We start from the raw sequence: 257,801 nt of genomic DNA, 5'->3' as shown, positions 1-257,801 counted from the left end.
TAACAGTTCCTGGGTATCTTCCACTCAGGGCTGCCAGGGGTGGCGTTCGCAGAGCAGCGTAGATCGACCCACTGGAAAGCAGCACGCAGCTTTGAAAGAGAAGTTGGGAAGAACTGAGGAATATCTCTGTGTCCACCCTCAACCTCCACACCACACAGAGCTGCTGGAGATGCACAACTGAGAAGCAAAACAGATGCAATGCTTCCCAGGCCCCTTGCTCCAAGACAGTGATTTTTCCACAGCTTCAGTGCTATGAGAAATCTCCTAGGGTAGTTAAATCTCATGGAGATCAGCTACATAAAGTCAGAATCCACAGCTCCCACCACCCTCTGGAAATTCAGAACCACGTGCAAGATTACCACAAAATGCATTTACCAGTCAACAATTAAGAGCTGAAAGCCGGCCTGTGCCACCCCTAGGAAATGGCTAGACCTGAGCAGATTAAACCCATTGCAGCAGCACATCTGGACCTCCGGGGGACACAGACACATCCTTGATGGCTAAGAACTTTCCCTCTCAGCAGCAGTGAAGCCCGATGCAATCACCTAAGACAGGGCAAAGAAGCAAGAGCTGTTCTGATGCCAATGCTCAATGCTGAACTGGATACTGTACCGACGAGAGATGGGGCTGGAAGAGACAAAACAATCCCAGGACCCATCTTTTACTTGGGACCCTGCAACCAGCTGAAGGCGACCAGAATAACAAAGAGCAACACCTCTATAGTAGTATGAAAGCCACTGGTTGGGACACAGCTGATGCTCCCTGAAGAAGGAACCAAGGACCTCCTTCTCCAGCTACCACTCCCTTCCACATACCTCCACACAGCAAGAGCTGCCAGGAGGGAAAGCACTCACAGCATTCAGCAGGAGAGGACAGCAGCAATGAGATGGAAAAGCAAGGTTTTCCCCCCCCCCCCCAAAACACTAAGTATGGATGAGACAATGCCAGCTGGGTCAACAACTCGATAGAAAAGTCAAAAGCTGAGTTGAACTTGGACCTCAGAAACTCCAGGCCAGCACAGGCAAGGTCCACAGCTTGTGGGCTGGAGTTAGCCTAGAGCTAAAGTGCAACTCCAGCGCATCCTTGGCAGCCGCCCTGGAGCAGCATAGCCCAGTGAGTTTGGTACATCCAGCTTTGTGATGGCCTGGGAGCTTCATGCAGCAGTCTGTCCCCTCTGTTACACAGTGGCCAGAGAGCCACCTTCCAACAGCAACAGAGTGAGATGCAAAAGGGCTTGAAAGTACAAAACACAACTATTTTACTTTCTTCAACTGAACAACTGTGGTTTCTAGTTTCTAAGTAAGCTTTCCTTCAGCTGCTGCCTATTTATTTCTTTCCCATGGATGGGGTCTGGAAAGAGGAAAGGGACTTTCAGGGGCAGGGAGATATTGTAACACCTACAACACCGCACCACAGAAAACACCACGAAATGGATTTTCAAGGTAATGAAGATGCAGGTCAGGATGGTGGGGAGGGACCAATCACACCATCTGCCCTGCTAAAATGGCAACACACACATTAAAAAACAAACAAAAAGGTTCTTAAGCATTTAGGTTGTGAACGCTCTGGAAAAAGTCTCTGATGGAGTCTCTGTTGTAGAGAGAGCACACTGATACACTCATCTTCCCATCAAGGAGAATCACACAACAATGTCAACCTGGAGATTTTTGCACTAGAACCAGCTTTGGGTGTGTATTACATACCCCATACATAATGCTGGTGGCAGCCAGCATTATCGCAGGCACCAGAGTCAAAAGAGGTCTTGCTTCAGCACCATCACAGCCTTGCCATGCGACCTTGGGCAAATCACTTCCTCAGTGACTCACTGTTCTTATATCTCCTGCCACCAAAGTAGCAAAGCAAGGCACACACACATTCCCTATGTGACTGACAGACAGAAGGAGCTGCATGTCATTACTGCGTGCCTGGCATGAAACAGCATTTAGGCAGGGTAAAGAGCGGGAGCCACGTTCGCAGCACGGATCCTGCAGGTCACAAGTGTGCAACTAAGGTTCCTGTAGCACCACTCTGCAGCCAAAGGTGCGTGGTTGTCCCCTGTGCCATGCAGTTGGCAGCCCTTTGCCTGGCACAGCCAGGGCACGACCGTCTGATGCCGCAGCCTGACACCCTGTCATACGGCGCTGCCCCCAAGGCGTGCAGACGCTGCGCACAACAACGCAACAGCCTGCCCTGTCATGTAGCATTACTTATGTGTTCAGATATGCATCCTTCTCGCATTTCTATTCCAGCAAGTGGTTGCTAGCAGAGTGGGGCTAGAACAAGTTCACCACCTGCTAAAGACACGTCCCTAATACAACGCAGGGGAGGTTTTGTTACATCGGTTCCTTTCTGCGTGCAAGGAAAACATGTACATGTAGTGTTTCCAGGCCAACCACATGCCTGGTTTACCTCAAGAGGGAACCGAAGCCCATCGAGAAGGACACCGCAAAGAGAAGGGAGACGTCTCCCCTGACACTTAGGATGGGCTCAGACAGGAGCGTTTGTTTAAACACCACGTGAAATGTGGCGAGTTCCAATCCTCCCTGGGGCTTTAACAGCACCGATACAGCTTGGTGTCTTGCAAAATCCAAAGCAGCTCCGGTAAAACCAGACGCAACGCGAGTAAGTTCTTTGCACCTAGAGAGGAGCTCCACTCGAGGCACTTTGGTCCTCGAGGAATCGCCTGCGACCGCAGCAACGAGTGACAGGGACCCGGGAAGAGCGGTTCCCGAGACGAAGAGCGGAGCGGGAAGGGTCCCGCGGACCGGGGGCAACGTCCAAGGCAAGCGGGGGCACTGACAGCACATCCGCAGCCGGCCGGACTCGGGGGGCAGGCCAAGTTATCGCCGCCCTCGGGAGCGGCGGTACGGCAGCTGGCCCGGGGTCTCCGGCTCGGACAGCGGCTCCCGGCGGCCCCCCCGTCCGGATGACAGCCCCGAGGCGGACTCGGCTGCCTCCGGCTGCGCGGAGCGAGGGGTCGGTGCGGGGGCGGCGCGGAGCCCCAGTCCCCCGGGGCGGAACAATGGGGCGGCGGCCGCCGGGGCCCGGCGGGGCACTCACCTCGGCGGCGGCGGCGGCGGAACGGCTCAGGGCAGGCCGGGCGAGCCCACCGGGGCGGCGCGGCGCAGTTCCGCGGGCTGCTGGGGGCCGGCCGGCGGCGCGGAGCCGGCGGCGCGGGCCGCGCTCATGGCTCGGCCGCCCGCCGCGGGGCCCGGGGCCGGGGCCGCTGCCGGTGGCGCCCCCCGCCCCGCCGCGCCGCTCCTTCCGCCGGCCGCGCCGGCGGCTCCAGCCCGCGCCCGCCGGCGGGGGTGGGCGTCCGGCCGCGGGGAGCCCCGGCTGCCCGCCCGGCCCCGGGCCGCGGGCGGCTTCCCCGCGCTGCGGCGGGCGGCCGGGCGCGGGCGGCGGGGAGCGGAGCCGGCGGGCGCGGCGGCCCGGGCGCGGGCGGGGGCGCCGTGGCGAGGGCGAGGCGCTGCGGGCCGAGTGCTCCTTTCTCCGCCGGAGCCTGAATAATCATTTGGAGAAACAGGATCATTCACTTTCCTCCGAGCCGGAGCCAGGCGCTGCCCTGTCAAAATAAAAGCCCCGCGCGCCGATTAACCGCTTCCTGGTCGCGGGCGCCCCGCCGGCCGCCCAGCGGCACCGCCGAGGACCGGCGGCACCGGCTGGTACCGGGACCGGCACCACTGCCGGGAACCGTCAGCCCGTCCCGGGCCTCCCGCGGGGAGCGACCGGCGCTCTGCGAGTGGCCATCCAGGTGTCGCACACCCACGCGTCTCACACACATGTACGCGATGGCACACGGGTCCCAGCACCGCCGGGATCTGCAGAACTGCATCACAGACCTCCCAGCTACAGCACAGGGGCTGCTCCTGCTGAGCATCCTTCTGCCCTGCCCTGCTTTATCACCCGAAACACTGTCCCGCAAGCCTCCCGCTCGGACACCCCGCGTATCCTGTTCTCAACCCTCATTTTGCCGGGGAGATCCCACAGTTGACCCCCTCTTTGCCGTGTCTTCCAGAGCCTGTGCAAAATTGGACTTCGGTGATCCTTGTGGGTCCGTTCCAACTCAGGATATTCTATGATTCTTACGCACGAGGCACAAGGACTGGCCCCAGCACCTGGGAAGGGCAGCACGTTACTGTCTTTACCAACAAGTTTTCCAGACATTAACCACCCTCCTGCCCTGAGCAACAGCCTCCACGGACGGGAGCTGCACAGCGCACACGCACACCAGGCTATGGAGCCAGCCCGCCCGCTCCTGGGCGATGCCAGCAGCATCCTAGACAGGACGTGTCACCTTCCTGCCTGCAGCGCACCAACCGCCCAGGGGCGGAGCTGGGAGGAGAGGGCTGGAAGCAGGGACCACTTGGCAACGTCCCCGAGAGTTGCAGAGCTTGAGGGGGATGCGGAGACAAGCGACCAAGCTCCGCTGGCGGGAGGCAGCGGCCGCGGTTGAAAATTAACACACCCTGGCCCCTCTGCTCGCACACGCAGCGCCCGGGCCGGGGCGGAGGAGCCGGCCTGCCCCGGGAGCAGGGGCGGTGGGGACGGCCATGGGGGACGGGGGTGTCACCCCATCAGAGCCGGGGCGGCGCGCGGCAGCGCCCCCTGCCGGGGCGCGGGGCGAGTTCCCGGCACCGGCGGTACCGGCGGTACCGGGACCCCACGGGTGGGCAAGAGGGGCTGGAGGCGGAGCCCCCCCCACCCTCGTCCCCCACGGGCAGACGCTGCTGCGGCGGGGCCCAGCGAAGAGTGGTGGCGGCGGCGGCCGCCGAGGGAGGGCGGGCGGGCAGGCAGGCAGAAGCGCCGGCTGCTTCCAACCCCAACGGAAGGACGCAACATCGGTGTGTGCAGGCGCCTCTTTGATCTCTCGTTTGCAGAAATGCCTGTGGAAAGCACCCGAGGCCGAAGAAGACGGAAGGGACGGGTTGCGGATGATCTGGGTTTTCCCTTGGGGAACCGCAGACTGCATGAGTGGGCAGGCACTAGGGACCCCTTTGCATCGAGCATCATTTGCTTACACCAGCCACCCAAGGGGAATGTACCCCTCCAGGGGAGTGGTGAGGCCATACATCTCCCTGCCTCTCTGGTGAGCTCCCAAGTGCCTCATCAGCAAGCAGTGACATATTTTCACACTTTCATCCTCCCCAGTAGCAGCACTGGGCTCATGTCCCTGCAGATGGCATGCACAGGCGCAGTAAATACAGTGCCTAGCCACCACTGTCTGGTAAGATAGCTCGGTGGTAGGGGCAGACAGGTAGCTCCTTCCCTCCAGCCAGATGTGGTGCAGAAGGGACACACAGAGCCACCCGTCCTCCAGGTCCTCTGGCTGCCTCTCCCTCCCTGCAACCTCCTGGGCTTTCTACATCACAGCCCCTCACATCTCTCCCAGCCTGTGCACATGAAAGTGGCAAAGCGAGACTGGGAAAGGTCAGCAGGAGGACCAGTTGCTGCCGGCTCAGCACTGAGCCTGTCTTTAATTAACATCTTCTGGGCTAGCTGCTCTCCCTGCACTTGACTCCGACTTCCAGTCTCCCCTTCCCTCCTCTATCATTACACCCACACTAGGAGAGACAGAGAAGGGAGGAGACAGAGTCCTTGGAGCTCCTCAAAGCCTCTCTGCCAATACCACCACCACCACCACGGCAACAGCTCATCCCAGGAGCTGCCTGGTACAGCAGCACTTTAGCAAGCCCCTAGCCAAGATGCCCAGACTGGCTGTTACACGTCCCTTGCTTGCATGGGGTTTTCATGCCTTTGGGCCACAAAACATACACACAACACACAAAACAAACAAGAGCCTTCCTTCCAAACTAGTCAAGGACCAAGAGGGAGCCATCTGTGACAGTGACTCCAGCCTTCCCTGGGAAGAATTGGGACCAGCCACCCAGAAGCTCCTGACACATTCTACCTCTTTGGGATGCAGAGAATACTGGGTTACAGGGTCAGAATGATCGGATTTGTCCTGTCTTGCTTTTGCCGGTGAGGACATGTGGAGTACACAGAAGCCTGTCCCAAGCCATCTCCAAGGCTCCGGGACTTGTTCATTCCCATTGACTCTCCAGAATACCAGCCCCCAAGCTCAGACCTTCACAAGACCCCTGTGAGCAAGGCCCTCATTATACTTATGAATATGATTAATCAGGTCCAATTAAATATACTGGAATTAACGATGAGACTCACAGTTAGCTGGAGCTGCAAAGCATTTCCCAGTGGGTCACTCCAGTCCCAGACCAATCTGCAGCAGAGGCCCTAGAGATGGAAAAGCCCAGATGAATTGGGCCAAAGGAGACGAGTCTGGGGTTGTGAAATGCCATTTTAGGAGCAGCTCTCTGCTGATCCATGTAGTTACAGACCTGGTGGTAGGTCCAGCATTAAATCCACAGACCTGGCACACATCCTGTGTTCTCCCAGAAAGGCAAAGGTCCAGCAAGAAGATGGAAGAGGCTATGTTACTGCTCCTAAGGTAGACTCTGGCCTAAAAACATCTTTTCATCTCTTCCCATGCTCCCCTCAGTCCTGCCCATCCCTATGCATACTCCTGGCCACAGTGCCGCCTTCTTCCCCTCAGACACTGACACAGATTCTATCCCACAGCCTCATGAGTCCCTGATGTTCCTCCATCTCCCTTGGACTGTGTTGCAAGGTCTCAATCCCACTTCTGTTTTGATGGTATCACAAAGCCATCGCTCAGGGAAAGGGGAAAAAAGCCAACCCACAAGAGGTCCCAGGTCTGTGCCCAGCCCTGCAGCCAGCTGGGGAAGAATGGGTTCCCTCATTTCATGCTCGTTGGAGTTTTAGCAGGGCAGCCGCCAGCAGCAGGCTGCTGCAAGGAGTCTGTGCTACCTCTGCCACCTCTGCAGCTGCCTAGGCAGCCTGTGCTCTTGGCTAGATGGACCTGGACAGAATCAAAAGTGCCCAGTTTGGATTCTCCTTTCAAATGGGATCCCAGCCCATTTCCTAATTAGTCTGTTTCCCTATTAACCATCACATCTCCAGCAGACCAAGACTGTTCACCCACTGCAGCCAGAAGAAACTGGCAGGTGCAAAGGCAACACATGAAGTGATGCAGCCAGCCAGCCAGCCACAGTCTCCTGCTCAGCATCCTCACGCCACAGCTGGGCACTGCACCCCCTCCATACACTGGGATTTTCCTTTGCTGCAATCCTAAAGGCAAAACACAGCCTGTGCTGGGATACCGAGGGAGAATTTAATCAAACTGAGACATTCTCTTTCCAAATGAAAATATGCTGCTGCAGCCATAGCACAGCTGACAGACCCTCATCTAGCAAAGACAAACTCTTGACACGGTTCCAGGATTACAAAGACTCCGAGACTTGGGATCCTGGATGCCCTGCTATTGCTGCAATGCCTGATGCACTTACGATGCCTGTACGGGCGCAGACACAATGCAGCTCTTCCAGTCTTCTTCCCTTCTTGTGACCCCTGTATGCCCTAGCACCAGTCTTATCCTTCCAACACCTCGCTACAGTCCTGGGGAAGTCATCCCAGGTCCACTAGTCCTGATGCTCCTGGAATCCTGGCATGGGAGATGAGCTTCACTCCTACCACAAGTGCCTGGCCTCAGGTGGCCTTTGCTACCTGCTCTAGATGCATTTGGGCTGCTCTGCACAGGGCCCTGGCGTGGCTGTCCCTGGTCTCGGCACACTGCTACTGTCCAGGGCAGGCTCTGCCAAGGAGCAAACCGAGAAAAGGCTGAGGTTTACTGGCGCTGGAGCTGCGAAGGAGCTGCTGTCCCTGCCACCCGGTAGGGCCAGGAGAGCCGGAACCCAGCGGGCAGCCTGCGGGGCCGGGCACCGCGCCCGCTGCCGGCAGCGCCCGCGGAGGGGGCGCGAAGGGTTAAATCGTTTAGCGAAGCCACAGCGTGATAAATGAGGCCATCGGCGGAGTCGGCGCCTCCCACCGCCCCCGGGGTCGGGCTGGCAGGAGCGGGCGGGTGGTGGCGGCAGGGACTCTTATCCTGATACGGCGCCTTCCGCCGAGTGCGGGTCTGGAAACACTGAGCAGCGGGACTGGCTCCGCGGCCGCGGCGACACAAAGCACGCAGAGCCCTCGCCCAGAATCCGGGCGGGCGGGAGCCGGGGGTCTCGGCCGGGCTGCGGGGCTCCCCGCCCAGCGCCGGGATCTCCCACCCTGGGCACCCCCGCCAGCCGCGCGGGCAGGAGCCACCCTCGCACGGGCAGCGAGGAGTCTCGGGTCTGATGGAACAGGCCGGCGGCTACCGGAGCTCCGTGTCCGCTCCGCCAGCCCGGGGCCCTGGCACGGCAGGGCCCCCTGGCAGCCTCGGCGTGCACAGCACACACACCGTGCACACGTGCGTGGGCAAACGCACATCGCAGACGGGCAAAATCTTTGCGCAGATTTGCCCAGGATGGGTGTTGGCGACTGTGCCGGGGCAGACACCCGTTCTGCAGGCACGCACGAGCCTGTGCGACCTCAAACAGTAGGAACAGAGCACATGCACGCCAGCCCTGGATCTATGCTGTAGAGCAAGCACCATTCAATCTGTGGTGCGTAGTACCAGGGCATAAAGAGATAGTCAAGGAAGGTGCAAGAACAGCTTTTGCTGTCACCACTACTCCAGTCTTAGGGCAAGGCAGAACTGGGAATGGAGTAATCCTTCCCTTTGATTTATTTACTCAGTGCCTTCATCTCCAGAGGACTGCTGGAAGCTTGGTCACTGCAAACACATGAGCCTGTGTCAGCAAGTTGCAGAGCAGAGATCAGGAGAGTTTTCAGAAAGGTCACAGGCCTGACACAAATTCAATTTTATTCAACGTCTCTATTAGTATTTGGGGGTCACTTGAAATCACCCCTCTGTAAACTGGGTCATAACAGGAAAAGTTAGCAAGTTGCTGCCTTGTGTCATCTGCCAGCATGACAAGAACTTGTGCTGGTGGTAGCTTGGACTACCACTTGAAACCCCCCTTCCCACATGCAGTCGCTGTTCCTAAGACAGTCATGAGCATCTTGGTGTATGCAATGCCTCAACCACACAAATCTCTAAGTTGGGGAACAGCCTCTCCCACAGCATCTCAGGTGCACACCTGTTTTGTAGGGAAGCAGGGAATACCCTGGCAGAAAGGGCTGATGCAGCCAGACTCACCTGCATCAACACACAGCTGCCTGGCTAGGCTCATGTGCCATGTGTGCTCCAGTGAGGGTAACCACCCAAGCGAAGCCACAGGCTCTGTCTGTGTGTTCAGGCCCTGCTCCCAGGGTTTTCACCCAGCCCTTTTTCATCCGCACCTCTGTCTTTCAAAACGTGTGCACTTATGCAGGGCCTGATGGTACTCCCAGGCCAGAGGTCCTGAGACCTTCATCCAACTGCTGCAAGGACTCTACAGAATTTAGGATAAGAAAAAGGTCCTCCTTGCCAAGACCACCCTGTCCTTGACCAGCTACTTAGCATTTGCATATCTGTTCAGTGTCTTATCATGCTGCAGATACCTCCACCTTTCTCCATACAAACTCGGCATCCACCCCTACACACTCAGAGGCACCCTCAAACCCCAGCCTGCCCTTGCCACAGTGCCCAGCACGGTGAGCTGGGTGCTGGAGGCTGGCTGCCTCTCCCCACGCTCCTCCTCTCCAGTGTCAGTGTTTAACTGAACACCCCTGCTAGTACCTGCCGCCCGTACACAGAGGACCGGCTGCTCCAGCCTTGGGAGCACCCGCGGATCCCTCGCTGCGTGGGCAGCGGGACCCTCCTGGGGGACGCGCGGAGGGGGCGCCGGGGCCCAGTGGCGCCACCTGGCGGGCGCGGGCGGGGCCGATAACACCAGAAAACACGTTGCCTTATTGTATTTCCCCTACTGTTATATTTCTCCTACTACATCCCTTCCTCCCTCCCTCAGAGGATGCAAAGGAGATGCAGGCATCTCCGGGGCTGTGCATGACAGAACAGCAGCTTATGCACAGCAGAAGGGGATGTTTTGATTAAGAGGAAAAGGATAGACCGTGGCTCCAGCGACAAATGCCAAACAGAGCTTTAACATCCAGGCACAGAAGCAAGGAAATGGATTTCTGCAGCATGCAATACATCCTTATCTCCGGGCTAGAATACGAGGATATACAAACCCACCACGCCCGCCAGCAGCAGTGGTGTACAGCTGGCACCTCAACCACAGAATCACAGAATCAATTAGATTGGAAAAGACCTCTGAGAACATTGAGTTCAACCTATGAACACCACCATATCAACTAGACCATGACACTAAGTGCCATGTTCAGTCTTTCCTTAAACACCTCCAGGGACAGTGACTCCACCACCTCCCTGGGCAGTCCAGTCACCTTTTCAAGTCTAATCATCCTTTCTCTGAAAAAATTCTGCCTCCAAAAGAATTCCAGCACAGCACAGCAAATCTGTGTGTCCCTCTGAAGACAGACAATCTGTGCTGCAGAATGTGACCATGGGCTCTGCTGTGAGGTCAAGCCAGATCCAGACAGATGATCTCTGTCTTTGAGGAAATATAACAGAGATGAAAAGAAGTAGCAAAACCCCAAGAGGTGTTTTTGAGCCTTGACCCTTTCCAGGCTGGGAAGCATCATCAGAGTCTGCAGGGAGCAGCTTACAAGAGTTGGGTCTACCAAGCAGCTCAGATGCTGAAGTCCTTTCTCAGGCTGGGAAGATTGTTCCCAAGCCTGGGAGCCCTGCTTGGAACAGGCTCTGCTGCTGTTGTATTTGCTGGTTTAAGTCCATCTGATGCTGCAGTGGCTGTGCTTCTTCTGGCATTACTGAAAGCTGCCTTGATTTCACTGTATTTGCTCCACAGAGTGCAAGTCCTTGCTGGAACGTCACGGTGGAGTACTTGCTCTCCCCTATGGGTGAAGTAACATAAGTCTTGGGCCTCACAAGTTACTTCTCTTAGATTTATTTTTTTTTTTAATGTTCAGGGCATTTTTTGAGCCTCCTCCTCATTTATGTTTAAGATGTCAGACAGTGAAAGTAATATATTGCATTAATTATAGAGAGACTGTTCCACTCCAGGGAAAGGTTCTGAGCTGGGGGTGTGAGGAGGCAGGACTCCTTCAGGAGCTCTGTTGTGCTGTGGGGACCTTGCCTCCCTGGGCGGTTCTGGAGTAGGGTGAAGTGCTGCCCAGGGAGCTCTCTGGGCAGGTGTTAAGGTGAGAAGAGGATTCGGCACTTGGGCACACGGTGTGGGTGGTGTTTGAGTGGCCTGGCTGGGCTGGCAGATGCAACTGGTTTGTTTGTTCCTCCCCGTTCATCCCCCTAATAATCCGATTTACATTCCCTTTTCTTCCCCTGGATCCTGCTGTTACCATGGGAACTATGTTCACAGTTGCTATTCACTAGCTTCTGGAAAAACTCTTTTTTTCCCTTTTCCCCCTTTTCCCCCTGCCTCTTTCCCCTTTTCCATCTTGGACAAGATGCTGTGGTTGTCAGAGGATGGGGAAGTTGCAAGGCTTCTGATAACTGGGATAAAGGCAGTGGTTAGAGGGAGGAATTGGGGAAATACGGCAAGACTGTTAGGTACTAGATGAAGTAATTAAGCTCATGTGGTCTTTAGCTTGGTCTTTTCTTCATCCACACCTATGAAAAGGAGTTCTGGACACGGTGAGTCTATGAGACTGCCTGCTTGCCCCAAGGGCCTCTCTTGTCTCTGTCAGCTTGGGAAGCCAGCACCAAAGTAGTACATACTGTGCTCTTCCTTGTAGCTGAGAGATTTCCTGCCTGTTTCTGCAGGAAAGCTGGTGTGGTGACTGTGGTGTGGTTGAGAGACAGGCAGGAGATGCTGCTCCAGGCTCTTCAATGTCATCTTCTTGTTGCCTTTTTCTTTGTCCAGAAAATTCATGCTTTGGCCTCACAGGTTAAGAGTGTGCACAGGAAGTTGCAAACAATTGCAATGCTACCTTTTAAAGATTTGTCATTTGTTTGCTTCTTTGTTCCTTAAGTAACTGTGCCATATTCACTTAAATTGGGCAAGAGATTGCATTTGAAGGAGGAAGGGGCAGTGGCAGAGGGGAGGAGCAAACTTTCAGCAATGGAGGACCACAGCTCTGGAATTTAATTGAGACAAAGCTGCTACACTTTTCATGGACATGAATTTGAGTGGGAGGTGTTTGTTACTGCCAGTGCAGTTTTCCTCATACCCAGTTCTTCCACACGAGGTTGAACCGCTAAGCGTTGACAGTGCATCTGTTAAGATTGGCTCTAGAAACCAAATGTTCTTGAAAATAAAGAGAGAAACATGCTGTGTTTGCCTTTCATCTTCCCAGCCATCCACCTCCCAGTACCATGGAGAAAAGCCACATGGAGCAGCCCATGGGCATGCAGATGGCCCGAGTGGCCATGTAAAAGATTCCTCTGTGTGAAAAGTGCAGCAGGCTGAGGAACAAGTACCCCGAGGATGGCAAGAGTCAAAAGGGTGGCACGATGTCAGGCTTGTTTCTACTGACAATACAAGGCTTCAAGAAAAGGTCCAGACAAAGATTTCCAAGAAGAGCTCTTCCCAATATTTCATTTTCGTCTCCCACTTTGTGTTTTCTTTTTAAAGCTGCATTTCTGTTCTACCTCCCATGGCAGCTACCTTGGGCTTAGAGCAAACAGTGAGCCTGCTTCCTTAGAAAGATCCTGCACCCAGCAAATAGCACTGGGGTCACCACGGACTACAAGCACTAGAACAGGACTTCCCAGGGAAGATAAGAATATGATCTTCCTCCAAGTTCACAAAATCTTTTCATCAGAGGAAGGAAAAACAAATAGAAAGGCCAATGCAGCCTCCATACTTGAGTCCCTTCAATTAGTAACCATCTGCTTTTGAGAAGAGCTGTCAGCCAATGTAGAGCATTTGGCAAGCTTCCTCAGCTGCTGCTCTCCTAATGTCAATTCTTCTTGGAAGTGCTTTAAGCCCCAAGATGCTGAAAGGAATTAAAAGAAAAGCAAAATAGAGAGCACAAGAGTGAAAAGGAAGAGCATGGATGCCATATAGCCCAGTGGATAGAGCGAGACATTCCACTTCTAGGTCAGGGAGCAAACTGCAAACACTGCTGGCCATGCAATAGCTGGGAAACCTCCCACCCAGCCAGCCACGTGGAAGGAACTGCAATACTTTGAGCACCATACTTCGAACAAGCCACTACAAATCCCTCAACATTTTCAGGAAGTCTGGCTGCTCAGCTCAGTGTTCTGGCCAAATTCCAACTTAGCAGTGACTTTCTATCTTCCAAAACTCCCTCACTTTAATTTCTTTGTCCCAGCTACTGTGCAATGGCACTGTGTCGTTGCTGTTCCAGCACAGTGTTCATCCACCAGGAAAGACACAGACAATCCTACAAATCGAATTCATTGTGCTTGACAGACAAGAGCTGCATCACTCTTCCTCAAGTTTTGCCCTGGTTCTGCCTAATGCTATGCTCTGCTCGAGTAGAGGGGTGCTGCTTTCCACTGAGAAACCCATGGGTACAAAAGGAGCATCCCACCTGGCTTTGGATGGCATGAGGAGGCATGCTAACCATTCTGCACAGGTCCTCATGCACTCTCTGCCAGCACAAGCCCTTTTGCTCTTTTCAGGGAAGCAGCTACACTGGTAGCAAAGCTGGGCAGCAGGAGCTGGGCTGCAGCATTTTTGTGAGCACTGCCTCCCTCATTAACATGCAGAACATGGCTCAAGCAGCTTTTTAGATTACTCCTTCCTGACTCTGGGACATTGTGCGTGAGTCAGAAGCTTGCACACTTTCTTGCCCTGATCCCTGTGAGTCCCTAACACACAGCAAATTACATTTTGAGCAGTTCCCTTAATTTCTGCATGCAGACAAACTTCTTCTCACTTTTGCAAAGAAGTAGAGTTATCCTCTACTCCCCCAAACAGCATCAGACACACATGGACCACTATCCTCTTTCCTCACAGATGCATTCAAATTCTGCAGTACACTCTCATAGGCAGGTGCATCACACTCCCCTACAGTCACACCTCCTCTACTCATTTTCACCCCACTTCCCATACATTGCTTTAGCTTCACACGAGGCACATGTAGAAAGCAGCTCCTTTTTCCAAACTGTGGTAATGGGGTTCTGGCACAGCTGATGGAGGGGAGGATCCCCTTGTTAAATACATTAGTCCCTGCTACAAAGAGGGAAGATGTAATTTCCAAACGTGTTTCCACAGTTCTGTCCTATGTGGCAAAAGTCTGAGACCCAAATCTGTGAGGTTCTCCCACTGTACCTGCCCTGTCAGAGCAGCAGAGCTGTAATCTCACTGACTCCTGACCTGAGAGAAAAAAGCAAGCATAAAACTCCTTATTAGAGCACCTGAAACCACCAGGGACCTGCACCTGATTAGACATCTTACACACTTCCAGAGGGGCAGGTTGCAGCTGCCCTGATCTGCACGATGTTGTGGGATATCCTCACTTGCTGTCCCAGAAGCTGCCCTAGACTTGTGCTTGGCCAGGACACCCACTGCTGATGGGGCAACAGGAGCTCAGGAACTCTCTCACATGCACCTCTTTTCAGAGGGTGAGTGCACTGGTCTGATGCTCCAAGGTCTGAAAATCCCCATGCAGGGAAGAGGGAGGTGCCTAGGCAGGCCAGAGAGAAACACTCGTGGGCCATCAGGCCTGGACTATCTCTTCCTGAGCCTCGACACAGCCAATTTACACCAAGGAACCAAATGCAAAAGGCTGTGGATACCGTTCCTCTTTTCAGTTTCCCGGCCTTGGCCAGGGAAAACAAAGCTTTTCCTTGACACTGCACTCCACTCAAAGCCACAGGAACCTCTGTGCAAAACTTCCCTCTTTCATGCCTCTCCTCCAAAGCCTTTCTTCCTTCTTGATTAGTTTTATGCAAAGTGCCCAACTGATGATGCCAATGAGACTTCGGGCAGAAATCCATCTATTTCTCCCCTCCATCTCTTAATTAACATGTGGACTTTAATTACATTTCCCGTTTTCATGACAAAATATGTCTCTCTCCTGAACTTGCCCCTCCTGGAGATCATTACGAGAGCTCTTAATAATAATCACCATCATCTGTGTACCCCGAGAGTGAGGGGGGGGCACCCACTCCATCTTCCCAAGTTAGCCCATCCCACATAGCCCCCGGTCATTCAGCCCTTGAAGAGCCACATGCTCTGGTCCTGTGCCAATGGAGAGGGGTGGAAGCAGTGCTAACAGGTTGGCATGACATATTGCCAGGGCTGGATAGTGCCTGAAGGTTTTGGCTTCAGCGAAAGACGTTACAATTCAAGGGAGCACACAGAAAAAAAGTCAGTTTGGGGAGGTATTAGGGATTCTTTTGTTTTCAAAGGTAAGGATGGGCCACCCTTCTGCTGAAGCTGTATCCTCACTGTCTATACAAGGCATAGCAAACACTGCTAGGGAGCTTTGTAATAACACTCAGCTGGCTCACAGACTTAGGCAGTAAAAAAACAAGGAAAACTTTCTAATAAACCCCCCCGTTCTCACTGATTCAGCCACTAGAAAAGCAATCACCTTAGTAAATCACAAAGCAACTATTTCCAAGGAAAAAGTGAAAACTGAGGAATCAGTCCCTATGCATTCTGATGGGAGCAGGCAAGAAGCTGATACAATTTACCCAAGCATGGACCTGGTGCAATCAGGTTTTCATGAAACTCTGGCATTTGTCTAAAGGTCACTCAAACCACCATCACTCTCCTCACAAGTCTGGAAACCCCACTCGGATGCATTCTGTCATGGCAGGTAGGCTGAGTCCTGCACTGCCATCGACCCTGTGTTTGCAAACTCAAAATCAGAATTAGCTCTCAGATCGACTATTTTATCTGAATGTGCAAAATTCACCAGGCAGCTGGTGGCTTTGTCAACTCACAGAGGTCCAGGAAATGAGGTTTTTCCTTAGTTGTTACTTGACCCCTCAGACTTTCAGCGCTCCTCAAAGACAATCTTTATCCCTCCCAGCAGCAAACAGTAAGGTAATACCAAACTGAATACCAAACTATGCCATGTTTGCTTTAGTTTGCAGACAGACAGAAGACAGCAAGCTCCCCACTTCTTCCATTGTCAAATTCTAAAGAATCAGCAATACCCCAGATACAGAGAAGACATGACATCAGGTTCTTGGGACAGAGGCAATAAGGGCAGCATCAAGGTTATCACAACAGAAATGACTATAAGTATGGCCCAGACACAGTCCACAAGGCAAGGACTGCATGATCCAAATGTACAGCTAAGTGCATCATGCATAATTTGGACAGAAAGAAGAGCTCCCAGCAGAGCTCCACGCAAGGGCAGCAAGCATACCATGAGCACAGATAGTGTGTCTGCTGCTTGTAGAAAACTCTATTCCTCCTCACAGTCACACAGTGCAAGAAAGTCAAGCTAATTGCCCAAGCAAGAGAGTGTTGATAAGTGTGGCAGAAGGGCGACGATGCCCCTTTAAATGTGACTAAATTGTTGTCAACGGATCTGCCATGGTAGAGGAGTTAATCCCCCCCAAGCTCCTCTCAGCCACCGTGATGGGATAATTAGATGCGAGGGCTCAGCACAGATGATGCTCCGGTCGCTTAGCAACTAATGGTTTCCATGGAAATAGCAAAGCACAGCCTTCGGAGCAGCAAGTGAGCAGTGCAGCAGGGCAGGGAAAGATGCCTTAAACTCCTGCACTCATCCTCTCCTCCAGAATCACTCTGAGGCCTCGAGGTATTAAGGAAATAAGAAGGGGGTGCCTTAAAGATACAATATCCCTGTTTTAAGCGGTAGTACTAAGAGAAGGTTTTTTTTCAGACTAAACTTTCACTGACATGGTCCTCCCAATCTCAGTGACTCGGCACTAGCAGGACAAGCAAGTCTGAATCCCACACAGTGGTCTTATGCAGAGGCTTATGCCCCAACACATAGGTCATCCTGCTACAAGCAGCTGAGTGTGATTCCAGCATCAATTCTTGCACCTGGGGGCTAAGAAGTGAAACACATACAAACACAAATGTATTTGCATTTTCGGCACTGTCACATAAGCAGCCATGTATAGGCATCCAACCTGGCTCTGAACCAGCAGGCAAAGGAGGTTTCCTTTCGATTCTGCAGCTTCACAACACATATAAAAGTGACACCACCTATATGTGGCATGGAGAGTTTCACCAGAATAACAGAGATCAAATACATTCACCTTAACCCAAGACTGTCATCTGGTACTTCCTTCAACATCACCAATTCCTATTGCCTTACTACCACTGCTCCCTGCTCAAGTCAGTGTCCCACCGTTTCCAAGAATCGCAGCCATGACCTGCAGCACCTGCACTAAATACCACGCGTGCTGTGCAGCTGCACGGCACAATCCTGTCATCTCACAAGCTGAGCAGAGACAAGTTCTGTTTGCATTTTGACAAGAGAGCTCTGGGACACTGAGTTGGGGCTATTGATTCAGTACTAGGTGGTCTTCATCACCCTCACATGATGCAGGGATGGCCTGCATTACTGCCTGTTTGCACATGACAGCCCTATGTCTTAAAGCTTTGCAAACCTCTCAGGTCCTGATGGCACAGAAGGAGGTCTGGAAACTCATATTGCAAAAACAAGCCCTGCTTTCCTCCCCTCCCCTGCATCCAGCCCCGCACTTGTGACACAGGACGAGGCATCCCTTTCAAAGACGGCGAGCAGACTGTGCCTTGGGCACTGGCTGCAGCACTCGCTGCTTTTCTCCTCCCCAGTGGGAGGAGACTTGGCAGCACGCACTGGCTTCACTGTGTGCCATCTCTTCTCGGGAGAAAGAAATGGCGAACGGGGCAGACCCCTCCCTCGGGCAACACATACTGCCAGCCAGGGGCAGCCAGGCTGGGCTCTGGAACCCCTGCGTATGTCAGTCAAAGCCATCGACTCACAGACAGCCTGTAGCTCCTTTCTCCCCTCGCTGTGCACAGTACCTCACCCTCTCTGCAAACCTGGGCGATGCCGGTTGTGACACCCAGGAGGGATGGAGCATCCCATCGGCCAGCCTGCACAGACAGCCAACTTAGCCACCAGCCAAGTCCCCTCCCTGGAGTCCTGTCCTGATCCGCCCAATGTTTCAAGAAGGCACCGAAGCAGAGACACCAAAAAAGTCATAGGCCGTTTCAGACTCTGTCCCCTATGGTGTTCAAAGGGGGAAATCAAAGGGAAATGCCGTGCTTTGTTCCGCAGGGGAGAGGCACGAAAGGTGAGTGGCGGCGAGCCCGGCAGAACCAGTTGCTTCAATCGTCCTCCAGCTCACCTTTGATGTGGTTTTAAAAATCAGGGAGGAGGGGCAGAGACCCGAGTTCAGCTCTTTTACTGCAACTTCACAGAATTTGAGGACGTGGGGAGTAAGAGGCCGCCTTTCCCCTGCCAGAAAAATAGTGTATCCACTGAGAGAGAAGAGAATATGGCTAATAAAAAAGGCTGTGATGCTCATCAAGTACATGTGTGGTGTTCTCATATCCTGAGGAGGCTATGAACAGCTATGTTGACAGCAGCACCTACCTATGGTACCAGAGACACACCAGGCATCTGCAGGAATAACCAGGCACACTGATACAGCCCCTGGTTCCATGCCAATGAAGTGACCATCTCTCACCAGTCACAGCCTTCTTCCTGTCTCATGTTCCCTATCTTCAAGCCCACCCATGCTTTCCCCGTTGCCCCTCTAACAGAAAGGACTGTTTGTAACCCCAACCCATGCAAATCCTGGGAGCTCTTTCTATATTACAGTCACAGCATCAGCCACTCTGCAGCACGGGGAACTGAAGCAATACTAAGATAGCAGGAAGGCCCTGTGCAAGGATAAGCCACCTACTGTATACCCTGTACTAGGAAGAGGGGAAAAAAGACTAATTACTTAATTGGAAATTAATCTCTATTCTACTACAGTAAAAAAGTATATATAAACCCCAGACTTGATTGGCATGACCAGTATCCACAAGGGTCCCCACAAAGTCCAATGAGTTTGTTTCCAAAAAAACACCATCAGCAGGGCAAAGCAAAGACAAGAGATGATATCCTTGATATCCTGATGTCACCATAGACAAGCAGATGTCACTCTGTACAAATTCAAAGCTTTCAAATTCTGAAGAATGCCACAGCCATCGAGCCAAACTCAAGTAACAACTCTGAGTCAGAAAGCAAGTTATAGAGCTGCCCTATCTTCAGGGGAGAGAGCAAGCTTGCATCCAACATCTTTCAGAAACAGGAGCAAATGCAGTGTCTCTGGCTTGCTAAGAAGACTCCACAGAGCACATTCACATGAAGCCATAAGCCTGGCTGAAGGCATCTGCCTACACCTTACACAAAAGTCAGACACCCTGAGAAGCAATTGACCACACCTGTAGTTATGCCTTGAGTCTGAAATATCTTTTCTCATGATTTGCAAACAGTCCGTTTTAATCTGAAATGCCAGGAAATGGGAATCAGCAAGGAACAAGAACTGCACTTGCCCCTGACCTCAACTTGCAGCCTTACAAAACTTCCCTCTAGTTATTGTGCTTACAAGGTGTGTGGGAGTAGGTGAGACCGATTTTCAGTTAAACTATCCCATTAATTGGCTTCTGTGCAGGTAACACTCACCTGAAAAGAGCTGACTTTGAAGAATCCAGATGTTCTGAGCCAAGACACCTCCAGCTTGTCACCTCTCTATGTTTTCAGCTTCCTTTATGATGAAAAGATGCTGGGTGCTTTGGCCTTCTGCATGTGACAACAGGTTCTCTTCTATCTTCTGTTCCACCTTCTAAAGCTAGAAGGGGGGCCAAAAAATGAGATGGCTTTAGGATACAAGCATGAGCCCCTGGAAAAACCACAAGGCATAATTGCAGATTGACAGATTTACATTTTATTTGTCACAAATTGGCTCTATCAGTCTGACCAAAATCCCTTTTCCCTGGGAAAGCAGGGGTAGCAAGGCAGAGCTCAGAGGTTACTGTGCTTTCACCCAGAATACACACATACAAACCAATGGGACTGGGATTCAGCAACTGAATGGCCAAAGGCAAAATTAAGGCCTCACACACACAGGCCTTTATAGGTTTTTCCTAAACCTAATGGAAAGGTTCATAGTTGCAAACATACCTATTTAAAATATTCTTAGGCTTTAAGCTGGAAACCAACACTTCTGTTTCCAGTCTTGCTTCATGGCACAGACCAGGCAGACCACAGGGCTCAGCTCCTGCTTTGCCTGTGTTTGTTATGGCAGCACCTCAAATCTCTACCAGTAAGTAGTAAACATTACCACATGGGGGAATGCTTTCCATTGCTGCAGCAGAGGCAGGAAATATTAGCAAGCTCTTTTCACACCTTTTTTTCAAGAAGGGTCTAAGTACAACTGTTCAGGGCTTCTCTAGGTAGAATACTATCATATTATGTTATACCCAACCCTCTTCCCCTTCCCTGGTGTTACTTACCAGTTTCACACACCAGTACAGCCTTCTCTGAGGACACAGAAACCTGAGGAAAGATGGGAAAAAGGAAACTCTGATCAGCTGCAGAGGAAACTCTGATCAGCTGCAGCTGCTCTGTAGCAGCTTTTGCTGGAGAGCCCCCACCCAACTCCAGGGGCACCGACTCTGAGCAAGCTACAGGTGAATTCACTGCAAAATGCCAGCTCACACGGCCTCTGGTGGCCAAGCCATGGGCTCCAGTTATCCTCCTCCAGCTCTGCCAGGCTGCTCTTCCCAGGGCATCTCCTGCTAAGTGGCACAGAGAACCATGTCTTCCCATGGGCAAGTCCATCACCTGAATATTCTTCCGTCTTTTACTTATCAGTGCCTCACAGGTTGCCCCACATGCTTTTCAAAAGCCATGCCTGTCTGAAGAGCAAGCAGGTCAAGAGATTTCATCTGCAAGCAAGGTCTAGCTATTGCAGGACTTCTTTTACTCCCCCTCCCCAAAATACTCACATTGTTCTGAGATTATTAACATAACTGCATCCAGTCTAGCCCCCTGGAGTGAGATTATTTCTGAATTACCAAAGGTTAGGTAGGTAGGTGAGGTGTCTATGTGAGCGTGCACGTAGATAGTCATAAACTTAATGAACTACTGTGCCTCAGCTGATGCACACACCACTGTGTGAGTTTGACTCAAGGTAGAAAGGGAAAAGCAACTTTGTGGTGCGGCAGGTCAAGTGATACGTGGTAAATTATTAAACTATAGTAGCCAGATTGTTTGCAACGCATCCCAAGTCAAATACCAGACTCCAGTCTCAGGAAGGGAAAAGGGCTTTGATTGGGGTGCACAGAGTTTTTGAGGAAAGCAGACGAGTAGGTCCTGCTCACACCTGAAGGCTCTAACAGGGACCACGTTGTTTCCACTAACAACTGAACTTTGTCACACAAGGGTGGAAAAAGCTGTGCTACTGTAGTCTTTTGCATCTAGCGAAAGCAAAGACATACTGATTGATATTTGTGGATTGCCTAACAAGAACTAAGCAAACCCTGATACAGTGTAAATTATCACACTATTGAAGGGGCAAAACTGAGCATGCCAGATCCTTCTCTGCCCTTTGAAGGTTTTCTCTTTAAGAAGAGCTTAGTCTGGTGTTTGACTTATTTTTCAACAGCCCATCTCAAAAGATGCAAAGGGTGAGAATAGTGACAGCAAAAAGCACAGGAACATTTGGCCCTAAGCCCAGCAGAGCAAGCCTGCAGTGGGGAAAAGCGCCTTCCCCTTTTCTTTCATCATGCAGAAAAAAACCAAACAACTCAAATCCAAACTTTTGATGCAAGGGTCACAGAATTCCCTTTTAAGCTGAGATTCTCCTAACACCATGGCACTAACATTAAGGCACAATCTTTTCCAGCAATTGCCAAAACCAGCCTCTTTCTGTTCATCTCCTTGCTCAGATGAACAAGTCCCTGATGTGTTCCTCTGCTATGAGCATAACTTCATCCTCCTACAACATGCTCAGCATATGTAGAGTCTGAAATCTAATTCCTGCTGGTACTAAGCCAAGGCTTGGATTTTGATTTGAAGCTGCTCTATTTCCATACGTGTCACCTACCTCCGCCGTGCCCCAAGTGATGGCAAGCGGGTGAATAGTATGAGTATGTATTGCAACCACCCATTCATAGCATAGACGTGAATGCTGCAGACATTATGGCCCAAGTAACAATTGCAACTTCCTCCCTCTTCCTCCCCCCCCTCTGTTTGGTCTATGATTCCTTTGGGCTCCCTTCATCTGAAACACGTACCATGTATTTTCAAACCAAGCCTATTTTCTCAGGTGCTGCCACAGGCAGCGTCCCAAGAACTGTATGTGGAAAGTACGAGCATTGTGACCTAAGGATTCAAATTTAGAAGGGGAGAGGAAGAAGATGAGCAATCTAATTTCTTTCAGTAAGGCAAAATTTTGTCCAGCTGCACATGTCTCAAGTTGCAGAGGCATTTTGACATGTGGCACCTGCTATGACTAACACAAAGTCCTCCACACAAGCTGTTGCCTCTTGCAATATTCTTGTGGTGCAGAGGATTAAACAGTGGGTTGATCTGTTCACTGTTGATCTGAGACAAAGGGTCTCAGCCCACAGTCTGAGCAGAGAATGCATTAGCTGAGTGAGAGGTGTTATTCTAAGCCATGGAATAGGGCTTTTGCATTCCAGCTGTAAAACCAGTGGGCAAGAATCCACATAACTGGACTGAGACAGCTGCTTTCACCTGCATACCCATGAGTGCATAGAGGAACAATGTCAAAAGTGATGTGATCAAGTGTAAATGCACACACTAGGACGGTAGCTTCCCTGACAAGGGAACAAACCAAGGAGTATCTGTGCAGTTAATGTCACCTGAGCCACTGCAGCAGTCACAGAAACATTTAGGTTGCAAAAGACCTCCAAGATCATCAAGTCCAACCTATGACCGAGCACTACCATGTCAACTAGACTGTGGCACTAAGTGCCATGTCCAGTCTTTCCTTAAACACCTCCAGTGACAGTGACTCCACCACCTCCCTGCACAGTCCATTCCAATATCTAATCACCCTTTCTGTGAAGAAATTCTCCCTAATGTCCAACCTAAATCTCCCCTGGAGCAGCTTAAGACTGTATCCTCTTGTCCTATTGCTGGTTGCCTGGGAGAAGAGCCCCGATCCCCACGTGGCTACAACCTCCTTTCAGGGAGTTGTAGAGAGTGATAAGGACATCCCTGAGCCTCCTCTTCTCCAGGTCGAACAACCCCAGCTCCCTCAACTGCTCCTCGTAGGACTTGCATTCCAGACCCTTCACCAGCTTCGCTGCCCCTCTCTGGACATGAGATACAGGTCGCAGAGATACGGGCGGCTGCCAGCGCGGTGTGCAGGGCCCGCAGCGCTGGATGGCAGCACTGAGGCGGCTCCGCTGCGCTCCGAGGGCCGGCTCTGCCGCCGCGCCTGCGCCCGCGGCTCCGCGCCATGGCCGTGCACTACTGCGGGCTGTGCCGCCGCACGGCCTTCACGGGCCGCCGGCACCGCTACAGCGCGGGGCACCGCCGTCGCCTGCGGGACGCGCTGGTCCGGCTGCAGGAGGCGGCGGCGGCGGCGCGGGCGGCGGCGGCCGATGTGGGCTCTGCCGTGCGGCCCTACGACCCGGCGGAGCACGACGGGCGCGTCTGGTGCCCGTGTTGCGGGCGCGGCGTGCGGCGGGACGGGCGGCGCGGGGGGCTGGCGCTGCCGCAGGCCGGGCTGCTGCGGCATCTGGCCGGGTGCGTGGGCAGGGACCGGGCGGGTTGGCGCTGCCGCAGGCCGGGCTGCTGCGGCACGGCCGGCGCTGACGGTGTCCCGGTTCGCGCAGGCCCGAGCACCGGCGGGAGACGGCGCGGTTCTGGCGGGAGAACCGGGCGGAGGCGGCGCTGCGGGAGCGGTGCCTGGTGCCGACCGAGGAGTACGAGCAGTTCGCGCGGGCGCTGGAGCGGGCGCTGGCCGAGCACCAGCAGCGGGAGGAGGAGCGGATCCGCCAGGTACCGCCTGCCGCCCCCGCAGCGACCCCGGTCCGGCCCCCGCAGCGACCCCGGTCCGGCCCCCGCCGCGACCCGGCCCCGCCTCACCCGCGCTATCCCCGCAGATGGCGGCCGACATCCGGGAGGCCGAGCGCCGGCAGCGGGAGACGGTGCAGGCGGCGCTCCAGGTCGGTGAGCTGTATCCTGCCCTGGCTGCGCCCCGGCGGGGACCGGGCATCGCACTGCGTGCCCTTACTGGAACCGGGTGCGCTCGGGAGGGGCTGGGGGCAGCCGGGTGGGGGCTTTGCTCAGTACCAGAAATACTGTTCTTTTTTCCTGAATCGCACTCAGCTTCAAACAGAGGCAGAACGTTGTGCAGGACCTTCTGTCTGCAGCCCCCCCGCAGGACCTGAACGGTGAGCACTGCTTCCCTTAGGCTGACGTGTTCCTACTCAAAGCACCCGATGAGGCCGCTGCAGCTGCCAGAGTTGACGCTGTTGTCACCAGGATCTTATAATCCTTGGCAAATTCTTGCCTACACTACAGTAAGCACTGGCCTCTATTCCAGGGACACCTCTCACGATGCAGAGCAGCCCGGCCTGAGCGGGACGCAGACAGGACCTGACTTATCCTGGATGGAAGCAGGACAGGCTCTGACCTTCATTGGCCACCAGGTAAGGGTGACTGGCTAACAAGCATGACTTCAGTTTAACTGCAGCTCTCCTACAGCATGTGTCACAAAGCAAAACAAGGAGTGCAGTCCCTGTCATGGAAAAAACAGCTTTGTGGATTTGGGCAGGCAGCTAGTCCAGTTTCAGTTATCCACTCTTAACTTTCATTAAGTAAATGTTCACTAATATGCCCTGAAAAAAACAAATGCTCCTAAAAGAAAGTAGAGAACAGCTTCCCTCTGTCTTTCTGTAACAGAATGTGTTTCTGGAAGGGAAGGCACACAATACCCTTCTGTTCAAAGATACTCTTAAACATCAGATTCTCATTAGCATTTTATGTTTCTTTTAACAGGAAACAGAAGGAAAAGGAAATGTCCACACAGGTAATCGCACCTGCATCACAACTCACTGGGTTGCTACCTCTTGGCTTGCATATTTAACAGGGATAACTTAAAGCAGTTTTGAAGCAGTTGCAGCATAACCAGGAGGTGCTCACTCTCCTGGCAATATTTGACATACTAGAGGAGAAAACACTTCTGTGTTATGAAAATTCTGTTAGTACTGCTGCTGTGGGAAGTGTAAGATTTAGGGTGTGATCTGCTGTGGCCTTAACTGAGGAAACCAGCTCCTTTTTCTTACAACACCCAGACTTGACTTTTCCTTTGCCACTTGCTTGGTAGGGTGAGCAGAGGGATGGGGGAAGAAGGGATGCTTTTCCCTGTCTCAGTTGAGGATAACTTCAGTGGCTAAATAAGTGTTCCCTGTGACTTCTAGGAGCAAAACCTCCATGGCTAACAGAAGAAGAGGATGGAACCAAACAAGAGATTGGACCTTCCTATGAGGAATTTCTCAGACAAAGTGAGCAGCTTGCACACCCTTCAGTTAACCTTACAGTCACTTTACCAAACTAGAGAACTAAAAGCAATTTGACTGAAAAACTTTTGCTGAACAAAACATTTGAGGCTTTGAGCAACCTGGTCTAGAGAAAGGTGTCCCTATCCATGCCACATGATCATCCAGTTCCCTTCCAACCCAAACCACTCTACAATTCTATGATTTATTTTTTTTCAGAGGAGAAGCAGAAGCTGAAAAAGCTCCCAGCGGAACGTGTTGGTGCCAACTTTGACCATACCTCTCAGACAAGCGACAGCTGGCTTCCTTCCTTCGGGCGGGTTTGGAATCACGGCAGGAGGTGGCAATCCAGGTGAGCTTCAGGGCAACACAGGTAGATGCCAAGTGGAGGGTTTGTGGTTTCTGTCCATGCAAGCTACTCCTGGAGCAGGCTCTGTGGTAGCAGCAAGCATAAGATGTCTAGTCGCTTGAGTTACGTCAGGCAGTGTCACTCTTGCCCTGAAGCAGCAAAGGGGTGGCTTGCAAGGTGAAGCATGGTCATGGCTGTAGAGGCTGCACACATGAAGGCACCTGCCTCATTTTGCTTGGCTCACCTTTCAGACCCAGGTACTGTTCCACTGGCAACTTTTAATGTGCTAGAACTGTGTCAGCTACTTGGAGAGCCTGCTACTGCCCACTGACATAATAAAAATACTGAGTGAACTCCCATGCTAAAACACTGTGCACAGCACTGTCTTACTTGTTTGAGGCAGTGTTCATTCTCTCTCTCTCTAAAGGCTACTGCAATCTGACTTCTATGCTCTCTTTCAGGCACCAGTTTAGAACTGAATCAGGGGAAAAGAAGAAAAGGTGATCAGATGAAAAACACCAAAGATGCAGCTTTGTTGTGGAAAGCTGGACTGTAGGTAGCTGTGCTTGGTCCCCTGAAGGCAAGGTGACCTCAGTACTGTTACATGTCCTGCCAGTAAGGACAGGCTACTGCAGATGCTGTATCTTCATTATCAGAAAGCCTGTTTTATACAAGTGCTGCCAGTGGCCTACGCTGACATGGAGCATGACATCCCATTAACGAATTTTTTGAGAAATAAAAGTGTTTTTTTAAAATGTCCCTGTGTTTGTAGACCAACTGAAACTCATTTCAAATGCAGGGTTTGCTCTGCAGGCAACTAATGCCAGGTGCCAGATGTTTTCATTCCAATTTATATTGCTTTCCTTAATTCTAACATTCTTTGTTTCACGTGGTTTAATACAATTGGCTGCTGTAGGTGATGCAAAAGTTCCTTCCCTTTTTGCAATATAAAAGCACGTTCACAGTACACTTGTAACTGTGTGTAAAGGCAAAAACTGGCTGGCAGAGGACGACAGCCATGACTAGTACCAGAATCCACTATTAATAATGCATCAGTAACGAAACATACACATTCTTGGAAAAGCAAGAAAAATTATATCAGTAATTTTATTACGTGCATCTACATATGACCCCTCGTTGATAAGGTCACTGGAGAACCTGCAAAGCAAGAAGTCCCAAATCAGAAAACCAGGTCAAAGCAGGGGAGCACAATGCAAACAGTCTGACAGCTTTGTTCCAGCAGGAACACTTGGCCATGGTGCCCTGCAATAGCAGGGAGGACACGTATCCTCTGCCCTGCAGCTCACATTCCCTCATCTGATGGGCACAGGGACAGAATCACCAGTTGCTCTTTAATTCTGGAGAACCGATGTTTCCAGTAACGCCCCCCAGAATGTCACTCAGAATGCAAACAATATACTCTCGAGTGTCTGGAAGAACAGCCCCCCCCAACCACGCAAGAGCTGCCCCCTACACAGCACGTAGCCATCTGCTAGCTCGGACAGCACAACCCAGCTCTGTCTGCTAGCTCTGATAGCACGACTCAGCTCCTCCTCAGTGCCCAGCCTCACCTCCCTATGCATCCTCCCCTGCAGCAGGCGCATCTCCACCTTTCGTGTTTCGGGTGTAGATCACTTGGGCGCGGTGCTTGGAAACCAGTTTGATCAAACCTACGAAAAAGAAGGAAATTATGTGAGCATGCATATACTGACACATGCCAAGGACATTGTGCTCCCTCCTAGAGAGGCAGTACAACGTGCAAGATGAAAAACCAGAGTGTAGCAGCTTATACGAGGCTTTCATTCTGATCTGGCAGCAGTTACGTCACAGCCTCTCCTTCTGGGAGCACTTTCTTAGTACAGCAATGCCACTGCATGCAGCAGAACTGCTGCTCCATACTTTGGAGCACTTCTGAAACACAAGCTAAGGCAGTGGCTCCCCAAAACCATGTCAATTTGCACATGGAGCAGTTCAGATGCTGCAGGAAACCTGCTAAATGAGCAAGGAAAAGAAAATAGCCGAGTCTGCAGAAGCAGCTTTCTGTTTTTCCAGTTTTGAGTGTTCACCTTTGCTGAGCAGCTCCTGGAGGGCAGCCCGAGCCAAGGAGCCTCGAATCTTGAGCCTCTCTGAGACAACTGCAGGTGTGATGAGCTTGTAGTTGGGCACTTCTTTGCACAGTTTGTCGTAAGTGGCCTTGTCAAAGAGGACAAGGTTGTTCAACTTGTCTCTGACTTTCCCCTTAGACCACTTCTACTTGAAAAGAGAAAGAGAACAATGCCCCATAAGCCATCTTCTAAACAACAACAAAAGATCGAGTTTAAGGATGCCCCAATAACTGCACCATCAAATGTTTCCATATCATATTAAACTACTAATGAGATGCACAAAATGGCCTTTATAAACGAAATGCTTTTTAAACGAAAATGTTGCAAATAATACCTACAGTATCTGCAAATAAAAGGACTACAGCCTTCTGCTACTCGGTTTTAACACCGTTATGTCCAACTTGTTGGCAGATGAAGAAACTGCTCCTCTAACAACACGATGCCCCCGTCCGGCCATCACCCGCGCTCAAGGCCCGGCCACGCCGCCCGCGGCAGGCTCGCGGCCCCGCCCGCTCCCCGAGCCCTCGGCCCCGCCGGCTCCCACCTTCTTCTTGGCTTTGCCGCCGGACTTATTGACCGGGTCCTTGTCCTTCTTGGCGGACTTGCCCGCGTCCTTCTTCTTCTTGTCGTCTTTGGGCGGCTGCGAGGAGGGGAGAAGGGTGGGGGGTGAGCGGCGGGGCGCGGGGCCGCCCCCCGAGAAGCCCCGCACGGGTTCCCGCCCTGCTCAGGGAGCCGCCGGCGCCGCTCGAGGGGTCCCGGCCCGTCCCACCGCCCGCGCCCCGGCCCGGCCCGGCTCACCATGGTGGGGGCACGGCTGCTCCGCAAGATGTCGGCGAGAAAGGAAGGCCCCGGCGTGCGGCGTGGGCGGGCCCCGGGCGGGCCGCGCGTCACTGCCGGGGCGGGCGGAGCCACTGCCGGGGCAGGGCCATGGCGATCTTCAGCGTCTACGTGGTGAACAAGGCGGGCGGCCTTATCTACCAGCTGGACCACTACGCGCCCCGCGCCGACACCGAGAAGACGTTCAGCTTCCCGCTCGACCTCGTCCTACGCCCGCACGACGAGCGCGTCGTCGTCGCCTTCGGGCAGCGCGACGGCATCCGCGGTGCGGCGGGCGGGGAGGGCCGGCCAGGCCGGGCTGAGTGAGTGAGCGAGTGAGTGACAGATTGACTGAGTGACTGACAGACTGACCGATGCCGCCGCGCTGTCCCCGCAGTGGGTCACGCCGTACTCGCCATCAACGGCGCCGAGGTCAACGGGCGCTTCACGGCGGACGGGAAGGACGTGCTGGAGTTCCTGGGCAACCCCGCCAACTACCCGGTGTCCATCCGCTTCGGCCGCCACCGCCTCTCCTCCAACGAGAAGCTCATGCTGGCCTCCATGTTCCACTCGTGAGTCAGGATGGGCCGTGAGGGGACGAGGATGCCACGGGCAGGGGTGGTGAGGGGCGCTGAAGGTCCTGTGCCCACAGGCTGTTCGCCATCGGATCGCAGCTGTCCCCCGAGGTTGGGAGCTCCGGGATCGAGATGCTCGAGACTGACACCTTCAAACTGCACTGCTTCCAGACGCTGACAGGTACAGTCCGGCCCCAGGCACCCAGCACCACTCTGCTGTGCCAGGGCTGTCACTGTGCTCGGCCTTCCTTATGTTCCTGGCATTATGGCTCTAGGGATCAAATTCATGGTTCTTGCTGACCCGAGACAGACGGGGATAGATGCTCTTCTCCGCAAAATCTATGAGATTTACTCTGACTTCGCTTTGAAGAATCCTTTCTACTCCCTGGAGATGCCAATCAGGTAAGGAAAAGCCCACTTTTAGTAACCCATCTGCAACCCCTCATTGCTTTCTGCCTGGGCAGTAGCAAATGCAGACAGCCCTTAAGTGAAGTAGCAAAGCAGACCCAAAGGCTGAGGGAAGGGGAAGCCACAGCACACTGCTGCAGGGACAGGACGCTGACCTGAGCTCTTTCTGGCGTTGTTCTGCTGGGGAAGTGGGAGGTACACTTCCTTGGCACTCACCCCGCTGTCCTAACTTAACACTCAGGCCTATAGAAAGAGCTTTAATCTTAATTAAGGACCAAGCCAAAGCTCAGCAACAGTGAGTTGTGTCACAACTTCCCAGATCTCTCCTTGAAGGATGCAGAGCCAAAGGATCTGGAGATCTTATCTTAGCTTGGTCCATAGGTAAAGTCATCCCTTTTGCTTTTCTGACTGTTTCAGGTGTGAGTTGTTTGATCAGAACTTGAAACTTGCCCTGGAGGTGGCAGAGAAAGCTGGACCTTTCGGACCTGGATCGTAGAGAAAGCCTTGCCTGTTGCTCAGACTCCTTTCTCTTGAAGAGTGGGGCCTCTCTCTTCCCTGGCTGGCCTCTCACAGAGCTCTCCCCTCCACAGCAGAGACTGCACATCCCCAAAACATGCTTCATTATCTCCCAGGATACCATTTTATCACCTTTGTTGTGAAACTTACCTTAAACAGATTTCTTAGCACTGTTTACATTGGGCCACAGGGCCTTATTCTGCTGTTGCAGCTCCACTGCACTCGGATGAAGGAGGATGCTGGTCCATGGCCTTACCAAACTCAGTGGTTTTCTTTCCTGTCATAATTGTACATATGTATTTTTCCTGTATAGCTCTAACTTATGGTCTGGCAGAGAGTTTCTATACAGAAGTAATAAGTGTTCATTAAAGAGGTGGGTGAATGGCTGTTTGCTTTCTGTTGGCGGGTACATTTGTGCCAGTGGCACCTCAAGAGGATAAATGAGTTTTGGTGGTTTTGCTTAAGAAAACCGGGGCCCTTGTGACACTGCTCCATTTTTATTTCACAGATAGAAGATCATATAATTAAGTACAAAATTTAATTTACTTCCATTGTTTTAATTAAGGCTGACTAACTACTCTTGCAACCAAGCTGTTCAGCAAAGTACCTGCATGCAGGTTCTTCACAAGTTGAACTTGCCTCTTTCAGGACCCTAAAGCAGTAAAGCCTTTTGGGGAAAAACAAGAATACACAACAAACTCTCATTTAAAAACCTGAGTGTACTTATTGCAGAGTGCTGGGTCTGACTGCTCAAGGCTGTCCACAGTGGCTCTGCTACGGTTGACTTGGAGGCAACGTAAGCCACCACCCGCTGCCACGAGAGATGCAGCTCTTGACCAAAACCACCCTAGACTACACACCTTGTACTGAAAAAAAAAAAAGCCAATGCTACAAATAGAGGTTATCACAAAACCCAGCTGCAGAAATTGTGTGTTGGCGGTGACTACTGTCGCAATTCCTGCAGCTGGGGCAGTTTTCCTGGCTGATTTGCAGAGCACTTGCTACGAGCTGACTTGGCAGCAGCTGCCTCCCCTGCAAATCATTAACACTGAACACAGACATCACACCGGGCAGGAGCAGTTCACTAGAAGGAGCTTCTTTAAATGCCACGAATTCCCTGGAAACGTGCCTGTTCCTAGGTGCTGTGGAGAGCCCTGCCACAACACATCCCACCATTCGCTTCTCCACAGCAACACTTGCTTGCTCCTAACAACTACTCCCCAGTACAGCTAAAGCCTCACTGCTGTCAGAGCAGCTGTGAGGCTGGACTGCAGTTGTCACAATTCCCTGCTCTGCCACTGTCCTGGGGCCAAGTGCACACAGAGCTCACGCCAAGTGACCTGGGAGAGCTGCGCTTACGGCAGCTGGACCGGGTGGACACAGGTGGCAAAGGCTCAGTTCAGGGGCCCCTGAGCAGCGAAGCTGAACTGATTAATGTCTCAGTTCATGGCTGAGACAAACAGTAACGACAAAACTAAAGGTAAGCACACCTGAAGCCGGTCATTTCAGACCATTTGTAGTGGGGAAGCTCAGGCTGCAGAGCCTGCTCGCTTCATCAGCAGTGCTGTGAGAAAGAGGTACAGTAAAATCATTGCAAATGTAAACTAGATGAATTATCACATCTCAAGGGAAAAAGTGATCAGTAGCAGGAACCTTGTGCCCTCAGGCACCTGACAGTGGTTGAGAAGCTGAGACATTTTTATCTAGGTTGCAGCAATAGGTAAACTCACTCCTAGGCTAGTTAAACAAAAAAATGAGCATCGTTCACGTCAGCGTGGGAACATCCTTTTCACCAAGCAGCTTATCCTCAGTCAGCCTTCTTGGGAATCCGGCCCATCTTGGTGCGGATGTTCCGCAGGAAGAAGAAAGCCACTGTGCTACAAATACAGGTGATTTCGGCTACCCAGAAGGCTGTGGCCCAGCTGTAGTGCTTAGCAATTGTACTGAATGGCAATCCAGCCAGGAAACCCCCAACTGCAAGGAAAAACAAACAGAAATCTAGCAATGCTTGTGTGCACCAATTTTATCTGCCAATACTTGCTTTTGCATGTACAAACATTCCTAAGGCCTGGTTTGAACTTAAAGCCCAACGCAAAACCTGTTGGGCACAGCAGGAAGCATCCCTGGGGCTCCCAGCTCCATTATCTCTGCACCTTAGGTGACCTCCCATGATCAGTAACTTGGCAACCAGGGGCTAGACTATGCATCACCAAAAACGTGCAAGGGTTTTGTTTGTTTCTCGGGGAAATGGGTGTAACTCACCGTTGGCCATGAGGGCCACTATGGCATGGGAGGTGCCGCACAGGTTGGCAGGGGCACTTTCGTTGGCTATGACCCCAAACAGGGCAATCGGCCCATATGAGGAGAACCCAAACACGGCTCCCAGAGTCAGGATCCACAGCTGTCAAAATAAGTTAAGATAAGAAACAGGATCTGTGCACCTCACCACTGTCAGCCAGCAGCTGCTGACAGTTCTCAGATCCCACACACGGTACCAGGGAGTTCTGACATGTTTAGACTGACACCAGCTCCCTGGCCTGCAGCCAAAAGAGCTCAAGCCTGTACAGACCCCACATACACGCAGCCCAGCTGCATCTCCACCACTCTGTCTGGGGCCAGTGCAAGCTCTCCTCCCTCCCACAGCTCTGCCCCCCACACCGTGTAACACATCCTGTGCTGATTTGCAAGAAGGAAACAGAATATCAGAGACAGGCAATGACCCTGTGAAAGCACAGGAGAGAGCTGTGAATCAGGTTGCTTTCATAAATAATCCTGGATACACCAACTGACAGCTTTTCTCAGTTTAGATGCATGCTACTAATCAGAGCATCTTTATTTGTGAGACACCTCTCTCTGATAACCTCTATGCTACTAAACCGAGAACCAAAAAAGTCAAAAACAACCCAACAGTCTGAACTTCAGTGTTAGTTTATGCTCTAAGAAACCTACTTGGCCCAAAATTATCAGTCTCTTGTTTGCACAACAAAGGATAAGTAACACCCCTACATTACAGTATGCTTTTTGAACTGTAAAAACCATTTCAAAAATCCCAGAAGGAAGTAAGTGCCATCTCATCTTCCAGATATAAAACAGAAATGACAAATTAGGAAAACACTTGCCAGAAACTAAGCAGGAATACATCTGCCAGAGCAGAATCATTCTTCCTGATCTCACCCACAAGACCCCTTAAGTGGCTATGTTTTACCTAACAAACAGAAGTCCTCAGAATCTTCTTTATAAGAACTTTAAAGATTTATATTTAGACTTTTAAAGTCAGCGTAATCAAATTATTTTAAGAAAAGGTTTCTTTTACCAAACTTACAGTAATCTCTTCTCAGGGCCCTGGTTCTAAGTTCTGAGGTGCTAACCAACCTCCCAGGATAGGAGTAAGGCAGACCAGGGAAAGAAGAAACAGGTAGAGGGAGAAAAAATGCAAGCAGAAACCTCATGTTCTTTTAGGCCTGTAAGATCAGCTAGAGGCTGCAAGGCTACAGTCCAGAAGTGGGTTTCCTGAAGAAGAAATAAAAAAGGAAAGGAGAAAAGAAGTTTAATTTAGTTAGCAATCATGAGGGCAGATGCAAAAACAGCTGGTAAGGCAGGCTGCCCACGCCAAGCAGGAGCAGCCCAAGTCAGTGCTTCTCTGTAGCACAAACAAAGAAACCCTTGGGAAGGGTGAAGAAAACAGTCAGGTTCCCTCTCATCAAACCTCCCTGTTCAAGGGCTATCCCTACAGCTGATGGCCAGCTGCTGCACGTGGATTACCTTGGGAGAGTTGCCTGTGACTGTGACCCGAAAGAGAAACATGGACACACACATCCCAGCCATCATAGAAAGCAGCAGTGCATGCCGAGGATTCCCGTAGCTTGACAGACCCACCTGTAACACAGGAAGGAAAGCTGAGAGTGAGAAATTGGAGGGACCTCCTTCCTTTTATACTTGTAGTGACTAACACCATCCATACAGTCCAGTCAGAAACACAGATGGCACATCAGCAGCACGCCATGCACACAGCAGAACTGGGTATGGGCCTGTTTCTCAGTCGTACCCACAGGGATGCCACCCTGCCCGAGCCCCTTAGTGAAGCAGCTCAGATTGATGCTGTGTTACCTGCCCAGCACACCTGAAGGTGCACATTACTTACTCTTGCTACTGCTCTGTCAGAAAGGTATCCAGCAGCAATGCTTCCCACCAGGCCCCCAATCTCCAAGGCACTCATGTAGGAACTGCCTAGAATGCAGGTGAAGTAAAGAACAGCCCATCAGGTTTGGTATAAACAGCAAAGCTGCTGTGGACATCAGACTAGCCCCACTGTTGTCAGCTCACAGTGAGCTCGAGCAGCTCTATTGGACACGACCCTCTGGCTCATCCTTGTTCAGGAATGTCTGTCTGCCATCCTAGGAGGGTCCTGGCACGGGGGGCTTTGTGCACACAGTAACTACATCACTGAGTTATTTAAACACCTGCATGTATCTAAGCAGACAACTAGAAAGTAGGCAAACAAGTCCCTCAGGTGAAGAGGCATCTGTCCTTCTCCTGTACCCAGGCAAGCTCTGGGCAACACCTCCCAGACAGCAGCAAAATGCAGCTTTGCATCTTACCCACAAGCATGGACTGTCCCCTCTCCTGGATCAGGAAGAGCTGTCCCCAGTCAGTACAGCACGTTTTGACTCCAAAAACGACCAGGTAGCCTGTCGAGAGCACCCAGAGGTACGGCGAGAGCAGCAGCTCTGTCAAGGTGCTGTTGTCACTGGAGGAACCTGCAGGAAGGTCGGGAGGAGCATTACCACAGCTCGAGCACAGCTGCTGAACCACACAGACAGATCTGCAGGCAGGATCCATGCACGAGAACATCCCCACTCAGGGAGATATTCACAGCTGCTGCTTTACCTCCCCTTGTTCTGGTGATTTCAGAATCTTTTCTGTCATTTTATGCCACATTCATTAAAGATTTGAAAAGAATAATTAAAACACAACTCCCAGGAATTTTCTGTATTGTGGTTGCCAATAAACCCCTTACGAAGGTTGTTAGAAAATTTATCAGCTTCTCCAGATTCTCTGGGAGAGTTTTTAAGCTGTGCCTGTGAAAGCCACTGCACAGACCCAAAAAAAGATGCTGACTTTCAGGTGCTACCTTGATTTTTGCATCAGTCTTCCAGAACACCAACAAACCTGCTCTCTCCAGAGAACACTCCAGGGAAGCAATATTCTTTTCTTATGCAAAAGGGTCAAGTCTGGCAGCACAGGCATCATGGGGCAGTGTGGCACATAAGCTGAGTTTCCACTGGCCTTTAAAATACAACAGCAATCTTGTGTTGCAATTCCCCTCTACCTGTTCTGCTTTCAGAGAATCACCACACTCAGTGATCTGAGCAAACATTTACTAACTAGATGTCCTAGGTTAGGACAGAAACACTGAGCAGAGTCCACTGTGAGCCAGGGGTCAAGAGAACCCATGGCGGGGTGAGGGGAGAATCACCTGCCCCCTGCCTATGCAGACGAGCAGAAGGTCAGGCTTAAGGAAGCATTCCCTGCTGTTGTGTTTTCCTCTCTCCAGTGCTCCACTAAGACTGCACTCACAATCTGAGTGCACGAGGCCCCAAGAAAACCAGGGCACTGGCAGCAGGAAGACATGACTCACAGGGGGAGAGCCAGCCACGAGCTTCTCAGTGACATACAGGCGGCTGCTGGCAGGCTGAGGAGCAGGGCTAAGAGAGAGCAGGCTCTTTGCCTGCTCTGCAACAGTCTCAGGAGCCCTCACACCATTCCCTTCCCACAGGATCACACTGGCCCTTGGTTTATACAATTTGTAACTTCAACACAGCAGCTCAACAGTTACGAGAATAAAACTGCCAAAAATCAACCCCTTAACGCGTGACTGCCAAGCTGTGAAGGAACTGGGAAGGATGGGGGTCTCTGTACACCAAGAGCCACACGCCTGTGCCAGAACAGACAGAAGACACCGCACCTTTTCCCATGGCTGCCCGTCACATGTGAAGTCACATGCTCACCTTTCTTCCCTTTCTTGGCTCCTTGTTCAATGTTGGGCAGCCCGACATCCGACGGCTCGTTTTTAATCAGGACAAGGCAAACAAAAGAGACAACCACGCAGGTGAAGCCAGAGGAGGACAACGTCATGCGCCAATTGTAGTTCATAGACACGAGAGCAGCGACAATGGGGCCTAAGCCTCCAGCCAAGTTCATGCTTGCAGACAGGATTGCCCACCAAGTCCCAAACTGGGAAGGCTCAAACCACTGTGCAACAAGAAGAAAAACAGCGTGAGGTGTAAGAGAGTGACAGCACACCTGAAAATCCTCCCTTGAGGCCCATGCTTTGGGGTTGGAGCAATTCAGACACTGATCTACAAAAGCAGGTAGAGGGAGCACCCAAACTTCACTACTTTAGTCACGCAGGGAACTCCAAACATTACTCAAGTGTCAGCATAAGAGCCTGACAGGTGCTCACACTGTGAGCCAGCTCAGAGTCACTTCCATTTACAGATCATGAAACTGAGACGTGGGCCAGGAGAGGTAAATTTAAGAGCACGTGGTTCTGCGCACTCACTTTGCTAGGAACCATGTAGTCCTGGAGAGGTCTGCTGGCTGCGGACCATGGATGGATATACAGAGTCACGGGGTAACTTTAGGACTCACTGTTGCATTAAGTATCAGGCATAATGGGCTCTGCGTTGCAACAAGTACTAGGAGCCAGAACCACCTGGGTCGTTCTTGTCAGCAGGAAAATGTCTGAGAGCTACATTCGTGAATGTCTTCAGGAAACACCATGGCTGATGTTTCTGTTATTAGGGACTTTCTTTTCCGTGCATGCAACCATCCTGAACAGCCCTTTTCTCATCCCTTAGGTGAGGCTGGGTGCCTGGCAGAAGGGCAAGACAGTTGTTCATCTCTGCCCCACCCCATTCCACAAGTATGTGCAGTACGTGCATTCCTGGATTTTATATCTTCCATGAGGAATCAGCACAAAGCTAACCAACCTCCTTTCCTTCTGTTTCCTTCCTCCTTTCCTATCTGTTCCCTTAAGTCTGTCACAAAGCCCAAGTACGCAGAGCTTAGAGAGTCACCTCACACTGTTCCTCCACATTACCTGGTTTTATACCTGAACAGCCTGCAGTTTGGAATTCCTGAGTTGCCCGAGCATGCAAATGGAACTCTGCTCACTGCCCCCTCCCCTGCAGCAAACCATCGCAGCAGCAGATGAGCAGTCCTCTGTGTCCACGCTTAAAATATTTAATTCCAACAAAGTCCATCTCTACAGGGCAGAACTCTGCTACCAGAGGATGTTACTCACCAAACAGAATCAGACTCGAGGCACATATGGGCAGGGGCTACAGACCGAATCTCTGCTATAATAAGCAGATCCCTGTGCACAGAAACTTGTTCCACAGGCAGCAGAAAGTACAGATAGTACTTCTGACCTCCTTGGCTAGAAGGGAGCAGGAAGAGGTGCAAGTTCCTCTGGATTCAGAGCAAGCATGGCCTGCACAGCCCTGCTGCCAGGACAGGTCAGGAGAGCAGAGACAAGTTTCCCCCCCCCTTTCCCCACACTCACCTTCCTCAGGATCTTCCCGCAGGGGGGCCAGCCCAGCCCCTGGGCCAGGCCGTTGAGGAACCAGAGCCCGGCGAAGGCCGTGACGGTGGAACTCCAGGAGAAGACCACGTTGACCAAGCCCACCATGAGGAGGCCGGAGGAGAAGAGCCAGCGGGCGCTCATCTGGTCCGAGAGGACGCCGCTGATGAACTTGCTGATGGCGTAGGCTGCGGACTGGCTGCTGGTGATGAGACCTGCGGCGGGCAGAGCCCGGGGGGCGCCTCAGCCCGCGGCACGGCCCCCCGGGGCCGGCGGGGCGGCGGGGGCCGGGACCGGCACTCACCCAGATCGTCCTTCCCCAGCGGCACCTCGGCCATGACAGCGGGCATGACGAACGAGAAGGTTTTGCGGTTGAAGTAGTACAGCGTGTACCCCACGAACATGGCCGCGAAGATCACGGTCCGGTACCGCCCGTACCCGCCGGCCGCCATCGCGCCGCGCTCGCCGCGGGCACGGACCCGAGCGCGGACCTTGGCACGGACCGGCCCCGCCCCGCCCCGCGGAAGTCCCGCCCCGCCCCGCCCCGCCCGCAGCTCCCGGCACAGACGGCACCGCTCGGCAGAGCCTCTCAGGAACTGTAGTTTTTATTTTTGGTTGAAGAGGCCCAAACGGAGAACAACGTCAGATGCACATTCGCGGCCGTCGGACCCCAGTCGTCTGTGTGGCAGCAGCAGCGACGGTCCGAGGGGGGGCAGGAGGCCACGGCCAGGACAGGGAGGGGCACGATGAAGCTGGTCTGAGTGCACAAGATGCCAAGGAAGGAGGGCAGTTGCCATTAGATTTTCCAGGTTTGGTTTTGCCTACCCTTTGGTCCGTATCGCCATCCCTGTGACTACAAGGTGTGCCAACACAGCCCTTCTTTCCCTCTCCTCAGCATTCAGTGTTGCCTTTTCTGAACTTCTTAAACTATAAACAGAATCTTTTTGTCAAGTCTCATGTCATGGTTTTTGGACTCTACTACAGAGCACGGACAGATGGTTTTAACAAAGAGCCTCTGGAAAACAGACACAGCCGTATCTCAAAGCACAGATCATCTGCCTCCCCAGTTCTGTTCAGCCTTCCTGTGAATCCAAACAATAATACACTTCCCACCAGCTGAAATCACATACTTGCTGTAAGTCAGAGCCTCATATGCAAAGACAAGGGCACCTCAGCTCTATATCCTCCTGCGATCATCTTCACCAGAGATGGGCAGAGTTTATGTTCCAAGTTACTTCCTAAAGCTTAAGTTGTTTCTTTACCGCTTTCTCCCCACAGAAAAGTCACTTTGGTGACTTCTGTACTGAAACAGAGATAATTCTTGGTGGGCACTCTGCCACACATAAGAAAAGAAAAATAAAAACCAATTCACTAAGTTAGTAGCGGCAAAATCCCCAGAAAGAACAAAAAAATAAATTTACACCTCTATCCCATTGTGTTGTCAGACTCTTGTTGTGTTCCATTTACATCATGACTAACCAGGTCCATGAGAAAAACAAGAACGTAACAATGAAATAAATAGATGCTGACATTGGTGAGATTTCAGGGTGTTACAACTCATCATTTTTCCTGCTTTCTCCTCCAGCTTGTGTCTTCTCATTTTTGGACCCTGTGTAAGGAAGCAAACTCAGTTACACACTGCAGTGGTTTTCACAGCATGCAAAGCAGTGCCAAGAGTCCCTGACATTCACAAAGTTTTCCACCAAACTCTCAGTCCATGGTACAGAGGTCGGGGATGCTTTGGGGACTGACACTCGTGATCTGCACCTCTTAACAGGCTGCCCTGGCGACGGGAGCGGCAGAACCAGACCGTGCCTGCATGGCAGCTCTCGAGCAGAGCCAGTCCTACAGCCACAGGACTGGCTGCAAACTGTAGGGGCAGGGGCACAGAGCAGCTGCTGAGGCAGCTGTGCATTACAACTTCATTCTGAACAACAAAAATGCAGGAACGGCAAGGAACCAGAATCTGTCTTCCTGTTTGCAGAATTAACAATGTACCTGCAGTCAGGGGTTCTACTCTTGTACTACCTCCTGCAGCTAAAAATCTGCACAGCAGCCCACAGACAGCTTGCACTTGCAGCTCCCAAGTTACAGGTCGTTAGTCAAACATTTACCCACCAGAGTCTGATCCAGGCTCAGCATCTATTGCTGCTTTCTCGGCTGTAGGAGGTTCCTTGGCTGGACCAATATCCTCCAGTTTGTCTACATTTAAAGTGGAAAGAAATAAAAGTCAAGGGAGAAAACACAGGAGACAAGGTGCATGGAGATTAGGTGAGTAGAAGCAAGGTTAAACCAGCCATCTGTGGTACCTCAGCAGGACTGTAATAGTTCACTCTCACAGCAGATTGCTCTATAACACTCAGAGAAGCATCATAAAACTGCTCCTTATTCCCCACTGCCTCTGAGTGCCAGGCACTCCTTGGAAGCTCTGAAGACTGACTGGTTGTACAGGCAAGTGACCTTTGGAACTGTGACTATAAGCAGGATCCCTCGCTCAGGTCAGAGGAACCAGCAGGAACTCTGCTGACAAACAGCACTCCAGATTTAAAAGGACCAGGGGACTCAGGACCTTAGGATTTTAGAAAGTTCAAAAACTGCAAGTCCTAGTGTCTCAAGATATTTTTTTTTTCTGGAGTCTATCTAGGTCACAAATCTTTCTCATCAACAGCTCATTCTATTCCTTGATCTAGGACCAGACCTTGAGTACTTCCCTCTGCACACCAGAGTGCAGTCAATGGCTTATCTTTCCTAGAAGGCAACCAGCAAGTGAGACAGATACTGACTAACCATCGTGGGAATATATATACACTGTTTCCTCACAAAAAACCTCAAATGGTGGGGGGAAAAGGATGCTGCCATATGTAGATTTTCCCAACTGTCTTTGAAAATTAAGAGGAAGGTAATTAAATTCCACAGTTAACTATCGTCCTCCCTTCTTTAGCTCCTTTTCACTCAAGGCAGAGAGACGCAAGTGTGTTACAAGTGGTAATTATATACTAAAAGTTATATACACACTCCCCACCTGCTCCTTACCTTCTTGTTTCCCCTCCGTGGGAGGGATAGTGTTCTCAGTCTCAGGGGCTGCTGTAGCATTCTTGGCTGAATCGGTTTTTGTGGCGTTTTTCTCCCTTTTGGGTTTGGGTTTTGCAAACTTGGCCTTATTCAGGAGATACTGCACTTCCCTGTCAAGGGCTGCTATCTTGAGCTCTATATCTTTGGACAGCAGCACAGGTTTCTCAGTAGGAGAGAGCTTGTTCTGTTCAGCCAGCGTCTCATTTTTCCAGATCTGTGGGACGTGAGGGAAGAGGTGCTTTTGGAATGCATCTGGGTTACAGGAACTGCTGTATATCACAGTATCTCAAAGTCACTGTCTCTAGTGTTTCTGTCTTACTCAGGACAGCTCTGCTCCCTGCTACACAACCTCTTACTCAGACACAGGACAAAGAGAAACAAAACCCAGCTGCTGCCTTTAAAAACCACAGTCAGATCACTGGGCTCTACCACCACCCCGGAGACAACTCCAAATGCAACACAGGAACCACTATACCCTCCGGACATGCTGGTGTCAGGCTGGGCATTAGGAAACACTCAAACACACGAACGATTTGCTGGTGGCACAAAAACAAAATATGCACACTCTACTCCGTGACCTTCAGTGAAAGGACAGGGAGGAAACACAACCCAAGCTGCCACCCCACTCTCCCCCAGCATCACTCCATCCTTTAGTACCGTTGTTTCATTGATGGCTTTTTCCAGTGTACTCAGTTCCACTTCTGTGAATATCTGGTCAGCCTCTGGAATCATTCGGGCTCCCCTGTAGACAAGAAGAAAGCTTATTTTTGTTAAGCCAAGCAGACTGCACTTTGGCAACTCTGTGGTTACAGCTCAAGTAATACAACAGCATAATAACCACCATGGGGTGCGAGCAGCACTGGAACCTTCCTGCCCCCCCCAGTTTGGACAGAGCTCACGTGTGCCTGTTCAAGGGTCCTACAGACTTGGGCATAGGGAGCAGAGCTCTGCTCATCTTTTCTCAGCAAGTGCCAGTGACTTTCAGACCACATTCACTCTGGTCTCGTTCTGCTGGCAGCTCTTACATGACCGGCTGCATGACATTCCCTCCCAACAGCCTGCTCTTACTTGAGGAAGATGGTGGAGTGGTTGAGCAGACTTTCTAGGGCAGCCAGGCGTTCTGGCCACTTTCTCCTTTCCTCGACACGGAAGAAAAGGTTCCTACAAAGCTTTTTCAGCTCCAAAAGCTTGTCTTTCAGCTCCTGCAAATGGGGGAGAGGAGAAAGGAGACACTTAGTTTGACCATTGTCTAACATTGATGACTACAGAAGTTAAAACTGCATTTATTGTTTGCTCTATCAAATACACCATTTTAGTGCAGTAAAAAGAGCCACACAACAAAGCTTTAAGTGGAATCAACTTAGTATTTTGTTCTGTGCATAATGCACTTAGGAAGCAAGAAACTCTCAAGAACGAGATTACAAAGACTGACAGCCTGTGTGATCATTTCCATGTCAGTGAGAGCAGACTGGTATCCTGACTGCACACAGCAATACCTTCGTTGCAGCTGCATAGCCCTCCTCCTCCATCCAACTGGAAGCCTCATTAAGCTTTTTGGAAATTTCTTCTCTCTGCTCCTCTGTTGAGACAAACTGATATTCCTCTTGGTAAAGCTTGTCCTGAAAAGACCAGAGCAAACACTCCTGTCAAACACCACTGAGCCTGGAAGCATAAAACAAACAGAGCACTCGCAACTGGGCTGGGGTGCTGCCTGCACCCTCCCACAGCCAGGAGCATGATGAGAATACACCAGGTGTAGACACATGCACGGCCCAGGTAAATGATGGTGATGCTGCAACAGCCATAATTTCACATGCACTTAACACTAGTTGCTTCTTTTGCACAACAGTTCCTGAGAAAGCTGTAGCTTCTTTAAAGCCTGGGGACAATTGTTCTAAAGCACACAGGTAAGTGCATATAAGGGATACTGGAAACCCAAAGTACAATGTGTTACACACACTGAAGGGAAGGTTCATTTTGTATTGAGGAAACATGGGCCTGAGAAGCCTAACAGCATCAAAAACTGACTGAAAGATGAAAGCTAGGCTCTTCAAATCAGCTTCCCCCAGCTCAAATAACATTCCTGCACTCAGAGGAGCCACAAACTGTGCAAGACACTTCTACTTGCTCTCCTGGAATTCTCATTTCTTTATATCTCTCTCTTACCTGGGTCTCAAAGATGAATGACTCCAAGCTGTTGGCCGATTTTTCCCTTTCCTGTTTCTCTAGATCTCTGATTGTCAAGTCTTGGAGTCTAACAGGCAAAGAAAAGAGAAATCAAAGGCAGGAAGTGCCTTTGCATGAGCAGCACACCACACACCAGCTCCTGAGCAGTGCTATATGAGCCATCACCATTCCAAAGCAATCCACTTCCTTCATCTAGAGCTCTAACCTGGCAGAGCCATTTCAAACCTACTTTTTCATTGAGCTCTTCAGTTCATCTTCGACGAGGTCAGGCACATCGTTTATGTCCACCTCCATGGTGACCTCATGGACAAGCTTCTGCTTCTTGGGTGCTTTGATCTTCTTCTCTTCCTCTGTTTTGGCAGCTGTGCTGTCACCAGAACTTTTGGACAGTTCTTCCTCTTTTGCAGTTTCTCTATTTTCTTTAGGATCCTGTAACACAAAGTATGTTCTCAGGCAAGGAAGAGATTTTCAGACTCTGCCAATTTTTTTCCAAGGCAGGGCACTTATAGAGAAGGGAGAATTTCACTGAGGAAATGCCATTTCTCAGGTATGGAAATTAGTCTAAATTCCTTCAATCTGATGCTTACCTGAGGCTCTAATTTCTCGCCTTCTTCCTTTTTCTGTGACTCTGCTTTTGGGGAGGCAGTTTCTGCCTGGCCTGGAGACTGCTGTTTCTCTTCTCCCTGCTCTTCACCAGCATCTTCAGAATTGCTTTTCTGGTCTTGTTTCTCACCCTGCTCTTCTTTACCTGTGTCTGCTAGGCTCTCTTCCTCTTCCTGGTCATCATAGGCAAGTAAAAGGGAAAGCAAACCAGTGTTTTAAATGTAGAAATTCCATGCAAATGTTTCACCGAAGAGGTAATTCTACAACAGGACTCAAGGACTCCCTCCTGCTGGCAGTTCCTCTGGGGCTCACCTGAACAGCGTCTGTCAGGTTCTCTCCGGTCTCTGGTGTAGGGCTGCCACCCCCAAACAGGCTTGAGATGGTGTTTCCAAGTTCTGTCGATGGGAGATAAAAAACCCAGAATGTTACATATCCAAAGGAGGAAGAAAGTCATCTTCAGCTTTCAGTCCTTCCCCTCACAACCACAACGATTGCCAAGGAGCTCCCTTGGCAGCACAGGTGAACTCCACACACTCCAGACTCATCCTTCTCCGACCTCCCTCCATTGTCCTTGCATGCACAGACTGTGTAACCTCCCACATCCAAAGAAATGCAATGCTTGTAGTTATCTCAGCCACTACAGGTAACAAAATAGTCAGTGTGAATACCAAAGTTCAGCATTTACTTGTCAGTGTTGACTCCTCCTCCAGCTTGTCTTCCACCAAGGTCTCAAACACAGATTCCACCTTGAAAATAGGGAGCTCAGGATTAGTTTTAATCAGGGACCATCCATACCAGAGAGAGGGACAGAACTGGAAAATACATCAGCTGACAATCATCCCAACAGGTAGTGCTTACCCGGTCAAGACTCAGTACTCCACTCTCATCCATGTTGAAGTGAGCTTTGATGCCTTTGGATTCATAATCTGAGTGCTTCTTGAAACTCTCCCCAACTCCCTTTAGCCTCACAGTGGTGAGATTGAGAGAACCAAAAACTCTGATGACACAGAGACAAAAGCAGAAAGAGAACTCAGGATAACAGTGCTTCAGAACAGCTAACCCCCACTCATGGTCACGCTGGCAGTGATGGGCAACTGCACAAAGCAGGGACTGGCAGGGGTTCAGTTTGCTAAAGCACACGCAGCTCGGAGTATAGATGTGCCAGTGCCAGTCAGACACACAGGCTGCCTGCCAATACATTTCCAGCCAGGCATGTTGCACTGCCACGGAGCTGCCAGCTCAGATGCTGGGCTCATCTCACCTCAGGTCATCCTGGCTCAGGAATGTCAGATCCCCATAGTTGACATAAAACTCAAAGTCATCTGTGTAGCGGTTGAAAGTGATCACTTTGCGCTGGGGATAGGGCGCCATGCGCTGGAACAAAATCCGCTTGTTATGCTTTAAACTCCTCGATTTATCATCCTCCTCAACTTCACGAGTAAACTCCACCTGCACAACAAACAGAAAATGACACTCAGCAAATGTCAGCTTCTTCTGTGGCATCTACATCAGCAGCATCTGGCTTCTCTGCTTCATGAAAAAGCTGGGGGACAGGAAAATATTCCTCAACTGATGTTTACATATGTCTGGCTCCTTGGATATTGCACTTCTACAGTACAGAAGACTTTCCTCCGCTTTCTTTATTAGATTGGCAGAAAGACCTCCCAGAGTTTCTTTACTCAAAGGAAACCAACAGGTTCAAACCTGGACCATTTCTCCCAGCACAGCCCCATTTGCCCAAACCCTGCACAAGAGAAGGAAAGCCAAGGGTTACCTGGATAGGAAACACAGCGGCATCCCGAACAACGAAGGGCTTCACCTTAAAGGCTTTGCTCAGAGCAGCTGCCTGGTAGACTGCACCCATAGCAGCAGCCTCATCAGCATTGATATTCTTGCCCAGCTCTTCTCTACGAAGGGAAAAGCAACAGACATGAGGTTTGCAGTCTCTGCCACAAACAGCAGCTTGCCAATGGGAGACAGACTAGAAGGGGGCCTCACATACTCACTTGCCCACAGCTTTCAGCAAAACCTCCTGCACTTTGGGGACCCGTGTGGCACCGCCAACTAGAATCACCTGGTCAATTCCATCCTAGGGATTGGAAACAGTCACCTTGTCTTGAGAAAGCAATTTTGGAAAGCTAAGTTCAGGGCTTCCTTACACTCCTTCCCCAGTCACCACGTGCTGATGGGGTGCTCTTAGAGCACCCTGCTGTCCCCGTGCAGGCCAGTGCCTGACAGAACTCAGACAGAATGACACGAGCCGTGCCAACATGAGGCACCTGGAGTCAGGTCTGTCAAAGAGTGACAATGAGATCATGGCTTCAAGCCACCTGAAACATGTGGCTTGACTCAAAATTAAACAGACTATAGTTCAATGCCAAAGGAGATAGTGACCCAGGAAGCCAGTTGGACCAGAACAGACAGAAACCTGGACTCTAAGAGGTGACTCAGTGTCTTGCATTGAAGACCAGAGCCCAAAGTTGCTCAACAGCATCCTGGCACCTTGGAAAGTGAGCACTGAACACCGCAGTGACTCTCCAAAAAACTGCCTCGGGTTTGGTCCAACTGCAGCCCAAAATGGGGCTCCCTTCAGGGAGCACACAAAGCAGAAGCACAAACACCAATAAATCTGTTTCCAGGCTCTTTCAGTTAAAACTTCAGGAGGGAGACCAGAACCAGCATCCAAGACAAAAAGAGGAAAGATCAGTATTTCAAACCTCCAACCAAGAGTAAAGTGTTTTAACAGAAAGAAACCCGTCCTCCAAGTCCTTCATTTCTGGTGGAATACGCAGGGAGCCACGACACACTCCTGCTTGACACTGCAGCAGGTAAATACTATATTCTGCAGCACCAACACCACTATCACAACAGCAGGCATCTACCTCCCAGCAGTGCTGATGACACAACCACAGGTGCCTCGATCATGATGTGACAGCAGCTCCACAGACAGAAACTTCAGGCTCGTTAATGCATTCTTGTAAACGTACCATGTTCATCTCTGCACTGCTCAGAGCCTGTTGCACAGGTCCTGGGACGCGCTTGAACAAGTCAGAGCACAAATCCTCAAATTCTTGCCTTGAGACCTTGGCTTTGAAGTCGATGTCATCCAGTAGTCCCTCAATCTGTCCAGAAAAAAACCCAGTCAGAATGAAATTATTTGTGGAGCATTCTCTGAGCAAAATCTTTGCATGACTTGCCCAGTATGCAAAAAGTTCTGGCTTTCTTAACACACCATGGACCTGATCGTGCTCATCTGACCCTCTGCCATTGCTAAAGTGATAAGAGGATGGAACATGGGTGTAACAGACAGCTTCTCTCAGTGAAAGTGTATTTAACAAACTTGATACGAATAACTCTCCTCCAATCCACTCAATCACTGGTGCTACCAAGTGGGCACAGACCGAGAGGGACCACAGGAAAGATGCTCCTCAGCAGCCCAGCACTGCAGAGGCACAGTGTTCCCTCACACCAGTCCTCCACTCACCCCACCCTTAGCCCAAAAAAAAGCAGGAGCCCCAAGCAGCAGGTCAGACCTGTGCCATGTGGTCAGCGTTGGCACTGAGCACAGTTTTCAGGCGGTTGGCCTCCTTCAGCAGCTTGGCCATGGCCCGGGGATTCTTCCGGACATCTTTTGAAGGGTGCTGCTCATTAAAGAGCTTTGCCAAGTAGTCCCGGAGACGAAGCTCCATCTCTAAACCTCCAAGAGTACGGTCAAACCTGAGCAAAAGAATGAAAGGAGATGAAACAACTGAAACCGAACTGAAATACAAACAAACTTCATGTGTTATTTTGCAAATATGCAGAGCAGCAAGTGGTCAAAAGTAGCTGCAGTATTATCAGCTGTGACTGACTGTGAAAGTACAATGGTTGCCCCAAAAACAACACATTATAAGGAAAGAAAAAAAAAAGACTCACTGTCACAACAGCCTTTGAGCAGGAAATTTCATTATATTTGTGGTAAAAGCCCTATTGCCAAGCACATAAAACAGCTAAGAAGCCAAAGGACAACTATCTCAGGTATTTTCTTGAAAAAGCAATATAAATGCTTTGGAGTTAAAATTGCTGGGCTGGCTATGCACAGTACCCCCCTCTTTGCTTGGCAAAACGTTCATTCCTCTCTATAAGGATATTCCTCTTTTTCAAACTGACACACTCTAATTCTATAGGATCACATGAAATGGAGCAGGCTTACATGGTTTGAGGCTATCAAAAAGCAAGCCTGAAGCAAACACTAAGTACACTAGTTCCCTTCTGGGCTCATGGAAGTTCTCAGTTACCTTCTCCACAAGTTAGCAACACTAGAGTTATTCCCAACTGGAGCTTTCTCACTCCAAATGTTTTCCACCCAACCACCCAAATTTCTGTGCTGAAACCTCACTGCAAAATTCTACATGTAGAAAAGAGTGTGAAACAAATGGTTTCTTTCCTGAGTCCTGTGGGGTTTGTGCAACTCATGCAGAATTCTTACCCAATGCCCTGGATCTGCAATTGAGGTTGAGTTCCTGAATCCTTAGTTTTCACCGTCTGATATGTAACAATGGTACAAATGGTGCTTCCTGCTCCCATGTCGTAAAACATGATATTCTGAAAAGAAAAGCTGGGACAGTGAAGCAGAAACACCTGGATATCCGTGTGAATAAGGAAAGAACCCATGGATTTCAGCATGATACAGGCCATGACTATCCACTCCCTGGACCAGCTTTATCCCGTAAGGGCAAGACTCAGACCAAACACAGGAGATGTTCAGGGTCACACTTGACAGAGAAGAACAAGAAAACTTTTCACATCTATTTCATAGCTCAAAAACCAAAGCTTTGCCCTTTAAAAGTTTCTCCAACCTCAGGAAAATCAAGTACTTCCAAGTCAGTGTTCCAATATATCAAGTAATTGTTACTGTTATTTCCCCCAGTTCATGGGCAAGGAACAAACACAGGTTTTACAAAACGGGAACTCCCAGCACCTGCCCTCACTCCAGAAGCTCTTAGGCTTCACCACACACGCACACCAGGCTTAACCTCTTTGTCTTGTTGATGAACATGTGAAAACAGAGGAGACTGGTTGACCAGCAGAGTCTGCCTTAAGTTCTTTGGACTTTTTCTGCAGCACTTTCTCCCCTGCGTGCAGGCACTCGGCAGGGCTCTCCGCATCTCCCAGCAGCACCTACCTGTGCAGTGGCATTGATGTCTTTCCTCCTAAAGACCCCATAGTTGAGTGCTACAGCAGTGTTGTCGTTGATGAGCTGCAGCACCTTGAGGTCGGCCATGCGGGCGGCGTGCAGAACCGCCCTCCTCTCCGCCTGGTTGAAGTAGGCAGGAACTGTGATCACCACGTCCTTGATGGGCTGCTCTGAAAAAGTTGCACAGAACACATTTATTGATCAGTCAGCCACATGCAAAGACTTGTGACAGGGTGACAGCAGCAAAGCCAGAGGACCCACGGTAAAGATTTGCACAGGATGCAATCCTACAGCAGCAGGAGGATGCCTAGGGATGAATCTCTGTGTCCTGCTGAAACCAAGCAGACCTGGCAGATTCTCGCAAAGCCACGTGTCTATTGACCTCTCTTTCACAGGTCAGGATGCTCTCAAATGCTCTGGGCTGCCTTCGATTTCAACAACTATTATCTTCACGGAGCCTTACATTACCTCTGGATCATGTTCACTCTACAGTAAAAAGTCCTTGGACTGGCTGTAGTGTCACTGACCACACGAGGCAGCCTCCTAATAATTAACCCAGTTTTCATTACTGTGGTATTTCATTAGCAACACAGCATGAAATATGCACTACAGCCTCTTCTCTGTTAGCAAGTTTCACAGCAAAGAGCCTATTTTTCTCTTTTTGCTCCAGCAGCAAAGTCTCCATCCAGAGCAGGCACAGCACAGCCTTCACAGGGCTACTTCCACCCTCCCCTACAGCTACCTTCCCATGTGCCTCTGCTCTGATCACACTCTGAGAGAGGAAACACTTCACTTTTCTCCAGAGACTGCCTGTAAGGCTCCTTCACGAGGCTGGGTGGGAACTGGGGTGCCTGCCCACAGAAACAGGAATAAGTTCCCAAACTTGCATTATATTAGAAACAAATAACAACTAGATAGTCTTGCTTACAGCCCACAGCTGGAGACCCAACATTCTGTTTCTAAAAACCCCTGAGTTTCCAAACACCTTTGGTGTCTACTTGAATCCTATAATGCATAAACACACACACACACACAGACTGCAAGAAACAGCTAAATCCTTCCAACCTGCAAATTCCTCAGCCAGACCACGTGAATAGTTCAGGACCATCCCCAGCATCTCCTCGGGAGAATACTGTATTGTTCTACAATAGGAAAGAAAATTATGGCATCAAAAGTGAGCTGCAGAAGCCTGGCGGCAAAAGTCCTTCCCGCAAAGAACCCAAAAGCAGCCACTTACGGGGACAGCTTGAAGATAACGGTCTGCCTTGTCTCATCCTTCACCAGCTCATGCTCCGGGAAGCGGGACTGGTACAGCGCCACGTGGGGGTTATCCATTCGCTTCCCCAGCAGATCCTGGAAGTACCGGAATGCCACCTTGGGCGTCCTTATGGACTGCAGAAAAAAAAAAAAGCACATCACCCACCTGCATTCCTTTGGCTACACCAGTCTCAAACCAACCCCTCCCAGGCTGTGTGGGCAACAACTCTTGCTATGGGAGTAGGAGCACACAGCCAGTACACAGAGCAAGTAACACATCAAGGAGATGAGCAGCACAGAACAGCAAAATAAAATTCCCCGGCTCAGACATTCATCACAACCTTGAATACCAGTGTTCTGTGGACAGGAACTCTTACCATCCCCAGAGCACTATCACCGAAGAGACGCTCGTTCTCCTTCAAAGAAACAGCCACGGGTGTTTTCCTTCGTGACTCCCTGTGGAGAGAGAGAGGAATAAACCAGTTGAAACAGGTGAACATTCCACACAAAGTCTCTAGTGAAGAAGGATGTTGTTTCCATTCCAGAAGGACTAAGGGAAGGTGCTCAGATATCTGCTGGGGAGAGGAGGACCAGCCTCTGCTCAGCTAAGGAACTGGCAGAGAAGTCCCCCTGCCACCTTCAGTGCTTTGCTTACACTCGCTTTGTTTTTGTTTTCCTCCACCCGCAAGCAAGGCAAGACAGTTCCCTCATTCTAGCTATGACTGCCAAATGTCAGGGAGCTGGGTGAGAAACTTATTTGTTATCTCTAGTCTCCCAGAAAATGAGGATGTTCCTGATCATGCGTCCTATTCCAACCACAGGTTCTTCACTCAAGGTCTTGGGGATGAGCTGCAGGAGCAGCTGAGTGCAGGGAAAGCTTCACCTGCTTCTTAGCAAGTGTGGGCTCTGAACACCTGCAGCAAAACAAACTTGGCTCTGGGCTGCCTTGTGGGGAACTGAGAATCAAGGAACAAGTAAGAACGTGACCTGTGCCCTTTCGGGTTCACACCACAACGTGTCCGTAACCACGTGGGCTTTCGGCACTCGCTGGAAAGGTGCCCAAAGCACCTCCAAGCCCCCCAGGGTGCCCTGGACGATGCCCCACAGCTGCTCACCGGGGGCAGGAGCGAGTCACAACCATGGGTGGAGGATGGGAGCGTCCCTCCGGCAGCAGAGGAACAGGGATGGATGGCTGAGCTCCATCCATCCTCACCCCCGGGATCCAGCCCCGGTAGGACAGACCGGAGCCCCCCCGCCCCCCGTAGGGCTCCCGCGGCGGAGCTAGGGACGCTGGAACAGCCGCTCACTTGTTCAGCACGATCTCCATGGGCACCCCGGGCTTCACGATGGCGATCTTCATCGACTCGCTGCCCACGTCCACCGACATCACGGCCACCGGCTCTGCAGACAAGCCCTCTGTGAGACCCTGCTCCCGGTGCCGGCGGCCGGCAAGGGGTGAGCCCGGTCAGGGCGCTGGGGCGGCACCGAAGCACCGGCCGCTGCTCTCCCGCCGCCTCCCCCCGCGCTGCCCCGAACGTACCTGAGGCGGGCAGGAGGCACAGGAGGAGCAGCAGCCAGGGCAGCGCCCGGCCGGGCATCCGCGCCATGCTCGGCACCGCTCGGCTGGGCTGCACTAGGCCTGGCTCGGTTGGGCTGGGCTGGGCTGGACTCGGCCTGGCTCGGTTGGGCCCGGCTGGGCTGGGCTGGGCTGGACTCGGCTCGGCTCGGTTGGGCCCGGCTCGGCTGGGTGGGCTGCACTGGGCCCGGCTCGGTTGGGCCCGGCCCGGCGCGCGGAGCCGCCCCCGCCGCGCCGGCCCCGCCGCCTCGCGCCGCCCCCGCCTGCACGCGGCGCGCGCTGATTGGCGCGTTCGGCGGCGCCGGCCCCGCGCACCAATCCCGCGGCGCGCGCGCGCCCATTGGGCCACGTCGGGGGAAGTCGGAAGTGGTCACGGGCGGGGGCCGCGCGCCCATTGGGCCCCGTTGTGTGCCGCGCGGAAACAGCGCCACGTGCGAGCGGCCCGCGCCGTGCGCGCCCCCTGGCGGCCGAGCCCCCAGACCACGCCCCGCCCCCTGCGCCGCTCCCGCTTCGGCTCGGCTCGGTCAGAGCTCGGCTGGGCTCGGCCCCACGGCAACCCAGCCCGTCCTGGTGCTCCCAGTCGGTTCCCGAGTTCCCGCCGGTGCCTCCCGCACCTTCGTGCGGCCCCCACCGTCTCCCACGTCCGATCCCGTGCCCCTCAGCTCACCTCAGGTTCCCTCTTCCCCGCCCCCCCCGTCCAGGGGAGGCTCTGGTCTGGCCAGACCAGAGGCCGCACAGAGGGGCTGAGCCTGGTTCATGAAGTGCTTTATGGCTGGGCAGCCCCACAATCCCCGTCCGGCCGTGGCACGGGCAGGACACCGATTCGGAGTTACAAAAGGTTTACAAAGAGGGGTCTGGGTCTACCACAGCGGGGGGTCCTGTCCAGCTGGGGCCTCACCATCCCTCCCTGGAACACTGTGGCAACAGCCTTGAGTGTGGTTAAGTGTCGGCCTCAAATCCAGCACCTCCCCAAGGCAGAAAGCTCAGGCCCTGGCAGCTCTTTGGCAGCTTCTTACATTTCAGCACTTTTTCAAATAAATTTTGTTTTTAAAAAGTCAACATAAAAAATCTTATTCCCTTGGCTGAGCAGGCCATGCTCAGTGCCACCCAGCATGGGCCCAGTGTAGCTCCACTGCTATGGTGTGCACAGCCCTTGGCACAGGGTGCAGCAGGGACTGTGGCTCCCGCAGAAGCTCCTCACTGCTTGGGATCCTCAGGAGTCTGTCCAAGTGGTGGATCTGGGGTGCACAGCACCACCCCTCAGTTCATGAACTGGGTGTAACCCTCTGCCCCGGTGACAATGACGTCCATCCAGATGCGCATGGCTTCGGCCGAGGGTGCCACCATGTAGTAGAGACGGTCATGGGTCTTGACACAGAAGGTGAGTGCAGGGTTGGGGCTCTGGAGGGGAGGAGGACAGGATCAGTGCTCTGGCCCCTTTAAGCAACAGCTTTCCCACCTGTGCCCCCCCCCAAAGCCCAGCACTGGGGTCCTGCCCTTGGCACCCCAAGGAGCTGGCTCCATCAAAGGCCATGGACCACTCCATGAGCATCCAGCAGGAGCTGCCCTGCTGCTTCTTGCACGCTTGTCAGAGGGCAATGTGGGAGAACGGGGATGCCCCCAGGGGCTCCCAGCAGACACCAGAGCAGTGCCCGGCTCCCACCTTTGCAGCACTGCGGAGGTGGTCGTAGTAAACCTCTTCAATGGCTTGGAAGTAGATGACACCCTTCAACTTCGTCTCGTGTTTATCTGCCCGAGAGAGAGAGAAGTGTTTTGGATTGTGGGTGATGGCACGGGGACGGGGCGTTGGGCGGCACAGGGACTCACCCATGTAGTAGGAGAGGGTGCGCTTCATGCGGTCAAAGACAAACCAGCGCTTCTTCCAAGACTTGATCTTGCCCCCCATCTTGACCAGGTAGCCCTTGCACATCTTCTCAGTCAGGATGACGTGGTAGCAGGTGTCCACGCTGTGGCCCGAGGACTCAATGTGCAGCCGCAGGTTGAAGTCCTCCTTGCGGATGGGGAGGTACCGCGTCAGGGGACGAGCCTGGAAAAGCAACACAGCCCTGCAAAGCCCACCAGTGGCAAGGAGAGCCATGTCCCCCCACTGGGACCCTGGGACATCAGTAGGGAGCCAGGTATTCCTCCCTGGCCAGGCTGCTAGAGGGTGGCAGCCTGCCTCGCACCTGTGAGAAGTGCTTCTCCCGCAGCTTGACCTCCTTCTCCACCAGCTTCTGCCGCCGTGCAGTCTCATCCTGCAGCCGGCGTTCCAGCTGCTCCCGGCGCCGGCGCTCGTCCTCCAGCGCCTGCCGGCGCAGCTCCATCTCCCGCTCCTGCTGGCACACACACAGCAGCTCAGCCCCAAGGACTGGGGACCTGCTCCCCATCCAGCTGCAGCGCTGGTGTGGTCCCACTCACCCGGGACTCCATCAGCCGTGACTTCTCAGCATGTGCCTCCTTCAGCATCTTCTCCATCTCCTCAATCTTCCCTGTCTCCATCCCGCTAGCACTATAAGACAGATGCAGGTACCGCTGCAGCAGGAAGGACCTCGAGCCAGCAGTGCACCACCAGAGCAGGCTGTCCCCCAGGTGCAGGAGCTGGCCCCAGGGTTACCTGGAGATGTTGTCGGGTGAGCAGGCAGAGTTGTTGCCGGTGGAGATGCTGGTCTCCATGCTGTCTGAGCTCTCCAGGCTAAGGGTGTCATATGCGTGGTCCAGCTCCTCGGCCCGGGGCCCAGCGCCATGGGGACGGTGGTGGTGGAGGATGGAGTGATGCACGAGCCGGGGGAAGGCAGCAGGGAAGGGGGGCTGTCCATGCAGGGCTTCCCACTGGGACTGTGCCTCGGCAGCCGCTTTCTGCTTCAGCTCCGCAAGACGCCGCTTCTGCTCCTCGATCACCTGCTGACCTGTGCCATGGGAGGAAGGATCATGATGTTGAGTTAAGTGTGCCACACTCAGAACCGCACTGTGGTGAGTGAGGAGGTAGCACAGGCAGAAGACACCACAGGCTGGAGCCAGGTAGGGATGGCAGCAGCAGAGGTGGGAGTTGCTGTCACAACTCTCTGGCAAGCACAGCAATCTGTCCAGGCAGGAGGAGGGGGCCCGGACAGCCAAGGGGGCACATGCACCAGGCTGGCAGGAGCAGGCTGGGCAAAGCATTAGCAGGTTATGGATGCACAGGGTTGTCCCTAAGCAGATGCTGAGAGGCATCTGGGGTCCTGGGCTAATCATGCCCCTCTTATGCATGGCAGAAGGTGCCAGCAAACAGCCATGCTGCTGCCTCCGGGCTGCTCCAGGCAGTCCAAGTTGCCCCACATCTCTACCTGGTAGATCACCTGGCTGCAAGGGCTCTGCTGGGAGCAGCTTGGCTGGAGACACGCCGTCGGGCGGAGGGGTCAGGAGGAGGAGAGGGGGGAAAAAGCAAGAGACTGTGAGAGAGGCACTGCATCCCTCCGGAGTGCTGTTGCTCCCACCCTCGGCCGGGCTCCCTTCTCCACTGCCCAAGTCGCAGCGGGCGCAGCATCTCCCAAAGTCCCACCACCCCTCAGAGCCGGGACGCGGAGCCAGAGCTCACCCTTCTGCTGCAGGGCCAACTGGCGCTTGGTCTCGATGTCCTGCAGCGTGGCCGCCAGGTTGCGGGGCAGGCTGCCCGCTGGGCTTGGGGGGCCCTGGGCAGGACAGCAGGGGATCAGCTGCAAGGATGGGGACGGGGCCTGGCACCGGGAGCGTGTGACCCATGGCCAGGGTGCCCGGGTCCCCCTGGCAGCTGTACCTTGGGCGAGGGGCTGCGCCCCAGCACAGAGAGGTTGAGCTGCGAAGACGAGGGGGTCCCACTCTTCATCCGAGGGGTGGGGACACCAGCGTCACCCTCTGTTTTTGCACGATAGACCTGGGCACAGAGACATGGAGGTGAGAGGGACATGGGGGACTGCAAAAGCCCCCCTGGACAGATGGCTCATCCACAAGCAGGGCTGAGCATCCCTTCCCCAGATTCTGCCCCACGTCAGTGCCATTCTGGCAGGGCTGCAGGCAATAAGAAGCAGGGGCTGCCTGCCCCAGGCAGCAGGTCTGCTCTGCCCCTGCCCACGGCAGCAGGCAGGGGCCTGGCAGCACTCAGGGTGCAGGGTCCACAGGAACATCCCCACACTGCCCCACTCCCGCCATGGCCAGCAGCCCCAAAGCCTGAGCCTTGGCAGCAGGGAGCCAGGATTACCTGGAGAGCCTTGTGACAGGAGTGAGCTTTAGCTGGAAGTGGAGGAGGGGAAGAAGGAGGAGAGACAGGGCAAGAGGAGGTCTCAAAGCCAGCCATGACCTCCTGGTACCATTTCTCTAAATCAAGAGCCGGGAGGCACACGGGGCCTCCTGGCAGCTGCTGCTCCATCTGGAGAGAGAGGCCATGTGAGAAAGGATGAAGGACAAATGCAGCAAGAGGGACAGATGCACAGAGAAGAGGTAGCATCCCTGCCTGTGCCTGCACCACTCCCCCAGAATTTGACATGCAGACCCCCAGGGATCCCATGCACTCCCTGGCTAAGTCCCAGCAGCTGTAGGAGCCCTTTGCTGCTCAAGAGAGCTGATCAAGCAAAAAGACCCCCCTGACCTGCCCCATGGGCAGTGAAGCAGCAGACAGGACAATGAGGGGTGTGTAGGCTGTCAAGAGCCTGAGCTGCTGCTCAGCTTCATCTGCAGTTCTCTCCTTCCCATGCATCCCCAGCACCTCCCAGGGAGAGGACAAGGGTCCCAAGAGAGGGAAACAGGGCACAAACCTCTGCAGAGATGAAGGGAGAAGAGAGAGATGAAAGAGGAGGAGGAGCGCAGGCTGAGGATGAAGGGGCTGGAGGGGTGCAGCCCAGCAGGGAAGCAGCAGGGGTGTGGAGGCTGCCCAAGATGCCTGAGAGTTGCTCAACGGTCACGTACTGGGCAAAGAGAAGCATATTAAACCAGGAGAAGAGCAAGGGCAAGCAGGCACAGGGGAATGAACAGGCAGCTCCAGCCTCCCAAAGGAGGGTGCCATGTCCCAGGAGGAAGAGCAGTTGGTACTGCTGCTACCCTGGTGCTGGGCACCAGGTCAGGTCCCTGCCTGCTTTGCATCCTCCTTGCTTGGGACCAGCGGCCAGGACTGGATCGAACAGTCAAAGGGCCACTCTCCCACTCTGCTGGGCACCTGCTCTGCTCCCCAGCCCTGCTGCCAACACATCCAGAGCAGGTAAGAAGTGCACCCTGGCAAGGAGACCAGGCAGCTCGAGCCTCTGCTCCCCCCTCAGCTGCAGCCAGACAAGTCCCCTGACCCGGGATGCAGCGGGCAACCCAAGGGAGCAAACCCGAGCATGCTCTAGGGCGGGTACCTCGTCGGCTGCTGGAGGTACAGCAAGCAAGAAAGAGCGCTGAGCAGCAGCAGGGGCAGCAGCAGAAGCTTTAGTGTCCAGGCTGGGGCCGTGAGCATTGCTGCAGAACCTGAAAACGTCAGACAGCCTCATGTACTCCTAGAAATCCACGGTGAGGGAGAAGGAGGAGAATTAGACCCATGTGCTGGCATTATGGCACTGACTGCAAAGTGGGAGCAAACCTCCCTGTGCACACATGACCCAAGACTGCCTGCCCAGCCCTGCCCTGCCCTGCCCTGCCCTGCCCTACTGCTCACGGCAGCCCCAGTGCGCAGCACTGTGTGGGGAGTGTGGTGCCCAAGCTGGGCTGGGTGTGCTGGCACCCGCCTCCCTCCTGCCTTCGGCACAGCTCTGCTGAGTGCCTGCTGAGGAGAGACCTCAGGGTCCCCCAGGGCCCCTGGCCACAAGCCCTCCCCACAGTACTGAGGCACCTCAAGCTGCACCGAGGCAGCTTAAAATCCACTTCCACATCCTTTCTGAACCAAACATGCTAAAGCTTGTGGCTTGCTCTTATTTTAGGGAAGCCAGGCTAGCAGGACCCTACAGGATGCTGCCAGGAGGTGCCCAGCCAGAGGGTAAGTGGTGGGCAAGGGGAAGCACAGGAATGCCTGTGCCCCACAGCACCACATCGGGGTTAAAACAGAGGGCAGCAGCAGGAGCTGGGATGCCCGTTGGGCTCAGGAGAGCACCTGGAATCAGGGACTGAGTGTTAATGAGCAGAGCTGCCAGAGAGCTAAATGAGAAATGCTCCAGCCATGCTGCTGCAGGGCTGCCCTGCTGCCTGGGGGTGACGTTAGTCCACGAAAGGGGTCTCTGCCAAGGAGGGGCAAGCGAGCAAGCACGTGCAGTTAGTCCTGCTAGTTAGTTACCTCTTGTGCCTTGGGGTAGGAGCGGGTGGCAGGAGAAGCTAAGGAGGCAGCTGCTGCTGGCAGGGGGCTCAAGGACTTAGTTCCCTCCAATAGCTCATAAGGCTCTGAGAGGGTCTCCTGTTGGAGGGTAAAGATCACGTAGGCAAGGTGGGCACAGGCAGCAAAGTGGCAGCAGCAGGAGTCCCACTGCAGGCAGGCACAAGGGGACTCTGCCATCCCGCCCCTCTTCCCAGCAGCAGGTCTGGCAGCACCACAGCTCCCAAGGGCATCATGGTTCTGGCTCCCCGTTCAGAGCCACAAGCAGGACAACAGAGTGACTCATTCCCACCTAAAAGTCCCCTGTACTAGCACCAAAACACCCCTGCATTTGCTCTCCAGCAAGGGTGGGACCTGAAGCAGTGCTGTCCCAGATGTTGCTCTGTTGCATTTCCCTCCTTCCCTCCCAACCTCTGCAGCCCATGGAAAGACTCTGAGTGGCTGGGAGCACCTGGCTCTGGCCAGAGGGTGCTTGGGAGCATAGGAGCCATTGCAGAGCAGAACTTGTGGTGCACAAGGCTCATCCCCACTGGCAACAGTGGCTCAGGAGAGCAGCCCTAGGCACCGTAGCCCCCTCTACCCACTTACTTCTCTGAGAGCCGAGGACATTTTGGGGAAGCTCCTGCCACCTGTGACGAGCTGGTATCGCCTCTCCAGAGACATGAGCTTCTCATTCTCCTGCACATAAGGTGACAGTGAGAGCAGAGACAGCTGCTGATGGTTATGAGCACCCCATGGCTGGTCCCCTCCCAAGCTCACCCTTCCTGCCAGCACTCTGACAAGAGCTGGTGCAATCTTGTCCCCTGCCTTGAGCAACCCCCAGGGTCAGGGAGCCCCTGTCAGGCCCCTGATCCTGGCATTACCTTCTGCAGGAGCTGCAGGACACCACTCCGCTCCCTGGTCAGGCGCTCGGCCTCCTGGGCACTCTGCAGCCGAATCTGGGCAGCTTGGGCATCCAGGGCAGCCACCCGCTCCTGGGGAGCAGGCAGCAGGGATGAGCTGGTTGCCAGCGAGCCATGGGACACAGCCTGGATGTGACAGACCCACTGCCCCCTCTGCCCCTACCTTCCTGCGGGCGATGCTGCGGTTGCACTCGGCCCGGCTCTGCAGGAGCTGCTTGCCTCGTGCCTCACGCTCCTCTTCGAGGCGGCTCTCACGCTCCAGCTGCTGGAACTCCAGGTCCTCAAACAGCTTGGCCTCTGTCTCCAGTGCCTCTGCCTCCTTTAGACACACAAGGGCACAGTAGATCAGTCCCTCTGGATGGGCAGCTCCTCATCCTGCAGGCAAGCATCCCACAGCAAAACCTCCTGCAAGTCCCCACATCCTGCTGGTGCTGGCCAGGAACAAGAGCTCATGGCCAAGCCTGTCCGCTGTGCCTGGTGTGGGCAGGCAGGCAGCTTTGCCTTCTGCAGGGCACCAGAAACATGGGAGACATTGCCAGGAGCGTCTGCCACAGGAGACGGCAACGGAGAAACCCAGAACTGGCCAGGACAGAGCAATTACCCCCATGAGATGAGGAGCTCACCAGAGGCAGGGGCTTCACCCAGCCCTTGGAGACCAACTGCCCCTGCTGAACTCCATCTGGATTGGAGCCATGCCCTGACAGACAGCAAAACACCACGTGCCAGCGTAACCACCAACATGCAGCCCTGCATCACCGAGCCAGCGGGCAACAGAGCCCCCACAGACAAGCACTGTGCTGGACAAACTCCTGTGTGTCCTCCCAGCCTTCACGCATCAACAGCACATGGCAGCACTCAGCTCAGGGCCTGCCTGTGCCACCCTGGCAGCCACTGCACCGTGCACCCTTTGGGGACATGTTTCACCCTGCTCCAGGAGCCAGGCAGCTGGTGCTCTCATGGCACAGCGCTGGCGTGGTGGCTACTGAGGGCTCCCATACACCAGGACCACTCCATCGCCACCCCTGCCCGCCACACCCGACCCACAACAAGCATGGGGATGCCTGCCCAGAACAGGCTGTGGCAATGGGGGTTTATCTGGGCAGGCACCAGCCATGGGCTGGGGAAAGTCAACTGCTTCTGGAAAATACCAGATAATGGGAAAAAATGCTGTGGACTAGCAGTAACATAAACCGATGGTGCCGTGTAAATAAACACTCTCAGGAAATAGCGGGAGGCAGCCAGATGAGGATGCGGTGGTCCCCAAGGCTCCCCAGCCTGCCCTCCTTTGCAGGGCAGGGTCTGTGCTCGTGCCCTGCCTGGTCCTGAGGAGCTCTGCTGAGCCAGCCCTGGGCCCGGGCGAGCAGCAAGCTTACCAGGACGGTGGTGCCCGGTGCCAGCTGCCTCCAGCCCGGGTGTGATGCTCCCAGTGCAGCCCCGGCTGGCAGGGAAGAGCTGGCCTAAGCTGGAGCGGAGGGAGGTGGGCCATGGTCCGGGAGGGGTGGGGGGAGACACTGACCCTTCGCATCTGCTCCCGCAACTGTTCCCGCATTGACTCGGGGCACTTATCAAGGTGGCTCTTCGACTCATGGTAAAGCACCCGGAGTTGCTCTAGCTCCTTCCTTTCAGCATCAATCTTTGCCCTTTCCTGAATCAGGGGAAAACAAGACAAAACAAAAAAAAAAAAAAAGAAAGGAAAAGAAAAAGGAAAAAAAAGAGAAAGAAGAGAGAAAATACACTTCTCAAATGGGCGCCATGCAGAAGCTGTGAGTTAGAGCAGGAGAGAGAGGGGGGTTGTGAGGAGGAGCATCAGGGCAGCTACAGTGGGGCGGGGGGGAGGGAGCATAGCAAGAGAGAGCAACAGACGTAGGAGCTGGGTCCACGGGGTGTTAGAGGACTTACAGCCAGCCCTCAACCTCAGCCCTGTGTTTCCAAAAACAAACTTACAGGCAGCAAAAAGATCAATGCTGATAGCATGGATAAAGTCATCCTGATCCTGCACACAGCTGCACTACATGCACCCTCTGAACAACCACTAACTGGCTTTGTTAAGTGCTGCTCACCATTGGAATGCTGCCAGTTAAAGCACTGAAGGTCCTGAATGCAGCCTGAGCGCATGGACCACCCTCATCCATCAGCAGGAGAGGGTTGCCAACGGGGCAGCAGTGAAAACAGGAGGATGAGGTCCAGCCATGCTGCCAGTGATGGTCAGGCTATGTCAAGTCAGTAGTAGAGCAAACACTTGCTCCTGGGCCTGGAATGAGGGGGAATTGACCCCAGCCCTCCCTCCCACTGCCACAGAAGCAGTAAAATGGGGCCAGCAACACAGGGCTGGTGTAGGGGCACCACCTCCCGCAGCACCATGGGGCTTGGCATCGGGAAACGCTTGCTGCAAGGAACAATGCTCCACATGGAGATGGGGGATGCATCAAAAGGGGTGCCTAGGGGCTCCTGGGCATACAGAGATGCCAGAGATGACGGTAGAGTTCGGAGCAGGCACTGTTAGTGCGAGTAGTGGAGGCGGGTTAGGAAAGCGGGCACTCAGGTCAGCAGAGAGGTTGAGATGGGGATTTCCCTGTGCTCTTCTCCTGGCTCTGCACAAGGCTGTCCCTGGCTACAGATGATGCCTACAAAGCACTGGAAGACCAAAACCAGAATAAAACCCCCAAACACTGCTGGCAGGTGCTGATGGCTGCTCTGCCTGGCCACAGACACCCTGACAGCCCCAGTACCTACAGCCATGGGGCCAGCCAGGGCCCCAGGGACACTGGTGCCACATCACAGTGGCACAGAGCTGCCAGTGGGACCCAGGCACAGACTGCACAGGACCACTGGCCTCAGGCAGCGGGGAGCTGGATTCCAGCAGCTCTCCTGCTCCAGAGCAGCTTACCCAAGGTCATACCACACTGCCTGCAAGGCAGTGGGATGGCCAGCAACCAGCAGCTGGGACAAGCATGTGGTACACGCAGCAGCATGCGTGCCTTCAGGCTATAACTGCACCACAGATGACTCCAGGGAAAGGGGGCCAGGATGTCTTCCTCAGCCACTGAGATGAGTTAAAACACCTGCAGTGATTTCCCAGCCACCTCCAGCGAGCTGAATGCTACAGCAGCAGCTGCCTTCACTTGTGCAAATGCAGCAGAGTGAGGTGACTTGCCACAAGATGCAGTTCCCCAGCAAGGGCAGGGAATGGGCAACGCCAAGACCCCCACTTCAGCACTGCCCACCACAGGCAGCAGCCACCTGGAAAGCCCCACACAACAGTCTCCCTGCCAGACCCTGCCAGCGCGACAGGCAGCAGTTGAAATGCTCCCCTAGCATCAGCTCAGTTCTCCTCTGGCAGGGCTGTTGGACAGGCTGTTGTCCCAGGCAGACGGACAGAGAGACAGATCTCCCCACAACACAAACCAGAGGGGCTGCTCCCCAAAGCCTCTGTGGAGCCCAGGGTCTGGAGAACGTGTCTGCAGGGGAACACTGCAGCACGGGGCATCATGGCACTGGCTGCAAGTGCCAGGGAGGGTAAGGCACAGATGGTGACAGTGCAAACCTGCAGTGAGGCTCACCTTGTCCCGCTCCTTGCGGATGCTGGCATCCAGGCTGGAGAGCTTCTCCTGTAGCTGCTGCACTGCTTCCTGCTCCTGCCGCAGCCGCGCCGCCTCTGACTCCCGCTCACCCTGCAGCAGCGCCCGCTCCATCTCTGCCTGGACAGGCACAGCCACATCAGGATGGCTGCCCCAGCTGGATCTGGCTCATGCCCATGGAATTCAGCACTGACTGGTGAGGGCAGCAAGCAGCAGGGGACCTGGCAGCGTCCACTGACTCCTCACCTCTCGTGATGTCTCCTGCAGCTGCTGCTCCAGCTCCTTGACACGGCCCTTCAGCTGGTCCAGGTGGCCGAGGACGCTGGCACGCTCCTCCTCCAGCCGCTGTGCCTCTTTGGCCCGGGGGCCTGTCAACTCCTCGTGCTGTGGAGAGGGCTGGTTGGCATGGCACGGTGCAGCATGGAACAGCACAGCGTGGCACAGCTGTCCCCTTACCTCGTGGTGGGTGCTCTCGGTGCTACTGCACTCCTCCTTCAAGTTCTCCTCATCTGATTTCTCCAGGCTCTCCCTCTGCCGTAGCTCCTCAGCCGCACGGCCCAGAGCCACAGCACCCCTGGGCACCCGCCGGCCAGGATCCGCATCACCAGCCAGGAGCCGGGGCACGTCACCCGGCTCAGTGCTGTCCGTCTTGGTGTACTCAGCACAGAGGTTCAGGATGGTCTCCAGGCGCTGCCGCTCCTGTGGGGAAGAACCGTTAGCATGGCACCCGTCCCAGCACGTGTCATGGCCAGAGCCCATGGGACCCTGTGCTGATAGTGGACACCAGGATATGGGCTCACTGCTTGCCCTGCTGCACGCTGGGATGGGCTGGGGACGTCACAAAGCACGATGCAGCTGCACCAAACCCCCCGCAAGAGCCAGGCACGCGATGTGCCAGGAGCTGGAGACAGACTAATTACAGGCAGCAGCACTGGCCGCTGAACGCCTCCGCTATTTCCAGGCGGTGACTCAGGCTACCCACGCTGGGCGTGAGTCAGGGCTGAGCAAACAGGGCCCTGGCGGCTCGGCCTCCAGGACAAACAGAGACACAGGCAAACCCCACCCAGGCAGCTGCCAGCTCCATAAAAACTCCATCGGCCCTAAATATAGATGCAATGCCCACAAGAGCCATGGCACTGCCGCCAGCAGAATGGCCCTGGCAGGGATGGATGAGACGTGGATAGTTTTGCACAGCCAGGGGCGCCACTGGCTTCTGATGGCAGCCCCAGAGCCATGCCGACCCCACCAACTTCCCTGGGCTGCTGCAAGTTGGGGGCTTTGTACTCCCAGAGAGCTGCTGAGCACCCATGGCCATTCGTGGCCATAATCCCCCCAGATAAGCCAGCAGCCTGGCAGCTGCAGCAAATCCCTGAGAGGCAAGGGCCGGGTTTTAAAGTAGCAAATAACAGAAGGTGTTTGCAAAGAGGGTGTCCCATGCTCAAATGTGTCCCCCCCAACCAACCCCAAGGCTCACCAGGCGCTCCATCTCCTGCTCCCGAACCCGCTCCTGCCGCTGCCGCCGGTGGTACTCCAGCAGCTCATCCTCATTGTCGCTGATCTCAGTGATGCTGTTCTTGCGCTCTCGTGGCCCCGCTGGCAGACGTGGGTCCCCCAAAGGCTTCCTGGGGGCACGGGGGCTCTGATGGGGCGAGGGCATGGCCGGTGAGCTCAGCCCATATGTTGGGCTCAGGCAAGTGCCAAAGCTGGGGCGGCGTGTGGAGGTCTCTGCCAGCAGTGGGGGCGAGGGGCTCCCAGCACCTCTCGACTCTTCCAAGCCCTTGCGCCTTGCACGGGGACTGCCAGGCACCTCCCTGCCCAGCCGGGGCTGTGGGGAGGGGGTGTCAGGAGCTGCCCGGGGACTGGCAGCCCGGCGTGACAAGGAGGGGCTCAGGGGGGGCAACTCCCGCATGCTCTCCATGTTCCTCCGGGCCACCCGTGGGCTCTCCGGGGGCTGCAGTCGGGCCTCTGGGACCGCCCTGCTGGCAGCCTGTCGGCTGGGCACCAGGGAGTCCCGCGGCTCACGGAAGGGGCTCGGGGGCCGCTCCTGTAGGGCCGCCCGTGGCCGCGGTGCCACCCTGGGTGTCAGCCGGGGGCTGCCTGCCCTATGGTCGCCGAGCCTTTCAACCGGCCAAGGCTCACTAGGACTCCCACTGGGCAAGGTGGGTGGCTGCACAGTGTGGTTGTAGCTGGAGGAGCGGAGTGGGACAAGGGGGGGCACAGGTGGCCCCTGCTCCTGGCTGCTCAGCGAGGGGCTGGTGTAACTGCTGCTGCTGGCCGGGGAGGAGAGTGGAGAGAAGTTCTCGTAGCTGGAGCCTCCCGAGGCAGCCCCGGGGCTGGGTAGGGGGGACAGGAGGCAGCGTCCACCCCCATTCACCACAGGGGAGAGAGGGGACCGGCCACAGGCTGGCGGCTTCTGGATGCCAGGGGATGCCGGCTCCTCCAGCACCAGTGAGTCCATGATGTCCTGCAGGTCCTTCTCAATTGAGCTGACGAGGGAGCTATGGCTGGGACACCCACGCTCTGATGGCTGGTGGCCACCGTTCACTAGGGCCTCGGGCTCTGCAGGGAGACATAAGAGCAGGCAGTCAGTGTGGTGTGACCCCCCATGGTCCCTGCCTGGGCTGGGGTTCCCCAAGGCAACCTGGCATTGTTCCTCCATGCAGCCTTACAGAGCCAGAGCTGGGTCACAGCCCCTCTTCTCTGCACCTCAAGCTGCCTGCACCCTCACTGCCACCCTCTCTCACTTCGACTGGGGAGCCAGGGCTAGGGAGGAGGCTGGAAGCCCGCTGGCCCCATCACCCAGGAGACAGAAACCTGAGAGCACAGCCCAGCCGCCCACTCTGACATCCTTGTGTCGCAGCTCCCGGCCCCAGTTCCCGGAGAGCAGCTGCCTGCGCCAGCCACTGGGACCCACCACTTGCCCCTGGCACATTCCAGCTCCCCAGCAAGGGGTCAGAGATGCAACAGCCAAAAGTTGCTGACCTGCAGCGTGTCCGGACCCACTGCCACGTCACCTGCAGCCTCCCTGCGCCCCTGGCCAGGGTGCCCCCGCCTGGGCTGCCCTGTCCTCCCTGGGCAGCACCGATGTGCCTGTCACTCAAGGGACGAGCGAATCACAGCAGACGCGGAGCCCAGCCAGGACAGCGTGCCACCCAGGCTGCGTCACCCCCTGGCACCCAGCAGCTCCCCCGCAGCAGTTGGCAGTGCCTCCACGCCTGGAGAGCTGTGCCACAGCCCTATCTGTGTGATCCCGCCCAGTCCCGCATGGCAGAGGGACCACGCAGGGCCCGCGCCAGATTCTGTGCAGTCACAGGATGCTTTGCACTTGTATGATGCTCCTCGGCCTCAGCACTTCCCCGCGTCCCTCCTCCCATCCTCCAGCTGTGGCCGTGCTGCCTTCCTGACACACACGTGGCATGGAGAGGCTGCCAAGCTCCTCTCCCTGTGCCAGGGTGTGCTGGTCAGGGCAGGCAGAAGGGCTACCAGCCCAGGGATCACTGCCTGGAGTTTGGACATCCCCAGGAACCAGGCACAGCTCTGGCACTCAACCCATCACCCCGCGGACAGGCAGACACAGCAAGATAAGCAGCTCGTGAAATGAAGGACAGCAGTCAGGGAAACGGCCTTCACAGCCCCAGCACACCCGCCCTGGCATGTAAACACAGGCAGCCGGGGGGGCTCCGATGGGTGATGGCTCTGCCATGGCCAGGCTTGGCAGAAGCAAGAGCTTTGCCTCACTGCCCCCACAGCCGCGCTCTTTGAAATTATATTAATCATTAACAAACATCACCGCAGCTGCCGTAGCACGCTGAGATGATGGACGGCACATCTGCAGCCAGGTATGAGCCCCACTCCCAAGTAGGAGGGCTGGGAGTCCAGCAGGACAGGGCTGGGAGAGCATCACATGCCAGGAAGGCTTATGGTGCAGGTCAGGGAGCACCTCAGCATCTGCCTCACCCTGCCTGGGACAAAGGGGGTCACCTACTTGCTGGCAGCCCATAGAAAGCCGCTGGGCTCCTGCCTCCCGCAGGTATCATGCTCTTCATCCACTTGGCCTCAGCAGGGTGGTTGAAGCGGAGGAAGGTGGCCTGGCCCAGGCAGATGGTGCACCCTTGGGAGAGAGGAGAGGGGTCAGCTGCTGGCTGGCAGTATCAGAACGATGCTGGAGAGAGAGGAGATAGGAGCCAGCATGGGGAGGCAGCAGGGCGCTGCTGGCCCTAAGATGCATCCCCGGGAGGGGAGCGGGCTCCTGCTGTCAGCAGAGGCTTAGGGGAAGGCTGAAATCCAGGTCACTCCCCAGCAGCTGCCGGCAGCGCGACGCAGGCACAGGCACAGCTGGGGTCCCCGCCGGGGGCTGCGGGGGAGTTGGCGGCACTCCAGGGCCTGCGCGTCTGCCAGCTGCAGACAAGACAGCTCCTGTCCCTGCCCGCAAAACACTTCTTCTTGGCCCAAAGTGGCAGCCCTTTCGGGGCAAGGCTGCCGAGTGGCCCTCCAGAGGAAGGCAGCTCAGGGTGCAGCACCGTGGGCTGCCCACTGCCCGTTCGCCCACTGCCCGTGGTGCCAGGAAGCCTTGTGCTGGCAGCGGGGAGCAGCAGGCGGCAGAGAGGCTCGGTGCTGCCGACACACCCCGCTTTGAAGAGCCTGCCAGGGCCCCGGGGAGAGGCTCACTCCTCACCAACAGCCGGAGCCGAAAATCCCTTGCCGGAGGGGATGTGTTTTTTGGAGCACCCGTCAGCCCAGGCTCGCAGCGAGGCGAGCGAGAGGCCGTACAGATTAACCGCCATCGCCGCCGCGGGGGCCTGGCTCCCCTGTCCAAGTGCCAGCGCGAGACGAGTCCTGTTCACCCCGGCTCAGCGAGGGCATCCCGCCTGCCAGGTGGCAATGCCGGCGCCCGGCCCGGGAACGGCTCCTCTGTCGAGAGGCATCAATGCCCTGCCCCTTCCCCGCGTGCCGGCACCAGTGGAGCCACGCGTCGCGTCGGCAAAGCAGGGTACCCCAACCCGCACCCCGAGCGCCGGCCTGGCAGCCCCACGGCTCGTCCCACTGTGGCAGGGCACAGGTGCCCTCCCTTCCCCGCCGTACCCCTGCCTGCCCCCACCGGCCCCCGCGGGCAGTAGAACGGGGTACTCGGCTGACCCCTGCCCGCACCCCACAGCCCACCTGGCCCTCGTTACCCACCATGGGACCGGCGGGACCCGGCAGGACCGTCGCGCCGGAGCCGTCGCGCCCCTTCTCCGGCGGCCACGTGGCTCCCATTGTCCCCCGCGGGGACGCCCGCGGCAGCGCCCACGCGGGCGGCTCCCCCCTCCCCGGGGAGGGACGGAGAATGGCGCGGGGGGGCCGCAACGCCACCGCCCGCGGGGAGCACCGGGGCTTTGTCACCCGCGGAGGGACGGGAGCGAGTCCCCCCGCCAGGCGCAGACACGCGTGGCCCCGCAGCGCCGCACTCACCGTACCACCACCGCCACCGCCGCCGCCCGGGCAGCTCCGCACCGCCCTCGGGGAGGGCCGGGGGGCCGGGCCTCGCCCGCCCCGCCCGGCCCGGCGGAGAGTCATTCCCAGGAAGCGGGATACGGGACGTTCAGGGATGGCGTGGGAAGGGGCCCTTGGCCCTTGGCTCTGCCCCTGCTCCCTCCCCAGGAGCGGCCATGGGGGACCCGCAGGGTCCAAGCCCTCCAGCCGCGCAGGCAGACTGGCGTGTCCCGGCAGCCATCCCTCGGGAGGATACCTGAGGTGGTTTTCCTCTGTCATCTCCCTTCCAAAAGCCGACTTAGCATCTCCCCTTGTTCTCCAAAGCCCGCCCGGCTCTCTCCCTCCCCACCTCACTTGCTGCACTTGGCAAAGCCGGTTCTCAAACTGTTCTCAAACATGCCAGCCCAGGGTACAGAGGCAGGACCATCCCAGCTGGGATATGCAATTACAGGATGGTTCTGCCAACACTCTGATACCTGATGGCACAACTCCCCGGGTGAAGGCTCTGGCGAACCCCAGCCCGTTCCTACCTTGGGTGAGGCGCGTGGGCCGCCGGACAGTCACACCATCGATGGCGCAGGTGTTGCCACAGGGGTGCAGGGTGAGCGTCCCCTGCACGTTCTCAATGTAGCAGTGCTGAGGCACCAGCCCAGGGCCTTGCAGGACAATGTCTGTCGTGGCCGTGCCGATGGTGGTCTTTCCTGCCAGCAGAGAGGGCAGCTCAATGTCCCTGCTGCCAGCATGCCCGCAGGGACTGCCTGGCAGCCAGCACTCACCTTCCTCCAGGGGCAGGAGCGTGATGGCAGTGCTGAGTCGGCCGCTGCCCAGGCTCACCAAATGCGGCTTTTCCGTCTGCACTTTTAGCCCCTTGCCTGTGTCAATCAGGTCCAGAGGGCTGTTCTGCAGGAGAGGGAGGGATGCTCACAGCTCCCACAGATGCAGCTCACTCCCCTGCACTGCCCAGCGGGCTGGTCTGCTCCAGAACAGCCACACGCACAGGTGGGGTCATTGCCCAGGCACAGCCACACACCAGCAGGACCATCCAGCAGCAAGACACAGGAGATGAGGGCTCTCTCCTGCCTGTGCTATCCACCCCAGGGAGCAGAGGTGAGCTGCCCTGGGAGCAGATCTCTGGGGCTTGGGCTGCATCTAAGAGGATCTGAGCTACCAGCTGCTTAGCTCAATGGGCTTTGCCGACGATCCCATAATAGGATTGGGGTGAGGAGAGGCTGGAGGACAGCACCCATGGTAGGGCTGGCTGTGGAGGAGAAGGGCTCCCAGCCAGATTCCCCTGTTCCCACAGGGCAAAGGTCCTGTGGTCCTGTGTGCTCACCTGGATGACATTCTGGACTCTGTGGGTTGGGCTGGTGGGGGTCCTGCCAGATGCCTCCATGATGCCTGCCTGGAGATACTGGATGCTTCTGGGCACGGGTTGCTGCCAAAAGAAACAGAGAATGGCAGCACAAGTGACCACAATGGGCATGGCCTTTATGTATTCCTCCTGCACATCACACACTGAGCATAAACCCTACCCATTCCAAACCAGCATTTGCCACCAACAGGATGCCCATCCTGAGCTCCCGTTTCCAGTGTGTCAGCAGCTGCCTGATGTCAGTGAGCATCCCTGCCTGCCGAGGCACACATTCCCATCTGCCCAGGGGATGGGGCATGCCCATCCCACATGCATGCCAGGTGTCAGGACAGACATGGTCCCAGAAGGAGACGGCATACGTGCTCAGTTTTGGGGAGGCAGTGTAGGAAACACACACCCTAAACCTCAAGAGCGGTGGACAACCAGACCTCCAGTGGCCACCAGTGGACAAAGACACACAAGCACAGGATCTGGCTGTCCCCAGCAACACCTGCCTGCCATGCATGGCATAACCCAGGTACCCCTGAGCGTGTCACCGGCACCTGTCCTGAGCACCCAGGCACACACCTCTGCTCCCACGCAGCCCAGCAGCAGCAGCAGCTCAGGGTACACAAGCTCAGCTGTCTGTGCCATGTCCCTGCTGAGGTGGCACACAGGCCCATGGCTGGCAGGGTTGGCTGCCCCTGGAGTAGCTATGCTGCCACTTGTTCTCTGCGTGGGTGGGAGGCAGTTTGGGAAGGAACGATTTCCGTCACCCGGCACTCACGCCATGTCGGGATGCTCCAGGGTTACTAAATTTACCGTCTGCTGTTCCCCATGTCCCTCCCTTCCGCCCAGGACTGGCCAAGTGCAGCTTAACCCTTCCCATGCAGCCCAACCAGGGAGTACTCTATCCCCGTTAGGGATCCCGATCACAGGCCACCAGGAGGAGATCCAGGCTCAGCCCCCGGGAACATTGCCCGCTGTCCCGCCAACCCCCGGAGAGACCCCCGCAGCTCGGCCAGCACGGGGCTCAGCTGCGGGGGCGAGTGAGCGGCTATTACACACTGTGGAAAAAATGAAACGCTGGAAAACACCAGGCATGGGATCCAGGGCTGGGATGAAGCCCATGTCTCCTACGACACCAGAGTTGGCTGCCCCACAGCAAGGTCTCCTTGGGGACCGCAGCCACCCCACACAGAATAGGGACAGCTCAGCTGGGGCAGGAGGAAGCAGAGATGCAGTACCCCAAGAGCAGTTCACCAGTGCCCACCAGCTGCCTTCCCTTACCTGCCACCTGGTCCTGGAGCCGAGTGGGACCCTCCACGGCAGGGTGCCCATGTCCCCCATGCACTGGGATGCTGCACTTCCCAGCATCTGGAGACCCTGCAGCCCAGCTGAGCCCCTACCCCTTGCTTGCACACAGACCCGTCACAATGTCTGGAAAGGAGGAAAAGCCAGGAGGGGCCAGGCTGCTGCACAGGAAGGGAGCGGGGCCAGGGTGAGATCCTGCGCCGGTGTTAACTCCTTCCCAGCACAGCTGTACTGGTGAGACCAGGTGAGAACCATGGGGGACCCCTGTCCCCTGGGCGATTGTCTGCCCACATTCTCCACCTAACACCCCCCACTCCACAGGCAGGCCTGCCTGCCCATGAGCCGGAGGATGACCCTGGCATCCCACCGCTGCCCGATGCACCGTGTCCCCCAGCACTGCCCTCCATCGGAACCCCTCACCTGGCTCCTCACCACGCAGGGGACGCCCGCCGTTCCTCCCAGCCCGTCCCGCTGGGGATGCAGCCCCTCTCCAACCGGCTCTGCCGTAGGAATGCGGGGCGGGAGCGCAGCCGCCCTAGCCGGCGCCCCACTGCTGGGATGGACAAGGCAGCCTTTCTTCTCCCACCGCCGCCTGCAGAACGCGCTGCTTGTTCCCGCCGTGGGAAGCGGTGAAGGCAGCAAATGCCAAGGGGTCGGGCTCGGTTACCGCCAAACAGCCCACGGTCCCCGTGCACCCCGCGCGCAGGGCTGCCCACTCAGCCTCAGCCTCCTGGAGGACAAAAGCCCCTTTCTTCCTCCCGGCGCAGCCAAAAGCCTCACCTGGGAGGACGCCTAGCCCCGCCGATGCGGGGGTCCTGCCAACATCGGGCGGGCTGCACACAGACACGCTGCCCCACCGCGCCCCTGCACCCCACTGCCCGCAGGCTGCGACCCTCATAGGGCAGGGGGTGCTCAGGGGTCCACTCCTCCCGACCTGCTGCTGACTCCCCAGACCCAACCTGGGCACAGCACGCTCTGCCTCGCTCCCCATCAGCATGGCCAGGTGCCAGCAGCAGGCAGGCAGACCCCAGAGCGGCACCGTGTGCTGCTGGCCAGGACACACTCTTGAGGGAGCACAGCCTGGCAGACCCTGCCGTGCGGTGTCAGCCATGCCTGGGACGCAACATGGAAGAGGCAGGCACATGGCACCCCTTGCCGTGGCCTCTCCTCCCCACTCGTGGCCGGGTGAGCCACAGGAGGCGCTGGAGTGGCCGAGCTAACGGGTGCACACGGCAGAGCATCGCAGCCTCCGGCCAACTTGGCTGCCTGCTCGCTCCCCATCTGCTAACGCACTTAGGGCGCGCTCACCCCTTCCCACACCCTCTGCCCCGGTAAACAACCAGCCCTTCCGGCGGCAGCTGGGAAGGGGGAGCCCGTCTCCAGCACAAAGCCAGAGGGCAGCGAGGAGCCTGCTCCTGGCCGCTACCTCCAGGTCTGGGGCTGACCCACAGCGAGCAGGGGAGACTCAGCCGGCCCCATCCCACCCAGGGAAGGGGCGGTGGGGGCTCCATTGCGGTTGCTAGGACAACGCCACGGTCCTGGCAATAACACCACCGTAAATCAGCCGCCAGACAGCTCCAGCGGGAGCCGAGGAATCCCGGCCACACCCGCTGATTTCATCGCTCCCGGGAAGTGCTCCCGCACCACTGCAGCACAGCTGTGCTCCTGCCGAGGCCCTGCCAGCATCACACCTCGGGCTCTCCACAGACTGGGGGTTGCCCACCATGTACTCAGGTCAAGGAGGGCGTATGGCCTTGCTTTCCTGCACCCAACGCTCCCCCAGGTGAGCCAGCTCCAAAGGCTTCTGACACCATACGCAGTCCCAACCACTGCTGCAGCTCAAGCACCGACCCCAGCATCAGCGTGTGCCTCCAGACACTGCAACACAAACAGGGAAACCTCCACCATGAGCTCCAGACCCCTCAAGGCTGCACAGTGGAAAGCTGCTCCTCAGAACACTCTTCTGTTCAATGATGACTTCTCAACTGCAGGCCAGAGACTCAGCTCAGCGAGGAGCCTCTGTGACTCCCACTAATGACATCTCACAGACGATAGCACAGGATAGGTTGGGTGGGTCTTGAATCCAGCCCTTGGCATGAACTCATCACCCAGCCCTGTGTTTGCTGGGAGAGGGCAGGGTGAACCTCCCCTCTCCAAAACAGGCATTGAGCACTCTCTGGTGTCTGGCTGACAGCAAAGACCCCTTGCTGTGCAATCCTGTGGCTCCATCCCCCTGCATGGCACCCTGCCCTGCTGCCCCCCATATACCAACACATAGCACCACAGAGCAAAACCCAAACATACAAGGAGTTACCAAAAAAGCACCCGACAGTGCTGCCTCACGTCTGAGCTGCCTGTGGTGCCTGGCCAGGGAACCTGCCCCCCTGCAGCCCACGCCTGGTGCCCAGAGAGGGCTGGCAGCTTGCAGGGCAGCTGGAGGAATGGGGGAGAGGGCGGCCCTTCGGCACAGCAGCTGGACCTTCTGGGGCTGCCAAATTCCTCTGGCTTTCTGACAGCGGCTGAAGGGGCTGTGGCAGGAACGTGGCAGGAAGCTGGAGTAAACAAAGTCCAGCCATGGAGCAGGGTCCGGCCAGGCCAGCACCGTTCCCAGGCTCCCCAAGAGGATTCAGGGACAGCAGAGAGGTGGCCTCAGGCCAAGCACCATCTCCCCCTCCAACTGCCCTCCAGCTGCAGCAGGAATTGAATGGGTGAGGCTTGTCCAGCCTCCCACAGAGACCATACTGCTCTGGGGGCTCCCACACCACCAAACTCACCACTGATGCGGACCACCAGACCCAGACCCAGCTCCCAGTCCACCCACACCCCCCTAAAGTATTGTGCACTGACCAGTTGTATGGCTGACGGGGTCTTTCCTACTTTACTGCCTGCAGCTCCTTCCTTGCTCCCCTCCCAGAGTGCCCCGGGGGGCAGGGATCCCAAACACGTTCCACACCTGGCCCTGACAGGAGCCAAGGCAGCTAAGCCCCTTCCCCTCGCCCCGCCACATCACAAAGCTGCCCCCAAAGCACTGAGAAGGTCTCTGCAGGGCAGGACACGCTGAAAACAGCCTCACAGGCTCCCCAAGGCAGGGGCCGCCTGGGCCACGAGTAGGGGAGGGTCCCACCCCATCCCGGCAGCCGCTCACCTTCACTCCCCTGGACAGGCAGCCTCTCTCCCGGGCTCTTCCACCGCCGCCGCTCCGCTGTCCGCCACCGCCTGCCACGGCCGTGTCCCCGCCCCGCCCGGTGCCGGCCCCGTCCCGCCCCCGCGGGGCCTGGGCTGAGCGGCCCCAGCTCCGGAAGGACCTCACGACCCCCAGCCAGCTCCTTTGACAGTACTTTATTTGATTAGACTCAGTATTCTCTGTGTACACTGGAATGTGCTCTATTCCCTAGGCCAGGATCATATGGGGTTACAAAAAGGGGAGATCTCAGCTCGGTTTAAATATCACCCTCCAACGAATGTAAGAAAAAAAAAGCTCCTTGGATGCTTGAACTAGCCTCGACTCCATTTTAAAAATCATACAGACAAGCAGCTCTGGAACAGGACCAGGTTACTGGGATTCATTGCCTACTTTGCTAGGGAGGAGGGTTTACCCTCCCAGGACAGGACCAGGGTTGATTTCTCTCTCAGGTGCTGCCAGCAGAGGAGAGACCACGGACTTCTTTGGCAGAGGACCCCAGGGGCCCATGACAGGCTGGCTGTCTCTCACAGAGCACAGTACATGCACTTCTAGGGCCTTTGCCTTCCACACTCAGGCCCTCCGGCCAGAGGTGAGGTGTGCCCGGGGGCAGGTGACACTTGTGACAGGCCCCAGCCACACAGGTGAGATGAGTTGCGAGGGGAGCACAGGTCTGTGAGATGAGGCAAATAATGCTGGTGAGGCAGTGGGGAGAGGAACAGCTCAGATCAGCCCCCATGTTTCCTGGAAAACAGCGTTTCCTTCTCCCCCCCTGCCAGCGCTGAACAAACACTGGTTTGGGACATGTTCTGACCAGCAGGCAGTTACCCGGGTTCAGCTCCTTTCACCCAGGCAGGAAAAGCCTTCTGCCTCCCCAGATACCAAAAGGGCCTTGCAAAGGACATGCAACTGGTTCTAACCTAACTAAACCTCCTCCAAAGCCTGGCCCTAGAGCAGCTGTGGCAGACAGCGAGGACACAGTCCCTTATAGAAGCTCTCCCCCTGCAGCAGGAGCCAGAGCACCTGGAGCTGAGCCATCGCAGCACAGCAGGGCTCAAGGAACGGCAGTAACCTTGTGGGGCAAAAGGACCAAAGCCCCTGGTCCCTCTTACCCACCCTGTGCCCCTGCTACGATCCCCCCACCTCTGAGGCCAAGGGCAGCTCGCTCAGCTTCCACCAGATGGAAGGGTCCGGAGCAGCAGGTGGCCCCACACACGTTCTCTCAGTGCCTGCTTTCCTCAATGGAAACGAGAGCTGGAGGACGAGGAGAAATCAAAATGTAAGCACCAACAACGGAACAGCATGTGACGCTTTGGGAGGGTAGGGAACGATGTCTGGTCAGCTCTGGGGCTGAGCTCCGGGCGTCGCCAGGGGAGGAGGGAACACATCAAAGTCAGGCTCTCTGCGGAGATCTTGCTTTTCTGCCGGCCGGTAAAAATCTGCCAAAGAAATTTGTGGCCTTTCCCCCCACGAGCACGTCAATTCTCTTCCAAAAATGTCTGTGACCCAGGAACGCTGCAGATGGCAGACGGAGCCACATGTCCTAGCAGAGGGGGCTGCGGCGTTCCCAACATTCAGAATAAACGTCGGTCTCTTTTTTTTGTTTTAATTTAAAAAATTTCTTCCTTTGCACTTCCCCACGTCTAGCATTACAGGATTTCGTACTTGTCCACCAGGAAGGTGGTTTCAGTGGAAAACCTTACAGGGCTGTTCCCGTCTACCTGGGTCACTTTGGTAACCTGTGGAGATAACAGGCAGTGTTAGCTCAGCATCGAACCCCGCTCCCCACCACAGCGATGCTGTGTTTCCCAACGCTGGAATGGTCATGAGGGGAGAACTGACCCGGCACCTTTGAACCACAACTCAGCCCTGAAACAAAGATCTTTGTTCCCAGGAAACCTGAAAGAGTGGAGTGATCTTCTGTGGTAACTGTGTCTCCACTGAGGAGTGAAACGGCAGCTGCTGGCTACACTTCAGTGGGGGCAGACAGTCATATGCCGAGCAGTGTTTTGGCTCCAAGGCCGATGGATTCTCTAATGAAGTCTGAGGGCAATTAGTGATTCCTCAGAGGCATGAAGGCACAACTGAAACTGCAGGCAAGCTCTGGGAGGTGTCAGCTGCCAGTGCTGTCTGCTGGCACTCCCAAATCCACTTATCTCAGTAGCAAGTAAATGTCAACCCCTCAGCCATGGCCAGTGGGACAGCAATGCCCTGCTGCAGCATGGCCAGTGTCGGTCAGACAGGGACTGAGGCAAGAATGACATCACACCTGTGGAGCATCGGCAGTGACCATACCTGTATGTTGCAATAGTTCTTTTTGGAAACGAAGGCGACTTGCACCGGGAAGAAGTCGTTTGGCTGCCCTGCTATGCTGAACTCCAGGCTGCCACTCTTGTTTTTGGCATCTATCACTGGCAGGCACCACTCGAGGAGGTTTCTCCGGCTGTCGTGGCGATACTCGCCATCAATCTCCCCAATCACTGGGGTGCCGACACCAGACCTAGAGCAGGCAACGAGAAGTGAAAATAACTTCCCTGCATGGAGCTAAGAAAGTGCCTGTCAGCTTGACCAGACCCACAAACCAGGGAGGAGAAGGAGGTGGACTTGTTAGTGCTGCTCAGACAAGGAATGTTACTTACGGCAAGGGGATGGTGATGATCACATCGTTCAGCTCTAGGCTCTCCTCTTGCAACTCATATTCAATGTTGACATCACAACTGTTCCCGCTCTCTGAGGGCCAGCAGTTAACTGTGGGCACAGAGACAGTGTGTGAACCACACAGGCCTTCCACATGAAGTAGGCTTTCACTTCGAAATGCCCAGCCAAGTCATCCCCTAGAAATTCTGACTTTAAGAAAAGCTCTGTTTTCTTTGAGAGCATTACAAAAAATGCACACTGCTGAGGGCAGGCACTATCCACTGGATACATACAGGATCTCCAACGTCTCACACTGTGCCATGCTCCAGGCAGCCCAGCTGCTGCAAGGTGGATACAAACAAGCAGCCCACAGACAAACATCGGCCTCTTCCACCCGAGCTCCCAGACTCGCACTCACTCGTCAATGGAATGAAAGACTCTTCTGTGGTCTGCAACCTCCACTTCAGCACACCCACGTCGCTGTTAATAGGGAATGACTTCTCTGGGTTCTTCAAACCAATCTGTGACTCTGTAGTGAAGAGCTTTTTGTCCACATTTGGGTGAGTCTGAAAGAAGAACACATGTCCAGGCTGTAGGTAGGCCCAAGGACAGAACTGTAGGTAATGCAGGTTCTACCAGGACAGGCCTACACAGAGTGTTTTTCTTGACAAAACACACATCAGGCTTGCTCCTGGCTCAGAAGTCCATCTGGAGCACACCTGCTTATCAACTTGGGATTCCTTCCAGGAAATGCTGATCTGACAAGAAGGATCCACACCACTGCCATTCTTACGTGTCACTGCGCCAGAGACTCTAGCAATACATGCCCTGGACTGGTACTTACAAAACAACTTAACTCCTCAAATCCTAAAGAACATACTGAAGGTCCACAGCACACATTTCTCTTGAAGAAAAATCAACCTAGTGCTGCTGGGAAAAACAGTATGAAACCACACTACTATGACCTCCCTCAGCAACCTTAATGCACGTATGTGTCAGAAGCCAAACTCCATTTAAACACACGCTTCCCAACTGTGAGCACGAGCAGCTTTTTGGAAGCAGAGGCTTTCTGCAAATCACTGTTAAGTTCCACTAGAAAAACAGGAGTCAGCACAGGGTTTGGCCTCATCTTCCACTCAAAGCAGCGCCCAGGGGAGCGCTGTTAGAGACTCGCTCATGGGATGTGCTGGAAGTGGATTTGCAGTCAGTGATGTACGGACAAGCCCCTGACAAGGGATGAGCCAGAGTGTGTCAAAGCAACAACACCTCCAGGGATCAATATGGTCATACAGAAAAAGGGAAGGACAAATCTCCCAAGAACCTTCTGAGCTGCTACTACCGACTGTGATCAAGTGCTCCAGCAATCATCCCAGGTACAGCAGTGACAGGACAAGCGACCCCAGGAAGAAATGGCTCCAGAGAGAATAAATTCATTCCCCATTGGCACAGAAGTTTGTTCACCTACTCCCAGTCCACAGCTGCAACTGACATCACACAAACAGGCACCAAGCAACACACTAGGCTGCTGCAAAGTCCAAGTGAGGTCACCCAGCATGCCAATGTGCACTGCTGGGCAGATAAGGCTCCAACGGCAGGATGGCGAGCACCGAGACCACATTTCTCTAGGGAACTTCAATCCTTTGAGCATGACTGGCCCTGCACTGAGTACTCCCATTTCCAATGCATTTGCTGAGAAAGTTTGGATGAGAATACAGGACAGTAACATGCTCAAATATTTCCAATTTTTTTTTCCCTGGAAAACAACAAAAGCACGTTCAACAGCATAGGACTCCAGATAGGCTTTACCTGCAGCTGCACTCCCCTCTTGTCTTCGTTTTCTACATGCAGGCGAATCCGTGCAAACTTTTCATCGGAGATGTGCAGCATGATCATGCCATGCAGCTCCATGTTCTGCAACCCTCCATCGCGGCCGCAAGTCAAGGAGATTTTCTCCTCTATTTTCATGTGCACACTAGACAGATAGAGAAAAAGCTCAAGTGCTACACTCATGTCCCAGGCAGCAAAGAGATCAGTGCTCAGGAAGGACAGGCTGTGCGTACTGAGCAAGAGCTCCTGAACAGAACAGCATGGCCAGCACCATGGGGGCTAATGCTGCTCCGACAGGTGAACTCGGGGGCAGGAGAATCCATGGATACGGGTCTGCAAGGGATGGGACCCCAGTTAAACAGCACTGATGCAGCATCTCAACATGGTGGTCACTCAAATCCCCTCTGTCAGGCCACAGCACTCCAGGCACTAAAAGGTTCTGAACTGCTGCATGTAAAATGAAGCGTGAATGGCTCCATCCTGAGTGGCAATGAGGTAGGGAAACAGGGAAAACAGCAGCTATTTGAAGGCAAAAGGCACAGAAAATTCCCAACCTCAGCTCAGCAATGGATGGACACCCCATTTTAGTTAGGAAGATGCCTAACCAAACTAGCTATTTACTTTCTTGCTGCCATACTTTCCCAGATTTTGCCCACCAACTGTTATAGTTACAAGGTAAGGGAGCACAGGAAAAAGCCTAAAAGGAACAGGAAGGGAGACCACTTCCAAAGCAAGGGCAGCACTCACCTCTCCATGTTAACAGGAGGAGCGAGAACTTTGGCTGCTTCCACAGAGCGCTTGCCTACGGAAGTCATGATATTTTCTCCTTCTGATTTCAGCTTGTCCACAAAGTTGTCCACCTCCTTCCCCTTAGCTCCGAGCTTCAAGGCTTTACTGGGACCTGAAGGTCTAAACAGAGGTCAAGTCAGCTCACTGCAACAGATTCCTCCTTCCTGGTTATCTTTAAGTACTATAACTTGACTATCCCAACACCACACCATTCACTTTGGCACCCTTTATTGGAGACAACACGCACAGCACTATTGTCTTACGTGTCAGGTGCTAAGCTATAATTTAGATCTGGATTCTGTTCTGTGTATTACCAGGAGTTGGGACCTCTTTTTCTCACACAAAATGGGAAGCTCATTGCTCATCCAAGATTCCAGGGAGACTACAAAGGGTGTTACTGTGGTATATGGCACAAATGCTCCTCCATAGTTACACAGATGAGGAACCTATGTTAGAACTTCTCTTTGGGCACATAGTTTGAGCCACCGCTGGCTCCAGAGAACATTTGCCACCTGCTGTCCCCCTACCTGGCTGGTGCTGGTGCCACTTTGGGCTTCTCGGTCTCAATGATGGTCTCTGTGATCATTGCTGCCGTCGTGCCCCCAGACACGGCTGAGCTGCCGAAGCCCCCAAACCCGGGTGCCTTCTTGCCGTGTCTCTCCGCGTCCCTCCTGGCCTGCTGCAGCTCCTTTGCTTTACGACGCATCTCAGCTTTTGCTTCGCGTTCCTGCGTCTGAAAGAAGAGACGGGAGACTGATGGAGCTTTGCAACCTCAACTTCAGCCTGCACAGGAACTAAATGCAGTTGCCCACAAACCCCTTGCCAACAAAAACAAAACAAGATACAGGTTTAGACAGATACAGAATACAAGCTTATAGAAAAGCTAAATAACTGCATGGCCCTACCAAAGTGGAGGAACACCTCTGTATAGCAAAGGCAGCATTTCCCAGACATGGCACCTTGTGCCAAGCTCGCAGGTGTCCGTGCTCACCTCTCGGACTGCCCGGAACACCTTTTCCTCATGCGAGTCCATCTCAGTGAAGGTCCGAATTTGTGCCAGGTTTACGTTCTCGCGGTAGCCCAGGGCGACGATTTCATCAAATGCAAAGATCAGGTCAAAGCAGTGTTCAGAGATCTCATTCTCCTCCAGAGCTCGACAGTATTCAGGGATCTAGTAGGAGAACACATTTTAAAGGAGTACCCACAGAGAGTACTGTGTAAACACTTTCCTTCTACCATCCCAGAGGTCACAGCTGTGCTGACCCTCCCAACCCCAGTGCACTCTTCCGCTGCTGCAGGTACCATTAAGCTGTTGATAAACAAGATGAAGCTTTGCCATTATTAGTTTTTCCACACTAAAATCCTTATAGAACCTCTCAGCTTCCTTGTAACACTAACTCAGAGGAGCCCAACTGCATGCTAGGGTCAGCAGATTTCCTGAAAATAGTTTGATTGTATGAAGACATGAATTTGCTTCTTCAGGATCCCTGCAAAGCAACCTGCACTCGTAAAATCATGTTACTTTTTGAAGTAATATGAGCCTTAGGCTAATTTATGCTAAATTACGATCAGCACTTTGGTCTCATCAACTGAACTACAACTGAGGATTTCTTATGGTAAGTTCAAAACTACCAACAAAACTTCAGAGCTTTCTTCCTAGTCAGGAAGGGAAGCTCTGGAACATCACACTGCCAGGTAGAGGCAGGCAGTGCTCCAGCACCAGCTCAGAAACAGGTGCCCCACAACGGCGCCGTTCCAGGCTACAGCCACATCACCGAGTGACAGATCCTTACCACTCTAGAGAACAGCCGGAGTGTTTCCAGGTCTTCCAGGATGTTGCTGTTCTTGGTCGTGATCAGCACCATGTAGAGCTTCTCCATGGGCTGGTAGACATACCGCACGCTCTCCGTCTCCACGAACGTGTGCTGCTTGCCCGTGTTCATCAGCTTTGGGAACGCCGCCAGCAGCCCCTCGATGCGGGTGCGGGTCATCTCCACGAACTGCCGGGACACGATGGCCTTCCCCGCCTTCGTGCATACGGCGGCTGCCAACAGCACCTGGGCGAGCAGAGCGGGTGAGCCTGGCCCACAAAAAGGATCACTTCCCACCACACCTTACCTGCATGCACTCAGAATATGATTTTATGTCTTTTTCTGTGACCGGGAACTGAATTATGCCAAGAGCAGAGACACCTCTGTTTTTCTCTCTCTCTCCCCATTCCATGTTCTGTCCCTACATTAACCTCAGAGCTCTCCCTGCTTCTGTTACGCAAATGAACCCGTTCCTTATTCCACACATACACAGGTGTAACAACCCGCAGGAGCGTCAGGGGAGGCTCCAGGAGATGGACTTTTCCATCAGGCTGCCCCAGCTTACTACACACAGGAACGCTGTAAAATGTGACATCTCTCCCAGTGCCACACGCACAGCACAGCCAGGTTGATGCAGCCCTGGTTATCACCACAGGCCTCAGGTGCCTCCCGGGCAGCTCGCAAGCGCTATCACTCGCCAGCTGCACTTTGTCTTCCTTCTTCTCTCTATCTGCCCAGACTTCCTCCCGACATTTCCCTCTCACGGATCAGTTTCTTAATTACCTTTGTCAGAATAACGCTGTTCTGCACTTTTAAATCCCCAAACAGACAGAAACCCTCCAACACGGCATCACTGGTCCCTGCCGCAGGCGGAGCCGTGCGCGGGGGGTCTGTGCTGATCCCCACACCGCTGCCACGGGGAAAAGGAGCCGGAACAGCCCCGCGAGAGACAGAGCTCTCAGGGCCACAGCGCAGGGCAGGCGGGCACCGCCCGCCCGGCTACACCTGAGACCCCGAACGTGAAGCAGCCGGCTCAGGAGGCACCGCGGCTCCGAGACAGCAGGGGCGAGCTGCCGCGGCCCCGCCGGCACCGGGCGGCAGCGCCGCGCTCCGTCCCGCCAGGCCGCGGACTCAAGCGTCGGCCTGCGCGCGGGCCCGGCGGGCCCGGGGGCTGCCCCAGAGACTGCCGCGAGCTCCGCACCGCCCGCGGCGGGCGGGCCCGGCCCTTCTCTTACCATGGCGGCGGCGGCGGCGGCGGCGGCGGCGGGAGCGGCGCTCGGTCCGTCCGGTCCCCGGGCGGCCCCGCAAGATGGCGGCGCCGCGCCACGTCCGCACCCGGAAATGTCGTCACGGGGGGGCGGGGCGGTGGCTCCTCCCCGCCGCCAGGGGGCGCGCGCGCCCCAGGGCCGCTCTGGCCAGCCGGAGGGGTAGGGTTGCCATGGCGACGGCAGCGGCGCGGAGGGACACGGGGAGGGCGGAGGTGGGACACGGGGGGACACGGGGGGCGGGGGATGTGGGCCCTGGGCCCTGGGCCGCCCTGCCCCTGACTTTGCCTCTCGGCGTAGCCCCGCCCGGTGGAGAACCAGCTGTACGACGAGAGCCTGGAGCTGCCCGAGGCCGAGCCCGGGGCCCGCTCGCCACGGGCGGGGGGCGCGGGCCGCCCGCGGGGCTCCCGCCGGCCCACGGTGTCCGGCGGCGCCGCCGAGCGCAGGAGCGGCGAGCGGGGCGGCAGCGGGAAGGTACGAGCGGGGCGGGCGGGGGGACGGCCCGGCGACACCCGGGGACACCCGGTGAGAACGTGGTTCTCTCGCCCAGGAGGAGGCAGTGGCCCACCCCGCCGCCCTCAGCGAGGACGACGACGAGGACGATGAGGACTCGGAGGAGGATTCGTCGGAGAGCGACTCGGAGGATGACTCGGAGGAGCAGGGGGCTGCGCTGGAGGGGTGAGCGGCATTACCGGCTGGACGAGCTGGGGCCGGGGCTGGTGGGGGCCGTACGGGACTCTCTGCTGATCCCCTGATCCCTAATCCCGCGAGGGTGAGCAGGATCATGGGCATCGAGACAGGCAGCTCGTCCCCAGTGCTCCAGGGCGATGGTTCCTCCAGGTGATGAACCAGCCCCAGGTGCGGTGCCCAGGAGAGGCAGGGCTGGAACAACCCAAAGTGTCAGCCAGCCTTGGGAAGGACCATCTCAAACACGTCACTCAGCTCCTGATAATCCTTCTCTTTTTCCAACGTTTTCAGCTCCAAAGCCATTGCTGACCACGTCATTGCTGTCCCAACGTCTTCCTTTGTGCAGAGCACTTAGCCCCTTTCTGACAACTCTTTGTGGAGCTATATGATCACAACTATCCCTCACTCAAGTACTTTTCTTGGCCAGCAGGTCCAAGGCAAAACAGGGCCCAGTAGAACCTGCCACACATTAATCTTTGCCCATGACTCTCTTCCTTTCTTTAGTGACTTCAATCCAGCAGATTTTGACTACCTGCAAGTGTCTTCTGAAATCAAAGACCTGTTTGAATACATCAAGAGGTGAGTGGAAGGGTTTTGGCCTGCTCTTGGCTCTCTTTTGTGTCAATTACTGCAGCACAGTTCCTGGTCACAGATGCTGTGGTGGTGGTTTTTTGCAGGTACACTCCCAAAACAGTAGAGATTGAGCACAAGCTGCAGCCTTTTATTCCAGACTTTATTCCTGCTGTTGGGGATATTGATGCATTCCTAAAGGTACAGTTTCTTCAGGTTCCTGTCCCGGCCCTGCCCCACGGGGCAGTGGCCATGGCAGGGGCCGGTCTGTTGCTGTGCTCTCGCTCTGGGACATAATGGGCAGAGACCTGGAAAGGTAGACCCGGTGGCTCGGTCACCTCTCACACAGCACTTAGGTGACTTGGAGTAAGGGCTGGGTTTTCCCTTCTCCAACACCACGTGCTGTTCGGGCAGCACTGTACTGAGTACACACATCCGAGGGAGCTCATGGAAAGGCTCTGTACAAACCTGCCCTGGACTCCGCAGAGAGGGCTCTGTTCTCCTGCAGGTTCCCCGTCCTGACTGGAAGCCTGACAACCTTGGCCTGCTGGTCCTGGATGAGCCCTCGACCAAGCAGTCAGATCCCACCGTGCTCTCTCTTTGGCTGACAGAGAACTCCAAGCAGCACAACATCACAGTGAGTCAGGGAGAGGGAGGTTGCACTTGCTGCACACTGCTTGGAGTGAAACCATGGCATTTTACTCTTACTTTTGTCTCTGTGACTCCAGTGTTGTGGTACAACTGAGAACTTGACTGTAAAAGTAGCAAAAATGAACCTTTTGCTTTAATCCATAGCTTTAAACTGCAACCAAAATGCAAATTTTGGTACAGACTTTGAGTCTGTTCCCTTCGGGTGATGCTTTATTTCCTTTTTGGTTGTCCATACCTGGTTTTAGTTGGCATTTTGCCTGCAGAAATCCGTTGATAAAGTGCAGCTGGGAAAGAGAGAAGCCCTGGTTCATCAGGAGCAAACACAGGGTCCCCAAAAAGCCTCAAAACACCACGAAACACTTCCAGGTTTATATTTGTGTTTTTAGCAGCAGATAAAAGTGAAGAGTTTGGAGAATGCAGAGAAGAACCCCAAAGCCATTGACAGCTGGATTGAAAGTATCAGTGAACTGCACCGCTGCAAACCTCCTGCCACAGTCCATTACTCCAGGTGATCCCTGACGTCAGCTCACCGCAGTCTGGCAGTGGAAGGTTGTGTGTGACCCTAAAGTTTGTTTTTCTCTTCCCTGGCAGGCCAATGCCTGACATTGAGACCCTGATGCAGGAATGGTCACCGGAATTTGAGGAGCTCTTGGGAAAGGTATGTTGTCTGAGTGATCCGTAATTAGCTCAATGCATGGACTTAGAAACCATCTGCCGTGAAAGCCAGGTGCCTGCTCCATCCCACAGCTCAGCCTGCTCAGATTTGTTCCTCCTCACCACTTCCCCCTTGCCAGAAGTCGGAGCGCAGCCCAATGCTGGAATTCCCAGCTGCTGCCCCAGTGGCCTGCTTGTGCTCCCGGGCTCCTGCAATCCAGGAGCAGAGCTGATGGCCCCGTCTGTTCCAGGTGGGCCTCCCAACCGCGGAGACGAGCTGTGACCTCGCTGAATACATCGACATGATCTGCGGTGAGCTGGGGAGGCTGTGCTGGGGACACAATTTGCTGCTGCCTGGCGCTCTCACTGAAAGCCAGAGGGCTTTAGCTGGAGGCTGCTGCCTCAGTGGGAAATGGCTCTTGTACTGCAGGGGACTGCAGTCTTTGGTGCACAGAAGCCCAAGGGATGGTGGGCAGTGGGGAGCTCAGCTCTTCCTGACAAGGGTGCAAGCCCAGGTGCCCTCACACGCTACTGCTCTTGCCCATAGCCATTCTGGACATCCCCGTGTACAAGAGCCGGATCCAGCCTCTGCATGTCCTCTTCTCCCTCTTCTCGGAGTTCAAGAACTCGCAGGTAGGCAGCTCCAGCCAGGTGCTGCTCACCCAGCTGGCAGCATTGCCCAGGTCCTGTTTGGCTTTCTGGAGCAGTGGGTGTGTGCAAAGGGCTGGTGGGCCCTGGGAACATATTCTCAGCTGCTCCTGTCCCTGGTGCCTCTGCCTGACACAGGGAGCTCGGCTGCGCTGCCAAGCTGGGGCGCTACATTGTTCAACAGGCCAGCACGAGCCAGAGCATGTTTCCTCGGGGCACTGCTGAGCACACAGCTCACACACAGCTGATGTGGCCAGTGTGTTCAGATGCATGTACTCTGAGCAACAGGAGTCGGATATTTGCATGAGCACATTCTTTTCCCTGCAGCACTTCAAGCCCCTGGCTGATGGGCAGAAAGGCAGGAGCCCACCATCCAACCCACCCTCACAAGCGGCAGAGGCAGAGGTGGTGAGCTTTACCTGAAGCTTCACATTAAACCCTCATCTCCTGGATCACTGTCTGCTGCTGGACACTAAGGTGTGCCCAGAGCAGGCTGTGAAATGTCACACAGCACATCAAAAGCCTCCTTGGTCTTGGAGACATTGCTAGGCTGTTCTGTGTTTGGAGAGTAGGACTTGACTCATCGTTTTTGTTGCAGAAGCCGCCTAATGGCTGTTTTTGACTTGTTCCCAAGGAGTTCAGCATTAAACCAGCCTTTCAAAGTGTCAGGCTCCCTGTGCTGTAGGTGCTGCAGAGCAGAGGTTTCTCGAGCACACGCTACAAGGTTGGAGCAAACAGGAATAAATTCCACACTCAGACACAACACTCAGATCTGTCCAGGGTGTTCCTAGTCTGACCTGGGGATCTCGAATCTGTCTGCCCCTTATTACTGAGTCCACTTTTCCTGTTCTTAAGCCCTTTATCTCCTGCCAAGGAAAATAACCTGCGCAGCACCACACAGACGCTCGAGTTTAATTTATTGCTGTTGGAACGACTCTCCCCAGCCCCTGCCCTACTGCCTGCCCACCCATCTGCCACAGCAGCAGGGGCAGGGGCAGAGAGGATCATGCAGCAAGCGAGTCACAAACCTGCTAAAGCAAGGCTGGTGCTTGGCCTTACCCTGGGAGGAATCACAGCACTAGGGCCTGGCTATAAAGAGCTTGATGCGTTTTGATTATAACAGTCTATTGGGAAAGTGAATGGGCTACATAAAAACATGCTTTGGCTGACAGTGCAGCTCCTGAGCCCTGCAGCACGCAGTGTAGCACAGAGCCAGAGCTGCTCAGCGCCCACCTCCCAGAACAGCCTCCCTGGCACCCTTGGCTGCCCTGCTCCAGAGGCTGGTACGTACCTGGGGCTGGGCACCTGGCTCATGGGCACCGGGACTCACAGCCAGATCTCATCACTGCTTACACTGGGCACTTTGTAGATGCGCCCAGACATTGGGAGCTGAACAAAACCTGTAGGACAAACAGCTCATTGCCTTTTGGGGCAACCACAGAGCTCAGTATCCCACAGCACAACTTTTGGGGGCCACTTGCCCACCTGTACCTCCTCACCGAGCTTGTTGAGGACAAGGTGATTCTCCAGCCCTGGCAGGGCACTATCTTCTCCCCTGGCACCAGCTCCCACATCCTTGGGGGAAGCTGCAGGGCAGAAAAGGAGCAAAAGCCAGGACATCTATCCCTCACCAAGGCAGCACCTGTGGCCCTATGTGTCTTGCTGCGCTGGTACATTGGGGTTTTACCTCCATCCTCCTGTGCGAGGTCACTGAGGTGCAGGTCAGGCGGCAGGGACCGGGTCTGGCGGGGCAGGCGTGTGCCCTGGGGCTGTGGGTGCTCGGAGCCACTGCAACGGGAGCACTGGCTGGGCGGGCTGCTCCCTTCTGCTCGCCCTGGGCCTGGCACTGGCTTGGGTGAGCGGCACGCCAGGCAGGCAGCACAGGAGCCCAGGCTGAGCAGGGTGGCCAGGGCCAGTGCTGCTCCGACGGCAACACCCAGGAGGGGCAGCTCCACGTGGGCATCCAGCAGACCTGCACAGGCAGTGCAGCCCCCTCAGCACCCCTCCACACAGCTGCTGTGCTGTGCCCACCCCCCCAACAGCTACCTGTGGGTAGGAGTGAGGTGGTGGTGATGCCCACGCTGTTGGCAGCACTGACGGAGAAGTTCCCAGCCACGCTGCTGAGATGGATGTGGAGCGAGTGGTTGGCCAGCCCTGGGTAGTGCGTGGCACCCAGGAGGAGGAACTCGGAGGCATTGGCCATCACATGCCCATCCTGGTCCACCCAGGTGATGCTGGCAGGTGGGTTGGCTTGCACCAGCACAAAGAGCACCAGGAGGAGGCCAGAACCCTCGACCTCCTGGTAGTGGGCACCTGCCCTCAGGATCTCTGGCTTATCTGGGTAAAAAACAGAAACAGTGAGATGGGCAGGAGGGATGGGGGCAACACAGAGTAGGATTTGTCTCGCTAGGGTCCAGGAGCACTTTCTGCCTCATCTGCATGGGACTGACAAGCTGCTGCTCTGCTATGGCTGTGATGGGCACAGGTTATGGTGTCCAGCCTCTACCAGGCTGGAGCCCCACACACCCTCCCCATATCCCAGTCTGAAGCAGGCCAGTGCTGTGGACCTTACACTGCACGTTGAGGAGGACAGAGGCATTGTAGGTCTCCCCTGAGGCTGGGTCGGTCAGGGAGCAGTTGAGTTGGTGGTCAGAGCGCCGGGCAGTGAGGGTGAGGGTGCTGGCAGTGCCTGCAGCTGAGAGGTTGGCTTCCTGCCTCTGGCCGTTGAGGTACCAGGCCAGTGTGGCACCGGGCACTGGCTGGGGGACCCGGCAGGTGAAGGCACGGCTCTCCCCCTCCTGCAGCGTACACACTGTCCACGGCTGCCCGTCGATGGTGGGGCCCAGTTCCCCCAGCCCTGCCGGAGAGCCCGCGGCACGTCAGAGCTGCAGCGGGGGTCCTGCTGCCGGAGCTGTGCAACGGACCCCACCACAGCCTCACCTGCTGAGGAGAGCGCCGGGAGGCCGAGCAGCAGGAGGGGGACAAGGGCAGACCCCGGCCAGCCCTTTGGACACCCCATGGCATATCAGCCGTGCTCAGCGCTAGGAGAGAGGCAGCTGGAGCAGGGATATGCGGCCGTCCCCGCGTGTTCCAGCACACAGCAGGGCCGGAGGTTGTGGCCCGGCTGCACCTTACCTGCGGCATCGCTGCTGCTGTGTCCAGCCCGGTCTGCAGTGCGGCTCTGCGCCTGGGCCCCGGCACGCAGGGCCGTGCATGCGGCGCGGGGGCGGGCCCGGCGCAGCTGCGAGAATCCAATCCATCCCTCCCTCTGGCCGGGCGCCGCAACTGCCGCCCCCGAGCAGGACCGCTGCGCGCAGCCGCCGGGGCAGGCCCGCTGCACACGAGAGCGGCACCCAGGAGGGATAGGGGATGCACCCTCCCGTGCACCCCATCTCCCTTCTTCAACGGAGGGGCCCAGCCTCACACCCACCAGGGCCCCCATCTCAGCGGGGCTGTGCGCGCTCGGGAATCGCGGCACAACGCCCGCAACGCCGCAAGCGGAGCCCAAGTGCCAGGGACAGGAGGACGTTTATTGGGAGTGGAGCAGAGCAAGACACAAACAGCAAGGCACTTCGGTACTTCCCGTCCCCGGCTACCAGCCAGGAGGAGGAACAGAATCTCTGACACCAGAGATAGACCTTCTCCGGCAGCCAGGACGTGCCTGCCTATAGGCCACCTCGGGAGCATGGCTCTACCTGGCCTACTCACTCGGTCCCAGTGCCATTGGGGTTGCGCAGCCGCCCCAGCATCTCACAGAGCATCTGGTTGCAGAGCGCCGAGTAGGGGTTCAGCAGCACCAGCTGCCGCCGGGCAAAGGCGCTGCCCAGGCGTGCCGCGCACTCGAAATCCTGCCGAGCATCTTCGTCCCGCGCCTGCAGCCGGTGGATGAGGCCACGCTGCACGAAGCTCTGGCAGGCGGCCCGGCCGCGCCCACGGCTCAGGCGGATGGCAGTGTCCAGGTCCTGCAGGGCACCTGGTGAGGGGGAGAGGGGCGTTGGTGGGGTATGGGGATACCAGGGGACCACCCGCTCCTGTGCTGCTCACCTGCCACGTCCCCCCGCAGGCGCAGGGCCTGGGCCCGGTTGTTGTAGCCCGAGGCGCGCTCAGGCAGCAGGTGAATGGCCTCGCTGAACCGCTCCAGGGCCGTGCTCACATCTCCTGACTCAGCCGCAGAAACTCCCTGCAGCTCCAGGTCCCGGACCTGCTCCAGCAACTCCAATGGAAAAGCTTCCACTGTGGCAATGCAAACAGGAGCCCTTGGCTAGGAAGTGGTGGCACCAGGACACCCCGTGGGCTGCAAGCCTTAGTGCCACCCTACACCTCCAGTCCAGGGAGGGAACAGGCACAGGACAGGGTGGTGAGGTCCAGCCTCAGGCAGGAACTGCTCCCAGCCTGCAGAGCCTCCTTCCCTGCCTGCTGGCTCACTCCATGGGGACCCCGCCACCAATTCCAGTGAGAACCCAGTGCAGTGTCACCTCACCTTCCAACTCGATGTCCTCCTCCTCCTCATCCAACCCTGGGATGTCCCCAAAAGGGGTGCTGGGGTTAAAGATGGTCTGCAGGACAGCCCTGTCGTTCGCCGTGGCCATAGTGCCCTCTGTGCCACTGAGGCCTGTGATGGGGCTCCAGGGGGAGGCTGTGGGTTGGTTAATGTTCACACTGCCAGCCCCACCTCACCCTGCCCCATCCTATTGCAGCCCAGGCGTGAGGCCCCACCACCCGGCCAGTGCCCCCCATGTGCACTGGAGCTGAGGGCTCCTCACCAAACACCCCGTGCAGCCCTCGGTGCTGGCCAGGGGCTCCTGTCCCCAGTGAATTTCGTGGAGGAGAAGCAGCTTCTCAATCCTCAAAAAGAAATGGAGAGCAGCCCTCTGCAGCAATAAACTTGACATGTTTATTAATTAAACTATCACTTAAATAAAAAAAAGTGCATAGAAAATAAACATGTTTAAAAACTCCTTTGTTTTTTTGTATTTTTACAACTATGTACACTTTTTATTTTTACATTCAGTCTTTTGCAGAGCTTTCAGCATTTTTTTAAACTATTAAAGTATTTCCTTCTTCCCTGTGGCAGGGAGTTAACACTGATGTACTTTAGACACGTTTCCTCTTTTTTTTAAAAAAAAAAAAACAAAAACAACCAGAAGCTTGGAAGAACACAAGAAAAAAAAACGTTTTGTTATACATGATAAGTTGTCAAGAAATGTATTTCTAGAACATAACCTTGCCTTTGTAGAGCTTTTTTTTTTTTTTTTAAACAATTATTCACCTACCTGTAGTTACTAAAGAGACTGTAAGTTCAATAAAAGAAACACCACAAGTATAGTTCTCGGCTGATAGACAAAGCTACTGTACCTCGTTAAAAAGATACCAGGAAAGCACAGAGCACATTTTTCCCTATATGCAGGTGGTACCCCAACATTCATAACCAAAACGAGAGGAAGGAAAGGAAGAAACCAAGTTGTACAAGTACTGACTGTAACAAGAAGGGCCGGGAAAGGCCGAGCCACCCGCTCCCGGCTCCCTGCCCTGGCTGCCAGCGGGAACGTGCAGCAAGGCTTTCCCAGCGCCGTGAGCAACTGTAACACAATCCTTATCTATAGTGTTAAGAGAATTAAAAGCCATGGACCGATACTGAACTAGGCTTCATTACACGGTGCATTACTATATTAGTTCCTATATATACTGTATTTATAGTTATAAAAAAAAACTTGCGAGTGTTGAGAGTGGACCAGTGTATGGGTGAATGGCATGATTCTGCACAGACCGTCCTGCTGAAGAACCTGGTATTGCTTTGAAATGAAAGAAAACCAGAAAGAAAAGATACCCAGCCCTTTGCAATGACCCGCTTCTCCTTTAAAAAAAAACCATGTCGCTTTGTACAAAGAAAAATAAACGCCCTAAGGTTCCTTTTTTAGTATTTTCAGATACCATGATCTGTGTCAGTCCTTATAAAATATACATTCATACATGGGGAGCTGGGTGCTCCCGACTGGCTGGGGCGAGGGCGGGCAGGCTGAGCCCCCGCGGCCATGGCTGCCCCGGCCCTGCTTCCGCTCGCCCCACGGGCCCGGGCACAGCTCCCCGGGGGTACAGACAGTTTCACTGGCCACAGCAGCTCCCGCCAAGGCAGCCGCCACGGGAATAGCAGCAAAGCGGGCAGCCCGCCGGCTCGGCTGGTCCCGGCGGGAGGAGGATGCCTGGCACTTGGATCTCGGGGGGCTCCCCCCGACCCTCCTTCCCACTTCTCCCCACGTGGGGTGGCTCTGGGCAGCGCTTCCCAGCGGAGCCTCCTCCCGCAGCCAGGACATCGGGAGGCGGCAGCAGCGCGGTGGAGCTGAGCTCTGGGATAAATTCATGGGCTTCGCCACAAGGAGGGCTGAGCCCTCACCCTGCGTCAGAAACAGGGAAAGAAAAGGGCCGAGAGCAGCCATGCCCGGGGCCACGGGGCCCAGATCCCCAGGGCGGGCACTCTCCGGGCTCCTCAAGGTATGTGCGTTCCCAAACTGTCAGTGCATCAAATCATCTCAGTAACAAATGCAGCGTCAATGTGACTTTGCTTTCAACAGTTACCACCAAATTATCCTCACACAGTGCAATAACGAAAGGAAACCGGCAGGTCACGACCCTCCAAGCGCTGTTTTTCCTCCTCAGGGCAGAGGAAGAATTCTCAAGACCCGAGAGGTGCAGATTCAGGGTGCCCCTCTGAGAGACCTGGGGAGTCAGCAGCTGTTCCTGGTCCCTTCCCCGCCAACTGCCCTCGGACCCACCGGCTCCTGGAACGGCCGCTGACCTACCCCACAGGGACAGCTCAGGAAAGCGAGAGCACTCTCTGCTTTCCCCTCTCTGCAGAAAAACCCATCTGTCTTTGAGGGAGAGACTGAAGGAGGAGGCGCGTGCCCTAGACCGGCCTCTTTCATCCCAGAAAAGAGGCATCGAGGGTCAGGTCTCTCATTCGGTCTCGCTTTTTTTTTTTTTTTAAACCCTCCGCTAGTGCACAGCAAGGCGGAGTCGCCTCCTGCCCGGGGCACAGACTGTCCTCCTACTGAGCCAAACTCCTCCCACGCTGGGCAGCTCTCCCTCCTGCCCGCATCCTTACAGGCAAGTACAGTTTAAGGTCCAGCCAACCCTCCTGGAGACAGTTACTGAAGTCAAAAAGGCAGAACAAGAGTAGAAAACAAAACTAAAGCAACCCCCCCTCTGGAGAAAGGCTCAGACTGTGTCCAGCCAGGTATTTCCTAGAACCGTCCTATGAAAATAAAAAAATCATTAAAAAGAGATTCTCTTAAATTAGGATAATACCACTGTTTAAAAAGCCTCGTCATAAGTGCTTTCCCCTATGAAGTGCTTCTCATAGAAAAATATACAAAATATATTTACATTTATAAAACCTTAAATACTAAACTGTAAACAGAACAGAGCAGAATCCAATGTCGTCGCTGTCAGGGGCTCTCACTTCTCTCTCAGGTTTTGCTCTGAGGCGCAGGGCAGACCCCGTGGGGAGGAGGACTCACGCCGCTCCAACCAGGATGGTGGTGTCCCTAGACTCATCCAGACCCCGCTTGGTTCCTGAGCCACCACCTCACATGTTTCCTATGGGTTTTGGGATGCTGTACGGACAAGGCTGGCTGGTGCTTGGCCTTGTCTTTGCAGAGAACTTTGGCTCCATTTTGGTGCCCCTCCCGTGCCTTTCGTGGAACACGTGACTACACCCAGACCACGAACCACGACAGGCACGTGCCCAGGGTCACTCCTCTGCCTGCCCCCCTGGCCCTGGGACAGTGTGGCATGGCAGAGCAGAGCGGGTGCCCCCACACCATTCCTTCCTAGCTCCTGCCCTACAGTGGTGTGTGGCTGAGTCCAGGGCCACCTTACACCACCCCTCTCTCCTTAAAGACTTCTGTCCAATCCCTTGGACCAGCTCCATGGTGACCAAGACACTGCTGGCTGGCAATGCCAGGAGCTTGCTGAGCAGAGGAGGATGCCAGCTGCTGGAGACAAGATCCAGAGAGGAGCACTTCCCTCCCACACAACCAGGGAGGGAAGTGCTGAAGCGGGAGCCTTTGCTGGCAAAGATTTACAGCACCCCAACTATTGGCACAAGCCCTCTCTGCCAAAGAATGCCAGGAGTTCCCCTGCTCTCAGGCAGGGATTTCAGAGCAAGGTGCCAGCCAAACTCCCTTCTGTCTAGTTGGGGGCTGCTCTGTTCTGCTCTCCTTGTGAAGGCAGCTGAGCCAGCCCGCTGTGCCGCAGAGCCCTGCGCAGGCAGAGCAGCCTCCTGCTCACAGATAGTGTTTTGCAGACACGCAGTCCCCGGGGGAGAACTGTTGGCAAGACACAGCCCCTCTTCCCAGGAGAAAAGCTCACTCAAGCTCTGTGCTACCCAACCTCTGACTCAGCCCTCAGAGGAGAGCTCTGAGCCAGGACATAAAAAGGGACAGGACCCACGGCTGCTGCCCTGCGCCTGCTGGGCTGACCTCCCCTCCCCTCTCCCACTCATTAGCCCCATGCTGAGAAACAAATATGGGGGCAGGGGGAAATGAGAATAGCAAAAACATAACCACGCTGAGGATCTTCTCCAGCCGCCCCGTGTCTCTCACAAGGGTGAGTGTGCACATGCGAGACATGAAGATGTGGACTCGGACAAACACAGCCGCCAGTCAGGTCCCTGAGCCCAGCCCATCTTCACTCCTGCTTCCAGCCTCTCCATCCTGTCCAAGCAGCCGGAGAGGGGCTCACTCGAAGCTTTGGTTCGCCCCAGGCCCTCCAGGGCTCACTTGCAGCTGATGGAAGTTCTAGTTTAAAAACTTCCTGCACTTCTTGGCGCCGCAGTTACAGGGCAGTTTGTTGCTGGCGTCTTCAATGGGGAACTTGTAGTCGTAGGTGAGCTCTTCCCCTCGGTAGATTTTGCGCATGGCGAAGATGACAATGTGTTTCTGGCCATCGATGTTGATGACCCGGGAGTAGCAGTTGGGCTCACAGGAGTGGTTGATGAAGCGGGCCGCGTTGCCGTGCATGGTGGCATCCACCACTTCAGAGTCGTCAATGCGGAACATGTAGCACCCGATGCCCTGCAGAGGGAGGACAGAGAAGGGTCAGCACGGGCAGGGCAGGCACAGCCACCCCAGCAGACAGCCCGGCTCCGAAGCTGAGCCTGTGTGTGTGTCTGCAGCCTCTCTCCACTGGGCCCCGTGGGCTCCCACCTGAATCATTTCATTCCCGCACTCACTGAGACTGGCCCGAGACCCCGCCCAGCCCACAGGAGAGAATCAGAAGTGCCTCTAAAGCTCCAGCAAGAATGGAAATATCCCAGGTATTTACAGGTTTACAGGTATGTCTGTAAACCCAATCTGCGATGTTCCAAACACAGTTTTCATATAGGCCTGTCCTACCTTCACAGCCACTTTCTAGTTCTCCCAAATTCTTTAAGAAACGTCTACAAAAGCCCAAAACTCACCTTACTGTCGTAGTATTTCTCTCGTTTGTCAGTGAGGATGGAGCGAATGACATTGCCTGAATATTCGATCACCATCTCACCTGCATCAATGTTCCTTTTGCAGAACAGACCCCGGCCATGGATGGGAGACCTAAAATGCAACAAGAAAAGTGAGTATTTCAAATGAGACAAGCAAAGATCAGGAACATCAGATTGCAAAGGCTGCAGAAAATGAGTTATTCATGACAAGGACCACCGTGGTACTGTTACCCTTCTCTAACAGAACACTAACAAGAACAACACCAGGTCTCTTTGCCCACATCTGAGCACATACCTCAGCTATTGCCAAAGTAAGCCAGCATGGAGCAAGTGGTTTGTCCTGAGGATTACTTTTTAAATACATAACTTGGGCAGGGAGAAGGAGGAGGTAAAAAGCCCAAGCCTGCTTTTTTTCCCTGCATTTTGCAGTCTGGCTTTGCAGAAAGTTTTCAGTTTCCACTGTCTCCTATCCCCGAGGCAGCAGTACCAAAGCAAAACCGTACCTGTAGACACCAACTGCCTCCTTGGAGGTCTTCTTCAAGTGCCGGAAGCGCATGGGCATTGGCAGATCCATACTGGTTGCCCTCCTAGAACAAAGAGGCGCTGCTAAGTGACAACCACATATTATCTGAGGCACTTTCCAAGACTGATTAATTCAGACACTGTGACACTGCAGCCCACAGAGAACACAGTCAAAATAAATGCTGTGTTTTCATATATATGTAAAAGATAATTTCCTCCCCAAATTCTCATCACGTTGTTTTACAAGGAAAAGAAACATTCCAAGGCAGAGTGGTCTGATGGTCACCTTCAGCTGTCACCTCTCTTGCTATTGAAGGAGTCACCTCTATGTCTGGTAGTTCTTGGCAGCTTTCAAGGTTTAAAACATCCATCAAAGCACACAACGCATAACTAAACCCCATCTGCTCACTTTAACACCACAGCATTATTTTCCCCTTTGAACCTTTAAACCCTGCTGCATACCGGGCCGATTTCAGCTGTACTTCTTCCTCTTCCTCATCATTTGGGTTGTATTCTGGTGGCTGTCGGTGTTTAGAAGCCAAGAAATTAAACATATCAAATGCAGATTTCCTGCAATTTAAAGAGACCAAAGGGAGTTTGTTATACTGACTGACAATAAACATGTGGTTGCCACAACAGTCTGACATGTCTGCTGTCTCACACCTTCTCCACTCTGTCCTCTCTTAAAGCCCCTGTGCATCAGGGTAAGGCACAGCCCAAGAACAGCTCCAGCCAGGAGCTGTTAAACCAAGCAACAGGCCACAAAGTGGCACAAGAAAATGTGCAGACTGCAAAGATGCCAAATAATTGATTTTCATGTGCCAGTTGGTAACATTTAACCAAGAGCTTCAGAGCTGTGGAGCTTTGTTGCTCCTGCCCTGCCATGGCATTAGTTATTGAGCCAACGGGCCCTTAACCCCAACGTCAACAAAACTCACACTTGCCTCAGGTGGACTTCGGCCCGAGCAGAGCCATGTGGGTTCAGAGGAGGTTCATTGGCCTCCTCTGGCTTGTGAAATCTGAACTTGTAGTTGTGGCAGTGCTTTGCTCCGTACAGTTGCTCAATCAGGAACACGACAGTATCATGGATAATCCCCAGCATCCTCAAACCATTCACACCTGGAATAAGAAACAGAGCACAACAAACACTGTCAGTGCAGACTTGGAGCAGGAAGATACAGCAGCTTGTCACAGACAGCAGGGGCACTACACAGCTGTCACAGCAGCACTGCATTAGCTACTGCATTCCACGTTAAGAGTTTCCAATCCTTCCACTGGGAAGAAATTATCCTCCATAAATCAGGTGGCAGCTGAATTGAAACTCTTAAGACCTCAAGATGCTCACAGAGACATCTGTTTGTCTGGGCAGGGTGTTACCTGCAAAGGACAGCTGCTTCAGGCGGGCATTCGAACGGGCCTCCTGGACCTTGTCAGTCAGTGACTTCCAGGCATCTGCACCATACAAACAGATGACAAACAGTGACCGAGTATTCGAGCACCGGGGTGCTCATATTTAAATAAACTAATTGGAGAATATGAAGTTTTCAACCTTCCACAGGGCATGAATTAAGACCCTCGGATCTTAATTGCTTCTCCATCCTCTCAAAAATTCACTTTGGCATAAAGGGAAGGCAGGGTATACTACAACTGGTCTGGAGGAAAAGTCTGGATACCCAATACTCCGTTGTGTGATCCACACTACCTATTTCTTGACAAACTAAGGTTGAATACCATTGGTCAATTGATAAAACAAAATGAGACAGCAACATACATGTCACTGAATATATTCCATTGAAAAAAAAATAAAAACAAATAGAATTCAGACATGGTCAGGAACAAAGCTTGTTCTAGGGCTGTAAACCAAGAGATTTCTCTTTTTTTTTAATCTATAAAAAAGCAAGTAAGAGGCCCTCAAAAGTCACAGTTTTACTTCTAGTAAGGACAGCTAAAATCAGTACAACCAACACTGCATGGTTCTCACCTTCAATGCTTTCTGCGCAGATCTGAAAACCATCATCACTAGAGATCTCAAAAACCAAACCTTTTTTTGGTTTCTTCTCACCAAGACACTCTTTCCTCTTTTGTTCTTGTTGAAGCCAAAACATAAGAGGGGAGCTGAAAGTGCTCTCTTCTTCCTCGAGAGCTTTTGAGCCTAGAAAAGACAGGAGCCAGCATGAAGATGGGAACTGGAAATAATGATGCTTTTTCCACCTGTCGTTCCACAACTGAAAATGCCTTACTGACTTGCCTTTTTACCAGTACATCCAATCAAGAAAAAATTCTAGAGTGTCAAAATAAGAGTGTGAAATCTCAAATGCTGAAATTCTCACAAACCAAAAATAGAGACAAAACTATTTGTCCAAGACCTATTAATAGCAAACAAACCTTTCCTCCCTTCATAGCAAGAATAACACAAGTTATATCTCTGAGCCTTTCCTTAAGAGAACAAGACACATAAAAATCAAAACTTCAAACACCACTTTCCTGGTCCTGGAGAACCCCAAGACTTGGTGTGTTTGAAGAAGTGATGTACCTGCATTTTCTTGCTCATTTACTGAGTTCTGTGTTGATTGAGACTCTGGGAGCACTGCCATTTGCCTTGGGAGGGAAGGAAGAGAACATGGAGAAAAACAGTCAACAACCAGCCTTATTTCCTCACCAATCCTGAGCAGTAGTCTATGAAATCTTGAGAACTAGACAGAAAGAACCTTCTTCCAGGTCGAATATTCTGACACCAGTTCAATTGGAAATGAACAAACAAAAAGATTCTACTCAGTAGCATTTCTGTCTGCAGCCTCTATTGGTCTGTGGGCAGCAGCCTAATTTCACACAGGCTATGATCTGCTCTGTGTCAGCCCCACTCAGGAATAAGGTGTGTGCTAACACACGATCAGGCATCGCTGCACGAGCGTCTCCTCAGCAAGCACTGAGCTTCCCAGAGTTACACACAGCTTAATGCAAAATGGTTCCATATTGCAGCTAAACATGACAGTGTGCTCCCCACTGAAAGCTCCTCAGACATTTCAACTAGGAAAGCCAGACTTCCCGCGTTCTCTGTACAAACGTCCTTCAGCTCAAGTGAGCAGAATCCCACAGAAAGGTCTGTTCATCCCTTACCCTGCAGACTGCCCACATGGCTTCTGCGATGGCTGATCTACGCTTGCTGCATCCTGCGCATCTGCCTTCATAGCAGGAGTCCTGGAAGAAAAAGATTTGGGAACATTCAAAATACCTGCCAAGCCATGTGTGCTCTAAACAAGACTGGAAAGCAGGAACAGATCCACCAGTTCCACAGAACTACACAAGTAGTAACAGCTGCTCCTGTGATATGAGGAACCAGATCACACTTCCAGCACCACATCAGAATCAAAGCTTGCACTTCACAATTTGCCTTCACTTGAAGAATTTGCTGGAGAAACTAGTGTGAGATTCTTTCTCATATTGTTAAAAAACCTCAGGGATGAGCAAAACCAAACTCTCCTCTTACCCTGTAGCCAAGACCTGGGGTACAGCAACAGCCCCTCTGTCGGGAGCGTGAACTTCAGAAGAACCAGCCCACGCATGAGAAGTTTTGTGCTTCTTTCCATTCCCTTTGTCTAACAGTGGCTGGATGCGTTTGATTTTTGGCTTCATTTTTGTGGGACCCAGCACGGAGCTACTTGCAGACTGCTGACCAGGTGATGGGGAGCCTCCAGGAGATGCTGAGCTGGCATGCATCACTGATGAGGAAGCCTTGCTTTGTTCGAGTCCGGTGTTGTTTGGAGCATCAACCAGGTGCGGAAAGCTCGACAGCTGCGTTGTTGCCGAAGCTGTGCTAAGGTCCAGCTGGGAGGAAGCAACCCCAGTTTTGCTGGCTAAGAGCTGTGTCATGTGCTGAAGCTGGTACGAGCCTTCTGGGTCAGCAGATGACGGAGCGACTGTCATGCCCATTGTCTGTGCTGAAGGCAGAACACAAATGCTTGATGCAGCTGTCATGGCTGCCGTAGATGGAGTCTGAGATGCTCCCAGTTGTGAAAACATCCCAGAACTTGGTGGTAAAGTCATGTGCTGCTCCTGAAGACCAAGGCTTTGCTGACTAGCTTTGATCAGGAGGTTGCTTATCGAACCAAGGTCCCCTAATAATCCAGGGCTTGTTAATGTTACAGAACTTTGTCCCAGAACATGACCAGGAACTGATCCACCAGTAGTAGGGGCTGCTGTGGCCTGCATGGATACAACGTTCAGCACTGAGGAACTCGATGTTAGGCCCGATACAGGCCCTGCTGGGAGGTGACTAGCATCTGGACCAATAACGCTGGGAGACGTGCTGACTGCAGTAGTGGTCCCACCTTGTGGGAGCAAAGATGTTTGCTCAAAATACATGACACCAGACTTGGACCTTTTGATAATATTGGGGACAGTTCTCTGGGATGTTGAATTCGCAATGGTTCCCAAATCCAGTGGGTGATTGGAAATTTGGGAAGGAGCAAAATTAATTAAGGTCATGTTAGAGACCATGTCAGGAGGAGCTATAGCAGAAGCAGTTCCAGAGGGAGCCAGCTTCTTGTTCTTCCGTGACTGCAGACGAGATATGGGCCGTTTCTTGCCTAGGGCAGCAGCTGGTGTAGAAGCAGTGGTACCAAGGTCTGTCCTCTGACTAGCTTCGGACACTAAGAGCTGAGGATCGGGAGGTGGCTGCACCCCAATCAGAAGACCTGGCGAAGGACTGCTGATGTTGGGTGGGAAGCCAGTCTGAGCAGCTGTGGAGAAGGGATGTATATGCTGGTGATGGGACATGGGCAGCAGACCCTTGCTTGTGGGAGGGAATAAGGACTGAGATGAAGGCAAGCTTGGATTTAATCCTGTGGTCAGCGTGAGCCCGCTCCCCATGGGCCCCAGCACCGAAGCATTGCTCTCCATCACACTCTGTGCAGAACTAACAGAAGGTGTCAACTGTATCTTTTGGGTGACACCGTTGGGTAGAGTCTGGAGGACATACAGGGGCTGCATGTTTTGATTGACTACCAGAAGTTTTTCTGCGGGCGGCTTGAGGTGGGGTGGCGTTGTCTGCACCGCAGCGTTGGAGATCTGTGAAGGGCCAGGACTGTCTGTGGAGTTTGGCACGTACTTCTGGCTCTGGAGGGGAACGGTGGGTGACACCGGCACCTGGATACCCGGAGTCCCGCTGTTTCTTGTTAAATCCTGGTTGCTGCCGTGCCCTTGCTCAACGGGGCCACAGGGTGGGCTGGCTATATGCTCTGCATCTATGTGACCCTGGATGAAGTGATCGGGAGTCATGTGTCCTTCAGGGCTCGGGTCTACCCCTGGACTCAGGAGAGCTGCATCGCCTTCCCCCGAGGCAGATTTTTCTGTAACTGTCACTCTCTTTTCCCCAGACTCTGTGGAAGGCAAGGCAAGCATTGACCTCTCTCCCGAAGAGGAAAGAGAAGACTCCGAGATGACAGCGAGCCTGTTGTGATTTTGGCTGGGCACCGTAGGGCTGCGAGTGGTCAGAACAGAGAGATCAGAAGGAAGCTCCAGTGGCAATTCAAACTGCTCCTCTGCTGATATAGAGGAAGAGACGCTGCTGTCCACAGGCTCAGCAGTGGGCAGCTGCTGGGAGAACACCTCAAACAAACCCATATCCTTGCCACGGTTGCTGTCGAGACCTAAACCTTCTCCAAGTGTCAGGAGTTCTGATGATGAGGACTCTGGACTTTCTCCCAATGCCTGCATAGATGGTGTGTTCTTCAGTACAAAGTCCATGATATCAGAAGGGAGGATGTTCCCACAGTCATCGCTGTTGTTATTGTCAGAGTCGGATTTCAGAAGTTCTGTGTTGAAAGTGTCCAGTAAGTTCTTGTCGGAAGGTGTGCTTGCGTGAGTCCTGCGGCCTGTTTCCAATGAACTCAGCTGCACCTCCAGTGAGTCCTGACCCTGCGCTTTAACCCTGCTCACAGGGTGGCAGTTATCAATCTTGGGGTCAGTTTTGTGGACAGTAGAGCTCTTGGTGACTTGTACTTTCTCTCCAGTTTCTTCAGTTCTATCCATCTTTAAGTTCTCTGTCCCATTTTCTTTGCCACTCCTTTTAGTGACCTGGCTGACTTTTCTGGTTGTTGCTGTAACACTTGTATCACTTTCAGTTCCATCATCCACACCGTCTAGCTGTGAGATTTTTGGAAGATCGCACTGCTCCTCCTCCCTGAATAAACTATGGGATCCAAGCCTCTCCTCCGTGTTCGAGGAAACCACCGTCCTTGTGAAATTATAGTAGTATAAGTCATCTTCATCTGATGTGCTCAAGTCATCTGCGCCATCCACTTGTCCTTCTGCAGAACGCTTCCCTCGCTTCTTGCCAGTTGAGTTACTGTAGAAGGGAATGTCTTCCTCTCCATAGGACCTCACACCATACAGAGGAGTCAGTCCAAAGAACATATTGGATCTGGCCCGAGCACTTCTCCGTGGATACCTCCGCTTGTATGAGCCTTCTTCTTGAGCTTTAGCACCATCCTGGAGCATCAAGTTGTTATCCTGAATGGGCAAATTTTCATATGTGTTATTTTGAGATTCCTGTGCTGGCGCTTCATTTGGGCTTCCCTGAACTACAGGGTTCTCTTCTGGGCTTTCCGAAGCCAAGGAGGGCTCAGCCAGAGCAGCCAGGTCTGCCCCAGCAGACTGAGTTTCGGCATCACTTTCCTGCTGTGCATTTTTAGACTGGTTTTCACTTTCCATCTTGAGAGGAGTCAGAGTGACTTTAACGGTGCGTTTTCTGGGTGCCTGCGATTCCTTAGGGGCTGCTTCAACCTGCACTGATGACCCTTTAGATGGTCCTTGTGAAGGTGGAGACTTCTCACCAGCTTTTTCAGCAGGAATATTATTACATAACCTCTGACTAATTTGTTCAGTTGCCAAGCCCTGATGGCCAAATTCTGGTTTCAGGTTTCCTTCATCACTGCCTACTGCTTGACTTGACTCTGTAAGAGATTTCAGAGAATGCTTCTCTTTAAAACTGTCTTTCATTAACTTTTTACCCTTCTGACGCCTCTCTCTGGGGGCAGAAACTACTTGCTCACTTGCTGCAGGAGATCTGCTGTTTACTCCAGCAGACTTCAAGGTCTTTGCATCCGTCTCATCAGCCACAGTTGTTTTCTCTGGCTGTACAGGTTCCACATGCTGATCTCTGTCTTTCCTTGGGCCTCTCTGATGCAAAGGTGGAAAGGCTATTGCTTCTTTGGAAGAAAATGATCCTGAACACTCTTGAAAGGTTCCTATTTTAACATTCGCTTCTGTGCCTGATGAACTGGTTGGTTGAGTGGACACTTTGGAGCTTCCTCCAGGGACAAAAGTATGAGCTGAATAATCTGGGTCCTTTGAGGTCACCGCTTTCATTTTCTCTCCCTTAGAAGGTGCACCTTTGGCTATCAAATCTGAACTGCTGGAATGTTTCCCTTCCATAGATGGAGATGCATCCAGCTGGTAAGTTTTACTTCCAGTTGTAGGTGCTGTTTTCTGGGAGCCTGAACTGGTAGAGCAACTTTGAACTGGAGCACTAGGAGGACCCGTGTTCACCGACCCCACAAAGCGGTCGGTACTTCTGACGGTCAGTTCATGTTCTGAAGAGGCCCCCAGGCTGGAAACTGAAGACACACCATGCCTGGAGTAAGTGTTCCCAGCTCGTGCAGGGGAAACCATTCGGAGTTTTGATTGCTGCTGTGACAAAGAAGAGGTGCTGTGTCTCCGAGAACCAATGCTCTTAAGTCCTGAGGACAGCAAAGGATCCCCTACTGTCACTATTTCATGGGTCACTGGGGTAGGACTTCCTGAGAAAAGAAGGCAAGAAAGACTGTCAGATGACCTGAAACCTTCACAATCAATGCACACCCTATTCCTTCATATAAAACACAAGAAATTAAAACCCAACAAAACCTTTCAGCCAATTAGCACCAACATAATGATGATACTTGAGATAAGTGTTAAAAACCTGATACTGTCAACCAGGATTCACCATGTGGAGCTGACAAATTTGCATCTCAGGGTTTGGTACCTCAACTTTAGATGGGAATTTTCAACATCAGTTTGAAACAAAACATGAGTCATTCATACAGAAACAGCAACTGAATTACAATACCACATTTCTGACTCTCTCTAGAAAAATACTGACCGAGATGTTAAGTCCCTAACTTTTATCACAGCTCTTCTGGGTCACTACTACTATATTGCCCAAATGCTGCTTCTTTATCCCAGGGGAATGTTTGTGTCAGTTGTACATTTCTCAACAAGCCACCTCTACCGTGTTTTGTCAGAACTTTCCTCTCCTCAAGCCTATTGCCATTTCACTCCTTTCTTTAGAAACAGAACATAACACCCCATTCTGAAGGAAGCCAAAAAAAAAAGGCACAAACTAAACAAAAATATTTTCAAAACAAACCTCAATCAAAGTCAACAGCACTAGAAATACCTGCAGAGGGCAACGGCCTAGATCCAGGAGACCTCTGTGTGGATGGATAACTTGGCGCTCTGATCCTGGGGCCCTTTGAGACCACTGGATAGTAACAGGAACTAGAGGTCTGAGAATGCAAGGGACGATCTGGTGATGGTGGGTTTACAATTTCAGGTGTATTTTGGCTGTCTTTCGGTAGAGTTTCTGTTGTTGTATAAAAGAGAAACAACATATAAGCCATCACTGAACTCTAAAAGCTATGACCTGATAAAGTGTATACTGCTATCAGGTTCCACTTTGAGAAACAGGGTGTTTGTTAAATGAACACAAAGTCAAAGATCTGCCATCAGATAATACCTGGTTTCTTCTCATAAGAACATTTTCAAATACTTGTAGCAATACATTAATGCTCAGCTTACACATCAAATTCCACTATGTATTTATAGAGTTTAGAATTCTATGTTGACAATGACAACTATAAATGTTTTAAAAATCTTTCACTGCTTTACCCTGGGATACATGAAAACAATTTGGAAATACTTAAGCAGTACAATATGACTATTCAACATTGCACTGAACCCCCATATTACAGACCAACACTGACACTTCAAGTACAGTTTGAAGTTTTAGATCACTAGAAAATTCTATAAGCTGTAGACTAGAAACCATCCCTGCAGCAGTGTCCGTTTGGCTGAAGTTTTCAAAGTTAGCAGTACAGTCAGGACCTTAAAGTCTTAAGATGCTGTAACATAATTTGGAAGCCTGAAGTGGATTCTAGTCCAAATCTGTTTAAGAGATGCACTGTGGCAAAACCATACAGAGAATATACTTCTATAAAGTCCTTAAAAGATTACCTGTAAGGGAAACTGGGCTATGGGCAATTGTTCTGTTATCATCGTGCTCTACAGTGCTGTTAATGTCAGGTTCTATGACTGGAGGTCGGCACTCCATGATCTTGCAGGTATACACGCAGCGCTTCCTGGCATCTGTTGTGCTCCAGTACACCCTGGAGCACCTGGAAGATAATTCAAACATAAAGTAATTTAATCAACAGTTGAGTAAACCTCATTCCTGTTTCAAATTTTCAGTTTCTCAAAACTACATGGGCCAAAGGCCTCCTGGCAAAACATGCTGCACACCCAGCTTAATCAGAGATTCCTCAGCAGTGTAGGGAAGCTACAGTCAATTTTCCCATATGTTATTTCAGTTCTGGTTTGGCATGAAATATACTGAAAGACATCAAATCATGAAACAGTTTATACTCACTGATAGCCGATGGGAAACAACTTATCTTCACAGTCTGAGAGGTCATTCAGAATTCCTAAACAGTCTATTGTCATTGAACCTGAGCAGAGAGAGGAACAGAACAGTTCTGTGAACCACATTCCAGCACCAAAGGTGGATCAAGTATCCAGAGACTAGATCATACCAATCATCATGTGGATGTTCTCTGGTTCCAAGCCACTAAGAAATTTTCTTCTCAAACTTATCCCTTCAAAGTCCACAAAAACTCTCCTAAGAACTTCAAACCCATTCTCCGGAACCACCTGGAACAAGAAACCACAAAACTACTCATTAAAGGAACCACCACATGTATGCTATGCAGCCTGTCCTACTCAATCCTCAGTTTGATCTTTTGGTTTTTGAACTGCCACACAGCACCACTTGCCAAACTGCCCCAGGCCAGTTGTACCACTGACATCTTTCGAAGAGCACTGCGGTCCAGCCCTCGTTCGTGAGGAACACACTCAACATGAACTTCTAAAAAGTGCTCATAGTTACAGGCTAACCCCACCTTCAGAGTGTGAGGCAGACCAGGACAGAAGAATCTCACCTCTCCTTTGATCAAGTCACGATGCCTCTGGCAGTAAACTTTCTTATCATCCAGAAAGACACAGTTCTTGGCTCGTGAACACATGAAATGATAGTTACTGGTACAGGAAGTGAGGCAGCAGCCTACTGTGGCACCTGACTTCTGGCAGAACTCACATCTCTGCAAAGGCAAAAAAAAAAAAAGTTAAAATTTAATCTCTTCTAAAACAAGACCACCATTACTGCTGTCAGTTGTTTTTTTGGCACAGACAGAAGTTTAGACTAATGCCTGATCTCCCACTTCACTGTCGTTCCATTTCACTACAGTGACTCACACGCAAAAGCGAGACATGGAGGAGGAGGTAAGAGGAAGAAGGATCCCTCATATAGAAGAACTTTTGTGGACTGGTTCCTCCAGGCCTCAGACTTTCCTGCTTCAGCTCCATATCCAACTCTCACATTTGCAAGCTTCAATTTATCTCCACAATATTTCTGAACTGAGCAATGATAAAACAACTTTTCAAATACCTTCATTCAGTACTGTTATAGTGTTAAAAAAATACTGCAAGAAAGGACAGAGCAGAACAAACACACACACAAGGCATCTTTTAGCTGGGCTCCTGTCTTGGTTCTGTGATTCTAAATCAGTGTGAAGTTTAACGAAACGTTCTTTGCTTGTACTCACCAGCTGCTTTCCCCGGATGACAGCCATGTGCACGTTTTTCAGAGAACCATCATCATCTTCAAACACTTCTGCTGACCACAAAGCACAGTTCACATGTGTCCATTCGTTTTGGCCGATATAGAGAAGACGCCCAGCATCCTAAAGAACGGAAGGAAATGTTTTTTTTTCAAATTTCTATGAGACACAACCATGCATAAAACCCGTCCCGCCTATCCACAGTACCAAACCTACAGCACTGGTTAAATGGGCTCCTGTGGAAATGGGCACGTGGCACATACTCACATTAGCACTGTCGTCACCATATTTCAGGCACAACGCGCACTGCCTGTTGTCTTCTACATCTGGAGGTGGGTTCAGTTCAGGACTATCCTCTCTGCTTCTGTCAGAGCCTTAGAGTTAAAGGAGAGAACTGTGTTCATTCTTGAAATTCAGGAAGGCAAAAATTCATCTGGAGAGATTGTCAGTAAGCAAACCGGGTAAAAGAGTTTTCAATAGCCAGCTTGGAAAGCAAAGCACACATCAGCCTCCACATAGCCCTCATTCAGGGGCAAAAGTATTCCTGCGTCCAAGCTTAGCTCAGAAACACCTTGTGTGTAACAGCCTCCGAATGATTTCAGGTCACAGAGGTCTCAAGACAGTTGCATTCAGAATACCACCCTCCCTTTACTACGAGGAGCTTTGGACCAAAGCGCTTCAGATTTGGGATTGGCAGTGCTGCCATTGATTTTCTTACCAGAGATGGGAGGTGTAGGAGGATGTAGAGGAGTTGGTGAATCCGGTTCTCCAGGCCCTTTGGGTTTTGGAGCTGGAATGATTTTCTTCATCAGAGGGGGCTGTTCAGTGCGGTTGTTCTCTTCACGCTCCTGCCACTGAGCATAATTATGGTCGAGCGACGGGGGCAGCACCGCGTTTGGCAACATACCACTGCTGAGATGGAGCAAGGGGTCAGTGTCACACCCGGCTGCACTAGAGGACCTTTGTGTCCTGGCTACCAGGGCCTACCTGACATCTCCCCCTCTAATAACTCATTTAATTACCTACAGCCTACATGTGGTCCCCACAAAGGCTGTGACCACTCACATTTTAAGGTTTGTGATGTGAGTGTCTGTTTCTTTGGAGGGTAACAGGTGCAGGAGAGCCACCCCAAGTGGGGGTGTGAGAAGGAAGAGAGAGAAGGAAGGACAGGACTGACAAGTCAACACACAGTAATACCTAGTTCTAAATAGTTGTAAATAGTTCTAAAACGTGTTCTGCTTTAGAACAAGGAAGCATGTACAAAACTTGGGAATGGGATTAATGTGTAACTTCCTAGGGAAAAAAAAAAAAAGAAAACCAGAAATCCCAGCCCCACAACAGGCTCTCTCAATACGTTTTGCTTGGACAGCTGGCAAACAGCAGGGTGTCACAGTCGGATACAGAACAGTTACTTACTTGCTTGTTACTTTATTTGGCTCCCAAAATCTGGACTTTTTTACACTGAACCATGGAAAAACACGCTCCATTTGCTAAAGGAAAACAACAACCCATTAGAAAAGTTAGACAACATACCCAAAAATTCAAAGACATTCAGCCAAGATCTACTGTAAATGCACAACTAGTAACATTTCATTAACATCAACAACTCTGACAATGTATTATTTTATTCCTGGAAAGACCCAAGCAAGGGCAAGTGTGATGGCCCTTTGGACTCCAACAGCAACAAGCAGTGGTAGGATACCAAGCAGATTTCAAAATAACTGTAGCCCATCTCACCCGAATAAAGAAGGACTTGACCATGCTGTTGGCTTTCTTAACCTCCGGCTGCCCGCCATCGGAATTAATGGCTGCTTGAATTATCTTCACAATGTCATCACTAAAATCCAACTGTAAGAAACCCACAAAACTTCACATTAACAGGATTGTCTTTTGCACAGCTACACCATCCACTAATCCTTTAGGGCATCAAATGAGCATCTAGATGACTTTCAGATTGGACAAGAGCATGACTTAAAAGCAGAAAGAGAATTTGGCTGTGAAGAATCAAGCAGCCCTCTACATTTGCAAACTGGCTGGCAGAGCTGCTACACCCACAACTGTTCACTTCTTCCTTCTACAAGGAGCTGACTTCTGACCAGTTTTACATCCACTAAACTAGCTACCTCAGAAGGATTTGGTCAAAATCTGGCACAATCAACATTTGTCAAGCACTTTGCAATATACAGTGTTCTTCAAAGATTACAGATTCTGTAGGGGAAAAAAAGTAAAAGGCTGGTCTCTGCAAAGAGAACTGATTTGTTCAACACTAGCATTTTCTGTAACTGACCCTTGAATAAGTCACCCCTTCACCCATGAATTCCTTCCTTTTCAGCTAACTGACAGCAGCAGAGCTATTGGGCCAGGCCTTCAGTCAAAATTTCCACATGAAGGATGACCTGTCCTGTTTCCATCTACATAAACACCTGACTAAGAGCAAATGGGGTCTAACCAAGTATCACTGCTGATTACAGAGAGCCCTACAACAGCATCAATTACTTGTCTCTGGGCCAACATCAACATCAGTGCCAGCCAGAATTATTTTTAGCAGCACGATAACCTGCTTCCGTGTTCCTGAAGAAAAGGCTTAAGCCTGCTCAGTTATAAACACCACAGGTCATAAAGCAATTCACAGAGTCTATAGCATAATAGAGTGGAACATGAAAATTTTGACATACCACAGATGTGTAACTTCCTTGATCCATTTTTCTTTTCACTCCTTCCAGATCCAGAGGTTGCTGCTCCTCCTGTTTACTGACTTCTGTTAGGACAGGAGGATCGGGACCCTCAGGAGAGCTTCTGGATGGGATGCTCTCTTCTGTTTCAGGATTTAAATCAGGTGGTTTTGCTGCCTGTGAACACCAGCAATGAAACAGAGGGATGTTGGCTATTGAAATGTAGCTGCTCCTCATGATACACTCCCAAGCACATTTATTGGCCCAGAGATTCTCGCTAATGTGAATGAAAGGAGACCCGAGTTCTGATTTCTGTCCAAAATGTAGGAACAATGAAAAGCTCTTAAGCAGCTTCCTGCTATGACCTGTAAGGTGCACAGCAGGGCAGAGCCATCAGCTATAAGAATCAAACCCATTGTTCAGAAGTCTTATTTCTGAATGCATATTTCAAGACTAAGATCCTCTTCTTCTGTCAGAAAAGCACCTTCACCATCACAGAGCAAAATCCTCCCATTCCTTGAAGAACTTTACCCTATATTTTTTCAGTTTCACAAGTTGTATGAACAAAAGAAAGAAAAATATAAATAAATCACAGCATGTGTTGTTCCAAATATGATGCAGACATTTCTGCAGGAAGAGGCACAGCAATACCACAGCTCAAGTGAATGCCAGGCACGTCACAAGCTGGACTAACACTAAGAAGACAGAAGCTCCAGCTTACCTGTCGATACCGCAGCAGGTGGCTGGTAGTTCTGGAATTCAACAGGGCTGTTAAAACCTGCTTCAGGGAAACCTGCAGCTCCTTTTCCAGTGCCAGACGCCACTCTGCAGGATGCTGGTCTGTACAGTTAATGCAGGTGTACGCGACACTCTCAGGCAAGTTGGACAGTATCTCATACATTTCATCTGGAGACAAAAGAAGATAAGATAACCATCTGAAGTACTTCACTGAAGGATGGATACAGGGAAAAGCCCCTGCCCTGCACTTACTTCCTAACTGAAATACTTTTCAGGTAACAAAAGCCCCTTCTGCAGCTAACTGAGTGACACTGCCTTTGAAGCAAGTCCTGTGCTTTCAGGATGTCACTGGTATTAGCACTGGTTTACCTGTCACCAACTTGACAGGTATTTTTCAGGTAGGTCACAAGTGAGGGTGTTAAAGTAACACTCTAGTAGAAAGGTCCAGGACTGGATTGCTCTGATCTAATCACTACCCTGTGTTCTTTAGTGCTGATGGGATGAGGATTTCCTTACCAGAAAGGTTTTCGCATTTGGAGTGGACCCAGCGGTCGCATTTCCCACACTGCATCATCTTACTCTCATAGTCATCATCATCGTAGCATTTGTCACAGAGAGGGCAAAAATTTCCTGCAAACATAATCAGATTTCATCAGGAGTTTGGACTCCACACACATCTTAAAGGCTGGGTGGTTACTTCCTGGTGCACCAAGCAGCTCTGAACACCCTTCCCCGTAAGCTGCCAGCACAGTCCCATCTACTGTCAGGAGGCTACAACAAATAACTTTGAAAGACCACTGCCTACTCTAGAATCCCATGGCTGGGCACCCATTTTTTGGGCGTGGTAAGACTAACAAAATATTATATGCAAGAGCAAAATGAAAGGAAAAAGATGACACACAGGCAAGAAATTATGTGAGACAGTTAAGATTTTCTATCCTGGGATTTTTCCCAAGAATGCCCCTTTGAGGTTCAAAGGCATCATGTACAGCAACTAACACAGGAAACAACCACTTTACAATAGAAATTTTGTTGCTTTTAAGTCCAGAATACTTTAAAATGTCTTTTCCTCAACTGCTACTTGAAATCCTGGGCTAACAGGTGTGTAATAATTCCTTCACATGGCACAGAGTTTACATGCTGAAAGCCCCAAACTCTGAAAATAAAGCAGTGGTGACTTTGGTGAGCCACTGCATGCTCTAAGATCCTGGCCTTGACAGGAACTGTTACATGCTCTTTCAGGCTTGACCTTAACCAGCCCGCACTGCTGCCTGGACTGTGCCAAGCTCAGCTGTCATGCTGGCCCTCTGCTCACTCATACTGACACTGACTGATTCAAAACTAAGCAGCTGAGGAGGCTCCTGCTGTAAAGAGTCACAACTTTATGTACCTTTAGCAAAGAGTTTGGCACAATCGTGACACAGGGAGAAGTCATGAGACCACTGTGCATCCCACCCTTTGCCTGGTGTTGTTGATCCACAGCTCTTGCAGCGAACACATTTGGTACATATCTGGAAAAAGAATGCATTTGGCAAGAGTTACATGCTTTTATCCAGCAGTTCCTGTGCTTTCTGTGCAAACAACACATTTCATAATTTTATTTAACGAGCACTGAGAACTCATCCAACAGAACAAGGAGTTTCAAATGCTGAAACTTTCACCAAAAAGAACAGAGCTCACTCCTTTCATGGTAAGATGGTAATAATGCAACAAGAAAAAACATTAAACCAAACTGCAGTATAGTTTTTCTGTCCTTCATATTTGCATTGAAGAAAATATCACCTTTCCCTCACATAAAACAGCATATGTAGTTGTGGCATTTCTTCTGATCTAAAATACAAAGTCTTCCTTTAAAAGTTTACAAACTTTATGTATCGTAGTAGAAAACACCTACAAACTCCTAAGTAGGAAATACACTATTGGCACTTGTTTAGAACAGAAGCTTGAAAGATGCAAATTAGGACATTAATCCAAATTGTCTCTCAACACCAATATCAACAGATTTGTTAACAAGGTAAATGCTTCCATTCTAAAGAGCTTCTTCCACTTTATGGGACTATGATCAAAAGACTTACTATGATCAGAAGATCTACTACAACTAAAAAAAGGTGTAACCTCTTTAAAAACCCTGCTTGTTCAGAACATCTTATCAACCAGCCACCTCATTATCTGTTTCTGAATGTACCTTCCGAAGCAACAGGCACCTTGGCTTGAAAAGCTGAGCAATTGCATCAGAGCTCTGCAGAGCTCTGGTGCGTTATGATCAGTCAATAAATGAATTTTCCAAAAAAGAAATTAAAACGCCTCACCCAAACTTTCTTTTTCTTGGTGGGTTTGGTTGGGTAGTTTGGGCCCAGGCACTCAGGGTGATAGCTGTTTCGGCACTTGTTACACTCCAGCAATTGCTACAAGAATAAGGGGAAAAAGCATTGGAACAGAGACCCTGCAAAGGTATGCAAAGTCCTGGACATTTTAATTTTTTATTGAATCCCCCATTTGGAGCACGAGAAAGAAACCGCATTGGAGCAACTCGAGAGGTCTCCTCCCCAGCGCACAGACTCTGCCCCTCAGCTCTTCTCGCCAAGTTCTGGAGCAAGAGGAGCTCTGGGACCAGTGGGGGTGTTGCTGGGTCTCCCAGCAGTTCTGGGGTACCTTGGTGGCCTGGTGCTGTCTCCCACACACGTGGCAGAACTTGCAGCGACGGCAGCACCAGTTCTCCAGCTGGTCCTCCTGGGGCCGCTCGCTCTCCTCCAGGCAGAACTTGTGGAAGGGCTCACAGCAGACCTGGCAATACACAAACTGCAAGGGAGGGAGAAGCAGGTTTTAGCAATGCAGAAGCTGCTTGAAGCTCCCAAACAACCCCCTTGTGCTCCAAACTACTTTGAATTCTGCTTTACAGCTGACAGAACAAGCATTCCTACTGTCATATTTTAGGAGGGAAACTGAGCGCGTATTTCAGATAAACCCAAATACAGACTGGACACCTCGCAGCCACCAGGAGTCTGGTACCTGCTAACTAAGTGCTCTGAGCATCGACAAAGCCTTGCAGGGTTCTTCAGGATCTCCCTCTCTTGTTCCCTCCCTGTAACACAAGCCAACTGCACCAGAAGACACATTTAGTGCAGAAAGTAGGGACATGCAGAACAAAAAGTATCTTCCTCCATTCAGCCCAGGTGGCCATTAGAAAGCTCTTCTAATTTCTCTGTATCCCCTACAAGGCTGGTCATATTGGAAAAACAATCACTCTCAGGGCATGAACACTGTAGGCTCACAGGGGACACGGAAATTGTTTGTTGCCTGGAGCACCCTGACTGAAAAGGGGATGGCTCCATGCCCCACTGGACCTTCATGACCTCAAGTGCACTGATGTCCACATCCAGAACTTAACCCCCTTTTCCCTAGTACTGTCCACTCACCAGAACCCAGACTTTCCTAGAGTTATCACTTTCCCAGGTCAGCTGGTCTGAAGATGCTCAGAAGGCACCTATCTACACCTGGAAATGCATTTAACACATCTCAATCCAGCTCCTCAGGCAGCACCAGAAGCTTTCCAGTCACGTTTCTGTAACAGTTTGCAGCTCTTTGCAGGTACAGACACACCTGGGAAAGTCATTGCTGCCTAAAGCCCTTTTGCACCATAGGGTAGCCTTTCTTATTTCCAGTTAAAAGAGAGCAAAGCTTCTGCATTACATTAGATGTGAGTTCAAAAATTCAGAGACATAGATGCTCTCAAATATGCTATTCTTCACACTTAATGCACCTCCAAAGTAAGCACCGAAGAAGTTTCTAAAGTGATTTTAAATACCTTGCACTTGAGTATCTTGGGACAAATTCTAGCAAGGACAGATTTACATGTATTATTTTAATTTCTTCTGAATTACAGTCATTATAATTTTTATTTATTTTTGTAACAACATAGTGCTGTATCTAAGTCATCAACAGCAGAACACAATGCTTTACCTCCACATGTCCACTGCTGGCACAGAGAAAACACACCACCCTGGGAGTAATAGGTACCGAGGTGACGATGCCTAACCCACCCATCTCCCAAACATTCTCCACTTCACAGTCCTCCTGAAAGTACAAAAGGACACATCACCATGCAGAACAAGGCATATAACATCAGTACAAAGTGCTCACATGATTGCTGTTTTTTACGTTCTGGGCCTGTGATCAAGAAGTCTCAAACTGAAATAATTTCAACGTCTACCTCTACTTTACAGTGTATTTTGGGAGTCACACCTCGGCACTGCTCCTGCCGAGAGCGCTCAGTGCCTGCTAGAGCCTTCCTTCTATGGAAAGCAAACCTGAGGAACAAGACAACGCTTTTCACAATTGCACAATTATTACTAAAAATGAAATTTCAGAAGAATTGTACTTTATTTAAGCTCCATATTTGTATAAAACATTTATGAGATCTCACTATAGTCTCCAGTATCAACACTTAGAGATGGACTAAAAAATTATTAGGAAAATATTAATTTTTATTATTATTTCAACAGTGTTGTTCAAAAAAGTACATGATTTATCATTTTAAAACCCCAAATAGACCCCAAATATTGTGAATTACAAGTTACTAACATTTTCCCCATATCTTGTTGGCTCAAGTTGTGGTAAGGATTTAAAGTTCCATCTTAATGGAATAATTCTTCATAAACCTCAAATTCTTGCTCATCCTCACACATTGACAGTTAAGGTTTTAAAGCTTTAAGTGTCTCTTCATCCAGTACTCTAATTATAAGGAAAAAAAAGGCATAACAAGCTTCTAAGAATCAACCAAGTGACTTCATGAGGCTCCTATTTGCGGTTCCCTGGGAAAGGTATCAGACACACAAACTCAGCACTCTCAGGGGACTCTAGTTCCAGTGTCTAGAGCCATGGAACATTCAAATACTTAAAACATTTTGTCCTCTACCTTGAAATCCACTCGGATTCTGTGGACTCCATCTGTAGGTGGCTTTTGCTTGGAACTGCTGCCGTTAGTCAGAGTGCTGAGCAAGTTCAGCGTGCTGCTCTCTGGCTTGCTTAGAGGAGGGGGCTTTTCCTGGTCAAGCAAAGGAGCCTGCATTAATCTCAACCCTGGACATTAGAACTTACCCTGCTGTTACATCCGATGCTGTAGATAATTCACAGACAAACCCCCAAACCAGCACAGAATTAATGAGTGTGTCGAAGCTGCAGGGAAGTGACCGTTCCGCAAACCATTCCCTAAGAGCATTCCACATGCAATTACAGTTGTAATTCCATGTACTGCACTTTCCTCTACCATCACGTTGTTCTCTCCCACCAGAGCGCGGGTTGGTCTTTTGCTGCAGTGGGGCAACTCTGGGTGTAATCAGGCCCTATGCACTTCTCCCTCATATTTAAATAAGACAATTATTTTATTTTTCCATGACGGAGCTGTTTCTGAGACAAAGGTAGTTCCGTTTTTTATGGAAAAACGAGCCTCCACCCCCCAGTGCACAAGTCTTCGAGATCAAAATAACACCTAAGCCGAATCTTAGGCATAGAGCAGGTTTTTCTGGTATCCACATACAGCCAACAAGGAAAAACCTAACATCTTTAAGAACCAAATATAAAAAAGTATCTGCAAAGGGTTACAACAAGATGGTTCTACTTTCTAGACAGAGAGAAGTTCCAGGTCCTTGAAATTTTACTGACTGTACAAAAAACAGTATTCACCTTTTCTTTTGGTTTCTGTTTCACAGGGAAAGTTGGACGGGGAGCAATTTTTTTCTGTTTGCTTTGTTCTGTGCCTAGGAAGGGGGGGAAAAATTATGAGTATTTCAAGTAACTAACAGCCACCTGTAGAGAAGAAAAGGGAAAAAAATCAGCTGGGTAACATGCGATGAGTTTTAGACTAGAACTTTTCCACCCTCTTCTGTGGCTGCACCTCACCAACTATGAGCAGTCTCCTGGAGGCATGACTAGCAGAGTTTGCTCTGCTAACAATCTGGAGCACTGTGGGTGCAAAGCCACAGAAATCCCAGAGCTGCCTGGCTGGTCACTGTTCATGCTGCTCTGCACTACATCCAATAGTGGGCTATGCTTTTGTGTTAAAAGATTACATCCTCCTGGTTTCACATTCAGACTAGGAAGTTGACAGGCTTAACAGTATTGAAAACATACTTCCAGACTGCCACAGCTACACGACTCAGTCCCAACCAGGATGGCCATCTTTCTCCCTGCCCCAACATACTCTGCGGTTCAACAAAACGGAAGCCAGTTCTAAGCAAAATTTTCAAAATAATCTGCTGTACTTTCACCACATCACAAAGCATTTATCATATTTAAAACCCAACAGTTTTTACTGGTATTAATATTGTTACTTAACACGACTCAAACATTCTGAGGATAAATAGTCCCATTTACCTATTTCTGGTTGGGGAGTCTGCTTTTTCTTGGGCTCAGAAGTGCTAAGTTTAGGTGCTTCTTTTTTCAAAGGTCCTGAGCTCGGTGGCTGAGAAGGAGGGAGCTGGACTTGCTGGAATGTCTGCTTGCCAGTCTTTCTGGTACCAGATGTAGGAACTGGTTTGGGCTCTGACACGGGAACGGAGGAATTCCCATCCTCATGCTTTTCCTCAACAGGCTTACGGGCAGGCTCACTGCTCTTCTTCCCAGTACTGTCTTCTCTTGGTGCGACAGCTTGAGGAGCTTGTTTCTGTCCAGAGTCCAACTGATTTTTTCCAGAATGGCTTTCTTTCTTCTCATTTGTCTTAGATTTCTTCTCTTTCTTTTTTGCAGCTAGGAAGAAAAAGCACAGATAAAGCAAAAAGACAAACTGGTGTGACTTCAAATAATTTGCTGCTTCTTTGAAACAACGATACAGACACTTTGATTCAGAACTTCATCATTCTGTCATATGAAAGAAAAAACTGTACTCAAAAAATAAACTAATGCACTTGGCTTGTGCTTCAATCTGTATTCTTATACCTTGGACCCCTATTCTGAGACAGCAGTAAGCAACATCCTCCTGCAGTAGCACAGATTCAGAGCTGCGAGCAGACTTTGTGAGGAAGGAAGGAAAAGGAAGGAAAATGAATCAAAAGGAAGGAAGCAAAACTACCAGTCCAGTGCTGAGAGACACAGGGGAGTACAAATGCTGTCAGCACCCACATCTCTCCTGCCCCTTTCACCTGCCATCAGTGCAGGCAGGGTGGCTCCTTGTAAAATAACCTTTATAAGCTCAGTGTAGCCACAAAAGCAGCACAGAGAGCAAAACCTATGAAATGAAAACTTCTCTCTTGTGCTTTAGCCTACCTTTAGCTTGCTTCTGGAGATAAGCTTTTGAAGGCATCCACTGTAGATTTTGACATTTCCTCATTCTAAAAATAAAGAACATGTCATGAAATCAGAATACAGATGCAAACATTAAGAGGACAGTCTATAAATACTCAACATGAAGAACTGAAAATAAAATTATCAATATAAGCACTACTTTTGTTCAGACAAAATCAAGTACTCTTGGAGCGTGACCGGTTTAGGAGATCAAGACTTTTGTTAACTTTATTCAACTTTATTCCCTATTTGTCTTATACCTAGCATGTAATGCCTTCTGTATGTTGGGCCAGGCTTTGTTTCTGCGTCTGTTCTTGTAGCAGGGCCTGTGGCTCTGAAACCCAGCCTGAGGCCTGGGCAAAGCTGCTGAGAGCAAGACTTCTTCCAGCCTGCAGAGTACTCTCACACAGCAATTCTCACAGCAAGGTTTTATAAACAGTTCTCATACCACAACAACCTACTGGTGTTGCTTTAGCAGCTGCCCTTTCAGATAGATTATCTAGCCTGGTAAAATCAATTTAATGCAGCAATTTAAAAATGTTCAATCTAAGGGATATGTACAAAAAATGACAGGAGATATCAAAGAAGAGTGGTATTTCTTAATGACACCTAGAGACATCTTTGATATACAAAGTGTATATAAGCCAGATAAGCATCATCTAGAAAACATAAGCTCTTCATGAATGCAATTTGGAAAATAAGAGAAAAATATTTATGTGTACATTGCCTCCCTTGCAAAATCCCATAACAGAAGCCTTTGGTCTCACACCAAACACTTCTCAATGCCAGTTTCGTCAAACTGGGGAGAATAAACCAGAAGTGACCTCCAGAGAAAGAGCTCATAACAAGCTCATCTTGATTTGGGATCTTGACTCTTAAGCTGTTTATAGTCCCCTGCTTTGATCCAGCCTCAGCCCAGGCCAAGCTCACTCCAAGCCCATACTACAGGGCAAATCTGCTGTTCCTGGCCCGGAGTGAGGGTACACTTATCCCAGTCAGTGCAGGCATAGTTTCTCACTTACTTGCAGCACTGCTTCTTTATATTGCGCCCACCAAACTTGGGTTTGTCTAGACAGTTAGTGCAGACACCACAGTCCTCTGGAACTTGACAGCCCGAACACTGCCCACAGCGCCTGGAGCGCCGGCCTTTCTTCACCGGAGGTTCTTGCTGTGCCTTGTTTCTGGTAACCGGCTTAATGGGCTTTATAGGTGGAGCAAGAGGTTCAGCCTCTTCTGAGCCAGCTATCGATGACTTATCTATCAAGAGAACATTTCTAATGTGAATTTGCTGATGTTAAAGAATGTTTCAGGAGTGCCTAATTTAGTCCAAGAAGTCTAAGTTCATGTGCAGAACCACACGAGTGTGTATACACTCGTATGTCAGTGCGTGTATACACAGATGTGTACACGTGTATACGCACACACACCCCTCTGCAGAACACAAGTTTGGTGCAGAACACATGTATTTGATACAATTCCCAGTGGCTGAAAGGATTAACCCTGTTTGAGTGGCACTGTAATAGAGAGCCCGGACCTCTAACATATTTTCCCTTGTTAATCACTTGAAGTCCTCATTGTAAGCAGTCAACAGAAGCTGACTTTGTACAAATCCAGACAAAAACTAGAAATCCCAACTCACCATCGTTCCCCATGGAAGACAGTATCTTCTCCCGCTCTTCCCACGGTAAGGCACTCAGAGTGGGCATGTCATCAGGAAACACTGCTCGCTTGCGGCCCAGCGCAACAGCTGCTCTCCTGCAAACATGTTTTATTCGTGGTCCTCGGACTGATGTTTCTGATGAATCACTCTCTTGCCCCTAGATTTCAGAACATGACAACAGACAGTATTCCTAAGAAAGGTACCAAAACGAGGCTGAGAAACATGTAATGGAAACTTCTAAGCAGAGATAAACTATACCTTAGCTTGCACTTTGTAAGAATCGTGATAAAAACAAAGATTCAGCCTTCTAAACCTCAGCTATCCAAGGGAGGATAAATGCAAGAGAGCAAGAGGTTTTAATCAGTTGGAGCTACAAGGTAAGTTTCTGTCCGCTACTGGAAAACCAACTTGCTCATGAAGCCATGTTATCAAGGCACTGACATCGCAAATATCAGAGTCCACTGGATTTGCACCAGCACTCAGTGCTGACTGATCCAGCAGAAGGCAGAAGTAAATGAGGCTGTTTGAGAGCTTTGCAGATGGTGGTGTCTCAGATGAAGGGCTTCTGTTTACTAGGTGCTAAACAAATGCAGCATTTTAGTGCCATTTTCTGTGTTTTGATCATAAGATTCTGGAATATCTCCCACCAAAAGAACTACCCCAAACAAGCAACTGTGAGGGCCTGGGCTTCTGCTACACCAGGTCAGACATACAGAAGTAAATACTTCTTCATTTTGGAGACACCAGTTGGAGAATTTTCTATTTGAAATATGTGCTAGTGATTTTCAACACTAATAATGTTAGGAAAAGTAAAAGTTTAAATAAAAAGTATTCCCTGAAAGTGTATCTCACCTCCCTTTCTGGTAGGTAAAGAGGACTGCAGAAAAGGGTGGGTTTGGTGTGGAGGAGAGGGAAAAGAGGAAAATAGTAGGAAGCAGTCCCCCAAATCAGAGGTGAAATCCCAATGGATTTTCTTCCCTCTCATAAGTGACAGATCACTGTGCAAAGTTAAAAACCAAGAGAGACTAAGGGAACAACTTGCTCTGCAGAAGCCAGCCTTACACTCAAGGAGGGTCCACAAGAAATGTCAAGGCCAAGAGAGACACCGTATTTTACTGGAACTGCACTTTTCAGAGACAGTACTACTCTAGACCATCACTTTGCTTAGATTTATTCAGAGAAACCCAATAAGCAGCTATGCCATACTGGTCTCTAAAACACACGCAGCTCCCCCCTGAGCTCACTACACAGTAGCTCCCTCTTCCCCTCAGCTTCTGCCCAGGGCTCCTTGTTTTCTAATCATTTGCCATCTGTTGCACTAACAGCTGCTTTGCTTGGCACATTAATTCTTCTCACTCAGGATACAAAAGCTACTGTGACTTTCAGAGCAAGTTCAAAGTAAGATGCACTCTAGCAAAAAATTCAACTTGGAAAAAGGAATACCTGCGCTTTTGGCTGATCCGCTTGTTTGAGGGACTTGCTCTTCTCAATCTTGTACAGCTGGGCTTTTGCCTTTTTCAGAAGACTGGCCACCCTCTTGTCAGTCATTGGCAGTTTGTCTGCTTGAGCCAACATAGAGCTGATGGAGGAAGCGGAATGTTTAACAGTGCTTGACGAAGGAGCAGAAAGACGCAGAGCTTTTTCCTTCTCCAAAGATGGCACAGCGGGGCTGACGTCCAGGTCTGATTTGTCTAAGCCCCCTCTACCTTTCTTGGAAGTTTTGGTTTTGACAGCTGCCGTATCTACCAGAGCAGCAGTGGAAACATCTGCCGTGGGATCTACTGCTGTAGACTTCTTCCGCCCAGCAGTTTTTTTGGCAGATGATGATGCTGCAACATCTTCGCTGACAACTTTTTCTTTGGGCATTTTACCTACAGGAAACAAAGCAGAGCTACTCTGAATTTCTGACCCTTTTCTCCTTTTCTCTTTCCTTGACTCCCGTTTGTTCTCCTTTTCCCTCTCTCTGTCTTTCTCTCTGCTCTTGTCCTTCTCCAGGTTTTTGTCAGCATCTTTATCTTTGGAGAGTTCCTCTGCTGCCCTGTCCTTGTTTCTGCCTCTCTCTGTCTGGGGACTCGATGTGAACCAAGGGAAGAGAGGAGTAGGGCTACTGGATGAGAAAGGCTCTGCTGGAGCGCTCGTTTGCTTCCTCGGTCTCTGGCTTCTTTCTGCTGATTCCCCAGACTGAGATAGGGAATGAGAGGGAAAAGTAAAAGTTGAATTTAAGGCACTAGTGGCGAGAGAACTAACTGAAATGCTAGTTAATGAGGAAGAGACAGAAGACTGTGGGGTGAGAGTTGTCAGGTCAGAGGTACTAAGCCTCCCGCTCCTTGTCCTCATGGAGTGTGAAGGAGATCTGGGTTCTGATCGGATGGGGCTGAACGCTTTCCTCTTCCGCCTCCGAGAGGACACACCCGCAGCAGAGGTCCCTGTAGCGGCGCGACCCACTGATGAGGGCAGAGTTACTGACTCGAAGATCCGGGAGTGGGCCTCGCTCGGCGTGAACCGGGGTGCTCGCAGCAGAGGACTTCTCTTGTGCATGTCAAACCTGGCTCCAGAGTGAAGCGAAAACAGACGTGTAGGAGCCGTGGCACCTGGTGTTGAGAAGCCAGATGCAAAGCCAACGTCCTCCGGTGTCAGCGGTGGGGGTCTGAAGTTATCAAATATTGGTTTGCGAATAAGACCCTCTTTGGCATATTTTGCTGATGAGAAGTACTGCGGCTCTGACCTGGAATGTTTCAGGGAGGTCCACCTAAACGTCGGCTCTCGCAGAATTGACTTTCGTTTCTCTTGCATGGGTGCAGCAGAAGCAGGAAGAAAGGGCGAGGCTAATGGTATGGTTGGAGGCATTAGCCAAGGGGTATGGTCTGAGATGCTGGAAGCAGGCTGCAGTGGTGGTGGGGGAGTGAGCAAAGGGGGAGGAGGAGAGGAGGAAGATTGCTGCTGCGGCACACTTGGTAAGGCCGACAGCTTTTTTGCAGTCCTCTGGCCAAAACTTCTTTCTGTTATCGAAAATCTTCTGTTTCGCCTATCACTGTTATCATTTTCAGGGGACTGAGAAACAGGCAGTGGAGTGTGAACTTCTGGAGTATTGCTTCGCTCCTCAGAAAGTGTCTGCATCTCCTCGGAAGCCTGGGAGTCCGTAGATGTATCCACGCTGGGGCTGCTGGACCGTGAGGAGTCCGAAGACATCTGAGACGAATGCTGAGAAGCAGCACTGGACTTTTCACTGGAGCCACAAGATGTAGCGCTGAACCTGCTGTTTGGTGTGGATTCTAGTCTGGATATTTTAATAGGAGGATCGTAGTCTTCATCCTCAATAAACCGTTTGGGTGTTTTGATAATCCGTGAAGAGATCGCACTCACAACTGGCATGATGAACTGTCGGATATTTTTGAGCTGGGTTCTCCCCTTCCTGCCCTGCAGTTTGGCTGCTTCTTTCTCAATCTTTTTTTGTGCTCCTTTTTTAGCCCTCTGCAAGAGTTGCTTAGCAATTGTGGCATCTGTCCTTTTGGTGGAAGGTATAATCCTAACGGGTTTAATCCTGCGCGGGCTCTGTCTGACAGCAGTCTTCTCTTCCTTTGTGAGAGGTGGCGTGCCATCCTTTTCTTTGCGAATCCTCTGAGGCTTCTCCAGCTGTGAGTTTATGACTAAAGTTGAGGAAGTCTTTACCCGTTCAGAGGACGGTGGCCTGCCTCTCCTGCGCACGATCTGAACGCTCTTCCTCCCAATCTGAAGTTTTGCCCCAGGCTTGAATTTAGATTTCAGTGGGGAGAGCTTACTAGTTCTTAATTTCTTGATTTTAGCTGCTTGCTGAAATGTAGTGGATGGTGACCTTTTGATTTTTTTCAGACTCTCTTTTTCTTCTTTGCTGCCCTTCTGAATGTCTGATGTGTCCTTCTCTTGTGATAATTTGAATTTCACACTTGTAAGTGTTGGAGGTCTTCCTCGTCTTTTTTCCCCACTCTTCGACTCCTTCTTCTTTACTTTCTCCATGGATGTGGTTTCAGACTTGCTCGAAGGGGAACACACCGACGAAGAGTCTGACAGTACAGCTGAACTTCGGTCAGAACTGCTCCGGGGCCTCCCACGAGGTTTCCGTGGACTAGATTTAACTGAGAGGGAAGTAGAGAAAGCAGAGTACATATTAAATTTCTCTGAGTGTGGGATCAGCATTACCCAGGTCACACAAGTATTTACTCAGTATCAGTCACACTGCCTGCACAAGTTGCCAAAACATTTCAGATAATCAACAAATAGAAATACCATTTTATCACTACATGTAGAGAGTACCTTCCCAACAAACCTCTTCTCCCACATAAGATATCATGGAGATAACATTTTTAAAAATGCAAGCTTGCCTTTTCCCAACAACTAGATATGCAATGGCACAAACCCAGTACCAACCTCATGTTGGGCAGGGGCAATAATTCTCAAGGGCACACGCCACCTTTTAAACACATTAAAAGATTTTTTTTAAGCAGATCACAGCTGGTTGAAAAAAAAAAAAATCCTTCTTCTCTAGTACCAGTCAAACCTCTGACATGAGGTTTCAAATACTGGTCTCATCAGTATAATTCTTTTTCTCAAAGTTTCTCTGTTCCTTTACAGATCAGACATACAGAGTCCAACACTTAACTGCGTTAAATCCAGAGACTGGGGTGGCTTTTATGGTGAATGAGATTTGATGGAACAAACAGAAGAAGCTCAGCAAAGCCATCACAAAGGAAAACAGAAAGTCAACACCCAATCCTGCGATTTGAACTTACCTGTGGGGGACCTGGTGGGACTTCGTACTTTGACTTCTTCATCTGAACCAAAACCTAAAAACTGTTCATCCTGCAATGAGAAAACGGATGGAAGTTTGAGGACATGGATGATAACATTACAAAGAACTTCCCTGTGATCAAAACACAAAAGGATTCTAGAGGATTTTCCTTCCCCAAAGAAGATACTGGCATTTGTTCTTCTAACAAACAATTGCTAAAAAAGGAAAACCAACTTTTATATACACATACACAGCAGCTACAGTTTACAGCTATGGGACAATCAAAAAGAGTTACGGTGAAACAAAGGACAAATATACACAGAAAAAAATCCTTAATGCATAAAATCTGCTGCTCCTATCAAACCACAAAGCTCTGCTCCTGTAAGCTATTATTCAAACCACCCTAAAGACATACTTCAGCAAAAGAAGTGTTTCCGTGTTTATTATTCTAGTACAAACATAGCTCAACTTCCTGCTAACTCATGTATAGCCTCTCTTTTTACTTCACTTCAGATTTGATCTTTAGGAGAGATGAAAACATGATTTATGCTGTGAAGCTCTTCCCTCTGACAGAGGTATGAGCCTCCCTGTCTACATAGGGCAGGTGCATCAGGGAGTCTCTTAAAGGTCAGTCCCTTTCATCTGCCACCCAAATGTGTAGTGACTTTTTTTTTGTATGTCGTTACACCTTTCCTATTTTCACCTCAAGTATTTATGTCGGCTCTTCCCTTCAGAGCACTGTGTGATGTGGCCACATGCTGAGCTTTGAGAAGGGCAGGCACTGTGAGAACAGTATCCTGGAAGTGAAAAGGGGCAACACTGTGAAGGGTGAAGGTGAACTGTGCAAAGAAGTAACATTGTTCCCTCATGTTCTGCCTCCTGTTTTTTACATGGAATTTCTACTTCATCTACTTCCAGGACAGACCAATAAAGAGCACCTGAGCTACTGAAACCACAGTCTGGTTTTAAAGAAATTGAACCGCGCACACTGAGACCCACACCTGTGTCTATAGGAGCTGTGATATGATGAAAAGTAGCAAGGCTTTAGATCAAACTATTTCTCAAAATTTTCTGCCTGGTTTCTGTCTGGTGAGCTCCAGCATAAACAATTCAAATACACTAAGTGTTCTGACCAGGCAACCATCCAGGTTCTCAATGCAGATAACTGCTCTGGCCAGTCAAATACAACACGTACCCCCTCGGGCTGCAGTTAATCACTGGAAGCCATCACCCGCACACGCTGCTGAAGGAGGGGGTGGCCCTGCCCCTCCTCACATCCCTGCTGCCTATCTGCTCTCTGCACTTGCAGCAGCGATGCCAAGGAAACCGGAAAAAGCAATGATACAGCAACATAGAAGAAACAAAATTATGCCAAAAGGCATTGCTTCTGCCTGAGGCACCTGGCATCACGCAGAACCCCTGAAGGACATTTCCCGAAAGGGAGAAGCTACCGCTTCCCAACTTCCATCCTGCAGCAATGCAAGCGGAGCGAGAGCAGCTGCGGGAGCACGGCTGCCCGCTCCCAACACTGCGGATCAGCGGCTGTCACGCCTGCCTGCCGCTCCCGAGCACGTGGGCTCGCTGCAGGATGTAAACACTGCTGCTGTGCTGCTGCCTGCGTGGGCGCAGCCAGGGAAAGGGTCCCAGCCCCGACAAAGGGAGAGGCTGCCAGCGGAGACAGGTGCGGGCTGAATGCTCTCAACGCTGAGAAGGCACGCAGAGAAACAACAAGCACTCTAAGAACAGTCAGGTTTGGAAATGCAAAGGGAGCAGCCGCTCACCCCGTGCAATTTCCTGACTTGCACCGGCCTCCAAGTTCCTGTGGCTGCCATGGATCTTTTCTTCATCTTGTTATTCTGGGTCCTACAGTCATCATTTATTTTATCTGTGACTTCTAAATCAGTACTTGCCACATTTTTGACAATTGCCAGTCATAATCCACAGACTAGAACTGGCATTATTTTCAAACTGAGCCCTGTTACCTTACTTATCCAATGGGATACATTAATTCTGGCTTTGGCCTGATAGTCTGGGAATGATAACTTTTTCCCCATGGCCTATCAAGCAGCCACCAGAATTGTCTACAGCAAAAAGGCTCCCTCCACAAAACAATCACTTTGGCTTCATTTACAACCACCAGTAGCATGACCAAAGCATCACCTGCATTATCTTGTTCAGTGACACTCATGAGTGTATAGATGACCTCTAAGCAGTCACTGTCACTACCTGAGAAAGCAGCCTTGTGACCTGTCAGAGATCAAGAAAGCCACTAAGTACCACTATGTGTTTGCCAAGCTAACCCATTCAGTTGGCCATCACATGTCAAAATGCAGCTTTGAGGCAAACAAGGCAGGAACAGCTTCCCTCTATTTTTTTAGAAGTGACTATAAAGCATGACAGATGGAGAGTGATTAAAAAACATGATTTTGAACATGACCTCATTTACCTGAAAAAGGATAACGCAGTACAAAAAATTATTATATATACAAGGACATGGGAAGGTGTGCCTCGTGCAACACATGAAGCCTAACCAGGCATGCACAGGACAATCTCTCTGGGCAGCAAAGCTTACATGTACATCTCTGACTCAAACATTACACTATCCCACCTGGGTTCAACCTCAGAGTTGTGAGCAGATGAAGAAAGGCTTCTCCCCAGCTACTAAAGAACAGAGAAGTTGCAAGCAAATGTCTATCACAACACTTTTGAGCAAAATAACTTTTCAAAGAATTTCCAAGTAAAGATCTTGGAGGAAAATCCACCTTCAAATGAGAAACTACTCTACAGGTACTGACTGAAGTTCCGATCTCTGTCTGAGGAATAACAGTATAACACATACTACTACAGATCTGTGAAGTTGCACAGGACTATCACCAGCATTAAGCCAGCAATGCAGCTAATCCAATCAGCACCTGAAAAGGTTTACTTAATTTTACAATAGATTCACCTGACCTATACTTCTCTTCCCATTCCTCATCCTGGGTTTGGCCCCAATTAGGCAGCACCTCACCTTCTTGTAAAGGGATAAGCTATTTTTAGAAGCTCATTCAGATGCCTGCTTAGTAACTACAGCACAATATCTACCAGACTCAGCAGAGTAAACACCCTTGGAAGTTGGCAATTAGAGACAAACACTGCGTGCACTCTGTGCTGGTCTTGGGAGAGGAGTGGAGTCACCTGGGAGTTCAGGGAGATGCTTCCCAAGCCACAGCTTGTGATGCAACTTCAATAATAAGCAGCAGAGCACCTGGGGTGACCATTATGCATGGACTCAGATGAGGGTCCACTCATCCTTTCATTGTTTAATTCAACAAAAGCTCAGACCAAGAGTGATGCCCAGACTTGGCTGGGGCTTCCCCTCAGAGCAGCAACAACCTACAGACCACATCCTGAGAGCACAGGAGAACTCCTGGCTGGGTCACCCCCACACTACAATGCTGCAGCTATACCCTCGGGAATCACGCACAGCAATACAACTGTGATTAGGACTGCAGCTTCTGGAGCCCCTTGGATGACACCTAATTTTAGAATTTGAAAGTGCATGTTGCTCTTTACAAGGCTGAGGCTCAGAGAGCACCTGTTCTGACAGTATTACTGAGCGTACAGATCTGTCTTGCCAGCTTGCTAGAAGGAAAATGAAAATATTCAGTGTTAGGAAGTAACAGTACAGCCAGTCTCACTCTCTAGTCAAGCTGCAAGCAGGACTAACTTACATCAGCAGCCCACTAACAACACAACTGGTCCTTACCTTCCATAGAGTCCAGGTTCCATCCTGGATGAGAAATTCTGAATTATGCTCCTCTGAACACAGAGGAATGCTTATTAGAGCACCTGAAACACTCTCATGCTGGTCACAACAAGCTTTCAAGGAAGAGGGTCAGTCAAACCATCACCTAGAAAGATTCAGCTTGGAGATAGTGAGAGAAAAGCCTAGAGCTGCTGTACTGATGCATTTAAAAAAGTCTTTTGTAGTAGCAAACTCATCTTTCGCTCCTAAAGAAATATATTTCCTAAAGAAATATTATTTAAGTCAAACTATGCTTCAGCTCAGCTCTGAGGGAACAGTAAACCCCTCTCTGGGAATTCTGTGCTATCCCTGAGAAGTGAAGAACCACTGACCCCAGGAGTCACCCAGTCTCTTCCCTTGTTTCCTCCAATGAGATGCTGGTAAAACCTGCAGTTCGGGCTCCTATGCCAACAGAGAAAGCAGGTAGTGAAACACTGTTGCGAGTCTGTCCCGGGAGCTTTCCAGCTGAAGGAAGCGCAATGCCGAAAAGCCCCGAACAAACTGATCAGTGCACTGCTGCTGCTCTGAAACTGCCCTACGCCCACCACTCCTGCCCACGGGACCAGCCACACCACCTTCCACTCCAAAACAGCTTCCCAAATTCCTAACAAACTTCCCCAAACTGGTCCTCTGAGGGTTTGGAGCACTGCACAACACTGACCAACCACACAAATGGGAACATCCCCAGGATGCTTAAAATATACTTTTATTTACACACATCTGACAAAGGAGCACTAGAGTCTTCAGGAAGGGAACAATGCATGAAGGAGCCTCTGTCTCAGGCCTGCATCTCCCTCACCATGTACCAGCAACCATGGTATCAGTGGCAGGCAGGGCTCTACACCTCCACCTCACACATTAAACACTCGGGTAGTTTTATAGTAACTGATCAACATAACACTAGGAGAGGAAATTCTGAGACAAACAGAATTTTAATGCCCATGGAGGAAAGAAATTCATACTTCCAGCTCGGGCATGACTGTGCTGGCAGCATGGAAGCTGCTCCTTCTGCCCAGCACATGGATCTAGTGCCATTTGCAAAAAAAACCAGCCATCAGCAAACATCCACAACTGGTAGAAGATTGTGCCCACATATAATTACAATAGTGCTACCAGAGGCACCACCATCACCACCACATCCCACTGCAAACCTTGGGCACCTGCAACTTTCAGCCAGTGCAAATTTTACTTCAGGGATGTGCAGGAAGCTCTGAACTGACAGAAAGACCAGATATTTAACAACTACATTTATGCTTCTTTTATACCAAATATTGACATAACGAATCAAGAAAACACAACCCAGTTTTCCTTATTCCTACAGCACCACTCACTCAGAGCTGAAGGGCCAGTGCACAGTACAAACCCTGCTGTTCAAGCAGTTACAGCTTCACTGTGCAAAAAGTCCCGCTGGCAACTCTTGTGGTGCTAAAATCGAGTATCAGAATGTCACTCCTTTAACACGAGCTGGTTTCAAGATAACTCAGCACAACACTGAGCTACAGTAGAAGACAAGAATTTGTACAAAGTGACCTGAACCTGGGGAGAATGCCCTGACACCCCAGAATTCAGGTACCTTTTAAACAAGAAATAAAGTCTGCTATGTACCATAAAATGGCTAAGGAGACAAGGGAAAGACTGAGTCTAATACTTGTTCTGGACTTCAACATTTTACCATCAAACTTTGATGGTAATGCCCAAATTCAACAGGTGCCTGTGCACATGGGAATGAGGTCCAAAAGAAAAAAAAAAGCAGAGAGGAGAAGTTGTACATGAAAAGATAACAGAGTATTTCCTCTAATCCCCACCAGCTCCTGACCTCCAAGCAATTGCTCCAAGTTTATTCCTGATGCGGAATGTCAACCCAGCTGAAGACTGTAACTAGCCTGGTTCAGGTAAGACCCTCAACCTTGTGGAAGTGAACAGTGTGAGCACCAGGTAGTTATTGGAAGGGCATAGTGAGCCCTACTACAAAGGGGACTTCTGAAAGCCCCCTTCTAGTAGAACATCTCTGCCCAGAGCGGGTACCACATGGGTTCCCACACTGCACACAGCTGCCCTGTCCTCTAGAGAGACCACTGGTGGCACTCACGTGCTGATTTCCTATATGTGCCAGAGCTCTTTTCACAACCCTACTCCCACCCCCACGGAGAACTTGTACTGCAGGATAGAAAAGCTTGTGCTACAGCTTCTGGTGACCAGCAGCATCTGTGTGTTCTTCACTAGGACCACGATAAGTGCAGAGAAACTCATTGGCCAGGAGAACTACATCCTTCAATGCAAAAATGCTTTGTTTCTTAAGTATCACCAAAGGAGAGGAACCAACTGAGTTAATCTGAATATTTGTGAGGGTCTGCTCTCTGAGTACACCTCAGAGTGCCAGCACATGCTGTAAATCCAGAGTGAGGGAAAGCACCTGGGGTCTGCCCCGCCTGGCTCACAAGGGGTCAGGTAAAGCTCAACCTACAGACACCAAGCCACAAAGCAATGTTTATCATTACTTTCCACTGTATGCAATGTTATTAGACAGAAGTTTTTATGAGCTAAATAGAAAAGTGATGTAAGAAGCAGAGTTCTTAAGATCCAAGAGACCCTGTGCTCAACAGCTGCCACGCCTAGAATGCATGCAAGCTATTTTATTTTAATGCAAAAATGCCCTAAAGGCCAAACTCACAAATATATCTCAAATATGTTTTGGAGCTTTTTTGAAATGCAAAAATAAACTTTAAGACAATTGAAATTAAACAAACAAACCACAGACCAATGTCATCTTAGAAAAAAAAGAAAGAAAAAAAAGAAACAAAGCAACTTGCCTTCCCCCACATGAAAACCTCCCCGGTTGTTAAGTCTGTGGTCAGCCTGGTTAGCCAGATCTCAGTCATTTCTGCCCCTGAACTAGTGCTGGTGAGATATTAACTGCTTCCCAGAGGACTCGGTGAATTCCATTGAGCCATGTCTACTTCAAACAGCAACACGGACAATTATCCCAAAGCACAGCCCCTGAGGTGCCGGTGTTAATGAGAGGGCAGTGCGAGCTACACCCCAAAGTCCGTGCAGGTGAGGGGAGGACTGTCCCCACGCTCAGCTCTGCGCGTGCAAACACAACCCCGTCCCTCCCGCACCGCGGGAGCTGCTGCTCTGCAGCCCAGGAATTCCTCCAGCTCAGCCGCGAGCGAAGAGCTCCACTTCATGGCACCCAACAGAAAATGCCAAAACGAAGCCGGAAAGACACGGGAAAACCGTATAAATAATAAACTCTGCTTCGGCCAGCGACGGAAAAGGAAAGCAACTGCTCTTTAAATGGACAAAATAGAGACAAAGATATGTTCACCCACCCTGCAACTGACACCCTGCCTGGAGAAGAAGAGACAGCACTGGCCCTTCAAAACCCCACAGACCCCTCCTGCTACAAAGGACTCAGGGAATTCTCTTGCCGGCGCAAGGACGCAGCCAACGAGCGATGCAAAACATCGCTGTAGCTCGTAGTAAGTAACACACCCCCATCATGTCTTCCCTGTTCTGTCAATAGATGGGTTGTTGTCAGACTCCCGCTCCGGCTGCCTTAGCAAGCCTTAAAAAAAATAAAAATGAAGGCAGGAAGAAGAGCAACTCAGAAAAAAAAAAAAAAAGAAAAAAGATAAAAAAGGAGAGCCAGCGCTCCGTGTGCCAGCAAACGGCCTCGCACCGGGCCCGCCGCCCCGGGCTCCGCCTGGGCATCCACGGCAGCGAAAGGGAGGAGGAGGAAGAGGAGGAGGAAGAGGAGGAGGAGGAGGAGAGCCGGTGCGCGGCGCCCACCGCCGGGCCCGCAGGAGGGGCTGACAGCGCGGCCCTCCGAGCGGTCGAGCCCGAGGAAGGACGCGTCACCCCGCCGAGCATCCTCCGCACGGGGAGCCCCGCGGCTCCATCCATCCTACCTCGCTCCCGGCGGCGGGATGCGCGCTCCGCATCCCATCCCATCCCGCCCCGCCGCGGGAGCGGCGGGAGGCGGATAATGGAGGCGGCGGCGGGGAGGACGCACCGGCGGCAAGTCGCGTGCGCGGGGAGGGACCGCGGGGGCGGCGGGACCGAGAGCGGGACTGGCATCGACCCCCGCCCGCCAGGTCCCGCCGCCCCCCCCCCCGCGGGGCGCGCCCTTTGTGCGGGGCGCGGGAGGTGTGTCCGGCGGCGGGCGGGCTGTGCGGGCAGGGCTGGGTGGGTGTGCCCGGGTGTGCTCGGGCCGCCGCCGCCGCCGCCGGGGATGCTGCGCCCGGGACCCGCCCGCCCGCCGCGCCCCCCCCGCCCCCGCCCCCGCCCCGCCGACCCTCTCACCTCTCCGCTGCCCGCCTCGGCCCCGCAGGCCGCGCGGAACCGCCGCAGGTTGATGCCGATGGCGGCCGAGACCTGGAGCGCCGCATCGAAGCCAGGACCGGCCGCGGCCGCGGGGCCCGGCGCTGCCCCGCCTCCGCCGCTTCCCGCCGCCCCGCCGGAGCACGGGCCGCCGCGCTCACCCTCGCCCGCCGCCGCCGGCGCCGCCGCGGGCTCGGCGGGCCGCAGGCTGTGCACGGCCGGCACCCGCAGGCGGGACCCCCCCGGGCCGCGGCGGCCCCAGCCACCGCTGCCGGGCCGGGCGGGGAAGCGCCACCGACCGCTGTGCGCCATCTTTACTGAGAGGCGACGAGCCAGAGAGCGGGGCCGGGCCGCGCCCCGCGCCCTGCATATCGCCTCGCCGGCCCGCGGAGGCGCTGCATAACGGCGGGCGCAATGCAGGTTGCGGGGCTCCGCCATCCCACCGCCCGAGCACCTGAATAAGCCATGCTCGACCAGTGCGATCCCGGCATAACGCTGGGCGATATACAGGGCCCCGGGCCCGAGACACAGCGCGGCCCCCCGTCCTGGATAGCGCAGCCTCCGGCCGCCGCGACCCCTCATAGCTCGCACGGGCATGCAGGCGCGGGGCTCCTCGTGGTCGAACCCCGGAACCTGCCTGCCGTATAACCACGCCGCAAGAAGCCGGCATAACCCCCTCAGCGATGCCGAGCGGGAGCGTGAGCCGCCGGCGCCCGGGACAGCGTATACGAATAGGCGGCTCCGCCTGCCCCCTGCATAGCGCAGGGCCGTATGCGGGGCACGGGGCGGCGCGGGGCGCGTCCCCGGGCCGGCATGGCATCACCCGCAGGCCCCGCGCCGGCATGGCATCACCCGCAGGCCCCGCGCCGCCGGACCCACCGGAGCCCGCCCGGGACATCGCGGCGGCCCGAGCCCGGGAGGAGCCGCTCCCTGCGGGGCACCGCGGCTCCGAGCTGTGGGACCGCGGGCAGGAGGCTCCGCCCCACCCTCCCGGCCCCGGCCATGCCCTACCTGCGGCCCCGCGCCCGGCCGGTGCCGCGTCCCGCCGGGTGCCACCCCCGGGAGGGAGGTGTCGGCGATGGCACGGGGCTGGCAGCCCCTCCTGTACAGCAATGCGCGAACAGGGGTAACATCCAGCAACTGCCCGCTGTATTCCCTGAAAACAGCGCTGCAAACGCACGGATCGGGTGTAAAACCCTCTGCTTGGGAACATAAAATACCCATTTTCCTTGGAAGTCCGTCAGATGAGGGCAGGGAGGGACCGAGGACGGGAGGGAGGCTGTTTGTCCCTGGCAGAGGCAGGACACCCAGCAGGTATAAAGACCCCTCCAGGGCTGCTGCTGTCGGGCCGTGCCAGGCAGTTGTGGTGCCCTGGCCAGGCTGGTGGGAGAAGGGAGCGCAGAACCCAGGCTGGGCAGGGGGCTGGAAGCACAGGTCCTGTTGCTGCTGCTGTTGCAGGCTCCCTTGTGGAAGCCTGGGGAGTTCATTGAGCCTCAGTTTTCCCATCTACGGCACAGAGATGACCTATAACTGGTTATGACTCAGAGCTGGGACAGTAACCTTCTTTTTAACAAAAAAAAACCCAAAAAACAAAACCAAAAACAAAGCTAAAGCTTTCCATTCATTGATTCTACACCAACCTCCTGGTCACCTAAAGAATGTCAGATCACCTGCACTCCCTCTCAGCAGGCCACAAGGCTTCTTCCTGCTGGAATGAAGTGCTGAGAAGGTCAGTTCTGCTGTAGGGAGAGCAGTAAATGATATGCTCCTGGCACAGTCACCCTAGAGACATCAGGGTCACTGGTGTGCACAACAAAAGGCCTAGAGGAGCCAAGGAGCAGCTGAGATGATAGCATCAACAAGGAGCAATACTGACTAGAAACCATCTCCCAAGACAATAAAATCAGTGAGGTCCCATCCAAACCATCTGCTGGCTTCAGAGAACTACAAATTACTTTCTGAAATGTGTTATAGTGCAGGTGACTCACCAGGATTTGTACAGACCTCTACAAGAGCTGGCTGACAATGAGCAAGGTAGTGAAACCCTGGGCAGCTCAACCTCCGGCTGGTGGGGAGCTGAGGTGACACATGCAGCAAAGCTCTGCTTACCTTCACAGGCTTCCACTCCACCAGTCAGATCCCAGACCAGCAGAGCCCCCTGTAACCATGCTACACTCCCTCTGGAATAAGCCACAGAGATTGCTTTTGATAGCTAAAAAGCACAGGCATTTCTCCTTGGTTCCCACTAGCTGATGGGGAGTGCATTCAGGAAAAAATGGAACATTTTCTTTTGCACTCTCCATTTGAATTTGAGGTCTCAGGCCTCCCCCAGCGTCACGGCCGGGGCACAGTGGGTGCCCCAGAGTGAGCAGAGCTGTGGTGACCAACAGTGGTGTCACTAAGGCAGCTCTGGTGCCCTTGGGACTGGCCCTCAGGGTGCCAGACATGGACCACGACCGCTCAACATGGGCTTCTGGCTTTATTGTGGCAGACCCCGTGACAGACCCGGCGCCGCAATGCTGATGGCACCGGCCAGGCCAGGTGGGTGTTCACACATCGTACCCGATGATGCCGCGCTTGCCGATGATCTCCCCGATGTAAAACCACATCAGCACCTCTGTGGCCACTAGGCCGTTCCTCAGCGCTTCCTGAAAGCAAACAGGCACTGGTCAGATCCCAGACTCCCACAACAGCTCCTCCCTTGCTCCCACACCACATCCATGCCCTCCAGCAGGGCTGGGACTTCAGGAGTTCTCAAGGCAAAAACCCAGGAATGGAGCAGAATGTTTGCTGTGTTCAGCCACCCCTCAACACACCAGGCCACAGAGATCTTCTACAACACCCAGCACAGCGTCAGCTGTCGTTTGTGGGTTTTCACAGCCCTTTCAAGAATCAGAGCCCATACACATGGGAAGCACATTAATTTCAAAGCCAACCAATGACACGGCTGATCCAGCTGCCTACGGATACTCCCTTCTCTGGGAGAGACAACTGGGGGCCCGAGGAGGGCAAGCACAGCCTGGTCCGGGCAGGGAAGACTTAAGGCAAAGCCGACAAAATAAAACACTTTAAACTCTCGGCCCCTGAATTCCTTCAGCTTCGGGTGTCATTGACAACGCCGCACTGCTTCCTAGGCCGATTCCAGGGCGGCTAAGAGGCTCTGGCTGGGGCTCCCCGGCCCCGGCGGTACCTTGACGGTGAGCTGGGCCAGGCGGCCGCTCTGGAAGGCCCGGACCAGCCCCTTCATGCCGTCGATGGCGCGGGGGGTCTCGGCGGGGGTCGGCGGGACCAGCTCCACCTTGGCATAGCGCCAGAACGTGGCCAGGCGCGGCTTCGAGTAGGTCACGGCGGCTGCGGGAGGGGACACGGAGGGGACACAAGAGAGGACATGGGAGAGAGGGAACGGTGTTTTCCCAACGGCGGGAGCTCGCGGGGCCTCCCCAGGCCCGGCCCCCGCCTCCCGCAGCCCCGTTCCCCAACCGCGCTCCCCGCCGCCCCCGGCCCGTTCCCCGCTCCCGTCCCCACTCCCGGTCCCTCACCGCCGAGCAGCTCCGGCCCGCGCTGCACGAGTCGCTGCACGAGCCCCTGCGCGGCCTTGGCCATCGCTGCGCGCTCAATGTCACCGCCGGTCACCGCGCCCGGCGAGCGCCGCGGGCAGCCCGCGCCAAGGACCCCGCACCACGTGAGCGGGGCGGGCCGGGGCGGGGCGGCGCCGGGGCCGCGGGTTCGAGACCCGCCCGGGGCCGGCACCGCCCCACTCGCGACCCAGTCCCTGTCTACAGCTCCCGGCGCTGCCAGACCTCAACCACTAGCTTTAAGATCATCTCTATGTTTTATTTCCAACGCCTGCCGTTCCCAATGATCACTTGGGAAGTACACCCTTCTACACCCCTGGCCTTTACAAGGTGGTGAACAGTCCCCTTCCAGTCCCTCCCCATGTCCTACCCTGGGGGCAGCTGGAGGCATCACTTTCAGGTAGTGAACGGATGGTTACAGTTTAAACACAGAAAAGAACAGAGGGAGGCGTTTGGTGTCACTGGAAAAGAACGTGGCCAACACAAAGAACAGGTAATAGAAGGCTGGGGCACCAGGCCATGAAGAAGAGGCTGTGGCCTTGCCCCGAGGCAGAGGCTCAAAGCTGTAGTGCAGTGGAAAGTCTCAGTATTAAACAGTGAGTCTTAAAAGGAAAAGAGAGAACAGGGGTTGGAAGGGAAGGTCCAAGGAGAGACTCGATAGGTGGTGGCAATGCACTAAATGTGGTCGTCGTCAGGGTGGCAGCTCCAGCCATTTCCCCCGCATGGCATTGATCTTGCCTGTGAAGGGAGGACTGGGAACAAGATCAAGGTTTTCAGTTCAGCGTGTCTTCCAGCTCCTCCTTCTGCTTTTTCCTCTCTGCAAGCCACTGCTGGATCTTCTCTTTTAGCTCTGTGTTTGGTCTGATCTGGTCCATAGTGAGTGGGCTCCGATTGAAAGGATCTGTCTGATCACTGAAAGACAAAGCATTGACGAGATTATTTGGACACTCCTGGCATTAAAGATAAAAAAAGAGGGAGACAGGCCAGGAAAAGTCACTGGATAAGTGAAATAGATCCCCACAGGTATCAAGCAGGAGGGCTGTGCCGCGCACCTGAGGAGGTGTCGGGCTATAGTCGAGCGGTCCACGGTGACGCGGGAGGAAGGCAGGATCACGGGGTCTGACATCAGCGTGCTCATGATGGGATCCAGGAATTCATCGCAGGCGTCTGCATACGTCTCCTCTTCCTGCTGCTGCCTGTCTGCAAGAGACTGGGGAGCACAGGGGCTTTGAGGGACTCGGCCTCCCCGTTCTTTAAAAACCAGGGAGCACTCACAAGTCCGTATGGGCAGCATGCCCTCCCAGCTGCCCCACCTGAACAAAGCCCCACTCCCAGAAATCCAGCTCCACAGCAATACACAGAGGGAAAAGGACACAGGGAACCAGCTCCATCTTTTTTTGTACATTAAATTCCCTCCAGTGCTCACCTTGATCCTCTCAGCCAGGTTACTGAAAGACACTATCATGTTGCCAGGCTTGTTGATTTTCTTCAGAACCCGCACGGTCTGGGCAAAGAGTGTCGGTGAGTAGGAGCGGCCGTCCTTGGGGACTGTGGCACAGAAGTTTTCTTCATCCCTGTACCACAGGTTACAAGACAGCAAAGGTTTAAGAATCTATATTTACAGGGCTGAAAAACAGTCCCTACAGCAGCTGCTTTCCCACAGCAAAAAACTCAAAGCTAGAGGAAAGCTAGAGTGTAACTAAGCATTTCTCCCACAATCCCCCCAGGATGGCTACTGCCACCCCACAGGCTCACACCCTGTCATCACCTACCCAAGGTTTAGGTAGATCGTGCAGATATCAGACACGAGCTGCTGTGGCTTGAAGTCGAACTCACTGAAATCCTTCACTTTCAAAGCTCCCATTTTAGGCCCAACCAGGTGTTGCAGAAAGTAGTTGAGCATGGAGATGATGCGCTCAGCAAGGAAAGGATGCACGAACAGGGACTTGATTTCTGGAAAGGAAAACAACAGTTCCTTCACAGCAATCCCATCCCGCTCCGATCACTGTGAAACCAAGTTCCTGTCCACCCTTTCCTGGCAGGCAGGAGGGGCCACTCTTCCTACCTGAGGTCAGGAAGGCCAGAGTGCCGATGGTTTCGTTGGACATGATGTTGTGGAAGCGTGCCAGCTGCCCAAACATCTGCAGGCTGGACTCCTTCTCCCGCCGAGCCTCCGGGGACAGGCTGTCCCACTCGCCCCGGTCCTTCTCAATCTGCTGCACTTTGATCTTGCTGAGGTACTGCAAAACAGAACACCCAGGGGGCTCGGTTGGATGGCAAAGCCAAGGAGGTCCATAAACACTCAAAATCAGACAGGCAACATCCACATGACCCAGCTTAACTGCTGGCCTCAGGGCAATCAGTTCTCGGGCAGGTAAAAGCTCCCCAAAAAAGCCCTTTCTAGCAGGAACAGCAGCTCTGAAAGGAGTGAGAGACAGCCATCGCACACCAGGGACATGAGGTCACCTGGCACTTGCCTTGTAATCCCAAAGGAGAACTGCTTGGAGACAAAAGGCCTTTGTTAGGATAAAACACCTGTGGAAAGGCCAAGGGGATTTGAGAATCAAAACCCACAGTGATCGTTTAAAGCCCGAGTTCGTCCAGATTAGCAACAGGCAGATTTTCCAGTGTGCTTCCTGATGGATCTGAAAAAGCCCTTTTGCTCCTCTTGGTTCTGAGCTGCCTCTTGAGCCCAAAGGAGGAAAGGGTGACCCACAGGCAGGGCCCCAGGCCCCCTTTCCTCCTGCCTTCCCCCCTTCTCCCAGGGCACTGGCCACACCAGCCTGGAATTGCTTCCTGCAAATGTCTACCACACAGATTCACCGGGCAGGGCCAGGCGAGCTGACCCTGTTCTGGAGGTCAAAACCACACCCAGCCGTCTCTGGGGAGTGAGAACTTGTTTATGTGATGCTGGTGGCACAGGAGCTCAGCCCTACCTGTATGGCTTCATCCAATAGGAAAATGGCATCATTCATGAGCAGGTTAAGGAAGCGCAAGAAGAGAGGGGGGTTCATTGCCTCCAGGTTCTCTGAGGCATAATCAGCCAAAGCCTGCAAGGAGCGAGCAAACAGTGAATTTTGTGTGTCCCAGTTGCAGGACATGGACCCACATGGTCCATACAGTGCTGCACACACAGACAGACACACACACGTGCATCTCTTGCCTCACCTTTATGCTCTCCCGGTAGGAGTCGGTGCCCCACATGTACCTCAGGATGGGGTACATGGGACGGCGATAGTTAAACTTCTGTTCGAACTGGTGTGGGTCACCTGGGCGCAAGCCAAAGAGCATTACAAGTGGACATTCCCCCACAGGTGTCCCACAGGGAACACAACTCTTCCCCTTCTGTGCTTACCTGTGAACTCGATGTCCACGAAGACCTTGATGAGCGCCTCGGCCAGGTGGGCAGCATGCTGGTAGGAGCAGAACACCCGCTTGCGATGGAACACGCTTGAGACCAGCGGGTTCTGGGCCTGATCCAGGTGAGGCATCACAGCTTCCAACACCTCTGCCAGCTTGGCTCGCAGGTGAGGATTTTTCATCCTGAAATAGGAAAAAGAAAGTGAATCCAGGATGGCACGAGGGCTAGGGTGTGGAACTGAGCTGTTCAGGAATCATTCCAGGAGCTGTGCCCATCCATGCTCGAGTGCCTGCTTGCTGCAGACCATCTGTAAAGCCAGCTCTGGGTCAGCAGCTCACTCACATGCACTCAGTGGCACAGTAAAATCTCAGGCAGAGGCCAGAGAGTGTGGGAACAGCCAAGTTGCTGCTCCCACCCTCCCACAGCAGCTTTCCCGCTCACAGCTCATGGCTCCTCATCAGCTGGAGCTCCTGGGCAAACCTCACTGACCATCCCAGCTGCTTTCCTACTGCCTAGGGTCCTGCCCTCTATTTATCCTGCCAGTCCAAGTGCTTTGCCTGCTGTCCAGCACCAAACACTGAGGCCACAGTGTAACTCTGCTGCACCTGTGGGGCAGAAGCCAAACCATCTGCCCCAGGTGACACCGTAGGGCACTGCCAGGAAGAACTACAGCCTCCATCTCCCAGGGACAGCAGAACAGCGAGAACTGCCTACCCAAGGGAAACCTCCAGCTGCTCCTGCTGCTGCCAGGAGCTGTGTTTACACACGTAAGTGTAAACAAATGAACAGCAGAAATGCAGAGTGTAGGGTGATATCTCGTCAGGAAGATCGACAGAACTACTCAGTTCTGTTCAGTGGACATCACAGAGACACTCCCGACAGATCAATCCCAGGAACTTCCTTTAGCAAGTACAAAATGGCTGTAGCTGATGAGGCTCCTGCATCATACTACCAAACACATATTTAAGCCCCAAATCCCATGTGCACCTTGCACGAAAGCCCATGGCCTCCAGACAGGGCTTTGTCCCCTTTGTGCCTCCTGTGGGCAGAATTCAGCATTTCCAAAGGGATCGACCTGCTCGTGGCTGCACAAGCCAAGCCTCAAAACAGCTCTGCAATTTCCACTTGCTTGTTCCCCCTGGGTGTTCTGCAATGAACACCCAGAGCTGCAGCTAGGGCTGTACCTACCTCTCCACATCACCCATGAAAACAGTAACAAAGTGAAGGATGTGCTCCAGGGAATCAGCCGAAGTCTCCAAGATGTCATCAGCAAAACGCCGCAGGAAAATGAAGAAGTCACCCAAATTATCAGCAAAGAACTCTGCAAAGAGAGATTGTAGGTGAGCCCTCCCCAGGCAGTTCTGCCCTTTTCCAGTCTCCCCTCTACTTTCCCCTCACCACTCTAATAATGATTAAGTTTCACTAACTAATGAGCTGTATCAGAATCTCCCACAAAGGACGCCCAGCCTGACAACATCTGTAACACCTGGGATTCACTTCAGCTCTCCCAGAAGTCAAGTTCCTTACAGGGTCAACCTGGCAGCTGTCTGCTGATCACACACTGTTACACAGCAACCCCCAATGGAACAATCCCAAAGCAGACCCTGAAAGGATGATTTTGCAGGGAGAGAACAGTAAATCAGTGTGGTACATGGTGAAAACTTTGCCACTTGGTGATGAGTAGGACCTCTAAAAGGTCAGCAGCCTCACTATCCTAAGTACGGCCCTCAAACAGCCCCCAATTTTATAAGAGTGAGCCTCTTCAAAGGTTGTAGCACTGTGTCCTGCCCTTGACAGAGAAGTGCTTCCTCAGGCAGCTCTGCCAGTGCTCATGGACAGCAGTGGTGGCACCAATCCCCAGCAGGACACACCTGGCACGTAGGCCAGCGCGCTGTGCTCCACCTCGGGCAGTGGGAAGCTCAGCTCCAGCGGCTCTGTCCCGTGGTTCCCCACGGCCAGCTGCACCAGCAGCACTGCCATGGACACCTGCAGGTTCAGGCAGTTCTGCAGCATCTGTGGCTCCGTCATGGCCGTCTTGGTGGAGAGATAGATGGTCATGAGGCGCTCAAACTGCTCCCTGAGGCTGTCAGCAGCAGGGCTGGAGCTCTGCTGAGCTTCTCGCCATGCCACTTGAAGGCGGTGAAGACTTTGGTTTATCTTTACCATCTGATCGTGCAACCTGCACAGGAAAAAAAGGCAAGGAGGACCTGAGAAGACAGACAGACATCCTGCCTCAGCAATGCATAAGCTGGTGAGAGACTGTTCCATGCCAGCAAATTCAGATAATTTCCTGCAGGTACTCTGGTGGGGGCTCTGGCAGTGCCTTGGAGAAAGGCTTGTCAGAGCCTGGGAGGATATGAGACCCTGTGAGGGACTGTGGCGCCTGCAGAGTGGCCTGGGGAGCTGGCAGAGCTCTCTGCAGCGCGGAGCTCCCTCGGGTCACAGTCAGGGATCCAGCACGCCCCAGCCCACATGTTCAGTTTCCCAGCAACGAGCCACTTGCATAATAACTTTTTTGTCAATTTCTATATTTAGAGAATAAACCAGAAGGGGACTCTGCTTGGATCAGCCATGACCTCACAGTATCCAGGCAACGATTTGCAGAGGGAAGCTGGGCAAAATAGCGAGTTCTGGTGTCCAGAAAATCCTTTCCTGGAAGCAGACAGCCACCTCCCATTCCTGCTTTGTGCACAGCCCAGTTACTGGGACAGTTTGGGTCACCCCCAGTGGGCAGGTGCCCTGCCATCAGGCTGCTCTCCAGTAGAGAAGGGAGGTGCCAGAGGCCCTTCCCTGAGGAGAACGGGAATGGAGCAACTCACAGACACTCAGCACTTGGCTGTTGGTGCCTATAAATAACATGGAGTCTGTAAGACTGTGAGCAAAGGGTCTTTTGATAGTCAGTTAGGCTGAGGTTCAAACAGCAGCTCAATTGGCCACTCTGTATTATAAGTATTTACTAAAATTTCCATGGCCAAATACAGGTGGAAAACAGCCCTGGGGGAACTGAGAGCAGGTACCTGTGAAACCCCAAGTGCAGGGTGTACTGTGTGAGCACCAGGTTTTCTGTCACCAGGTTGTAACTGTTTGCAAACTCCGGCTCTTGCTCACTCAGAGCAGGGATCAAACATGTTTCTTTCTCCAAACCTGGAAGGAAAAGCAGCTCTGTGTCAGGCCCTACCCAGCAGTGCTGATAAGAGAAGAGCTCGAGACGGCCTCTGCTGAGGACACAAAAGGGCTCACAGTGATGCTGGCAGTGCTTTATTTGTATTCAGCTCTCTCCTTACTCCTCTCTAATCGCAGCTGTAACTCTCCCTATACTGGCACCCATTAAGAGGGCACTACTGGGAGAGGTGAGGACCTGAGGAGATCCCCTTTCCCGTTCCCCTGCTCCCCAAGGTTTGGCTGTACCTTTCATGTGTACGTTCTTACTCCTCCTCTCCTCTTCATTCAGCTCCTTCAGGGCACAGTAGGTAGGGTTGAAGGTTAGCAGCCTCGGAGATTTGGGTTTGCAGAAGGGCTGACACAGCTTCAGGAGGGCAGCCCCCAGGTTGAGGAAGAAGGCATCTGAGGCATACATCTGGAAGAAGATCTCTGGCATCTGGTTAGCCCAAATTTTGGTGCGGCCCGCATTCGCGTGGAGGCAGTTTCCCAGCCAGGAGAGAATCCTGTGCTTTGTCTCTGGAGACAACTGCAACAGGTTCTTCAGAATCTGGTAGATCTTCTCATGGAACTGGGCCATGAACTGTTACAGGGAACAGAATACAGTTGAGGGAGTCTAGCACCTTGAGTTATGGCACCGGTGTCTGTTCCGCAAATGCCACCCAACCCTTTTCCCAAAGCTCAGGCCAAGGACTTTGATAGAACACAGACATGTGTCACAAACACCTGAGGCAGCTGGCAAAGCCATTCCCATGTTTCAGCTGGAGACTCCAAAGCAGTTTTGGGACTTGCCTAGTAACAAGTCAGGTTGTTACAGAGCCAGTGGTGGAATTCAAGCCCTGATACCACGTCTTGAACCCTCAGGCAACCAGAGGCCACTAAACATTGCGGGAAGCAGTACTGCCCTGCTTCACTCACCTGATGGATGTTGGATTCCTGCACTTTGATCTCCTGTGGGCTGGATCGGGATGGATTCAGAAAGTAGCCGTGGTTTTCCACCACGCCAGGGGTCTTCAACAAGCAGGAGATGTTTAAAATGGCACCAAGCAAAGTCTTCTGGTACATCTGCCCATTGCTGGGATCCTTGGGCTGGATGTAGCCTGCAAAAACCTGGGGAACACGTCGGGACATGCTGACAGTTGTAAAAAATCCCAGTAAAAAACCCCTACAAACTGATGGGTTTGGGACAGGCTATGAGAAAGGAGCAGAGGGGTAGGAGTACACACACCAGGTGTTGTACCGTTGGTTTGGCCTCTGCAGGTCCTGGATAACTCAGGAGCTAAATGAGCTCCCCAGAGGGGCTCCTGCCCAGAGCGAGGCACCCACCTTGGCTATGTCCTTCTGCTTTGTGAAGTAGAGGAGCACATCGAGGTATGTGTACAGCAGGATCTGGCAGAGGTCCAGGTCCTTGATTCTCCCCAACAGGATGTCAAACACAGGAACCATGACCTCCCCGAACGTCCGCACCTCCTCATCCATCGTTAAGGCCTCTATGACCTCCTCAAGGAACTCTGTCATGTCTTCAAACTCTGGCAGGGTGTGACACAAGGCTGTTACTCACAACGCTACAACAGCCAGACTGACCCAAACACAGCCCTCCCTTTTGGCAACTCCACATGCCCCAGGGCAGCCTCGCAACACTGAGCCAGCAGCACAGCTCGGCCACACTTACGTGCTCCCCTCAGTGCCTCCAGCATCAGGTCCACCAGCTGCTCGTACACATTCTGGTTGACATAGATCTCCGGGGTGAGGAGCACGGTGCGGGTGTTGGACACCGTCAGGTTGCGGCAGCGCACAGCGAAGGGCAGCAGGTTCTCTGGAACCTTGGTGATCTGTGCAGGGAGGACGGGGCAGTGCTGGGGCCCGGGTTGTTACACCCTCAGCTGGGTCACCCCGGAGCGCAGGGCCGGGTGACAGAGCTGCCCTCCCCCTCGGCAGGGTCCCCCCTGCCCTGCCCACCTCCTCCCGTGCCCTGCGGAAGCAGGCATAGAGGTAGCGCAGGATGTGCCGCTCCCCGGCGTCGCGGTCGGCAGAGAGGTTCTGGGTGCTGGCACAGGTCATGTGGATCAGGTGGCTCCCGGGCTCCGGCAGCAGCAGGCGGGTGAACAGGGCCTGGAAACCAGAGCAGAGAGGGGCACAGTGACACAGCCCCAGCTATTCCCCCCCCCCCCGAAAAAGGGAGCCCCACCCCACACAGGCTGATTGATTCCTGCTGGGAAGGGTTCTCTCTAGCCCTTGTTAAGTAGCAGAGTGCTGGGCTGAGAACCCTGTGCAAATCCTCCAGTCTCATATGGAGCAACAGCAGCCCCACTAGGAGTCATTTCCACTGAAAACCTCATCAGAAATGGCTGACACGGCCACAGACAAAGCCAAGCATGTGTGCAGACACTGATCACTGAGTTTTGTTTGGTTTTTGTTCCCCTCCCCACCCCCAGTGGATCTGCAGGGCAGCAAACCCCTGCAGCCTCTGGGAGGAAGGTCTGGATTCCCCAAATTCTGCACCTTTCTCAGCTTCGTACCCCAAAAACCCCACAGACGTTTCCAGCAAAGCTGCGAGAGGCAGTTCCACGCCAGACTTTGGGAAGGGATTTGGGACGTGTCCCATGTGCACTGTGGGGAATCACACTCAACTCCTGTGGCCAGAGCTTGCAGAAGGCCGGGGGCCCCACCTGCTCCACGTTGTCCATGTCCAGCCAGTCCTGGTCATCCAGGTCCGCAGCCATTTCCTCCAGGTAGACGCAGCGCGCCGGGATCCCATTCCCGCTCTTCATGCTGGGGTCGCCTGGAAAGGGCAGAGGGACCCGTTCCATCCACAGGGATGGGGACCCTGCAGGCAGGACCTGCCTCTGGCACAGCCCCAGCTGTGTCCCCTCCCCACTGTGCCCTCCCATGTCAGGGCTGAGCCAGCCCACCCGTGGGGTTCCCAGGCTCACTGTTGTCCAGGGTGATGAGGAAGATCCTCTGGATCATGTGGTTGATGTTGAGCTGCTCGCAGAGCTCCCGCTGCGAGCGGAACGAGCGGCTAATCTCGGCCACCGAGTAGTCGCAGTCGTCCAGGCTCTCGGAGACGCTGTTGTCAGAGTCATCCTGGCTGATGGACGTCTCCTCGCCTGTACGGCACAGCCCTCAGCGCCCCGAGCGACAGCCCTGCCCCTGGGGCAGCCTCGCCCCCTCCCCAAGGGACAGCCCTGCCTGGGGAAGCCCCTGCCCGGGGACAGCCTCGCCCCCCACCTGTCAGCTGCCGCAGCTGCTGCTGCTTCTGGATGGCGGCGAAGTGCTTGGCGGCCGCAACAGAGCCGAAGAGGGCGGCGAAGGGATTGCTGGAGATGCTGTTGTTGTTCTCCTGGTCAGTCATCTCCTCTCAGGGCCGCGCCATGCGGGGGGGCCGGGGCAGGGCTGCAGGGAGAGCCGCCGGCAGGGCTCGGGCGCGCTCCCCCGGTAGTGGCGGGCCCGTCCCGCTCGGTGCGGGGGCTCTGGTTCAGGCCCGGCCCCGCTCCGGCCCCGCCGGTCCTGTCCCGGCCCCGTCCAAGTCCCACCTCGACCGCCGCCGGAGAGCGCTGCGCGTCACCGCGTCGCACCGGAAATGACGACACACGGCGCTCCGGAAGTGACGCACGAAGTAGATATACACAGTGCGCGGACGGGGCGGCAGCGCCCCCTCGCGGCGTGGAGGGCGAACGACACCTGCGGAGACGGAATGAGAATGGGAACAGAAATGGGAATGGGAAGGGGGATGGACAGGGAATGGGAATAGACAGGAAATGGGGATGGGAATGGGACAGGGAATAGGACATGGGCACAGGAACGGGACAGGGACAGGGAATGTGACAGGGAAACAGACAGGGATGCGGACATGGGCACGAGTCCATCCCTGCTCAGCGGGACCCAAGTGTGTCACGTGCTGTGAAACCAAGTTCGTGTCTGTTGTTCGTCCACTGAGCTTCATTTGAATATTGATGACATGTAAAGAGCATGATTAATATGCAAATTCTGCTGTTCTATATAATCAGTGCTGACCTTGCACTTACAAACACCCTTTTGCAGCTGCATAAACATGGCAAAACTTGCCCCTTTTTATTTTTTAACCTTTTTTTTTTTTTTTTTTTTTTTTTTTTTTGGTGGGGATTATGTTTGTGGGGGATTTGGGCTGAGGCCGCAGGGGAGGGTGTGTAAGGCTACTGATGTATTTGTTTCTATATGTTTATATCACACCCCCTCCCCATCCAGCAGCCCCCCCCCCCGGACAAACACTGCCGACGGTTTGGGTGGTTTGTCACGAACAGCCTTTACTCGCCCGCCGGTCGCGTCCCGCCTTCCTCGGTACAAAAGAACAGTTTAACAAAAGTGCCGCCCTGTGCGCGGGGGCGAGGGGGGGGCTCGGCCCCGCGGGGAGGGTGGGCTATGGCACTGTCGGCGTGGGGCCCCCCCGGGCGGGGGCTCAGGCAGGGAACTCCTGCTCCGGAGGCTCGTCCCGGGTGCCCTCAGCCACGCTGCCGGGGCCGCTCATCCCCCCCAGCGCGTCCTCGCCGGGCCCCGGCAGCGCGCAGGGGTGCACGAGGTGGTCCCAGTAGAGGCTGAGCGTGGAGTGCTCCTGCTGCTCCAGCTCCTTCAGCTCGTGCAGCTCCTTGGCGCTGGCCACCGGCGTTTGCACCTCGAAGGTCATCTCGAAGCGGCTGTAGTCCACATGGAAGGCGCCTTTCTCCAGGGACATGCAGGGCTCGAAGCGGTATCCCCAGAGGATCTCATCCTCCGTGTAGGAGGTGCGGGCTTGGCACGTCATTCCTGTGGGGAGACAGCAGCTGAGCTGGGCCAGGGCACTGCCACGAGGCCCCTGCTGCCCAACGAGGGGCTTCCAGCCCCGCATCACCCACTGCTTGGCAGAGCCAGCTTTGGCCCCAGGCATCTCTTGGGCAGGATGCCAGTCCTGAGCCCGGTTTTGACTGGCATCTCCAGGAGCCCAAGGGAGCTGCCTGTCCCCACCCTGACCCCTGCCCTGGAACACTTGCCTGTGGCTTCCACAATGCCCTCGAGGATGATGATGATTTCGAACTGCTCCCGGCGCAGCGACTCGGCCGACATGTCCCAGAAGGGGCTGTGGCGGTTGATAACATGGCAGATGATCTGGGGCTCCACCAGAAACAGACGGTCCTCCCCTGTGTCGTAGCCCAGGTTCAGCTCTGACTGCTCCAGGGGAATGAACTCCCCCTCGGCTGTCTGCCGGGACTTGATCAACTTTGCCCGGATCTTGGCATCCACCATGTGGCTTTCCCGCAAGTCCCCCACGCGGAACATCAGGCAGAGCTTCTCGTCACGGCGGGAGATAACGCAATTTTTGCTGAAGATGAGGGTCTGGGCGCGCTTCTTGGGCCGGGAGATCTTGACAAACATGCAGCCCACCATCATGGCATCGATCATGGAGCCCACGATGGATTGAGCCATCAGCAGAATGACACCCTCGGTGCAGTTGGCTGTCACCATCCGGGTGCCGTAGCCGATGGTCCGCTGGCTTTCCACTGAGAGGAGCAAGGCAGAGATGAAGCCGTCCACGTTCTCGATGCACGCCTGCCACTCAGGATCGCCCTGGTGCCCAACATCACCCCGCACCCAGGCGTCGAAGAAGTAGATGAAGCCAAAGACCACCCAGGTGACGATGTAGCACATCATGAAGACAAAGAGGAACCAGCGGTACTTGAGGTCCACAATGGTGGTGAAGATGTCCGAGAGGAACCTCTTCTTGTCCTGGATGTTGCCCAAGTTCACCTGGCACTTGCCCACCTTTGTCACGTAGCGCTGCCGCTGCCGCTTGCCGCTCTGGACCATGGGGTTGTCCTCCTCCAGCAGCTTGCACCGCCGGCTCGGCAGCCCCTCCGGGGCGGGGACGGTGGAGCTGCGGGCGGAGGTCTTGCCGCGTGACGAGTTGGGGATGTTGGCCACGCTCAGCGCGTGCAGCGGGTACAAGCGGGCACCTGGGTCCTGCGGGGCGGGTGGCGGGCACCAGGACGGGCGGCCACGGAGGTGCTGGGCAGCCAGGCTCCCGCGGCTCAGCGGCAGGGACGCCTCACTGGGGACGAAGCCGCCACGGCGGGGTGCGGACGGGTAGTTTGGCATCGGGGCGCTTCTCTTGGCAGTGGCAGTGGCGGCAGTGGCGGCAGCTTGCTGCCCGCCGTCCTCCACCAGAGCCCCGGGAGCGGCCGGGACGTCGGGCTGGGGGGGGGAAAGGAGCCCGTCGGTGAGAAATCGCCTCTGACGACAACCGCGAGCACCCGGCGGCACCCTGAGCCGAGGGTGCCCCAGAGCCCCGGCGCGAGCCATACCTTCTGGGGGAAGGTGCCGTACCGGCTGGTGTCGGTGGGCGGCCGGGGCAGGTAAGCCAGCATGTGCTTGGCCGTGGGGGTCTGCGCTGCAGGGATGGAGTTGCTGCGGCCACGGGGCTCCTCGGGGGCCCCCCAGCCGCCGGCGCCGCCGCTGTTGCGGGCGTAGGGGAGCACCATGGCGGCGCCGGGGCGGGGGCTCAGCCCCGGGCTGGGCGTGGGGTCCTGCCACGGGGGGACACAAAGTGGGGGGTTATTTTGGACACGGAGGGCAGTGCAGAGCTCTGGCCCCTCTCCACATCTCCAGGGGCTGGGGTCTGGGGGAAAAGCCCTTGCCCAGCAGTGCATGTGCCAGGCCCGGAGCTGTGCCGGGGCAGCTATGGGCTGGCTCCAGATGGCTAAGCCCATTAGGGGCCATAATTGCATTGCAAGGCCGGGGAAGGAGCCATCCTCCTCCGGTGGGAAGCCGCTCCAGCAGCCGACAAGCTCCGGGTAAGCGCCGTGGCTCTGCTCCACACTCGTTCTGGGCCATGGCTGTGGCTCCCGGTTCTCTAAGAAGCTCTGAGCAGAAATGGGTGGCCTCTGGACAGGCTGTGATATACAGATCCCATTGCTGGGCTCCTTGGGACAGGCTGAGTCCAGCCGGTCCCTGTGGGGAGATGTGATGAGAGGTCACATTCCTGGAAAATCAACCTGGAGTGCAGCGACCCATGGGGATAGGGGTGGGGATGGGGTGGGAGTGTGGGTGCTCTGCCCCCTCCAAGCATTCCTTGCTTCTGCAGAGCGGCAGGACCAGCAGTGCAGTGACAGGGGACATTAGCCTCCGGGCCAACCCCCCAGCTCCCCAGACCCCTGGGCACAGAGGGCACCCACCTCATGTCCAGGCAGAGTGGCTGCCAGCCCCAGAGACGTCGTTCTCGGCTTGTGGCTCCTGCTGCGCCCCGGCCACTGCCGGGCATCTTCCCACCGGTCGTGGACGGGAATCCTCTGCCAGGCTGTGCCACTGTGGCCAGTGGGAGGGAAGAACGGAAGGACAGGGAGCTCGGTGGCGGCCACCAATCCTGCTCCAGCGGCAGAAGGTCACCCGTTAATCTGTCTCAATGACAGGCACAATTACCTTGAGACGATTTAATCAGAAGGAGCAGGCGCCCCAATGCCTGGGGGAAGGAGCAGGAGGGGTTTCCCAGCGGATTTCCCTGTTCTTGCCCTTAGGATGATGCTCACTGTCTGCTCTTTAGGGATGAGATGGTCAGCAAGTGCTGGAAAACATCCCCCCCCTCCTGCCTGGTCTGTGCTCCCACACTAAACGTGGTCTATGCTCCCTCACCCTCTCCTTTTGGGAGGCCTCTACGAAGGTCCCCCCTGACACTCACTGGGGTGGACCCCCAGGGCCAGCAGGACTCAGTAATTTCCAGTCTGGCTCCCAATACCAGATAAGAAAGACGCGGATGAAGGAGAGATTAGTCTCTAATCTCCTGGGGAAGATGAATCTGCAAGCTGGACCCCGCGGAGGGGACGCACGTGGGGGTGGATGGGAGCTGAGCGCCAGCACAAAGTTGGGATTTTCCTGATGCTGTGGCCCATCCTTTTCATAGAATCCCAGAATGGTTTGGATTGAAAGGGCCTTAAAGATCATCCAGTTCCAACCCCCTCCCATGGGCAGGGACACCTTCCACTGGACCAGGCTGCTGTAGATGGGTTTTCCCCATTCTTCTGTTTGCAGCAGGGAGTCCCCTCCCAGACAACAGTTTCCTCACACACAACAGGCACCACAAGCCGTGTCCCGGGTGAGGTGCTGGACACAGGACAGGGTGATTAGTACCCACCTGCAAACCTGCTTCCCTCCCTCGGACATCCCCATCCTCGACGCAGCTCTCAAAGGCTCATTTGCATATTTATTTGATGACCAAATGAGAGTCGGGGCCTCCAACCAAGGCACCGACTCCAGAGAAGAGCCCGATGCCGGCTGTCCGCTGCCTGCATCCTGCCCCGGGTGCCCTCCCTGTCCCACCGCGGCCGGAGCTGCTGCTGCTGCTGCCGAGAGGCGCCTTCCCTGCCAAGGCTCTCGCTTCGGGGTGGCCGAGGCTCGGAGGATTTGCATGCCTTGGCTTAACCCTCCCGGGCACGGCGAGACCCTGCCCAGAGTCACGGCGGGGATGCACCCGGCTTTTCCTGCTGAGCCGGGCGCGCTTTTCTTTTAGCGTGGAAAAACCAACAACGGCTGAAAAACGACCGTGGCCACACCCCGGCGTTGGAGGAACAGGCTTGAATTCGCCCCCCCGGGCGGCAGACGCGGCCGGCGGCCGGGCGGACGCTGCTCCACAAACGTTAATGCCCGCGGCCGCCGCTCAGGGCGGCTAATCTGGGCCCAGAGGTTAGCGGGGCGGCGATATCATGGCCGGGGGCTGGTGGGCGAAGGCGCAGGCGGGGGGGATGCTGCTGGCCCTCCTCGGGTGGGTCAGCTCTTGCGTCACCACCTTTGTGCCGCTCTGGAAGAACCTCAACCTGGACCTGAACGAGCTGGAGGTCTGGAACATGGGGCTCTGGCAGGTCTGCATCACCCAGGAGGAAGGGGTGGTCGAGTGCCAAGCCCACGGCTCCTTCCTGGCGCTGCCCCCTGAGCTGCGCATCTCTCGCCTCCTGATGTGTGTCTCCAACGGGCTGGGGCTGCTGGGCTGCCTCCTCGCTGCCATGGGGCTGGACAGCTGGAGAGCCTGCGAGGACAAACCCGGGCAAAAGCAGCGTCTCCTGCTCGCTGGGGGAGCGGTGCTTGGCACCGCGGGGATTACCACCCTGGTGCCGGTCTCCTGGGTCGCCTACAACACCGTCCTCGACTTCTGGGATGAGACCGTCCCCGACATCGTGCCCCGGTGGGAGTTTGGGGAGGCCACCTTCCTGGGGTGGTTTGCCGGAGCGTTCCTCGCCGCTGGTGGGCTGCTCCTCGCCTGCAGCGCCCGCTCCACGAGCACCGCGACACCGCCGGCCCCTGCCTGCCACCAGCTCCCCACCACGCGGGGTCTGGGTGGGGGCCACCACCCACCCCCCAAAATCGCAGACCTGGTCATCTAGGGCCTCGCTGTGCCCTGCATGCCTCGTGGCTCTTCCCCTGGCAGGGAGGGCTCCTGCACGTTTCACAGGATGATTTGCTAATTGCTACAGCAGCCCTGCCACTTCCTCTCCTTTCTCTGTGTGCCTGCTTCACTTTTTCTCTGTTAAGGAGCAGCAGGTTTCCCCGCAGCACTCGCCAAGCGAGCGTGGGAAGGCAACAAGCAGTGGGCAGTACTTTGTACTGCTGGTGACACTGATGGGTGACACCGTGTTGGCAGCTCAGCACAGCAGCTCCTTCCCTGTGTGTCTGTGTCGCTCTGATGCATTTGCAATAAATTATCACGGCCATTGGCAGTGTGTGTCTGTGCTCTGAACATGCAGCTGCATCTTGCACGAGGGGGATGCAAGGGTCGTGAGGGGCAGCGCTGCCGCTGCAGCAATGTTTCAGTCTGTCCAGGACAGACTGGGGAAAAAAGAGAGAAAAAAGTGGAAAACAAGGGGGAGAGGGAAAATTAGAGACAAGGCAGCACCAATTTTAGTCCTGCTGCAAAGGCAGGATGGCAGCGGCTGTGTGCCCTGCAGTAGCCTCATCTTCTCATGGCTAAGATGATAAAGCCGATAATTGCCACAGACCTTTGTGTCAAAAGTTCCTCGACTGCATCATTTACCTGCACAGAAAAGGTAAGACCGGGGTTTTGCGGGTCTCCTTAACTGTTCCTTCCACATTTTCCTGATTCAGCTGTAAAAATAAAGGCTGCTTGCACACCTCTGCAACCAAGAGCACGGACCATCAGGCTGGATTAGTACCCAGAGTCCTGACAGGGGCCAGCCCGCTGCTACAGCACTGGTTGAAAACCGAGTTCACCGCTGGTTTAATCCCTGGAGGCTCAAAGCCGGGCGCGTGACCAATCTCAAGGAAGGCCCAGCCGACAGTGGCATTCCTGGGGGAAACAAAGTCCACTCCCCTCTAAGTTCGTTTTGAAACCTGCACTTTGCTCTGCTGAAGAGGAGAGGAAGGAACAGGTGGGCAGGGAGAGGGAACAGGGACGATCCCTGGGAGTTCTGATGCTTCAGGGCTGGGGGTAGAGCTGGTGGTGCCAACAGTGAAGGGGGAGAGATGAGTGCTCTGTCTTTCTGAACAAAGATCAAAGGGAGGTAGAACCCAGGGGTTGGTCTTCCTGGCCATCACCTTCCAAGGAGCTGCATGCCCTGCCAGTTGCCCTGAGAGGGCTGACCAATTCCGGGAGCAGAGAGGCTGTTTTGGCTATAACTCCCTTGGAAAATGGGAGGACAGGACAGAGAGCAAAGGATTCCAGCCTGGACACACTCCTGTCCAGCCCAACCCAAATATCAGGAATTGACCTGGCACGACTCTGTACTCCTGACACTCTTTGTTGTTTTTTTTTCAAGCAGGCTTTGGGGCATTTCAGCTCCTGGCAGCAACACAAAGAACAAGGTAAAGCCACTCATTGCCTGACAGTCAGAACAAAAGGACTCTCCTGTTTCAGGAGTCTCTCCCCAAACCACATCCTACTGCCTGCAAGCGCACAAAAGCTGCCTGGCAATGCCAAGCACTGGTGGGGAAGAGAGAGCACAGCTCCCAGCAGGTCACAGCTTGGGGTCTATGTTCAAGAGCTCCGTGTTTTCATCCCTCACAGGCTGAGCACCTTGAGCAGTGAGCTGGAGGCCTCATTCCACTGTTCTGTCATGACAACAGGGGAAAAGCTGAAAAAGCAACACCCTGGTGCCACAGCACCCCAGTCCCTGAGGAGACACAGGTCATTGGTGGGACACCACCACCTCCACCACCACTGTGGATAATGGCAGTTCTACTTCATCATAAAGTCACTGGGAGAGTGCAAGATTTTCCCACAGGAGCAGTTTATTCCTAAATAACGGGGAAATGCACACCAACAAAACAGTGGGACCATCCCCAGGCAGCTCTGCTAATGACAACACATTTTGTGCAGGACGAGCCTTAAGGCAGAACCCCAGAGCGAAATAAAGACACGGAGGGAGCTTTTTCATTCTAACATAGAACAAATGCTTTTATTGCACTGTTAGAAAACTCTGCATAGTCCCAACAAACAGGATCCCCCTCCACTGACTCAGAACTTTTGGCTTACAACAGCTGCCGCAGCCCAAACAGCTTAAACACAAGCACAGGGCGCCCGCAAAAGGAAATGCCAACAGGGCACTTCGTTAACAAAGTCAACAAAAAAACCCACCACCAACACAATGGGCTGATCTGAGCCCTCACAGTTGTCAGCAACACTCATCCAGCCCTGACACTCCACCCAAGGGGAGAAGAAAGTTTGCCTTCCGGCTGTGAGAGGAATATCCTTTGGGGTGGTGTGATTGCCCCGAGTCAGTCAGCTCCCGCCCAGCACAAACTCACAGCCCCGTCCTGGCTCCTCACTAACCAGGATTTGCCTGTGCCTCTCCGAGAAAGGCTCCTGCGTGATTTCTGGTGCCAGCTGGAATACAAAAGGCAAAAGCCTGCTTGGCTTGACCACAACATGCAGCTGCGTGCACGACTGCCCACACGACAGAGTGTGAGCTGCCGCTCCTCGCTGCCTCCTCCTCACTCAGCCCAGGCTCCTGCAAGCAGGAGCTTGGCTGGATCACAACGTGCAACCTGTGGCAGTGACCATTCAGGGAGCTGTAAAAGTATCTGACAGTCCAGTGACAACGCGCAGCACTGTGCACAGAGGAGCCGGGCTCTTGTGCCATCACGGGCCCAGGGGTCACATCTAGAAAGCTGTCAGGACAGAAGAACCCCTGGAGCTGGGCTGGGCCCTGTGGTGCTGCTGGGGCCTGTGCCTCAATGCTACAACAGTCGTCCAGGTCCTTCTCATTACTGCCTCACTTTCTGCCTCAGAAGTGCAATACTGCTTTTTATTCACTTATATTTACAAAGAACACAGCTCGGAAGCCAAACTGCCCCCTCTCCCGCTCCAGCACTACCCGATGGAGGCCCCGGGCAGGTCAGCAGTGTGACACTGTGGCACAGCGAGTGGTCTGTGGGCTATTTCACCCTCACGGTCGAGGCCCCATGAATGGACTCCATCACGGCCGCAAAGCGGCTGCAGAGGTCGTAGGGGGAGTTGGGCCAGATCTTCGGGGGCTCTTTCAGCACAATGACCTCGGTGGAGCCATCGAGGAGCCGGGGCAGCAGCTCGCCCAGCTTCAGCTGCAGCTTTGCTGTCAAGGGGGAGAGGAGGAAACGGTCAGTGGCAGCAGATGGCAGAGGGCTCCAGGCCATGAGCTAATGGGCTGTGCCACTGTGACGCCTCTTGCAGACTCCTGTCCCCGCACCCAGAGCTGCCCAGCCCATCACCGGGGATGAGCAGCACCTGCTGACCAGAGGAGGCATCGCACCAGCTGCCGCCCAGCTTGGCCAGTCCTCATCCTGCCCGCCTACCCAGGGCTCTGCGAGGGAAGCTCCACTGCCACCTGGCTGCCAGGGGCCACGTCCCACCAGGACACACAAAAGGCGCTGTTGTACTGGCTGTCAGGCCAGGAATCACTGGGCAATGCTCAAATATTGAGGAGAACAGAACCTTCACAGCCCATTCCCCTTCGGACAGGGCAGCTCAGCCCACATGGAGCAGCTCTACAACAACATACCTCTCTTCAGAACACAGAGATGCTCCGAATCTGCTCCCCCACCCAATCTCCCACAACCCTGGCCTCTGATAACACCTGCTGCTCCCTCCTGAAGAGGAGTGTGCCATGCCACTGAGCATGTCTGCATTCACCTGCCATCCCTGGGTACCTCCAGTCAGGGAGAAACCCTAACAGAAGACCCAAGCCCCCTGAGGGAACACTAAGCCATTCTTGGGACATCAGCTGTCCCATTTCAGGGAAGAGAGATCCTTCTGCAGCTTAGTTTAGTGCAAAAGATTAAATTCTTCTGTAACAGAATTCAATAGGTGATTCAAATTGATTTCTCCTCCCACAATCAGAAAGGCCCCTACAGTGCAGATGCCAGGAATTTAAGGAAGTGTTTTAAATGGTCCTTAAATTCTTTCCCAGTTGAGATCCAGACACTGCCCTGCCCATGATCAGCACAACAAAGGTAAGGCCAGCAGCTGTTCCCTACCATCCATGTCTTCTCGTCCCAAATATGAGCACCAGTGGTTCCTCATGACCTCGATGGCATCCAGGTCCTCTCTGGAGATATCAAAGTTGTTCATGAGATGCATGCAAGGGATGATCTGCTCATTCAGGATGCTCACGCCCTCTGACACACGAGCTTCTTCAGAGCTGACGAACAGAGAGGCTGCCACCTCATTCAGCTTCTGGAGGCAAAGGGAGAATTGGGGACAGACTTGTAAAGAGCAAGCATGGACCATGGATAGCCAGGAAAGGTCCAGCTCATGCCCTGCACCAGCAGCCATGCAGAGAACAAGGACTAACAGCACCAGGTGCTGGGCTGTGGTGGAACAGCCACCTTTAATCATGGGAACCACACCATAGAAAACAAACTGGTAAATGTATATGTTCATACACATACATGTATTTTTCTGTATCTACATACAGAATGCATACGGCTTATTTACAACTCTGGTTTTAAGATGCCAAGACCTAGATCTGCCTTTGCCTGAATTCCCTGAGAGCTGTATGGCACGCTCTGTCACTGAATTATCATTATTATTTCCATACTGCTGCTGGTACTCAGCAAGGGGCAGACCCACAGCAACAGACACAGGAGAGACAGTTACACTGGTCTTGGCTACCACGGTGCCCTGGCTGCTCCCTCCCCTCCTCTCCAAGAGTGAGAGCTGAGCTCCTCGATACAAACCAGGAGACACTTCCTTCTGTACAAGGCGATCAGTGACTCGTTCACGCCTCGGTTGGTTCCCTTCAGCAGCAGCTTCTCGTTACTTTGGTAGGCGTGGACCAGGTAGGTGAGCGACTCCTGGTACCTGGGAGAAGAGGGTCAGCTCTGCAGGCCTTGGGCTCTGGCAGGGCCACGACTGCAGCCAGTCCCTCAGCTCACCTCAGGAAACCTTTCCCGCTGGGCCCGGCTCACTAGCACCAGGCCTGATGGGAAAAGCTGTATTTCCTCACAAAAGCACAAATGAACAGATGTCCCATGACAAGCCCTTCCTGCTCCTTTTTGCCTGCAATGCCTAACGAGCATCTTGGCAGAGCCCCTTAAAGCCAAGTTCCAGTACAACATTTTCATTTATTTTCTGCACTGCACTTTGAGAGAACACTCGAAGTGCAGAAGGTCATGTTTTCAGGTCCCTCACATATTTCTGGCTTCTAAACCCCTGCCCCAGGTGAGAAAACAGAATTGCTGACAGGGACTAGGACAATTCAGGGAAGCTCTAATCTGCTCTTGCCCAGCCTCGTGTCAATTTGCCCACCTGAATTTGGTAGTTTGTCACTGTGAACCACCCCAGAATTCAATTCTGTTTCCATCAAGGAATAATTTTGGAAAGCCTGTTTATTTTCTGGATTAGAAAAATGACTTTTCTGATTTCTATCTTTCCTAAAATGACACTGTTCTCTTCCATCCTGCACAATTTATGTAAAATACAGTTTCTAGAGAGGTAAGGAGGAAACCAAGGCCCTTTGGGTCTAGAGGACTCTAAAGCGTGTGTTTACACAAAGCATAATGTCCACTTTGAGACAATTTAATTTTAATAAAGGGGCCTGAGGTGAAAAATCCCAAAGTTATGGCAGTCATTCCTGAAAACCCATCTCTGGAAAATAAAATATAAAGCTCTACTTCCCAGAAAAAAAACTTAGGAAAAACTCTCAGAAACTGTCAGACAGCTGGCCAGCAGCTCAATCTCATATTTGAACTGTTAATCAAGGTCAACTCTCAATTCAAGAAATGGCTTTTAGCAGGTCAAAAAGAAAGCCAGTCCTGGCCTCAAACACAGGACCGAACACAAACTGGCCATCACGAATTGGAAAGAAATTCTGTCAGAGTGGCCTTCACTTTTAGCTACAGCTTATCTTGTCCAAACACACAATTAGAGGAACTTACTTTCTATTCTGGTAGAGCTCCAACCCCGTCAGCAGGTAGATGGACACCTTACGGAAAAGGCTGTAGTCCTCGTGCCATCTCTGTGAGGAGCAGGAGCCAAGCAGAGCGTCAGCCTCACCCCGAACACCCACACGCACAGTTTGGGGTCCCCTGTGACTCTAAAGGGTGTCAGATTTTACCCTCTCTAGTGATTGAACGTCTCTCATAAGTGACAGGTAAATGAATTTAGCCAACTGCAGACACTCCTCCAAGCTCAGGAGATTTCCAGCGTATTCTTTCTCCTGCAGCCCCCTCCTGCAGACCCACGCTGCTGACAGGTGTGCAGTGAACCCCGGGTTTGCCAGCACAGCTCCAGGCTGTGCTCCCCATTTCCCACTTCGGACAGTTCAAGTTGGGATAGTGTGAAAGATCAGAGGCAGCTCTCTAGTCCCTTACCTTGTACTCCTCCATGTCAACGTCGTCAGGACCAATTTCTCTCAGCTTTGCTCGTGCCACCTTCATGATGCTGATGGACCTGCTCCATGTGAGCAGAGAAAGAGAAAAATCAGAACAGTGGCCCCAGCTGCATGCAAGTGAGAAAAGCCTTCCCTGGGATCCTGGGCACCCACCTCTCGTCATAGCTGAGGTTTTTGTCTGCAAACTGCTCAAGGAGGGTCCGTTCCACCACCTGCTGTGGAGCGTTGTTCTGCAAGAAGTAGATGAGCACGTGCTGCAACCGGGCGTCGTTTTGGGGGGTCGGGGTCTCTTTGGAAAGCAGGTACAGCCGGGAGTACTCCTCGTGGAACGCCTGCCAACAGAACACACACACGGACATATCTACCTGTCTGCCCGTGGGAATGCCACAGCAGCTGACAGGGAGCTCAAACCTGTCCTATTTGATGGGATTCCCATGGTGACATCAAGCCTGGTAATATTCCAGTGGTGAACGGAAGCCCACGAACATCTCAACCACAAACCAATGGCCCCCACAGCCAGGCAAACCCTGCACATGAAGTGCGTGCTTCCAAAAGTGCTGGGGAGCCCAAATGACTTTGAGAGAGGGGGTGCAGCTGCCTCAGACAGGTTTGCTAACCGTCCTGCAAGTGCTCAGGCTGCAAAAATCAACTGCTGCACACTTGTACCTGGAGGAGGTGCAAGAGTACCTTGTGATTTATATCCCACAGATTACCACCACGGGTGATTCTTCCCATGTGGCACTTTTAGTCAAATCTACCTGCCTGTAAAATCTAACATCAGCTTCAGCATTCAGCAGTGCTTATGCTCTCAACACCCTCTGTTCATGCAGACATTTCTCGAGGACACGTTTGACAACAGAGGTCACAGTAAGGGAGCATGTTCAGGACCAAAAAAATGAATTTCACAGTATAAAAGAACAAGCAGGAAAAAAGTTGCTGTTTGCCCTGGGAGGAGTGAGTTCTTTCTTGGAAGCTCTAAAAGTTGTTTTGAACAGACAGATATGTCATCACAATAAGAGAGCAGGAACTAAAATGCAGGACAAAGTCCATTAGCTAGAAGAAAAACTGCACAAATCGTTCCCTTCACATTCTTGATCTGTCAGTACAGCACAGATTCCCCATTCTAAGAAAACAGATATCCATACTATTGGATTTAGCAAACAAATCAATACCTTAACAAGCCCTGCTTCAGACCCATCGCGATCAAAGGTCTGGCGGGCTTTTGCAATAGCCAGGATGACACCTTGCATGGCTGGACTCAGCATCACCTACCATGAAAGCAGGAGAACAGACACAAACAAGAACAAGGAAAACAGTAACGGACAGGGAAAGAAGAGAAAGGCACGGTGAAGAATGGAAGAAACTTTCAAAAGATAAGGTTTAAAGGAAATCATACGAGTACAGGTGTGATAACTGGGGCTGTGAGTTACTTGCATTCTACTGACTCTATCGATCACATGCACTTTACATGCAGGGCTTTTCTTAGGCATTTAAAGATCTAAAGGCTCGTCACTCCAAGCCTTGAATTTGAAAATTAAACAAGTGAGAAGGCAAAGCCTGCTGGCCATGTCCCCCGTGTCCCACTCAATCTTCCTAAGCCATATAAAATGAGAACAGCACCTGTGGCACAGAAATTCCTTGTGCCAATTTCACACAAGCACATCAGACATACTCAAGGAGTGACAGCCTCAGTGTTTGCATGAAATCCAACTACACTTCCAAAACACTGCTTGAACATGTGTGTGAGTGGTTAAATGGGCAGACCCAAGAAAAGCAGTGGGCAGAGTATGTAAGTTCTGCTGTTAGGGATAAGGTCTTTGAGAGAGGGGACAAAACTGTAACTACAGCGAGCAAAGAAGCTTGTAAAAAAATTAACACAGGTGGGATTAATTATGATACAGTTGTGCCAGAAAAAGGACTTAGGACCAATGTGCAGATCGACCAATTGAGCACTCTTACAGAGCTGCTTTTCTAATGGCATTTAGAAATGGAATTATGGAACAATTTGGTCTGTCCAGCTTCCTTTCCACAGTGGGAAAATGCACTTTGTACAGGGCGTTGTTCCTGTGACAGACACTATCACACCCACCCTTAGGGCAGCTCAAAGCCAGCTAACTACAAAACTACGGGCTAACAAGCGGCAGTAATTAACCCCTGCACTGGGATCTGTACCTCCTCATTATATCCGTCTGCATCAGATCTAACGGGAATCTTCCCCACACTGGGGATTTCCACTTCAGAGACCTGTGAGCTAGTTTGGGCAGCAGCCTCTGCTTCCTGAGAATCCTGGGGCTGCTCTGCCTGAACTGTGAGGGCTGTTTCTCCCGGCTGGGCCTTCAGCGGCTCTACCTCCTTGGGCTGTGGCCGAGAAGAAAAAGAAGAAAGAGAGTAAGAAAATCCAAAGCAAAATACAGGAAAGCCAAAGGGGACTGAGTTAAACGTGGCTGCAGAAGTTCATAGAAATGGGAAAAGCAAAGGTCTGTCAAGAAGACAAGAGACAAGGGGCTGGCTTCTGGGCCAGGGCTCAGCTCCTACCTCGCACAGAGCTGCCTCGACGCCGTTCTTCTCGTAGGCATCAGCAGTGTTGGCGATGGCCTTGGCAGTCTGCTCCTGGGCAATCCTGGCGTGCTCCGAGGACAGGGAGTGCACACTCTGCTCACAGACCGACAACTGATCTGTCAGGACAGAGGTGTGGTACTAGTGAGCACCAGCTGCAACACTTCTTCTCCTCTCTTGTTCTAAAACGTTTTGCAGCTTGTCCATGCAGTGTTACACAGCTGCTGCCTTCATCCCAGAGGTGAAGGCACTTCACGTGAGTGTGTGCGTACCCCTTTCCAGTGGGAATGGCACATGTCATCAGGGATTGTCAAGTAACGTTTCCCACTCCAGAGAACAGCACTTGTCCACTTGATATTTATGAAAAAAAGAAAAAGCTGGAAGTGAACTGAGATTAGCCCATGATGATTAAGTGAACAAGAAACAGCATTTCTGGGGACAAGCCTGGAAGGATGCACATGCAGAACCAGAACAGCCTTTTGTACTGCAAGGGCAAAGCCTCCAGCAGCTGCCTTTGCTGCTTCACCCACAGCTGCTTCTGCATTCTGAGACATTTGTGCAAGGCTCCAATGCAATGGCACTGGCAACCAGCTGGCTGTTACTGGTTCCAACACAGTTTGCAAATTCAGAGTGGGATTACCTGGTCTTGACTCAGAGGAGAGGTCCTGCGATTCAGAAGCAGGTGAAGGCTCCATCTGCGGAATCTTGCAAGACTGCTCCTCCTCCCACTCCTCTGCCTCCTGCTCCAGGCGCCAGTTGTCCTTCTGGATGTATTGTCTCAGTTCTGGGGTCAAGGCTTCCACTTCTTTCTGGATCTGTACAGCCTCTGGGCCCTCATCCTCATCTGGAGGAAATGCAAGACCAGCATAAAGAAACACATTGTGGCAGGACACCACCCTTAGGGACTAAATACACACACAACATTATGGGCAGCCACAAGCAAAATGGCTGAGGGAGAAACGGGGAAACCCCCAAACTTTCTACTGGCTTTGTAATATAAGGTGATCCAGAAGCAAAGGTGCAAAAATAAAAAATCTACAGAGTTATCTGAAACAAAACCTAGTTTTGTTCTACCACTGGACAGCATTTAACACAGAGCAATTCCAGAAGCAGCACCTGCTGATGCAGGTCAGACACATCCTGATCCAAGGGCTCCAGTCATACAGGGAACAGCACTGAACTGTCAACTGCCAACAGCTCAGCCAGAGGTGTCACACCTGCAGCACCGCACAGCAGGTGAAGGTAGGGATGTGCATGGGTTTTATAGTATAAATATCACACTGGTATTTCTCAATGCTTTTTAGATCTACTTCAATATTCACTTTTAAAATAGCACAAAACCCAAGCAGCATCAGCTTGAGACAAGATCTAAAATTTATCAAAAGCAAATGGCAATTCTCTACAGCAGATATTTCTTATGCACTCCTTGCAAAAGCAAAGTGTTTTTAAAAATCAACAAAAATTGCATTAAATAGGAGAAAAAACCACCCCATGGTTTCATTTCAGAACTGTCATAGGAAAACAAAGAACAAACTCTAGATTCTCATCAGCCACACTTAGCAATGAACAGAATGACAGCTCTCCATTGTTTCCTTCTATTTATTACATCAAAATGAGCCATGGATGAAATTATTGGGTTCTTGTACAGCTGTTTGCCATGTCTAGTGCCACGTGCACCGCAATTTCTCCACAAAACTATTTATACACTGGCACTGCAAATACACTTGTAAGTCTGAGCCACTCAGATACTGTTACCTCACACATGGAGAAAGGCTGCACAAACCCCAGCCTGTTTACATTCAATGTAATGGAATCACCAAAGACCAAACAAATGACTCAGGAAATGTGATAAAAATGGGAGAGATAAAGAAGCAGGTAATTCACACGCCCTCAGTAAACAAACACTGCCATATAAACGCTGCAAAGAGTCAAAGTGAAGAACACCAACACTACATGCACTTGAACGTGGCAAAAGGGCAGCCTGAGTTTGTACGCATATAAATAATGCATGAGGTGCTGTTCCCAATCTCACCTGGATAGTTCTCCCTGCAGTTTTCAGCCCTATCAGGGATTTACAAATTAATTGAGTACAAAGTAGATTATTTCACTCCCATGCGAGGTGAAGTTCTGTGCTTTGTCAAAAGACAATCGGTGCCACAGGGAAGCTGAGGAACACAATGATCACACAGCCCAGAGGGACACACCAACACGCAAACGTCTCATTAACCAGCGGCTGTGGCTCAGTACCTGCACCAACACAGGACACCTGGTCACTGATGTACATCAGGCAGTAGGCACTGGTGTTCCTCAGGCCTCCAAACGACTCTCGCTCCAGCTCTTCCCACGATGACTCTGTCACCGAGATGTCGTTGTATTTGAGCCACTTTTTCCGAGGCTGGTTGTATATGAAGGCCCAGTAATGCCCAGCATTGGCTTGCCCTTCATGGACCAGGACTGCGTGCAAACGATAGGGAACCTGCGAAGTGACACCGACATTGTTCACGTGTGCTGTCAGGGACTGACTCTGCCTGATCTCTGTGCTGAAACAGCACGGGTGTTCAGAGGTGTAGCCTGGCACAAGAACTGAGCAATTTGATAAATTTTCTACTACGAGCTGATTTTTAAGGAAAGAAGAAACAAGATTTTCATAAATAAATCGTACTCTGCTTCATCACTAGGAACTTTACAATATATCAAAGAGGGCAATTTAAACTGACAAAACCCAGTATCAGCAAACTGGTTTAATATTTAGGTACTGAAGCTGCATTTCCTACCTGTCGTAGGAGAGGGTCAAGGTACATTTGTTCGATGGACAGGTTGGTTCTGGCAATAGACTCCTTCAGATCTGCCAAGAACATCACCAATGAGAGAAATGCCTAAAAATTAATGACTACTCATCAGGCTATGCCAGCCCCTTTCACTTCAAAAAGTTTGAAGCCAGGCTGGAACTATAAGATATACTCAACCCCAGAGCTCAGACAGGGACAAGATTATCTGTGGTTCAGGCTGTATCCAGCAAAGCAACAGAGGTGAAACCAGGCTGGTATTCAGGAGAAAAATCACTACAAATGCATTTGGGGCCAACCTTGCACATCTTGTTTGATCTCGTTTCTCCATCTCTGCAGACATGTCCGAACCAGGTTCAGCTCCTCCTCGGAGACCACGTGGGGAGCTGGATGTTCAGACAATTCTGCTGGTGGAACAGAAGGCTGGAGCTCCATGTTGGAGTTTTGCTGTGGTGAAGAATTTGCCAAAAAGAAAGCTCCATCTTCAGTACTAGTATCCGTCCTTTCTAATATGCTGTGGAGCAAAATCCAAGAGTAGTGGACAGGTTTTTCAATCTTTCTCTTGTTTTCTCTCTTTTTGGAAAAGAATACTAAATAAACCAAACAAAAATTACTCCTGAGCTGGAGTAGGACTTCCCTTTCAGGGTGGTACCAAATGTAAAGGGAAATGTACACTGAAAGGTGCTTCTGCCTTCACAGATCAGACTAAAATACAGGACAAATACAAGGGAAAATTCTTATAGAATTCTGTAAGCACAGATCCACAATGAGCAATTCTAAAAATTCCTTTCATTACTACTAAGAAACTCGTGTATTTACTCAGCTTAATTTAGATTGTTAAACCAACCATGCCGGCCTGGGATATAATAATCCAATATTGCTGTAATTTACTGGTTGACGAAGCAAAAAAATGAATAGCCTAACCAAAAAGAGCACGTAATTTAACTCAGACTTGCTGCTTAGACAAGGAGTATGGGGATGCTTTTGGACAAGGAGAAAGAACATGCAGTGTTCTATTTAAACCAACAGAACCAAATGACCAGCAAAGCGGGGACCCACTACCTGCACAAGCACTTGTACATTAGAGCATCGTGCTCACCAGTGCCCAGATAAATAACCCACTTTTGGAATGCCACCCAGGAGCATTTAGCTGGGAGGTGAAGTGTTCTCCTGTGAATCCTTTTTATTTTTGTTTACTGACCCATTGGGCTGTGAAAGCACGTCCAAAACACGAGGCTCGGCTTGGGAGTGCAGGAGTGTTGTCTGAGAGCCCTGAGCAGAGGGAACAGCCACAGCTGGCTTTGTAGTGATGAACTCGAGCATATACTGCAGCATGTCGGGCAGTGGAAAGCGGGCTGGGCCAGAGCCATATTCCATGTACCTATGGAAAAATGCAAGGTGTTGCATGAATGAAGGAATGAGACAGGTTAAACCTCAGGGGACAAGAGAAGAGCAAGAGGGGAGAAAACTGCTGGGTTGGGATGAAGACAGTTTAGCAAGTGAAGGAAGGAGAAGAAAAACCCAGGTGACCTTGAAAGCCCTGAGGCTGTGGGCGCTGCTCAGCAGCAGCCACAAGCTTTGTGCTATCAGCAGGTTTTGGCCACAAACACAAAACACAGCACCAATCTGGAGACAATTAACCCCGTGCCAGCCAGAGCTGTGGGGTGCTGCCCATGAGGCCTGGTTACACCCTGTGCTCTCTCTGCCACCAGAACGTCCCCGAGCACAGATGGCACCGGGGCTGCTGTGACACAGCGCAACCCTCTGCTGCCACGGCCACAGAACTGCCACTTCAAAACACCAACTGTGAGTTCCACGCTGAGTAAAAGGATTTTTACACAAAGCACCTGGGACATGAAATCTTCTGGTTGTCCCCAAACCAGGTCTTCCCTATCGATCTCCTTCCTCCTCCTGTCAATAATGCCAAACTCTAAGCAGGAGGGGATCTCTAATATGCACAGTAACATAGATTCTTTTTAATGTATTACTGGGCTGCCACGCCTCCCCTGCCAATGCACAGCGGCAACTGTGCTCTTTAAAGAATTTATTCCTGTAACAGTATCAGTAATATTCAGAAACCATAGCAGCTACAGGTTTGTTTTTGAAACCTCACTTCCCCTCTCCACACTTCTGAGAACAAACACAGTGCTGTTCCTCCTTCCTCTACAAGTTTCTCTGTTACTGGAAAGCTCATTTAAAAGGAAACATTTGCACACTTCCAGAAGGCACAAAACCAAAGCCAGCTAACTACTCACCTTTCTAGTTTCTGTTGCAGAATCACCATTTTCTCCTTCAATCTCTTCATTTCTTCTCTCTTCATCTGAATAAGCTCTTTATTGCAATAGAGGTACCTAAACAGAAATATAGAGCCCCGCCAGTAGGGTGAGATTTGTTTACTTCTAACACCCACAATCTTCTGTAAACATTTTAGAATCTTTCCTTGCTCATCCAAACAATCTTTTAAATTTCTTTATTTACAATAAACCAACAGCTTTAAACATATTGTACAACAAGGCAACTCACCTGTCCATATAAATAGTCTGGGGAAACTCTAGCTTGGTGTGAATTTTCTCTGGCTGTCCTAGTGACTGATTGAACTCAAATCGGGAGAGTTCAAAGGTCAGAACTGGTGGGAGTTTTGTAAACCAGCGCTGTAACAAAAGCAGAAATGCCCCCAAAGGGACTTGTTTTAAGATGACTGCTAATGGCACATTTTAGACTGATACCACATGATTATAGACTGATTTAAATGTCTCTGTCCTTAGGCACTGAATCAGGTTTTGTTTGTGAAGTCAAAAAGCCAAATTTTACAAGTAAAAATTTATGCTTCCATTTTACATTTTTACTGTGAAAAAGCCTCAGAATTGCTCTCAAAGTTACTTGTCATTGTCTGATGCATCCAGCTTGATGGATTACTAAGAAGTCCAGCACTGAATTTCACAAATTAGCAGAGGCTACACACACTCTGCACATCAGCCAAGAGCACTCAAGAGAACTCTTTTCTGAGATCATGTGCAGTGATGAACAAACCAGGAGTCCTCCCACTGCACTGGGTTCCTTATCCTCTCTCACTCTAACTATAAACTCCTTGATTTAGGGGATTCAGAGAAGACCCCCACTTTCTGTAGCTTCATACACTGTTTCAAAGAGCCATGCTGAAAGAAGAATTCACAGTTGAATTTACACTTCCTCTCTCTCTTCTTTGGTTCACAAATACTTGCAGCATCCACTGCCAGAAACTTCCTTCACCTATTTCAGCTTGGCACCACCCACTCCATGCTCCCCTCTAGACTTGGGATGAGCACACTAAGCTTGTTTTGCTTTGTGAGATTCATGTTAGGTGTGCTGCCACAATAAACCTCTCCCACACCAGAGTTTTGTGAGAAGGAGCCCACAACCAAAGAGGAGGAATGATTTACAGTCCTGTTGTCTGCGAGAAAGGTAAACTCCCTTTAATCCCAGTGTTGCTTTGAGCTTCAGCACACTTATCTAGGTGCTTGGGAGACAAAATCACCTTATTCTCTATGTCTTCTATCATGCCACCCACTAGCCACCATATCCTAGGAAGTGAAACTATGCAGTCAGATTTCTCAGAAATTAGGCCAGAGCCTTTTCCTTCTATCTATGCAAAGAATGATTAAAACAACTCCATGATCGGTCAAATTTCCCTTAATTTTAGACAAAGGATTTGGAGGAACTAAAAAGCTTGGATTGAAATTAACCTGGCCAATGAGCTGCTATGTCCCTTTGTCTCCAGTGCCAGCCCACACCAGCTTCACCCACATCCCCTGTAAACACACCTGAATGGCTTCAGGCAGGAACCAGGAAAACTCAGAACAAACATTTGAGTCCAGAGTTGGAACAGGGCTCACCCGCCCAAGACTTCATTTCTCTTTTGCTATTTTAAACACAATTTTCAGACGTTCTCATAGAACTGAAATACCTTCACTGCCCCACCTACACCAAACACCTTTGCCAACGTCTTCATGTTGTTTCCCAGCCTTTCTTGAAGCTAACTCCAGCTGCACTTACACAGAGGATGCTGAATGTAATGGTGCACCTTCACCTTCCAGTTTGCTGCAACTAAGTATTTTATGATTGATTTGTGATTAGTGAGATTAAAAAAAAAGAAAGAAAAAAATCACCACAGTCAGAAAATACAAGTGAAAGGAAGAAAAACCCCAAACCGCACACAGTATAACAGGGAGAGAGAGACAAATTCCAAATGGCATACCATGGAGTTAAGCACTGTACTTTTACCCTCCGAAAACATGGAGGCAGTAGGTCTCCCCCTACTCAGGTACAGGCAGGCTTCAACAGAGAGAGACTTCATCACACTTGATTCAGAAGCAAACGTTGACCTTTGCAATTCAAAATAAACTCCTTGAACTGGTTACATAGGACATCACATCTTTACAAATCAGCAAAGACTTAGTGTCTCACCATGTGACACTATTTAAGAGATTCCAGCTATCCAGACAATATTTTGTTTTCAGTTCTTAGGGAACACTCACAGTTGCCATTTAAAGTTATCAGAGGTACCTCTGTGCTGTGTGTGCTGCACTTCCCTGCAGCAGGCAACCAAAGGCTTGACAAAAAGAGGTAAAACTAACCTCCTGTCCATACTTCACTGATTGAGATGCTGTCGCCTCATCCATCTCTCCCTCCACCATGGCTCCTTCCAGGCACTCACTCAAGTTCCGATAACCATTTACCTGAAGGGGATACTGACCAAAGGTCTCAATCTTGGAAAAAGTGTTGCCTGGATGATGGAAACCATACAAAAACCATGAGCTAACTCAAGAGAACAAAGAACTCTGGTTAACTCTGAAAAATTCAAATGAGTTAAAAAGTTGAGTCTACCGAAGCCTTAACTCACCTTCGTGGACACCCTCAGTCAGGAAAGTCCCATAGAAGAGCTGCACCATTGGGTTTTTAGATTTGTCCCCAGGGCTCCTGTTTCAAAAAGCAAAAGCACACATTCATTTGCAGCTGGAGGCTGCAAAAAAACCACAGGTAGTAATCTAAGCCTCTGGTTTGGGAGTCTACAGGCAAAAGTACAGTTTTCTATCAAAGCACAAAATACAGAGGAAGCTTCTTATCCATTTTCATGCTCTAAAGAATATTATAACACCTGCACTGGCAAAGGGGAAAAAAAGATGTTAAGGCGCCAGCTTTTGAAATGAGTTCCAAAAAACCAGAGCTTTCCTGTTCACCAGCTCTACCGAACTCCCCTCAAAAGCTCATTTACTCCACAGGCTGCATAGGCACTGACAGGAGATGTGGACACCATGGTTTGTAAGGACATTTTGAGCTTAAAGAGCCTCACCCACGGCAAATAAAGAACTCTCATTTGCTCAAAATTTTCATGTAAAGTCCCCCTATTTATTAAAACTCTCCCTAGAGTCAGGTCAAACTCCCGAGATCACCCAGGACTCACGTGACATTCACAGTGAGCTGGAACGCATCCTCCAGCCAGTCCAGTAGTTTGTGCGTAAATTCACTCACATCTTGCTAGAAGAGAGACAGAAGAGGAGAGTCAATCGTGACACCCATGAGAAAGTGTCCCCCTGGTCTGCTGGTGTCACAGACCCACTGAACACAACCCGACTGATACTGCTGTACCCACCCAGCTGAATTACGTGTGAGACTGAAGTGCTGTGTGCTGATTTAGGCTGATAATGAACACTCTGCTCATCTGAACACTAGATCAGAGGGAATTATTGTGATCGCTACCCGACTACGCAGATGGCACTGGGTAGTGCTACGCTGGCTGGTTAATTAGCACGCACGTACATTCTGCCTAAATGACACCAGGACAGCTGCTTGTCGACTGACAAACAGGGGAAGAGGCCTCTGGAAGCACCAGCAGGATGAAGCAAAATGGGATTGCTGTGGCTGTGACTGCTGGTTCAAAGAGAGCAAAAGGCTTTTCAATGTGGTTTTACCTGCGGTTCTTCAGCAGATCTAAACACATCCCTCAAGAGTTCCAGTGCTGCAGAAGGGTCTACGAACTTACGCCGTGTCCCCAGCATTAATGCAAACAGACTCTGAAGTTCTTGCATGAATGCGATATTTCTTTTTCCCTGCATTGCAAAAAGAAGAGAAGCCAAAGCCTTCCTGCAACTCAAAAAAGCAGCATCTTAAAACTAAGTGCTACAGAACACCACATGCACATATTGTAAAAGGTACCCAACAACTAAGGAAAGAGGTGACATAAAAAAGGGCAAAAGCAGGAAGACGTGCAGTGTCATTTCTGGGAATCCCAATCTTTTCTCCCAACAGACACATGGGAGAAAAAAGTTAACCAAAACAAAACCTTTAGGGAAAAGAGTGCCAGAAATTATAGTTGCTAAATCAGAAGGCAAAAGCTGGTGAATTTATGAATTTATTCCATCTGCATTTTAGGCTTTTTAGAGAATTGAGAGTACACATGAAAGCAAATAAAGCAAACTCTCTTAAATGGTGGTAGCCACAAGGTGGGATGATATAACAAGCAAAGGATTATTCTATGTATGCCTTTTTCTCTAAGTATTTTCTAAGCACCTTCTGCTGACCACTCTCAGAAAGTACTGGGGCTAGAGGGACCTGCAGACTGCCTCAAATACTGGTTCTTCTATTGTGTGTGCAAACCAATGAATAATCTGGAGCTGCCAAAGAAGTTTTATGAGAAGAATTTCTCCCCATATGGCAGTTAAAGGCTCTAGAGGTCAGTGGTGCAAGAAGCAGCTCTTTTTTTTCCTATCCCGATTCTGTCCTTGAGAACTATTTCCCAAATTTGTCTTTAACATAGCCAGATGATTTTAAAGCCATTAACACAGGCACAGTAGTCGCAGATGGCCCCAAATAAAATCTGCTTATAGAAAGAGCAGAATGCTACACCACAAAAGAGGAAAACTTGACAGTGTTACTGAATCAAAAACTTACAGTGTGACTACGACAACTTTCAAGCACTTTCTGTGAGAGGGAGTACCCCAGGACCAGCCTCCGGAATTCTGGCAACTGAAACAGAGACTAAAAGGAGAGGAGAGATAAAGCCCAGTCAGCATCTGCAAGGATTGGACTCACTGCAAGTTGATGCCCCGCTGTCACTCTCTGACCCCACAGCTTTATTTTGCAAACTTCTCCCTCCCCAGTGGCCCTGTGTTCACCTGTGTTACTGAACACATGTTTACAACGTTTACAGCCCCTGTGCTAGAACAGTGTGTTCGTAGCCACCCAAGGACAAAATCTCATCCTGCCATTTCTAGGACTGAGAAATAACCATTTTAGGAAAGAGCATTCTATTCTGCATAGGTAGCCTCAGAAAAGCACTCAAGAACAAGCCTCAGTGAGAAAGGCCTATTTGCAGCTTTCTTTCTTCCTCTCAGAGCTGGAGACAAATGATTAACATCTCTCTGCTGATGTGAAATTGTTAGGAGAGACAAATCTGCTCGGTTCCACTTACTGCTGTCTCTTCTTTAGGTCATCACTAATAATATACCTGCCTAGTTGTTCATTTGTCCAAGCATCTATGCCTGTGTATTGCATTAAATGGAATATGATACACCGTGTGTTATGGAGCCAACAATAACTGCAGTAAAATTAAATTATCAGTTCATTTTGCCAAGCAAGCTTCTATCATTCAGTAGGCACTTGGCCATCACTGCACAAAGCCCTGGGTATGGACACACAGATTCTCTGTATCTGTAGCTATTTTTAAGCAAAGCCTATTTAAAGCCTATTTAACTGCTCTTTGGCTCTTTCTGTGCAGGCCCAGAACACATCACAGTCACATCACATAAACCCAGAAGTTTCTGTGTTTGAGCAGGGTCACATTCACTCGTCTGCATATGATGATCCCTTCACAGAATTGCTGCGTATTTACTTCTAACGGAGAAACGTTTTGACTCCAAGACTGCAGCAAGTTTGCTATCAGAAAAAGAGAACTTTCTTACAGTTTACCTGTATAACAGCACTAAACCAACATGTATTTCCTATATTTTTCATTCCAACAGGCCAGTCACCCGCTCTTCTCCAGTCATTCTGCTTGGAGTTCTCTCCCCAGACTTCACAGCGTTTCCTTTTGGAGCGGTTTTTGTTTTCAGCGGAATGCGTGTCCTGTGGTCTGTCACGAGAGATGAACGCTGTGCTGTAAAACACTCCCCGAAGATTCCCAACAGCTACGGGAATCAAACTCCCCTCTAGCCAGTAGGTGTCCACCTGGTAGGTAATCCATGTTTGCTCTGCAGTTATCAGCTTAAGAACCCTCTTATGATACCTGGGAAAACCAGAGCCCATTTACGGCCCCACTGACCTTTCGGCTGCATCCCTCTCTGCAGTTGGAGCTTTTGGTGATTCCAGGGGTCTGATGGTGTTGGCTGTGTGAAGGTTGTCTTGGTTGAGAGGGGCAGGCGCAGCACTACCATCTAGAAGAGAAGGCAGCGTTCTGATCAGTGTCCCACCACCAGCAGCAAACCTTCTCTTTCAAAGGAACCTCTAGAAAACATTACACTTCACAAATACAGTTTTTCAATTGATATGAGCAAAATTTTCTAGATCAGGTTTTAAACAGAAATTCCTGTTCAGATCGTGCCAGGCAACCCGAGAGCCACTGAGTGGGCTGGATGAGAACAGGGCAGAGCACGCAGCTGTGTACTGTGCCCAGATTTCCTTACAGCCAAATCCAGAGCTTGCAGGAACAGTTCAGAGCTCCTGAAATAATGAAATGGGAACACCAGCTTTTTAACTGTGATGTGTCACCTATGAACGTTATTAGAACACTATTAAGAGATCAGTACTGGCAAAATCAGATCCTCACAGGAGCCAGAGGGATGTGCTGTCAGAAGCAGGGGGACAGATACTTCCCCTCTGAGCTCACACAAACATGTGAAGCCGTTAGGGCGAGCAGAGGTGGCGGACTCACCCTGTGGGAGCTGTTTGCCCACCGCGCTCCCTTCCCAGGCAGACGGCTCTGCAGCAGCCACGTCCTGCGCCGGCTCCTGAGCATGCTCCTCTGTCAGGAAGGTGACTGCTTCCATCAGGTCTCCATTAGCAGCCTGATAGAATGATAGTGCAAAAATAAAGCACCAGTGAGGAGCAGAAAAGCAGCAAAGGATTTACCCTTTGCCTCTCATGCATCCAGGCTGTTCCTGGATAGCTCCCACAGGCACGCACCGACCATTCTAATGAGGATCAGCTCAGCATCAGCCCACAGACACACAGAAAACATCCGACCTGTGTGCTCTGTTTGGAGAGAGCCTGAACTTGCCTGACTTTTTGGGCAAATTCAGAGCTCTCTTTCCCAAGAACAATGACAATATATACAAACCTTAAGAGCTGCGAGCAGGAGTGCTGAATCCTGGATTTCTGTGATCTCTTTCATCTGGTTTAAGAGCATCTGGCAATCCTGTGTGCAAGAAATAAAGAAAGCTCATGTAAAAATGTGACCAGGATGGACATCAAGCTGTTTCTGCAAGGCTTGCTGAGGGCTCACCAGACCACTGTTTCTTTCCTTCCTCTCTAAGAGAGTGACACACAAGCCCAGTCACACTTGCTTGATGGAAATACCAACATCAGCTTGAACATTGCACTCAGGTTTTTTCCCCTCTAAATTCACAGACTGATGTTCAATCTGGTATATCCTCAGGAAAATGCAGGCAGGCCCGGGAGGACAGGCTACCCCGGCTGTCGGATGTGCTACATCTGCAGTGGGAAGGGGCTCCCTGCCCCCCCCCGAGGCAGCAGCATGTGCAGCGGGACATATAAGGATCCCAGGGCACTGGTGGGAGCTATTTTCAGTCTGGTGGCACATGCCATTTGTGGGTGTCACGTCTCACTGACAATAAGGTGTCAGAGTGGGGGCCTGGGAGGCTGTTATTGCTCCTCCTTCACCCTCCACACAGGCCACTCAAGGTTTGGTGAGACATTCACTGCTCAAGGTCCCAAGCTACGGTTCACAACCCGTCCTTTGGCCAGTTCAGACACTTAAAAGACTACAAAAATTCTCTTTACCAGACTTATAAAATCTTTGCAGCCTTAGCTTAGCACAGGGTGGTAACTGCGCTTGCCAAACCACAAATAATCTCAGTCAACAGCTATTGGGAGAGGCAGCTCTCCCCAGTGCTGGAGGTCCCAGTACCCCCAGTCACAGCCACAGTTCAGCTGATGCTGCTGCCAACAGTTCAGCCTGGGTGACAACCAAGGTGTGGCTCCATAACACTGGCACTGCATGTAGTATGGGAAGGACATTACAACAGGAACAACCACAGGGACCATGTTGCATATCCTGATTTACAAAGGCTGTCCAGGATCCTGCTGTCAGCACAACCCAACCTATCCCAGCTCCTTAAGATCACACATTTAATTAATCTTAACCAGCAAAGCTGCAAGAAAATAAATTCAAGTTTCTACTTACTCTCATCATTGAGAAAACATGTAAGATGCTTTCAGGCCGCTGGAGAACAAGTTCCATCCAGTAAGTAGAGAGTGAACAACTTTTTTGAGTTCCCCACCCATACTGGTGACAGATGCTACTCCACACACAAAGACAGCACACATCTGTGTCAGCCATTGAAACAAAAAAACTCCTAGATTATTTTTGGTGGGAATACCCCTAGCAAGTTACTCATGCTAGTCTCACCTAAAATACCACTCAACTTTTACAAGAAAAAGCACGTGCGCATGTGCACACTCCCCCATCTTGTCCCACACACTTTATTCCTGAGAAGAGCCAAGACACGCTGGATGCCTGATGAGGAGCCAAGGCTGTGAGGCGTGGGGCGGGCACACTCTCACAAAGGCAAACCACTTAAATCATGTTGCTAATTTTGCTGTCTTAGCGTGCGCCGTGCGCGTCGGCCGACCCCACCTGACGCCGCAGGGAGGATTTTTTAAGTGAATTAAAAAAACCACCCTCCCTAATAAACTGCAATACAATAATGAAATCCAAGGCAGGACAGGGCATGATTTTCTGGGGTTTTTCTGCTCCACCAGAAGGAGAACTCACAAAGGCTGCCAGGTTGCTGTAAGCATAAAAGCCAATTACTGATCGTGTGCTCTAAGTTACCACTTAATATTCCAATGATTCCAGCTTAATTTTATTCAGCCTTTGAGAAAAGTTTTGTGTTAACAACAGAGAGCTTATCCTATAATAGTTTTAAGAGGTTTGTGGCTGCCTACCAGCCCACAAAAGCCACTAGGAAGCACACTCTCTGCAACTAATTTGTTAAGATTTTGGGGAGTTTGTGGTTTTGTTGCCATAACTAGTTTGGTTATTGCTGTTTGAAGTTACACACCATGGGGTTATAAAACAAGCTCCATAGCTGGTAATTAACACCAGCGTGCTACCGCTGTTAACATACCCTGCACTTGGAAACCCAAACCCAACCACGGCCCTACCTGCTGAAAAATAACTACCCAAACAAATCCTATTAGTATTAAATTACAGCAACAGGAAAAGAGTACAAAACCAAGCAGCTGAGAGGAAGGAGGGAACTATAGATAAAAATTACAAGGCTGGCCAGGAGCAATGGAATAGAAAGGTTTTGCATTTTCCTCACTCCGAGGTGACTCACCGTGCTCAGAAGTTTGTTTTGATGAGAAGCAGTGAGTGGGGAAGGGAGCACGTACAGTGCAGGAGTTTAAGGGGATTCCAGAAATAACCACGTGCGAGGAGCAGGAAGGTGGTGGCATGGAAGAGGCACCCAGAGCCTCGGCCTTCAGCCTCCACACCTCGGCCACGCTTTTTATCGTGGGGAAAAACGGATACAGAGAGGGCTGGAAACCCGCAGGCAGCAGCAGGAACAAAGCCTGCGTTCCTGGCCGAGGCTTTCCCAAACCAGTGTCCATCACGGGAAGCAGCAGCGGGCAGCAACCTCCTCCAGCGGGCACCATTTGGTCACCGCCCCCGAGCGACCAGGGCACGGCTGCCACACTAATGCCACTTCTAACACACAACCAAAGAGCTGATACCCTCATCCCACTCACGGCTGTAACTCTGACCTCTCTGACACGCATCTCTCGGGTCCTGAGAGCACAGAGATGCTACAGAACAGCGCAGACCCCTGTGTCAATTCGGGACGGTCCGGCTGCAGCTCCCTGAGCACTGACACAGCCTCGTGGCCAGGTCCGGGTCCTTTTTGAAACAATTTACGCAGAGCTCTGAAGTTTGAGAGCAGCAGTTTTTGTTAAGGGGTGGCGGGAGATGCCGTTCAGCGGCGGGGAGCGGAGAACACGCGTTCCTGCTCCCTGCAGAGGAGCGGGGTGTCTGCACGCCCGCCGAGCCGCCCGTGCCCTTTCCCGTGGCACCGGCGTTACCGGCGGGGCGGGGGCGACCCGCGCGGGGCCCGTTATTCCCAACGAAACACGCGCGGACCGGGACCGTTGTCCAGTGGGACGGGGCACCGCGGCCGGGGAGAGGGGGAAGCGCTGGGGGCCGGCCCCGAGCGGCCGCGGGCCGCAGGCTCGGGGCGGAGCGGGGCCGCCGCGGCGGGAGAGCACGGCCGGCGGGAGAGCACGGCCGGCGGGAGAGCACGGCCGGCGGGAGAGCACGGCCGGCGGGAGAGCACGGCCGGCGGGAGAGCACGGCCGGCAGCAGCCCCGGCCCCGCGCGGGAGTCGCCGCCTCCCTCCCGCCCCGCGCCCAGCCCCGCGCCCAGCCCCGCGCCCAGCCCCGCGCCCAGCCCCGCGCCCAGCCCCGCCGTCTCCCCCCCGCTCTCACCCCGCCGCCGCCGCCCCGGGCCCGCAGCTCGGCCGTCATGGGCCCGCCGGCAGCGGCGCCGTCGCCGCAGAGCGCACGCGCGGCCGCTCCGGTTCCGGCCGCACCGCCCGCCGGGACCGCGGGGTCCGAGCGTCCGGCGGCGGCCGTGTGTCCATCCGCGCGCCCAGCCCTCTGTCCGTGTGTCCATCCGCGTGTACAGCCGTGTGGCCGGCCCTGTGTCCGTCCATTCATGTCGCCGTGTGTCCGGCTGTGTATCTGTGTGTCCATCCGCATGTCCGGCCCTGTGTCCGTGTGTGTGTGTGTGTCTCTCCGTCCGTGTGTCCGCGTGTCCTGCCCTGTGTGCATGTGTCCATCCGCGTGTTCGTCCGTGCGTCCGTCTGTGTGCCTGGCCATGTGTCTGTCCGTGTGTCCGGCCATGTCTGTCCGTGTGTCCATCCGTGTGTCCATCCGTGTCTCCGGCCATGTCCCCCCACAAACAGCCCCTGGGCATCCCCTGGCCACGGGACCCGCTCTCCCTGGTCCCCACCCCAGCAGCTGGGCACACTGGCCGCAGCCAGCGCTCTGCCCCTGCTGTGCCCCTCTGGACAGATAAAAATGAATTATTTTCTTTTAATTACAACAATAACGAGAAAAGACCATTTTCCCCATTTTGGTCCAGGCTGCGCCTGTGCTGTCCCGGTGCTGCCAGGGCACCATCCTGCACCATCAGGAATGTGTCACTTCAGTCGCTAGCCTGGATTTGTCCCCCACTGGGCACCAGAGCCCCAGTGGCCAAGCACCGCTGGCATTGATGTTCCCAATGGAGCTGTGTCACTGTGGGAGGGAGGGGAGAGTGGCTGGAGACAGTGCCACTGCCATCCCCTTGTTGCCAATTCCCTGCTGAAAAAGCCCTTTTCCAGCTCGGTGGGCATCTCATACCTGGATTTTCTGTGGGCAGTCACAGAGCATCCCTCACCTTTTTTTTTTGGAAGAGGTGTGGGGAATCTCAGTGTGGCCTTTCCAGGATTGCCTCAGCTCCCCGGTTCTCAAATGTGCTCTGGCTGAGCACATCTGGCTGAACTGGGGAGGCGAGAAGGCAAGGAGGAGGAAGCAGCAGGGTTGATAAGGAAAAACTGAGGAAACCAGCAGTTACCCAATTTCCTTGATATGCAAAGAAAAAACAAGACACCCAGTGAAGTTTAAGTACAACAAAGTAAATTCTGCTCATTTCAGGAGCCTGCCAGGCTATTAATAGTGAGAGATAGGGAGGTGGTGCTGGGCACTGGAATTTTTGCTCTGGGATCCCCATGTGCTGCTGAGGGAATGGTGCTTTGCCCCAACTTAGTTGCTCAGGGAGGGGTCCCCAGGATTTCCCTACCCTAAACTACAAACTGTAAAAATTCTGAATGTCCCAGTTACAAAGATAATCTCAGTTTTGTATTTTTAGCTCCAGGTTTTGTCTAGGCTGTGTTTAATGTTTAGCAGCATGATTAATGCTGTGGTGGCTAATTAGGGTGCAGAACAATTTGTTTACAGCATCAAGTGCAGTCACAGCACCGTTACATCAGAGATAATTTAATACAGGGGGGATTGTACACTCTCAGACAGAACAAGCTGCAGACATGCCTTCACCCCACTCTTTCCACATCCCGAGAGCTCTCCATACAGTCTTGACTCAGCAAAAGGAGTAATTTCCACTGTAGGTGCTTTAAAAATAAAAAACCCAGAACGGACAATGTCTCCTGCCTCCATACCTTCCAGGGCTATCCCCACACACTGTGCAGCGCTGTCAAACCTCCCCAGCACTGCCACAGACCTCCATGTGTTGGACTCCACCAGAAACAAGAGGGAGAAGACTTTTCTGCAAGACTTTTTCAGGTGTTCCACACCACAAGCTAATAGCCTTTTCAGCCCAAATTAACCTTTCCAATTTGCTTGAAATCTTTCTCATTTTCTCCAGAAAATGAAGGGGAAAATACCCAGCTGTAATTGCCAGTGTGGTTTTGTTAAAACACAGAGTAGTTCCTGATTGGAAAGATTTCCTAGACACTCCAGCCACAGAGAAGAGCTGGGTGAAAGGGGAGGAAGGCAGGCACGAGGTTTTTGCATCAAGGCAGCTGGTGTACAGTCCTTGCTACAAACCTGCCTTGGGTCTCTCCCACGGAGGTGACACTCAGCCACAACAGCGCTGGAGCCCCTCTCCCTCCTGGAGCCCCTCTCCCTGCAGCGAGCCTCCGGCACAGGTCTCCTTTAAAAAACAAAAGCAGAAAGGAAAAGGCAGCCATAGAAGATGAAACGCCAGCTGGGTCCGCTCTCAACAAGGCAATTCCTGCCTGACTGGATGGTGCCGAGCCTGCAACGTGTGGCTGCCGTCCTGTTTGGGATGAGCCGGATCTCCTTCATTAACAGCAATGGGTTCCAAATACCTTCACATACATATTATTACCTGGCTTTAATGGTAGTGAAACAGTGGCAGAATATTGCAAACACCTGAAGGGTGTCTAATGGAGGAGAGGACTGAAAGAAAGGAGCTCCCCTCCCTTTCATGGGGGATTTAAAGGCATTGGGCTCCTTCACTGGCATGAGAACAGGCTTGGTACCTACCATGGGCAATTTTTGACCACTCTGTGGGCCACTCAGTTTGCACCCACAGGGCAAAGCTATCGGCATCCCCAAATTAAATTAAATTATCCAGGGGCATGACACTGAGCAGCCACTCATGGCATTTGGTCTGTGCTTTGATCTTGGAGCTGCACAAGGCAGGTGCTGGAGGAAAGATCCCACGTGTCCCCCTGACTGCTCACAGTGCCTTGGGGATGCAGCGAGCCCAAGCATCCCTGAGGACCACTGCCCCACAGGAGAGTCCTGCATCCCCTGGCACCAGAGCAGGGGCTGCCATGAGCCTGGCCATGCCCGCGCCACCAGCCCTGCCTGCCTGTGGTGTTTATTTCATGTCTCACAGCGTTAAATCATAGCAGACATGCAATTCGGGGAGCGTGAGGCTCCGTAATGGGCGGCCTCGGGTGTGTGATGGGGCCGGGGCCGGCAGGAAGCTGCGCTGCCAGGGCTCCTCGCTGATGCTTTATTGCTTTTGACGCTCCAAACGCGCCCTGAAAGGCGAGTCTTGGCAGCCCAGAGGAGGGCTGCTTCCCTCTCCTGCCTGCTCTGTACTGTCAGCTGAGGCCTCCCTCCCTTTTCCTACCACGGTCCCCAGCCTGGCTGCAGTTCCCCGCCCCGTGCACAGCCCAGCTACACTCGTGCCACAGCCCAGGCAGCCCCCAGCATGTCCCGTGGCATGGGGTGGGAGCTGCCAAGGTAATGTGGTGTGTAATGCTGTACACCTGGGGCTTGGGGTGAGACGGGGTGTGTGGAGCATCACTTGTCCCATCACATGTTGGGGACCTTGTGCCTGTGCCCCTGTGCTTTCCCCAGTCCCTGAGATCGCTGCAGCTCTGGGCTAAGCACCCAGAGAACCTGCCTGTAGCATGGCTGCTCTAGGAAAGAGCCCTGAGTTTCCAACCCAGCACAGAGATGCTGCCATGCTTGGCTGCAGCGGAACCCAGGCAGGACGTGGGGCTGAGCTGTGGGAAGCCCCAGGCGCCGAGCACTTTGATTCCCAGAAAAGCAATTACTGCGCAGCAGATTACAGGGCTAATAAAATCCCATTATGCCATTTTGGAAAGTAAATCTGATCCGGGCGCTGCCGATTGATATCAGCCATCCCACAGAACGTCCCGCAAGAGCCCCCCGTGCGCACACGTAACACGAGGCTACAGTAGATCACGCTAATTAGATATCCAATAACAGGAGGGCTGATAGGAACTACATTAAAATCTCCTTAAGATGAAGACATAAAACCCAAGGGAGAAAATTCAGAGTTAATGACGCTGCAGCAGAGGCTCCACTGAAGTGGTCCGTGCCCCCTCAGCCGCATCCTGCCCGCTGCAGACACGGGAGGCCAGAGGAGAGGGGCAGAGTGGGGCACAGTCCCCGGCGCCGTGGTGGCGGCGCTGCCCGTGATTTTCATTACCCAGATTCAATAATGGGAGAGCATTACGAGCTGCCGGCACTCCCCGGGAGGTGACTTGCCAGCCACTAACGGAGCTGAGAAATCAAATTAGCCCTGGCTCTGCTCTCGCTCTCTCCCTGACACCGCTGTTGGCAGCCAAGGGGGAGTTCATCAGGGCCCCGCACTAATTCTTATCTTGTTTAAGTGACTCCATGCTGGCATCTGATGCAATTTGCTCTACGCCACTGCCGCAGGCTCTAGTCCCTGCCTGCCACTTTCCCAGCGTTTCCAGCAGCTGGCAGCTTCGCGGGGGCATGGGCACCTACAACACACACAAACGCAGCATATGCATACAGGAATACTGAGAATTATAGGGGCTGGGGGCCGGGGGGAGGCTCCCCTGCCAGACAGAGGGACATTGTCCAGCCCAAGGCCACAATGATGTTACACGGAGGGACGAATTTGTAGCCTGAGTAGGGCACCCATGCCTGGGTGGAGATCAAGTGCCTTTTGGCTCTCAGTCATACCAGACCAGCCTTTGTTTGTGGTCTTGTGTTTGCTTGTGTCGAAACCCAAGGAAGCACTTTTGTTTGCTGAAATTTACAGCAAATGCAAGTTCCTGCAATGAAACGGACTCCAGTGTTGGTGCAGGTCCTAGGGGTCAGGGAAAGCTGCTGCTCCAGGCTAGGGTGCCAAAGGCTGGCAGCACATGCTGCCACCACCTGTGTCTGTCAGACTCACTGTCAGTGGGACAGATCCACCCGCCACAGAGTGTGAAGGGCAGCCTAGTACCTCCAGAGTCCCCTTGTTCCCCTGTTGATGGAAACCCACCCTGTGCCGGTACCACATCCTGAGACAGACCCCCGACTCCCACCTCTCAGAGGGTTTCCCCCATTTTTCCAATTGCTGAGGATCACCTGGCACAGCCCTGGCACCTGCAGCACCCTTTCCCCCCGGGTCATGCTCCCCACTCCTGCTGCATACTGGCACGATGCTTGTACCCCAAAACCCACCCTGTCATAGCCAGGCGCCTGGGTAGGGGACAGGGGAGCCCTGAGGGAACCAGTGGGGAGGGGGGTGGCTGGGTGGGCCCCTCTTGCATCCTCCCAGCCTGAAACTTGATGCAGCGGAAGAGGCTGATTGCGAGATTAACTGGGCGTTCTCAAAAACCCGACGGCGGGAGGAAAGCCACACGACTGCCGCCTGTCTCCCTGCTCCACTCCTCTGCCGAGCCGGCAGCAGCTGGAGCCAGCAGAGCCATGACTCCCACCGCTCTTGGGGCTCTCCTGGCCCTGCTGCCACTGGCCTTGATGCTGCAGAGCCCAGGTAAGTCAAGGGACCAGAGGGCAAGGCTGGGGAGCTGGGGCAGGGAGGGGACCTGGCATGGTGCAACACCTTGTCAAAACCCGAGCAGTGCTGTGTGGCAGGCAAAGGCTGCTTTCTAGAGAGATCTTCGAGCTATTCGGAAGTGGTGCACCTGGGAGAAGCTGGAGCATGGGAAAGCTCCGGTGTGGAGCCTAAAGGCACATCCTGCCTGGATAACACAAGCAGCAAGGTAGTGTGGTGTTTAGCTCCAGCTCTGCACTGAGGGCTCATCGGTGGGGGGCTTTGCGGTACTCTGGAGCTGTGCTGAGAGCCCTGAGGACAGAGAGAGACACAGGGGTCTCCTGCCTGCACTCCACTGCCTGGGAGCTGCTGCATGAGCCCCTCACCTGATCAAGGACTTTCTCCAGAGTAATGTTTCGTCCCTCATAACCCAGATCTGGGTTTTGGGGAGGATGCTGTGCAGCTCTTCATGGTGCAGAACTGATGGCAAAAATATTCCCTTGCTATCATTGTTATTTTCTTGCTTTCTTGTTTAACCTTCCTGGGAAATAGCACAAAAATCCTTGTGCTATTTTGCACCAGCACAGCTGGAAGTATTCAGCAGGTTGGTGACTCAGATCTCTGGACGTGTCATGTAGCTCCTGTCACTGGGGCATCGTTCCCAATTCCCAAACCTTCTCTCACTGTTACTACAGCAAAGGTATTAGAAAAGGAGCAGAAGCAATGACACTCTCACCCTGGCAATGCTGGTTAGGAGGCAGGCAGGGCTGTGCAGACACACCCCCATGTGCCAGGGCTGTGCTGAGTTGCGTTGGCACAAATTTTGGCCAGGCAGAGCAGCACAGTGCCCACAGCAGGGGCAAAGAGCACTCGGGGTGAACTCAGCCCAGTCCTCCCTCTGCAAAGCCATTTTCCTCCTGCCAAAGCATCCAGATCCAGAGCTGGGTGGCATGGGTATGAGGAGGAGGAGAGGGTGCGAGGAGGAGGAGAGGGTGTGACGAGGAGCATGAGCGAGAGCCAACTGCCAGCAGCTGCAGCAGGAAAGGCCACTTGGCCCCAGTCATGATGATGGCAGTGTCTATATTTCCTCCCCTCACCCTAATTGCTGCCTCTCTCCCCCCCTCCTGCTGCCCCCATCGGTTCATGCCTGCCTGGGTGAGGGTCATGTGCCCAGCCGGCTCCCTGGCATTACCAGTCATGTGTAATGTCAGAGGGGCTGAGGCTGCAGGTTTTTTCTTTTTTTTAAGCTTAAAACACAGATTTCCCTTCCAGCATCTTTTCCCAAGTTCCTGCAGATCTATTCCAATTAGTCTCTTCCATTACGTGGGAATTGGACTCTGGGGCTGGGCGTGCTGCAGAGCAGAGCCAGGAGTGAACGCTGCTGCCCTGGCGTGGCCACGGCGTTTGGGCTGCCTGGCAGTGAGGACACGGTGCTTCAGGCAATTCGCCCTCGATTGATGCTGCTGGTGTCAGCCCAGGGACTGTTTCCACAGGAAGCAAACACCAAGGTACCTAATAAATTAATTTAGCATCCTGCTTCATCTCTAACCTTCGTCACCTCCACCTGCTGAGCAAAGAAACACCCCTGGAAGGAGTGAGAAGTAGGAAACGTACCTGGGGGCAGCAGGTCCCTCGCTGTCCCCTGCTGCTGCTGTCCTGACACCTGTCCAGAGAGGCAGAGACTGGCAGCCGTGCCCTCTGAGGCTGGGAAGGTCACAGCACCAACCACCTGCACAGCAGAGGACATCAGTAATGCATTAGGTAGTGTTTCTGGTGGTCAGGCTTGTTTCCCATCAAGATGCTCCTATTTAATTTGGATGGGAAACTCTGACTGGTAAGTGTGGGACGGCAGCTGGCAGCATTCTGCAGTCCATGGCACACACCAGGGTGATGGCAGCTGCTGCCCCAGTGCGAGCAGCCTCCCTCCCTCCCTCTGCTAGCAGGTACTCAGCGTGGGGGCCGGACACCGGAGCCCTCCGAGCCCGCCCTGCGCCGTCTGTCCCACTACCTGCTGGCCCACTATCAGAAGGGCACTCGGCCTGTGCGGGACTGGCGAACGACCACCAACGTGGCCATCGACCTCATGGTCTACGCCATCCTCAGTGTGGTGAGTTCCTTGCTCCGATCCCGCATGTGTCCACAGGGAGGGGAATGATACCTGGCACGCAGCATCCTCCTGGCATGCTCTGCCCATCTTCTGGAGTGCCAACGCCCCCGTTCTGACACCATGTCCTCTTCTTCCCACAGGATGAAAAGAACCAGGTGCTGACCACCTACATCTGGTACAGGCAGGTGAGTAGCTGTGAAACCTCACCCCTCCTTTGCCAGGCTCCCCTGGGGTCAAACACCCCTGAAAAGACAGGTTTTTCTGGGGGAGAGGTGTGCAGCCCTGCAGGAGAGCAGTGAGGGGGAACCTATCCCAAGAGCTGGCAAGACCTCTGTAACACATGAACCTCGGGGCTCAGCTTTCATGTTCTGTGTTTTGCACTGCTGGGTGTTGTAATAGCTAGAGGATAAACCTTCCCTCCCTTCCATGGGGGGAATATTGCTTGGTGCTAGTCTGGGATCTGTGTGCTAGCAGGGTAGAAGGGACCTTGTCCTTTAAGTCCTCTCCCTGTTGTCCCCAGCACTGGACAGATGAGTTCCTCAGGTGGGACCCAGCTCGCTTCGACAACCTGACACAGATCTCCCTCCCCGTGGAGAGCATCTGGGTACCTGACATCCTCATCAATGAGTTGTGAGTGCGGCCAAAGTCTGGGGGAAGATGGCCTGGGGCTGGACCTCCCTCACCCACTGCGGGCACGTGCCATCCCATGCTTTGTATTCCTGGCACAGAGCTGGCAGCCTCCCCACAATGGGGAGCTGCAGATGGGGATCGGCTTGGCAGTTGGGCTGTTTCCAATGCTGGCTAACTGCGACTGCTGGTAATTACCCGTGCCGTGCCGGGGGTGGGATCCAGATATCTGGAGAAAGGCTTTGTGAAGGCAGCACAATGCAAGGGCAGCTGCAGAGCTGTTGGCCCTTCCCACAAAACCAGCCGGTGTCCTTCCCACTCTGTGGGGATTTAAGGTGTTCTCAATGGCTCCTGAGGGCCCTGGGACAACAATACAGACACTTCTAGGGCTGGCAGAAGGCAATAGCCCAGGCAGTCAGAGGTGATGCTAGGCAGAAATGTCTGTGTGAGTATCACCAAAAAAGCAGAAGAGGGGGCAAACACCCTGCTCCCGGGCAGTTGCCTCCTGAAACATCACTTGGAAGGAAGAAACCCTGCCCGGAGTTCCCCAGCCCACATCTCTGTCCCTCATGTCTCCCAGTGTGGATGTCGGAAAGTCCCCCCACGTCCCTTACGTCTACGTCAGCCACCACGGGGAGGTGCAGAACCTCAAACCCATCCAGGTGATGACCGCCTGCAGCCTGGACATCTACAACTTCCCCTTCGACGTCCAGAACTGCTCGCTCACCTTCACCAGCTGGCTGCACCACAGTGAGTGCCGGGATCGCCGCGGCTGGGAGGTTGGGGGAGCGGGCAGGACCTCTGCCGGGCCGGAGCTCCGTGCAGAAGGCAACTCGTCCCTCTAGATGGCCCCAGCGGATCGGCGAAGCGTGTGGGGAGGGCAGGCACCCAGCCTAGCGTGGAGGTGCCGGCAATTGCCGGCGCTTTGGGCAAGGCACCCCTAAGTTCTCACCTCTCCTCTGACCCCCCCAGTTCGTGATATCAACCTCACGCTGTGGCGGCAACCGGAGCTGGTCAAGTTCGACCGGAGTGTCTTCATGAACCAGGGCGAGTGGGAGCTGCTCTATGTCCTCAGCCACTTCCAGGAGTTCAGTGTCAAGAGCAGTGACAACTATGCTGAGATGAAATTTTACGTAAGAGCCTTCAGCCACCGTGTTTCTCGGGGATGTGGCTCGAGGGAAGGGTCTTGCCCCCATCCCTGTCACTGCTCTGTGCTGCAGCGCTCCTGCCTGCGGGTGGGAAGCTCCTGGCACTGAGTCCTTCTTCTAGCTCACCTTAGTGTCTCCCACCATCCTTGCCTGCCTTGGTGAAGAGCCACACCAGCTCAAGGCCTCGTTTCAACTTCACTGAGCCTTTCCTGTCTCTCTGTTCTGCAGGTAGTCATCCGGAGGCGCCCCCTCTTCTACACTGTCAGCCTGCTTCTCCCCAGCATCTTCCTGATGGTTATGGACATTGTGGGCTTCTACCTACCTCCCAACAGTGGTGAGAGGGTCTCTTTCAAGATCACTCTCCTGCTGGGCTACTCAGTTTTCCTCATCATTGTATCCGACACGTTGCCAGCTACTGCCGTTGGCACCCCGTTGATAGGTATGGGGGTACTACCTGCCCATCCCACTACCGTGGCAGTCCTGGGCCTGAGAGCTGAGCAGGGAGCACTTGCTTGGGCCCGTGTTCTGTGCATGAGCCTTTGCAGGCCACTCACCTCAATGACACCTCCACAGGCACCTACTTTGTGGTATGCATGGCGCTGCTCGTCATCAGCCTGACGGAGACCATCCTGATTGTGCGCCTGGTGCACAAGCAAGACCTGCAGCCCCATGTCCCTGAGTGGGTGAAGCACCTGCTGCTGGAACGAGCCACCGTCCTGCTCTGCATCCGGGACAGAAAGAAATTCAGCCAAAGCAGGACGCAGAGCTCGGACATCTCCAGGCAGGCAGAGAACAATGATAGCACAGGTAAGGGCTGCACAAAGAGGGAACTGAAGGGGTCTAGGTCTTACATAGCCATCTACATCTATGTAGCTAATGTTTGTACGGTGAACTGGGTGCCCACTTCACTTGCAGAAATCCCAGTTCCCCATTAAACAGGTTTTATACACTTACCTCTCTTGATCTTGCAGCCAAGCTGACACCCTATGGCTGCGAGGACCCCCGTGAGTGTGGGGTGGTGGGGGGCACGAGGCCCGCACTGGCCTTTGGCAGCCGGGCAGAGGGCTCAGCAGTGCTGCAGGAGGTCCTGCGTGAGACCATGGCCATCCGCCAGTTCCTGGAGAAACGTGAAGAGTTCCGTGATGTCGCCCGTGAGTGGCTGCAAGTGGGCTACGTGTTGGATGTCCTGCTGTTCCGGGCGTACTTGGTGGCCGTCCTGGCCTACAGCATCACACTGGGCACCCTCTGGTCTGTGTGGCGGGATGCCTGAGTGGTGCCCGTTGTTCAGGGCGGGAGAGGGGGGACTGTGGATGTTGCCTCACTCCGGCGGGTGCTTGCCTGCTGTCCCCCCAGGCGGGCGCATCCCTCACGTACCCCAGCTGCGCAGCGGGAAGGCGGAGCCGAGGAGGAGCCCCCTAGCCGCCCTGATCTTGCCCGAACCTCGCTCCGTGCTCCCTCCGCCGTCCCCGGTGCTTCAGCACCGCGGACAGCGGCCCCGCCGCCCGGCACTGCCACCGCCCGACCGGGAGTCCCCCGGCCTCGGGGGCGTCCCCGCTGCCCCGGGAGTCCCCGACGCCCTAGGAGTCCCGCTGCCCTCGGCTTTCCTACCCCTCACCCCGGATGCCGCCTTTATTCCCTGCCCCGGACCCCGAGCACGCTTGTCCCGCAGATCCCCACCATGCTTGTGCCCAGCAGTTTCAGCAAACTGGGAGAGACCCAGTGCCAGGCAGCGGCCAAACCGTGTCATGACTGCCACCACAGCTGCAGTCGGTCCCCAGCTCCTGCTGCCCATCCACCCCTGCAAAGGGCAGAGGCACGAGGCAAAGAGGAAAGCACTGGAGATGCCGGGAGGGCCATCCCCTGCTCTAGGAGTATCCCTGCCCATAGTGGGCTTGCAGGTGATGGGGAACAAGTGGGTTGACAGCACCTGGCTCTCATACAGCCACCCTCAGACCCACTGGTCCTGGACCAAGACTCCCGCTTGCCACCCCAGAGCCATCACCTGCAGGAAAACTTCCTGCTGAGTGATGGGGGCTGAGGATGGGTGCAGTGGGCTCCTGCCAGCGCTGGCCTGCAGTAATGCGCTGATGGTCTGTAAGTGGCTGCCTATTGATGAGGTGTCCAGTTAAAGAGTTCGTGAGACACTAAATCAGCCCATTGATCCTGCCGAGATCGATGGTGCTACAGACCTGATCAGCGCAGCGGGCAATTAACACCCTCTGGAATGAGCTGCCTTCATGTAACATCAAACGCTCCAACAGACAAATCCAATGGGCCCATTGACCCAGGCGTCTGATGCCACTCAGACCCTGTATTCAAAGAGGGGACAGGGCAGCAGGACCCCCAAGCCAGCCTTGCCATCCCTCTCCTACCGACCAGGACTCTCTGGATGCCCTCCTGCGGAGGAGGGCATCCAGATGTGTGCCCATCCTGGGCCACACTGTGAGATGCTCACCTGTGCTGCTGCATCCCATGAAGTGTGTTGGTGGTCACCTGGTCCTTGTCCTTCCCTGTGCTAGGAAGCATTCCAAACCCAAGCAAACCCCTTCGTGCAGCTCAGTGGTCCTTTCCCCCGGAAGAGGAGGCTGCCTATGCTGGAGTAAAGATCCAGATTCACCTTTTGCCCTCTCGCTACTTCGAGAAGTGCCACACGCAGGAAAAAGTTCCAGGCATCTCTCCGAGAGGAGCCTGGATTTTCCTCTTAAAAAAAAAAAAAAAAATCAATAAATCTGAATCTAATCTCCTAATAAAGGTTTAATGAGGACATAATGTTGATGGAACAGAACATTGTTGCAGCATAATCGCTCCCAGCTGCTGCGCGAGCGTGCACACAAAGGCCTGGTCCTACTGCGATTTCCCCATTATTATAACGCCTTTGTGCCAGGCCAAACACTGAAAGGGCCTTCACTCCCCTTCTCCCAGGGCACTGCAGCCCACAGGTTGTTCACAGTAGGACCACCTCTGCTTGCCCAAACCAGGATCAAAGTTCCCCACCACTTGTCCAAAGCCTTCCTGAAGAACTGTGCTGGGGAGAACTGGGGGAGGCAGGGACCACCATCAGGACCTTGGGGTGGGCATGCAGCTCCCCAGACCCACTGGGAAGCCCTGGGGCAGGGGACAAGCCTGACCTTGACACCGCACACACTGCTGCGTGGCACACACCATCCATCCCTGATAAAAACTAAGCGATATTCTGTGCCCAGTGACTCCAGCCGTGCTGTAATTAACGTCTAACTGCACCATGACACCCATCGGGCGCAGGCACAGCTGGGCAATGCTGGCAGCACCCACCTGGCTCCGCCACGGCGTGCGGTGCCATGCCTTTTGCCACAGCACAAAAGGAGAGCAGGCGCTGCTGTTAATGTAGTCAGTAAATAAATAAAGGAGGGCTTAAGCTTAGTGTACAGCAATCAGTCGGGAACTACAGGATAATTAACGCAGCAGGGGGCCGGACGGCTCTGCAGGCAGGTTTAAATGAACGAGTTCACTTTCATTGAGGCAAACTTGCTCCGCTCCCTGGTGAGCCACGCAGGCAGCGTGCCGTGCGTCCTGGGGCGAGGGCTGCGGAATGCTCCCCATCCGTTGGGATGTCCTGTGGGGACCCCCACCCACTGTGGTTGGTTTAGGGATAGAACCCCCCTCACCACCCCTCTGAACAGGCACCCCAAACTCACCACTGTGGGTCTCCCTGCAGCTTGCCCCAGGCCGGTGGGATGCATCCTTCCTCCTCCTCCTCCCAGCTGGCACAGGAATGGGACACGGCAGACCGAGACAACGGAATTAACTTTATTGGTTGTTTTTTTGTTTTCTAACTGCAGATTTCAAGGTATACAACTGAACATTGCTATTTTCCTTATGAGACTTATAAATAAAAATACAAAAAATGTTCACTACAAAAAAATCTACTGTTAGTAGGATGTAAAAAATATTCTCTTTGCTATAGAAGGCACGAACTTCACTTAGTGACACATGGAGAGAAAAAAACCTGCAGCAGTATATTCTTCCTTTTTTTTTTTTGTCTTTTTTTTCCTGTCAGAAACACTGAAATCTTACAAAGAAATGCATCTGAATCTACACAGGACGAAGGCAGGTGCGGAGAGCTGCAACTAGGAGACACCACAACTGTTTTTTTTTTGTATTTTTTTTTTTTTAGTTTTTCTTTATTTTTCAGGAAACTTAGCTAATGGCATCTGTGGCTAGAGGACAGAGAGGACTCACAAGCAGAACCGCAGGGGAGCAAACGGCAAGGGGAGACGGGCAAAAGTCGTACAAAAAATAGGAGCCGATAGATACTCTGAGAAAACCAAAGGGGAACTTGGGCACCTTCTGCGCCCGGGCTCAGAGAGGTGCTGAGGTAGACGGAACGAGGACAGCGACGGACCCGAACCACGAGCGGCAACACAGAGCAACGGGACGGGCAGGCGGGCGCTCACGACACCGACGACAAGCCAGGGGAGAGGGAGCCTGGGGCCGCAGGGCCCCACGCGGCGCTTGGTCCTCACTGCTATGATACACATATATATACTCATATATATATATGGAGGGGTGGCAGGGGCTGTGCCACGGCGAACAGTGCGGGGACGCGCGCCTGGGACACGACAGCATCGCTCCAACACCGACCCCGATGCCGTCGCAGCAGGGGCTGCGGCACTAAGGGAGAGGAACGGCAGGATGGGACGGGAGGTTAAAGCAAAAAAAAAAAAAAAAAAGCCACATGAGCTCAGCCACGTGCTCTGTGGCACTGTGGCACCCGCGTCCAGCAGTGCCCAGGCACCGCGGGGACCTGCCGTGCACGTGCCAGAAACTGCAGCAACTTTCTCTGTGAAAGAACTGTTTTCTTTTTTTAATATTTTTTTCTAGTTTTTTTTTTTTCTTAGGCACAACAATTAAACGAGCCGTTCTCCACAGTCACATCCCGGATTGTACAGCAGCAGTGTCCCCCCTGTGTGGAGCAGCAACAGTCCCACGTGCAGGCGCGCACGTACGTGCAAAGCCAGACCGGGGTGCGAGGGAGGATGCTGCTCCCATAGACATATCCCTGCTCGGCACCAGGAGAGGTGGCACAGGCACCCCAAACCCGGAGGAGCCATCAGTGTCCCTCCAAACTGTATCCAGACACCATCCCGCTCCCCACAACGCTTTTCTCCCCCTTTTTACCCCAATGCAGCAAAACAACAATAACAACAAAAAAAAAGAGCCGTGGGATGGAACCCCCGAGCCCGCGGCCGCGCAGGAGAAACAACAAAAACGAACACAAGAGGTAGCTTCAGAACCAACACCCCCGGCCCCGCGGGGCCAGGCAAAAAATACCAGTTTTGGTAAGGATAATGCACAACGGGAGGCTGGCAGGGACGCCACCGTCACACCACCCCTCCTCTGCCAACCCTGGGCACGCGGCTGGTATATCCCGGCCACACTGCCCCCCGTCCCTCCCAAATCAATAAAAGCTCATGAGGTCACAAAAAATGAGGTAATTTCAAGTAAAATGTGCTAAATGCAGAAATATTCCAAAAGAAAGTTCAAAAAAACCCAAACAAAAAGCAAAAAAAGCGGCGAGCGAAGCCACCTGCCACCGGACACCACTCACTTGCGGGTTCCTGCAGCTGAGGGCTGGGCAAAAAAAAAAAAACAAACCACCACACTTTGCACCTTCCAGGTGTCCCAAATCAGCAGAAGAAAAGAGGATCCCTCCGTTTGGAGTGATACCACACACCAGCAGCCCCCATTTCAGCACTGGCATTAACCAGGCGTCACCAAACGAGCTGCATCTCCCCATGGGGGGCTTTGCCCTTGCCCTGGGAAGGCGGGGAAGGAGGGGGAAATGCATAGAGAGGTCTTTGGTCAGGGGAGAGCAGCAGCCTCTGGTGCCCCTTGCAGCTGACCAGATGCCGGGCAGCAGCGTGAGGCAGCCTGGCTAACAGCTGGCTCCCTGCCCCAAACACCTTCCTGTGACCAGGATCCCCCAGGACACTCTTGTCACAGCACTTGCAGCTCGCAGGGCCCTGGTGCTCTCCCACCTGTGACACTGCAGCCTGGGAGCACAGGAACCTGCTGAAATGGGGGCCACTCACCACGCAGGAGCTCGGGTCCTCCACGGGTCATCCACGGTGGGATCAGCAGTGACGGAGGACACCAGCAATTAAAGCCTTCCCAGAGCACCAGCCCTACACACGCTTCCAGGGAAGCGCCTCATTCCTACACAGTCTTCCCAGCAGTGCCAGTAGCCAGTGCCAAGGGGGATGGAGGGGCTGTCTGGGGACTGCAAGGGGTGAAATTTGCCCTGCAGCAAGGGTGTGAGGGCAGTGGGCACATGAGCAGCTGGGGTGGTGGTGCAGATAGGGCTGGAGAAGGGGCTGGTGCATCCCCCACCCTGGCATGAGCCACAGGATCCTTCCAGCGAGAAGCAACGAACGAGAACGGAAAACAAACAAGGCCATGGACGCTGCGGGTTTGGTGTTGGTTTTTTTTTTGCCCAGTCCTCTGCCACTCGGCCCTGTTGACCCTGAGCCTCCTTCCTCAGACGTAGCAGAGGTAGAGATAGGTCTTCTCTATCCGCCAGTCGGTAGGGATCTCCTCTGGCTTGTGGCCCTTCATGTGCTTCTGCATGGCGGAGAGGCTGGGGCAGTACTCCAGGCAGATGGTGCACTGGTAGGGGGAAGCCCCGTTGTGGGTCCGAAGGTGTTTGATCATGGCCGAGTAGTCCCGGGAGCGCTGGTGGCACAGCTTGCACTCGAAGGGCTTCTCGCCTGAGGGAGATGGGGGTGTCAGTGGGGGCTGAGGGCCTCCAGGCAGTAATTAACTGCCCGGCATCGATGCTGCCGCGGCGGGCACAGCCGATAACCAAGTAATGAACAGCAGAACCAATGTGACTATTGATCCCCTATTTACAATAGTTACGTGCCGGTGCATCCAGAGGTTCGTTATCCCTGGCTGCTGCCCTGATCCACGCTGCCGGCATCTCCGCCAGAGTAACCAGTCTGGCACCACCAGAGTCACCAAAGACCCCCCAGCACGTACCTGTGTGGACCCGGTAGTGGGTCTCCAGCTGGTGCTTGAGGCTGAACTTCTTGCCACAGCCGTTGCACTCATAGGGCTTCTCGCCGGTGTGGATGCGCTTGTGGCCCTTGAGCGTGCTCTCGTCCCGGAAGCAGCTGCCGCAGAACTCGCACTCGTAGGGGTGGTCGCCTGCAAGGACACGTGTGGGTCAGGGCTGTCTTGTCCGCTGTGCCATACCAAAAACAGCTCCCCAGCTTGTTTAGTCTGGGCACCCACTGCCATCCCAGGGACAGAGCATTCCAGTTGCCCCAGTGGCAGCATGCTGGCCCCCACATGCCTGTGTGGAGGGGATGCTTGGGTCTGTGGCAGGGTAGAGAGACTGGAGGGCACTGCAACCCTCCCACCACCAATTCCCAGGTTTTTCACTTGGCAACACTGGCACAGACCCAGCCCTGGGCATATCCCATGCTCCAGACTGGGTGGCTGATAAATGAACTCCGGTTTGGCACCAAAGGCAGAATGATTTGAAGGAAAGGTGAGGGCTCCAGCTACTTATTTATTACAGCCGCGAAGGCAAGGACAATAAAGATAGATTGATCGTCAGAGACTTTGTTCATGAATATTTAAATATTACTGATTTGTCTTGTCACTGTAATTACAATTTCTCTGTGCCGCATATCCTACAAGCACAGTTTATGGTAAAGAATGGCGAACTGTATTTCACTTGTCCTGCTGCAGATGTGCAGAGCTGCCAAGCGTGTAATGTTCCCCGCATTTCATACATTTTCTTCAGCTGTGAAGGCTTAAGTCATCCACAATGACCTACGTTTTTTCATTATCCCCGTGTCAAACTGCACTCGTGCCTGGGCATAAATTGTCCTTCTTGTTATATACTCACATGCCTGCGCTTTTGCTTCCTCTTTAAAATGATATTTTACTCTCTCCCTGTGTGCTGCAGCCCAGCCCTGCAGCCCCTTTCCCCCTTCTGCAGCTGCTGCCTGGGCACTGGGGAAGGAGGATGCTTGGGATGCAGTTCATAGCCCCCCTCTGAAGGTGAGGCAAGTGGTGCCTGTGGGCAGCTGCCTTTCCCCTCCCCATGCCCAATTCCAAACTGTCACCTTGACTTTTGATCCTACAGCCAAGGACAGCAATTTTGCAGCTAGAGGCAGCCAGCATTTCCATCCACCCAGTTTTTAGGGGAGCCAGGGCCCATGGAGTGCCCCGGCCCTGGGGGAGCATGAACATCCTGCAGCCGTGCAGGATGGCACCACGCAGCACGATTAAATGCTCCTAAAGTGCTGATGATCCTGGCGTTTTTTCACAGCCGGGAGCTGCTAAGGCAGCAGAGGTTGGGGTGGGACACGCGCAGCCCGACCCGCAGCCCAGGTCACCGGATTACCGGCTATAAATAGCTCCAGTGCTCAGCATTAACATGCTTATCATCAGCACAGGATTCCCGTTTCCCACATCGGGACCCCAAGCCCACATGTGGGTCTGGCAGCTGCCAGCCACAGTCTGGACAGAGCAACCCTCCATGACACCATCCACAAGACTGCCAGCAGCCACGTTTAAGTCCCCTTTGGAGATCATGTGCATGCCCACTGGCTGACAGGAGAAAGGAGAAGGGGCATCCTGGCTTGGCACACATTTTTCTCCCTGCCGGCAACAGCATTGCTGCCAAGAAGGTCACACGAGCCTCCCCCTTGTGAGGGCAAAGGATGGGTGAGGAATGCTTCACCCACGTGCCTGTGGAGGACCATGGCACCAGATGTGATCCCGCATGACCCTGCTCATTCCCCAAGGATCAGCTTTTTCAGGGGTGTTCTGTGGCCAGCTCTGAGTGGTGATGCTGACGGCGTGGCCAGGACCAGGGAGCTGCCTGGGGATGCCGTCGGAGGAGCTGAGGACACGGCGCGGGCGCTTTGAGGACGCAGCCAAGCCCTGTCCTGGTTGGGGCCACGGCAGCACCAGCTACACGTAGCACAGGTCGCCCTAATCCCATTAGGGCCGAGCACCAGCTGATTATGTGCATCTACCGCCGTAAGCTGATGAGGCGGATATGATCACACACCCCCTAAGAAGGTCACGTGCCACCTCCGACCGGATCAACTTATTACACGCAGCTTTCTTGTTTCCGTTTTGTTTTTAAACTCCGGCCACTTCAGTCACCTCCATGCTTTTAAGACAATTCACCTTTCTTTCCCCTAGTTTTCTCTTCTACATATGGAGAAGGAGCCTGCCCTGGCCACCCCAGTCCCAAGCCCCCACGGTGGTGCCGCCGTACCTGTGTGGGAGCGCAGGTGCCTCTTGAGCGCGGTGTGGCTGGGGAAGGTGCGGTTGCACTCGCTGCAGATGTAGCTGCGCACCCCGGCGTGCACCTCCATGTGCTGCTGCAGCGCGCTCTGCGTCTGGAACCGCTTGCCGCACAGCAGGCAGAAAACAGCCATGTCAGTACCTGTGGGAGAGGGAGAGATGCCACTTAGGCACAGCCTGGCACCCAGGACCCCTGGCCCGCTGTCCCATCACCCTCCTGTGGGGGGGGTCCCCACTCCCACATGGCAGCAGGGATACTGCGGCAGCAGGGGGGACCCCAAGAGCTGCAGGGCTCTGGGTATTGTTGGGGTTCCAGCAGCAGGACTAGCTATCTCAACCTTGCTGCCACTAGTCCTCCCAAGGAAACTGCTGAGGAAGACAAGTGCCTTTTATTGCATTGGAGGCAGGTGGGAGCCCTAAGGATGACAAGGGATGCCCAAATGCAAGGCAGCTGTTGGGCGACCACTGCATCCCCACACCCCTGCAAAGGCTGCTGAGCTCAGACCTTGCAATGCCCAGGGGAAAGGGGACTCCAAAGAAGCATCCCACAAAGCTGCCCTTGGGAGCAGGGGGTGGGATGTGAGGGTGATGCACCTACCTCTGTGCTGCACGTGACCCTAAGCCACAGTGCAGACCCAAGTTCCATCCCATTGCCCACATGTACAATTCTGGCTGCAGTGACATAACAGGGACAAAACCCCAACCTAGGTGCTCGTACCCTGTCTGTAAACATCTCAGACCTCTGTGCTGTTAAACAGTTTGTTTTCACTTATGCATAGCTGATTGTTCAGAACCTGTGAGTCACTGCAAATTGTATTACGCGGGGAGATTAAGCAAATAAATGCTCGCTTTTTGGAGACATTAAAATGTGAGGACTATGGAAATAAAATTAGCTAGAAAATTGTATTAGCAATTCATTAGCAGCACAAGATGTTCAAGGTAACCAATGGATCCTTGCTGCCTTCAGGAACAGCAGGGGTGGGGGGCTGCTTGCCATGCTGGCAAAACCAACCCCGGGGGAACCAGCAGGACCATGGCACCACGGGGCAGGGACACAGTGGGCAGCAGCACTGTCAGCATCGTGGTTCTGCCTGGCATGCAGGCAGGTGCCAGGGGAGGATGCTCCTGGGCAGCCCCACACCTCCAGGCTGGCGCAGGGGCTTTGGGCATCCCAGAGAGCATCTTGGTTCACACCCTGCTCTGACACTGCACTGTCACCCACCCAGGTGTGGTGGCACACCGTGGCCAGGTCTGCCCTGCTGGGGACGAAGGAGCTGCCCGGGGGGATGCTCAGTCCCAGCCTTGCACTGGGCTGCCCAAAACCGCTTCAAAATCTGAAAAAAACCCCAGTGAAATGGGAATAAAAGTGGCAAGAGAGGCGGCCCCTCGCGGGAGCTGCCTTTCTCCCTCGCAGGGATTTATCCCGGGGGGGTGCGGACTCATGTGCCCCCCACGCAGCTGCGGACAAAACGCTCCCGAGAAAAAAAAAAAAAAAGGCAAAAAAAAAAAAAGCAGGCAGCCCCGAACGGGCCGTGCAAAGCAAATCCCGAGAGGTATGTGGCCCCGCGGCCCTCGGCGGCCCCGGCGGTGACAGCAGGACGGGTCAAAGGTCCCCGGGGCTGAGCCCCCAGCGCCGCGGCCAGCTGCGGAGCGGAGGCCCCGGCCGGCGGGACGCCGGCCCCGATAAATCTGCCGCCAGCAGCCCCCGCTGGGGCCGGGGACAATGGGCTCCCGTGGGGGCGGAGGGCAGGACAATGCCGCCGGGCCGGCGCGCGGGGCCGTAACAAATCCTCCCTGGCACCGTAGGGCCCTCATTTGTGAAACTAATTGGCCCCCGCTTGAATAAAAAAGTGGGCCGACTCCAGCAGCCGCAGCGATGGGGACGAGCTGCCTTGTGCACACACGGAGGACGGGGCTGGTCCCCGGAGCTGGGCATCCCCCGGGTGTTGCTTCCTAGGACCTGCAAAAGGCAGATTTTAATTGCCTTTTTTTTTTTTCCAAGTAATGCATCATTAAGTAGATAAACACCCCGGAGTGGGAGGTCAACATGCACTGGCATGGTCTGTGGAGGCACCCAGTGCCAGCTGACCTCTGAGAGCAGAGCATCTGCAGGGTGCAAAGGCTGATGCTGGCCAGGTGCGGAGGTTGTGGGAGACGGCCCTGCAGTGGGACATGGAGCACCGAGCTCAGGCACTGCTTGTTCCCAGCCCTGAGGCTCCACTGGTGACATTCTCCAGCAGCCAAGGGGCGCAGCAGGCACCACGCCAGGGCTCTGCTGGGCACTGCCTGCTGCCGGCCTTCAAGTCACTTGATTTTTTTTTTTAAGCTACATGTCAACTATGTCCCACCCTTGGAGAGAGGATGGGAGGTAGGAAAAAACGGGAAAGCTCATGAGAGGGGGTCACACTGGTTGCCACTGGACTCGGTCCCTTGTCCTGCCATGAGCGCATCCCTGGGCTCCAGCCGCAGCAGCCCCGAGCCAGCCCTCAGCCATTGGAAGAAAAATCACCTCTGATAAAGAAACGCTGCCACCCCAAATCAGTGAGAGACGGATTTATTCATTTCTCTGACATTTTAATGGTTTCTCCCCTTTTTGCAGGAAGATGATTACAAATTAAGCAGCATTTAAACGCTTTTTACTGTCAACAATTAAAAGGGGTGAAGGCGGGCGAGCAATTCATTCCCTGGGAAACACGCCGGCTCTCGGCGGGCGCCGACGGCCCTTCCCTCTACTGTACACTGCACAATGGCCCCGAGCGCGCCATTAATTTTGCAGGACGTTCAAAAGCAAATTAAAATATAAAAAGCCCCCGGGCACAAAGATAGATACTGAGGGAAGGGGCGGCGTAGGTCAAGCTCGCGGAATTAAAGTCTTAGCAACCGTGAGGTTTAAGTGCAGCCCTGCACGCTGCATTTGGCCACTTTTGGCCACCACCTTTGCCCATCGTCCTTGGTTTCTGTGTCCCTGCCAGACCCTGTGCTCTGTGCTGGCAGCCGTAAGCTGTTTGTGGGGCAGCTGCTGGTGCTGCTGCGGGGTTTGCAAACAGAAGCTGGAGCGAGTTGGGTATTGGATGCTCTTTGGGCGAGCACATTGGTTGTGTCTTGCAGGACCTTTTTAAATAGGAGGTGGTCCCCAAACCGGTTTTTAGGGGAGGGATGCTTGCTGGAGGGAAAAGCCTATGGCCTCAAGCCTGGAGATGCACATTTGTTCTCCAGCAGCCCAATCCCAAAGCAGTGCCATTGCCACAGACCTGATGACAAGCGAGATGTGACGTGTGACAGCGTGCCCGTCCGAGTCACAGTGAGGGATGCTGCAGCACTGTGGCATCAAGCACAGCACTGCCTCCCTTCCACTGCCTCTGCCAGAGCAGGAATTAAACTAAAAACCAGCATGGCAACAGGCGAGGGAGGCAGCGTGGGGTGGGTTTCCCCCGGCACCGGACTCTGGTGGAGTTATGGATGCAGGAGGTGTGCCAGTGGCAGAAAGGCGACACGTCCCCTTTAAAAGGAAATATAATTTACAGTGTGCAGCCAGGCGGGCCATAGTTTCAATCTCGTTTACTATAGAGAAAACTCTGCTAGCTGTTCTCTATCCCACAAATCCGATTTAATCAGACAAGCCAGCCAGCGTGGCTTGAAGTAAAAACGGATAATTAGTAAACAGAGAGCTACTTCAGTGCTTCATTGGCATTCGAGCCGGGCTAGTGTGTCGCATTTAAAATGCAGTCTGATGAAGTTTACAAAATCAAACCATTTGTTACTCCTATTGAAGAGGCTTCAGGCCACTTGCAATTAAATTGGAATTAGTGCTCAGAATGAGATACAGCAAATTCATACTAAAAAGGGATCTGACTTTCAGACATTTGACTTCAAGTTTTTCCCCCCGTGCTAGAACGCGAGCGTGTGAGCTGTCCCGCCAGCCCCCCAGAGCTCCCGGCAGCACCGCTGAGCCCGGACCCGCTGTGCGGGCGGGCGTGGGGTGACCTGGAGAGGCTGCAGCAGCAGGAGAGGGGGGACTGAAGGGGACCAGTGCCACTGTGCTGGTGAAGCAACCCCTGCTGAGCCCCAGCTGTGGCAGCACGGGGCAGGCAGTCCCCAGACACGTGGCGCCGACGCCAGGATGCGCAAACCAAACCACCCCTCTCAGTCCTCCTCGTAACACTGCCATCTTTCCCTGCCTGTCCTCAGAGCCATGTTATCAGACTAAAAATGAGGCAGATCCACCCACTGCTGCAATAATCAAGAACTCAGAATCAAAGGCTGCAGAGGGGTACACCAGGAAGGCATTACCTCAGGCATGAGGGTGCTCATGTCGATGGATGCTGATGATGTTGCCTCCTGCATCCACCCTGAAATCCCCGACTTGTGTCCTGCTAATTCAGGGTCTCCCACAAGGCTCCCTCCTCCTTCACTCTTCATGTTCAACATCATCTCTTATATAATGCACGTGCCAAACAGATGAGCTGATACTACTGCTGTCCTTAAGACGGAGGTGAATGGCTCCAAAACAACCTGGCCATGTAAAGCAGGAACCTGAGGTCTGTTGGTTCTCCTGAGATTTCAGGGATGTTTGATGTTTTTTTTGGCAGTGTGTCAAGGGCTCCCTACCAGCCTCCACCTCCTGGCCAATGCTGCTGGCTGCCACTGCAGGGGTGGCTGCAGGCCCTGGCATGCAGGAACAGCAGCACTGGGGAGGAAGGAGCCATTGGCAATGACAGTCAGAGAGAGGCAGATAACTCTCCCTTCCAGCCCTGCCCACGGGAAGGCTGGGAGAGGCACCAGTGCTGGCAAGGGGCACATTGCCTGGAACATCCTGTCACAAGCTCCAGCACCTGAGCCCCGGCACAGCTGGCCTTAAGGACGGCCTGAAGGCACCGGGCTCAGCTTGGCACAAGGCTACCTGGGGGCACTGCGCATGTCCTGCTGCCATTGAGCTGAGGAGGAAGAGGATGGGTGATAAAGGACAGGTAGGAGAGTGGGCACCAGCATGGCCTGGGGACATTGGTGATGGCACCAGCACCAAGGCTGCATTTTGCCCCAGGAGGGCACTGGATGCATGTGCAGGGTAAGAAGATGAACTGAGTTTCACTGTCTGTTTTTGGGATTATTATGAAACCCAAAGTGATGTTTTTGGTGGCTGCACTGAAGTGCACCCGTGGGGCAGTGTGAAGGACCCTTCCTTGAGGAGGGACACCTGCACATGCCTGCCTGGATACCTGGGTTTGCAGGGGTGTCACGTAGAGCCAGCCCTTTGCAACCCTCCCGCTCCAGTGCTATTGAGGGGTGATGGTGGCACCTGTTTCTGTACCGAGATGAACAGTCTCTACAAACTTCATGGTTAAGTGGAGAGACAGGGGAAAACCCTGGATGATAAACAGAGATGTGCACGTTTCGTGCCAGAGTCACCAAATCATCCTGGTTTCAAAGGCTGCCTCTGGACTCCATGGCTCGGCTTCCATGCTAATTAACATCTTTATGGAAGGCAACTTCTCCCAAGGGGGCATTTGTTTGATTATTATTATTTACTCAGAGATAGAGCAGCTTTCTTCCCAACTTAACTGACTACGAGAAATTAATTCTTAAAAAGCAGCCAGCGCTGCCCGCTCTTCTGCCAGTGCTGCTGGTTTTTCCTTGCAGGCTGCATGTGGCTGCTCCAGCAACAGGAGGGCAGGGCATGCTCCCAGCACCGCCCGCTGCCTCCATGCCCACTCACCCTTTTACCAATGCCAAGGAAAACTCTGGTGTTTCAGAGCAGATGTACAACACTGACCTTGCAAGCACGGGGGATTAAAAAAACCCCTCAAACCTTAATGCCTCATTTTTTGCTCCTACAGTGATGCATAGGGCTGCTTCCCACCCAGCACGCTCCTGCTCGCTGCAGTGCCTGGGCAGGATGCACGTGGAGGATGCTCGAGATGCGGGTGCCCGCAGCAGCCCGGGCAGTGGGTGACACACCCTGAGCCGCAGCTCTGGCATGGGCAGCCCACGCCTGCTGGGGGTGATTTATTCCAGGGGCCATCTGGACCTGGGGGACAATGCGGTCCCGCATCCCAGTGACCCGGCGCATTAGTCACACCCTCCCAGCTCGACCTTTCTGTCTCCCTTTGAGCACGGTGGGACGAGCGCATCCCCGTCCTGCTTCCCTTTCGGGGAGCCCGTTGCTCCCCCGGTCCCATCGGTGGCACCTCGTGCCTCGGCCCACCACCCTCCATCTCCATCACTGTCACCACCGACATCATCATCACCTTCCCTCACTGCTTCCTTGCAATTGCTAAGGCAGAGCAATTATGAGGGCGCGCGCGGGGAGGGAAGGAGCCTGGCGACGATTAGCGGCGGCGGCTTTATGGCAACAGGCACACAACTCATTCGTTTCATGTTTTGCTGAATATAAAAGCGCCGAAACATTTTAATTTTAAATTCTTATCATTGAATTTACTGCTTTTCTCTCGCAATGATTTGTGTTGCTTTTTAATTTTTACAGTCTCTACAGAAGCCAGATGCTACCGCCTAGGGCCAAAATAATAAAAACCCGCTGCAGTCGCGAGTTACAGAACAAAAAGGAAACGTGCGGCTGACAGAAGTTAATATCTCAATTTAACAGTGCTGCTCCGCTAATGATCCTTTGATATGTGTTTATTTAGAAAGGTCTGATCTTGACCTTGAAAGCAAACTAAACTGCAAAGTCTTTATGAGAGGAGAGAAAGACTTTATTTATAGACTGGCTTTGCGTCAATCACGGCGGCAGCTGGACCCGCGCTGGGTGAAGTCCTGCGGCCGCCCACAGGCCCAAACGGGGTGTTCAGTGGGGGATGTGTTTTTGGGGGTGTGTGGGGTTGACTGCTGAGGAGGACTGTGGTGTGCACCCCATCTGCAGGGCAGGATGCTAAGCCCACCATGGAGATGCAAACCAAGGGATACGGGCAGCTCCTGGTCTGCAAGGGATGCTCCTGGGGGAACAGCACCAGTCCAGGCACAGCCCTATCCACAGCACAGGGGACAAGCCACCCTGGAGCGTTGCATGTGCAACCTCATCCTGCCCTCCCTGAATGCGGTCCCCAGGCTTTGGAAGGAAGGGATGTGCTCAGCATCACCCCAGCCTGCACTGGAAGAGCCTGAGCAGGCTTTTCTCCTCTTCCTGAAGAAACTGAGTACTGTGCAAATCTGGCAGAGGGATTTTAGAGGCCAATCCCATTTACTGCATCTCCACCTGCCGGCTGGGGAAGGTGGGAGGTTCCCAAGCTCCTAATTTCCCCAAGTTCCACGCCAGCCTGGGAACACACTGCAGACACTTCACACCTCTGGTGTGCTGTACTTTCCAGCCCAATTTCCATTTTTTCAGGCCAAACACTTGTTTGAAGCCATTTGCAATCCCTAAAGCTTTCTGGCCAAAGCTGGAGGCACGTCCTCCCTGCAAAGCTGTACTCCCCCAAAGCCTTTTCATTGTACTGAATATCTATCAAAATATATCAAAACCATTCATGTAGCCTCAATCCTGATCAACCCTGAAAAAACCCAGCACTCAGCTGTTTCAGCTCTAAAGGTACCAACAGAAAACTGCCTCTGTTCCTGGCAAAGCATACATACCACCTGGCCAAAATGCACTAGTCTGGTATCTGGGTGTCTATGTGCAGCACCTTCCTTTTGTGCTGTTTTCCCCTAAGCTGATCCCATTGCTCTCAATCCTGAAGAATGCTAGATTCCTTTCTGCCATTCCCAAGGAAGATGTGTTGAAGAATCATCCCTGCCCTTCCTGAGGACCAGTTTCACTGGGGCAACCAGAGGTAAATCACAGAGGCATTTCTGGCCACTGCATCAGATGGGAAGCTGCCATCTCTGTCCTTACTTGTCTTTACCACACTGGCTTCCCAGATTTCCTCTTCCCAGTTGGAATTTGGAGCGAAACCATCTGAAAAAACAATTCAACTCTGCTGAAAACCCAGCACATTTCCCCCATTGCTTCTGAACCATAGTTCAACTGATGTGCTAGAAACTGTTCTGCCTCCCAACGAAGAGCTTTGGTGAGGAGATTGAGGGGTCTTCCCATGGGAGATCACTATCACCACTGCTGTCACCACTGCCACCATCCCACCTGGCACAGAGCGGCACCCACCCACTGCCCACTCGCTTCACTCATGCATCTCTCCTGGCCAGGGTGGCACCACTCTGGCATCCTCTGGCCCCATGGAGCCGCTGCAGAGCCCTGGTTCACATCCCTTCTGACAAAATGACCCTTCTGGCATTGGGGCGGCTGCCCAGCAAAGCCTGGCCGGTGGAGTGACCGGCTGCTGCAAGGCACAAAGCCGGGACTCGCAGCATCTGCTTATTATTCCTGCACCCCCATCATTAAAAAAAGAGAAAAGATGAAAAGGCCCCCTCGGCAAAGCTGGGGAGACGCGGAGCGGCACCGAGCGCAGCCTGGCCCCCAGTTCTTGGGGGGTTTTTGTAAAGCAGGGAGATGCGAATCCTGGGGGACAAAAGTAACTGCTAAGGTAAGTTAAACCTTGTCGAGATGAACTTTCCTGCTACTTTTAATTAAAAGTTCTTTGGAATTAAAAAGGACACTATTCAGGAAAGGCTGAAAAAAAAAATTCATTGACACCAGCCCGCCCCCCTCCCCTTTTTCCCAAGGAAAAGAAAAAGCTGTTTTTGTGTGTCTGCTCACCCAGCCCGCACTGTACAAAAGGAAGCGGATTTGCAGCAAGACACATGAGATGACCCCCTGACCCCGAGCCGCTGAAAAGTCCTCAATGGCATAAATACCAGATAATCAATCACATACCAGGAGGGCCGGTCCCCCTGCCCTCGCCCCCGCCGCCGGGTTTATGAGAGATGCACTGTAAACGGACACCGGCTCCTGACGGGAGGCCCCTCTCGGCATTCCTCTGCTGGACCAGGAGACCCCGGCTGCCTCCGAGCCCGCGTTTCATCCCTCTTTTATAAAGCCCGGCACGGTAGTGCCCAGCATCCTCGAGCTCGCCATAGCTGATCCCTCGTGCTCCAGAGCAAAGGGGGACGGAGGCATCTCTTTGTGCTCCAGAGGGACAGCCAAACATCCTCTGTGCCATCGCAGGCGGGCACGTGTCAGTGCTGAGGCGGGCGTGCAGACACCAGGGAGAAACCAGCCTCATCTACAGAAGGCTTTGCTTCTTTAGGGGCTGGCTACATGCTGGCTTTGTGAAGCCTTTGAGGGTTCTAGCAGTGACTGTGCCATGCTGAGGTCCCTTATGAGGCTCTGACCAGCACCCCAAACGCCAGCAGAGGAGGGTTGCTGAGTCCCTGTGGTGCTACAGGGCAACAATGGATGTTAAAGCTTTCAAGGGAGGGAAGGGAAAAAACTTGCTGCGATACTGCACTGGTTTGGCTAAATGGGGAGCCACTTGGCAACTAAATTTGAAAATGCTTTTGTCTGCGGGTCAGAGGTTAAATATGTTCACACTAATCCCCTTCATCTAGAATTAAAGGACAAGAAAGATTTCTCTGTAGCTTAGCGAGAGGGCTTTTCTCATCACGCTTTAAATAGTATTTGCACAGGAAAATTAAAGGCAGACCATTGGCCCTGGTGCTGCTGCGGCTGCGTGGCTGTGCCACGTTCCCATCTCTTTGCATGTTTTGGTGAACCCACTGGCTTGCATGACACCCGGCCTCATCACACTTCCCCACGTGCCCACCTTGGAGTGCAGGGAATTCTTGCTGCCATTTGCTGTCAAGGTGGCAGAAGCAGCCATGGTCTGGAAGGCAGGGAGATTCCCGGCTGCAGGAATGCGTGCCAGGACTCAGATTTCAAGCACTGTCACAGGACATTACTGTCAGACAAAGGGGCTCTGTGCTGTGCCCCCAGGACCTGCTGCCCCCAGACCCTGTGTGAGCTGGGGCCAGTACCTGAGCATCCAAAATCCACTCTTGCACCCAACAGAAAATCTGCAAAGCACTGACTGGGCATCATGGCACAGCATCACTGGTGCTCCCTTCCCCCGGGACTGTGGAGCCAAGGCGAGCACAGAAGGGATAATTACCTCTAAGCGTACTTAATACTATAGTGCATTATCTCCAGCTATGGAGAAAAGCATGATCTGGAGGTACTTCCCCCAGAAGCCTCATCGAGCTGCTCTCAGAAAACTCTCCTGAGTCCTGTGAAATGCTAATAGAAAATCACAGGCAGCCCAGGAAGACGTCAGGTTGGTTTTGGTAAGGAAGTGTGCCAGCTGCTTGTGCTGGCTGCTTGTGCTGAGCATAGCTCTGATCAAGCCATGGGAGATGATGCAGCAGCACAAGCCACAAGCAGCATCTCCCAAACCTGTGCCACTTGCCATCAGAGCAGGCACTGCAGATGGCTGTTGGTGACCAGTGCCACCACCAAGACAAGCCCTAGCCATTGGCAGAGTCATCCCAAGTGCCCCAGTGGAGTGCTGGCCTGCCAACAGCTCGTGGCACCACACTGAGTGTGAGGCAAACAGAACTCATGTTTCAATGTGATTTACAGCTCTCATCACTAAACTCGCATGTAAAGTTCCACTTGCTCATAACCCTTCATTTCCACACTGGAAGAAGCAGTGTGCAGTATACCTGCAGCACCACTGCTAGGTTTTGGGCAGGGACCATTCCGAGGCAGAGAAAGCGAAATAAACATGAGGCAATAAGACAAATATGCAAAGAATTGGACTCAATGTACATTTGCCAAGAACGGGGACAGCACATGCCTGTCTGACAGTGCAGCTCCAGTGCAGTCCCCCCTCTGCCTCCTCCAGGTTCCCACGCATCCCTTGGCAAACCCAAGCCAGTAACAGTCTTTCTGGGATGCTCTTCCATAGAAAAGCACCAAGAGCTCTAGCATACAACAAAAAAAATAATTTAAAAATTTTTTAAAAATCCCTGTGCGGCCATCAAGCAACATTTGCTATGGGACCCAGTGCAGGGACATCCCGCCGCCTCTGCTCCCGGGTTCCTGCTCTCACCACTGGATTTTTCTCTCTTTGTACCTCTGCTTATACTGCACGACTGTTTTGAATCTCTAAAATAATGTGACAAGTTAATGATGGCACAATTATCTAAATGTTTAACAGACACGTTATCTAAGTGAATCGGATTGAGATTCCATCCCGCTGACAATAAACATCAATGGGAGAGCAGAAAGTGATAGGCAAATTATCGCCAACCCTGCAATTTCAATGCTATTAAATTTGGAGGAATAACAGCCCTGAGGCCTGTAAACTCTGAATAAAATAGACCCTTGTGTTTGGCCAACTATTAAATCAAAACGTTACCAACATCCCAGCAAAAGAAAAAAAAAAGGGGGAAAGAAAAAGGGGGAGAAGATATAGAGCTTTTCAATTTTCAGTTACATGGTTTCATTAACTCTTTTCTGCTACTTGTGTCTCTGGGCAGATGACATGAGGGATATGAGAGATGTGGGTATGGGATGTGGGAATGGGATGCTCACGAGGGATACGGGTAGGGGGGGAGTAAAGGGTCCTGTGCATCCTTGGCAGCGCAGCCGGGGGCACGCTGACCCCACAAATCAGAGCCAACTACACACCGAAGCAAACACACTCTATATTAGGTGTTGATCATGCCCATGTGAAATTGGGTCAGGAGTAAATCCACGCCATCCTGGGGACTGACACTGGCTGCCACACGCTAACTGCCTTGGCACACGGGAGGAAACTCGAGACAAGTCACCTCTGATATTTATAAACGTCGGCACGAGCCCAAAACCCGTTAACACGAACACCGTCCGTGTGCGCATCCCGACTCCCAGAGGTGCTGCCTGGGGGTAGTCAGGCCATCTTCTCAATGCACTCTGTTTTTTCCTCTACATTTTAGGAGAAGGGTAAGGAATTTTCCATGCTCTCCCCCCTGGCATGGCACCGAGCTTGTGCTGCTGGAAGATGAGCCAAAACAGTTGCTGCTTTTCCTATTGTGATGGGATGGGGGCCAAGGACAGTGCACACTCGGAGAGGGCGTCTCGGCCCCGTGTCGATGGGGCTGCACACAGCACAGCCAGTGCTGTGCTTACAAGCAGGAACTATTTTTTTGTATCTATTCTTGTTTTTTGCCTTGCTTTGGGAAATGAGGTGTCAGTTTTCTGCCATAGAAATGAGCAGTGCTCGATGCAGCACGTGTAAAACAGCCTGGCTTCATGTTGTCGCTGTCATTTGAAGCAGCAGGGAGGGCAGTGGGAAAGGAAATAGGATAAAGGGGATCCTGGGTGCGGACTGTGTGCATGGGAAACAGCCCCATATGCTGAAAGGAAACCCCCAGAAGGAATCTACCTGCTTCCCTACCAAAAAGGGCTATTGTTTTTTTTTTTAACCTGTAAAGTTGTAAGGTCTTTTGCCAACCAGCCTGCTGCTAAGGGCGAAGGGAGGACGTCCAAAATGAATGCATTCTGGGAGATGCCGTTATTTGGGAAGGGGGTTAATTATAGCGAGGCAGGGGAGGGATGCTTTCTGTGCCAGGGCAGGGCACTCTGTGTGCCAGCAGAGGAGAGGAAGCAATTCATTTCAGCTGCCCTCGCCACCCAGCCCCACTCTGACATGTTTACAGCCAGAGGTGGTGATGACAAACCCGCTCTGCTCGGGTCACCATGTCCCCTTGCTCTGATTGCCTGTTGCCCTTTGAGCTTTGGCACAGTACAGGCCCCAGGATTCACCAGCCAAAGGGGGTTTAATCCCCACAGGAATGTCAGGTTTGTGAGCCAAACCACATTGCTGCTCTACATCTGTGGGATGTTTTCGGGTGCAGGCATCATTGAGCTGCAAGGCTGGGCTCCCACCGCCTGGCACTGGATGCTCAACCAGTCTGGGAAATAGAAGGAAAGGGTGAAGTAGCTGCTATTTGCTCAGCCACCTTGAACCCCCTGCTTGGGATTGGGTCTCTCAGCCCTGCACAGTTAGTCCCTTGCTGTGTTGACCGTCCTGTCACAGCCTCCTGCTTCTCCTCCTCGTCCTCAGCCTACAGCACACGGTTTCCAAATACACCCGGAATGGCAAAGCTTGGCCTCCAGCTGTACAGCTCCGGACAAGGAGGGCAAGTACTTTGGGATTTATGGACTGGTGCTTGGCCAGCACAGCTCCAAGATCAGATGACGGCCGGAGCCATTCCCACCTGGTGACACAGCACTTTGCATCAATCCTCAAACCCCCGGCGTGAAGCCGGAGGGGCTCTCTGTGCCAGCCCCGAGCACAGACTCACAGCCAGTGGCATTTATCAGGGCTTTCAGCACTGAAAGACAAGCCTGTGCTCAGTTAAACTGCTCCCGATATAGCACGGGAGGAGCTGGTGCTCTGCCCTGCTCCAGCCTGACTTTGCGGGGTGAAAGGCTCCACCTGGGACTGCCCGGCCATTAATTTCCCCAAACCCCATAGCAAACCTTTCCTGGGCACAGCAGCCTTTGCAAGAGGCATAAAGAGCTCCTTGTGCTCCCCATGGCAGTGCTGCTGAAAGGCTGAGAAGTGTGAGAGCAGAAAAATGGCAGAAGCCAACTGCTGGGAGCTCTTTGGACAGGGATGGCGTTTGCTCACAAAGGGAGCAAATGACCTCATGTTTGCTGCACCATCGTTTCCCACAGCAATGCTGAGCAATGGTGCAACAGTGCTGCGCCAAATGGTGCCTAAATCTGTGCTTTGCTGTAAGAGGAACTGGGGCTGCCTGGGCAAGGCAGAGGCAGAACTGCAGAGGGTCCAGCTCTCTGTTGGGCAAAGGGTGACAAAGGCAGCCCAAATGTTAACCCTGTGCCTAAGTGAAGGATGGAAGGGGACTGCCACGTACCGGTGTGTGTCTGCCGGTGTGTCTCCAGGGCATCTTCCTTCGAGAACTGGGCGCCACACTGATCGCAGACCAGGGCTTTGGCACCCGCTGGGGAGAGAAAGGGGAGAGGAGGGTTATTTGAGGGACAGATGGACACCCACCTGAACCTGCACGGGGGCATTGCTGCGGCCACCAGCACCACTAACACCACAGGACTGGTGCCATGGAGGGGTTTCATGTTTAGTGTCCCCTGTGCAGACAACCAAAAGCAGCGCCTCACTCATCTCTGCACTCCCATTCCTTGCATGTCACAGCAAAATACAGAGCTGCTTGCCAGGAAAAAATTAAATTAATTTATTTATTTATCTTTTAAAAAAATCATTAAACATCAATGTGTTTCATTAGCACTGTAACTGATCCAATTGCAATTGGTTTCCTGCCCCTTCCCATCATGGCTGCTGTTTCCAGTACCCAAGGACAGACCTGATCGGGGATATGGCTCGAATGGTTCAACTGACTGAGGAAAAACCCAGGATTCCCAACAGCAGATAAGGACCTTCCAGATGAAACCAGATTAACAACACACACAGCATTCAACAGCATCTCTGTGGGACAAAGCTGAGGTCCTATTTCTTAGATTTCGAGGTTTGATTCATCTGCTGTGAGGAGCTAAGTGTGACAGAGTAGCCTTCAAGGCAGGGGCACCACCCCACAGAATGTCATGCTGCACATTTTCAGAGGTCCAGACTGGGTCTCCCACCCCCTTCCCACCCTCAAGCCCCTGTCCCACTGTCAGGGTGGGATTTGGGGAAAGGTGTGTAGAGAAGGCAATAGGGAGAGGGAGAGGTATCATGACATGCATTGAATAGAGAATTCCTTTGCCTTTAAATTGTCTCAGTAAAGGCTGGCTTGCAGGCAGAAATATTTGGCAGCGGCGAAATTAAACGTGATAAATTTTCTCGCCAAGCGCTGATCGATAATAGAGGTCTCATCTGTTAATCAATATGACAGTCTGCCTGTTTACTGTGCATATGTTGTTCCCCGCCACCCTCACCGCGATGTCAAGTTTGCATTCAAAACAACCTGAGTGTGCCTGGGCCGTGCGGCTGCTCCAAGTGGGCAAACACACCCAAACTCTGGGGCACCACGAGAAGGGTGGTGGGCAACTCCCCCTCACCTGCTGTTAGCCCAGGTGACCACGTGCCCGAGATGCCATTAGGGATGTGGGGCATCGCCAGGATGCAGGTGCTGACGGTGGTCCCTTCCCTCACCCGTGGCAGGGAGAGGAGCGTGGCCATGCAGATGTTGGGATGGGGAGAAGCTGCCGGGGAAGAGAGGGCTGGATCAATAGGGCAGCGGCGTGGGCTGCCCTCGCTCGGCACACGGTGCGGGCGATGCGCAGCCAGCAGTTGCCAAGGCAATGGCTCTCCATCGCCACTCAAAGCTCTGCCGGCCCCACCACGTCAAAATGTGATCCATGAGGCTACAGCAACCCATGATTCGTGAGGATATGGCAACCCATGGCAGCAACAGGTCCTCCCAGGGCAGGGCAACTGTTGGCACGTGCCCGTGCCCCCTCCCTGCGACCGTGCACTGGTGATGCCAGGGGGGTTCTCACTGCATCCACAGGCTGAGATGCACCAGGGCCCTGCTAAACACAGTGTTTGCTTTTTCTTCCCCTATTTCCACGTGGGGTGAGGGGGGGAGGACGGACATGCCAGCGCTCTCCGCAAGCCGTGGCCGGAGGGGCCGCAGAGCCCCAGGGAGGCACGGCCAGGCGAGGCAAAGGCGGCCAGCATCTGGCTGGGGGGCGGGAGGGGGGGGAGGAAAAATTCCTGGCGAGGCGAAAATAAACAGGGCGAACGCTGGGAGGAGCTGGGCGCGCTGGCTTACATAAGGAAGCACAGTGTGTACCAAAACAGTGGACCCAAAAAAAGCCGGAGCTGTCAGAACAATGAGTACAGACGCGGGGCATTTACAGCAGGCGCTGCCGTACAGTTTTATTTACAGTACCTCTTATCAGCGCGGGAACAGCACGCCGCCTGCCAATTTCCAAAGGCCAGGACTGCGTGTTCTTTCCCTCAAGTAGATGTGTACTCCAGGCGAGGGGAATTTTTTTTCTGTCTTTTTTTTTTTTTCTCATCAGCAAAACAAAAACTGATACGGAGCCAGAATTCCTGTAATGTACACACGCCGGCGGGGAGGGGGAGGAGGAGGGCGGCGATTGAATATGTAAATAGTTCAAGGTTAATTTTACTATGTGAGTCACCGGGAAAAATGTCATCCAACATCTGAGCTTATTATAACAGGGCTCAGAAAAAACCCACCACGGTTTGCTGTTTGTTATGAAAGGGAGTAGGACACGTTGGAAAGCGGAGCTCGTGGCAGGGCTCTCTTCTCCCCCTCTCGCCTTTCTCCCCGCTTTAAACAGAAACCATCAGCCCCTCCGAACGTATATTTACGTGAGGGTATATTTAGCCAGCGCCTCGTATCGCCTACAGTGTATAGATATCTCCGGATGATCTTCCCGATGGGACGGGACAGGACTCCGCGTGCTGCCAAGTATCGGCTGCGTTTCGGCGCGAGCCTCGCTGTTGGCACCAACCCCCCCGCCGCACATTTATATCCACACAAGCAAATTTATGGCCCCTACCTAATAAAGGTCCCTGCTGCGAACGAGCGAGGAGCCTCCGCTTGTTCCATCCCGCGCAATCTGCACAGTCATTGCTGCCCCATGCCCACCCGGCAAGGTCGGAGCTGCCCGGGTCTGTGGTGCCCCCAGCAAAGCCATAAGGAGGGGCAGAACTCAGGCTGGACTTGATCCTGAAAGTCTTTTCCAACTTAACGATCCCATGATTCTATTATTTAATTTCCTCTCCAAGAAATGCAAGGGAACAGTCTGATCCCGGCTGGGCCAGGCAGTGCTGCCAGGGCATACAGTGGCTCTCGGGAGCGGGATGCCCCACGGATCATGGCGAGCATCCCTGTGGGTGAGGCAGGGGCTGCGGCTCCCTCCTCACCAGCCAGGCTTAGCTCGGCAGGTTGGACGACAGAGCTCATCTCATTTCAGCCACCATCACCCCAACAGTCCCTCCCAACACCCATCACTTAATGACTTTATTGGGGAAGAGAAACTTTTGTGGGGCTGCAGGCTGAGCGGCTGTGGGAGAGGCACTCTGAACTCTAGCTCAGGAAAAGAGAAGGAATAAAGGAAAAAGAGGGGCCACCAGCATCCTCTGGATGAGAAGGAGGAGGATGGGTAAGGGAGGAGGAAGATGGAAAATTGGTGAGATCAGTGGGGGGGGGATCCAGCCCTTCCCCACTGCCATTTCGGCATGATGGCCCCGCCAGTACAATGTGACATCTCCTCCCCCAGCAGAGGGGATTAATAAAAATTTGGGATTATATATTATTAACAGCCTGTAATTGGTGAGAAGGTGGAGACGGGGGGGGAAATATGGATTAAAAAAAAAATTGCTAAGTAAATTTATGCACTGTCGTCGCTTTACTACCTAATTAATTCAGTAATTTCAAAAACAATTTTATTTATGTTCCGTTTACCACATCAGAAGTACAAAGAAAAAAAGCATCAAACCACAGTGATGCTAAAATAATACCTCAAGGCATCTATTTTTAATCAGTGAAAAAAAAAAAGAGAAAAAAAAAAAAGAAGAGCCGGCCCTGGTTTCTATACAATCTCTGCTGGGCAGACCACCAACTCAGGGAGCGCAGCAGCCGAGCCCTCTGCGAGTGCCTTCCTGGCTGCCGAAAACAGAGCTTGTCAAAAAAAAAACAAATCCATAATGGCCTGAGGCTCCTCTCCAATCTATTTTCTGCTCAGCTGGTTTTAAATGAAGTTATTATGAGTCATTAAAACACCCGCAAGCCTGTGGAAGTCAGCCAATTACAATTTTAAATTTAGCCTGTTCTCTACCCCATTCTCTTGTTTTCTTCTTTTGCCCACATCAAGCTGCTTTTGGGTTTTTATTATTGCCATTATTATTATTATTATTACTATTATAATTATTATTATTATTATTATTTCCCTTTTCCCCTGTTTCACCCAAGTGGAAGAGACAGTTGTGAAAATCTCTGCGCTAAAAAAATACAGTAGAGAAACCCAAGAAGGGCTGAAAAAAGATGGAGCTGCAGAGCAGGCCTGGAGAGCTGGCTTCAGCTCCTGCTTCCCAAAGTGCCATCGAAAGGCAATAACTGAATATGAGAAAAAGCATGGGTGTTACGGGGTGAGAGGGACTTCATGCTGGAGTGCCAGAGGCTCTGCTGGGAAGGATGCTGTAGCATCATCTCACAGGCTGCCCTGGTGAGCCTTGGGAAAGCACCTGGAATGATGGAGCAGAGGCTTGGGGGCCGGTGAGGTGGCAGTCACCGGCAACACCATCACCCAACCTTGGCACCGACTCCCACACCACGTGGGAACAGGTGGAGCAGGGGGTATTTTAATTTTAAAAATAATAATAAAAATGCAAATTTTTAGCTTGGGAGCCAAACCCGGCAGGTTTTTACATAATCCCCCCTTTCTGCCGCCCTGCCAGTGCTGCTCTCTCCAGCAGCATCCTCTCCATGGGGAAAAAATGACAGACCCCATCCCCGGCAGCCCCGCACGGCGAGCGAGCACGGCGCGTACTGCACAGCCCATAAAACTCCAAACAGCCTCCAGACACTCCTGCAATCGTCCTCCATCAAAACACTTTGTCTTGCATACAGAAATGCGGCGGGGCGCCGCACGGAATACCAAATCAGCCCGTGACGGTGCGGGGAGGCGGCTCCTTGGCAACCGGGGGGGCTTTGCCACCGCCACCGCTCGACAGGAAACAAAATCTGTCAAGCCTGTTGGGCAAATGATAAACATTAGTGGTATTAAAAAAAACCAACACAAAAGCTGAGTAAATAGCTGGTGAGTGCACGGGGAGGGGTGGGCAGGGGTGGGGGTGCTCCTGCCCCATTTACCCCCTCAGCCCAAGTGAGGGGGGTCTGCAGCACCACAACCTTGGGGGAAGTTTGGGAAGTTTCCCCCCTCCAGTAGAAAGCAAGTAGATGGCGATGGCTGCAGACCTAGGGAGGGAACAAGACAGATGGATGGACGTTGGATGTGTTGGGCATGGGGAGCGCCACGGTGCGAGGGGTCCTGGAGCCCCTCTCTGCACCCCACCTTCAGTAATGTCAATAATGTCAATAACAAGGGACAGTCAAATGAGGAGAGCGGAGAGAGGTGGCGGCGGGTGAAAAATAAACACATTTCATCAGGTAAGGGCGGGGGGAGCAGGCAGCTGGCTCCGACCCAGCGGCCAGGTCCAGGAACCCGGCCAAAACAGGAGCTAAAAAGCAAACCATATTCTTCTGGTCTCAGCTCAGGCTCTCGAGGCAAAGAGGATGGGGAGGGGTGGGAGGGGGGGAGCGAGAGAAATGTATTTTTCATCAGCCAGTGTATAATTTATAAACAGCATTAAACAGTTTTTGTTTTCTTTCTTCCTCTCCCCCGTGTGCGCGGCTTGGCCGGCAGTCAAGCCTGCATTAATTTCTGCTGTGGGTACAGTGTGTTCTTGGATGCACATCTGCGGATGATCATAAACGCGGGAACGCTGGCAGAACATCCAGACCTGCCGGCAGGCCGCTGACATCACCCGGGACCGAGCGCGGGACGCCGGCCAGCCGGGGCGGGGGGGCGGAGGCCTCCCCGGGGAGCCGCCGCGGGTACCGGCCGGGGGCAAGGGGGCCAGAGCTGCCGTCACCCCCCCTCCAGCCCGTACATCCCACCTGGGGGAGAGGCGCAATGTTTGGTGGAGGTGGATTACCTGGGATGAGCCCCCTCCCCTAACACTGGGCAGGGAGAGCTGAGGGTGGGATTCACCCTTCCCTCCTGCCTGAGGTGCCATCCCTACCAGCATGTTGGACCACGCTTCCCCAGCAGCCCCTTGACAGCATGTCTGTCACCCAAGGGGATGTTGGGGCTTTTGTCTGACCCTCCTGATGATGCAGGAGCATATCTGGGTGGGGAGGAAGGGTGTGGGCCAACAGGGCAGGGGTCTGCAGGGCTGCTGCCTGCACGCTACCCATGCTGCCCATAAGCGTCCACATGCATTGCTGGTTATTCCCACCCTTCCCAGCCCAGAGCAGAGAAGGGCTGCACAGCCATCTCCATGGCAGAGATTTCTGCTGGACGGAGAGGCAAAGTGAGAGGGGACAGACAGAAACCCACTTTCCTCCCTGTCCTGGGGAACACACCCAGCTGACAGCAGGTACTGAGTAACCGGCATCCCAGGCTGTGAATGAGCACCCACTGAGCACTATTTCTGGTCAAACCAATGGTGCTTCTCAACCATACCACCAATGAGCCAGGTCTCCCACCTCTCCTTCCCTGGCTTTTCTGGGAGTGGGGTAACTCTCAGTATCATCCTTAGAGGTATCTGAGAGCTCAGCCGCCGGCAGCGTGGGCAGCACACAGGGAAAGGTTCTGCATGGCATTAAAGGCTTTACATTTATGCTTTACACTGAGAGTCAACACGCACCTGCAAGGCTGCTGCAATAACCGTGCTGTGTGCCCACCCTGCTGCGGAGCACCACACCCCCCAGGGCTGGTCCCCAAACGTTCCTCAGTTGGGAACCTTTACCACAACCCATCAATGGCTTGGATGGGGAAGCTGGAGATGTCAACCCTCTCAAACCCTTTGACACCAGGGTTGGAGGTGGGTGCCAGGGGGCACAAGCCATCCCACCACAATGCTCTCCCAAGGGGCAAACTCCCAACTAAACACATGGTCCATTAGTGCGGATGCAAGCTGCCTTTGGAGCTGAAAACAAGCCCTGTGCTGCTGCTCCGGCACAACCTCGCTGCATCCCGGGCTGGCGGCGGGGGGAGGCGAGGGAAGAGGTGCAAAGGTCTCCTGCTTTAATAAATAACAGCGCTGGAATTCGCAGCGGCTGTTTGTGAGTGCGAGGCAGAGCTCTCCCCGCCCCCCCACCCTCGCTGGATTTACCAAAAAAAAAAAAAAATATTAATCCTGCGCAATGACAAGCTTGGCTCGGTGTTCACTGTACATACTGTACCCACAAAGCTGGCTGCCTGCCAGGGACAGGCTGCGAGCCAACACGACCATAACAAACACGAGCCGCGTGCACCAGCGCTGTGGGGAACCAGAATCCTGCACCCCAGCACTGGGGGGACCAGCATCCTGCACCCCAGCACTGGGGGGGGACCAGCATCCTGCACCCCAGCACTGGGGGGACCAGCATCCTGCACCCCAGCAGTGGGGGGACCAGCATCCTGCACCCCAGCAGTGGGGGGACCAGCATCCCGGGGACCTCTTCCAGCAACCTGCCACTGTCCATGGGCACCCTGAGGAGCCAGTGTCTGTCCCAAAAAATGGTGGGATGGGGATGGGGTCAGGGCTAGGTTCAACACCCCAAAAAGCAGAAAGCAGCACCTGGCCAGAAGGAGTGTGGGGGCGGCAGCCCCCGCTGTGTGAACAAGGGGTAGTGGGGAATAAAAAAGGGAAAAAGGGCAAAAAATAGATAAAAGTGTACAAAACAATATAAAATATAATAGAGTTTCCCTGCCACGCTAACTGCAAGCAGAGCTGTGGTTGCAGTACCTGTTACCCCCAAGTGATCTTTCCTTGGAGTGGGGAGGACTCCTGGCTGTGTTTGAGCACAGGGGTCTGGTGGCCATCCCCAGTTCTCCTCATCTGACCCCCAGCTGTGCCAGGGGCTGCACCTCCAAGGGAAACATCAGCTCCTATCCACTTGCAGAGCACAAGTCTTCCCTTTACTGCAGCGCTCCAGCCCTTCCCTATTTAATTAAAGGCCCTGCAGCCTGTGAACCTGCTACTCAGATTCATTAGGCAGAGAATGCCTAATTCCACAGTTTTGCTAACGAACCTGCAGCGGGGGCCTGTACAAGAGCACGGCACTGGGACATGGGCGCCGAGGTGGAGCCAGTGCTCACACTATGAGCAGGGCTGACCACGAGCAGCTGCATGGCATGTAGAGTTTGTTATTCTGAGCTGCTTAGCCTGGAAAATATTTCCACAATTAAGGACTTGAAAACAAACTCCAAAAAAGAATATTTAAATAAATCAAATTACTGGGCACTGGAGAACAAGTTTGCAACATGCTGCCCAGGGAAGGGCGCAGCCGGCTCCGCACGTGTCTGCTTCAGACAAGACGTGTGAGCTGAGCGGTCGCAGCACCCCTGAGTGGGCATGGAGAGCAACCCAGCACCCCCCTCCCAACCCACCTGAGTGAGCCAGTAAGTGCATTCGCAGCCGCAAGCTGTCCAGGAACCGCTTCCCGCACAGCTCGCATCCGTACGTCTTCATCCCGCTGTGCAGCTTCCTAGGGGAGAACAGAGTGGGGTTAGTCCTGCGCCGGAGGGAACTGACCTGAAATAACGCTGAGAAACTGCCCAATGCTTCCCACAACCCACATATCACCCTAGGTTGGTTCTGGCTTGAGAAGCCCTGCAGGGAAAGCATGGGCAGGGTAGGTCCTGTGTGACTTCCCAGCACTGAGGAGACGACCCTCTCCGGGTCAATTTTTGTCATTGCTCCTGTCATTCGAGTCTTTTGATAAACCTGATAAATCTGAAATCTGGAGTTCAGGTAAAGTCTGTGTTGGCAAACTCCTTCCCCATGCCCTGAGCACTTTTGAAAAAGGGCACTGTGTGCCAAAAAAAACCCCAACCACTTTAAGAGGTTGTTTGTGTGCATTTCTAACCAAATCCCAGTTTCCATCCAAATTCAGTGCAACACAAATCACAAGCAACAAACGCAACCACCAGCTCGCAAACAGGAAATTTGCCACTCACTGTTTCCTGGCAGCCCCAGGTACACACTGAGCTACGCCCGGGCAGCATTGCACAATCTCCAACCACGTCGCCCACCCCGTGGGCGCAGCACGCCGTGGGGCTGAGCATCCCCCACATCCTGGGGACCAGCGGGGCCCTCCGCCCAGGGCACTGGCCACGGCAGCAGGTGCTGGGCTCGGCTGCAACGGCCACACCCTGCGTTATCACCCAGTCTTTACAGCAAAGACACTGATGCTCCATCTTTGGGTAGCCAAGGCTGGAGCCCTCCACCAAATGGAATGACCTTTAACAGGCAGCATTAAAGGAGCACTGCCCAAGTCTATAACCACCAATGAATCCAACCTAATCTGGTTTCACTCCCAAGCCATCACTGCTGTCCCATGGCAGCCCCTCCATACCCATTCCCCCTCCCTTTTGGGGCCAGCCATTGCTCAGCTCCCACCGCGCCGCACAGGAGTACCCTGAGGCTCGCTCCCCCCAACAGCCTCTGCTGCTCTGGGTGTGTGGAGGGATGCAATGCCTGGAACACGAGGAATGGGGGCTTGGTGCTTTATTTTGCCACCTCTGCTGGTGACAAACAGACTCTTTGCAAAGCCACCCAGCTCTGCACTTGACAGCCACGCTGACCAACATCCCTAAGCCCCAAACACACGGGCTGCCCCCTGCCAGCCCTCGGTCACCGTGAGCCGCTTGGACCCGTGGCTGGGGAGGACTCACAACAGCAGCACGTGCAAAGTTTCAACATCAGATGCTGTAAACAGAGAAGTATTTGTGTGTGTTGAGGAGTAACAGCCCATCAATGTGTGCCGACCTCTGATCACAGCCACCATTTATCATTGCTCCACAGCAGGACAAGCGTATTTCTATTGCCTTGTTGCCAAAGACAAAACAGGAATGGTCCTGCCCAGGCCTAGATGTGGACCCTCCCACGGGAGGGCTCAGCCCCGGCTGTGCAGGCTGTGAGAACCATGTGCCTGTGCTGGGGGGAGGTTCAGCTTTGTCTGAGCTTTACTTCCCCTGAAGTGTAAGTTTTATTGGCACGAAGCTCCTGCTGCTCTGAGTCCAAGCAGGATCACCCCTCACAGCTGCAGAGAGCCTCAAGCTCCAAATCTACCCCTGCCCCATGGGGCACAGGGACCTGTTCCCTAACTGCCAGCCCCACATCCCACCTCGCAGGAGGTGGCATGCACAGGAAGAGTGGGAGCAGGAGGAGATCCTGTGATGTTCAGCAGATGCTGTGGAGCAGAAAGGACAGGAGCAGGAGTTGGTTTCAACTCTCAACTTTGCTGTATAATGTAATTATTAATCAGGCTTGTCCTGAATTCACTGTGTCATAGCGGAGGATTAGGAGTCATGCACGAATTCAGGCCAAGAAGGTTTACAATCCAAAGGATTTATCCGCCTTGCAAAAATAAATAAAACACCAGCCTCCTGACAGGGCTCCGCTGCCAACGAGCAGCTCAATAAGTGACAACCTTCTCATTTTGCATTTTTAATTCGGGACATGCCTGTCACACTCCCCGGCTCGGGCTGCGCTCACTCCTGCATTTAATGTTGGGTTAAAAGCACTTTGTTATGAAGAGTACAGCATCCTCAGGGCCCACACTGCCCTCTCTGAGGCCAGAATGCCTTTTCACTGAATTAAAGTCTAATTAGCTAATTAGTTTGAGCAAAACATGGAGGTTTGGGGTTTTTTTTAAGTGAGTCTCAAGAAACAGAGAAACGAAAGGACAAGCTTCCTTTCTCCGCATCGCCCGAGCCTATGGCAAACCCAACACAACTTCTCCCACCCTCCCCAACACAGAGTGGGGAAACAAAGCCACAAAGCCCCCCAGACCTGCTGGTGCCAGGGCACCCTGGAGATCCCCACCTGCCACTGCCCAGGGCGCTGCGATGTCCCCGAGTCACGTCCCCTCCACATTGTGTTGAAGGGGCACTGGGGTGCTCGAGGAGTAATTTAGCTGCAATATCTCTATCAACAAATTTCAGCGGTAACAAAAGTTTTCCGTTCGGCGCCTGCTTCTAGGACGATCTTATCGCTCGCCATCTTGCACGGTCCCTTTCAACAAGGTCTTAAAGCGCTTTATCTGCTCCGTTTCCCGGTAGCGAAATATGATTGAAATGTTCTATTTCTGCTCACCGGATTAAGGAGATGTTGCAAAACTGCACAAAAACCTGGCAGATGTAAGCAAGGTATTACGGCTGCTCGGGCTGTTAAGATCTGAGGGGAAAGATCAATACGCGCTTCTGAAGTTGTGCCTCCAGAAAGGGGGGGTGGGGGACTGAAGGGCGTTCAAATACATCCCTGCTTGGCAGTGCTGTCCAAACTCCGTGCCAAAAGATAAACTATGCTTTATTATTCTGATTTGAGGCTGAAATTGTGCTTCTTTCTCCTGCAAGGTCCCTATGAGCACATCGGCTGAGAAGGTGCCCATGGGATGAAGAGCAGCGGCAAGCGGGAAAAGTGCCTTTTTTGTAAAAAGAGGGTTTCCCCTAATTCCCACTCGATGGCCTGCTTGAGGCGCATGGAAACACGAAGCTGCCCAAAGCCTCTAGGTTGTGAGATATCACTGGAGGATGCTTGACAAGGATGCCCAGGGCAATGAAGATGCCTGTGGCATGGAGTCCCAGGGCTGGATCCAAGCCTCCCAAGCGAGCCCCGGTGCAGGGCTCTGGAAAACGGCTGTCCAGGCAGCATACAAACCGAGCGATACCCCCTCCCCGCCCAGCACCGGCAAACAAAAGCCAGGCGAGAGGCTGGCCCCTCGCAAGCTGATGGTAATTAAAAAGGCCTGTAAATGCCCCGCAAAAAGCACTTCAAAGGGACGGCGACTCCAGCAAGACCACGCGGTGTAAAAATTATGAGTTTTCCCCACAGGGTGCTTCGTGTGAAAAGGCCGGGGTCGGTGGCAAACGCCACTGCCCGCTCCAGGGGGACACGGGGGCTCAGCAGAGCATCCTGGGGTGTGGGTACGGGTCCAGCCCTGGTACCTAAAGACCATTGCAAGTGTCCCACTGCCACCACAAACAAATCCCTGCTCTGCCTGCTTAAAAACCTGCCTAAAACAGCCTTATGCTTTTTTTACTTGAGGAGCTCTCATATCCCAGCCCCTTCCTGCCACCCATTTTTGGAAGCAAGAGGAGACCCCCTCCCCTCCCTCCATACTGAACAAGACGCATGGCTCTTGGCGGTTTGATTACTTTTAAGTGTATATTTTTCCCCTCAAACAGAGTGAATACAATGGTTAGGAAATTTGACAGAAAACTATTCCGAGCCATTTATTGCCTTAATGCGCACCTTTGTCCAACAGGCAGTTTTGACAGGAGCGATAAATTCCAAATTTATGTCAACAGAGCATATGTTGAACACCTCATTTCTGAGCTAAAGCGGCATGCTGCCCCATAAATCACCCTTCTGTTTGAAATGAAAGTAGATTACGGGCCCGTGTTATTGAGCAGTTAGAGCCATAGTCGTATAAATCAGAACTTTTAACTCCAGGCGATCCGTTCTGCAATTAACTAAAGGGCACTTTGTCATCTCCGGGCCGGGGCGCAGCTTGGCAGGGCGGCCGGCTACCGAGGGGAAGCAAGAACCCGTCGCTGCCGAGGAACGGCGCCGGCACGGCCGAGGTTCTCTCTGTACCTGTTGGAGCAGCGAGTCCCGAGACAAAGCCTGCAGCAGCGTGTGGCTGGAATGCAGCCTGGCATGGGAGACCCATGGCAAGGGGCTGTGGGGGCTTGCACATCTCTGCCCACACCCTGTCTGATCCGTATTTTGGACACCAAACACAGCGGGGGAATTGGGAAGGTGTGTGACACAAGGAAAACAGCAGAGTCCTGACAAGTCCAAAGCCAGGCAAAAACATGTATGAGTGCAGCACTCAGAGTCCTGCACTGACAGAAATCAGTCCTTGGGACTAACACAGCGGTTTTGCTGCATCTCCCAAAGTCCATACACCAGGTCGAGATCCACTGATTTCCCCTGTCCACCCTGCTGCATTTCCCTGGTTCGTTCCTCTGCAACTCCCAGGGATGCAGAGCCATGGGATGCAGGGCAGTGGGATCAGAGGATGCTGTGGGGCTGGCAGATGCTGTGGCACCATGGGATGCTGCAGGGCAGTAGGGCCAGGGGATGCTGGGGGGACCCAGCCCTGCGAGTGCTGGTGAAGGGCGTGGGTGTGAGGGGCAGCTCACCAACCACGGGAGCGTCAGCGCTATAAAAAGATTCAGACACTAAGTATTTCCTTTCCTATAAAATATTCATTGCTGCGCGCGAGTGCCAGGGAGCACAAACCTCCAGTGGTTCTAACTTTGTGCCGCAGCAATAACAGAGTTTTATGGGAGCCTTCTAATTTTATTTATACTGGGCCGTAACCGTGGTGCCTGCCGGAGGGGCGGCCACCAGCCGGCACAGCCCCACCACGGCACGTGTGATGCACCAAACGCTGGGCAGGCCAAGCGGGACCGGCACCGCTTTGTATCCCAGTAATGTCCCCCAAACCCTCCCTGCTGCCCCATTTCCACTTACCTTGCCCAGGTAAGTTGATATGAAATTGATTCATCCCTGATCTATTTTATCAAGATCGAGGCAGCGGTGCCACGTCTTGTATGCAGCAGGGGCAGACGGGGAAGCCAAGGTGGCTCCTGCAGTCACTGCTCTGCCCTCAGCTCCCAGCCCGTAGGATTAAAATAGCAGGGAGAGCTATTAAGGGCACGGGGAAGGGGGAAGGGAACTGAGACCTTCTTTTCGCTTTAATAAATTAAGAAGAAAAAAAAAGAAAACACCGACAAAAAAACCTGCCCTCAAACCACCACTGCTGCTGAAAATAAATAAATAAATCTTACAGGAAATAGAAATGGAAATAAAGATTTTACTATTTCTGAAGGTTTTGATTAAAAAAAAAAAACAGCCAGGGAAGGGGAGAGCTATCAATAGAAAGCCCTGAAACTCCCTGCCTGTACAATATTTATATTTACCACGAGCTAATTTATGAGCTCAAAACAGATCCTGTGGCATGACATCATTCCAGCATGATGCCAACCCTTCCCCTTTGAAAAAAACCAAGGAAAGGATCCTCTTATCCTACCACACCTGACACAGAATCAGGACACAAACACCAAATGCACAATTCCAACCTTTTTTTAGACCCTGCTCACAACAAGTGTGAAAAAATGCTGCCAAAGGGCAGTGACTCTCCTAGTTTGCCGCTGGCCTGGGTTGAGCACATGTGGCAGCATCTCCTGTTGGCTACTCTCAGCATCCCACCAGAACAGCACTTCCAGCCCCATGGCCTGGGAAAAGAGAAACTGGCCACAGAAAATAGGGCAGCATACAGATTTTTTGTGTGTGATGTATTCCAAGGCCCTGGTTTAAGACTCGCGTTCAATATTTGTTATTGAATGGGATTCCCCTGGACAGAGCTTTATCCCTGCCAGCATTCCCTTTGCGTATCCCAGCCCCCCCACACAAGGGGGTCCATGGGCTCGCACCGGATGGGACAAGCATGGATGGGAAACCACCGGCTGCATCCAAGTGGTGCAGTTGGCAGTGGGGAAGCATCTCCTGTCTGTCGCAGACAGGGGCACAGATGCTGCCCCAGCTCCGAAGCCGGAGAGATCTGCAGCTTTCAGAAGGGGATTCGGAATGCAGCCACTGCACACTTTACTGAGCAATGGTACCCGGTGTCAGCAGCTTCTGCTGGCCCAGGGAACAGTCCTGCATCTCCACTGCACCACCTGGATACTGACGCAAACAGAACCACGATTCCACACTGTCACGGTGGGGACGGAGCACAGGCACCGAGGGGTTAACGCGATGCACGCGGCCCTGCCTGGAATAACCGGCACTAATGTGCCGTCCAAAATCACCATCCCCATTCTTCGGGCATCTGGTGACACTGACGTGCTGAGCACTGGGAGAGGAGCACTCGCTGGGCTGGGCAGCCTCAGCCCCAGGCTGCGCTGGGCAGCGCTGAGCCAACATGACACGGGTGTCAGAGGCGTCAGGCAGAGCACGGGGGGCGCTGCTTATTCAAAATAATACGAGATCTCGACAAAAAGGCAAAGTGACCTTCGTGCCGAGTACATCTGCCGCAGCAGCGGCGTGATTATGCAGATGTTTTGATTCCTAATTCAGAAATAATAAGCAGTTCATGGATTCCAAGTTTAAAAATACATTCGTCATCTGGTTTCTGTAGCAGCACGTGTGCCACCAGAGCACCAGCGAAGCGCCGGCCTCGGCCGCTCCTTCCTCCCGACCTTCGGGATGGCTGGGACACCTGGCTCTGAGAGCCTGGTCTAGTGGAAGGTGGCCCTGCCCATGGCAGGGGATTGGAGCCGGATGAGCTTTAAGGTCCCTTCCAACCCAAACCAGTCTGGGATTCTATGACGCACAGAAAACATTCAGCATCGGATGGTTTCCAGGGACAACAGTCCTGAGACGGTCCAGGCTGCATCATCCCACTGCTACCCAGTAAAGGGGGAGCCTGTAGCTCCCAGAGCCCTGGGGAGACAGCAAAAGTCCCCAGGGAGCCAAAAGCAGGGATACAGGGAAGAATGGATATGCTGTTGGGATGCTGGAGCACAGAGCAACCTAAATGAGTGGAAGAGTTTTTTAGAGTAGGGAGAATTTTCTTTTAATTTCCACTCTCTTCGATGACCCGACCACAGGGCTGAGGCTGGACATGTGTCAGAAACAGGGTGGCACCCACGTGGCTGCTACAAGGATGAGCTGAGATGGGCCCAGGAGCCACTTCCCTGCACTGAGCTCCCCTTCAGGGAGTGGGAAAAGCACCCAGGTGCCAGATGGAATCAATCAGCAGCTCGGCTGCTCTGTTCCATCAGGGAGACATGTGCTTCCCACCCCTCATTTCCCTATGGAGACGCTGATGCCCCCTCCCTGGTGCCTCCCTGGTTTCTGCCCTGGCTCCCCCTCAGCCCACCTGGGAACTGCAGCCAGGAACAGGCACAACCACAGGCAAACGCCACCGCTCCCAGAAGCGGCCCAGATCCCGAGGAGTTTTATAAGGTAATCAAATATGCAAGAGATTCAACAAACTAATTTCAAGCACACACCTGGGGTCCTCTGATAATGTCGGTTGTGCCTATACAGCACAAGGATTAAAATTTCATAGAGTCATGATTTCATCAGTCGCTAAACTACAAAGGATTAATTAACAGCCAGGGAAGAGCTCATGGTTTGGAAATACAGTCTTAAGAAAATATCTATCTCAGCTCTCCAGATGTCAGCACACAGACGAATAAACCTTTGATGAAAACACTTTCTTATTATTAGCAACTCCAAAATATTGTGTTTTTGTAGCTAGAATTAAGAATGCCTGATTCCAATCTGCTGCTGCCTGGCTCTGTGCATAGTCATGTGCCCTCCTGGAGGACTGGTTTGGGCTCCTGGGATGGGACCACTGGGTGCACACCCGGGTTTTATGCCTGAATTTTGGGGATGGGCAGAGACACCTCCCTGGGTCAGGGGATGGGAGAACCCCAAGCGTGCAGGAGTCCAGCTCTGCTGGTGCACACTGAGGTCTCGCCTCTGCTCTGTGCACACTGCCTGCCCTGTGCTCACCAGCTCCCAGAGAGGCTCCCAAAGCACTCCCCACACCAGCTGGGCTTAAAAAGTTTGGGAAGGAGAACAGGCAACGGCTGCAGCATTGGCAGCACGAGCGGTAAGAGCAGCACGTCCCCCCTTCCCTGGGAAGATGAATTAGGGAGCTGTCAGCGAGGGACAGGCGCAGCACCGATGTTGCTGTACAGGGGCAGTGGAAGTGTCTTTGATTAATGAAACCCTAATGCTGGGCTGTTACACAGCCCTTCTCTGGCAGGAGAAATGCCCTCAGACAGGCTGGAGATGCCACGCTCCCCATGGATTACCCAGAGACGCTTCTCCCAGCCATGGGCTGGTCTCCTCCTGCCCTCTGCCAGCACCCGCTGCCTTTGCCCAGGTTCACACTGCCTTCTCGAGAGTTCCCGGGGCGGACAAATAACTAATTATTTCCAGTTGGAAGTTGGGAGATGAACATTATGCACCTTGTCAAGGCAGTAATTTAGCATATCCACACTGTACTAGGCTTTGGAGAGACCCAATGTGCCCAGGACAAGGAGGTGGCAACAAGGGGAATGCCCTGGCAGCTCAGGGACTGAGGCCACTGCTGTCCATCCAACTGCAAGACCTCCCTTAGAAAACATATACTTTGGGAATGACTGTGGAAGTGGGAGGTGTCACAGGAGCTCACCCAGGCCGAGCCCCGGCAGAGCTGTCAGCACGGCACAGTGCAGCACGTGGGGCTGCATCGCATCCACCGTGTCCGAGCTGGCTTCGCTCCCGAAACCGCACCAACATCTGCGCGGAGGCAGCGAGCGGAGCTGGCTGGAATGGCACTGTAACCTGTCATCTCATGGCACAACAACACGGGCAGACGCTGCTGGTGCTGCAGGGCCTCGCACGGGGGGACGGCGACGGGGGCACAGCACTGGCAACTTTCCCCTGCAGTTTTTCCCTCCTGAAACCAGTTTCAGCCCTGGTGCACTAACACAAGACGCTGCCTCAGCTCTCTGTAATTAGTTTTGCTCAGCCTACAACATGTTTTGCTGAAAAATAAATAAATACCTTCCGGGCAAGCCAAGCTCTGAGCAGGACGCCAGCACTGACAGCACACTCCGCTCCCCCCAGCCCCAGCCAAAAGTACGCGGTGTCCCAAACCCGGGCGTTGCTGAGCCATCCCGGCACCGTGGGACCTCCCCAAGGAGGCTTGCTCACAATTAATTCATTTATGAGCAGCCTCACCCCCCGCCCCAACATGCACAACAGGTTCCATGCAAATTCGGGAGCTTTTAAATTATACCGTTAATGAAAGAAAATAAAGGCAGTTAAAAGGCAATTTGCTCAATTGGTGTTAATATTTAAGCACAGCATGTGCAAAAACGAGATCGCAGAATTCGGTTTTTCCATGAGAAAACTTTTGGTCCCAACTTTCCTGCGGAAAGGATGGAGCATGGCAGCAAATGCAGTGCCCGGGGTCGGGTCTGGAGCCCCCTCAGCAGTGGCCAGACAGGCTTTTTGTTAAGGGAACATCCCCCATGTGCCCCAACAGCTCCCCAGTAGCCATGAGACCAGCAGTTCCTCCTCTGCCAAGGGGTGATACTGCTGCTCCCTTGCACATCAGTATTCCCACATCCCCGATGCTTCCCTGCAAACCTTTCCTGAGGACAAGACAGAGACAGTGGGAGCCCTGAACATCCCCTGCACCCGTGGGACTCGAACCACCCGTGGGAACTAGAACATGGGCAGGCAGAGGCACCACTGGTGTCACTCCCAGCACCACAGCCCCAGTGCACCCCCAGCTCAGCACATCACTGACACCACACACAAAACCCAAACACACTGGGAACATGGTGGCTGCTGCACCAGCAAACAGTCAGGACAAACCACTGGCCAGCACGAGTGGGACACCTGAGGCACAGCCAGTGACATTCTGGTCATTGCTTCCCACACCAAAGGGTGATGTTGGTGCCACAACGATAACAAATTCTTGAAGCAAACTGGAAACAGTGATCTGGCACCAAATTATCACAGGCAAAAGCAGCTGATGCTGCCCTCGGCTCAGTCCCACTCCTGGCCCTGCCCTGCCTGGGGGTTACGACGCTTGCATAAATTCGCTTTCAAAACAGGAGCCGCTGGTGAATGAGACCTCGATTTCTAATGGTTGGAAATATTTTGTACACTCTGCTGCTCCCTCTGTACCCCTTTGTCGGGGCCGAGGGCTGTCGGCTAAAGCGGGTACCAAAAGACCATCTGTAGCTCCCGTCTTTACAGAGAAGTTTAAATAGGGGGATGAATGAGCACAGGAATTAATGAATGATAAAGCCGTATGGTCCCAGTCAGCCTCCTACGCCGGGATGTGGCATTCAAACCCTCCCAGCCTTCTGCCACAAAGAGAGGTTTCTATGCTACAAAAAAAAGGGGGAAAAAATAAAAGGGGGAGTTGGTGCGTGCAGGTTTTTAACAACAAATCCAGCAATTCACCTCCAGGTTCCCACCCGTTTTCCCTGCGCCAGGCTGGGGGAAAGGCACTTGGGAGGGGAAAACGGGGGTTTCCCCGGAGCTGCCTGCAACCCCACTAGATAGTGAGGGAAGTCACAGGAGTTGGCTCTGGGGCTCATCCGTGCACTGGGTGAGGGTCCTGGCCAGAGTACCCTGGGGTCTCACATCAGCAAGGGTGTGCAGGTTTTGGACAGGCCACCTGGACTGACTGTGCCGCATCCACTTAGCCAGCTTTTGAAGCTTCCCCCCACCTTATCCATCTGGGACAGCCTAAAGATGCCTGGTAAAAACTAAGGAACTTGGAAAGGCCTGTGGGGTGTTTCAAGTGAGGGGTTGCGGCGAGGGTGTGCTCTGCCCCCAGAAGCACATCCATTATAAAAAAAAGGTACAAAGGAGAAACCCAAGGCTTGAGGAAAGCTCACAGAAACGAAGCCTGCTCGCCAGTGCCAGAGAGAAGATGCTCTAGCTCACGGTGCTGTTGGCTGGAGATTAACAGGTGACATCCAGGGAAAGACAAGGACATGGAGGAAATCACTGACATTGCTAGAGGATGGCACCCGACAGCCCAGGCACACTGACAAGGCAAACCCAGGTTCAAACACCCCAAATCTGTTTGACTCCTATTCAAGGATCCAGAACTACCGAGGGGGGGAATGTTTGTCTCCAAAACAAGGCACAAGAGGCAGAGGGAGCACAGCACAGTACTGCAACGTTACTTGTATTTTAAGAGCCATCATGTGTAAAGCATTAGTGGTTTTGAAATTGCATTCTCAAGTTAATTAAATGGACTATCTTTTATACATAAAAAGTGAAAGCACACAATCAAAAGCTATTAAAGAGGAAGTGCCTTTTTGGAGCAGTGCTCTGCCTCTCTGTGCTTGCTCCCCTGACCCGAGCATCCCAAGGAAGCCACTGTCCTGGTGTGCCAGCACAGTGGCAGAGAGGCCACCTGAGCTGTGCTGAGGCTCAGCTACAGCATTAAGCATCACCAAAACCCACACGTGGGCACTGCACTGCGCCATCCCATTTTCCCACAGGAGCCATATGCACTCCATTCAGGGAATTCCTCTGTACAGGGACGTTTGCTGACTGGCGGTGGTGAGAAAACCCATGGCAGTTATCTTTTCTGCAGTAAAACACTGACCTTCAGTTTTAGGCAGGAGGTAAAGTTCACCATCGATTGGACCCACCATAAGCTGTTGATAATTACTATTATCTCCGAGTTAATCTTGTGAGAGGTCAACAGTTTTATAAAAATCTTGCAAGCTGTGTCTTTTACCTCCCAACTTTATATCTGGGTCAAAAGGTCAATTACTGCAGCTTGCTGACTTGAGATTTCAGAAAAAAATGCCCTGCTCCCACCCAAAAAGCCACTGGAGCAGGGGGAATGTGGGCTGGTGCCCACCATTGTGCAGGCAAAGCAGCCAAACCCTTGGGCTGCGAAGTCAAGGGGAAGATTTTCCCAAGCCAGAGCTATCCCAGTTCATGAGCTGAGCTGGGGTTGGCTGCTCCCAAGCTAAGGAGTTGGGGGCATATCCCACACTCTGGGATACAGCCAACGGGTCCTGGGCATTGCACTGGTGAATGCACGGTCCCTGCTTCACTGGATCGTGTGGCACAGGGCTCAGAGGATGCCAACCCCCACTGACAAAGCACCGTGTGTGTGGGCAGCTGCCTCCCTGCCCAGGCACACAGAAGGAGTGTTTAAACTCCTGGGCTCCACTCCCACACCTACCCACGGAGGTGACAAACAGAAGCAGAGCAGAAACTCATATGGAAGGGGCTGAGAGAAGCCCCAAAGACGGATGAAGGTGTGACCTGCTTTGTGATCCCGTCTGCCTCCCCGTGTTCTGCATCACCAAATATTATCGCTCCTTTTATTTTACCCCCCGACAGGATGCTGCAGGGCAGCTCTGGGCAACACCTCACTCAGGGAGCAAAAAAATCCGTCAGTGTTGCTGCAGCCTCTCCTGCGAGCGCAGCCCGGGCCCACGGAGCATTGCTCAACTGCTCGGCAGGCAGGTGTCATAAACAAGCAGGCACATGGCAAACATATCGATTTCCCGGAGCTTATCGCGCAGCAACCAGTGCTCAGTTACCAGGCTACTTTAATATGTAATTTACTGCAAGAAGGGAGAGCAGGGCTGAGGGTGGCTGGAATATTTACCGTGGGATGGACGGGGAGGTGGAAGGTGTGAGCAGGAAGGAGGTACAGTGTCTCTTGCCTCCAGCCATACTTAGTATTTACTAACTATTAAAAAAACCACAACCCCTCACCACTGCAACAGAGTGTTTACACAGATGCCATTAATCTTCTTCTGCAACTGTTTATGCTATGAAAATACAATCTCAGCTGCCTAGGCTCTCCATCTCCTTCATTTAGATTCAGATGCTTAATTTCTGTCAAAACAGAGTCCACCAAAATTACCTCCATCCATTTCTGGCACTCAACTTGCCTTATCTTCTGAGAGCCGCCCAGTGGAGCGGGGAGTGACCCCAGGTGGGAGTGTGGAAAAGTGGGAGAGAAGTGGCATTTCAAAGGCTTTTCCTCTCCAGCCTACCTGGGACCGTGAAGTTCAAGACCAAAGCCCAGCCTGAGATAATGCTGCCACCCTGACCCAGTCACCCACCTGCATCCACCTGCCCCAGTCCCCAGCCAGGAAGAAACCATCCTGTCTCCCTCCTGGCACCTCTGGCCTTGTCCTGTATCCAAGGGCATTTTGCAGATGTGACCCTCGAGGGAATCCTGGGACCCACAGGAGGTTGGTGTTTTCAGAGCACAATATTTTAAAAATCCCCCTTGTACAGTGCCTCTCGGTAGATCTTTTGGAATTTACAAGATAAATAGTGGTAATTTGATTCTTATCTTCTTCAAATCCAATTCTAAGGCAATTCTGTGTAAAGGACACTAATTATAGCCCAAGGGGAAAGAAAAGGTAACCCATCAGCGAGAATACACTGGAAACGTTTAAAGGGGTACAGGGTGCTGAAAAGTCAAATAGATTTCAAATCTGCTCTTGCAAGAACAATAATTTCTTGGGTGAAAATGATTCTCGGCACTGCTCCCACTCCCCAGCTGGTCCTTCCAGTGGGCAGCTTGCTCCACAGATCCTTTCAAGGCTGCCTGGCCACTCCAGAGCCAGCCCAGGACAGGCAGCAGCACACACACAGCCCCATCTCTGTGCCCAGACAGTCACGGTGCTTTTCACCCTCATTTCCATGGCATTATTTACTAACGAAAAGGCAAAGTTTATACACACAGGGGAATGTGATCAGCAACAGACACCAAAGGCAACAAACCCATCACTCATTAGCACAAATATTATATATTTTTGAACGCACACACCTAAAGATGGGATATTCTAACTCCAAAACACCTCCAGGGGCCAGGAGCCCCTGCATGCTCCAGCCACCCAGTGGCTCCCTGTTTGCTGCTGAAGAGCATCCTGAGGAGGAGGAGGATGGTGGAGAGAGCACACCAGCCTCCACCACACAACACAGCCCGAACATTACAGCACCTATAAAATAATAAAACCCCGATGCTCGGATGTGGAGCCGGGATGTGGCAGAAGACGATGCAGGAAGAATCAAAGGGATCTGACAATCCAAATGGAGTCTTGTTTAATGAGTGCTGCCGTGGGCTGTTGCTCCACAGGCATTAACATCCATTGTTACCATCCCTCTGAAGACAACACGATTATTCCCTTTAACACAGTGACACTCGCAGCTAACTCACGTCTGACCCTGCCAGCCAGGGCAGGCGCCGTGCGAGAGGTGACCAGAGGTAATTGAAAATACACACACCAGAGACCGGAACAGAAGAGCTGCCTCAGCAGCGACCCTCAGCACAACAGGTGACAGTGATGGCACCTGGAGCACGACCAGTGTGGGCACACACGTGGAGCAGCAGAGCCACGGTCCCAGAGCACACGGTCCCAGAGCACACGGTCCCCAGAGCACACGGTCCCCAGAGCACACGGTCCCCAGAGCACACGGTGCCTGAGCAGCCTGGCTCCAGCACATCGGTCCCTGTGGCTGTGCACCACAGCACTGTGTGTGGTGGCGATGGAAGCCCCTTCCTCGACACACGGATCACTGGCAGGAAGCTGGCCATGCAGGGACGTTTTGTTCACTTAGCAACAAAGGTGCTAATTAGGGAGCGAGCTGCTCTCCACCTCCAGTTGGAGGAGGATGTGGCACAGCTGCCCGTGCCGGCAGTGGCCAAGGCCACAGCGCTTGGCCAGCAGAGTGGACCCTGCCACGCAGCGCCGGCACTATGGGATAAGGAGAAAAGCATCCCAAGTACCATCCTTGGGAGACGCACATCTCTGTGACCCCCCCTTGCTCAGCCCCCCAACATCAAGGTCCCTTCTTTTACCATCCTCTTCCCATTTGCTTGCTGGGCACAGCTGGACGGGTCCCTCTCCCAATGCAAGGTCCAAAATGTGTCCAAATGCAAGGTCCTCCCAGTGATGCCCACTCACATCCTCAGCACACAACCCACCAGAGCCCCCTGCTCCCCCCATGTGCTGGGTGGTCGCAGCCCCTGCCCCAGGGCAGCCCACTGCTGCTCCCACCCTGCTAAATAATGCATTGGCCAGCGCTCACTGCTGCGAGGGAAGGGTGATAAACATTTCTGCACTGCTTTAAGTTACGTTTGGTTGGACGCTGAGGGAAGAGCCGCCTCCAGCTAAAGGATCAGAGAAGCCAGAAATCAATACAAGCGCTTGCATCTGCATCCTGAGATCCCAGTGCCCCTCCCCAGCTCTGTGGGCAGGGCTGGGCCGGACGCATCCCACAGGCAGGGCTGGGGCCATCCCCCGGCAGCCCTGGTGCTGTCCCACTCTTGGGTACTGCTGACTCAGCTCCCTGTGGGCTGGGAGCTGCCGGTGACCCGGTTTCCACCACAGCACCTGCCCTACATGCAATCTTCCCCACAGTCCCCAACAATGCAGAGCCCAAATTCCCCCAAGAAACCCAAACCAAATCCTGTCCTTCAACCAGGGTGACAGTGAACCGAAAGGCCAGGGAAGGCACAGCAGAGCCAGGATGGCATTTCCCCATCCCTCACCCAAAAGCATGGGAAGCCAGGGATCTGGGAAGAGAAAAACTATTGCTTTTCATTTTTTTCCACCGGAAAGGTTTTCATCTAAGTTAAAATGTTCCTAAGGTGATTCCTGCTGGAGGGAAGGGGGTTTTCTGCCAGTTTCATAGCACACCACTGGTTCCCACCAAGGCAAGCCCCATGCAAGAGAAGTGCGAGCCAGGCTCCGAGCACCCCAGGGAGGCAGGGTAGCAGTAGAGGCCCCCTCCACAGCCCCCCAAGGCAAGGGCAGTGCAGGCAGAGCTGCCCAAAGAGGCTTTGTGCACGACAGGTGCCTCTGGTCACTGCTCTTATTCGCAGAAGCGCCCTGCCCCACGCTCAGTGCTGGGATCTTTTCTACGAACAGGGGGAAGGTAAAAAGAGAAGAGGAAATCACCACGTTCCTGGTAAAAATAGCAGAATGCCCCGGAGGGAGGGAGGTGCAGAGGGAGGGTTTCGGTTCTGAGCACTGTGCTGTTTCGCAGAAAGGGGCCCTGGTGTGTGAGCCAGCGGTGCCCTGCTGCACTCTGGCCACCCCACGCCATGTGCCGCTGGCAGAGGGGCCCCGACCCAGTGCCGTGATTCATGTGGCACCACGACCCGTGATCCGGCTGACCACAGCACGGTGTGAGTGGGACGGTGTGCCAGTGCCACGCCGGTGCGGCGCGGGCGCAGGGGGGCTGGTGAGGGGCTGGTGATGCGTGGGCACTGCACGACGCTGGCACCTTATCTCTCCCACGCAAAGGCCGTTTGTGTGCACTGCACAGCCGGCTGCGACCGCAGCCGTGCCCAGCTGAGATAAGAGATCCATCCCCAGCGCTGCCTGTGCTGCGCTGCCAGCAGCCAGCTCCCGTCAGCAGCCCGGATCCGCGGTCTGAGAGCCGTTGGCGGGGTCTCTGCACCAAGTATCCCCTCTGCACATCCCCTCAACAGGGAGCCCTTTTCTGTACCAATTTGTGCTTCCCATTCCAGACCTGTGATCATAGAATGCCTTGGGTTGGGCAGTACATTAAAAATCATCTCATTCCACCTCCCTGCCACAGGCAAGGACACCTTCCACTAGATCAGGTTGCTCCAAACCCTGTTTAACCTGGCCTTGAACACTTCCAGGGATAGGGCATCCACAGCTTCTCTTCCACTGTTCCAGTGCCCCACCACACTCACAGGGAAGGGGGATGCCTGTGCTTGCAGCTGTCCCTGCTCCCGCACCACAGCAAAGCCGTGAGAAGCCAACAGAACAGCTAAAGACACGCAGTGAAATCTGGAAAGCAACGGGCCATCCCAAAAGCCTTGTGCTGCCACGCACACGCCCTTCCAAGAAGGCCAGCGGGGTTTTGGTTGGGTTTTTTAAACACGCAGCCTGTGCTGCAGTGAAATTAAATTTCTTGGAGTCATAGCCTTCTCAGGTTTACTCTGTGCACGCCAAAATTAGTACAACCTGCCCCTAAATACCATAATAAAAACCATGTAGTAAGCTCTTTGCCTTTATGTCAGCGCTGGTTTCAAGGAGGATGAATCATGCTTCCTCCTTAGCGCTCCTTTCTAATATGATTTACTATAAATAATGTGTGGAGAGAAGAACAAGAGGAGGCGACCAAGGGCAAAGCATGTGGAGCCCAGCACTATCCCCAAACTCAGTGGCAAGAGGATAAAAGCAATTCCAGCAGTTGTGATGGAGCGGCAAACAGCACATGGGTTGTAACTGGTGCAGCACCTGGTACACAAATTATAGAATCACAGAATACCCTGAGATGGAAGGAACCCAGAAGGATCGTTAAAGTGACTCCTGGCCCTGCACATGACGGCCCTAAGAATACCAGTACGTGCCTGAAACTATTGTCCAAATGCTCCTTGAACTCTGGCAGGTTTGGTGTTTGGGAAGCACCAGGCTTGGGAAAGACATTCGACAGCATTGAGTCCAACCATTCCCCCAGCAGTGCCAAACCCACCACTAAAACATGTCCCAAGTGCCATCTCTGCGTGTCTTCTGAAGCCCTCCACCAGCGATGGAACTGGCCTGGTGCTTGGGGCTGTGGGATTTATCGAGTTTCTCTTTTTTTTTTTTCTTCTCAGTCTGTGGTTCCCTTCTTTATAGGTCACCAAGGTGAGTGTGGGCACCTTCCTCCCCACCACAAGTTACATTTGCAGACGGATGGAGGTGTATTTTTTCAAGAAGGGGGTGCACCGGTCCCCTCTGTAGCACGCAAGGCAAGCGCCACAGCATCGCCCGTGCCGGCACCCAGCGCGCTCCCCCATCACTCCGCCGCTGCAGGGAGGCAGCTGCTCCTCGAGCAGCACTAAACAGAGCACGGGGTTATCAGCCCGGCTGATACACGCCGATAACCAGCCCATCTCCCGCGCTGACACCGGTAACAAAGCAGGGTGTTTAACGCTGATTTATGGCGGGCGGGCGGCTCTAGCCAGGCTCTTGCAGCGCTCGTGCCTACGTGGAGAAGCGTTTCCTCAATCGCACACCGCCGGCTTGTTTGCTAAACAGCACGCCAATAAAACAGCAACGAGACAACGAAGGCCGATGGAAACCTGAACCAGCACAGCGGGGCACGTATCCAACCATAATCTACTTAAAATCAGTTAAGAACACTACAGCGAAAATGATCCGGGCGGCCCTGGCCCCCGGCCAGCGCTGAGCCTGCGCTGCAAAGGCTCGCTCCCGCAACCCCAATTTTAGGGTGATGCTCCCTCCTTCAGCTGCAGAGAGACCAAGGCAGCGTATGTTCTTGCCAAAAAGAGAAATCCACCTTCTTTGTAAATCACGTGGTCCAACAGCACTTGTACCCTCTCAAAGCTACCTGTTGCTCTCCTGTCAGCACACAAGTTACCCAAAGCAGTGCCAGCGCAAACCAGTGTGTTCCAAACTGAAACCAAGTGGTTCAGGCACGCCTCAGCCTGGATAAAAATTATCCAGAATAGATATGCAGGTGATGCATCTGAATGCCCCACAGCAGGTCTGGGCAACCGGGCTTGAGCAGGAACAAGAGCAGATGTCACAACTGCACTGGGAGCTCATGAGCCCATATTAAAAGGTGTCTGACCACATGCAGATTCCCCTGTTATGTCTGCATTTATTTCAAAGGACGCACAAACGTTTCCCTGTTGCTCATGTTATATGAATCCATCCTGTCTGAAATTCCCTATGTGCCACCCTCCCTGTTCCAGCTGGTACCTGGCACAACACCAGTTCCTACCAGGGCCGGGGCACACGCCAAGCTCTGCCCAGGGTACCAGCAGCAGAGCGGGATGCAGATCCCTCCCTGCCAAGGAGGGAGCGATGTCCTGTGAAGGACTGATCCCACCATAAAGCGCTGAGCCGGGCCAGGGGGGAAGAACCCCTTGCCGGCAGAGTGACACAAGCCAGGACTGCCGGGAGAGAAGGAATGAATGGAATAGGCTAATTTACACAGGAAGTGAGCACTTACCAGACCCTTCATCCCAACACACAAAACCCTCTGCCATATCTGGAAGCAATTACACCCAGTTAACATGATCTGCCTGCCACTAAAATTAACTGCAAACAGAAATATTTTTCACTTTTGCAACAGGAGATGCCATGGCCCCGTGTTTGGCTGCCGGGAAATATTTAGTAATTACTCATTTAAAGCCTCTCTTGAAGCTGTCAAGGGGTGGGGTGGGGGGGCAAAAGAAAAATCTTGCTAATTGCAGGCAAAAAGGAAAATGCAGATCATTTTACTCTATCCAAGGAAAACAGATTTACGCACCAATATAACTAAAGAGCCAACACCCCGTAGAAGTGGGGAAAGCTGTGGGAATGCTCTGTCACCAACAGCCCGGGCTGCTCTACATCACTCCCATGTTCCACGGGGAAAGGAAGAAAGGGTGTACAGCATCATCCCTGAACCAGCACAAGCTCTCTCAGGGGCCCTCTGCACAGCCAAAAAGACATTTTAACCAACATCATTCTGCGAGGTGTCATGGGGACTGAGGAGGTTCTGCAAATCTGCTGCAGCGACAGCCAGCTCTCTGGGGAAAAGCCACCCAAGTGTCCTCAGTGGGGCAGGTTTCATGCACTGGGCAGGCATAAATAAATAAATAAATAAATAGAAATAGGTGTTTTCTGATGGGAACCTCAGAGCTTTGTTTTCAAACGCAGCACACGCATAACTAAACTGATGCACAATAACAGACGGAATAATGCGAAAGCCGAAGGGGGCTTTTCCCCCTTTGCGCTTGGAGCTGAGCATGGAAACAGTTAAGTCCCCCACTGAATAAATCAAAAGTTCAAGGCTGCAACATACCATGCCATATTCCCCCTCTGCCCATGACAAGAACCAGAGAGCCCCCGAAATCCCAAGCATCCTGCGCAGGGTCTCGGCCGGCGCTCACAGGTTACACGCTCGGGGTCAGCGCCGTGGACCTTAGCTGCAACATTCATTTCCTGAGCAGGGCACGTCCCCCTGCCCATAAAGCTAATAAGAGCTTCCTCGCCCGGCCGCCCCGCGCCGCGGCCCGGCAGCCGGGAACGCTGGTTTCCATTAGCCCCTTATGATGCCAGGTGCCGCTAATAAGGCCCATCAGCAAGAAACAAGAGCTGCCAAGTCGTCCTCGGACTCTGGAAGTAATCACGGTCAGAGTTTGGGGGGCTGCTGCTTTTGCTTTTCCTTCCCTCCCTGCCTTGCTTTCCATTTTTTTCCTAAAATTTCCATTGCTGTGGAACATAAATTGCTGAATGCTTAAAATAAAATAAAAAGCAACTACTGTATCCGGCTACCAAAATTAACACTAATAACATCTCACAAAGCACTTGGGATCCGATTTATCACGTTTATTGCTTTAATGGTACACTGCATCTGTTTCTCACTGTGACACGCCAAGCAGTGCCAACGTGCCTAATGGCATTAGCAGTACAACACTCAGCTAATCCAGGCGGAGACAGGGGAGGTGAGGCTGACAGAGGAAGGTGAGGCTGGATCCCCATGGGAAGTTGCAGTTTTCCCAAGCAGGAGCACCTTCCACCCAAACTCATCATACGGGGAGCATTCACCCACCGCTGGCCTCCACCGGCCTCATGACACCATCAGCACAAAGCACTTTCATTTTCCAGCCCAGCATCCCCATCTCACAGGGACACACGTGGCGAGCGCTGCCAGCAGCCGCATGGCTGTGGCGGGTGAATTCCCGGGCAGCACCAGGTGGGATGCTTGGCTGTGCCACAAATGAACTGTATGGAAGCCCATCCCCACCTGCAGCCTTTCCAGTCACTATCGTTTCATAAAAGACATGGTTTAATTTTGTTAAAGTTCTAGGGTATTTAACTTCCCAATGACGAATTATGCCAGGCTCTGTTGGCAGCTCAGCACGGCTCTCACCTCACAGCTCGGAGGGTTTCCTTCACAAAACAACCCCAAAAAGGGCTGCTGAACTATGGCTTTTTTTGTCTGCAATTAGAAGCGACGATCGATACTAACATTAGATTAAGTTTGAACTTTGCTGAACCCAGAAGGAAATCTTTTATAAAAAAAATTAAAGACTCGCCGACTCAATCTACACTCAATTAGTCAAAATCATAAGCTTGGTAAAGGATTAAAAAATGGATCATGCAGCAGCCAGCGGGTTCAGGGACCCAAAAAACCTGACCAGAGCCAGTGCCGAGGCTTGTGGCCACTCGGCCACCAAAAGGTCACAGTTCAGCACTCCTGGGTACGACACAGCACAGATGATGCTGCACGAGGCCGAGGAGCCGCACACGGGGTCGGGGCACATGACTGTCCCTTGGGCACTGTCTGTCACCCAGGGCCAGCGGCCCCCTGTGCTTGCCAAGGCCAGGCTGACCCTCTGCTCTCCCTTTTCTGCACATGCTTCCCATACTAATGAAGATAACACTCAGAAAGCTCCAAGACTATAAACATATATATTTACACTTCTATAGGCATGTGTGTGTGTAAACAAACAGCCCCACCATATGCATGGGCTGCCTGTGTGCTGTAAACAGGCTCGGCACACACTGGCTCATGGAGCTCCCTGCGGGAAGAGTGGCGTCGGCACTGGGTGGCTTTGGGCTCTGTCACCTGCTGGGTGGAAGCTGCCACGCCGGGCAGCCGAGCACCCCACAGAACAGCAGGGTACCCCCTCCCCAGGAGCTGCTCCCAGCCCCCAGCTCACCGCAGCTGGGAACAGCTCTGCTCGGGTACCTCCACGCTCACGTCAGGGTCGGAAAGCAAAACCACAGCAGCGAGTGCACGGCAGAAAGAGGTCAGCGAAAGCCAACAAGCGACACCCCGGTGCCCCCGGCACATCCTGCCCCCACCGCCGGATTTCTCAGGGAGGTGGTGTCCAGACCCCGGTGTGGGACACAGATCCCCCAGATCCCCCATGCACCAGGCAGTGGAGCGAAGAGGAGCCCACCGCCAGCACAGTGCAGCTGCCACCAGAGCTGCTCCGGCAGAGAGCTGCAGATCCCAATCCAGCGCAGATGCTGTTTAACAGCTCCATGAATACAATAGGATCCCACAAATCCTTTCCCAATGGTAATTCTCACAATGTATTAGAAAGCAAACACTATAAAAAAACCACATGAGACCCTATCTACACACAAACCACCTGGGTATTAGACTTTGGGGGTGGGGGTGAGTTCATTGGACTGTTGCCCAATGCCTTTCAACATGGACGGTCTAACATATCAGTTTAAACACGGCTCAAAGGATTTGGCTCGCCCTGCAAAGTTTGCCAGCGCCAGGTAATCGGTCTGAAAGCAAAAACAGGCAAACAGAGTTTGGCACTGGCTTCAGCAGCTGCCTTCAAGGTTCCGCTGGCAGGGGACAGTGCTGAGCTCCGTGCAGACCTCGAGACCCTCAGAGCACCGTGTGTGCCCAGTCTCCCGATAAGGATCATGAATAAGTGAGAAATAAGCTACGGCTGCAGCCACGGCTGTCAAAACAAGCCGAGCCCTGGAAGGCACTGTGAAATAGGGGCTGTCGTGCTGGACAGCTGGGTCACGCTCCCCCATCTCCCGACTGCGCGGGGAAGGATCTGCCCGCGCAGCCTTCCCTCCTTCTGGACGCATCCACCGTCGGCGACAGGAGCCTCCGGGCAGCCCCAGCATCGCCCTCTCCTGCGGCCGCAACAGTCGCTGCTACGGGTTTGGAGGGGGAAAGGGAGAGGCTCGAGACCGTGGCAGAAAGGCACGTTAAAATTCTCCCTAAGCCCTCACTGCAGCTCTCCCGGTGACGTTCGGTCTGCATCACCGCACGGCCGAGGCAGCTTCGGGCACGTAACCAACGCCAGCCCCAGCTCTGCCGCTCACGAGAGGGGAAACAAAGCCGAAAGCGGGTGTGCACCCACACGGAGCCGGGGATCCTGCGAGGGGCGAAGGCTGTCCCGGCAGGGTCCGTGCGGCAGAGCGAGGGGCGATGCTGCTGGCGCTCGCAGACCCGCGCGGGGCTGGGGATCCCGGCACAGCAGCTGCCGCCCTGCACCGGGAGCGTTCGCGGGCTGAGCGTGCGGGGAGCCGCTGCTCCGGCACCGGCTCATCCCGCACCGCCGGCGGGCGGCGAGCGCCGGCAGCACCGGCTGCCCCGCCAGAGGCGCGTGCCGGCACGGCCACCGGCCCTGAAGCGCCTTGTGTGCATCGGGACTAATTAACCTGTTGATTCATTAAAAATCTGTCAGGGTGCACTGCCCGGGGAGGCAGGGATAAGCTCCGGCACCGCGCCGGTGCTGCCTTCCCCAGGCAGGACGCTGCCGTCCTGCCGTGGGGCTGCAGCCACGCTGGGGGCCAGCGCAGTGATCGCCAAAGCACGTCCGGAGCCGTGGGATTTGACCGGCGAAACCGATTTCGGCGTGGTAATTAACGTGGTCCCCATTCCCCAGCTAAATCGGAAAACGAGCTCTGGTTCCCGAATCGCGACCAGGAGGCGGTAAACAGCAAAGCACCGAACTCACGTGTCAGTAACCACCACCACGCTCCCACCCTGCAGCAGGTCCCCGGGGTGCAGGGCTGGGAGTGAGCACACAGATCCCCCACACAGAGCCCCAAAACTGCACCGACAGCCTTCGGAGGTTCAGTCCCGCACCCATCCCCGCGGCTCTGCAGTTGCCCGAGCCCTCGGTGCTCGCCCCGGCATCACCCAGCCTGACCGCCGCGCCACTTTGCACGAAGTGCAAATGTTTCATAAACCGGGAAGCCGAGCAGCACAAACCCCCCTGGGCTGGCAAGTCACTACAAGCCGCAAGCCCGAGTGCCACCGCTGCCTGCGCTGGTGTGCCCGGCCGCTGGCACAGGAGGGACCAGCTCTCAGTACAGGGTGGGTGAGAGTTGCCCGACCCCACAGCATCTCTCTGCATGCAGATCCCTGAACTCAAAGGGTGACAACTGTGAGCTGCTTGGTTGATGCCAGCCAAGGAAACTGATGGGGTCTGTGCTAGTGGGAAACACCAATGACCCCAGCCCCATCCAGGCTGTCCTCCCCAGCAAAGCGCTCACTAGAAGGAACCTTCTGGCACAGTTGCCAGACCTGGGGCAGCTGCAAGAGTCATTCCTCTGAGCACACTATTCCACAGCCTGGTTTTAGGGTACGCGGCAGAAACTTTGCACCAGCACACACAGAACGCCCAGTCAGAAACTGAAACCCCCTGGCAAGATCCAGGCTGCCCGGTGCAGCATGAACAGCACGGCCTCGGCACTCACCTGTGCTGCTCGAGGGTCTCGTTGTCTGGCAGCTCTGCCCCGCACACGCTGCACTGCTCGCCCAGGGCTCTGCTCTCCGTCTTCATGCCAGCTGCCAGCTCCCCCAGCTTGCTGAACAGCTCCCGCTGGATGAAGCCTTGGGGCAACAGCCCCCCATAGGCACTGAAGTCCATGGAGACAGCCAGGGCCGGCTGCACATGCAGGGCGGACGCCACGGCCGGCGGCACGCCGAGCACCGGCTCAGTCTTGTGGTTCGGCAGCAGCGAGTAGATGCCCAAGGGCTTCTCGCCTGGGGTGGCAGCGGATGGCTCCGGCCCCAGTGGCAGCCCCTGACCGGGCTCGGGGGGCGGCTCGGTGCCCTCCTCACGGGCATAGTGCAGTTCGCGGGCGCTGGTGATGACGCTGCTGCGGGTTGGGGTGCCGGGCCCTTCCTTGCCCTTCTCATCAGGCTTCTCCCCACTGGAGGCACCAGGCTCGGCTGTCCGGGGACTGTCATGACTGGAGGCCTCGTCCACCTGCATCGCTTCGGTTTTGACCTCGGCCAGGCCGGGGGGGCGGCGGGCGGTGGTGGGGCGCGAGTCGTCGGGGGCACCGGGTGGCAGGGCACCCTGCAGCAGCGACTGCCCAATGGTCATCAAGCTGTCCACCGCCGCCTTGGTGGGGCTCATGGCGGAGAGGGAGCAGTAGGACACAGAGGCAGAGTGGCTCTGCTCTGCTGTGGCTGCCGGCAGGCTCTGGCCGGTCGTGCCAGCATAGCCACCGTGCTCGCCAGTGGGCTTGGAGATGAAGAGGCCCTTGATGTACCTCGACTTCCTCTCCTCCTCTTCTTCGGCAGTGGCACCTCCGTCAGTCATGGTGACCTCAGTGTCGTTGTCCTCAGAGGCCTGGATGGTCTCCAGGATCTTCAGGCATTGCTCCTCCAGGTACTCGATTTCCAGGATCTCGGCAGCATAGAGCAGGTCATCCAGGTCTTCGACCTTGGCCTGCAGGGTAGCGGTGTATGCGTACTCCAAGATCTGCTGGAAAGTCTTTGGCGAGAGGAAGTCCAGGGTGTAGTGCTGGCTGTTGCGGTGGAAGAGGATCTCAAACATCTTGCTGGTGCAGGCCAGCACGGTCCGGTGTGCATGGAACTCCTGGCTGTCCACCATGATGACCACGTCGCACAGCGTCCCCGCCAGGCGCATCTGGTTGGCTTTGTGCAGCAGCCCGGTGGGGTGGCAGGGGTTCTGCAGCTGGATCAGCCCCATCTTAGTCAGATCCATGGCGCGCCCCAGGCTCGCGCATCAGGGTGTCTCGCCGTCACTCAAATCTGGGACCAGCTTTGTGTGCCGACTATCTGCGAAAACAAAAGGCGGAGGGGGAGAGGAGCGGAGTGGAGCGGGAAGGGGGAGCAGAGAGGGAAGGGGGAAAAGAGAGAGAAAGGAGAAAAAAAGAGAGAAAGGGGGAGGAAAGAGGAAAGCCGGGGGGCAGAAGGGAGAGGAAATAGGGAGAAGAGAGCAGGGAGGAAAAGGGAGCGGGGAGGAGAGGGAAGTTAGCCCGCAGCCCAGCAGCGACTCGCCCGAAACTTTCTGCGCCGCTCGGCGGATCCGCGGCCGCCGGAGCCGCGTCCCCGCCGCCGCCGCCCGGGGAAGGGAAGGGACGGGAAGCAGCGCATCCCCCGCCACCGCCCGGCTCCCGCTCCGGCCGCCCCGTCCTGCCGGCAGCGCGGCCCCATCAGGTGCGCGGCGAAGCGGCAGAGCCCCGGCCCCGCGGCGGGGTGGGGGGGTCCCGAGGCGGGGGGGCGGGGGGTCCCGGTGCCGCCCCCCCTCGCCCGCACTCACGGCGGCCGGCGGCTGCTCCGGCAGTTCGCACTGCCCGCTCTCATCGCCGCCGCCGCCGCTCGCCGCGCCGCGCAGCAAATCACGGCGGCGCCGGCCCACGGGCCGCCCCGCGCCCGCGTCAGGCCGCCCCCACCCACCCTCCGCCCGCGCCCCGCTCCCCCCGCGCCGCGCCGCGCTGAGTGCGGGCGCCCCCGCCCGGCCCCGCCCCGCCCCGCGCAGCCCCGCACCTTGCGGGGAGCGGAGCGGGAGCGGCTGGACAGCGCTGCCGACAACAAACATGGAGGAGCCGGAGGCGGCGGCGGGAGCCCGGCACCCGGAAGCCTCGCGGCCCCGCGGAGCGGCCCCGGGGAGCGACGCGGGTGCCCCCGGCCCCGCTCCGAGCGGGGCTGCGCGCCCCGACGGGCTGCGCCCGGCGCCGCGCCCGCCACAGACAAAGCCGCCCCCCGCGCCGCGCCTGGGCGGACCCCCGGCCCCGGGGGAGGAGACGGTAAAACCCATCCCCAGAGCCCAGTTCGGGGTCCGGTGCTGGGTTCCTGCAGGGGTGTGACACGATGTGACACCGAGCACGCGTCGCCCCGACGAAGCTGATTTCCCGCTGACGAAATGCCGACCCCGCACCGGCACCTTTTGTACGTAGGGAGGCGGCGGGTGCCCGCGCCCCGGACGAGCCACGGGGGTCTGCGCAAGTATCGGCGACGGTGGCTTCGAGAAGGGATTGAAACACAGCAGGGAGACACCGGCAGCACCGTGACTCCAACAACATCAGCACAAAGCAGTGGCATGAGACACGGGCCACGAACCGAGGGAGCTGCACCCCGAGCATCCTTGGCCAGAGACGTGTATGTGCCCTGGCTCTTTGCTGCTGCCCACGCTCGGTGAACCCAGAGACACGTGTCATCCTCAGGGGATGGCAGGGTGGCAGCCACACAGAGCTCTCCCTCCTTCCCTCCCTCCCCGTACCACCCATGGCACACCACAGCCAGCGCAGGGCCCGGCATCGTCAGCTAAAACAACAAACACGGACGGCATTAGTACAAAGATACCCTTGGGGTAAAGCAGCGCAAATGTAATCTAAGGAGAACGTTATGGGAAAGTGTGTTTATAATTATAATGGGATTTAATGTACTTTGGGACCAGATGATAGCAGTCATTTAACGAGAACAGCCTAATAACGGAGGCCTCACGATGCACGGCGGCGCTGCGCGGGTTATTAGATGTGTACGATAACACCGCGCTCGCCGTACTATAGTTAAGGGTGAGGCATCAGTTACCCCTATTTTTTCGGGGGTTATAACTCTGCTGTTGTAATTGGCAGAGAGCGAGGGTGCAGTGCGCAGGCAGCCAGCGTGCCTGCAGGATGGGGTTTTTAATTGCCTCAAACTGCTCGAGTTCCTCCCGCTCCCAGACTTTAAAATCTGAGCAGCTGAGAGGGGGAAATAGTGAGACACTGTGGTTTCAGGTGTTTGTTTACCCTCCTCTAACTTTTAAAAGGCTCGATTTCAGGACTGAAATTTTGCAGGTGGTTAGATGTACATTTTTAGTGTAGCTCACATGAAATTAAGCTGCATGAGTCCCATTAGCAGTAATGGAAATCCCATGGCTAAATTCCCAGGCAGCATCCTGAAAATTAACCCCCCAGTCCTTCCTGTCAACTGGTGCATTGCACTTATTGTTGCTCCTCTAATACATGTAGTAAAAGCTACTGAATTGTTTAAGAGACCTGCTTCCCACGGCCACCTCTCTCCAAAGGCACCAACTGGCCTGGCAACCCCGAGCAGGGAAACCCCACATGCCCCGGCAGTGGGTGCCCAAACCCCTCCTGGCATCCATAGTGTCAGTGCCTTTGGAGACCTCCCTGAAGAGGGAGGGGTTGCACAGGAGGGTGGTTTTGCTTCCAGAGGCAAGGCAAGATGATGAGCTGGGTAAACAACTCTGGCCAGAGCATTTTTCCACTTAAGCCCTGTTTTCTCCCAAACTCTTTCTGTACCCCACACCCTGAGCACAGATGGAGCTGGGACATGCCTTCCTGGAAGGAGGCAGAGTGACCATAATGCACATTAAGATGTGAAAAAGTCCAAGCCTCTTTTCCATGACCTTGAGCATCACCTCCCTTTCCCCAGCAATCCCCCCACGTGCTGTGTGGGGAAAACACTACAGAAACACCAACTTCTCCCTGTGGAGCCTCAACTGAGGTGCCCATCACCTCATACACATCAGGTGCCTCGGTCTGGAAGGCAAGGACTGATCCAGACACATCCACCAGCCTAAGAGGAGAAGCAGAAGCAGCTGCTTGCCTTAGTGCCCTGAGAAGGGAAGGAAAACCATCCCCGGGATTAGGCATTGGAGCTGCAGCAGGCTGCCAGCCCTGTGACCTTGGGGCAGGAGCAGCTCTGCAGGGTAGGGGGCAGCTATGGGGCTGCCTAGCACCTGTGGCCCCCTGGTGAGGCCCAGGGAGATGCTTGGGAAACCGCAGCTATGGCCTTCGGGGTCATTTCCCTGGGCCCTGGCATGGGAGTCAATTCCTTGTTGCTCCCTGCTGGTACCTTCCATTTCCCTCCCATCTCTCCCCATCAGTTTCCAATTTATTTACTTTTCTGTTCTTAATCCCCACCTTGTAGTGTAACGTGTTTATTAGAAAGGCACCAGCAGCTAAATGAAGCCAAGCTGGGCTCTGTGTTAAGTAGCAGTCACGCCCAAGTGCCTCTCCATGTGCCATTACTCCGAGTGATTGAGGCAATTTCTTCCTCTGCCACGAGTTTCACTTGTAAATCTCTCAACCAGATACGGGGCAATGATGTGCTGCCTGGTGCGATTATTATTAACCTCCAGCATTAAACCCCTGAGTCGGTGGTTCCTCGGGAAGGGCTTCCCGTGTGAGGACCAGGTGAAGCATGGACATCCTTCCCAGGAAACCAAGGGATCCCTTTGGATCCGCTTCTAACCCCCAGCTCGTTGGTTATTTTGGACGGGGAGACACAAACGTTTGCTTTCCCAGTGGAAATACCCTGGTGAGCAGCACTGGGCCTGTGTGAAGAAAAGCTCCACAGAGCATGGATCAGGCAAAGCAGCAGCCTGTAAGTATTTCAAGGGATGACAGCAAGAGCAGCATCAGGATGCTCCTCCAGGACATGTCTAGGTGCATGGAGAGGAGAGGAAAACAGACCAGTTTCCAAAATTACAGTAAGAAAGGAAATTCTTTGTTCAGGATGCTTAGTCCACAAAAAAAGATGGGAGACAACTTCAGCCAGAAGGTCTCACCTACCCTGTGTGAATTGGAAGGGAGGAGGAGCAGCTCCTCTCCATCACTCCTAAAACAGGTGCTCCTACCCCTCTCCCTGGGCAAATGCCCTTTTCCCTCACCCACATTCCTCCAGTGCCATTAGACTCATCACGCCCCATTCCCTACCCCAGAAAGAGACCCAACGACACAGCTCCCACTTCTTCAGCTTGCTGGGCCCTAACTTTGATTGCCCCCCACCCCAGCTCTGCCTCCTGGACCTGTTCTCCCCTCTGCTGCAGAGAACCAGCTGTGCACAGGGTGGGGGACAGGCACATTCTGATGCTGCTATTTGCACATTTTTCCAGGATCAGCTGGTGCATTTGGAGTTTTCCAGCCTTGCTGGTGCAGAGCTGAATTACAAAACACTGGAGCAAGGATGCTGTGCAAAACGAGATCTGTTTGAACTTCAGTCAAAAATCCATGACTTTCAAAAACTGCTTTTTGATCTTGCCACAGACCCTGAGGGAAGTTCACAGCTCCCGAGCCCTAATGTACACACTCCCTGGACCAGGATTTCTCCGGGCGCGTTCGCTTTGCTGGGAGCCGGGGCCGAGCGCGCTGCTCTGCTTTGGTGCACGGCAAGCTGACAGCTTATGAAAAGATGATTAAATGTGTTAGACTTTACTTAAAAAAAAAAAAAAGCCTAAATGCACAAAGCTGTTTGCAAGGGGGAGGGTGGAAGCCCCAGCAAGCCTGCTCAGTGAGCAGCCACGGCACGTTAAGCTTCCTCTAAACCCCATTGATTAGCACCAGGTTCTGTCCGAGCGCGCGGACACCAGACCCGCACCATTGTGGTGGCCCCGGGGAGTGGAGGGGCCGGGAACAGGCCCCTCTTTGTGCCCCCGTGCGCTGCACAAAGGGAACCTGAGAGTCACGGCAAGGATGCAGCTGGGTTGGGGGCTGCGGCGTGGGGCAGTGGGACGCTGGTTACCCAATGTTGCAATTGATCCCAAAGTAAGTTGCTGCTGGGGGTCAGCTGTAACCAGCCCCAACGGGGCTGGACAGGAGCCACCCACTGTCGTGGGAAAGGGGAACATGTACAGCCCGATAGTTCACGCAGAGCTGACTGGACACACGTGGGCTGTCACGCTGCAGAAGCCTTGTCCACCCTTCCCCAGGCGCCTGCCTTTTCCCTCCAACCTCCCGGCCCTGGCTGTGTGCAGGATGCCAGGATGCCACCCGGCCACGCTCCAGCATGCGACAGAGGCACGGCAGCAGCCACGAGAGCCACCGTGTCACCACCACGTGAGCAAGCAGCCAGCGTGTCACTGTGCACATCCGTGCAGCTCCAAATGAAGCTGCTGCACACTGCACCCGTGAGCGACCGGCAGCTCGCCAGCCCCAAAATCCCTCTTTGTCTCCTCTTTTCTTTAAAGCAGGCTCCTTTAAGGGATACAGCATCCAAACAGCAAATGAGGGGGCACTAAAACCCTTCCTGCTCTGAAGCACTGCTCTGTTACAACTTTGCTCACTTGTAGGGATGACGGAATCAATGCTGTCCCATGGAAGGAGCAGATCAGCATCACACTGGGATTGTCGAGAGGTGGGCTGTGACGCACAAAACACGAGTGCAAGGAGATACGTGCTGCTCATGGGCTTCCAGGAGCGTGTCCCTCCATCCTCCCCCCCTTGCCAGGTTACAGATGCTCCAGCCCTAAGACAATGAGGCTAATTAGTGGCTTAGAGCCCTGAGCCTGCCAGGGCTGGAGGATGAGCAGAGCGGTGACTCAGGAGGGCGGCAGCCTGGGCCAGCCTTCCCACATTCCTCCCCTAAATCCCCCATACAAAGGGGAATTTAGCCACAGTGACTCAGCGAAGGAGCACAAACTTTACAGCCAGGCTCTGAGTGCTGTGTTTACGTACTTCCCCCCCAGAAACACGCTGCCGGGCTCACAATTAAATAAAAATGTCTCCTTCTAGCAGGCTGTGACCCAACCATTAGTACAGGACCTATTTTTAGAGTTACCCTTTGTATGTATTTGAGAGAGCTCGAGCCAGAGGTAGCAACTTTTGAAGCCCTAATAAGCAGGAGAGGGGTTGGCCTTGTTTAATTTACTGTGTAACTATTTTTCCTCTTTCCCCCTTCTCTTAACCTGGCATATTTGACATCCTGCATGGGACAAGGAAAGAGATGTGCTGAGGCTTTAAATGTCAGCCCTGACTGTACGGTGCTGGGGAGGCTGGGCATGTGCTTGGTAAAGTTCATCCCAGGAAAAAAAATCCTTTAAATAGAGCAGAATCTACATCAGGGCCTCAGCAAAGCACTGCTGGGGGCTTGCTCTGCCTCCCAAAACAGGGGCTGCTCTAGTGAGGGATTGTGTCCCGGTTTCATCCTGCTTTCCCCCCACCTCCCTTTGGTTTTGGCTCTCCTCAGGATGGATGCAGTGCTGGGGAAAGAGCTGGTTTCAGTGCTGCCAGACACCATTCATGCTGGCTGGTCCCCCAGGAGAGGGCACTGGGCTGCACCTCCACCCAGGGCTGTTATTTCTCCAGGAGGATCATGCCCAAATTCAGACACTAACAAGAATTTCAGGAGAGTTAAGTACCCATCACATGCTTTTCTGAGCACGAGATCAGCATATCATTAACATATTGCTTATACCTCTCCCTGCCTTTAATGGGACTGTTTGCAAGAGCCTGGAATGACTTTGGGGTTTAAAACCAGTAAGTCATCCAGGACCACAAGCAGCATCCTCAGTCCCACAGGAAGCAGATGGTTTCTGTGCCCTCGCAATGCTCAAGTTCATTTACTGGAGGGAGTGAGCCACATCCTGGACCCCAGTCACCCAACAAACACCTTCAGCCCTAATTCCATCCTCCCTCTCTAGCAAGGGCAGTGCTCCATGTTCCTTTTCCAGCTGCACAGTCATCTGCTCCCCTTTCCAAGGGAGAGGATATTTATATGTATTTATGTACTCTGTGTGTGCGCACAGAGAACGCATTACCGCTTCTGACAGGGCAAACAAAAGCCCACACTCGTGGAAGCCTCTTCCCCCCTCCCTTCCCTGCTCTTAACATATCTATGCATTAAATATTCACACAAAATGCCTTCACAGCTGGGGAAACTTCTGCCAAAGGGGCTCCTCCTCCTCCTCCTTCCCTTTCTTGCACCGGGACAAAAAGATCGAGTGGCTGAATCACACATGGCACAGACCTCGTTTCTGAGACGCTTGAGCTGCATAATGACGGTATTTTAGGCTCAGATTAAATTCCTGTTCATCTCTTCTATCATTCCTAACAGCATTCTAAAATGTACAACTCCAGAATGTACAAGAGAGGCAGAATGAAGTCTGAGGCCAAACGTTTTGGTCTAGGTTCAAGGTTAGATATTAACTGATTTTATTTTCTTAATAATTGCCAGAAGATACAATAAACCCCCGGTATCTTATCTGGTCACAGATTCCTCAGTGAGCGAAGCCTCAGATAACATTGGAGCAGCAAGGCAGCTCACAAACTGCCCTTTCAGGGTAGAATTTATGAATCCTTCCCAAAGGTCGGGAGAAATCGTCATGTTCCAGCTCAGTCACAGCACACACATCCATTGCCACGAGTCCCATGCCCACAGGCTTCACATCCCGGCTGTGCAGTGGGCTCTGGTGCCCTTGGACAGCGCAGTGTTCATGCTGAAGGGAGCTTGGCAGGGTCCACCTTTGGCCAGGGCACATTCCCGGCTGGAACGGCTCGATCAGCCTCCCAGGAATGAAAGTAAACACTCCTGCAAAGCCGTTCCTGGATAAGACCTGTCTGCCCAGGGCCAGAGGCTCCACGTGTCCCCACGGCCGGGGATGCGAGCGGGGGGAGGCAGCACAGCGTGTGACACGGCTGTCACTGGGGGGGCAGCTGCTTTCACCACCACCCAGCTCCTCTCCAGGTATTAATTTCCTTTGGAACCCAGCCTGCTCTTTCTCACCCATGTGCCTCTTTTCCACTGCTTCTGCTGCCTGGGAAATGACAATACAACCACAAATGGACCCCAATTCCATTTCTCTCTGTCATCTGGGAAACAGTTCTCCACTCACAAAGAGTTCTCCATGAAAGGCTCAGAGTTGGAGAGTTTGCATCACCATGCTCCCTGCAGAACTGGGGTATGTCATCACTAGATGGCCAAGGGCCCTTGGGGCTGTGCAAAGGGACTGACAGGGTGTGGAGGCAGCAAAGGGGGATGGAGGGAAATATCCCAGACCCAGAGGCTTTTGAGGGGGCACGTTTTGGAACATCTCTTCAAGGGATCCAAAGGGGCAAAAATCCAAATTACAACTTTCATGAAAAAAGTAATTAGCTGAAGGGAAGGTGACATGGAACAGGAAAATTCAAAGGTGATGGATGGAAGAGGAGCTGGCAGCCTCTGGAGAGGGGCACAGCGGCCAGCAGAAGGGGGATGTTACAGTGACTGTCTGGGGGCACAGAGCTTCATCTCTGACCACATTCATCCTCCCATGGAACACTGTCATTCCCAGGACCAGGCTCTGCCTACCTTATGGTGCTGCGTGCCATCCACTGTGATAAAAACCAACACACAGGGGCTCCCAAAGAAATGGCTTAATTCCCAACTTGAAGCAGTGCTGTGGGAACTGGCAGGTGGAATACTTCACCCACATTGCTCAAGAGTTCAGCTGAGGTGATGAGAAATAATCCTTGCTGGCATTAAAGCTGTGAGTTTTGTAGCAATACAGCTCTTCGTCATATCCCTCCCCGGGAAGGGCAGTTCCAGCAGGACACAGGCAGCTCTGGAGTGGGCACTGCCAGGGCAGAGCATGGTGAAGCTGCTGCAGTCACTGCACACAGGCTGAGCCCAGCGCTGGCCAAGCACCTCACTGCTGCCACTGCCCAAGGAAGAGCAGAGGTTCTGCACATTGAAGCATTTTTGAAGTGGTCATCATTGGCAGTTATCCAAGAACATCCTGCCCCACATCCTGGGGCACCAACTGCTCCAGCCTTGCCACTGGCTGCTCTCAGCAGGAGGGCACCAAGCCATGGGGCTGCCCTGACCCACTCGACTGTTGGCAGGGGAATTGGGGAGCTGGCACCGCGCTGCCACAGCTGGCCACGTACAGACCCACCCACATGCAGGAGCCTCAGCTCACACGCTGAAAGAATTGTCGTCTTTGAAATCAAAAAGCTGACCCAGGAATCAGCAAGGAGCAGGATCCAGGAAGGCACCTCAACTAGGCATCAAGTGAACATCACCCAGGAAACTCAGCAGCAGCATGGCTTGTGCCTCAAACCTGGCTTTCTGACCCATTTCTGGAAATTCACAGGTAGTCATGGGATACTATAACAGGATCACAAATTCTGGTTTAATCTGTGCTTTCAGTACTACTCTAAGTTACACTTTGTCAGAATCCTCCTTTGGACATGTTTATTCCAGAGGAATCCACTCACAGAGCAGGAATGGAGAAGCACCTTTTCCTTATGTGTTGGCCACGCAGTACCCAGGAGGAGACAACCCGAGTTGCTGTGACCTGAAATGCTGTCCCTTGCTCTCGTAATCCTAATCCTGCTGAAAATAGGAACCAAGTGCACCCTGTGTAGCAGTCGCAGCCTGGGCTGTAACAGGTCCTGATCTCCTCCGAAAAGCACTAAACTAACTGCAACTGGGATATTCCCCTTTTCAGAGTCAGAACACCTCACTTTGTGTTCCATCATCGGGCTCCCAATTAGCTGTTTCCACTGGTGCAGCTTCAGCCCTTACACCCACACATATATATATTTACACACCCACTCCTCTGCAGTAGGAATCGATGCCACGTTCACTCACCGGTGCACTGGATGTCTCAGTGCAGTGCCCAGTGCTGCTTCTGCAGGGATGAAGTTTGGATGGTAATAAAGGACGGTCCTGGATAATTAATCCTGTCCCCAGGAGCTGCAGATACCAGAGAGCCAGTGCCATCAGAAGAAATAAAAATCAAGAGGCATAAACATGGCACGATTGGATGGAGGTGTGTCCTTCCTGTCAGTGCTTCAACACCATCCGTGCTCGGAGGGAGCAGGGGGAAGGAAAGGAGATGAGTGAGCACGCTGCCTGCTGCAAATATTGACAGAACCATTATGGGCATGTATAAAACTCCCATTTGCGTGATGCGAGCGGGATATTCTTTGAATACTTCTGTCTCGAGGAATTCTTTATTTTGCCATAGAAGAAAAATGTTTTCATATTCTCTCCTGCCGTGCAGACCTGCAGCCCAGCGAGCCCTTTTGCCCTTGAGAGCCATAACATTATTTGTTAACATTTTTATGATGCCAAATGGTCTGTGCTAGAACGGGTGCCATTCTTTAGCTGGGAAACCATATGGCATGCCGAGTAATAAATAAGGTATTGTGATAGTTAATGAACCTAATTGCCAGCAAAGGCTTTAATACAGGGAATGTGCTGCTGAGAATTTAGCACCACATTAGAGATGCAGCAGAGCTCCTCTGACTTCTGAGGCTTAATTTAAGTTCTATATTGCAAACTCCAGAAAATAATTCCAAACCCTCCTGCTGGAAAAGCAACCTGCTGGTAGACTGTGATTATACTGAATTACTAAAATCGCAATCAATTTTATACACTCAGTTAACCCTTGCTGGGGAACTTGGCTCTCCAGAAGTTGAAGGGATGCCACTCTGAGAGCTACTGGAACCAAGTGAGTGGGAGCATCGTGATCATCCTCCTCCTCCTCACTATGATCGGTCCTCTCTCCTGGCATCTCCTTCTTCTGGGAAATGACCCTTTCCCAGCCTCTCCACCTACCAGCCAAGCTGGCTGTGGGCAAAGCAGGGTAGAAAAGCCACAATTATGAACTGTCATCGCTATTTCTCTCCATGACCAACCTAATAACTGCTGCTCCCACATCACAGTGACCCAGTGCAGCAGAAAGTGCTGGTGCTGCCTTGCAGCTCCCAGGGAACGCTCCTGTGGGTAGAGCCACGGGAGCAAACTTGAAAACAAAGTTAAACTTGCTTTGACTCCCTCGGCCTTGGAGAGTGGAGAGCTCTTCTGGCCTAACAGAATCCTTGGCACTGCTACAGACTGTGAATGTGACAACGAGAGCCCCTTCAGCCCAGAATGCCCTTGGATGACTCGTGCCTGCAGAGACACCGAGGTACCACCTGTGCATCCTGGGGTATGCTGCTGCTCCTGCACGGGGCCTTTTAAAGCTGCAAGCAGGGATGCAGGACACCGAATACTCCATTAGGCTGCTGTGCAGCACATCACAATCCACAGGAACGCAAGAAGGATATACTGGTGTCAGAAGTGCTATTTTGGAAGACCCGCAGCTCTCTGTTACAAACACAGATCTACTGCCCCGTGCAGAAGGGATGTCCCCTGCCACGAGTGACAGCCATGCTGCAGCCCACACCTCCTCCAAGGACTGCTCCCAAATGCTCACCACCATTGGAAACCCTCGCTCAGACTCTGCACATCACTCCTTGAAATCCCCTCTTCCTGTAGGAAGAGCTGCCCCTGCCTGGTAGTCCCCTTTTAGGGACTCATCCTTCCCCAGAGCCCATCCGCTGCCAGCTGCACAGGGAGACCTGCAGAGTCCTTAGAGAAGAGCAGCACTGCTCCTCCAGCCCCTCCGGAGGAGGGAAAGGAGGTTATTGGTTTCTTCCCTGCTCTGATTGCGCTTGGCCGCCCTGCAGTCACGTCCTTCCACTGCCAGCAGGCAGCTCGGCTCTGCCAGGCAGTGACATCCCGGCTGGAAGCACCAGCAAGGGAGGCAGGAAGGTCCCCTGGTGGGGCTGCCCCTCTCCAGCCCCTTGCACCAGCCACAGCCGGATCCTTGGCTGCCTGCAGACCTCTCTCTCCCGGGGGTTCGCGCAGGTGGCACAGGCTCAGTGCGTGCCATGGGGACACAGGGAGGCAAGGCAGGAGGTGGCCAGGGCAGTGCACCACGGCAGCATCGAACGGGGAGAGCAGTGAGATACAGAGCGGCGCAGGGTGGATTTAATACTGTACATAAATACACTTTACAATCCAGGAAGGCTCGGTGCTAAGAGGAAGCCATTGGAATATTTTATCGTGATGCAGATCGAGTGAAAAGACTGTGAATAAATAAAAGGGAAGATAATTATTTGATGGAGTTCTCTTAGGATATGCCACAGCGGGGAATACTTACGGAGAATACATATTACTAGAGAGACTCAGCTATTCAAGCATCAAACTAACCTATAAATTGTCAGAGGAGAAAATTGGAGGAGAGGAATGGATGGGGGTTTGGGCACCGCTCTCATCAGTAACGCCGGGTTGTGCTTTCCACCTTCCCTATCGCAATTCCCCCTGCCCGAGGAGTCACAGCCCTGAAAAAGGGAAGGCTGCCTCCAATAAATGTCTTTCAGGAATTACGACCGAGCCACTACAGAACGGAGATGGCGTCGTTTATCTCCCCGCCATCTGCGAGGGCTCGTCGGGCCGGGGCACAACCGCCTGCTCCCGGGAAGCCTCGTGTCTCCTGAGCTTCTGCAGGACAAGGAGGTTTGCCAGCAGTGCCCAGTGTGGCTCCTGAACAATCCAACCCCTCCAGACACTGTGCTCCCATCTCTAACCAAATCCTCCAAGCCTGGCATCCACCTCATCCCTGTTTCGGAGGGAACCTCTGCATGGGAAGGGGTTCCTGGCTCTGGGACCAGGCCCATGGGGCATTTCCCACTACCTTCTCCCTCAAGCTGACAGGGAACCGCTGAGTCCCAAGCTCTTCCATGCTGGGGTCTCTCCCTTGATCTCACTCCTCACCCACTTCCAAGGGTGAGAAGCCAAGGATCTCCAAAAAAGCTCTTTTCCAACCCTAAGAGGCTGCACACACTCTCAGCACTGCTTGGAGCCATCCTCCACATTTTGGGGAGTGCAGCAGCATTTCCCTGAGGTCAGAGTGCTTCCTAGAGGAGAGCTGGAGAGAGCCCAGTGCTCCCTGCCTCCCACTGGCACAGTTTGCATCAGTCCCACTGCCCTCCCACCCGCTACGAGGTCACAGCTCCCAGGTCATCATTGCTCGGGAATTCTATAAAGATGGCACAGGCAAAACTGAAAACATGCCGATACGAGGTCTGTGGGAAATGACAGTTTGTTATGCAGCTTGGTCAATACGGTGCCACTCCTGTACTTTTCCTTTTTCCCCGCTATTTTTGGCCCTGTTCCCTATCAAAGCACCCCTCCCTCACCCATACTTTCCCCCCAGCACAGCACCAGCTCTCCTTCCTGGAGGCAGGTGGGACAAAAGCGGATGCTGAGAGGGGGCTGAAGAGGACCTTGCTCCCTGTCAGGGTCTCCTCCTGTCCCATGCTGGGCACCAGGGGCCAGGTCTGCATGGGTGCAAATGGCTTTACACCCTTTCCTGACAGGGCTGATGTCATTAGCTCTGAACATCTCCTGTCTCTCTGGGATTGAAGGAAACCTCTGGTTCCTCTATGGGGATGATGTAAGCCACAGCCTGCAGTGCAAAGAGGCAGCCTCAGGTAATTAGCAGAGGGGCTCGTTATTTTAAGCACGACTTGCCACCGCTTCCAAAGCCCTGAGCAGGAGCAAAGCCGGTGCCGAGCACAGGCTACCTTTAAGGCTGGCTCAGACAACACAATCAAAGGCACACTGACAGTGGCAGGTCTCCCTCCCTCCGCCTGCCAGAAGGGAATTGCTCAGTCACCTGCACCCAGAATAGGACTTTGTCCCCGTTCCCATCATTAATTTATTGCCTGTGAATTAGTGGGGCCCTGGAGATGTGCAGAGCCCACCTGTTCCCTCGCCCAGCTCTGACATTTGGAGCCTCGGCTGCAGGTACCGGCACCGGCAAATGGTCCCATAAACCATCCGCTAACGCGGCGCTGCCAACGTGTGCCCGCCCTGCTCCCCTCCCTCTTCCAGCCCGCGCTCCCGGGGGGCTGTGGGGAGCACCCAGCCTGGCTCTGGGGATGGACACAGACAACCAATGCCTTTTTAAAGAGACCTTATTCTTCCCTGGAAAAGCAGCTTTAGTCCAGTTGTGGGACGCTCAAAGGGGTGGCACAAGGCATCCCGCTTTTGATGACCAGGCATGGCACACGTGGTGCCAATCGACAGCAGCCCCCACCCTGTGCCATCCTTTCCACAGAGGCCGTGTTTACATCAGCACAGCTCCATTAACCCAAACACACCGTGCTGCTGCAATCCTGGACACCAACCAAATCGGCCCTGAACACTTCCCTGGGAAATGCATCGTGTTTTGTTAACAGGGACGGGAGGAGGGCGGTTTTAAAGCCACCATTGCCGTAATGCAAGAAAATTACCACGTAGCACATGGGGCTCTGAAAGCTGCACTTAATATCCCACACCTTTCTGAATCCTTTGTGTCATGGCAGTCCTGGAAAAACAGCAGCTGGCTGGGGTCTGCAGCAGGAACCAATCCCCCCACTCCTCCCCTTGGGCCACCACCCCTGCCTGGGTGCTGAGTGCCCTGTCCCCTTCCCAGAGCCCCTGGCAGGACCAGCACTGTGCAGAACTCCACTCTGCCTCCACCTGTCTGCCTCCATTTTTGGACACCTGAGCCCATGTCAAACACAGTACATCTCCAGTACTTTCCAAAAAGAACCCAGGCAGGAGCGTTAAAGAGCCCCTCTTAGTGTTCCCATGGAAATAAAAGCTACAGGGTGGTCACAGACAGCACATCCACATCAGACCTAAACCTACAGGAACCTCAGCATTCAACCTCTCTATTTGTCCCTCATAGCACATGGAGAGCAGGGAGATTCCTTGCTAATCATAGGAAAATAAAGAGTTTTTAATGAATAACCTGTAAACAATCCCTAGAAGAGAGAGGAAACTCTCCATCTAAGGCAGCCTTTGCTCCAAGGCTCCACTACAGTGGTGCCTGAAGCCACCCCAGCTCACACCAAGCTTTCCAGAGCCACTTTCCACATCTCCCAAAGCCATAGGGACCTGCTGCAGGGGCAGGAATAACCTGGTTGAGCAACCTGCTGCTGCCACAGCGCTTCTGCAGAGCTCTGCACTGTTGGGTGGAGGAGAGACAGAGGTTTGGGATGAATCACACCATGATTTCTAGGCAAAGTCCCATTAATGGAACCTCTCCGAGGCACTGCGGCTCCGAGTCAAGTACTTGGAGCTGGAAGCCGTATTTATGAGTGAGATATATCCACAGAGGGAGCAATAAACTGCAAAGCAAAGTATGAAGGTTTGCAGAAAACGCTGTAAAGTTTTACACTCTCGAAAACCGGGAATAAAAGATGTACCCATTTAAAGCAGAGTGGATGGAAAGGGTTTGCACAGAACTGTAAAACAGCCTTGTAACAGTTAATTGCTCCTTTCTTGTTGCAGCCCAGAGAAATTCAAACCAGGAAAAGAACGGCTTAAATCCCCATCGAAGAGCGAGAGGCAGGGAGAGGAGCGCAGGGAATGGGAACCTTTGTTCCAGATCCTCTGCACCACGCGGAGGAAGAGGCACCTTTTGTTCCTGGCCCCGGCTGCTCCTGCTCCCCTCTCCGGGCAGAGCCTCCGGGGAGCGACCCTGGGTGGGGGCCCAGCAGCGTCCCGGGTGTTAATTACTTGTTGTTTAACTAAGATCATATCTATGCCGGTGCAACAGAGACTCAGACAAGCATCTATCCCGGGTAGAAAGGGGGCAGAGGGAAAGGCACAGCAGCGGGTGGAGTCTTCCGACCCCGACAGAAACCTTGAAGCTCAATACATAAATACACGGAAAAACTCAAAATGTTTTCTGCAACAACCAAAACAACCAGCCCACACACTCTGAACCAAACCTTCCAAAAGCATCAGCACCAGTGCTGCCCCTAAGGGATCCATATCCCTACCACACCATCTCCCCAGCCCAGCATCCCTCTGCACATGGACCCACCCTTACAGGTCCAATAATGCTCATGACAGAAAGCTGTGGAGTTCACAGAAAGTCCCTGAGCAGCTGTTGCACTTTGGAAAACACGTGCACTTTATCCTGTAGGAGCACAGTTGTCACCACCTTTTTTTCAAATAACCAGTGATTCCAACAAAAGAACCATTTCTCCCTTCCCCAATAAGTATCTGAGACTCGATATTTGCTTTTTGGGCTTTCTGTACTGCAAACACGGAGGAGCAGCTAGAGCTCAGTCCAGTAAAACCATGTGAAACAGTGACAAAGATGCTTCAGTCCCACCCTCAGAGCACACGTGCCCTCCCCAGCACCCCGGCTTACCTCTCTCCTGGGACAGGGAGGCAGCAGGAGGGCAGGAAGAGTCTCCGGGTGTGCCGCTGCAGGCTGGGGGGCTTCAGTGCTGCCACTGCCGAGCCCAGGGCTGGCCCTGGGGCTGCTGAGGCTCATGCCCAGGTCCTGGGTTGAGCCTGGGGCTTACCCAGTGCTCCCAAACTGGCTCTGGGACACCAACAGGAGCTGTACTGGTGGCAGAGACCATGTAGAGCCTAAACCATCAATGCCTTAAGGCACTCCGAGTGCCAAACCAGTCCCCCCCAACCTCCCCTGCCCTTTATAACCTCCCAGATGCCACCCAGGTGAGAGGATG

The 257,801-nt window shown here is 53.2% G+C and overlaps 18 protein-coding genes across 36 annotated transcripts; 5 read left to right on the top strand and 13 right to left on the bottom strand.

Moving 5' to 3' along the window:
• Positions 1-23,326: 23,326 nt before the first annotated feature.
• Positions 23,327-26,496, top strand: CENATAC (centrosomal AT-AC splicing factor). Its single transcript, XM_027737702.2, has 9 exons — positions 23,327-23,631; positions 23,721-23,886; positions 23,991-24,053; positions 24,217-24,281; positions 24,434-24,539; positions 24,889-24,919; positions 25,311-25,394; positions 25,608-25,740; positions 26,199-26,496. The coding sequence occupies exons 1-9, from the start codon at positions 23,342-23,344 to the stop codon at positions 26,239-26,241; spliced, it is 981 nt and encodes a 326-aa protein (XP_027593503.1). The 5' UTR covers positions 23,327-23,341; the 3' UTR covers positions 26,242-26,496.
• Positions 26,497-26,812: 316 nt separating this feature from the next.
• On the bottom strand, positions 26,813-28,786 carry RPS25 (ribosomal protein S25). Its single transcript, XM_027737706.2, has 5 exons — positions 28,641-28,786; positions 28,387-28,482; positions 27,804-27,987; positions 27,309-27,407; positions 26,813-26,895 (listed from the first exon to the last, which is right to left on the bottom strand). Exons 1-4 carry the CDS (start codon positions 28,641-28,643, stop codon positions 27,313-27,315), a joined length of 378 nt encoding a protein of 125 aa, XP_027593507.1. The 5' UTR covers positions 28,644-28,786; the 3' UTR covers positions 26,813-26,895; positions 27,309-27,312.
• On the top strand, positions 28,746-30,543 carry TRAPPC4 (trafficking protein particle complex 4). Its single transcript, XM_027737703.2, has 5 exons — positions 28,746-28,944; positions 29,056-29,230; positions 29,311-29,414; positions 29,509-29,635; positions 30,059-30,543. The coding sequence occupies exons 1-5, from the start codon at positions 28,770-28,772 to the stop codon at positions 30,135-30,137; spliced, it is 660 nt and encodes a 219-aa protein (XP_027593504.1). The 5' UTR covers positions 28,746-28,769; the 3' UTR covers positions 30,138-30,543.
• Positions 30,544-30,638: 95 nt separating this feature from the next.
• On the bottom strand, positions 30,639-38,227 carry SLC37A4 (solute carrier family 37 member 4). Of its 2 annotated transcripts, XM_027737700.2 has the most exons (9): positions 38,047-38,226; positions 37,725-37,957; positions 36,166-36,409; positions 34,756-34,914; positions 34,299-34,384; positions 33,920-34,033; positions 33,602-33,667; positions 32,420-32,558; positions 30,639-32,131 (listed from the first exon to the last, which is right to left on the bottom strand). In XM_027737700.2, the coding sequence occupies exons 1-9, from the start codon at positions 38,192-38,194 to the stop codon at positions 31,965-31,967; spliced, it is 1,356 nt and encodes a 451-aa protein (XP_027593501.1). In that variant the 5' UTR covers positions 38,195-38,226; the 3' UTR covers positions 30,639-31,964. The 2 variants fall into 2 exon arrangements, with proteins under 2 accessions (XP_027593501.1, XP_027593502.1); XM_027737701.2 differs by lacking the exon at positions 33,602-33,667 and having other exon boundaries at positions 38,047-38,227.
• A 102-nt stretch (positions 38,228-38,329) lies between these two features.
• HYOU1 (hypoxia up-regulated 1) lies at positions 38,330-51,715 on the bottom strand. Its single transcript, XM_027737750.2, has 24 exons — positions 51,578-51,715; positions 51,345-51,438; positions 50,415-50,493; positions 50,018-50,172; positions 49,846-49,922; positions 48,769-48,950; positions 48,073-48,188; positions 47,138-47,321; positions 46,592-46,726; positions 45,611-45,693; positions 45,379-45,511; positions 44,866-45,053; positions 44,463-44,601; positions 44,290-44,350; positions 43,917-43,999; positions 43,589-43,777; positions 43,231-43,430; positions 42,981-43,068; positions 42,311-42,433; positions 41,883-42,016; positions 41,472-41,556; positions 40,776-41,028; positions 39,861-39,944; positions 38,330-39,351 (listed from the first exon to the last, which is right to left on the bottom strand). Exons 1-24 carry the CDS (start codon positions 51,642-51,644, stop codon positions 39,293-39,295), a joined length of 2,991 nt encoding a protein of 996 aa, XP_027593551.2. The 5' UTR covers positions 51,645-51,715; the 3' UTR covers positions 38,330-39,292.
• Positions 51,716-52,361: 646 nt separating this feature from the next.
• Positions 52,362-70,582, bottom strand: PHLDB1 (pleckstrin homology like domain family B member 1). Its single transcript, XM_027737718.2, has 26 exons — positions 70,496-70,582; positions 69,188-69,289; positions 68,631-68,754; positions 68,385-68,555; positions 66,368-66,493; positions 63,857-64,941; positions 62,839-63,081; positions 62,629-62,766; positions 62,365-62,502; positions 60,321-60,449; positions 58,968-59,123; positions 58,766-58,876; positions 58,491-58,580; positions 57,867-57,983; positions 56,959-57,096; positions 56,380-56,529; positions 55,827-55,994; positions 55,386-55,502; positions 55,188-55,281; positions 54,937-54,981; positions 54,228-54,519; positions 54,032-54,122; positions 53,800-53,946; positions 53,441-53,660; positions 53,277-53,362; positions 52,362-53,014 (listed from the first exon to the last, which is right to left on the bottom strand). The coding sequence occupies exons 1-26, from the start codon at positions 70,580-70,582 to the stop codon at positions 52,874-52,876; spliced, it is 4,506 nt and encodes a 1,501-aa protein (XP_027593519.1). The 3' UTR covers positions 52,362-52,873.
• A 3,261-nt stretch (positions 70,583-73,843) lies between these two features.
• Positions 73,844-82,705, bottom strand: ARCN1 (archain 1). Its single transcript, XM_027737724.2, has 11 exons — positions 82,330-82,705; positions 82,000-82,244; positions 80,747-81,010; positions 79,945-80,124; positions 79,481-79,686; positions 78,912-79,073; positions 78,144-78,309; positions 76,756-76,903; positions 76,340-76,448; positions 75,996-76,200; positions 73,844-75,439 (listed from the first exon to the last, which is right to left on the bottom strand). Exons 2-11 carry the CDS (start codon positions 82,000-82,002, stop codon positions 75,350-75,352), a joined length of 1,533 nt encoding a protein of 510 aa, XP_027593525.1. The 5' UTR covers positions 82,003-82,244; positions 82,330-82,705; the 3' UTR covers positions 73,844-75,349.
• IFT46 (intraflagellar transport 46) lies at positions 82,188-86,008 on the top strand. 5 transcript variants are annotated; one of them, XR_003543814.2, is made up of 12 exons: positions 82,188-82,244; positions 82,330-82,503; positions 82,580-82,707; positions 83,221-83,295; positions 83,394-83,487; positions 83,795-83,923; positions 84,324-84,445; positions 84,529-84,595; positions 84,843-84,903; positions 85,139-85,224; positions 85,567-85,716; positions 85,838-86,008. XR_003543814.2 is itself a non-coding variant. In XM_039385812.1 (12 exons), the coding sequence occupies exons 1-12, from the start codon at positions 82,203-82,205 to the stop codon at positions 85,859-85,861; spliced, it is 1,080 nt and encodes a 359-aa protein (XP_039241746.1). In that variant the 5' UTR covers positions 82,188-82,202; the 3' UTR covers positions 85,862-86,008. The 5 variants fall into 5 exon arrangements, 4 of the variants coding, with proteins under 4 accessions (XP_039241746.1, XP_039241745.1, XP_039241744.1 ...); XM_039385812.1 differs by having other exon boundaries at positions 84,327-84,445; positions 85,567-85,647; XM_039385811.1 differs by having other exon boundaries at positions 85,567-85,644.
• On the bottom strand, positions 82,705-88,366 carry TMEM25 (transmembrane protein 25). 4 transcript variants are annotated; one of them, XR_005565194.1, is made up of 7 exons: positions 88,180-88,366; positions 87,812-88,096; positions 87,286-87,576; positions 86,927-87,211; positions 86,725-86,825; positions 86,531-86,639; positions 82,705-85,956 (listed from the first exon to the last, which is right to left on the bottom strand). XR_005565194.1 is itself a non-coding variant. In XM_039385808.1 (6 exons), the coding sequence occupies exons 1-6, from the start codon at positions 88,256-88,258 to the stop codon at positions 86,589-86,591; spliced, it is 1,092 nt and encodes a 363-aa protein (XP_039241742.1). In that variant the 5' UTR covers positions 88,259-88,366; the 3' UTR covers positions 86,140-86,588. The 4 variants fall into 4 exon arrangements, 2 of the variants coding, with proteins under 2 accessions (XP_039241742.1, XP_039241743.1); XR_005565193.1 differs by lacking the exon at positions 82,705-85,956 and adding an exon at positions 86,140-86,363; XM_039385808.1 differs by lacking the exon at positions 82,705-85,956 and having other exon boundaries at positions 86,140-86,639.
• Positions 88,367-88,748: 382 nt separating this feature from the next.
• On the bottom strand, positions 88,749-89,828 carry TTC36 (tetratricopeptide repeat domain 36). 2 transcript variants are annotated; one of them, XM_027737749.2, is made up of 3 exons: positions 89,720-89,828; positions 89,284-89,472; positions 88,749-89,212 (listed from the first exon to the last, which is right to left on the bottom strand). In XM_027737749.2, the coding sequence occupies exons 1-3, from the start codon at positions 89,826-89,828 to the stop codon at positions 88,944-88,946; spliced, it is 567 nt and encodes a 188-aa protein (XP_027593550.1). In that variant the 3' UTR covers positions 88,749-88,943. The 2 variants fall into 2 exon arrangements, with proteins under 2 accessions (XP_027593550.1, XP_039241747.1); XM_039385813.1 differs by having other exon boundaries at positions 89,284-89,495; positions 89,728-89,828.
• Positions 89,829-91,572: 1,744 nt separating this feature from the next.
• KMT2A (lysine methyltransferase 2A) lies at positions 91,573-131,717 on the bottom strand. 2 transcript variants are annotated; one of them, XM_027737716.2, is made up of 36 exons: positions 131,373-131,702; positions 123,282-123,351; positions 119,959-122,627; positions 118,495-118,672; positions 117,878-118,112; positions 116,838-116,902; positions 115,950-116,321; positions 115,260-115,333; positions 114,493-114,621; positions 113,538-113,651; positions 112,230-112,376; positions 111,887-111,982; positions 110,968-111,088; positions 110,094-110,207; positions 109,561-109,745; positions 108,843-109,016; positions 107,905-108,015; positions 107,584-107,657; positions 106,886-107,079; positions 106,435-106,541; positions 106,153-106,290; positions 105,490-105,648; positions 105,085-105,202; positions 104,922-105,000; positions 104,510-104,670; positions 103,674-103,859; positions 98,724-103,035; positions 98,354-98,434; positions 97,770-97,834; positions 97,218-97,388; positions 96,614-96,688; positions 96,181-96,355; positions 95,699-95,806; positions 95,218-95,301; positions 94,697-94,826; positions 91,573-94,310 (listed from the first exon to the last, which is right to left on the bottom strand). In XM_027737716.2, the coding sequence occupies exons 1-36, from the start codon at positions 131,700-131,702 to the stop codon at positions 94,035-94,037; spliced, it is 11,877 nt and encodes a 3,958-aa protein (XP_027593517.1). In that variant the 3' UTR covers positions 91,573-94,034. The 2 variants fall into 2 exon arrangements, with proteins under 2 accessions (XP_027593517.1, XP_027593518.1); XM_027737717.2 differs by having other exon boundaries at positions 94,035-94,310; positions 106,886-107,076; positions 131,373-131,717.
• A 2,133-nt stretch (positions 131,718-133,850) lies between these two features.
• Positions 133,851-135,060, bottom strand: ATP5MG (ATP synthase membrane subunit g). The gene is made up of 3 exons (XM_027737754.2): positions 134,930-135,060; positions 134,581-134,741; positions 133,851-134,038 (listed from the first exon to the last, which is right to left on the bottom strand). Exons 1-3 carry the CDS (start codon positions 134,991-134,993, stop codon positions 133,940-133,942), a joined length of 324 nt encoding a protein of 107 aa, XP_027593555.2. The 5' UTR covers positions 134,994-135,060; the 3' UTR covers positions 133,851-133,939.
• A 143-nt stretch (positions 135,061-135,203) lies between these two features.
• UBE4A (ubiquitination factor E4A) lies at positions 135,204-145,039 on the bottom strand. Its single transcript, XM_027737753.2, has 19 exons — positions 144,717-145,039; positions 144,419-144,595; positions 144,155-144,267; positions 143,445-143,597; positions 143,158-143,317; positions 142,812-143,014; positions 142,404-142,595; positions 141,735-142,068; positions 141,344-141,470; positions 140,198-140,505; positions 139,515-139,647; positions 138,321-138,508; positions 138,134-138,234; positions 137,902-138,015; positions 137,031-137,205; positions 136,738-136,918; positions 136,392-136,539; positions 136,018-136,175; positions 135,204-135,877 (listed from the first exon to the last, which is right to left on the bottom strand). The coding sequence occupies exons 1-19, from the start codon at positions 144,838-144,840 to the stop codon at positions 135,739-135,741; spliced, it is 3,228 nt and encodes a 1,075-aa protein (XP_027593554.2). The 5' UTR covers positions 144,841-145,039; the 3' UTR covers positions 135,204-135,738.
• A 767-nt stretch (positions 145,040-145,806) lies between these two features.
• On the bottom strand, positions 145,807-148,068 carry LOC113996569 (G protein-activated inward rectifier potassium channel 4-like). The gene is made up of 3 exons (XM_039385817.1): positions 147,783-148,068; positions 146,492-147,738; positions 145,807-146,267 (listed from the first exon to the last, which is right to left on the bottom strand). The coding sequence occupies exons 1-3, from the start codon at positions 147,974-147,976 to the stop codon at positions 145,924-145,926; spliced, it is 1,785 nt and encodes a 594-aa protein (XP_039241751.1). The 5' UTR covers positions 147,977-148,068; the 3' UTR covers positions 145,807-145,923.
• A 1,835-nt stretch (positions 148,069-149,903) lies between these two features.
• On the top strand, positions 149,904-151,198 carry CLDN25 (claudin 25). The gene has a single exon (XM_027737769.2). It carries the CDS (start codon positions 150,191-150,193, stop codon positions 150,863-150,865), a length of 675 nt encoding a protein of 224 aa, XP_027593570.2. The 5' UTR covers positions 149,904-150,190; the 3' UTR covers positions 150,866-151,198.
• Positions 151,199-152,864: 1,666 nt separating this feature from the next.
• USP28 (ubiquitin specific peptidase 28) lies at positions 152,865-175,079 on the bottom strand. Of its 5 annotated transcripts, none has more exons than XM_027737712.2 (26): positions 174,616-175,079; positions 171,959-172,036; positions 171,554-171,686; positions 170,945-171,056; positions 170,593-170,755; positions 169,576-169,662; positions 168,597-168,734; positions 168,089-168,162; positions 167,528-167,604; positions 167,262-167,410; positions 165,172-165,299; positions 164,904-164,999; positions 163,850-164,029; positions 162,948-163,162; positions 162,637-162,707; positions 162,110-162,338; positions 160,503-160,706; positions 159,842-159,981; positions 159,479-159,664; positions 158,479-158,574; positions 157,460-157,638; positions 157,287-157,365; positions 156,852-156,931; positions 155,652-155,775; positions 154,950-155,148; positions 152,865-154,048 (listed from the first exon to the last, which is right to left on the bottom strand). In XM_027737712.2, the coding sequence occupies exons 1-26, from the start codon at positions 174,643-174,645 to the stop codon at positions 153,873-153,875; spliced, it is 3,423 nt and encodes a 1,140-aa protein (XP_027593513.2). In that variant the 5' UTR covers positions 174,646-175,079; the 3' UTR covers positions 152,865-153,872. The 5 variants fall into 5 exon arrangements, with proteins under 5 accessions (XP_027593513.2, XP_027593514.2, XP_027593511.2 ...); XM_027737713.2 differs by having other exon boundaries at positions 174,631-175,079; XM_027737710.2 differs by lacking the exon at positions 174,616-175,079 and adding an exon at positions 173,045-173,065.
• Positions 175,080-180,511: 5,432 nt separating this feature from the next.
• LOC113996568 (5-hydroxytryptamine receptor 3A-like) lies at positions 180,512-185,856 on the top strand. 2 transcript variants are annotated; one of them, XM_039385816.1, is made up of 9 exons: positions 180,512-180,661; positions 182,605-182,768; positions 182,909-182,953; positions 183,289-183,398; positions 183,976-184,145; positions 184,368-184,528; positions 184,772-184,982; positions 185,117-185,350; positions 185,515-185,856. In XM_039385816.1, exons 1-9 carry the CDS (start codon positions 180,595-180,597, stop codon positions 185,811-185,813), a joined length of 1,461 nt encoding a protein of 486 aa, XP_039241750.1. In that variant the 5' UTR covers positions 180,512-180,594; the 3' UTR covers positions 185,814-185,856. The 2 variants fall into 2 exon arrangements, with proteins under 2 accessions (XP_039241750.1, XP_039241749.1); XM_039385815.1 differs by having other exon boundaries at positions 182,602-182,768.
• Positions 185,857-188,307: 2,451 nt separating this feature from the next.
• On the bottom strand, positions 188,308-242,368 carry ZBTB16 (zinc finger and BTB domain containing 16). 4 transcript variants are annotated; one of them, XM_027737709.2, is made up of 7 exons: positions 242,272-242,368; positions 240,225-241,556; positions 215,853-215,950; positions 207,620-207,706; positions 193,824-193,994; positions 191,561-191,728; positions 188,308-191,289 (listed from the first exon to the last, which is right to left on the bottom strand). In XM_027737709.2, the coding sequence occupies exons 2-7, from the start codon at positions 241,484-241,486 to the stop codon at positions 191,060-191,062; spliced, it is 2,016 nt and encodes a 671-aa protein (XP_027593510.1). In that variant the 5' UTR covers positions 241,487-241,556; positions 242,272-242,368; the 3' UTR covers positions 188,308-191,059. The 4 variants fall into 4 exon arrangements, with proteins under 4 accessions (XP_027593510.1, XP_039241748.1, XP_027593508.1 ...); XM_039385814.1 differs by having other exon boundaries at positions 240,225-241,560; positions 242,272-242,363; XM_027737707.2 differs by lacking the exon at positions 242,272-242,368 and adding an exon at positions 242,045-242,147.
• Positions 242,369-257,801: the final 15,433 nt, after the last annotated feature.

This window comes from Pipra filicauda, unplaced genomic scaffold (assembly GCF_003945595.2).
Source record: "Pipra filicauda isolate LSUMZ 115617 unplaced genomic scaffold, ASM394559v2 scaffold437_size563383_pilon, whole genome shotgun sequence".
In the NCBI taxonomy this organism is placed as follows: domain Eukaryota; kingdom Metazoa; phylum Chordata; class Aves; order Passeriformes; family Pipridae; genus Pipra; species Pipra filicauda.
The sequence above is the reverse complement of the archived record's forward strand: the minus strand, read 5'-3'. Positions and strand labels throughout refer to the sequence as shown.

Coding starts and splice junctions, on each gene's coding strand:
- CENATAC (XM_027737702.2), top strand. CDS start 23,342: ATGGCCGTGCACTACTGCGGGCTGTGCCGCCGCACGGCCTTCACGGGC. Junction 24,282..24,433: donor CCCCCCGCAGGACCTGAACG/GTGAGCACTGCT, acceptor CCTCTATTCCAG/GGACACCTCTCACGATGCAG. Junction 24,920..25,310: donor AAAAGGAAATGTCCACACAG/GTAATCGCACCT, acceptor TGTGACTTCTAG/GAGCAAAACCTCCATGGCTA.
- RPS25 (XM_027737706.2), bottom strand. Junction 27,988..28,386: donor GCGGCAAAGCCAAGAAGAAG/GTGGGAGCCGGC, acceptor CTTTTCAAGTAG/AAGTGGTCTAAGGGGAAAGT. Junction 27,408..27,803: donor CCAGGAGCTGCTCAGCAAAG/GTGAACACTCAA, acceptor TCTTTTTCGTAG/GTTTGATCAAACTGGTTTCC.
- TRAPPC4 (XM_027737703.2), top strand. CDS start 28,770: ATGGCGATCTTCAGCGTCTACGTGGTGAACAAGGCGGGCGGCCTTATC. Junction 29,231..29,310: donor CTGGCCTCCATGTTCCACTC/GTGAGTCAGGAT, acceptor CTGTGCCCACAG/GCTGTTCGCCATCGGATCGC. Junction 29,415..29,508: donor CTGCTTCCAGACGCTGACAG/GTACAGTCCGGC, acceptor TTATGGCTCTAG/GGATCAAATTCATGGTTCTT.
- SLC37A4 (XM_027737700.2), bottom strand. CDS start 38,194: ATGGCGGCCGGCGGGTACGGGCGGTACCGGACCGTGATCTTCGCGGCC. Junction 36,410..37,724: donor GCGGGAAGATCCTGAGGAAG/GTGAGTGTGGGG, acceptor CTTGTTGCACAG/TGGTTTGAGCCTTCCCAGTT. Junction 33,668..33,919: donor TCACAGGCAACTCTCCCAAG/GTAATCCACGTG, acceptor TTTCTTCTTCAG/GAAACCCACTTCTGGACTGT.
- HYOU1 (XM_027737750.2), bottom strand. CDS start 51,644: ATGGCGCGGATGCCCGGCCGGGCGCTGCCCTGGCTGCTGCTCCTCCTG. Junction 51,439..51,577: donor GTGCCTCCTGCCCGCCTCAG/GTACGTTCGGGG, acceptor GCTTGTCTGCAG/AGCCGGTGGCCGTGATGTCG. Junction 45,694..46,591: donor GCAGTGCAGAGATGAACATG/GTACGTTTACAA, acceptor TCCAATCCCTAG/GATGGAATTGACCAGGTGAT.
- PHLDB1 (XM_027737718.2), bottom strand. CDS start 70,582: ATGCTGGGAAGTGCAGCATCCCAGTGCATGGGGGACATGGGCACCCTG. Junction 59,124..60,320: donor TGCGGGAGCAGATGCGAAGG/GTCAGTGTCTCC, acceptor GTGTGTCTAAAG/GAGGCAGAGGCACTGGAGAC. Junction 53,661..53,799: donor GGGAGAAGCACTTCTCACAG/GTGCGAGGCAGG, acceptor TTGCTTTTCCAG/GCTCGTCCCCTGACGCGGTA.
- ARCN1 (XM_027737724.2), bottom strand. Junction 80,125..80,746: donor TCCGGCTGTTCTCTAGAGTG/GTAAGGATCTGT, acceptor TTCTCCTACTAG/ATCCCTGAATACTGTCGAGC. Junction 76,449..76,755: donor GTCTTTCATTCCATTGACGA/GTGAGTGCGAGT, acceptor CTGTGCCCACAG/TTAACTGCTGGCCCTCAGAG.
- IFT46 (XM_039385810.1), top strand. CDS start 82,203: ATGGCGACGGCAGCGGCGCGGAGGGACACGGGGAGGGCGGAG. Junction 83,488..83,794: donor ATATTGATGCATTCCTAAAG/GTACAGTTTCTT, acceptor GTTCTCCTGCAG/GTTCCCCGTCCTGACTGGAA. Junction 83,924..84,323: donor CCAAGCAGCACAACATCACA/GTGAGTCAGGGA, acceptor TTGTGTTTTTAG/CAGCAGATAAAAGTGAAGAG.
- TMEM25 (XM_039385809.1), bottom strand. CDS start 88,258: ATGGGGTGTCCAAAGGGCTGGCCGGGGTCTGCCCTTGTCCCCCTCCTG. Junction 88,097..88,179: donor CCCGGCGCTCTCCTCAGCAG/GTGAGGCTGTGG, acceptor GCTCTCCGGCAG/GGCTGGGGGAACTGGGCCCC. Junction 86,826..86,926: donor CCTCGCACAGGAGGATGGAG/GTAAAACCCCAA, acceptor TCTGCCCTGCAG/CTTCCCCCAAGGATGTGGGA.
- TTC36 (XM_039385813.1), bottom strand. CDS start 89,828: ATGGCCACGGCGAACGACAGGGCTGTCCTGCAGACCATCTTTAACCCC. Junction 89,496..89,727: donor GAGGAGGAGGAGGACATCGA/GTTGGAAGGTGA, acceptor TTCCTAGCCAAG/GGCTCCTGTTTGCATTGCCA. Junction 89,213..89,283: donor CCTGCGGGGGGACGTGGCAG/GTGAGCAGCACA, acceptor CCCCCTCACCAG/GTGCCCTGCAGGACCTGGAC.
- KMT2A (XM_027737716.2), bottom strand. CDS start 131,702: ATGGCGCACAGCGGTCGGTGGCGCTTCCCCGCCCGGCCCGGCAGCGGT. Junction 109,746..110,093: donor CAAATGCGAAAACCTTTCTG/GTAAGGAAATCC, acceptor TTTTGTCTCCAG/ATGAAATGTATGAGATACTG. Junction 105,649..106,152: donor TCATCCGGGGAAAGCAGCTG/GTGAGTACAAGC, acceptor TTGCCTTTGCAG/AGATGTGAGTTCTGCCAGAA.
- ATP5MG (XM_027737754.2), bottom strand. CDS start 134,993: ATGGCCAAGGCCGCGCAGGGGCTCGTGCAGCGACTCGTGCAGCGCGGG. Junction 134,742..134,929: donor CGGGCCGGAGCTGCTCGGCG/GTGAGGGACCGG, acceptor CCCCTCCCGCAG/CCGCCGTGACCTACTCGAAG. Junction 134,039..134,580: donor TGGCCCAGCTCACCGTCAAG/GTACCGCCGGGG, acceptor GTTTGCTTTCAG/GAAGCGCTGAGGAACGGCCT.
- UBE4A (XM_027737753.2), bottom strand. CDS start 144,840: ATGACTGACCAGGAGAACAACAACAGCATCTCCAGCAATCCCTTCGCC. Junction 143,598..144,154: donor ACATGGACAACGTGGAGCAG/GTGGGGCCCCCG, acceptor TCTGGTTTCCAG/GCCCTGTTCACCCGCCTGCT. Junction 138,016..138,133: donor CCTACCGGGAGAGCATAAAG/GTGAGGCAAGAG, acceptor CGCTCCTTGCAG/GCTTTGGCTGATTATGCCTC.
- LOC113996569 (XM_039385817.1), bottom strand. CDS start 147,976: ATGGTGCTCCCCTACGCCCGCAACAGCGGCGGCGCCGGCGGCTGGGGG. Junction 147,739..147,782: donor AAGGTATGGCTCGCGCCGGG/GCTCTGGGGCAC, acceptor GGGTGCTCGCGG/TTGTCGTCAGAGGCGATTTC. Junction 146,268..146,491: donor GGGCATTGTGGAAGCCACAG/GCAAGTGTTCCA, acceptor GTCTCCCCACAG/GAATGACGTGCCAAGCCCGC.
- CLDN25 (XM_027737769.2), top strand. CDS start 150,191: ATGGCCGGGGGCTGGTGGGCGAAGGCGCAGGCGGGGGGGATGCTGCTG.
- USP28 (XM_027737712.2), bottom strand. CDS start 174,645: ATGCGTGTCAGAGAGGTCAGAGTTACAGCC. Junction 165,000..165,171: donor CAGACTATTTATATGGACAG/GTGAGTTGCCTT, acceptor ATTTCTGTTTAG/GTACCTCTATTGCAATAAAG. Junction 164,030..164,903: donor CTGCAACAGAAACTAGAAAG/GTGAGTAGTTAG, acceptor ATTTTTCCATAG/GTACATGGAATATGGCTCTG.
- LOC113996568 (XM_039385815.1), top strand. CDS start 180,595: ATGACTCCCACCGCTCTTGGGGCTCTCCTGGCCCTGCTGCCACTGGCC. Junction 182,769..182,908: donor TCTACGCCATCCTCAGTGTG/GTGAGTTCCTTG, acceptor TTCTTCCCACAG/GATGAAAAGAACCAGGTGCT. Junction 182,954..183,288: donor CCTACATCTGGTACAGGCAG/GTGAGTAGCTGT, acceptor TGTTGTCCCCAG/CACTGGACAGATGAGTTCCT.
- ZBTB16 (XM_027737709.2), bottom strand. CDS start 241,486: ATGGATCTGACTAAGATGGGGCTGATCCAGCTGCAGAACCCCTGCCAC. Junction 215,951..240,224: donor GAGACCCTCGAGCAGCACAG/GTGAGTGCCGAG, acceptor GTTCTCCCCTAG/GAAGCTGCACAGCGGGATGA. Junction 191,729..193,823: donor GCACCTGCGCTCCCACACAG/GTACGGCGGCAC, acceptor GTGTCCTTGCAG/GCGACCACCCCTACGAGTGC.